Source organism: Onychostoma macrolepis, chromosome 17 (assembly GCF_012432095.1).
Source record: "Onychostoma macrolepis isolate SWU-2019 chromosome 17, ASM1243209v1, whole genome shotgun sequence".
Classification (NCBI taxonomy): domain Eukaryota; kingdom Metazoa; phylum Chordata; class Actinopteri; order Cypriniformes; family Cyprinidae; genus Onychostoma; species Onychostoma macrolepis.
Window position 1 is genome coordinate 25,805,134 of NC_081171.1, and position 243,793 is coordinate 26,048,926.

General features: G+C 36.7%; 7 protein-coding genes and 1 long non-coding RNA gene across 14 annotated transcripts; 5 read left to right on the forward strand and 3 right to left on the reverse strand.

The window, feature by feature from the left end:
- Window positions 1-38,215: 38,215 nt before the first annotated feature.
- On the reverse strand, window positions 38,216-50,246 carry supt7l (SPT7 like, STAGA complex subunit gamma). The gene is made up of 5 exons (XM_058749654.1): window positions 50,119-50,246; window positions 48,924-49,401; window positions 46,070-46,394; window positions 45,717-45,954; window positions 38,216-40,350 (listed from the first exon to the last, which is right to left on the reverse strand). The coding sequence occupies exons 2-5, from the start codon at window positions 49,352-49,354 to the stop codon at window positions 40,088-40,090; spliced, it is 1,257 nt and encodes a 418-aa protein (XP_058605637.1). The 5' UTR covers window positions 49,355-49,401; window positions 50,119-50,246; the 3' UTR covers window positions 38,216-40,087.
- Window positions 50,247-50,338: 92 nt separating this feature from the next.
- On the forward strand, window positions 50,339-58,224 carry slc4a1ap (solute carrier family 4 member 1 adaptor protein). 2 transcript variants are annotated; one of them, XM_058749652.1, is made up of 14 exons: window positions 50,339-51,265; window positions 51,921-52,116; window positions 52,211-52,339; window positions 52,422-52,482; window positions 52,699-52,838; window positions 53,260-53,420; window positions 53,504-53,573; window positions 53,646-53,838; window positions 54,795-54,897; window positions 55,005-55,221; window positions 55,452-55,550; window positions 55,744-55,814; window positions 56,367-56,436; window positions 57,823-58,224. In XM_058749652.1, exons 1-14 carry the CDS (start codon window positions 50,462-50,464, stop codon window positions 57,870-57,872), a joined length of 2,364 nt encoding a protein of 787 aa, XP_058605635.1. In that variant the 5' UTR covers window positions 50,339-50,461; the 3' UTR covers window positions 57,873-58,224. The 2 variants fall into 2 exon arrangements, with proteins under 2 accessions (XP_058605635.1, XP_058605634.1); XM_058749651.1 differs by having other exon boundaries at window positions 54,792-54,897; window positions 57,823-58,223.
- A 5,741-nt stretch (window positions 58,225-63,965) lies between these two features.
- Window positions 63,966-92,218, reverse strand: si:dkey-16j16.4 (uncharacterized). Of its 2 annotated transcripts, none has more exons than XM_058749658.1 (6): window positions 91,962-92,218; window positions 91,574-91,797; window positions 79,211-79,292; window positions 77,497-77,971; window positions 74,219-74,272; window positions 63,966-65,762 (listed from the first exon to the last, which is right to left on the reverse strand). In XM_058749658.1, exons 4-6 carry the CDS (start codon window positions 77,770-77,772, stop codon window positions 65,637-65,639), a joined length of 456 nt encoding a protein of 151 aa, XP_058605641.1. In that variant the 5' UTR covers window positions 77,773-77,971; window positions 79,211-79,292; window positions 91,574-91,797; window positions 91,962-92,218; the 3' UTR covers window positions 63,966-65,636. The 2 variants fall into 2 exon arrangements, with proteins under 2 accessions (XP_058605641.1, XP_058605642.1); XM_058749659.1 differs by having other exon boundaries at window positions 92,059-92,217.
- A 6,932-nt stretch (window positions 92,219-99,150) lies between these two features.
- Window positions 99,151-102,096, forward strand: LOC131523336 (uncharacterized). Its single transcript, XR_009266753.1, has 3 exons — window positions 99,151-99,436; window positions 101,153-101,482; window positions 101,628-102,096. It is a non-coding gene; the product is annotated as an uncharacterized LOC131523336 (long non-coding RNA).
- A 6,842-nt stretch (window positions 102,097-108,938) lies between these two features.
- Window positions 108,939-111,356, forward strand: mrpl33 (mitochondrial ribosomal protein L33). The gene is made up of 4 exons (XM_058749660.1): window positions 108,939-109,075; window positions 109,450-109,468; window positions 109,800-109,906; window positions 111,220-111,356. Exons 1-4 carry the CDS (start codon window positions 109,054-109,056, stop codon window positions 111,267-111,269), a joined length of 198 nt encoding a protein of 65 aa, XP_058605643.1. The 5' UTR covers window positions 108,939-109,053; the 3' UTR covers window positions 111,270-111,356.
- A 569-nt stretch (window positions 111,357-111,925) lies between these two features.
- rbks (ribokinase) lies at window positions 111,926-146,743 on the reverse strand. Of its 3 annotated transcripts, none has more exons than XM_058749655.1 (9): window positions 146,655-146,743; window positions 145,521-145,579; window positions 141,562-141,694; window positions 140,906-140,969; window positions 138,761-138,823; window positions 137,531-137,695; window positions 133,761-133,852; window positions 129,990-130,178; window positions 111,926-112,099 (listed from the first exon to the last, which is right to left on the reverse strand). In XM_058749655.1, the coding sequence occupies exons 2-9, from the start codon at window positions 145,574-145,576 to the stop codon at window positions 111,926-111,928; spliced, it is 936 nt and encodes a 311-aa protein (XP_058605638.1). In that variant the 5' UTR covers window positions 145,577-145,579; window positions 146,655-146,743. The 3 variants fall into 3 exon arrangements, with proteins under 3 accessions (XP_058605638.1, XP_058605640.1, XP_058605639.1); XM_058749657.1 differs by lacking the exon at window positions 138,761-138,823 and adding an exon at window positions 140,024-140,086; XM_058749656.1 differs by lacking the exon at window positions 145,521-145,579 and having other exon boundaries at window positions 146,655-146,737.
- Window positions 146,744-146,916: 173 nt separating this feature from the next.
- On the forward strand, window positions 146,917-222,841 carry babam2 (BRISC and BRCA1 A complex member 2). 2 transcript variants are annotated; one of them, XM_058749046.1, is made up of 12 exons: window positions 146,917-147,022; window positions 148,779-148,928; window positions 149,688-149,764; window positions 154,460-154,554; window positions 175,893-176,087; window positions 178,962-179,036; window positions 210,851-210,960; window positions 217,089-217,188; window positions 220,176-220,246; window positions 221,221-221,303; window positions 221,665-221,818; window positions 222,485-222,841. In XM_058749046.1, the coding sequence occupies exons 2-12, from the start codon at window positions 148,792-148,794 to the stop codon at window positions 222,546-222,548; spliced, it is 1,161 nt and encodes a 386-aa protein (XP_058605029.1). In that variant the 5' UTR covers window positions 146,917-147,022; window positions 148,779-148,791; the 3' UTR covers window positions 222,549-222,841. The 2 variants fall into 2 exon arrangements, with proteins under 2 accessions (XP_058605029.1, XP_058605030.1); XM_058749047.1 differs by having other exon boundaries at window positions 146,950-147,022; window positions 148,782-148,928.
- An 11,488-nt stretch (window positions 222,842-234,329) lies between these two features.
- On the forward strand, window positions 234,330-242,507 carry fosl2 (FOS like 2, AP-1 transcription factor subunit). Of its 2 annotated transcripts, XM_058749811.1 has the most exons (5): window positions 234,330-234,509; window positions 234,863-234,955; window positions 238,411-238,665; window positions 238,985-239,092; window positions 240,277-242,507. In XM_058749811.1, exons 3-5 carry the CDS (start codon window positions 238,426-238,428, stop codon window positions 240,814-240,816), a joined length of 888 nt encoding a protein of 295 aa, XP_058605794.1. In that variant the 5' UTR covers window positions 234,330-234,509; window positions 234,863-234,955; window positions 238,411-238,425; the 3' UTR covers window positions 240,817-242,507. The 2 variants fall into 2 exon arrangements, with proteins under 2 accessions (XP_058605794.1, XP_058605793.1); XM_058749810.1 differs by having other exon boundaries at window positions 234,330-234,955.
- Window positions 242,508-243,793: the final 1,286 nt, after the last annotated feature.

Below are 243,793 nucleotides of genomic sequence, written 5' to 3' on the forward strand. Positions count from 1 at the left end.
CCAACTGATTCATAAATGGAAATTACATTTAAAAAAGCCAGGGAAACATGGTCTTAAGGGGGAAAAAAATCATCTCCAATGCACTTTTTTGGAAATCATTCTGCAATGGACGATTATGGCAGGAATAATAATAATAATTCATAATTCATTACATTTATATAGGGTTTTTCTGCTTTTTCTAAGCACTCAAAGTGCTCTACATTGTCAGGGGGGATCTCCTCATCCACCACCAGTGTACAGCATCCACCTGGATGATGTGACGGCAGCCATAGTGCACCAGAACACCCACCACACACCAGCTTATTGGTGGAGAGGAGACAGAGTGATAAAGCCAATCAGCAGATATGGGGATTGTTAGGAGGCCATCATGATCAGAGGCCAATGGGCAAATTTGGCCAGGATGCCGAGGTCACACCTCTACTCTTTTCAGAGAGTCAGGACCTCGGTTTAACTTCTCATCCGAAGGACAGTGCTTGCTGACACTGACATATACTGGGGCGTTAGGACCCACACAGACTGCAGGGTGAGCACCCCCTGCTGGCCTCACTAGCACCTCTTCCAGCAGCAACCTAGTCTTCTCAGGAGGTCTCCCATCCAGGTACTGACCAGGCTCAACCCTACTTAGCTTCAGTGGGCAACCAGTCTTGGGCTGCAGGGTGATATGGCTGCCGAATAGTGGAGGAACCATTAGCTGTGAAGTGCGCCTACACTCCCATGCATCACTGCTGGAGAGAGATGCTGGAGAACTTTGCTTAAAAGAAGCCAGCCAGCAAAGATGAGGTTCTGATGAGAGCATACCGAGACCCCCTGCAAACATTCACCATCCCTCACTGCATGGGAAATGGAACTTTAGTGAAGCTAAAAGTTAAAACTGTTCAAAGGTGATCCTGGAACTGCTTCTGTGGAAGGCTTTTTAAAAGAATCCAGGTACTCAGTTGTCCCTGTCACAAGATTATCTTGGAAAACTGTGAACAGGGCTTTCTGTTTTGCTCCATCATGAATATAAGGACAGTTTTGTGCCTCTCCGAATGACCCATGCTGTGCATCATCAATGGGATGGAGCAAGACATATCTTTCCATTAAGATGGTGTTATTTTAATTACTCTAGAAATTACAGCAGATGGTCCACATTTGCCTGGAGCTGAAACAGAAGTCGAAGATGCAGTACATTGGAGAATTGTCTATTGAATAATGAATTAATTTGAGCTTCACACCTCCCTCCTTCGAGATTCGCCCATTTTGGAAGTGACAGGCTGGATCTGTGTAATTAGACGCAGCTCTACAAATGGTGAATATCAAACATGCTGCATTCTCCTGATTTCTTCCCAAAGTGCCTGTGTATCTGACCTTTTCTAATACATTTGGAATGATATGCTACCATATGCGTATTTTGTGCTGATTTTGCACTGTCGACATGGTACTTCAATTTCATTCAGTCACAACAAATAAATTAAAATAAAATCCTTGGTGTAATTGAGATCTTTTCTACATTCTGGGAAGTTTAACACAAATGGGTCCCCTTGGAATAGTGCTGCAATTTACAGAAACGGCTATTTCACTAAATGACTTTCTTTTATGTCTGCTGTTTAGAGGCACTTATCTTGCTGATTCATATTTACCGTTCCCCGGTTTTCTCAAGCCAGGACACTCTGTTCTGTTACCTGCCCATGTTGTGATAAAAAGGTCCCAATTTATATTAGGTGGACTTTACTAATATGTACTTACATTTAAATTAATCATTTGGTACAATGCACTTATTTGTGTACATAAATGTTTTTACATTGTACTTATATTTAAAAAATACCTATGTAATTGCATCTGTAATTAATTTGTGTAATTACATTTATAATTGCACTGTTGACCCATCACTTACACTTTAACCCACCCTTAAACTTATCCAGACCACCAAACCTGTCCCTAACCTTACCCGTATCCCACCTCAATAGCAGCAATAGTGTTTTGCAATACAATATGAACACAATAAGTACATTGTACTTATTTTTTGATGTAAGTACATAGTAGTTAAGGCCACCTAACATAAAGTGTGACCGATAAAAATAAAAAAAATACATAATTATATGATGGTGAAGGTCATCTGTAGTGAGGATGGGACACATTAATCTTCCCCCAATGTCAATACAGCCTCTAAGGCCACATGTAGCTGTAACTGCACATACAGCTGATGAGGTGTTGACTTGCTAACTTTTTGCCAAATTTTGGTCTATTCAAGCGGTTTTGGAACATTTCTTTCTTGACAAGATATTCATCATGTATGAACTAGGTAGTGTTTCCTGAAAGTAAGTCCCATCATTAACAGAGTTCAGTGGAACTTGTTAGCCTGACTACGTCAGACTTCGTACTTCCGCTCAATTTCATTTTGCTTCTGTACTCAGTCTGATATAGCAGACCATCCCCCAGTTTATCTCCGGCTCCGCAGCAGCCGGGCCAATCAACGAACAGAGGGTGGGCTGAGAGCCGTGACGTAGACGCTAAGCGCCGAATGTAAGATTGTAGTTTAGGTGAGGGAAATCTAAAATGACAACGGACATGGAGACACGGGATGCTATTCGCTCTGTTGTGGAGAATATTCCCGGCATTTGCCAGCTAAAGCCTGAACAAGAAGAGTGTTTGGTTTACATTTTGAATGGAGGTGGTGATGTGACCCTACTTCCGACAGGTTTTGGGAAAAGTTTAATTTATCAACTGTTACCGATCGTCAGCGAGAAACTGGGGAGGCCAAAGTTCGGCAAGGCAATAACTGTGGATGCGTAGATTTACTTCACATAATCTGCAAAAGTCGTTCACAGCCATCTTCACTCCGGTATTTCGCTCAATGGTTATGTTTTCGCCGCATACCAGTGTTTTCAGCGGAAGTTCGAGGCAGCTGAGCCGGCGAATAACGTACGTCATAACCAACCGTTATGTGATTGGCTTACGGGTACACCAATGATTTTAAACTTCAGACAAGCGCCCGCCCACGAGAAAGTAAACGCTTGTCAATTATGCCCTTCCAGACTCTGTCTACGAAGCAAAGCGAAGTAGCAGAGTTTGGTATCACCAGGCTAGGAACTTGTGACAATAGTTGGCTAATTATACTTTTGGAAAATGCACCCTGATTGATACTGCTGCTGTAAATCAAAGCAGTATTTATTTCAGGTATATTATAGAATGGTTATTGTTAGAGATCACATCTTCAATCCTCTGTACATCTTCACCACAGTGCCTGGAGGAAAGTTATGGGTTCCACACAAGTTAAGTTCTATGGACCGTATCTATGGCATGCTATTGATTTACACAAGAAAAAAAATTAACTCATCCTTCACTTGGTTAGAATAAGCAAAGATCATGTTTACAGTGAGCGAGTGCAGTGCAAGTCAGATTGCCTTCCTCAAAATAAAGGTCATTGTTTTATATCTCATCTCACATGATCCATTTACATTGTTCAGAGTTAAAATAAATAAATAAATAAATAAATTCCCTGAAATAATACTTTACATTCCCTTAGACATGTTCAAATCGTCTATAAAATCCTGGTTTAGGGACTAAACCGGGATCTGGAATGCTAATGTACCAGTCTGTCTGTCTGTTTGTCTATCTGACAACTGAAACAGAAGTCTACATCGGTTTGGTCATAGGAGTAAGACGTAATATGTCACTGTCTAGGAGTATGTGCTGTCTTTCAAAGTGAGAAATGCTTCAGTCCTGTCTTAGTAAATAAAATACTGCAAAGACCTTTCCAGACACAAAAACACATTTACTGAACACAGCCAAAATAAGAAAAAAGAAAAGGACCCATTTTGTATTAAGTGTCTTTATGTACATTTAATCATTTGATACCATGCACTTATTGTGTACATACATGTTTAACATTGTACTTATATTTGGAAATGCAATGCTGTAATTATGTCTGTAATTAATTTCTTTAGTTACACCTAAAATTACACCGTTGACCCCACTTCTTGCCCTTTAACCTAACCATAACACCAAACCTGCTTCTAATCTTAATCGTATCCCATATAAAGCGGTACCAAAGAAAATATAAACAAATTGATTTCTGAATTATTATTTCCTCTGGTATTGGTATTTTTTACCTCAAAGAGCAACAATTCAGAATGTTATGAGTTAAAATTGTAGCAGTCTGAGACTGCATATTTTAGGAAGAGACACAGAGAAGACCTGTTATTCATATCAGTGCATCTGAATAAGAAACACTGTAATAGGTACCATCAGAACTGGGAACACAGCTGAAAGCATAATGAATGCCACCATGAATACAGATCACTGTAAAAAGGGCACTGAAGCTGTCTAAAAGAACCGTTTCTACCAAAAGAGGGGGGGGGGGGGGTCTACTTTTTCATGTAATGAAATTGAGTGAAGACTTGAAGAAGAGAGAAAGTCATGCTAATACTTTACCAGAAAATCATTTTAAGTTTTACAGACTGAACTTAAATTTACAGTAAAAAATAAATAAAGACAGAAAGAAAGCCACATGAAGAATCAAAAGTTCATCACATCTAGTTTTTCCACAGTATTTCTACTGGTAAATGCCAACGATATAATAACTGACATCACTATAATCAAAATATGAATGCAGTAATACAAATATTGTATAAAGAAAATGCATGGTGTAATGCGCCCAAATACAAAACACCTAACACACATGACACTAAAATAATGCAATAAAGCAATGTAATCTCAAGAGTATTCCGTAAAAGTATCACATACAGTACATTTAATTACTTACATTTGCATAGACACTACAGCATACAGTATTGACATACTGACAGCATCTAAAATGCAAAATATTTACGTATGAACAACTTTACCGATGTAGAAATTAAGTTAACACTTTACAATAAGGTGTCATTTGTTAACATTAGTTAATGTATTAACTAACATGAACAGACAATAAACAATGCATTGCACTATTTATTAATCTATGTTAATGTTAGTTTATGAAAATACAGTTGTTCATTGTTTATTCATGTTAGTTCACAGTGCATTAACTAATGTTAACAAACACAACTTGTGATTTTAATGATGCATTATAAATACTGAAATTAACATTAAGATGAATCAATGCTGTAGAAGTATTGTTCATTCTTGGTTCATGTTTACTAATGTTGTTAACTGATGTTAACTAATGAACCTTATTGTGAAGTGTTACCTTATTGTTAATTTGTATGAATAGTGAAATTATGGCATTAACATTTTAATTATATTGTAGTCAGTTATTATATAAATGGCATTATGATTTCAATCGCATTTATTAAACAGAGTTTACTCATTTACTTAATATGAAATGATGCTGCCAACTCATTTGAAGTATTACATAATGTTAAGCAAGACTACACTTTAAAAGCTTAGAATGAATAACATTTCTGGAATCGTTTAACCACAAGGTTTTTTTTTTTTTTTTGTGGCTGTGAGGTACAAAAGGCATGCTGTGACTGATATTAGAACCATAAAATATTTTGGGAGAAAATGCCAGATTTGAACTTAATTCATTATCTAACATTTTACAAAAAAAAAAAAATAATAATAAAAATGTAAATGTTGACTTATATAGACAGATGTATAGATGTGACTTATTAAGGTGCAATTTTATATTTTCAGATTTTTTTTTTATTATGTACAGTATATAAATGGATGAAATTGAACATATTTAGACTTTGGGTACGCTATTTTCAGGCTGCTAAATATAACATTTTCAAAACTTACCATAGCTACTTCTATCCTAAAGTTTTAATTTTTTACTTTAGGTCCACACTGTAAAAAGTGATAAGTTGACTTAACTTAAAAAAAAAAATCGAGGAAACCCGTAGCGTTAAAATTATTAATTACATAATAATTACAAAAAAAAAAAAAAAAGTTATTTTTTTTAATTATCATTTACTTAAAAATTTTAAGGCAACGGGTTTCCTCAATTTTTTTAAGTTAAGTCAACTTATCACTTTTTACAGTGCATGTACATTTTTTTCAAATGTTTCCTGCCAGTAAGAGCAATTTTGTATATTTTTGTTAAATTCCCACTCGGGGAACTTTAAATTAAAACCATAGCATCAATAAACGCAATCACTACAAGCCAAAGTGATCTGTTAAATTGGATGAATAGTGACTATGGGTTCAAATTTGCCTCTAGCTGTCACTATTGGCATTAACTTAATTTGTTCAAGAAGAAGACAGCTAATTAATATGCATCACTGTCACGGCTGATTAGAAAGAGCAGGCCACATATCTGCAGTTTGAATGATCTTTGGTGACTTTTCTCAAGCTGTCAAATGCTTGCTGGATTTTACTCAGAATGATAATTTCGGACAGGGAAAGCATGTAGCCTGTCTGCAGAAATTAATTGGAGGCTATGGGGAAACTCTTTACCCTCAGCTCATGGAAGTGGAGGGAACATCCAAGAAACAGAACACATCGTGTCCTGTTTTTGTTCTCATTATTTAATTCCTAACCATGAGTGTTTCCCTCATACATCATCATAAAGTAGCACTCACACTGAATTAGTATTATCTCTAATGCATTGTCCTCCAGTTATATGGTTACCCCACAATTCCTATAAGGTTTCATCTTTTTGCAATGTTCCCTGAACAGGACACAAAGATCATCTTATCATATCACCAAAGATCATCTATGCATTATCACCAGTATATTTTGTAAACGGACGGACGGACGGACGGACGGACGGACGTCCTCAAAATACACAAGGAGAATTTTTCAAGTGAAGTGAAGAACAAATTATGGCAGTTATTATTTTTGAATTAACTACTACTGTAAAGCTAAAGAATTTTAAACCTTTGAATATAAACCCTGGTTTCAAAAGATTTGATCAGTACTGTTCATTTCTATGACAGTGCAGTAATTAGAATTTTATTTAATTGATTACAGATCTTTTAAACTATCACAGCACTTTATAGCAATCTCTAATTCTTTTAAAATGATTGATGCTCTTTCTTAATTACATTGGGGAATCAATTGAGGAATCTCCATATGTTTTGTTAAAGATTGCCTAAACACTGCAGTGTTTGATATGGGGTCATCAACCTATTTGCTGTGGCTAAAAACAGAGGCATGATTGGCTGCAGAAGCAATGAAGCTTAAGCAGACCAAATAGCCAAGTTATTAAAAATGAAATGCTTTTTGCTTGTCTGGTGAAATTTAACACGTCTCACAACACTCCTTGCAACAGATACCTTAGTGGCTGTCAGTCCCTTGAGGCCCAAAATCCAATTTAATGGAAGTATTCACTCCATAAATGGCAACATAAAAATAAAAAAGGCTAGGCAAGGTCTGAGAAATTTAAATGAAAGGCTTAACCCTTTCTAGACTTAATATCCTTGATGGTAGTCTCAAGTGAAATCAGGTTTGAGTTTGCTGTTCTTCTGATAGATTTTATTAATGATGCTTACACCAAACGTGTTTTTATACATTTGCATAATAACTGAGTGTAGTAACAGAGAATCAATACAACAGCTAGAACTAAAGATACTGTTGTCAAAATAGCTGTTCAAAAGACAATTGGAAATATTGATTATGATGCACTACTAAATGATTGATTGACTTGCTAACTTGATTTTGCCTCCTTTTGGCTCTTAAATAAGCTGTAAGATTTTATTGCAAAAAAAAAAAAAAAACCATGCATGCTGGAATGGGTGGCTTTTTTTCCTACTGACCTACAAGTGACCTACAAATTGCATTTAATTTTTTCCACAGGAAAAGCCTCTGTGTGTGTGTGTGTGTGTGTGTGTGTACACAAACGTGAGTGAATGCTAAAACATGACTGCTGCTAAACATAAAACAGCATGCACATCTTGACTCTCAACTGCATTTTTAATGCAAAACCATTTAACCCAAACATGCAATGGCATTGATGTTTCTGCACCTCGGACAGGGACAGCACAGATCTTATTAAAAGCGACTAGGTGTGAAATGACTAAAATCCTCCTGCCAGATCCACCTGGAATTATAAGAGACTGGGGCTGTTCACTACTCAGCACACATGCACTGCCAGCTCAAAAGCATTGTCTAACATCCAAAGCAGATCTGATTCCTGGAGAAAACAGTAGACAAATGCAATTAGTCACCGAACCTAGACACAAAACAAGGTGCGTTTACCTCTGGCACTATAGCTCCACAAAATAGCTTGTGGGAATACACTCTGTTTGGATGCTACAAAGACAATTGAGACCAGACCTAAATCTTGAGTCCACAGGCATTTTTCTCAACTACATAACAATTCATTATGTCTGCCACTGCAGTCAATAACAGTGATTTTTCTCCTTCCCCTTCGTCCTCGATCTGGCGAACCAGAGGAAGTACCATTGACACAATTCACAGCAAACCATTTATAATGACTGTTTCATCTCACCTGACCCTCCGCACACATTTTTCATTTCCTGGTTGGACAGGACAATCTCAAACCATCCAAGAGCATTTTGCACATGATGATAAATCCCAGAGTTAAAGACAATAACACTTCCCTATTTCAAAGGGAGATGCTGTAGTGTGACAGCAGTGCACAGTGAGCTGGTTTAGAAAGTATGGCGAAATTAATAGATTGGTTTCCAAACCCGAATCTACAAATCCCATATTACCTTTTTGCTGTTTTTAAACGAGAACTGTCAGCAAATAATGCTGGGAGGATGAGATAAATGCATTCTTGTGCGAAGTTTGCTCTATTTTTTTCCAAACTTACAAAGTATGGAATATAAAGTTCAGGCAGTTGCTAAAGTGAGGTCTACTTGCACATTAATAAAACAGCAGACAGAGTTTCAGAGTTTAAAAGAACGTTTCTAATGTCAGAAAATTGCTTAATCTAGCAAATTTCAGGGAAATGTGAAAAGTCTTCTTGGACCAACAGCAATGGAAAAGTAAGGTTTTGCATGGTTTCTGCCAGTTTAAATACTGAAATATAATCTATGAAATAGCATAAGGCATATTAGAAATTTCTTCTGAGTTCACACAATAAAAGTGGACTGTCAACTTTTATTTTTTCCTTATTTTTGTTTGGGAATGCAAATACGAGTACAAATACTAATACAAATAATATTAATTGTGCTGTAAGTCATGAATAAATTATACATTTTTCACCACTAGTTTACTTTTTAATGTCACTTTTAGTTTAATATTTTATTTTATTTATTTATTTGTTTTAATGCTGAGTGTTGAAATCTGTGCGTGTTGTGCGTTGACAACCCATATTAAAAGTTCTAAACAACTCAGCTCACCACAAAATCAATGTAAACAGAATTACAAAACAGAATTAACAAAAAGTAAATAAGGGGTCCCAACAGTATTTATTTATTTATTTATTCCTGCAATGCAGTAGTAACTGCAATATGATTTTGTTTTGTTTAGTGTTTTGCTGTGTGATGAACAAAAATGGCCTAGCCTGTATTAAATTTAGAACAAAATATATAACTTTAAGAACTTACTGTGAAACTCTGAAAATAAAGTAAAACTATATAACATATTATTATTATTTTAAATAAGACAACACAAAACAAAATTGATGAAACATTAACTAAAATTTACATTACAATTCCTGTAATCATCCTAAAACCCTAAAGTAAAAATATAATGAACAGAAAACACATGCTCTACTCATGTTTAGAGGGTTATGGATTCTCCTCTTATTTGAATATGTAAATGAGCTAGATCAGAATTCTAACCAAAAAAAACATTCACACTCAATTCACAACATCAGCACATCTGCAAACATATATCACCTGATGTAGAATTATGTCAACATTATGTCAACATAATTTATCCATGATGTGGCTGCATTGTATTTCCAAGGTTGTTCACTCTACATATAAATTATTTTATCAAAACAACTCTCTTACCCAAGGGGATCTTTAGCTCTGCGTGTGATGTATATGTCTGAAACAGCCATGATGTGAGTGCAATTAGCCTTCTCTCAGCTTCCTGTTCAACATCCAGCTTGAGCCAGCCTCTGGGGAGCACTTCATTTGGAGGCACCACAGAACCCTTGTCCTAAAATACACTTTTTTAGTCTCAGAGATAAAGTGTCTCAAGAGTATTTTATTCTGGTGACTTTGGGTCTGAAGTCCCAGGGGGTGAAATCAGAACTTCATGGTGTCTGTCAATGAAACTTTGCAATGCTGAGTATTCTTTTAGTGGTATGTCTAGAGACCTGTCAAAAAAATATGTTAATGTATGGTAATTTGCTCAATGAAATGTAAATGTGATGTCACACAAATGCATAATTTAGGCAAAGACACTTGCCATCTAATTTTTGAATTTTATAAGGTCTACAAAAGTCTTGTCTGGGTAAATACAAAAAAAATGGTCCCACTTTATATTAGGTGGCCTTAACTACTACAGTATGTACTTACATTTAAATTAATCATTTGGTGCAATGCACTTATTGTTTACATACATGTTTACACTACTTATTTTAAAAATACCCATGTAATTACATCTGTAATTAATTTCTAATTACATTTAGAATTATACTGTTGACCCATCCCTTACACCTTAAACCACCCTTAAACCTACCCATACCACCAAACACTGTCCCTAACCTTACCCGTATCCTACCTCAATAGCAGCAAATGTGTTTTGCAATACAATATGAACACAATAAGTGCATTATACGTATTTTTTGATGTAAGTACATAGTAGTTAAAGCCACCTAATATAAAGTGTGATCAAAAAATCCATAGAAAAACAGAAAAGGTACTTGTAATTTCTGTCAGGAAATTATTCACAAAATTTTCTTTGACCCTAAAACACAAAAACCCTAAAACACAACACAATGCAATGCATAATTCAAAATACAGGTAAAACACCTGTGAAAAATCAATACATATTGTTAGTGTTGTCAAATTGATTAATCATGATTATTTGCATCCAGAATAAAAGTTTGTTTTGACATATTATATATGTGTGTGCACTGTGTATATTTATATGTACAGTGCCCTCCACTAATATTGGCACCCTTCATAAATATGAGCAAAGGTGGCTGTAAAAAAAAAAAAAAGAAATCTGCATTGTTTATCCTTTTGATCTTTCACTCAAAAAATTCACAAAATTCTTTGAATTGATGTCACAAAAATCATCGAATCATCGAACAATTGAAAGTGGGGAGAAAATCCCATGATGAAAAATGTTTTTATCCTATGAATGTTGGCCACAATTATTGGCACCCCTAGAAATTCTTACGAGTAAAATATCTCTGAAGTATATTCCCATTCATATTTACATTTTTTAGCACACCAGGGTGACTAGGAGCATGAAATTGTCCAGCTATGACTTCCTGTTCCACAGGATTATAAATATGAGGAACACAAAGGCCAAATTCCCTTAATCATCCATCACAAGGAGTAAAACCTTATAATATAGTTATAGAATATAGTAGAATATAGAGAATATAGTTCTGATGTGCAGAATAAGATTGTTGAGCATCACAAAATAGAAAGTGGCTGTAAGAAAAGAGTTAAAGCATTGAAAATACCCATTTCCACCATCAGGGTAATAACTAAGGTTTCAATCAACTAAAGATGTTACAAATCTGCCTGGAAGAGGGCGTGTCTATATCGTCCTAATGCACGGTGAGGAGGAGAGTTTGAGTGGCCAAAGACTTTTCAAGGATCACAGCTGGAGAATTGCAGAGATTAGTTGAGTCTTGGGGTCAGAAACCTAGTGATATATAGAATATATATCAAACATCCCCTATATCACCACCAGTGGTGGAAAGAGTACTGAAAATTTGTACTTAAGTACAAGTACGGTTACATTGCTGAAATAATACTCACTTACTTACAAGTAAAAATACTGGTGCCAAAACAGTACTTAAGTAAAAGCACTCCTCTCAAAAACTACTCAGAGTACTAGTTACTAGTTACTTTTAAACAGTGATATTTAATGAATTACCAAAAAGATATTCATTCATATCAGAGATCTATGTGGATAATAGCTACTTTGAACAAAACCCACTTTTATCTTATTGACTGAAATGGAATATCTGCTTGTTACGTCTAACACACTGCCAGACGCCCCAAAAAAAAACAACAACAAACTGTGTTAATATACACCCACGATGTCATGTAATACTGAAAAATGAAAACCCTAACCTTTATCTTGATACTGAAATCCCAGATGACCAGACAGTGTGTCAGGGAATCACAGACACCTCAGTCTCCACCAACTACACTCACCAGATCCCAATCACCCGATTACTGAGCACCGCCACCTGTCTCCACTCATCAAGAGCTCTATATCACCGCACTCCTCCTGAGCCATCACTGTCTGGTCTCAAACATTGTATGTTGAACTTAAGCTGGCTGCACACTAGACGACTTTCAAATCTTAACCGATTTTAAAACCATGGGAGACCACAGACATGTAGACAGTTCAACCGAATTGTAGGACCTGCGGAATGCGTACAACCTCGTTCGTATCCGGGAGGGCGACGAGTGGAAGACGGCCTTCATAATCCCCTCAGGTCACTACGAGTAACAGGTCATGCCGTATGGCCTTTTTCAACGTCTGTCCAGGGGTTCATGAACGAGGTGTTCCGGGAGTTCCTTCATCAGTTCGTCATAGTTTACGTTGATGACATCCTGATTTACTCCAGGAACCTGGCAGAACATCGCCACCACATCACGCAGGTCCTGGAATAACTCAGGAAACACCACCTCTACCTGAAGCTCGAGAAGTGTGAGTTCCACCGCCCCACGGTGCAGTTCCTCGGGTACATCATCAATGCAGATAGCATCCAAATGGACCAGGGGAAGGTCCAGGCCATCCGTGACTGGCCCCAGCCACAGTCTGTTAAGGAACTCCAACGATTCCTTGGATTCGCCAACTTCTACCACAGATTCATTCAGAGCTTCAGCCTTCTCTCAGCTCCCCTCACCTCCATGCTCCGTCAAAAGCCCAAGTCTCTGTATTGGAACCCCAAAGCTCGGGCTGCCTTCAAGAAGCTCCTTCTGCACTGCTCCCATCCGGATCCCCATCTCCCATTGATTGTGAAGGTGGACGCCTCCACCACCGGCGTTGGAGCAGTGCCATCCCAACACCACGGAGAGCCTCCTCTCCATCCTTGTGCTTTATACTCCAGGAAACTTTCCCCCAGCGGAGCGCAACTACGACATAGGTAACAGGGAACTGCTCGCTATCAAACTCGCCCTGGAGGAGTGGCGGCACTGGCTGGAGGGAGCACAACACTCCTTTTCCGTGATCACCGACCATAAGAACCTGGAATATCTCCGGAGCGCCAAGAGGCTAAATCCTCGCTAGGCCCGCTGGGCGCTCTTCTTCACTCGGTTCCAATTCACCATCACATATCGACCAGGAGAGAAAAATGTTGAGGCAGACTCCCTCTCCCATATCCACGCTCCTGAAGAACCCTCCACACCTGAACCCATTCTCCCTTGTCAGCCCCATCCAGTGGGCTCTGGAAGAACAGATCCGTGTCGCCACCATCAGCGAGCCTGCCATGCCGGGAGACCCAGAAGGGAAGACCTATGTGCCCACCACCTTGCGATCCACCCTTCTGGGCTGCAGTCATGCTTCCCCGGGCTCTGGACATCCAGGCAGCCAGCATACTCTCTCGCTCCTCCAAGCTCGGTATTGGTTGCCCCGTATGGCCCGGGATGTCTCCCTGTATGTCCGCAGATGCTCAGTCTGTGCCTCTGAGGGCTTTACCTGTATCCTTGTCGCAGTGGATCGGTTCTCTAAGGCCTGCAGGTTAATCCTCCTCAAAGGTCTCCCCACGGCCCTGGAAACTGCCAAAGCACCACGTATTCCGCAATTATGGCATCAGCGAAGATATCATCTCCGATCGTGGGCCACAATTCATCTCTCATGTATGGAAAGCCTTCCTTAAGCTCCTTGGCATCTCCGTAAGCCTGTCCTCCGGATATCACCCCCAGACCAACGCCCAGACTGAGCAGAAGATACAGGAGATTGGGAGGTATCTCTGGGCCTACTGTCATGAGAACCAGCACAGCTGGAACTGCTTCCTCCCTTGGGCCGAATATGCACAGACCACCACGGGACTCATCCCGTTCCAGTGCATACTCGGCTACCAAACACCTCTGTTCCCCTGGACGGAAGAACCCTCCGATGTTCCAGCTGTGGACCACTGGTTCCGAGCGAGCGAGAGAGTTTGGGACTCAGCCCATGTCCACCTCCAGCAGGCAGTGCGGAGACACAAGACCTTCGCGGATGCCCGCCAGTCTCACGCCCCCATCTATCGCACAGGAGATCAAGTCTGGCTCTCGACCCAGGATCTGTGTCTCCACCTGCCCTGCTGTAAGCTGAGTCCCCGCTATATAGGTCCCTTCACCATCGAGAGGCAGATAAATGAGGTCACCTTCCTCCTCCAGCTCCCAGCACGGTATCGTATTCACCCTGCATTCCACGTTTCACTCCATCTACTGAGTACGGGATATCCTGAACTTCCGTTGATGGGCCGGCCGCCTGGAATATCTTATTGACTTATTGGGTTACGGGCCGGAGGAGAGATCCTGGGTGACCCGGGATGATGTTCTGGATCCCTCCATTCTTGCAGAGTTCCATCAGAACCACCCAGACCGGCCCGCACCCAGAGGCTGTGGCCGGCCCCGTCACCGTAGTCGGGCGTCAGGAGCCGCCCCTGGAGGAGAGGGTACTGTCAGGGAATCACAGTCATCTCCGTACTGGGTCACCAACTACACTCACCAGATCCCAATCACCCGATTACTGAGCACTGCCACTGCCACTGCCCACTCATCAAGAGCACTATATCACCGCACTCCTCCTGAGCAGTTACTGTCTGGTCTCAAACTTTGTATGTTGAACTTATCTGATTCACTTACCTTTGTCTGCCTCCTAGTTGTTCCCGTGTTCCGCTTTTCATTCTCCACCGCTCCTGTGCTCCACCGTCTCCAAGCTCCATTGTTCCCGCTGGATCCCCTGGAAAGGAATTAGGATACATTATGCTCAGATCAGACTCTCTTGAACTTAGCCTGCTCACTCACCTGGACTCTTCACCTTGCTTTGTTCCACTGCCTTTGTTACAGTTTTTCTCGATTGCTAAGACACATTTCTTGAAAACTGATCTTCTTTTCTCTAAACTGTGAAAACAAAACCCAATTTTCAAGCTACATTCACAAAACCTCAGGCTCTTCTTGCAAAACCAAACTTTCACCTCAAAACAGTTCAATCTGTGCTCAAAACTGAACCATGTTGTCAAATCGTGCCCCGAGTCAATCAAAATTAAAAACACTACGGAACAGTCACTAAACACTACGTAGAAAAATAGAAAACACAATGCTCAGGACATGAAGCTGGAGAAATAAATGTTTCTTGTTCACTGTAGGCTAAATGCATGTTGCAAAACAAAAAAAAAACCTGTGCATTTAGCACTTGTACAAAAAGACAAAAAATTGTGCATTTACACGTAGCACTTGTAAAAACAAACAGAAATCTTATGCGTTTGCCACTTGTGTACAGTAAGCCCATGTAAAAATAAAGTACAAAAATATACAAATAAGTGCATTACTCAGCCACAGCATCATATCTCCGTACTGGGTCAGGCCACAGGACTTCATCCACATCACAGGCCACATTTTGTCTGGCCAGGCAACGGGGGGAAAAAAACCCTGGCATGCCGTATCCAGGCTTGGCATGCCTCCAGACCTATGTCACCACAGGCAAGTCCCATGGCTTGCAGGAGATTTACCCTAATGTAAGGTTGGCATTCATATACCTTCCACCGCCATGAGGAGAAGAATTCCTCAATGGGGTTTATGAAAGGGGAGTACGGTGGAAGGCAAAGATTGATAAAACCTTGGTTCATATTGAACCACTCTCTAACCTGGAGGGCTCTGTGAAAACTCACATTGTCCCAAACAACAACATAGATGGGATGCTCATCCTGCTGCCCTAACAGAGCATCTCGCATGTGATTGAGGAAATTGAGGAGCTGGTGAGTGTTGTAGGGCCCCAGGTTGGCATGATGGTAGACAACCCCATGATTGCTGATGGCAGCACATAATGTGACATTGCCACCACGCTGCCCAGGAACACCAACAATGGCCCGATGGCCAATCACATTACGGCCTCTCCTTCTCCTTTTGGTGAGATTAAACCCAGCTTCATCCATGTACATGTATTCATGGGGTCTTTCCATTGCATCCAGTTCAAAAACCCCCTGTAGAAATAGATATAGTTTTGTAAGTGATACGGAAAAAGTGATTTAGGCCACTACAGTAAATCGCTACTTAGAGTAATCAACATCGAATGTGTCTGGATATATGCCAACCTGTACATACTGGAATGTTTGCTCTTTGACTCTGTCTGAGTTGCGATCAAAGGGCACTCTGTATAGCCGTTTCATGTGCAGTCTGTTGCGCTTGAGGACACGATCAACAGTAGAGAGGCTGACACTGTTGATACCCTCAAAATTTACATGGTCCTCAATGATCTTCTGCTGAATTTCACTCAGTTTAATGGCATTGTTCTCACGGACCATATCAACAATTAGGGTCTCTTGGTGTGGGGAGACCATACCTGTCATCCCACCCCCATGTGGCAGTCTTTCAATTCTACAAAAAGAGAACATGGAGTTACAAAAAATATACATGGAATACTAGGCCTACAAACAGTTAGACCAACCCTCCATTACAATACTACAGTACATTGGTACAGTGATGTACTGAAACATATATTTACTTACAGTATACTGTGGTACAGTATATAGTATGTCATACAGTAATTGCTGTCAACATTTACATACTGTACTATAATGTCAAAAAAAGGTAATTACCTGTTCTCTTCTCTAAATCTTCGGATTATGGTGGACACAGTGAATCTACTGATGTTTGGTTGTACCCTTTGTCCAGCCTCCCTCATGCTCATACCATGGACAAGAACATGGTCAATCACAGTAGCTCTGATTTCCTCAGATATTACTGTTCTTTGTCTTCGCTGACCACCTCGACCTCCTCTCACTCGAACTCTTCCTCTCAGATTTCTATCCATTGTAGGGCCTCACAAACCAGTGCTCTCTGAACTGGCTTACTGTATATGTTCCCTCACATCATTAGCCACAAGTGTGATCAATTTTGAGTTGTGTTCAAGTGGTGACACCTGTGCTTTAATTGTGTTTGACTTTTGTCACCTGTGCTCACCATTATGCAGCACGGGTGCATCACAATGAAAATGTGTTGGCAAGTTGTGTCTAAACAGGTGAAAAGTGCTTATGGTTTTGCCAAAAGAGTGATTGATTCAATCAATGGGTTCAGGCAACTGAGCATTTGGTTCAGACAATGGGGTTTAGTGTTTTAGCAATTGAGAAAAACTGTAAATAAACTGCTGTTGATTTCACTTATCTCTGTCCCTTGTCTATCTGCTGACACAGTGATTCCGCTAAAATATTATTGTCTAAGACACTGTCAGAACAGAGACTTTAGTGTGCACAGCAAATTTTTAAATGCTTAGCAGTACAGTCATGGACCTGGAAACAGCAATCCTTACATCATGACTTAACAAGAGGATTCTCCACAAGCCGTCAAACTGACGTCTTCAGAGCGAGAACGCCATTCCAGAGTGGAAGGTTCAATTGTTCACCACAAGACTAGTAATGTGCACTAAAAAAGTAAGTAGGGTCATTTTGATTTCATGACGGCAAAACTACCACATACTGTATATTGCCATATAGATATTTAAGTATTTAAATTTTTTTTGTCCATCCATTTTTTCAAGGCAATCATTATTTCAATGTATGTCATGTGACACACAGCAGCCACTTATGTTTTTTTTTTTTTTTTTCCTTTTTATTCGAAACATTCCCAAATGCATTAACTATATCACGAAATATCTCGATTCTCACCTTTATAGATTATGTTAGTTGATCTATAGTGGGCGATGGTCTAAGTAGCCTAATGTAGTCTATTAACTATGCATAAAAACCTGTCTGTTCACTTAAGGAACAAATATGGGTGTCATGCATAACATTTTTAATACGACTGACTTCATATATTAATGTGAATTTAACATTGGAAGTTAATGGGAATAAAAACATTGTAATTTAGGCTACTACTAGAAAACAACGGCATTTTAGCGATGACTCATCTGAACGCCTCTGATTGGTCATTGCATTCATAAGCACAACAGCATCTTGTGTGAGCGGTTATAATGCAGTGCTGTACAAACGCGTCTGTATCTGGCTCAGCGCCAGCGAACGCAAATTTGAATTTAGCAGCTGATGCTGTGCCGCACTGAACAATTTAATCACGCTGGTGTGATTGTACCAAATATAGAAAATATTATTCAGCTATTTTTTGTATTTTGGAAGCTGCATTCAAAATCCACTTGGCTCAAAAATCTGAGGGGGCACGTGCCCCCACGAGCACAAAATGAATCTTTTACCATGGCTGTCCCAGTCCTCTGACCTGAACCCTACAGAAAATGAGTGGGGTGAACTGAAGAGAAGAAGTACTGTGAATCTGAAGGATCTGGAGAGATTATGTATGGCCACAGCCATATCACCCTGCAGCCCAAGACTGGTTGCCCACTGAAGCCAAGCAGGGTTGAGCCTAGTCAGTACCTGGATGGGAGACCTCCTGGGAAAACCAGGTTGCTGTTGGAAGAGGTGTTAAGCCCAATTTATACTTCTGCGTCGAACCTACGCCGTAGCCTACGCAGAGATGCACAGGCCTGCGCCGCAACCTACCTAGGCCTGCGCCGTACCTGACGTGCACCTCTCCAAAAATGTAACAGCGCGTCAATTCTATGTGGATCGCAAGCGCTGTGATTGGTCTGCTAGAACTCCTCCCTCCATATGCACTTGAGTTTTGTGTGCGTTTATGAGCGCTGTAATATAGTTTAATGTTACACCTTCTTATTTAAAATAAAACAAAGCAAAGAACAAGTGTCTTATCATTTATTATACTACATAGCATTATGCATCACTAGTTGTCCGCAACAAACAATGTTGATCTGCCGTGGTACACGTCCTTGTGGAGATTGAAAGAATGCCATCTTCTCCTGTTCCGTTGTTGTCTCCTTTTTGTAGATTTAAATAATGATTTAATAATTTGATATTTATTTGCCGCCGTCACGGCTATACTTCAACGAGCTGCTTCTTCTTCGGCTTTTGCCGTGGTACTGCGGGTTCACAAGCAACATGCCCGTGGACACTGCGGACTAGCGGTCCGCATGTGTACTGCACGTCAACGCAGAAGTATAAATGAAAACCGACACACAGCTTACGGCGTAGAGGCTACGGCGTATGTCTGACGCAGAAGTATAAATTGGGCTTTAGTGAGACCAGCAGGGGGTGCTCACCCTGCAGTCTGTGTGGGTCCTAATGCCCCAGTATAATGACGGGACACTATACTGACAAAAAGCACCGTCTTTCGGATGAGACGTTAAACCGAGGTCCTGACTCTCTGTGGTCGTTAAAAATCCCACAGCACTTCTCGTAAAGAGTAGGGGTGTAACCCCGGTGTCCTGGCCAGATTCCCTCCACTGGCCCTTATCAATAATGGCCTCCTAATAATCCCCATCCACTTGATTAGCTCTATGACTCACTCTCCTCTCCACCTGTAGCTGGTGTGTGGTGAGCGCACTGGCGCTGTTTGTCCTGTGGCTGCCGTCGCATCATCCAAGTGGATGCTGCACACTGGTGGTGGTTGAGGAGAGACCCCCCACATGATTGTAAAGCGCTTTGGGTGTACAGCAATACACACTAAAGAGCTACATAAATGTATAATTCATTCATTCATTCATGAATTAAGAAAATGGTCTCTGATCTCTTATCAGGTGTTCTCCAAATTCTTCAGGCATTATAGGAGAAAACTCAGAGCTGTTACACTGGGAAAAGGACGTTGTAATAATTGGGTGCCAATAATTGTGGCACCAATAATTGTGGCCAACATGTACTAGAGAAAGCATTTATATCACAATGAGATTTCCCCCCCACTTTCAATTGTTTTACTTCAATGATAGGTTGGAATTTTGTGATTTATTTTATTGTATTTATTTTGAATGAAAGAAAAATAATAAACAATGCAGATTTATTTTCACAGCCGCCTTTGCTCATATTTACCAAGGCTGCCAATAATAGTGGAGGGCACTGTATATATGGGCGTTTCTTCAGCTAGGGGCACTTTTAGCCTTGTGAAGTTGAATAAAAAAAAAACTTGTTCAAAAGTCACGTAACAGTCTCATAAGTTTAAATAATTTGTCTAGTTTTAAGGTCTGTAAGAGGACAAACTTACAAGAGAAATTGTTAATATTTCACATTTTTCCGACCTGCAATGAACAAATGTGATTTCCACCACATCTCAATATACAGCTGTTATTTAAATATAGAATAACATGCCACTCAAGAATTGTCTAAGATCATTTTTGTAACTAGTTTTTCCACCATATAAAATTATACATTTGTCAATGAGAAATTAACTGCTCTAAGGACCAAATGCTGAACTGTACACCTGTCACACTCTGAAATTTAATATTGGTTTGGGTAAGAGCTTTAGAAAATAAATGACTTGAATTTTTATATTAAGTAGAGCATGATCTCAAATTGTGGATACATTTTTAATGTGTGATGAGAACTTTTTAAATATATATTTTTTTTAATGTGTGATGGAAATGACGGTGTTGTGGAAATGACGATGAACTAATGTGAATGTAGAGAAACAGCAGAGATATTTATTAGAAAAAGTCTTAAACTCACACTCATTAAACTCAATTCACAAAGTCATTAAACATTAATTGTACCTTGTAACCATAAATGTAATTTCTACCACATGACATTTCTGTAGTTTCTTGTGAAAAAGATAGCTTCACTGATTAGATTTGAATTAATACTTAGCATTTCATGTACGCAAAATACTCTTATTTAGCTTTTTAAAAACACCCTTGAAGGTACAGCGTGTTTGGAAATGACGTAGAATAAATGTATATTAACTGATCAAGCAATATTTACCTTGATTTTTCTTCATATTGTTGAAAATTTTAATTCCTTCCATGTCCAACACGTGCTCTGATGTCACTGAACATTTCCATAGAAACCACCTAAACAATCTTTCACACAAACTTTTTAAAGAGCCATTAGTGTTGTGGTGGAAATGACACCAATACGGTGCGACAGCTATATTTTGTATAAAAAGTAATATTGATAGTGGTCTCAGATTAAATACTATAATGTATTTTAATTCTTTTACTAGTGCTTAATTCAGGTACATTAGTAGTTACCAGATAAGTCATATTTTTAAAACTATTTTCATTGTTGAAGTTTAAAAGCCTGGGTGTGCAACAAGGAGAAAACAGTGATTTTGACACCTATAAGGAGGTTGAAAAGTATGAAAAAAAAAAAAATCATAATAGAAAAGGTAGTAAAGAGTTCTTAAGGTGGTTTTATTGTTAGTTTAACAAAGAAAGAGGAATTTGTCCAAAATATGTAAGTTTAAAAATACGACCAAAAAACAGTCTAAGAATCACCCATATACACAGTCTATTTTTACAGACTTGTGTAGCTTGTTTATAATAATTGTGTAAAGGGTGGTCACGGGTCAAACTGACTGAATTTACACAGATTTCTCTTTTCCTGGAACAAAAATGCTCTTAAAAAGTTACCTATAGGAAGTTAAAACAAGAGAAAAAGGTAAATGCTACGTCTAAACAAGTTTAGGCGAGAACTGAAAGAAATTGTGACAATAAGTGGTCAGGTAGGGGGAAGTTGCCAATAATAATAATAATCCTATAAATTGACTACACCTGGAATACACCAGGACAGAACAGCCCCATATAAGGGCACACAGGTTTGTTGCCAAAGAGAGGGTGAGCATAAGAATATAAACAAACAACAAGAATCACTTATTCAAACAATTAATAGAAACAGTCAGTCAATAAAATACGTCACACAAGGTCTCAAATCACATCACGATACCAGTAACATACAAAATGATTAAATGGAGATAATCTAGTAAAGAGGGAGGTGGCCAACAGAGACCCTCAAATTTCTACCCCACACTCAATACCCACGACACACTCTTGTGAAAGGCAAAATGTTAAGCACGTCACTCCATGTGAACACACCAGCACAGGGTACCATGGCCAACCCCTCCCACTTTGAAGACCTAAATCCACACAAAACAATACAAAAAGATGCACACAAATCAAGTCAAATTCAATAACAGTTTACACAAACACCAAAGCACAAACAAACACAGCCACCGGCACGGAGGAGAATACAATGGCAAAGAGCGGCCAGATTACAGAAACTTAGCCTGCCAGCTAACTCGCACGCAGACCAGCGCAATCCAGTGCCAGTGCTTCAAACAAATAAAACAAACAAAACAGAACGGACCCAGGTGAGTTCCAGACAAAACAGATCAGCAGTGCAGTCAGTTACTCGACGGTCGTTAGGCTTCAGTTAAGATCACTGGAAACCCCTGGACGTACAAGCAACCTGCCTGATATTGAACAGAAAAAGTTACTCAACTTGTTAAAAAACAAACAACAAATTGCATACATACCAAGGAAATGGTGCAATGCTGCAACACACATGGTCGCTCACCACACAGGATTACAGCTACTTGCAGACCCATGACTGAGAACAAACAAGATAAGCCTCTCCATTGAACAGGCAAAAGGCATCTTTAAAACAGGGACTAACCTGAAAACTGGCCAACAGCCAACACGCATGACAGACAGGAGGATAACCCAACTGCTAGCACTCATTCAACACGCCACATGTCACAAAAGGGCAGTATCAAGAATGATGCATCCCAACCGGCCAAACACTTCCCTCTTTTATATTCACCACACAGGCACTAATAGGCTCATAAAACTTACACAACTAACCAATCATAGTGAAGTACAAACACTGATTGGTTTACCTGGTTGAATGACACCAGCCAATCATACCTATACCTCACTCTGCTACAAAATGAAAGAAAAAATGGATACATAAAGGTTAATGAGGAGCTAACTTGGATGCACATGATCAGATCTTGTTCATAGATCATGTTCTACTTTTTAACAATAATAAGGCCTTACTAGTATTGCAGAAATTGGAGAAAAAATATAACTCACTAGCAGTGTTGGGCAGTAACTAGTCATTAGTAACTTAGTTACTGTAATAATATCACTTTTTGCAGTAACTAGTAGTGTAACTAATTACTAAAAAGATTCCAGTAATAATATTACAGTTACCATCCATAAAACAACTTAGTTAGTTACTTTTGATGCCTCAACCCTGCTGATTTAAAATCCAACAATCAAATAATTCCTAGATTTATTTTCATAATTTTCATGACTCGCACATGCATGTGATGTCCCGAGTGCAGCAGGCAAGCGTAGAATATGGAAAGGCTTACATTCAACAGATAGAAATATTGAATTATATTGATTTTGTCAGGAAAAAGGTCTGAAAACTGTTGTGTAAATTGTGGCTTTACTCTGGCATTAAATCCCACCCACATCGCCTCTGATCAGCATGTGGTACATTATATTACTATAATTAAACATCTTTTTGGAAAATTAAACAGTGTCTTACAATCTTATGTGATTTGATAAAATACATAATGAAATATAATCGTATATGGGTAACGGAGAAATTACAATTAGCTTCAAGCTACACATGACAGTTAATGAGATTAATACAACACTTCTACTTGAATGTCACTATCAATCACTATTGACTGTTTGTAATAACTTCTGACTGCGATCCAATGTGGATTTTGGTCAAATATGTTGTTAATAACATTCTAGAAGAATTTTATGTGGAAGATATACAGTTACAACTTATGTGGGGCGTGAAGAAAAAGTAATGTAACTAGTAGTGTAACTAATTACAGTTGGCAGAAAATAAAGTAAAGTAAAGTAACAATATGACTTTTGAAAGGAGTAACTAGTAATGAGTAATAAATTACAATCTTTGAGTAACTAGCCCAACACTGCTCACTAGTGGTGCCTCTAAGTGCATATTTCACCTGGAAACCACAGTGATTTAAACTTACAGGTATGTTTTAGGGGTTTTTGTAAAAGCAAATAACCAGAACAACAAGTTCTGCCGCTGAATGTAGCCCCTCTTTATATTTTTCGGCGAGAGCCCCTAGTGGTAGCAAAGAGTGACTGATTGTACTGTAGGTAAGTATATTTAGCAAGGTCCCTGATCATTTCGGTTTGAACCTAACCGTTGGTGTAGTGCATTTCAATACAGATAAAAGTGTCAGCGTAATGCAGATTTAGCAAAGAAGCTGTTGTTGAAGGAAGGGGGAGCATCAACAATATTGCATTTGACAGCTCACCTGCAGCCTGTGAGTAAGCTAAAATAAGCTTTATTAAACTTCAGGAAGTGTAATTTCAGAGTTATACGGTGATTTAGGAGTGGTTCCACCAAGCCTGTTCCAATAAAATGGCTCTTCAGCCTTTCACACCCAACCTGCATTAATTCTGCCGATAGCAATTTGTGAAAATCCCCTTTCCTCACAAGTTGATGAAAGCTGAACGGAAATGTGGATGAAACCCATAGCTTCATTTCCAATGGCTTCTCGAAATTCTTCCAAGTGATATGAAAGTCATCCAATTACTCAGATAATTAAATCTGCAGAGTGGTGACAGTGGAGAGGAGCAGGTGGCCATCATGCCTCAGTGTTATAGAATCCTGCTTGCAGTTAATGAGCACAGAGCAGAGAAGGGCCTTTATCTCTGGATCTCAGGGCTCCATATCAGATGTGACGCATTTCATACTGTGTCTTAAGCCAGTTCCCTGACTGAGAAAATAAGATTGAATATTCTAAAGCTTAAAGGAACAGGTCAGAAATGAACTAGTTACAATGAGTCATTGAAACAATAAAATGCTGCAATTATTTAAGTATCATTGCTGTTTCAAACCTGCATGCTGTTATTTTTTCATGGAACATCAAAGGACAATTTTTAAGGAATCTTCATATGGCTTTAACTAGGCATGACAAACAGTCTTGTGGTTTGTTTCAGATATTTTTCTTCTTTTTGCAAGCAATGCTGCAAAAAGTTTACGTTAAAGCACATTGTTTGCCTAACCTCCCCCAACCCCAAAGTTCCTTCAAAGAGATCTCACGAGCTTTACAAAATGTTAACCACAAATGAACCGGAGAGGAAACGAGATTTCAGCCTCAGCTGACTAACCTTGTGGTTTCATGAATATAAAATAAGCTTTGCTCAGAGAATGTCATACCATAGTCATTAAGATAGTGTCCCTAAACAGTCTATTAGCAACCGAGGCTTTTAGCAATTAAAAGCATATCACTTTATTTAAAGTAAATTAATTAAATGAGGGCTGAATATTAACAGACTAATGGTATAAATCGGGCAGTTCTTCTCATAGCTGTGATTGGATTATTAACTATTAAGGAATTGTGTAATTAATCAACAACCTAATTTCTCACCAGTTAAGGCTGGATTTTAATTAAATGATGGAATTAGTGCTGCTATTCTAAAGATTCAAATGATAATAAATTATTATTCGCATAGAATGCATAAAAATAAGGGACAAGAGAAAAGCAATACATATACAGTTCATTCAACAAAACAACAACAGTTTTCTCTACTATAAGAAAATATGTACATATTATGCTCACCTTTATGTATTGTTTCATCATGCATTGGCTGACTGAAAAAGCTCATTAGATTACAAAATTGCTAACTTGTGAGGAGCTTCAAATGGTCTATCGCTACAATACCTGGATGATTTCCTAAAATTGCCCCTCACATCTTCTTCAATTAAAAAAAAACATATTACTGATAATCATATAACCAATAATAGTATTATTATCATTATTGTTCACTATAATAATAATAATAATAATAATACTCTACATCTGAGATATGGTGCGGTACATTATAATAATAAATTTGGGAATTCCCTTCATTTAACTGCAGTGATCTTTTTTCATAAATATGTGATCATATATAGTGACCATGTTTATTAATTTGTGCATCCAAATGAAATCAAGATGCATGTTGAGTTTTATATAAAACTTTATCACTATTCCTTTCCTGCCTTGCAAGTACTGCTATTTCCAGGAAATGCAAATAAAGTTGTTTAGAAGCCAGAGGTGGAAGTATTTAACACATTATTCATACATATTCAACAGGTTTTTGGGGATTCATACCACTGATGACCTCTCTTCTTTTTGAAGAAGGCACAACCTGAATTTCCTTAAGAGGCTTAAATCTGAATACCAGCATCCTCAGAGGGATCACCATTAGATTTAAAAGCTGACAGGAAGACTTTTGGGTGAGTCATAAATCTTGTGAGGGCACTTCTCATCTGAGCTGTTGATTCTCCTAGACTGTTCACATTCCTAAACAACCCCTGCAAATACATTGGCAGTACCTTTTCCCTTCAAGGTTGAGCTGTAGCACATCACTGAAATAGAACAATACATTCACACAGAGCACAGACCACTGATAAAAATACACGATTCATAGTTTAACCTAAGCATAAGAGTTAGTGGATACATATGGTGTGTTGGTCTTATACGGCTATCATGAGAACCACAGACTAAAATGAATAAGAACAAAATTCAATCTTCAACTCTCCTCCTTTAAAATATAACACTTGATAATATAATGATTCAGCTGAAATATTACAAAACAAATACATATTAATTGAAGCCAGGCTGAATGAATAAACACTGTTATTGCATTCCTGGGTTATTGATACCAAATACAGACAATGCCGTAACATTAATTCCAGAATAGATACACCAGTTTTAAGAAAACTATGATTATGTATTGATTATATAATAGAACAGGGGGGATTGAAAATCCAGCCTTCATTACTATAGTAAATAACATTTGTAACAGGGGCAAATTAAAATAAATGTTACCAGAATTCTGCAACTGAAGAGTGGCATATAAATTATGTTCTGTTATGAGCCTAAATTACAGAAGCCTAAATTATAGAAGTTGTGTTTACGCTGAAGTATTATTTAATTTAAGGCACAGCACTATTCCAGTATATTTGGAACAGGGGTAACCTTGATTGAAGGTAGTTAGCGGATAATCTTTTTGGTTCGAATTACCATCACTAAAAGAGGTGCAAATGGTTTAGTGGATTAATGTTTTTATTTAAATATAACTTGTTTTGTGCATACTGTAGATATAAACACACACTCCTTCAGCTCTGAGTCAGAGTTTAAGCAAGCTCAGTCTCTTTTTATTTCCTCCACAGGCAAGAAGACCTAGAGCCCAGAGAGGAAATAAGAGTAGGCAGTTTGAGGTTGGGTTCCGTCTTAAAATTTGAGAGTACCTGTTTGTCAGGTCATAGGGTCTGGTTTGCAGGCTAGGTTTGGACTTCAGCTTAATGCTTGTGGAGACCTCCACCCTGTTGCACTCACACCTGTCATAATGGAGTGCTTTGTGCTGCTGATCTTGACCCACATGAAATCCTAGACTTCTCGGCTAATAGACTTCAGGCAGTCAAAATCCATGAACAAACCTCACCAACTGTCAGGATCTGTGATCACCGGATGCTCACATGAGTCAATTCAGTCAATTCAAATGCTGTTTTGGAGATAAATTCAGTTTTAGATTTATTTTATTAATATATTTAAATAGTGAACTGTGATTATTGTTGTTTCATTCATATATATTTAACAATTTGCACTACTAATGACTGTCTGTTCATTCATTTCTGCAGCCGAATAAAATCAAGACTCTTGTTGAATATGTAATTTTTTATTACTACTTTTTATTTATTTTTTTATTTATTTAATTTTTTTTTTTTTTTTTTTGTACCTTGCAAGCACTGTTATTTCTTTCAGGAAATGCTAATATGGTTGTTTAGAAGTCAGAGGTGGAACTATTCAAGACATTCTCCATACATATTCAACAGGAGATTCGTATCGTTGATGATCTCTCTTACAAATTGAATATCTCCTTTTTGAAGAAGGCACAAGCTGCATTTTGTCAAGAGGTTTCAATCGGTGTGAATACAGACATCCACAGAGGGATTGTGGTTCACCTTTGCTGCTCCACCACCTCTAACAAGAAGTACCTACAACTAGTATTTAAGACTGCACAGCATATATTGGGTTCAACAATGACTGATAGGCTCCACCTTTGGCCTATCTGCCCCTTCTCTTTCTGTGAAAATGCGTAGGCATGTTCATTACAGAATCACTTGAGTCAAGCATATTTTCTGCCCACAGGCTATCAGAGTAAAGCCCTGCCCCCCACCTTTCAATCACGAAGTCTTCGAGCACTGAGAAGACCATTTTTACTATATTTCTGTGTAACATTATGCATCATTCTGTTACTTTTTACTTTAAGAAAATGGACATCGTTTTGCTTTTTCACCTTAAAATCAATTTCAAGTATTATGTTTCTTCTTTTTCAGTTAAGAATAAAAACCTCCTTCCAGCCATTGTCAAAATATGTTCAAAATCACTGATGTGTGAGCAAGTGTTTGTAGCCTAACCCCACAATGGTACATGCTTTTTCTTTTTTCTTTTCTTTTTCCATTTGTATTAGTAATTCACATTTGTACTAGATGGTATTAACCTATTTAATATGGTAAGGTGAAGCTTACTTATTATTTTTACAGTAACACTTTACAATAAGGTCTCATTTGTTAATGCGTTAATAAGATCTAACAATGAGCAATATATTTTATAGCATTTATTAACTATTGCTAATGTTAGTTAATAAAACAAATATATATTAATGCTCATGTTATTGCACAGTGTAGATACAGATACATCTTTTGATCTTGAAAAAAAAAAAAAAAACTAAAATTAAATGTTGAGTTTGCCATTGGTTAAGATTAATAAATGCTGTAGAAGTGGAAAGGAAAGGACGTGGTGTGTGGCCAAGTATCATGTCCCACACTTGGAATTAGTGCTCTGCATTTAACCCATCCAAGTGCACACACACAGCAGTGAATAGTGAACAAACACACACAGAGAGAGCAGTGGGCAGCCATTTTTCACTGCAGCACCCAGGAAGCAGTTGGGGGTTCAGTGCCTTGCTCAAGGGTCTCACCTCAGCCGTGGTATTGAGGGTGGAAGAGAGCACTAGTCATTCACTCCCCCCACTGACAACCCCTGCCAGCACCGAGACTCAAACCCACGACCTTTGGTTTACAAGTCCAACTCTCTAACCATTAGTGCACGAGAATTACTCATGTTAAATTTTGTTACATTGTTACTTCTGCACTGCTTGTTAAGGAATGTCTGTTGTTTTGCTCTGAAAACATTTATAGAAAACATGCTCAAACACTCAATACATTACAATATATACACCACAAAAAAATTGCATGTACTCTTTTTATGTTCAGTAATACTAATTGGGAAACTTGTGTGCCTTATTAAATACCGTATAATTTGTTTGCAAATGACTCTGTGTTCATTTATTTAATGGTTCACCTAAAAATGAACACCCATTTGTTCCAAACCTGTATGAATTTCTTTCTTCTTTTGAACGCAGAAGAAGATATTTTGAAGAATGCTGATAGTAGCTATAGTATTTTGTTCCATAGTATAGACCTTTTTCTGAACGCGGAAGTCTCCCCCGATTAGAACGGTGCTTTACATTTCCGGTTTCTAGTCACATTTACATATTTTCAGAGCCAATAATATAATGTGAAACCGAAAGTCATTTTAAAAAATCATGTGGCGCCATTGTTTCATCACTTTACAGTGTCACAATGACTGTCTTTTTGCGGTAAAGGACCAGTCATAGTTCAATGAGTGGGAAGATGGCATGAAGCGACGCGAGGTTAAGCTGCATTGAAAACAGATGAGTGCACATCTAGCTCCCGATTGGGGTGAAGTTCATGAGATTTTGTACACAGAATGATAAGAGCAAACATTATTTTAACATATATTATTATTTCACACTCAGTATTTTAACTTAAGCGCTGCAAGCCATATATACAGTGCCTGACAAGACAGATTTTCTGATACGCAAAACAAGTACTTTAAAGGAATTCCTTAGCTTACTGCCGTTACTGTGGCAGCCAACAACAGCACAGCAACCCTCCACACATTTTTATATGTAGTTATATTGAAAAAGTTTCAATTCAGTCTATATTTTTTTTACCCTGTTTTAACTGATTTCTTTGGAGACCGGAACACGAGAGCACCCAAATGGAAGTTAGAATCCATCATGGCGCCGCTCATCGGTTATTCAGGAAAAAGGTCTATAGCAGTCAATGACTACTGTTAACTGAAAAATACTTATTTTGCTCAACAGAAGAAAGAAACTCGAACAAGTTTGAAACAACACTTTTAACACTACAAACACTTTTAACTATTTGCAACGATTTAAGCCCAGCACATTAAAGGCTTTTTATCTTACCCCGTGAGTGCCTTGGAAGTATTTCGTCTACATAATTTGATCTTTACCTCTATTATACCCAGTGAGCACTATAAAGACACCCGTGTAGCACTCTCTGCTTCTGTTTCCCAAGTTCGAAACAACTTGAGGGTGAGTAAATGATGACAGAATTTTCAGTTTTGGGTATCCCTTTAACTAATAAACTAATAAATATATATATTTTTTTTTAATTTCTCATCATAATCCAATTGAGTGAGTAGAATTTTTTTTTTTTCAATACCCTTGGTTTGTGGAACAGAGGTGGCATAAATATATTTACGCAGGAATCATCATTGTAGGATTATTCACCCACTCAAAAGCTGATTATTCATTCATGTACAATGCCTTGCTCTGATTGTCATGACAACTAGGTTTACAGTGCCTTTGAGAGAAAATGTCACGGTCTTTGAAGTGAGTCTAAAAATATTATCTCGGACACCATAAGAATAAAAGCAGATATTCATTACACTACGTTTACTAGTCTGAGTAACCTTATTAGCTATTAGTTGCATATCGTCATAATAAGGTTTACCATCACTTCCCCATTGCTGTTAATATTACAGTATATGGCTTTAGGGTTTTTTATTTTATTTTATCTATAAAGCATGGTGCTCCAGCGAAGAGCCTGCATATTACAATATTTTGTTACGTACACCAATTATTTTGCACATTTGTCTCTTTGAGATAGATATTTTCTGGTGTATTTGCATTTTATGTTTGAAGCTTCCTGCAGGTTTAGACATTTTCCACTTAAGAAGATGAAGAATGCAGTGAAGCTTTACTGTCATCTAAAAATATTGAGTTATTGTGATCTAAAATTGTCATGCTAAATTGTTTTTATGCAGTCAATCAATCAATCAATAACATTGGATGTTGGTAAAATGTCTGCAATTTATTTAACTTTTTCATAGCGAAAACACTTTGCCTGAACAGCTCAAAAGACACACCAAGCAATTTCCTTGAAATATGAAAATAACATTTATGCAGCAAATGTACTACACTTTTCAATCTTCCAGAGTAGACTCTTACTGAAGAGAACCTTAAACAAGTGTTGAAAATACCTCAAGGACCATACTGTCACACAAAACATGATGAATCATAATTATTTTTTTTTTCCAATGAATGTATCAGAAAAGAAGTCGTTATCTAAAGCCACTATGTTAAAAGAATAAAATACCTCTATGCGACACTAAACTTTGCTTAGAAACTAAACAATATAGTGTTTCTGCCAAATCGGCCTTGCATGCTGCAAAAAGTGGTAACCTTCAGTTGTTACTTTAAAGACAAGTTTTTTGGTAGCAATTTATTTTACAGTCCTGTTCCACACGTACATACTATGTACTTACAGTGATTACAATACTAACCTTGAACCTACCCCTAAACATAACTTTAACCCATGTTGTTGTCTTATATTACCAAATAATTTCTTAGGTAAGTACATTATAAGTACTTATGCCATGGTCTGTCTGAATACTCAATTCTGATTGGCTGGCAGGTGTTGATTAAATTTGTTGAACCGCACAGGTAGTTCCAGGTCAGTTTAATCACGTTCTATATCAATGTGCTTCCTATAAACATTGGTAACTATAGTAAAATACAGTTATAGTTGAACAGTAATACAGATGAAAATAACCGTCATTTGTATCGTTTCGGTCAAATATTGCAGCACAAATATTAATAACATCTTTAATATGTTAAATTACGCTGCACGTTGGGCGGTTCTTCGCCTCCACGTCGTGCATTCAAATCGTTTAATGCACAGCTAGCCGTTGATTATCCCTTACATGTACTGTAAAATAAAGCGCAATTGATATTGCTGCCTGATTCTACCCGTATAAAGTAGTTTTAGGTTTAGGTTGATTTAGGGATATTATTTAGACATTAAGCATAAAACCAGTTAATTCAGAGGTTACCATTTAAGTTAACATTTTTTCAGTGCATGGTTTATTTTCAGTGTAGATGTTATGAGTACATATTGCTTTGGCTTTGAAAATGTTATTGCTGAGGCAATTTAATGGAGTTTGCAGTGGTATCACTATCAACTTTGCCTAAAACTGTAATGATTTCGTTTTTAAATACATGAGCAAAGCTGTAAAAGGAATGTGGGTTGCATTCTTTGGAATCTTGACAAATGTGTGCACAGTTTATGACATTATTGAGATGTGTAAGATTATTCTGATATTTTTCTCAAGAGAAACATCTGAGAAGCAGGAGACCCAAACATATCTTATGCAAATATCTTTGTAATTGGTAAAGTGCTTCGGTCCTTTAACATATTGTGCATTGTAGCCTCTCCATGAATCATAAAACCTCATCTTGGCAGGCATTTAGAAATTCCAACGGATTAATTTGGATCGTATCCATCATTATCATAATTCAAAACATACTCTATGGTTTGGAGACTTCACTACCTTTCATTGTAGCAGCAAAAGCGGTAACCATGGTTACAACTGATCAGACGAGGCTTCTTATCCAGGCTAAAAAAATGCCGCTGCTCTGCCAAGAAACAGCCGTGTCCCTAGTCCTGTCAGAATCCACATGACTGTTGATTTGTCATTCATAATAAGCAAGCCATCAAATCTTGAGGCTTTTTTCCACTAGGACTTTCTTAAGTGGATAATGAGTTTTCTGTATCTTTTTAGCTGTTACTTAATTATACAGTGTGTGTCATTAAAACACCCAATGGAAACTAGGCAATTGCGTTAAAAACCGAAGGGAATCTATGGATTTTGCCATTCTTATTGAATGCTGAAATCCATCGTCTGTAACCAATTTTAGACTCCATATGTTGTCCACAGCACTTTTCAAAAGAAACTAAAGTTAATGGCACCACACAGGCATTCTTTATTTTATTTACCAGTAAATTATAACTGTTGTATTTACATCTGTTTCATTAAGTCAAACATATTGCCTTGAATTTTGCAAATATTTACTATGGCTCTGCCAGTATTCCCACATTTTACCAATCAGTTTCCATGACCAGTGAACCTGTGCTCAAAAAAGTGGCACATTTACTTTTGTACTGTGCACCATATTGGCAACAACAAAGGAGGTCAATGATGGAGAAATACGTACTTCTTTGCCTATTGATCTTGGATGAAGGAAAGAAAAAGAGGAAAAGGGGATGTTCTGTGATCATTTGACCCACAGACACAACAGATATATGCCATTTACCTCCTACACCTCTGCTCTTTGTCTCCGCTCCAGGAATATTGAAACGCTTTCTCTCTATTCCAGATCCAGTTCTTACTGTTAACTAACTACTAACCATAACTTTTGCCTCAATAAACTCCCAATTTGCAGCTTATTACAGTAATAGTTAGTATTTAGAGTTAGTAAGGTAGTTTTTAAGTTTAGGTATGGGGTAGGAATAATTGATCTAAAATTATTCCCAAATAAGGCATTAATATGTGCTTTATGAGTACTAATAAACAGCCAATTTGCTAGTTAAAAAAATAAAATAAATAAATAAACAAGTTAAACTAGTTAACAGTGAGAATTGGTCCCTAAACTAAAGGGTTAACATATACATATATATACATATATGTTTTGTTTTGACGATCTGCATTAACTTACTGGTCACAAACAAGCCAAGAAAATGATTCATGTATTATGTCTGGCCTTTTATTTGAACCAAATAACATCTGACACACTGAATATTTCAGTTTTAAGACCCAAGTGTTATTTGCGAGGTGAAATTGCAAGGCATGCATTTCAATTATTCACTCTCCCCACAAAATATGAACAGCCAGAGAAATTTCAATGCAATGTACACTAGCGCTTTCCCGCTCTACTAATCACATAATAGAAATCTTAAGTCACTCAATTTACCCCAATGACTGAGCCAAGCTCAAAATGTCTGCACTTCATGTCAAGTGGCCACTGAAAGCGATGAATTATCCATATTGCAAATGTAGTTTCACACAAAAGCCATTGTAATTCTGTAGAGGTGGAGACTGACATGGATTTTTGAAGATCGGTAGAGAGGTTCTTCAGGAGCGACTCTAAACTCTTAGTTTTAAATGGAGGTAATCTATGGATCAGATAAAAAACTCTATGCACGTTTCCTCACAGTGGGAGACACAGTAATGTATTCCACTGAGCTGGAGGGAACCTTTTCATGTGAGAGGGCAAATCATATGGTTGTTATTCAGTGTTTGGCCATTTAAAGTGGTTCCTTAGGGGTGGAGTATAAGATATAAGAAATTGTACTAGCAGAGTTTTGAGAAAATATGGAAGCCTTTAATGTAATGGAATATTGGGACTTCAAGTTCATTGGGCAAAATAATGGCAAAACTATAGTCGCCAAGCAAATCAAAAAACTGCCATAGCCTTTGGACCCTGGTCATAATGGCCACATAAAATCATCCATTTTAAATGAAAACTCTGGTGCCGCTAAAAGTTCTTATGCATCAGCAACTTACTATTAGCCTACTACTTTCCTGCGGTTTTGATCATCTATCTAGAAATACCAGCTGGGAGGAACTCAAAGTTACGGTGCACAGTTCAATGAGAAGGCAGAAATACTCAATGCGGTATGACCTTTTGTCAGCACAAATGAACGTTTCTCATATATTCTTTTAAAGGTTAAGGGTAGTGATACTGCCCTTCAAATACAATGCGGCTCTACAAAAGAAGCCAAGTGAAAATCCTTTGAGCAATTAAACAGCAAGAGTGACACATTTCATTTGAAGTGTGCACAGCCCGATGTGGTTTTCATGCTGAGACTAACATACTCATGTATTTTAGTGCTATTAGGCAAGGCAAGGCAAGTTTATTTATAGCACATTTCATACACAGTCGTAATTCAAAGTGCTTTACATAAAAGGACTTGAAATAGTCATTAAAAATAATAATAATAATCACAAGAATAAAAACAAGGAATTAAAAAAATAATAATAATCACAAGAATAAAAACAAAATGATATAAAAATTGATTTAAAAAGAATTTAAAACAGTTCAGAATAGAGAATGATTATACATAGTGCAATCAGTTCGGATGTAGCACAGTGCTCATTCAACAAATGCACAGCTAAACAGATGAGTTTTGAGGATTTAAATGTGGCTAATGTTTTAGCACATCTGATCTCTTCTGGAAGCTGGTTCCAACTGCGGCGGCATAATAGCTAAAAGCGGACTCCCCTTGTTTTGTGTGAACCCTTGGTATTTCTAACTGACTCGATCCTAATCATCTGAGTGGTCTGTTAGGTTTATTTTCAGTGAGCATATCTGCAATGTATTTAGGTCTTAGGCTATTGAGTGATTTATAAACAAGTAAAAGTACCTTAAAATAAATTCTAAATGTAACTGGAAGCCAGTGTAAGGACCTGAGGACTGGTGTGATATGCTCAGATTTTCTGGTTCTAGTCAGAATCCTGGCAGCAGTGTTCTGGATGAGCTGCAGCTGTCTAATGGTCTTCTTTGGAAGGCCGGTGAGGAGACCATTACAATAATCCACCCTGCTGGTGATAAAGGCATGAACAAGTTTCTCCAAGTCTTGACTGGAAACAAAACATCTAATTCTTGCAATGTTTTTGAGATGATAGTATGCCTGATTTATTTACTGCTTTGACATGACTACTGAAACTAAGGTCTGTCTCCAGAATCACCCCAAGGTTTTTGACTTGATTTTTAGTTGATTGACCCCTAAAGTCAAGGTATGCATTCACCTTGAGATTTCGAGTCTAATGCAAGATCAGGCAAACTCCAACTTGCATTTTGAAATGATGAACACAATTCTATGTCTAACTTGTGTTGATGTATTTCCAGTTGAAACAGGAAGTTGGGACATATCCAAGAGTTAAAGCCTGTTTACTCCAAGAACGATAACTATAAAGATTATTCTATTACTATCCACACCAAAATTCTATTTTTATTGTTCATCTGTTGTTTTGAAATTGATTCTTATGATATTGTTCTTCTGTCATTATCATTGCAGTTGTAGTATTGACTCTGCTATTCTTTTAAATCAAAGTATTTTACATGGTTGCAATTTCGTATGAATTTGTACAATGTGATTTGTATGAAAATATAGTTTTTTAGAAGAAAGTATGAAGGAACACTCCAAACCGCACCCTTAAATCTGTGCAAATTTGTGTGAACCAGTTTTGAGAAACCTAAAATAGTTATGAATTGAGTGTTTTGGCAAAGATGAGAATTGAGAGTTGAGTGTTTGCCACCATGACTTGCTACTTGCTAATGTGGTCTTAAGGAGGGAATACTTCCATAATAGTGGAAATTTTGCAGCTGCAACGGTATTCGATGTTTCCCTTTCAAAAATAGGAGCAAATACGAATGTCACACATTTCATTCATAAAGAACAACACACGTCATTCGTGGACATCCGAGCATATGCACACTTTTTTTCAGAGCAGTAACAATGTGATTAAGGTGTTTACATGCCTGTTTATTGTGATTAAAAGCACCATACACCACATTTACACTCTAAAAAAATGCTGGGTTAAATACAGTTTTGTAGTAACCAGCTGGGTTACTACCCAGAAGGTTGGGTTAAACATTTAACCCAACCGCTGGGTCAAAACAACCCAATTGCTGGGTTTGTCCATATTTCACCCAGCACTGGGTTGTATTTAACCTAGCATTTTTTAGAGTGTACGATTATGATATTAAATAACATTTTCCAAATCCCCAACAAAATCTTGGGACATGAACTGTCCCATAAATGTTGTTTACACAACATCTCAGGTCGGTCCAATGTGCATGTGTAGTCAGTCCTAAGCATGCATCTTAGGACAGTGACAGTTTCTATGCCAACCAGAGCTTCTATGAATTATCTATACAGTATATTAGTGCCTGCTCATTTCTCGAGAAAGCGTTTGTTCCAGAATATTTTTTTTTCAATATAATATCAATCAATGTATTTTAAGTTTATTCCAAAATATGCATAAATATGCAAATAAGTATAAAATAAAAATAAGTATTTTGACAGCATAGCAAGACTGACTTGATTACCTCATATCACTGGCCATTCCCTGCAAGCTCTTTTGGCTATTTTAAAAAATAAGTTCAACCTCAAAACTCACAGTAGGTCTGTGGTTGAACACACTGTAGGTTTATATCATTAAACATCGATTTCAAAATGTTTCACTTTCGGAATCTGACACTCTATTGGTGAGTGGCTGTTTTATTTAGAAGGTGGGGCTTATCACAATATGCAAAGTACTGTAACGGCTTTTGAAAAGGTAAAGGAAGTTGAATAATTTACAAGCCTGAACATTTACACAAATGGTGTGAACTGGTGTGAACTGAACTGAACTACAAACTGAACTTTGATCTGTAAGTTTAAATTTACTGGCTGCAGAACAGGTAACACCTCCCGCAACATTGAAATTACCGTTTACACAGGTAAAAGCCAAACTGACTCTACACCTCACTCACAAGCATATATATTTGTTAGCATCTTCAAGCCTCGTAGGTATAATTATCTGCTGGAGTTCTGAACATGTTTCCATTTAGTGAAAGGACTTAAAGGAAATCACAACTGCCACTAGAGATGGGTAAAATGGATTACTCTCTGTGCTCAAATACAGCTTGTTCACAAAGCAGGATGCTCAATAAAAGCAGACACAGCCCAGTGGAATATCGAACACCTGGAATGAGGGTGGAAGCGTGGAAGTGGATAAAAATGTGACGGTGTGATGCAGTACTGCCCCCTGCTGTTTCTGTCTCCAAAACAGAAACTGGCAACAACATCCAATTAAACTGAAGATGAGGTTGGAATAAAGAAAGGTCTTTGGAGACGAATGTAATGAGCACAAGGACGGGAAACATAGTACTTTTTTTAAAGTTTGTCTGGAGTTTACTAAGAAGATAATAAGAAAAAAAGTGCATTCCAAAAAATTCTCACACAAACAGATTCATAAATGGTGTTTTATTCATTACAAAACCATAGCTGTGGAAAGAATCAATTTCAAAACTTAACATCTTAACGTTCAAAACGTCTTCTTATTTGTTAGTTTAGAAGGCCACACACCAACTAATTTTAGGATGATTCTAACAAAACCTGTCAACAACATGTCCAGTCATTCAAGTAAAAATAATAAAATTAAATTAAATTTAACGATTTGTAATATTTTTCATTACCAAAATTACAGTAATTTTTGTATACATTTAATGTGTTGTATCTAACTTGTTCCAAAAGCACCACTTAAATTGTGTGTCTGCAAGAAAATTTTAAACTCAATATTAAAGGGATAGTTCACCCAAAAATGAAAATTCTGTCATTAATTACTCACCTTCATGTCGTTTCAAACCCGTGAAACCTCCGTTCATCTTCGGAACACAAATTAAGATATTTTTGATGGAATCTGAGAATATCCGCTGGGCGGAAACTGCGTACGCTCTTCTGTGTCAGCCTGAACAGTCTTCTGCGTATATTTACGCTTTTATTTGAACGAAAACATCGCATCCGGTATGCGGCTAACACAAAAGAGCATATGCAGTTTCCGTCCAGTGGATATTCTCCTAAATGGCGCTAGGGTGACACTGAGGAGACGAATTTGAATAAAATCTTTTTTTTATTTATTTTTTCATTTGCACACAAAAAGTATTCTCGTAGCTTTGTAAAATTACGGTTGAACCCCTGATGTCCCTTGATTATTTTAGCGATCTCCTTGCTACGTTTCTGGACCTTGATCGTGTAAGGACCCTTGCTGTCTATGGAAGGTCTGAGAGCTCTCAGATTTCATAAGAAATATCTTAATCTGTGTTCTGAAGATGAACGGAGGTCTTACGGGTTTGGAACAACATGAGGGTGAGTAATTAATGACAGAACTTTCATTTTGGGTGAACTATCCCTTTAAGGGTGGGTCAAATTATCATAATGTAAAAAATTATCATGATATTGCAAGTATTGTAAATAAATGTTTCATGTACAGTACTACAATAATAAAAAATATAACGAGAAATATCAAGAACAATGTAAATTACAAATAAAATCAAAAGTAAATGCCCAGGCATTTACAGAAGCAACAGTTTGGGGTAAAATGTGATATTTCATCATGAAAATAATGTCACAATGCAGCTACAAATAGAACTCTGTTCGCAAAATCAAGAGTTTTATTTCTTTTGATTTTTCATGAGACACTGACAGATGCTTTTTTGACTAACTGAAATAAAAACGGCCTTGAAGTGGCCACTGGAAGCCCATACCAATTCATTTAAGGATGCTGAGTGATAGCTATCCAGTCTCGGTTCCTCTTGATTGAGTCTCAGAATGCACTGCTACCTGGTGAGTGTGAGGAGCTAAATTTACACTCAACCAGTATGTGTTTAGGAAAACAGTTTTGGCGCAGGTGGCTAGGAGACAATACCTCCACTGTGACGCCTGGGAGTGTACAGGTAATGAAATGGCCTGCTTATTTAACATGCAGATTTATGCATGCTGTAATTAATTTGCCATTACTCCTTGATTGATGTCCCTGTGTGTTTTGAAGCAGACATCAGTCTATAATTACTCCCCATGTTGTGCTCCCTCCATTGTTTCGTTACAATAAACAGATGCTAATTTTACCAACAGCAAACAAGTAATTGTCCCACTCAATAATTAGGTAAATCAGTGACCGTCTGCCATTTGCTTGGGGAGCATTCAAACTCGCACTTTATTTGTCGGTTTCATTTAATTTCACTAAAAACAAAGGTAAGACATCTAGTCTCAACAGAAGGTAACACTATTCATCACAATGACTGTGGAAGTGCTTTCAGTCTCTTTATTTAGACGACAAACCCACTATATTTTTCTCATCCGTTTCTTTGGCCGCTGAGTGAAAGGGGATGTGCCCATGAGAGAATCTGGCGAATGGGACATGTAACTTCCTTCTGAACCACCAGGAGATGGAGGGATGCCAGCCTCACTCATGGTGGACATGGGGCCCTCTTCAAAGACGTCGCTGCCCAGAACCCCATGACCTGATACCTGGCCCTCCTCACTGTCCTGAGGTTCCATCTTCACCTGGGCTAAATGCCACAAGGGAGAGCTGTTCCCTGCTGCTCCTATTGAAGAAAAAAAAAAAGAATAATATGGATTATTACAAAGTTTTTGAATCATGCTTGTCTTTAATTCTGGCCATTATGCAAATCCTTGCTCTTTCCCTTAATGAACAAGCACAACTGACCACTTGAAATAAAACAGACTGGCTGTATCATGCTTTCGTTTGAGCAAAATATCACAGTGGAGATTGTTAAACCTACATGTTTGCTGTTGTTTTCAAATGATCAACCCTTTTATATCAGAGCAGAGAGCAAGCATGCATGGGCACAAAATGCATCCATTTAAGTGGAAAGCTGACAGGGATTTAAATTGTTACCGATCCAAGATAAAGCAAATGTCAAATAAATCGTGGTCACGATTAAAATACAATTGATCATGCAACCCTAGAATGGATTACTTGCAAAATAGAACTGTTCATTTAAGTTAGTTAATTAATGGACCATTAAATAATATCAACAGATACAATTTTTGATTTTAATAATGTATTTGTAAATGTTGGGATTACAATTTTTCTCAATTACTAAAACACTATAACCAGGCTTTTGGAAAAATTTCAAATTTTTCAAAAAGCACACCCATTTCCCTAAACTATAAACACTATTCCCTGCTTTGACACATGAGTCAAATTTGGTGAACTGTTACTGTAAAACTCTACACACAAATCCCTACATTTCTCAGTGCTTACACCATATGGTCATTTAGAAAGCACTAGCATTTGATATTGTTCACAAGTCTGCAAAGTCTGAGCTCAGTTAGCACACAATTACCCAAGTGGAAACACTAGGAGTCCAAATCTATCACACACCAATCAGAACTTCGACTGAGATAAAAGGGCCAAAGTCAGCTTACAGTTTTTCTCAGTGGCTTTGGTTCATTTCTCAGATCAGAAATGAAATTCTCAAAACTACTTGTTAAACCTCCACATCATCTAGTCACTTGTGCACATCATAAAAGCAGTTTCTCATTCTTTTGAACAAGTTGTGATTGCTTTGGTACATTCATGCAACTTATTATGTACATTTCTCTGCGGTTTCCTACATTATCATGTTGCTCAAGATGTATTATATAGTCCTCTGTGCTCTTACCCCTCAAAACCTCAAGTCATTAGTTCATCATGTAAGTCATTACGGTAAATGCAAAATGGTTGATCTAGTTGTCATAAACTGTCAAGCATATTTTCTACACATTTCTATTAGACTTTTATAAATTTGCCATGAATTGTTCAAGTGAATCTGAACTTTCACTAATGAAGAGCATATAGATCAACCAATGACAAACCAGTTCACTGAAATAGCTCAAAGGTGCATCTCATGAACCTTCAATTGGAAAGCATATCTAGAGGACAACACAAGAGTTACAAATTCTAACAGTGGACTTTCTTGTTTGTGAACAATGACTTTTCATTCTGATGGCACTGATATGTTCATTGAGAAATACTTACTTTTGAGAGATGAACTAAAGATTTTGAGTAAGTTACAGGCTTTTACAGGAAATCCATTGTGTGGCGCTGTTTGTACGAATTGTTTTGAGAAATGCACATACTTCATTGCAAATATTACAGTAAGGATGATTTGAGAAATGCACCAAAGAGACTGAGAAAAACTGTATTCAGTGTTTGAAACAATGGATCAAGAGAGACGTGAAGGAAGAAGTCAAGGACACCACAGAGAAGGCGGAGAAGGAGTAGGGATTAGAGAAAGAAATGAAGGAAGAGGAAGAGTAGGAGGTGGAGAGGGAGTACGGAAAGGAAGAGGAGAAGGGGAAAAAAGGAAGATGAGAAAGAGGAAGAAGAGGAGGAGGGGGACGACAACATGGAAGAGAAAGAGGAAGGGCAAGAAGACAAGCAGTCTCAGATATTTTAGTTGATGCGTGCCAGGGTTTGTTGAGGCATGAAAAAGGATTTTACGCCCGTTGCCTGGCCAGGGCCAATATAGCCTGTGATGTTGACGAGGTTCTTTGGCCTGTCCCAGACCAAAGACAGGATGCTGGGGCAGAATAATTATTTTTGTTGTTGTTTGCTGTATTGTACTGTACTCTACAGTACATTAAATTAAGGAATAAAACACATGGGGAGTACCACACGCAACACTTATTATGGGTTTTTGTAGTATTGTTTTGAATTTATTTAATCAGTGTGTGAGATTGTGTTGTAGTGTGTGTGTTTTTGAGTTTGTGTGTCATGTCTGAGAGCAAAGTTTGGTTTTTCAGCAAGATTGAGTTGTTTTGAGTGGAGAGCTTCATTTTGACCTGAATATAGGAAGTTTGGGGAATTGAGTTAGAAGTTATGGATTCGTGTTTAGAGTTTAGGATTCGCAAAAAAAGAGGCATAATTTCAAAAAATGTGTTTAAGCAATTGAGAAAAACTGTACCATTAACTAAGACTAATAAATGCTTTATAAGTATTTTTCATTGTTCATATTAACTAATGCTAATACTTAACTGTTGTTGTTACCATATTGAACCTTACTGTAAATTGTACCAGTATTTTTAAGATAATGATATCAAAAAGACTGCAAAAACTAATACTAGCCTAACTAATGCAAACAAAAAAGATCTAAAGCAATTATTAAAGACAATTAAACATTTAGAAATAAAATAAAAATAAAGAAACAAGTGACAACCAATAAGACAAACAAAAACAAACAACAGAACAAAGATAAAAAGAAAAAGCCCTTACAGTTCAAATGTAAAGTAATCAAATATCAATTAAAACACTACTTTAGCCCTGTTCACACTACAAGCGACAAGATCCCATTCATTTCAATGGAGAGCTGGCGATTTCCGGCGACACGAGCGACAGCGAGCAATAGCGACTGTTGGCGACTGGATGGGGCGTGTCCAGCGACACGACAAAATTTAGAATCCTTCAACTTTATTCAAATGAAGAGCAACTTTCGGGAGTGACAGCCAATAGGAAAGAAGACGGTAGAGCTCATGTGATTGTTCTCCTCTCAGCCGTAGATAAACATACGCAATGGAAGTAGGCTCTGTTTCTCATTCATTTTTGTATGCATGTACGGATGTAATTTAGATTTAGATTATATTTAATCTTTTGCCTCCAAAATGTTTGTACTTAGCGGCAAGAAACCTAATTCACTGTCAAGGCAACCAGTAGTGTGTTGCGACCTCACTAGACCTCATCGTCAGCCCCTGGCGACATGCAGCGACAAAAGTCGCTGCTAGTGTGAATGGGGCTTTAGTCTTCACTGGATGAGTTAAAACACTGACTCTTATTACATTTATTCAATTATATGAGAGCAGAGTAGTTTTGTCTTTTTTTTTTTTTTGCTGTCACTTTAAGACCAAATGCACAGATCTTATATATTAATATTCATTAAAAATGTTTGCATTCACTTTAAGACAATCAGCTGTGTTTACTTGTAGTGAACACTCGAAGTGAGTTGAGTTCTCTTTCACAGCTTATTGCACTTTAATGCATTTAGTGTATAAAGTCTTCCAATTCAATGGAATTACTTTACCAAACCAAAGCTTTAACCAAACTGAATCTGACCTGAAAACACTGTGGCTGCTCACACAGATGTGTATAGCAGACATTTTGCCAGAGATAAAGATAAAACATAGCTTAAAATTCAAACCAGAAATGGGTCTAGTCAAGGATGAACACAATAAATTGAAGCTGTATAGATAAGAATATTATTAATGAGTGAAATACACTGGTGATAATGAGAAGGCCTGCAGTGGACTGCTGCACGCTAGTTGTAGAAACATAATTTATTTATTATTCAGGAACTACATATGGAAAGGAAAAAATATATATTCATATGTAAATTTGAGCAAATTCGAGATGATGGCTTTACACTTGACAGCCCTAAAATAACTCATGTATATAGATGTGCTGATCATGGTTACCAGAAACGCCTGATCAATAACAAGTAAATACGGTAAACTTTCTCAAAGAAGTTTTGTCTCAGCTCATCACCGATACAGCTGCTTGTGTAACAAATTCACCTCCTTCCACAATAAATTTCAAAGACAATCACGGCCGGATATCAAATTGCCTGCAGTGAGCAGTGTTCTTGTTATTATGCACAATTCACATGTTGATTTAGGAGCTGTTGTGGACAGATCAAAGGACAACATTTTTCTAAAGTCTGTTGTTGATTCTTTATGGTGTGCTGCTCACTCCCAAGCGTCTGGCAGAACAGACAGTAGAACAAACAGTAGGAAAAAAAAGGCTCAACACATGGCTGGATGCCTGCATTCAATAATTCTTATCAAAACGTTAAGAATTTGTGAATGCAGAGCAAGAATTGCCCTGAGAGTCCAAACACCCAGGTTGCATTGAAACTCATTACTTTGTGATTATATGTGGACTTTGAAAATGTTACAGTAATTTAGACCAAGGGTTTTCAAACTGGGTCCTCAATGGGAGGCACAAGGCAGTGCGTGGGTGTCCACAGAACATTTGGTAGAAAAAAATATGGTAACACTTTAGTTTGGTAACCAATTCTCAGTATTAACTAGTTGTTTATTAGCATGTACATTACTAGCATACTAGCTGTTTATTAGTACTTATAAAGCACATATTAATGCCGTATTCTGCATCATTATTTTACATTCTGACCATATTCTACATCCCTTAATTCACCCAGTACCTAAGCATAACAAATACCTTACTAACTGTTATTTTACGGTGAGTTTACTGAGGCAAAAGTCATAGTAAATAGTTAATAGTGAGAAGTGGTCCCAAAACTAAAATGTGACCAAAAATATATACTGCGAATAATGAAATTACTGTGAAAATTATTGAATTAATCAGACTTTTTTTTTCTATTCAGATGTATATATCTAACGTTTCAGATAATATTGTTCAGATAATATTACAATCATTCTGACGTTCAACTATTTAACTTTTATGCTGTGAAAGATACTTATGACGCTAACTATTTTTCTCACTCTATATAAATGTGTCTTCACTTGGGAGCTTTTGGGGCATTTTCCCCCTTTTTTAGATTTTGGTGAAAATTGATCCATTGAACCTTTATTTTATTAACTTTATCTCAAGTATGTTTGCTACTCATCTCATAAACTTAGAGGTTAGCCAATCATTACACTTACATAAGGAAATCTTAAAGGTACAGTAGCAAAAACAGAATTCTAAGGGTAAAAGAAATCATGACTGGACAAGAATTAAAAGGAAAATAAACAGTTTATTCCCCAATTAATATTACTACAAAATAATAATAATAATTATTATTATTATTATTATATTACAATTAAAAGAATAAAACAAATGGCGAAAGAAATGAATGAATTGCATATGATGTTTTAAATTACTTTTCTTCTGAGCATTTCAGCTTGTCTTGATTGAGCACTAATAAGGATCCTTCAAAACTGAATTAGGTACCTGATGTGTGAGGGGAATGTCCCTCTTCCAGTCCCCCAGCCAGTCTTTCATTGGATGTGCCCAGAACACCGATGGGAAGGGCCTGGTCACCTGAGGCCAGATCCACATCTGGCTCCTGACTCAAAGGGTCCACAACGACACTCATTGGCTCCTCTTTAACCTTCAAGGGTTTGGAATCCTCCAGAGCTTTTTCTGGATTCACAAGTCTCTCATACTCGTCTGAGAGCTCCTTACTGACCTACAGTCCAAGAGCACACTAGTCAGTCAATGCCATAGCAATCACAATGTAAAATAAAAAGTACACATACAGTCCTGTAGATATTGAAGCTGACATAACATTGAAGATCTCTCACCTGCAGCATGTAGCTGTGGTAATCTTTAATGCGGACCTGCCAGAAGCGCTGCAGAGCTAGGACGCTGCCAATGCCCACCTCGTGGAAAACCTGTTCCACCACGTCAGGGAAGGGTGTAGAGCCCTGGCAGGCCTCCCTGTCAACAGCCACGCGCAGCAACTTGGTGATCCGCAGGTAATGTTCGTGGACCAGGTCAGTCAAAGTCTCCAGCACGCTCTCATTCGCCGACTCGAATCCAACGTGAGCGAGCACTGTGGCAACCGACTGGTACAGAAGCTGGCGGCAGGACGGCCCGCTCAACTCAGTGACTGGCTCACCTTTACCTCTGAAAGAAGGGAGATGTGGAGAAATTGAAAATGAAAAAAAAAAAAAAAAAATAGGAATCACAGGACAATAAAGTGTGGAATTTTTTATCTAAATTTAAAAGAGGATGCATTTCAAATGCTCAGGTTTAAATTTACTGGCTGTATCTGATGAATATGTATCTAGAGAAAAGGTTCATTGAGACAAATTGAAATGTTGGCCTGACAAATCCTTAAACATTTGAAAAATCTTTGAAGTTCAAGGTTAATAATAGCTCTTACAGATAAACAATGAAAAAGAATCTAGTTTAATCTAGCTATACGAGTCTAAAAATGCAATGTTGTGTAACCATCAAGTAAAAAGTAATGTTGTATTTTATGAAAATGGAACCACTACTTAGAAAGAAAGAAAGAAAGAAAGTTTGGGGTAGTTACATCACATTACATAGTAGTAGTTATGTCACACGACATTTTACAACCTGAAATAACCTTGCTTGCTTCATCAGAGAAAGGTCAAACTTACTAACTGACCTTCACACACAGTCGTGGGGGACTGCAGGGGTCCTCTCTATGATATATATATATATATATATATATATATATATATATACATACAGTGGGTACGGAAAGTATTCAGACCCCCTTAAATTTTTTACTCTTTGTTATATTGCAGCCATTTGCTAAAATCATTTAAGTTATTTTATTTTTATTTTTTCTCATTAATGTACACACAGCACCCCATATTGACAGAAAAACACAGAATTGTTGACATTTTTGCAGATTTATTTAAAAATAAAAACTGAAATATCACATGGTCCTAAGTATTCAGACCCTTTGCTGTGACACTCATATATTTAACTCAGGTGCTGTCCATTTCTTCTGATCATCCTTGAGATGGTTCTACACCTTCATTTGAGCCCAGCTGTGTTTGATTATACTGATTGGACTTGATTAGGAAAGCCACACACCTGTCTATATAAGACCTTACAGCTCACAGTGCATGTCAGAGCAAATGAGAATCATGAGGTCAAAGGAACTGCCTGAAGAGCTCAGAGACACAATTGTGGCAAGGCACAGATCCGGCCAAGGTTACAAAAAAAATTTCTGCTGGACTTAAGGTTCCTAAGAGCACAGTGGCCTCCATAATCCTTAAATGGAAGACGTTTGGGACGACCAGAACCCTTCCTAGAGCTGGCCGTCCGGCCAAACTGAGCTATCGGGGGAGAAGAGCCTTGGTGAGAGAGGTAAAGAAGAACCCAAAGATCACTGTGGCTGAGCTCCAGAGATGCAGTCGGGAGATGGGAGAAAGTTGTAGAAAGTCAACCATCACTGCAGCCCTCCACCAGTCGGGGCTTTATGGCAGAGTGGCCCAACGGAAGCCTCTCCTCAGTGCAAGACACATGAAAGCCCGCATGGAGTTTGCTAAAAACACCTGAATAAGATTCTCTGGTCTGATGAGACCAAGATAGAACTTTTGGCCTTAATTCTAAGCGGTATGTGTGGAAAACCAGGCACTGCTCATCACCTGTCCAATACAGTCCCAACAGTGAAGCATGGTGGTGGCAGCATCATGCTGTGGGGTGTTTTCAGCTGCAGGGACAGGACGACTGGTTGCAATCGAGGGAAAGATGAATGCGGCCAAGTACAGGGATATCCTGGACGAAAACCTTCTCCAGAGTGCTCAGGACCTCAGACTGGGCGAAGGTTTACCTTCCAACAAGACAATGACCCTAAGCACACAGCTAAAATAACGAAGGAGTGGCTTCACAACAACTCCGTGACTGTTCTTGAATGGCCCAGCCAGAGCCCTGACTTAAACCCAATTGAGCATCTCTGGAGAGACCTAAAATGGCTGTCCACCAACGTTTACCATCCAACCTGACAGAACTGGAGAGGATCTGCAAGGAGGAATGGCAGAGGATCCCCGAATCCAGGTGTGAAAAACTTGTTGCATCTTTCCCAAAAAGACTCATGGCTGTATTAGATCAAAAGGGTGCTTCTACTAAATACTGAGCAAAGGGTCTGAATACTTAGGACCATGTGATATTTCAGTTTTTCTTTTTTAATAAATCTGCAAAAATGTCAACAATTCTGTGTTTTTCTCTCAATATGGGGTGCTGTGTGTACATTAATGAGGAAAAAAAATGAACTTAAATGATTTTAGCAAATGGCTGCAATATAACAAAGAGTGAAAAATTTAAGGGGGTCTGAATACTTTCCGTACCCACTGTATGTATATATATATATATGTATATATGTTTTTTTTTTTCCTAAGAATAAAATTCTGCTTAACTTCATTTTTTCAAGAATGTCTTTCTTTAAAGAAGATTTTTTTGTCTTCGTTATGATATTAAAACATCTGTACATTCTTTTTTTTAAATTTATGCTCACATAAAATATCAAAATCAATTTTAATTCAGAAATTAAAAAGTTCCGATCCTAGAAGAGGTGTGTTCAGGTATGTATGATTGGAATTTTCATGTATTTTTGAATAAATTAATAATAAGATAGGACAAACAATGACCGAGATGCATGATGATCTATTGACATACTTGTAGAAGTCGCTCTCTGGGTCACTATGGCGTAGTTGGAATGGCTGTCGAGGAGCTTTACTATCCAGTGGAAGCAGATCATCAGGTACAGTTGGTGTGGCAGGTCGGGGAGGTAGAGCATCCCCATCCTCAGGTTTGAAGACACCCTGGGCATCTAATAATGTGGACAGGGGTTGCTGGCATTGCTGGGCAGCAGCAATGAGACCCCGGAGACGACGAGCATGCTGGCTCAGCTGCACAGTGTGGATCGTGAGGCTGCAGGGCTCAGAGGGGATATCCAGCATGGTGGTGGGACGTGGACGCTGTGCAGAAGGTTGGTGCAAGGGAGGGTCCTGCATCTCCACCTGGCGGAACTCACGCTGCAGAAGATCAAAAGAACTGCGGCCCGAAGGAGCCGAAGCCACTGGGAGCTCGCCCCAATAACGCATCATCTTCACACAGTGCTGTCACTCAATGCTTCTTTTGACAGTGGTACAGTCTGAAAACCATAGAAAACACTGATCAAACTGACATTTCTATGAAAAATCATATCTCCTGTCACCTGATACACATGTAGTAGTTATGAATGGTTAACTCAAATATCAAAAGATTTAGTTTTTTTTTAGAGAAACTTTAATTTGATATCTTTTTTGCACTCAAACTATCCCCCTACAGTGGGAAAAATATACCATAATATGTAAAATGATGTTATAATATATGTGTGTGTGTGTGTGTGTGTACGAGAGTGTTATTTAAAATAAATTGTAGTGTTGCACTGCCTTTATACTAATTAAAATGGTAAAAGAAATAACGAAATAAATATAATACAAAAATGAGAATGACAATTCTAATGAAATCAATGAGAATAACAATTACAAACCAACTCAAAAGCAAAGCAAAAAATATAATGGCGCCTACAAAATGATCCAATATGATTTCTTTAAGCAAATTATACTTTTGAAAGACTTTCATTTCAATACTTAAGAGTACACTGACTTCTTGGTTGAAATGTACTAATATATTATAATATGCACATAAAAATTATATTTTATTTTTACAAACTTTCATGCTTTTATGTATTTATAGACTTAAATCTGAACTTCTACATTCACACTACACAATATAAGACGCCCTGCGATGTTAAATGTTTAATGTGGCATTCATAAAGCATAATCACAGTTATAATTATCATAACAAATCGCTTAGTTTAAGTTACCTTTTTGAGCAGATGATCATAAAGGCGAATAATAGCGAAATAAAGCAATATGTATCATTTCGACAAAACGACGTATAAACTACGAGCGGCTGTGAGGTACAACACTGAAATGTTTCCGTGGAAAATGTAAATAGTTCCTAGACAGTGGAGCTAAGCTATAAAGATTTTAAAATGTTAAAACCACTATATACAATGCAAATAATTACTATGCATCCATATTAAAATATGTTTATACATTTATTGATATAAATTAAATAAGATATATCTATATTACAAATTATAGACTACAGGATCGGAATCATTAAAGTGTTACACCAAACACACCATATCGCGTAGTGAACGCATGATGGAGTCTGAATGCAGCGAACAGACAGAAAATAATCACACTGAAATGGAAACAGACAAGAGCTCGGACCCTGAGAACGGTCAAAGCAGTGATACTAAACAGGACATCACCAACACTAATGAAAACACAGATGATCCTTTTAAGAAACCGGACATTTTTGTGGCTCCATCTCTCACTGTGAAGAAATCAGGAGGATTAAACTCAAGCAAGAAGCTCGCAGAGGAATTAAGCAGCAGCAGATCAGAGAATAAAGACGCAGATCTTGATACTAAACACCAGCAGCCATCTGCAAAACCCACAGACACTCTAACAGACCGGTCCGACCATCCATCATCCGAGAAATCAGAGGCACAGAAGGTCCAGCCCAAACCAAAAGACATCCGACCCAAGATCCCTGCCAAGCTCCCCCCGGCAGGTAAATTTCCTCCGGTCCCGTACACCGAGCCCCCGTGGGGATCTGTTCCTGACAACAGCTACTCGTTTGAGCTGCTGAAAAACGGGGCGATCCTAGATACGGTCCCGCTGACCCAGAGAAGTTACTTTGTGGTGGGTCGGTTGCCGGTGTGCGATGTGTCTCTGGAGCATCCGTCCATCTCCCGCTATCACGCCGTGGTGCAGTACCGGGGCAGAGCTGGGCAGGACGGAGTCTTAGGAGAGGAGAACGGCTTCTATGCCTACGATCTGGGGAGCACTCATGGGACTTTTGTGAATAAGAACAAAATACCTCCTAAAACATACATAAGGCTACGAGTGGGACATGTTCTGAAGTTTGGAGGAAGCACAAGACTCTTTATTTTGCAGGTATGTATTTAATAAGAGTTTAAAAAATGTTACTACCTGATAGAAGAAATCACTGAAATAGATTGTGTAGAATTCTACGGTAAATTACATACATACATAAACAGTATAACAAATATTACAGTGTTCAATATTTTTTTTAAGTGATGTTTGTCTAGTTTTTATGTATACCATGATACTAAATGATTACCATGGTTTTGCCATTGTACTTGTCCATAAAACATGGTAAGTTTTGTGGCTTTAGCTAATAGCTGCAGTAACGATGGTATTTCACCAGTTAAGCCACCAAAACAAAGTAAATTCCACAATTAATTACAATGAGAGACAGCAAGTAACACATTGTTAAAAATGAAATTTTGTAGAAGAAAGACTTTTTTCTTCTTCTTCTTCTCTTCTGTAAAACATACTCCAACAGTCTGTTTTATTTGCAACTTACAAAAAAATAAATAAATAACTTTTGCGATGTTGTCCGGTAGTTGATGAAATTCAGAATGTACATTAACTAAAGATCGGTTGATCCTTCAATACAATAATTTGATAAATAATACGTAACCAATATTTTGCCCCTTTTATGATTTAAATTAGACCTCGTAAATAGATTTATCTCATGCTCTTCAGTATAATAGCTTTGATTATACCGAATTCCCTCTTTTCTCAGGGTCCAGAGTTTGATGAAGAAGCAGAATCTGAACTGACAGTGACGGAGCTCAGAGAGCGTGCTAGAAAACAGAGAGAAGAGCTGGAGAAGAGGATGATGGGTGATGGCTCAGATGAGGAGGAAGAGAAAGAAGACAGTGAAGCCAGTGCTACAGCGAGAAGCTCCTCAGAAGAGACTGGCTGCTCTTGGGGAATGGGTAACAAAGACAACAGATGATCCTCAATCCACTGTATCTAGCTGTTCTCAGTGAACTTACACATTGTTTTTGTTGTTGTTGTTGTTGTTTTTAGATGAAGAGGTAGTGCCAGAAGAGGATGAGAATGAGGAGAATCCTTTTGCCACAGAATTTCAGGAGGATCAGGAAGCAGCATACTTGAAAGATCCTAAAAAGGCATTACAGGGCTTTTATGACAGAGAAGGTAAAATAACTTGATTCAAATGAAAATACAGAATCAATTTACCTGGCAAACATGTTATTTTAACAGTTTATTTTCATTTCAGGAGAAGAACTAGAGTTTGAGTATGAAGAAAAAGGCCATGGTAGCTGGCTCTGCAGAATTAAGTAAGCACTCGGTTTCTGTTTCCAACCAAACCGCATTTGTATCTTTCTTTTATTTTTAGCAGTTTAACACCAGCTACCAAAATTGGAATGAAATACACAGACTGGTTGATCTTAAATTGTGAACATTACTTATGAAAAAGGATACAGGTGATTTTGGTGACATTTACATAGAAGTTGGAATTTGAAAATACTGTGTTTGATTTCTGTGTCTTTTAGGTTGCCAGTGGATGATGCTATGGGCAAGCAGCTGGTGGCTGAAGTGACCCACACAGGCAAAAAGAAAGAAGCAGCAGTCCAATGCTGCCTAGAGGCCTGCCGCATTCTGGAGGCCCGTGGTGTTCTAAGACAGGAGGCAGGTCGGTAGACATCAAACAGTCAATAATACCAAAAGCTTCACTGACAGATTTATGACTGGAGCTGTCAGATCATTTCAACACTTAAAAAAAAAAATGACCATGTTAACTTTTTTGGCCATTTTACTTTTCAAAAAAATAAAAATACATACATATATATAATTTTTTTTTTTTTGATTATAATTAATTGGATTTCAGAAGTTTGTTGATTTTAAATTATTAGTCTCTTTAATAATAATGTTTTGTTGTAACAGCAAAATAATTCAGTCAGTGTTATTAATGGTAATTGTCTTTAGGAACCTGTAATAATGCTGAAAGGTCAGTAAAAATGGGGAAAATTATTTTTTTTTAATGTATTTAAAAGAAAAAAATTTGCAGGTATTTATAGTCCCCTTACAAGCATTCTGGTTTTGTCTCTTTACAGTGTCCCGCAAACGCAAGAAGAAGAACTGGGAAGATGAAGATTTTTATGACAGTGATGATGACACGTTCCTTGACCGGACAGGAGTGGTGGAGAAGAAGCGGACTGAACGCATGAAGAAGGCTGGAAAGATTCAGGAGCGTCCTGATACGTACCAATCACTGGTATGGAACCAGAATCATATTTCCTTGGTGATTATCCATGCCCCTGTGTGTGCTGTACCTGATGTAATATGTATTCTTTCTAGCTAACCAAACTGGCTGAGGTTGAAAAAGAGCTGGCTGAGACTGAGAAAAGGCTCAGTTCTTCTGGGAAAGGTATTGTCTTTTTTTATATTTCCCTCCATATTTCATCATGTGTAAGCTTACATGTTTGTTGTCCTCCTTCAGGAGTCTCCAGTTCTTCAACAGAGGACCCTCTGGATGCTTTCATGAGCGCTGTACGCAGTCAGGTGGCTCTGGATGGAGTGGAGAGAAAGAAGCTACATTTACACGTAGCCGAGTTGAAGAAGGAAGGTCAGAGACTGCGCAAGCTAGCAGACCTGGCCAAACCCACCCAGCTGCCTTCATTACAGCCCAGCAGGTGAGCTCAGTGTTCCCTCCAGATCAGCTGGCCATTTGAATTGAACATTTTAGACAATTTAGAAACTGATTTATTAAGGGTTTAAAAACATGTGCACAGTTGATAATGTACAAAAGATGTGTTTTCTAATTGACTACTGCAGTCTGTTGAAGATTTGTGTATCTCTCAGCAACATCTCTCTTACGCTGCATCGTTTCACAGACCTGGATGTGCAGTTTGAATGATTCAGATTTCTTTTTTGGCATAAATCTGTAGAGCAGTGGGTTTGTGATCATGATATAAATATCGTGAGAATGAATTCAGATGATGCATCCTTTTCTGAGAGTTTAGCTTTTGCTGTTAAGACGAGACATTAATTATTTATGTGGAAGGCCCTGTGATTTCTGCGATGCAGGTAACAAAGATGGAACCGTGGAATCCAGTCATAAAAATTAATTTATATAATAACTTTATAATGTGAAATATCATGGAATTGTGATTAAAAAAAAAAATGTTCGACATGACATGTCCTCTTTCTTCCACTGCTGAAGTGGGACCACTACCTTCAAGTGGGTCATAAATTGTTCATTATTGTTTAGGAAATATCAATATTTTGTGCATGTTTTAATTTAACCAGTAAACAGCACTTTGTTTGCCATAAAATTTTATATTAATTCAATTGTTAATGTTTTATGCATTAATTGGATCACTACCATTTTTGATATTAAATTTAAATTAATTGGATTTACACCATTTTTTTATATTAAATTCAAAAATCAAACAAGACACTGAATTTCTGGAAAAAAGAAAAGACCACAGGACCATAGGTCACTCATTTTAATAAATTCTTACGTTGTTAAAGTTTTGTAAATTCAACTGATTGCCTAAAGTTGATTATTAAAATGTAGTTAAACTAGTAACTGAATCCAGAAAAATTCAATTTAATGTGTTTTTGTTTTTAAATACTGATCTAGTAGTAGTCAGTCCACGGACACTGAGAAACCTAAGAAGTTATCTCTGCCTTTGTTTGGAGCCATGAAAGGAGGGAGTAAATTCAAACTGAAGACTGGAACTATAGGAGTGAGTCTTTTTAAATTTATGTAGGAATAATATATATAATTGTAATATATATGTCATTCTTAGGCACTGTAATGAGTTCTCTCTCTCTCTTTCACCTAAATGTGCAGACGTTACCCCCAAAGCGAACCAATCTGCCTCCTGAGCTCTTCAACATGAAAGAAATGCCCTCTGGTGGTGAGGAAGAGGAAGAAGAAGAGGAGGAAAAAACCAATACTGAGGATGTGGTCACAGATGGTGATATGGAGGTTATTCGGTCTGCAGAGATGACCAGCTCAGAACACCCCAGTGCAGACAGAGCTGAAACTCAGACACACCGCCCTAATGGTTAGACGTTTACAAAAACAACTAACCACTGCCTTAAAAGTGCTGTGGGGGGGGAAATCGTTGTTAGGAATTTCAAAATAGTTTGTAATACAATATTCCCAGAGTAGTGTAATTCTATTTACGACCACAAGACGGCATTGTAGTGCTACACAGAGTAAATACCACTTTGGACAAAATCTCATCCATAATGCCTGTAAGAGATATTATCTAAAATATGTATTTGTGTCTAGCTAAAGGAGACCATGAGGAACAGCCTGCTAAAATAGTTGCATCTCATGAAAAACAGAAGTCTCCCCATCTTCAAGAGAAAAGTGCCTCTCGTCCAAAAGGTAGAGTCACATATTCTGTGTGTATGGTTTTGTGTATTCATTTCTTTGAAATGTGACAGTTTTAAAACTTGTTTCTTCCATTAGTCCATTGATGTTGTTACAATCAGTGCGTCTAACTTTACCTTTAAGTGGATAAAGGCAGTGACAAATGTCTGATGCACTTTGTTTTTCATTATGATTCATATCCCAACAGAGGAAATTGACAACAGTGTCTCAAATGCTCCAAAGACAAATACAAAGAAGAAAATGATTGGCCCAAGCAGGGTAAGTATTGTAGTAGTAAATAATCATTATACATGTAAACAGCTCTACTTAAGACATAAGATATGCACACAATGATTATTTAACAAAAGTGATAAATAAGCCATTTGAGGTTTGGACCTACAGTAGCCCCAAAATAAAATAATAAATAAAAATAAAAAAAATTCACAAAAAGAAGTGTTAGTTACCAACTTATAAAACTACTGATATACTGTTCTAAATTAAGACAAAAAGTATTTAGATATTTTGTAGTTGTCAAACGAGATATGTCCATGGCAAATATGATTAATTACATGGTAGCTCTGCTAGCCAGAACACTTTTTGGATACTACATACAAAACTGTTCTTTTGTGAAATATTGTTGTATTATCACTGTTTTTACAAGATCACTCTGCTAGGTAGAACACTTGTGTGATCCTTAAGTGTGTTAATAACTTTTGGGATCATTGTATGGATCTGAACATGCACAGTACAATGTGTCTGTAACGTACGGTAAGGTTCTAGAATTAGTTTTCATGTGCTCTGATATTTATACATTTCTACCTTTATTTCTAGCCTCCTGTGACCATGTCTAAGCAGTACCCAGAAGACGACCCCGACTACTGCGTTTGGGTTCCTCCATCAGGTAAACAGCTGCCTCTCTTCACCCCTGATGGCTGTGATATAATTAAGTCCTGCCTGTACTGTGAAACAAAACCCTAAACAACTGCTTGTTTCTTTGCGCAGTTAGAAATATGCATCAGAAATCAAGCATTCTTGGCACCGAACCCTTTAATCTCAATTTGCAGGCTTTCACTGAATGCTAATCATTATTTTCAGTGAGTGTTAGCTTTTGATCTTAGGACACTTCAAACACAGTTCTGACATTTTAGGGGATTAGAGAAGTTGCATTATGGGAAAACACATTAATTCCAAGCCGAGGAATTTATTTTAAAGTCAGGAGGTTATTACAAGATAAGGTTCTCTGTTTCTTTGAAAAAAAGAGAGAGGGAGATCCAGTTTCTGCCAGAATCCATTTTTGTTGGTATGGTTCTTAAGTTGTAATCATGTTAAGCTAACAAATGGCCCTTGTTACAATACTGTATTAGAAATATGGCTATCTATGACTTTATCAAAAGATAAAGACTTGATGTCTTATATAATGTGTTCTTTAATCTGCTTTGAAATCATTTTTGCTCAATGTAGACTACTGTTCAAAAGCTTGGGGTCAGGGAGATTTATTAATTAATTTATAATTAACAAGAATGTATTATGTTTATCAAAAGGGACAGTAAAGACTATTTATCTAAGTAACCTAAAAAAGTATCACAGATTCCACCCAAATATTTCTCGAGCACCAAATCATCATATTAGAATGATTTCTAATGGATCATCTGACGCAGAGGACTGGAGTAATGGCTGCTGAAGATGCAGCTTTGCATCACAGGAATAAATTACTTTTTTAATATATATTACAATAGAAGATGGTTAATTTTGAAAAAATGTAATATTTCGCAATCACACTCTTTTACCGTATATTTAATTAAATAAATGCAGCCTTGGTGTGACCCTGAGACTTTTTTCAAATATATAAACTGATCCCAAACCTTTAAATGATAGCATATTTTAGAGACTTTCAGATTATTAGAGACTTTAGACATTGTTCAGTGTATTGCCCGTTACCCATAATTCTTTTTGTGACGCCTTAGCATTATTGATGACAGCATGAAGAACATTAGAATTTAATTGAAATGTATATTTTCAGTATGATCTGTCCTCTTTAGATGTTGTCTTGCAAATTCATTGCCAGCTAATCCATTTGTATATAAATATCTACACATAAAATTTACCTTTAGGAAATGTCCCTGCTGCATAAAAAAAATGTCCCTGTTTGCATTACATTTTCTCTTTGACTCGAAAATCTTTCTCATTATGAAAGTCAAATAAATGCCATTTCATGTTGTCATTAACCAGAAGTGTTTAGCAGGTGAAACACAGAGATCATTTTATCCCATGTGTCTGTTGTAAACAGGTCAGACAGGTGATGGTCGGACACATCTGAACGATAAGTATGGATACTGAATACAGGAAGGAAAGATCAGGAATGGAATCAACCCAAACGTTCATCTTAGCCCTTGGGAGTGGACAGATACATCATTTTTTCCCTTCTCTGTACTTCATTTCCAAACAGTGAACTTTTTGACAGATGTTTAATTAAGACGTTTCTAGCACTTGTTAATGGAAACTGTTTGGTCCTGTGACAGATTTTCACTCTCTTTTGCCGTGTTTTCATTAAAACACATCCATTTTCCACACCTGGTGTGAAACCAAGGATTTTCGAGTGGAGGTAGCTTATAGGGTTACTCCAACCCAAAATGAAAATGTTGTCATTAATCACTTACCCCCGTGTCATTCCAAACCTGTAAAAGCTTCATTCGTCTTCGTTTTCATCCAAAATATCGTAAATTGTGTTCCGAAGGTGAACGAAGCTTTTACGGGTTTGGAACGACATGGGGGTAAGTGATTAATGACAAAATTTTCATTTTGGGTTGGAGTAACCCTTTAAGGTTGGGGAAAAGATTATTCTATTTTCAGGGTTGTTTTCATGGGCAAACAATATAATTTCCTAATATTTTGGAATTTCTGTTCGGCTGTAATTTGAAATGTATTTCATTTGACGTTATATTTTCTTCAAATGCATCATGCCAATGTAATGTCGGTCTTGTGTGTTATGTTTAAGCACTTCTGTTGTTGCCAAATCTCTACCCACAGTTTACTGTTCTGGGATCATTTTAACAGGCTTAAGCGAGCTCATTGACCACTCAATCCGCTGTTCTGGGTCATTCTCGAAACAACGGCGGACTCCCTCCTCAGTTTGGCTGAGTGGCCACGCTCCGTATGGACGTGAGTGGCGAGAGCTCCTGTTGGACGCGGTTCTGTTGACTGCTAACGATGCCTCCTCAGAGAGAGAGGCGGCTTTACCAGCCATCTGGACACTTGCTTGGCATTCTAGGATTTGGAGCAAGCTGTTAATGAATCAGTCTGTGTGTGTGTGTGTGTGTGTGTTAGCAAGAAAGGGAGTGAGAGTGAGCTCCGTGTACGTTATTTATGTGCGTATTCACTTCTCTTGATATTAATGAAGAGTGACTCAGTGTTGGTGATGTGCGAGCGTGTGTTGGCGTGTCCAAGGATGGATTAGGCCCCCCGCATTCGCTACTACGCACTGGTCTGTTTATCCAACCCTTTTAGTGCTTTTGATTTCTCCATTGTTTGGAGACCATGAATGTGTATTTTGTTACTTATATTTTGTAAAATAAATATTTACTCTGTGTCTCATCAACTTAGGGTCTTGTGTTGAGTGTTTGGGGTATTTTAAGTTAACCCTGTAAAGCCTACTTTATCATATTTTCTAAGCAAATTTCTATGGCCTCTAAATGATCAAAAATATCAAATGCTTTCTGAAAAACCTGTTGTACACAATTTACATGCCTTGTGATTTAATAGTTTATAATTTTAGCAAGTAAAAAGCCCTTTAGTGTAATTCTAAAAATGTTGCTCTTCAGGTCATGGGACATGTGTTTTCTTTCTTTCTTTTCTGTCAAACTTTTCTGATTCTTATGAAGTAAATTAAAAAAATAATAATAATTAAATTGTAAGTAATATTGTTACAAGCTTGTTCATTTAAGAAAAAAAAAAAATTATTTTAATTATTTTAAAAAACATGTTCAAGGCAACATTAAGGCATGTTCAGGCATGTCTCTGGATACACTCAGTTTAACCCACTGGCAAAATGAAGCAGCACCAAACCCACCAGAATACTTACTTAAATGAAGTTATCATGTTTTTTACATTATCTATTATTAATTAATAATAATAAACAATAATATATGCAAAAAAGGCCTCTAACAAGCTTGCTCTATTTGACTATTCTGTTTTCTTTTATTATTTTAATTAAAAAAAAAAAAAAAACTCCTACGTGTACTGCGTTAAGCTAACAGACTTGTTTATAGCACTTGCATATCATTGCTCTTTTGTTGATTTTGATTGCTTCCATTGTCCTCATTTGTAAGTTGCTTTGGATAAAAGCATCTGCTAAATGACTAAACGTAAATGTAAATATTTGATTAATGCAATAAGGCAATGACTGCCTCATGGACATCACCAGAGACTGGGTTTCCTTCTTTGTGATGCTTTGCCAGGCCTTTTCTGCAGCTGACTTCAGTTGTTGTTTGTTTGTGGGTCTTTCTGCGTTTAGTTTTGTCTTTAACAAGTGAAATGCATGCTCAATCGGGTTGAGATCAGGAGACCGACTTAGCCATTGCAGAATATTCCATTTTTTTTACCTTCAAAAACTCCTGGGTTGCTTGCAGTATGTTGTCCATTTGTATTATGATGCACCGCCCAATCAGCTTTGCCCATTTGACTGAATCTGGGCAGACAGCATATCTCTATACTTCAGAATTAATCCGGCTGCTTCTGTCATCTGTCACGTCATCAATAAACACTAGTAACCCAGTGCCACTGGAAGCCATGCATGCTCATGCCTTCACACTGCTCCAACATGTTTCACAGATGAAGTTGTTTGCTTTGGACCATGAGTTGTTACAAGCCTTCGCCATACTTTTTCTTCCTGTCATTCTGGTACAGGTTGATCTTTAATTTCAGCCATCCAAAGAATGCTTTTCCAGAAGTGGTCTGTCTTTTTTAGATGTTTTTTGGCAGTCTAATCTGGCCTTGTTTGCACCTTGTGGTGAATGAACCCTCTGTATTTGATCTGGTGAAGTCTTCATATCAAAGAGCTATAATTCCTCCAATTGTGATGAGAATACCCTCAAATTAAAGCTCAGAGTGTGCACTTTAAGCCCCTATTAATTATATAACTGTAACTCGAATACGTTTTGGTCAGCAGCTAAAGTAATACAAATTGTGCCTGTGTCCAAATATATATTGACCTGACTGATATATACAGTGAGGAAAATAAGTATTTGAACACCCTGCTATTTTGCAAGTTCTCCCACTTAGAAATCATGGAGGGGTCTGAAATTGTCATCGTAGGTGCATGTCCACTGTGAGAGACATAATCTAAAAAAAAAAATCCAGAAATCACAATGTATGGTTTTTTTAACTATTTATTTGTATGATACAGCTGCAAATAAGTATTTGAACACCTGTCTATCAGCTAGAATTCTGACCCTCAAAGACCTGTTAGTCTGCCTTTAAAATGTCCACCTCCACTCCATTTATTATCCTAAATTAGATGCACCTGTTTGAGGTCGTTAGCTGCATAAAGACACCTGTCCACCCCATACAATCAGTAAGAATCCAACTACTAACATGGCCAAGACCAAAGAGCTGTCCAAAGACACTAGAGACAAAATTGTACACCTCCACAAGGCTGGAAAGGGCTACGGGAAATTGCCAAGCAGCTTGGTGAAAAAGGTCCACTGTTGGAGCAATCATTAGAAAATGGAAGAAGCTAAACATGACTGTCAATCTCCCTCGGACTGGGGCTCCATGCAAGATCTCACCTCGTGGGGTCTCAATGATCCTAAGAAAGGTGAGAAATCAGCCCAGAACTACACGGGAGGAGCTGGTCAATGACCTGAAAAGAGCTGGGACCACCGTTTCCAAGGTTACTGTTGGTAATACACTAAGGCGTCATGGTTTGAAATCATGCATGGCACGGAAGGTTCCCCTGCTTAAACCAGGCCTGACTTAAGTTTGCCAATGACCATTTGGATGATCCAGAGGAGTCATGGGAGAAAGTCATGTGGTCAGATGAGACCAAAATAGAACTTTTGGTCATAATTCCACTAAACGTGTTTGGAGGAAGAAGAATGATGAGTACCATCCCAAGAACACCATCCCTACTGTGAAGCATGGGGTGGTAGCATCATGCTTTGGGGGTGTTTTTCTGCACATGGGACAGGCGACTGCACTGTATTAAGGAGAGGATGACCGGGGCCATGTATTGCGAGATTTTGGGGAACAACCTCCTTCCCTCAGTTAGAGCATTGAAGATGGGTCGAGGCTGGGTCTTCCAACATGACAATGACCAAGCACACAGCCAGGATAACCAAGGAGTGGCTCTGTAAGAAGCATATCAAGGTTCTGGCGTGGCCTAGCCAGTCTCCAGACCTAAACCCAATAGAGAATCTTTGAGGGAGCTCAAACTCCGTGTTTCTCAGCGACAGGCCAGAAACCTGACTGATCTAGAGAAGATCTGTGTGGAGGAGTGGGCCAAAATCCCTCCTGCAGTGTGTGCAAACCTGGTGAAAACTACAGGAAACGCTTTGACCTCTGTAATTGCAAACAAAGGCTACTGTACCAAATATTAACATTGATTTTCTCAGGTGTTCAAATACTTATTTGCAGCTGTATCATACAAATAAATAGTTAAAAATCATACATTGTGATTTCTGGATTTTTTTTTAGATTATGTCTCTCACAGTGGACATGCACCCACGATGACAATTTCAGACCCTCCATGATTTCTAAGTGGGAGAACTTGCAAAATAGCAGGGTGTTCAAATACTTATTTTCCTCACTGTGTATATATATATATATATATATATATATATATATATATATATATATATATATATATATATATATATATATATATATATATATATATATATATATATATATATATCATTACTTATACTTTAATTACTGATATTTTATACTGCTTTTTTTTTTTTTTTTACCATTATCTATACTGTGCAAAGTACATTTTTAAAATACATTTTGCATTTAGCCAAAATGTATTTTAAAATAGTATATTACAAAGTGTACTTAAAAAGGGCAAGAAAAATTCCTATGGTATTTGAAGGTTGAAATATAAAATAAAATGCAAAACAATATATATATATTCCTAAGCTGTGCTGTTTACAACATTATATATTGCAGTATGGAAAATGTTATAAGCAATTTTATCAGACTATATTCAAGGATGTTTAAGTTGTTTTCCCAGCAAGTTGTGAGACGTAAGAGTTCAGTGTGGTCAACAGGCCAACCGTTCAGCTGACAAAACATGCTAATGTTTAAAACTATGAATTGAATGGGGTTTGCAAATGCTATTTCAACTCAACTGCTTTATATCACTTTGCATGGTATTTTACGAATGTGCCATTTGCTAACTATACCCATTCCAAATTCCAAACTAAATGTGTACATACTGCTTATCCTACAGGAAACTGGATTTGAAAGGCATCTGATTGAACCATATTCTAGAGTATCTTCTAATCAGGCTGCACACACCCATCTTGATGTCTTCATTCCTGGCTTACTTCCTTCAGCCCCTCATCATAGCCGGGCACTGACGTCACTCTCTGGTTCCCTGAACACAAACACACAGCTTATTGCTCTGTTTGGGATCTGGCACAGATAGGCCTGTGGAATCAGCCCACGCTGGAATGAGAATGCTCCTTTAGGGTGGATATGGAACCTGCAATGTTGGCAGACTCTCTTATCGCCCGGCACACGCACATTCACAGTAAAAAATAACACAACCTTCACACAAACATCTTATTACATCAAGAAACAACTCTCATGAGAGTGTGAAGTGGCTTTTGTGAAGCATGTTTATGTAATCAGGGTGAAATGAGACACGAACATTTAGATGCCCCTTACTTATGCATCATTCGCAATTGAGCCAAGGTTTCCAAAAGTTAGTGAAAAGTTAATTAATTAATAAAAAATAAAAAAATGGGTCTGCACAACTGTAAAAAAGAAAAAATAAATAATAATAATAATAAATCAAATGGAAATTGTGATACAGCTTAGTGTGATTATCAAATAAAAGGGTGTAATTTTCTGAAATAGTATATACAAGTATAGCATCTCAGAGTAGCCCATTTGAGAACATAATCACTTTATTTACACATTCGCAAAATTCCAAACCTTTTTGTGGCCAGAAATTTAGAGCATTTAACCGGTATTATGCCAAAATAAGTTGAAAACTTAAAAAAAAAAATAATAATCATCTTTATTATGAAATATCACGTATTTTTATAAATAAGATCAAACTACTTCTACAAAACATCTTTTGGTCAGTCATTAAGCCCTATATCTAAATAATTTTAAAATAAAAACAAACAAACAAACAAACAAACAATATATATATGTATGTATGTATATGTATATATATATATATATATATATATATACACCTTTTTTTTTCTTTACTTGCATATCATGACCATTAAAAAATAATTTATTATACTGTATATATATTTGAGTGTTTCAAGTAAAGTAACGACACAAACTGGGAAGAAATATTTATTCCCCTCACTTGAGGCATAGAGACAGAAAAGGACAAATTTTCACATGTTGCAAGCATGTACTGCACTATATGCCCCTATAGCTATATTTCAAAAAATATTGTATTTGTTTCACATAGATACACGTTAACACCTAGGTGAAACTTATGCAACAACTACGAATAATTGTCCTTATTGTTCACCTCTGGTTGGCCTAGCTTATTGACCCTTACACGGGTTACAACTGCAGTTTACATTCAGTAAAAAGTATTGAAGTATGCTGCTAAATACATTACATCCACAATCAAAATCCTCAGAAGGATTGGTTCTGAAATATACTGCATGGATAGGATTCCTGCTGTCCATATTTAAGATCACATGTCGAGTTCTGTACTTCATTTTCTACACATCAGAAGGATAACACATAGGCTATGTTTGGAATGGTATACTAGCATACTCATCTTACTATTTCTGCTGTATGTTGTTTGTATAGTGTGAACAGTATGCACATTTTCTGAAAAAATACTATCTCTCACAGTACACTGTTCGACTTAACCCTCTATTTCCAGTGTGATTAATAAAAATATTTTTTTCCCCCCAGAAATGAATGCAAACTTTTTTCTTTTTTTTTTTCCCAAATAGTACACAGTATACAGTGTGTATTTTGCAGGATGCAGTACGCTAGTATTCAATTCAGCCACTGTGTGTATGATTTCATACCTGGTGTGTTTAAACAGTGTCAAAGTGTCACTTGATGGTAAAAGTCATTGTATTTAAGTACATAGTGCTGAGTATGCTACATAGTAAGGCGCATGTTTAATATATGATGTTGAAAGAATCTAGTATAGTGTTTTGTTTTTTTCTCGTTCTTCGCTTAAGATTTAATTACTTTGGAATACACATCAGATAATCAGCTCTGATTACTGATGCATTGTTATGGTCAGACTTACATAACATCTGATGTTGAACAATGACTTGGAATATCTGGCCTGTGCTGTGATTGTATCTGATTGTTAGCTTTCCAGTTTACACTGTTTACAGATCAAAAAACTCTTTATCAAAAATGAATTAAGGCCCATTCTGGCATCAAACTGATTGTCTCTCATCACATTTTGCTGTGTAAACCAAACGCAACCTAAATGTGGTCTTACATTTTACTCTCAAATCCAATGGTCTCAACATAACCATGTGGCCCAATCATGAGACGTTATCTACGAACCACTGACCAATCACTCCTCACTCCTCCTGTTAAACACATCAGAAAGACCAAACCATTTGGTTGTGGTTTTATAGATAGCGCAGTGGTCATGGCCTTGTCATTATAATAAGTTCTAAGTGGGTTTCCTGAGAGATAGAGAGGATGAGACGGCTAAAGGCAAAAGGTTGCCGTCTCCTCATTCCTCTCCTACATTCTGGCCCTGATCACACTTCCTGTTTTGTCAACAGGCCTTATCACAGGGCCTTTGTTCACACTAATATCCTGCAAAATAAAAGCAATGCAAGCATACATTGTCTTTATGTTGGGAATTTTTGGTCCACAAATGTGTGATGTTTTGTCTCTGCGAGTTTCCAGTCCTTTCCCTCAAGCACATGGAGGTTCCTCGGCTGGGAGCAGGGGGCTGCAGGGTGGAGCGTTGCTCAGAGGGCGGAAAGCGAAGATGGATGGATCATAGGAGTATCGGGGTGCGTGACGACCACCACTCAGGTTCTGTGAGGAAACCACAAGTAACAAAAAAAGGGTATAAAGGCGACTGCAAGCTGAAATGGAAATAAACTGGATTTGATTTATTAGTGAGTGGCCATGAAGTAACACAAAGAATTTAAGAGCTACTCTTTGTCATTTTATGATTCAGAAGGGTGCTCTTGAGCACCACTTTGTGTCGGTCTGAGCTGAGGGTGGCGTTTGCAAGAAGGCCTGAGTGGCCACCACAACTTCCGGTCCAATGCAGCATAGCCGCGGGAACATATTTTTTTGGTCAATGCACTTTATCGAAATCTCTCATCAGAAACGCAGATGTAGCCTACCTAGTGCGATGTAAGAGATTAATTCATTATACACTGCAGACAACATCACTGATGATAACGTTTTACAATCAAACTTCAGTATTCTTTGACAATGTAAATGTTCTTTGATCGCTGTATAATCTGTTCGTTGTTTGAATAATAGTGGACATGCGCGTTATGATTAAACTTAAAATGTCTTTTTATTAAACGTGATCAGGTTAAATTCAAATTCAGTCTTATTAAAATATTTTGTCATAATATGGATAGCTTACTTGCCTAAAACGTTATGATGTGCGTAGTTAATAGATTACAGTAGGCTACAGATTAGACTGCAGTGGTTTGAGCGCAATTAAAGAGCAGTGCTTATTGACGGTGGCCGTTTTGAGAAACGAGAAAGCTTCGGAAAACAGCTCATAAAAAGGATGAGGACGTAATTGGTTTTTACAAGTCGGAATGTAAAATTACGGTAATATTACATGAACATTCACATGAAATTCTGTCAGTGTGAGGCGGAGATGCAGGGACGCGCGGCGCGCAAGAAAAATACAGCCGCACTAGGCTATATATTTCTGGTCAGTTTAATAAATAATCACAACAATTAAGTATCTTGGGGATGATCGAGGGGCAAAAGGAAAATCTCAGACCCGGCCCTGCGGCAGGGGGTGCTGCAGCACCCTCAGCACCCCTAGTTCCCGCGGCCATGCAATGCAGTGTAATTTGTAGTGGTGCAACGGATCACAAAACTCACGGTTCGGATCATATTATGGAAAAGTTTGCTTTTCATTTTTTTAAGTACTTATATACCACAGCAAAAACTACTAGCTGAACTAATAAAGTCAGTAATAAAACAAGAACAATTACACAAATTACAAGAGTTAAGTAAGTTGAGCCAACTTAAAATTAAGAAGCAGATTTATGAGTTTTCTCAACTTGTCGTTTTAAGTTCATACAACAAAAATTTGAGAATCTCCCACAAAAATAAGTTGAGCAAACTCAAAAGTTCGCTCAATTTTTTTTTTTTTTTACAGTGTAGATGAGTACAACTAATAAAGTCAGTAACACTAGTATTCAGGTGCAGAATGTAATAATTAATTGTAAAATAACAAAATAGTGTTCTTCACTGCATAAGTTAAATATAGCAGACAGAAGTAGGTATTTAATTTATAGGCTGCTGTCTCTTTAAGACCAAATGTACCTAATACTGACACACACATCTGGTTTCTTTCTAAGCTGTTTCGGTTCAACTTAAGACATAACCGACTGTGTTTACCAGAATACTTATCAAAACGGGTATTTTAACATAACTTTGTGTGTACGTTTCCGTTCAAAGAGAAGTGAAAGAGGAATCGATCTGTCTGAATCGCCTCTCTCTCTCTCTGCGTGTGCTCGCTTCGGGTGCGTGCTGCAGCGGTAAAAAACAGCGCGCGTGTTCTCTTTTGCTTGAATGATTTAAAATTGTTTGAATGGGTAAATTGGCAAGACAAAACCCGTGCAAATGATAAACTTTCACTCTATGATGTTTAAACTTAACAGTTAACCCGCGAATCACATGCGTGCCGAACCGTGGGGTCTGGTCCGTACGGATCATCTACAAATTAATCACAAAATTAAATATTGAGGATATGTTACACTTTATTGAATGTACATTCAGCATTATCCCACACCGAAAATCTGCAAATCCAGGTAAACTTGGATAGAATTGATGAAAATCATGGAGATCTGTTGATCAGCTATACACAGATATCATTGATATCAGAATTCTATCGTATATATATATATATATATATATATATATATATATATATATATATATATATATATATATATATATGTGTGTGTGTGTGTGTGTGTGTGTGTGTGTGTGTGTGTGTGTGTGTGTGTGTGTGTATATATATATATATATATATATATATATATATATATATATATATATATATATATATATATATATATATATATACACACATACATATATATATATATATATATATATATATATGTATATATGTGTGTGTGTGTGTGTGTGTGTGTGTGTGTATGTGTATATATATACACATACATATATACACAGTGTAATTACTTGTAATTGATGCTTATTAGAAATATGACTACAACCTCATTTGCTATGGAAGAATACTATAGCGATTTTTGCATAAGCAGTCCATTCCAATCAATTTGCCTAACTGTCAGCCCAACCATCATCACTTTAAGCTTGTATGCTAGATGTCTCTGGCATCTGTCTTTACTGTAATCATATCCACAACCATTTAACTGACCCTGTTCTTTTATCTGAGTTTATGGCCGATCACAAAGCATGGCTGGTTTGCAAAACCCATTGTGACATCTATGTAGTTGTTCAACAGATCTGCAGGATCTTGGATTTTCTATCCAAGTCTACTCTGATTTATAGATTTTTGGTGGAATAATGTTGAATTTACTTTCAATAAAGTCAGTATTCCAGACTGCATTTCCAGTACAACAGGAAACGCATTTTGTATTTTTATTCATTCATTTATGCATAACTTTTTTATTATTATTTTGTTATTAAAGATTCTACATTCTAGATCTTACATACTGATTTTGTTTCAGTATTAAAATTCTAAATTTGGATGCAACACATATAAAATAAAAAGATTAAATCTGACTAATCATACAAATAAGTGACCAAATAATGCATTAATATTAAGCCACTAAGTAACTGTTTTCTTGCCATTTTTGTCTGTTGAATTCCATCCAACTTTAACTTGCATGTACTACAGTAAGACGGTGAACATTGTCTAAAATGTTCCTCTAGTGTATCATCTCTGGCTTACATGACCGAAATGATCTTAAAAACAAAACCTGAGTAAAACCAAATGAGCAAAAACCTGAAAGACCCAGAGAAAGGAGGAGTTCCTGTCTTGGGGAATAAAAGAAGAAGTTAATATGTTTCACATATGGCCAGCTAAATCTAGCCTGGCTTAAACTGCACAACTCACAAAAGATATATAGGCATGTACCACAAGGTTAAGCTCTTTTCCTGTCAAATAGCCACTCTGTTTGAGGTTTTCAAACTATCAAGGGGCCAGATCAACACTTCATCAAAATAAAAAGAGGTGGCCTCAGGGTTTCATTGCAGTGCAACATAATTCCATTTACTTTCTGTATGCAGCTGTTTTCCATGAATCTCCCTTCAGGAAGCAATGTTTTATGTTTAATCATTTTAAACTGGTTTCATCCATGCATTCCTAACAGCAAATGACAAACTATCAAACACAGTTCTTTATTTTTAAGTTTAAATAGCTCTGCGTGTCTAGGCTGACAAATACCTGCAATTGTAGGAAGACTAATTATTATAAACTAATTATAACAAATAGGTCAGGCTTTCAGAGTACATTTCAAGACCACATAATATTTTTAAAACATTATACGACACACTATACCCCTTATACATGGGAAAGAATTAACCCCTCAACCCCTAACATCTGTCTTGTCAACAAGTTTGGACCAAAACTCATCCAGGCGATGAGACTGTTTGTCTTCTCTGGCTCCATCCACCAATGACTTTTTTCTCTCTCCTTCTTTGGTTCATTGCTTTCTTGTTTCTGAGCCCTCATACTCTCTGGTCATGTCCCAGACCTCAAACCCCCATGATGATTTTCCCTCTTCCCTAACAGGCCCCCAGATAGCCGCTTCCCTCTCCATCTCTAGCGCTCACCTGGAGCGTGGCCAGCAGAGAGACAGGGCCTCTGAGATAAAACGAGGGGCCCAACCACTACATGTGCAGTTGGGAATGGACAGAAAGTGGAGAGTGAGTGGAAGAGAATTATTATTATCAGCGTTGGGCAGTAGCATCACTACAAGTAGTACACTACTAGCTTAACTGCATTTCCCAATGGCGTGGTGGTAGCGCCGCTGTTTTCTGAATCAAATAGCTTTTCAGAAACAAAGCTCTTTTGTTGATTAAGTAGTGCGGTAGCGTCCACAAAAGCGACATTTTCCCTAACATTTCTGAAGCTCAAGCTCAAATCGGAAATACAACAGCTAAGGGTCACTGATCCTGTAAGTGGTGCCACCACCATACACAGACCTGTGTAGCCAACAGAAATACTTGGGTATGACGGTGACTTCTTCTTCTTTATGGTTTACAGCGGTTGGTCTAAATTAAGCATACCCATGCAAATACAGGTGCATACGCATTCAGTGTAGTGAAGCTTCATTTAATGCTAGCTTAGCTCACTAGATTTTCCAAGTAGCTTGCCCAACACTGATTATTATAGTGTTACTTTTGTATATGTGACCGTGGACCACAAAACCGGTCTTAAGTGTCAATTTTTCAAAATTGAGATTTATACATAACCTGAAAGCTGATAAATAAGCGTTCCATCGATGTATGGTTTGTTAGGATCGGACAATATTTGGCCGAGATACAACTATTTGAAAATCTGGAATCTGAGGGTGCAAAAAAAATCAAAATACTGAGAAAATCACCTTTAAAATTGTCCAAATGGAGTTCTTAGCAATGCATATTACTAGTCAAAAATGAAGTTTTGAGATATTTACAGTAAGAAATTTACAAAATATCTTCATGGAACATGATCTTTACTTAATATCCTAATGATTTTTAGCATTAAAAAGATATCGATAATTTTGACCCTTACAATGTATTTTTGGCTATTGCTACAAATATACCCCAGCGACTTAAGACTGGTTTTGTGGTCCAGGGTCACATATTAGAACTAAAAGACAAAAACTACTGATTGAAATACATTTTTACAAAGTTAAATTAATGAGATAAAAATAAAACAAAAAAAAGTATGACTTAGGGGGTTAGGGGGATAAAAGACAATTAATATTCAGTAATATTATAGATTTAACCATGATTTATTGTTTAATTCTCAATCAGTTGAGAGTAGAGCTGGATAATGTCACTAACTTTGCAATTCAATGACATTATTGTCTTATACACAGAAAAAATTTTTTTGCAAAAACAATATTTACTCAGAAATCATATTTTCACAATTAATTAAAACAAGCTGCAAGTAACACACTGAATTAAATGTCAAATTCTGAAGTAGAAACATTGAAATAGTATTTTCGTCCATGTTTTATTTACTAATTCAATAATGTTTATTTACAACATTTTTTTTTTTTTTTATAATTGATGAACTTCACTTTGTGACTGTCACAATCAACTAATTTTAAAAACTAATTTAAAAAAAACTAAATGGAGCTGAATAATTACACTTGTCTTTTGCAGAAGGGCTTTAGAGTTCAAATTGATCATATCCATCTATAAATCTTCACATGGAGAACTTTCAGGCCTAGTTTGGGAGAAGACATTCATTCCTGAAATTTGTGATATACTGTAGTGTAGCATGTGATTTTGCAGATACAAGAGCTGCGTCCAAAAATACATACTGTATGAGTAGTTATTTGATAAGGAATTTACTTCGCAACTGTTGTTCTATATAGTATGCGTGTGTGTAGTATGAATGCAATCCGAACATACTACATCTGCCATGTTGACATCACTTCATTGCTATTCATGACTTCTCTCCCATGGTCTCACTAGATAGTAAAATATCCATTGGATGTATAATAGTAAACCATCCAAGTATTTGACCGTTTCATGAAAACCAAAGATTCAGACATACTACTGCTCAAGCATAATTTGTTCTGCATTCTATATAGCATACGTGGGTTTGGACACAGTTTTACCAATCTTGAAGCATCACTGCCACAATAAGGCTGCTCTGTCAGAATGTAAATCGTGGTTTAAAAGCTAAAATATGTGCTAGTCTCAAATGGTTCTGTTTCTGTATCATCACAACCATTGGTGTGTCTTGTTTTCCACTGGCTGTGTGTAAATCACTACGTGACACTATCCAACAGTGACAGTGGTTTAATTTTAAAGCGGAAATACAGAACAGATGTTACGTGAGAGGAATCCATGTCTACTTAGCACTATGTTTAGTTCGAGACCCTATGAAAGTGATAAGGTTATAATTTTCGCAAATCTACAAATTGGCTTGAAAATATCAATGGATAGAAAAATTACAGAGTAAAAAAACAAATCAATTTCCAGTCTTGCTCAAATCAAAATATACATGATCTGCGAGTAAGCCTGTTTTTGTTTTTTGTTCTCATTTTAACTGAGCCGTGACCATCATTCCACGTTTTTTTTTTTTTTTTAAGATTTACTGACTAATGATCAGTTATTGTGGTGCGGAAAAGCACATAATTAGACTTTGATGTGACTAATAACGACTATGTTAATATCCATCTATTTTTTATAACCTATAATCCTAGTAGGGTCACAGGGAGTGCTGGAGCCCATCCCAGCATATCTTGCAGCAAAAGTATGTTGATATAACCATACAAATGTATCATGGTGTTGATTGCTTGTTCCAAGCATAAGGTATGTCCCATGCTTTCCCATGTGCCTTTAACCCAGAAACATCAACACAAACAAAAATGTATACTGGACTAAAAAAGTTAAAATGAGAAATGGGAAGTACACTGAACATCACTGGTGTAAAAGCATGTTTTGTGGAATATTTGGCAGATTTCATTGCTGCATTCACATTAAAGACTTTAAATACAAAAGGTTATGCTTTTTTAAAGATGTGAATAACTGACTCATGTTATGTTGAATTCTCAAATCATTCATCGACCATTGCTAAAAGCTTCTAAAATTATATTGAAATTAAAATTTGAAAATAATATTAAAATAATAAATTTGAAAACACTAAACTATAATAAGCTTCGGGCGAAAGTGGCGGACAAGGAAAAGAAACAGAGAGCCTGAATAGAAGAGAAGATGTGGCCACCCAAGGAGGATTTTTTTTGAGCGTGTCTGATCAAATAGATATACATAATCTGACAATATAGAGTCAACAATCAAGGACAAAAGGCCAAGGAAAAGAGAGTGGGAGGAGCGAAAGAAAGTTGAAAACAACAACACAGCGGAGGAGTGAAGCGATGAACATCTTTCTCTCTATGACTGTAGATCCTGCAACAGCCGGCACTCTATAAATGGAAAATGACTTCATCCTAACACACACACAATTCCTTCTCCCTCTCTCTTTTCATCCCTAGCTCCTCTCCTCACCTCTTTCCATTAATCTAATAAAAACGGTCATCCAATCTCCTACAGATCAAATGGAGGTTTCTGGATGTTCAGTAGAGAGAAAGACAATTACGCAACAATTATTTTATAAATAGAACATTCTATTATTATTATTATTTTTTTTTTTTAAATTAATTATAACATTTTAGTGCGGTAACATTCTGTAAATATGAGAAAGCTGTGGTATTTAAAAATGGTATTACCACTTTTTTTTTTTTTTCTGAAAGGGGCCCCTAAGTGGTGACACAGATTGTGTTTCTAATTCATTTCTCTGACTCCAGCAGCCTGGTCTGCAGCCAGGGTTGCCCAAGAGTGTTCCAGTTCCTGTGCCATGCAAGGCAGGAGGAGGCAAGCAGGAGTCACTGTTCTGCAGTCCAAAAGGTGCCGAGCTCATAATGACGTCACACACTGGCATCATTGAGCTCGGGCCTTCTGGACCAGTGTGACGAGTGCCAAAGAAACACCCGGAGTCCACGGCCATGGCTATGAGGGTCAGCGGGTGCACTTTGGCCATGCTCCACTGCACCGCCGAAACAAGGCATGCTCACATGTCAGTGTTTTATAAAGCAATCTAACCACTCTCATTCAAAGAAATCATGCTACTACTGTTTTACTGACCCAAGACTAGAAAAACATTTCCAAATAATTTACTTTTTGCATAAACGTAACTATTTATAAAATGCCAGCTAAATAAACATTGCTTAAGTTTTCTAACAAACAGTGACCCCAAAAAGTATTTAGATACATAAGGTTGAATGTCACTGCATTAGATAACAAAAATATCTATCTATCTATCTATCTATCTCTGTCTGTCTGTCTTGTTTAACCATAAAAAAAAAAAAAATATCCATATTTAATTATGAGCATGTTGTACAAGGTTTGAGAACCAGATAATGTTCAAATACATTGTTTTTTAAATTGCACACATATTCTTTGTCAGCTTTTTGAAAAGTGTGCTCACGCAATCATTCTTTATAACAGATGACACTTTGGTTTAACTGAATACTTTTTTGGGGGCCACTTTCTTTTTTTCTTTTTGACACACTCACCCGAATCTTGATAGTCCTTGTTTTCCCTCCACAGTTCTTTTTTAGAAGCATTTTCTGAAACAAAAAGCAGAAAGGAGAAATTGCGGTTAAAAGGAATGACATAAACCTTCCGTAAGTCTATACAAAGCCAAACTCCACACAACAGCACAATGAGGAACAAGTTTTCTTATTGTAAGTATAAACATTTACTGCTTTTTTGCCCTTGAGCTGTTCTGGAAGAGCCCTGGAAGCTCTGGGCCACTGTGGCTACCAAAACTAATGACTCTTTTATGTAACAAAGCAAAACATCCTGTGGGCCGCCCCCTCAGGACAACCATGGAAATGTGTTTGCTTTTCTTACCCAGAACTCTACTGTCAGTGCTAAATTGAAGCCTGGTGACTCAAGATCAGAGGTTAACTCTGTTTCTTTACAGTTCATTTTAAAAACAGTGTACTTAGGACTTAGGAGTCTAAGCTGTCCATTACACACACCAAAAAAAAAATCAGTGATCCTCATACAAAACTTTTATGATAAAAAACATGCAATGTCTATATTATTTTCCCTCATTTCAAACTGTGTGACAATATTTATTTTGTAGAACAAAAAAGGGGATGTTTAGCAGAATGTTCAGGCTACATTAAGTATCAGTTTTACAATTTAAAAAGGCAGTTTAAAAGTAGTCCGAAAGACTCATGTATCATATTCCTTTTCATAAACAAATAAATTTAAAATTACTGATTGTCTTGAACTTCAAATCTCATTCACTCTGAATGGTTTTGTTGTGTGGAAAAAAAATAAATAAATCAGCATGAACATACTGCAAAACTTTTTTTTTTCTTTTCCGCAAAACAAAGAATGTCATACACAACGACAACCCATCATTAATAATGATTGAAATAACCCTCTGTTTCTTTAGAGATTAATTAAAAACATCATATTACAAACAGGGTTTTTCATTACAGTAAAAACTTTCTTCAAAGCTTGTATATACTGGTAATAATAAATCTATGAGAAAAACCTATAGGAAGATTAATGCACATTTCAAGCAGTGTCTTTGTTCTACAAGGGAAAATCCCAGTAAAAAAAAAAAAAAAAACAGGAATTGTCAAATTTGTCCAGATCTGCGTGACTGGAAGGCAGCCATGGTTAAAGCCCAAGTGGAGTTTGAAATGAGCTCGGCCTCGTTTCAAAGTTCCCAAAAAAGGAGATAATGTTTGCCAAGCTCACTCAACCATGGAGGGCAGCATTTAGACATCTGTCAGACAAACCATTCATTTCACTCAAACAATAGCTGGACCCCTGCATTTGAGATATAAAGTAACTGCATATGTGCAGGAATGGATTAGTTGGTAAGGATTAATAATGAAAAACTAACACGACTCTTGGCCAAATGTAGCACAACATATTAACATAACAGCTGTCGTATATAATTAAACGTGCGATACATAGAGGAGTGAGGCTGGACATGGATTATTTCACGTTTACAACTTCAGGCTATAATGCTGATAAGACTTGCTATTTTGTGGTTAAAAATGGATCTGATTTTTAAAAATGAAAGCAAAATGGTCTTTTAGCAGCTAACTTGAATAGTCTACCATATTGTTTTTCCCATTCCACTTGACCAAGCACACACACACACACACACTGCACTCCAAGGGTCATATGGTCCACCCAGCCATCTACATTCGGCCCCTCTCTCTCTGTTCTCGCTTTTTTGCTCTTTCTGTCTCCATGTATCTTTTTTCCACTCTGCACAATCTGGCCAGTATATTTGAACACCTGAAGACAAAACTACTAGGTTTACTTGTCCTACTTTGCTCTTTCATTCACTCGCAGATTCACTCTATTGGGCTTTTGTTTAAAGTGAGGGAGGGGGGCTGACATCTGTCATCCTCTCTTTCTCTCTGGAGGTGGCGGGCACAAAGCCCTGGAGCACATGGAGTTGTCTGAGTAAGTATAGTTGTGTGCATTTGTCCTGCATTGTTTTCAAACTCAGCCATTGAGTCAACAAGAACTGTTGGTCAGAAACAGTATTCTGAAGAGATTTTACATCAGAATCTAAGATGGTCTTTGGAATTAAAGTATTTAAGAAGAACTAACTTTTTTTTCCAAGGCATTTTCACAATGACTGGACAAAAGGTCTTTTTGATGGTTATATGTAGTCAATTCCCCTCAAAATCATACAAGGTTTCCTATTAACCAGAGTTTTCCATACTTTCGGAGAAACAAAAAGTGTCCATATAGCTTCTCCTTAATAGAAAAGTATCTATTGTTTTATAATTTAAAATCTAAACTTCTGCAAAATGTTCTGCTAATAAATTATTTGAAAAAATAAAAAAGCCATTTAATTTACTACTGTTTCTAACGCAATGATATTTGCACATTTTAAGTGTGACTTAAGTCTCTAAATACCTTTTTATAATTTTTTGTGTGAAAAAATACAAATATTTGAAACCTTTTAAACTATGAACAATTGCTTCCAGCAAACTGTCCTATGAATTTATGCTTGACGTAAACATCAGCAAGTTGCGAAACATGATGTAAACGTGTAATGTAAACGCACTATCACTTCTCTTGTGCGATTTTCACAACATGCTTGCACAGTGTACTAATTTTTGTCAGTATGAGTATTTTTCTCACACGCACTTATCGCTTTGCATCATTCGTTTTAATGGTTTTTGAAGCGTTAACTTTGAGGGTTCCTTCTATCTGCATTATACAGGCCTGGATTGTTTTTCTAAAAATCTCAGTTTGTGTTGCAAAAAAGAAAGAAAGTCCAATACTTTTAGGTGGAATATCCCTTTAAACTGATCTGTGTAATTTGTTCATAGTTTGTACAGCCATTTGCTGTATGTCTCAAAGCAATAATGTTTTTTGATAATATCCAAATCTGATTAGCAAACTCTTCACACCTGTTTGTCTTTGTCCCCAGTTCATCCATTTGGACACAGCAAGCATGTTGTAGCTCTGTTGAGTGAATTTGACCCCCTTCCAACCCCCATGCTCTATGCTCTTCCCACATCCATTTCTTGAGCCTTTTTGCTGAGATATGCGAGTAATCACATGCGATTATACTATTAGGACCATTTTTAGTGACTAATTTTAGGAATCATTTCTTCCACATTCTTATCAACCTTTGTACTTTCCTCTGCTTTTAAGGGAAGGTTGAGCATGCATATATAGGGTTATAGAATATGATGCACAAGGACCAACAAAAGATGGTGATGTTATCTCTTGCAAAATCACAAAGTTTCTTGTTGGCTAAGTGAGAACTTCAGGGAAAATGAGTGTCTCTTACCTGCTGCATTTTCTCCAAGTCCAAGCTGGGGCGACCTGGTTCCCCTGTGTAAGCGGGCCGGTGCCGCCAGTAAGGCATGGAAGGTTGTTCAAAGTGGCTGAGAATGATGGGCCGGACAGGAAGGCGAGCTGGGGTGTGGGAAGGCTTGAGAGCTCGAGGAGGAGAGGAGCTGAAGAGAACAGGGCTGGGAGATGTGGCACTCAAGCGAGGTCCAGCCGACGATTCATTCGGCCCACACAGGTCCTTCACCTCCTCGTCACTAGAGGCGCTGCTCATGTCTCCATGTCTGTGCCACTTTCGACCCCCCTCGGCCCCAGTGGCTCCTGCGATGCGCTCCAGCTCCTCTTCAGAACTGTGATGGTCCAAGATTGGGTCCAGGAGTAAACGGAGACGGCGTAAGTGGGCGGGAGAAAGAATGCCTGATTGTGCTGCTGGCTAGTAGCTAGAGGAGTCAAAGCGCAGTTTCGTCGACGCTCTGCAAGGGGTGTAATATAGCAGAAGGATGTCATTTAGCAAAATATAAAAACTTAAAATACACTTAATACAGGGATAATCCCATGAAGCATCCTGGGTTTGTGTCTTGCTCAAGAGCACAATGACATTTAATGTCTTGTTCCACACTGCGATGTATCTGTTTTCACACTGATAAACATGAAATTGCTAGGTTAGTTGCTATGAGGCTATCATGGATCATCTAAGCTCCACTGTCTTCACTTCTTTGGTAGATGCCATATTGAGTCACCGCTCAGTTGAATTAAGTTCAAACTATAATAGATTAGACTAAATCATTTTTCATTGCTCTTAGCTGGCAGAAAGTACAGCAGGCACAAGCAAAGTATGATTAAAATGCACAAGTGGTATTTCTATAGAATCCCAATAAAGTTTATGACTTGGGCTTTTTTACCTACAAGATCAATGTGTGTGTGTGTATGTGGCAGACTATCGGGTTCAACTAATAACTATTTTGATATTCATTTAATCTGTTGATTATTCATCATAATAAGGCTCTACTCTAACCAATACTTTTCTTCTAATGCTGATTCCATGTATGTACATGTCATTTTTTAGATACCCCACTACTATAGATGTAAAAATAGCATTAGTTGCATTGTATTAAGGGTTTTAATTTAGTTTCATTTAGAAAAGGTTTGATGTTAATGATTACACTCACCTTCTTTTGCAGTCTGTTTGATTGATATGCATATTGACATGATAGTCCACCCCAAAATGAAAATTCTCTCATTTACTCTTAAAAGATTAGTATTTTTCTTACACATACACACACCTATCGTTTCACTTCAGATCAACTGTAAAGTGATTGTATGGATAATTGTCATGCTCATTTTGCATGGTTTTTGAAGCGTCAACTTTGAGGGACCCCTCCACTTGCATTTCATGGACTCACAGAGGTGAATTATTTTCTAAAAATCTCGTTTTGTGATCCACTTAAGAAAGAAAAGTCATGTACATCTGGGACAGGATGAGGGTGAGTAAATAATGAGAGAAATTTCATTTTTGGGTGGAGTATCCTTTTCATGAAGACAACACTTTAGTATCTTACTTTCAGGTTTCAAAACCTTGCTTTTAGAAACATAACAGTAACTTATGTAAATTTGTTATTCTATGCATTATCTATGTAATACTATACATTATGTCAATTAGTTGTTGAAGCCTAGTATGCTACAGACATATGCATGTGGCAAAATGCACATACCTCTGTCAATCTGTGCCAGCTCTTGGTTTTCGCCTTCTGAGTCTTCACTCTCCCCCCCTTCTTCACTGCCATGGTAGGAAATCTGTTTCAAAAGCAAAGCAAAGGTCAGACAAGAACAAGAATCCTCCTACTGTCACGTCCCACAGCTCACACAAGCAAATGGAAAGTGTTTTTCATGCATCCGTATTCTAGTTTAATAGCATAAAAGTATTTCTTATCATTTGCTATAACAACAAGACCAGTGACTAACACTTGGGCAGCTTCTTAGGAAACCTTCTAATATTACAAAGGGTGAAGCAAACATATGCAATAAGTACTGAATGTTTCTTGCAAACAATCCAATCTAAACAAAGTGATTATCAATTTACTGTGATGATTTCCCATGTAGAAGTAGCCTTCAATATGCAAGAGCAATGTGGGTGGTTGCCAAAGCAATGCTATGTGGTTGCTAAGGTATTGAATGTTTTTAGCATGTTATGCTTCAGTTGCTAGCATGTTCAGAGTGGCCCAAGTCTGTTCCCTTGATATGCAAGTCTATGGGATTTTTTTTTTTTTTTTTTTTTTGGCCCGTTTTGTCATTTGCCTGCTGAAAACCTGATGATTAAAACTGTAATAGAACACCTTAATAATCTACATGAATCATGCCACACACAGCACAAATAATGTGATGCATCAAAATTTAATACCCAGTATGCGCGATATTTTCAGTAATGCCTGTCTTAGGAATCAGCACTAACCATTCACAGATCTACACCTCAACTGAGATGAGAGGTGTGATTAGATTAGAAAGTGTGATAAAATGGAAAAGACGTGCTCAGTAAAGTTTGAATAAAGATCCGAAAGTGTAAAAAGAAGAAACAGAGCATAAGGTTAAGAGAAGTAAAAACAAGAGGCACACCCAAAACCACAACACCAATTGCTATGACAGCTTAGCTGTGCCCCATTGTAAATTCATTTAGACAAGATTATTTTTAAGAGCAAAACAGATTAAAAGTCTATCAGCAAATGAGAGAATGGAACAGAGAGAAAACCCAACAGATTGCACCAGTAAAGAGTTAAGTAACACAGTGCACGGTAATTACCTTGTCCAAGCCCAGCTAACCAGCTGCCATCTGTTCTCAAGTACACACACACACACACACACACACACACACCCACCCCACTTCTCTTCTCATCTCTTTCGCCTTTCACTAAGCAAACAGTGAGAAAAACTGAATGACTCAAATGTGTCACTCTTTCTCACATGCACTAGGATCTCACGGCCCCCAGAAGAGCCATTTCCACTCAGTGAAATCCAGTCTGTCTCAAATCTCAAAGTCACCACAAATTACCATTCCTCACCACCAAAACCCCTGCCAGACACGGTCTTCGATTGTAAGAAGCAATACTCTAGGTTTTCATTTAGCATTATGTACTTATAAACTACTGCCCATTAGTAGTTTTAGGGGTGATAACCATACAAATAAATACAGAGTGAATGCCCTTATTGTTCCATGTATGTACAGAATACACAAATCAATCCCACAAGGAGAAACAAAAAATTGCTGTTTAGTTTGGTTTTGTTGCAAGCAGAACTTTCCTGGAATGAGTTTGGTTGTATAAATAAGTACAGAATCGGATTACAAGTATTACACACTGAGAGGGGAGAAGGAACAACAATATTCATCTGCAGTAGAAAATGTATTTTCAAAATTAATTAGTTAGTGGGTTAGTTCAGGAAAGCCATACATAACTAGGTTGGTTTACTGTAATAACAACCGCTCAGACGTGTTTCTTTGCGATATATGGATACTAAAACGCAGTCCTTTAATAAGGTAACCAGACAGATATTCAACAAATAAAAAGGCTAAATAATGTACTGTATTTTCAAATCTATTATTTAAGTTGTTGGATTTGTTATTTTTTGGTAGTGGAAACCTAACAAGATATCCTCCTATACTTTTAAGTGAAACCCCAGCAATTTTCGTTGGAAAACTGTAACTGACCACCATTGTCACAAGTCTGTGAAAAGGCAGCAAAAAGGTTACTCCGTGTACACCAACTATTTCTATTCGACCATAAAAAAAAAATAAAAATTAAAACTGGTTAGGACACATTGCCTCTGGTTTGCTCAGTTGGGGACACTTAATTTCTAGCTATTATCGCCGATTTGATTGCACAGATACTATTTAAACTAAATTGTTGGACAATGACATCTCTGAATTCAATAATGAAATGCCTTTAACTGAAAATTGAGTGTTTAATCTTATCATTATACATTACTGACACTCTATCCTCCAATTTGATACTGTTAAGTGCTTTGACACAATCTTTATTGTAAAAGCGCTATATAAATAAAGATGACTTGACTTGACATTGCGTCACCTACACTGTAAAAATAAAAAAAATAAAAAAGTTGAGCGAACTTAAAAAAAAAATTTTTTTTACCACCTTCAGCAGATTTTTGAGTTTGCTCAACTTATTTTTGTAGGAGATTCTCAATTTTTTTTTTTTTTTTGTATAAACTTAAAACGACAAGTTGAGAAAACTCAAAAATCTGCTGAAGCTGGTTGCCTTAAAATTTTAAGTTGGCTCAACTTTTTCTTTTTTTTTTTACAGTGTATACAGTTTGCGACCCATACAGCATAATAGACTGCAAGTGTTGTCATGCTATGATAAAAGAGCTAAACCAAGGTACGCTATTCCCTAAAGTAATTTCTGACCGAGGTGCCTATTGTCAAAACTAAATCTATTTATAGAGCTCGATCTACAAAGAAGGCAGAGGCCTTCTTGAGAAATGAGAAGCAATTGTGTAAAGATCGCAATATATAAAAATGTTGAATGATAATACATTTCAAAATAGTAATATTATTGTATTGTGACACAGATATTGATATAATATATCCATGTCCATGCAGATCCTTCTTCCTACAGCAAGATTGTATTGCCACAACAAAAGAGCAATCACTGGAACAAAAACCAAAAAAAGCTCATAAACAACACCAGAAAACCTGTTTCTGAATGTAATTATATACAAATAGACTTCTTTTGAGTATAAATGCACAGTCAGCCTGTCAATATTGAAAAATCAACCTTGACACTGTGATCTTGCATCACTCTGAAGGAGTTTACTTTGTGATAATGACCAAATGTTTATTAATGGTTTGGTTATGTAAGCCGTTTTGCCATTCCAATAAAGCAAATATGACTATGAACTGAAAAGCATAGCCTCAACCGTACACACTGGCCTCCTTGTGTCGAAGCTCTCTCAAATAGGCAGAGGGTGACACAATACCAGCGCTACAAGATGCTGGCAAGTGACCTTGGCTTAATGGTGACAGCCAATCAATAGATCCTGGGAGCGTTCTTATACATCCAGCCTTGCTTCAGTGTCAAGAGAGAAAACACTACTGATACTAAGTCGACTTCTGGTTCTTTGCCTGCACTGAAAAGCTCTGATAGGATCTCATGGGTGTAGACATAAAAAGCTGCTCAAAAAGGAAAAAGCAGTTCCAGTAGTGCACAACAGAAAAAATAACAGGCTCTATGTATACTCGGTCTGAGACAGAAGGTAATGTCTTTTATGATAGCCTAAATAGTGATCTGACATCTAAATGGAACCCTACATACAAACACACATGCATACACACAGCGGAGTGACTGAACTAAATACTGCAGCACTGCATGAGGCCTGTTTCCCAGGGAACCGCCCCCAGATGGGATGACAACATCTTCACAGGGGATTATGGGATGCATGTGTTTAAGTGAAGATATGTTAACAGAGCTATTGTCAAAATCATCAGCATCAGGGTCAAATTACCCATCAAGCTATTCACTATGGTTTTGGACCGAAATGAAAGCACAGCCTGTTTTTTCTCAAATAATTGTTTAGGCAGTATCAAAATGTAGTTCAAAGGAGGCCAGTGCTCACATACCACTGGCTTTGAAGATGCACGAGATAGTATGAGGCAGGATGCTGGCTATGTTTTTAAAGCCTTTAAAAGCTATTCGCAGTAGGTTTGAATGAATGTCTCTCATCCATTACATTACTTTCACCAAGTTCTAACCTAAAAGAGTAGGATGTTTATGAAAGTCAAGCAATTTACCTTGGTGCATTAATATTATAGTCCAACTGATGTGTGGTATTTACACATTTAAAAGAGGTTGCGAGTAATAGCAGCAGCTGTGTTGTTATTAGCTGTAATAAGTTTAATATTTAATACAATTTTAGAGCTGTAATTATCAATTAAGTACTATAGCTTAAGCACACTGAAAATAAAGTTGAAAAGAAAAGACTTCAGTTCTCCATCATGGTCACTATTTAACTTTGCCTCAATGGCATAAATTAAAACTTCAACAGGCAGTGACTGGTGATTTATTTGAATAACTGACATACAAATTTAGTAGGGCAGGTGAAAAACACAGGAATGTGGCTGTGCTAGAATGATCTTTTTTGTAACTTTATATGATAAGGCCACATTTTTGTTCAGGGTGACGAGGTTGGTAAGCAGTGTAGCAGTTCTTTTCAATGTACATGTTGAAACATAAGTATGTTAAATCAAACCAACATAGACAGCACTGTTCATTAACATAAATGCATGCCTTTCTGCAGGGGAGCTGTACTCATGTAGGTATGAATCACAGGGTTGGCGGTTTCCAGCCCAGCCCATTCCCTCTGCATTTGAATGTCAGTGGACCTGAACTGATTTGCTTACACATGGATTATGCCTTTCCTTCATCTCTGGGAATACATAACTTTTATCAATATGAAGTACAATTTGAAAAAAAAAAAAAAAAAGCATAAAATTATACTTCATATCAATACCTAAAAAGTATGACAGTGCCATGGTGATACATCACATGATACTTAACTCTGCTGAATGTTTACCATATTCGTGTATATTCATGGAATTGACATAACACTAAGATATACTTTATATGGCATCATGTCCAAAAAAAGATTTGATAGTAATGTTGTAAGTGATAACAGACTAGTCTAATAATAAACAAAAAAAAGGCTAAAAACATTCCAAGAAACATTAACCCCATTCATTGTAATGAATTTAGGATGGAAATTTCCCTTAAGGAATGCTTTCCTTGGCTTTGAATTCAATAATCCCTCATTGTAGCGAAGTACAGGATTTAAAACTGTATGATTTAATACATAAAGTGTTTTTTTTTTTTTTTTTTGGAATCCCTGACAGGCGGGTTATCTGGTTTAAAATTGATCCCAGACATTTTCTGCAGCATAAACCAGCACAACCCGTTTGCATTAACATATGCAACAAAATAGCATTTGCATGAGGGTTTGATGCTGACCACAATGCACTGCTCTTGCAGGCAGAGCTGTTTGCATAGTTTATGGTTTGCTCTCTGTATCCTCCGGCCCTGTTTGAGCTCATAAATTGTAGGGTTGTCAATGTGTTTGTATATGTAACATAATCAGCTGCCCTGTAGCCTCAGGGTCTAGTACCATCCTGCAAAGCAATCCGGGAATAAGAGAGGCAGGGAGGTGCCACTGCTGTCATGGCCTTCTGGATTAGCATTGGCTATTCTCATTTGAATGTGTGGGGTAGATTAGGGTCAGTGATGACGGTCATGGATTACAAGCTTTGGAGAGGGTGTGTGAGAATATGATATCAGCTCAGAAAGCTGTTGGCGCACAAATGAGCTGTTAGTGTGATAATGCTCAAAGGTCAATGACATGACGGTCTTAACGTCATTATGAGGGCACCTAGGCATGCCCTAAAACAGAAAAAACAATGCACATACCAGCGCAATAAAGTAACAATGCTGTAAATTCTATCCATCATGTGTCCTGGAACACGTCAATAGATCCTGATTTTGCAGTGGCCCGTAATGAGAGGTGCTCTGATTGGTTACTGTTGACCTTTATTATAGCCGCTAAAGGTGAAATGAGTAATTTTAATAAAATACTTTCACCTATCACAGCTTAAAATGCAGAGAAAACTGCAGACCAAAAAACATGTGGCTCCATCAAAACAAACCAGACGACACAATCATCTAATGGCAGTTCGTGACTATTTTAAGTTTTGGCGAATTGGTGGCTAAACCCTACGAATTCTAACAATGTAATTTGTACATTTTCATATGAACTGCATATGACCCAGTCTCATTTATGTTTAGGTTTGAGGTTAGGGTTGGGCATGCATGCTTAAAAAAAAGTTTATATACAAATACATATGAAATCGCCACCTCGTAAAATAGTTATGTTTAACCTTGAAATCAGGTTGGATCAGCCCAACACAGCAATACTGGCTCAAGCAATGAAGTGAATTTGGGGTGGGACTATCTATTTGTATCAGGAAAAGAGAGTGTTAACTGTTCATTGATATCCTGACAAGGTCACCTGGAAGTGATGTGGCAAAGCTATTAACGCATAACCAGAAATTGCTCCAAATCAACTAAATTAACTTTATAGCTCAACTGTCTTAACCAAAGAATTAATCAATGTCAGCAAAAATATAAGCGTCACATTTCTGATTATTTTCCACTGCTTCTATTCCAAGTGCATTGCTGTAAACACATTTTTTATTTTTATCTTCATAAACAAGGTATTTCCTATGGTAATCAGCAGCAGACCAGAGATGTCTCAGATAGATATTAAATTACATTTCACCCCGAAAATAAGCAAGCTTTACTTTGAATGACAGTTGGGTCCACAACCCATGGAGACCAGAATTTGCCCTAAATTGTCCTTGCGGACCACACTGTTGGGTGGTAGTCCACCATGACGTCCGCAACTGTGCATGCATCAAAAAAGAATGCAGTGCAGCATAAAAGATGGTACTTCTGATCACCCTTCTGAATAATCAAATGACAAATGGGACACCCTACGGCCTCTTGGACTTCACAAGGTTTGGAACAGGGCCCAATTCTCTCACTATGCACCAAAAATGTTAAAACCATGAGAACCTCTTAATGTTGATAGCTAAATTAATGGCCCTGGCCTGTTTTCCTTCACAGTCCTCAAAGAGAGTCCCTCTGAGGGTTTTAATGATGTCTGTGATGTCAAAGCAGTATGCTGTGTAGTGGGCGGTAGGTGAGAGTTGCATACTGGGCGTCAACATGTGTGTCACAGCCATGAGTTCTAGCTACGCCATCTGCTAAACACTTTAGGATGGTGATTGGTCCTGTAATCATGGCCAGTCTGTGTGTTTGTGCGCACATCTACGGGTGTAGATCATGTAGACAGCGAATGACTAAGTGTAACCACTATAACGCACCACCCCGCTCCTTCCGTACTGTTTAAACTTAAACACTCATATGCATGCAGACATACCAGAGTCTCATAAAGCAACTCAAAATAAGATTCCATTTCAGCACATTAAAATAACTTTATGACCATTCCTCTTAAAAAGTTAAAGGGGACCATAAAAAACTTGGGGTTGTGGGCAATATACAATATGCATGCACATTTTCAATGTATTATTCTAATGTCTATTGTGGAGTTAGCTTATTTTAGAACACAAAAATGCTTCTTAGAGCTCAGTGCAGGCTTTAGATTTCACATGAAACATGTCTGCTTGCCCTCAGTTGATTGATATTTCATTACATCAGCCAAACTTAAAGGAATAGTTGAAAAATTTGCATTTATCCACCTTCATGTCAATTCAAAGCTGCAGAACTTTCTTTCTTATGCGGAAATATTTTGAAGAATGCTGGGAACCAAACAATATTGTAGCCCACTGATTTTCAATCTACAGACAAATAGACATTTCTCAATATATCTTATATGTGACCCTGGACCACAAAACCAGTCTTAAGTAGCACAGGTATATTTGTAGCAATGGCAAAAAATACATTGTATGGGTCAAAATGATCGATTTTTCTTTTATGCCAAAAATCATTACAATATTAAGTAAAGATCTTGTCCCTGGAAGATATTTAGTCATTTTTCTACCGTAAATATATCAAAACCTAATTTCTGATTAGTAATATGCATTGCTAAGAACTTAATTTAGACAATTTTAAAGGCGATTTTCTCAGTATTTAGATTTTTTTTTTGTACCCTCAGTTTCCAGATTTTCAAATAGTTGTATCTCGGCCAAATATTGTCCGATCCTAACAAACCACACATCAATGGAACGCTTATTTATTCAGCTTTCAAATCAAATTGAACCTTATGACTAGTTTTGTGGTCCATGGTCACATATGTTCCACAGAACAAGGAAAACCATAAACTTTCATTTGAATGACATGAGTGTGAGCATATGACAGAATTTTCATTTTTGGGTGACCAAAACAGATTTAACAAATCTTTTCACAATGTTTAATTTTCAACTACAACTATAAAATCAAACATCTTTTTAATGTATGTTTCATGTGCTTTCTAGTACAACACTGAGGGTTTCACAAGTCTCAACATTGCCTGATAATATTTATAACCAACCACAGTTGAATTCCGACCAACTTGCTAACAATGTCCAGCAGAAAATGCCTAATCACTACCAGCCACAACCGTGCATGTTTCACATTTGTACCCAGTGCAATAGCAGAACTATCAATGTTGAAATAGGTTTTGCTGCAATTAAAAAAAAAACAGCAGGAATCAATGAGGCAATAATACAACTGCTTGATGAAAATATCTGATAATGTTTTTTTAATTACAATGACATGCATGCTTAAATAGCAGACAAAAGCTGCCAATTATGTTAAAGGCCTATAAAATTTACTGCAACCCAAGAAGCCAAAGTACATTCGCATTTCTGCCTTTGGCTGACTATACTACATACTGAGTAAGTGGAAATGACTTGAGCAGGAAGGTAAAAATGCTATTACAGCATAAATGTGGTACAAATTCATAACGTCACATTTACTTAGTTTTGCCAAATACTTTTCTTTTTTTTTTTCTCTAAAACCATTACAAGTATCCAACTTTCTTTAGCCTGGCTGCTAGAATAAGTGCATGGCCAACATGTAAATGACATTGGGCTAGCATTTCCAGTCTTTCCCCTCCTGGCTTATAGAAAAGCAAACATTTGACAAACTGTTCGTTGTTTGGCAGTAGGATTTAGGTGAGCGTGTGAATCCAGCCAATTGTCCTTACATTTCATGACAATTTACATTAAGCTCACACAACTGACGTAAAGTCAATGACCTTTTTGGCTTGTGTGGAAACATACATTTTTGTAGGTCGGCAATCTAATGTTTTGTAATTGCAAATGAATGACTAAACGAATCTGATAAAGTGCTGTACTTTCCAACAGAGTCTTGCAAGACTTGCAAAGGCACTTTTGTAACATGAAGCAGTCTGCTAACCATGGGAGTGTTTAGGCCAAGTCCTCTGTGGTCAATTTAAAAACACACGAGGCAAAAAAATAAAAAAAAATAAAAAAATAGCCACACTCACAGCTGCGTTTTTCAATTTTTACACAAGTGGACAAGAACAAACCAATCAAAAGGGGATCAAGTGAAAGGCTATGACACAGGACACACTCAAACACAGGAAGACACACAATAAACAGTGTTTCAAGACTCAAACAAACACACACAGGCCTCGGAGGCCATGACTGCAGCTCTGTGTGTGTGTCTGTTCATGCATGAAGGAGACTTCTGGACTAGTATAGATCTGTTGATGTCCTCCTTGTACAGTGTTGGTTCATTGATAATGTATTCTAACTTACATTTGAATTCTACCTCTGTATTTGTAATTTAATAAAGCCTCTCCATATCATGGAGTACCATGCTAAAGCGTTACAGTGGACAGCGAGTTGTGTGCAAGTCAAAAGTTGCAACACAATGTTCAAAGTTTAAGTACTGAAATCATAACTTTCATTCTTGTGAAAAGGCCTTTGCTTATCATTTTTCCTCTGGCTTGTATCCAGGAACACTGCCATGAAGATCCTCAAATTTCTTCCAAAGCTTCTCAGTGGTCTACTAGATCTACTCAAACATGACAGATACAGACACTTATACACACACGGCTTCCGTCAGCAACCCAGCAGTGCCAAAGACGTTTCTGGCAGAAGGCCACACTCCAACCACCGTGATTGTATTTATTAGTGTAAGCCAAAGGGTCAAGCTGAGACCAGGACATGTGTCCATTGATACAGGAATAACAGTCTTTGGCACTGAGTAGTCAACATGTCTTTCCATCTTCCTTTATCATGTTGAAATCTTGTATTAAAAAAAAAAATTAAAAAAAGGGTTTTGTGTTATCTCAACTGAAGCTAGCTTAAAAATCAACCAGGTATTTTAACTCGCGGCTCTCCAACTCAACTCTATGACACTGGTCATAGACAAGCTTTGCAATTCTGTCTTTCAGCTATGAATCCCAATCTAGTACAAACAAACTTAAAATCAATATGAAATGGAATTCACAACCAGTTTTACTTCCATAATATGCCATTTCCAAGTGAAACAAGATATTCAATGAGAAAAGACTTGTTTTATCTATTAGAAACCAATTAGATCTTGAAAGGTGAGAATTACATAGCAGAATGCAGTCAATTAATAAGGATACATCTACACTTATCTTCTTTTTCTTTACTTTGTGGCCTTCCGTCCACACTGAGATTCCATTTTTTGTCCTGAAGTTTTTGAAGATGCTCACCCATGATACATACGTTTGAAAATGCCATTTTCATGTTGTAGTGTGGACTGTGAAAATGGAGCTATTTGAAAAAGACGCTGCATATTTAGTCATGTGATGCATATTTTACTAGATGTATATGGCTGTACTGATATTGTTGTGCCTGCAATTTGCATTTTTACAATCACTTTATACAATCTTCATATTGCATTCATAAAAATATGACAGAAAATTTACTCGCGGTGTAAAAACTGCGTATTAGGTCATACATGGAACGGTGATTTTGAGCGTGACCTGAACACAGCAGAGTGAGTGGTGGAATATTTTGCCATTAAAACGACAGAACTAGAAAAATGATGTGAGAGTTTCGTGTCTGGTCTCTACTACTTATATTATATAAGCTACAGCTATTTCTCAATAACAAGCCCTATATGAACATCAGCCAAAGGCAGAACCAATTATTTGCTGTGTCTGGAATAGCACAACTAATGAATCTTGCACAATAACACCAGGAGCTTATGTTAAAGGTATAGCTTACACAAAAATTTAAACTCTAGGATCATTTACTCAGAAAGTAAATCATACAGCTTTGTAACAACATTTAATATATATTCCCACTTTTTCAACGGTCCTAAATGGTCACACCTTTGTAGCGGCCTCTCCAATTCATTCATCAGTTTTAAAGTAAATTTCCATCCTGCTACTGCCACATTACCTCCCTTTGAAGAGATAACAACACATCTACCAGGAAAGAGCTCCAACATGTCTGGAGGGTACACCTCTCATGACAAATAATGAAACTGGAACTAGCAGTCGTACAGACCAATCAACTAAAAGTGTAATAGGTAAAATGTGAAAACTACCATGTGGTGATCCATGGAGTGGACTCTTTCTTGAAATAAACAAGTTTTAGGCTACATCTTTGTGGAACATCACACCATGTGCTTAAACAAGAAGCATACTGACAAATGCCTCTACAAAAGGTTTATATGATGCATTTACGAGCAATTTATGACTTTATAACAATGTGGCATTAACAGAGAACCAGCATTAGGGCCAGTATGTGAAGTATTTATGGATTCCAGAAAGGTGTTGTATTACTTTAAGACGGTTCTTCAAGATGGCGTAAGCCAGATGCCATCATGCTTTCTCCTGCTAAAACTTTTAACTCACGAGGTCATCTGGTTCTTTAGTTTACTCCTTCAAATAAAGGTTTTTCATTCACATATAGTTTTTGGATAGTCTTTTCATGTTTGTGCACTTCCAGTTTCAACCGTATGTGTGTGTGATCACTTAATGATACATATGCACAGGAGTCTGAATGAGTGGGTAGGTTTTAAAACTATTCCATGTAACAAATCCACTTTGAGCTTAAACAAACATATTGTAGTACACTGAGACATGCACATGGTAAACAGAAAGCTTCTGCAATCCAATGTAGGACAATACGGCAGTCACAAGACAAAGTGCTTTATGGTAACACTTTCACATTACAATAAAGATATTGCTACATACTGTAAAATACTGTATGTTACTATAAATTCTGACAAACGTAAGAATAATGTGCGATTACAATCAGCTCATTATTTCATTTCATTCAGTACTTCATGTAACATTAACACTGTATCAAAGTATGACCAGTTTTTGTTTTCTATTTTGAAATCTACTTTTATTTGAACGTGATATAGTTATATTGTATAAATATGCATATTTAACGCATCTTGGCCTACAAATATTTAGTATTACTGTTCATACAGTCTCACAGATACATAGATTGTCTTTTTTTAATACATGCATGTTTTATGTGATATAGTTATATGCTGACTTACCTTTAGTTGAAAAGGATGAATCTCATTTAGAGAGTGTCTTCTGAGTTTTTTAGTAAGGGTCTTAAGCATTCTGTCTTTCCTTGGTTGCTCTCAGCTTTGTTTAAGATCACTTCTTCAAATTACAGATTCATATCTGATACACAAACTCCGGATTGATCAGCTCTTTCTAAGAACAGTCAATGAGTCTATTCAGAGATGTTCAGCTCCATGCAAACAAACTCATGCTGAAACACAAATAAACAACGATCATGAGTGCCCAGTGCCAAAACAACAGCAGATCTCCGTGCAGAAGGAAACGGATCTGTTTAAAGTTAATATAAGAAATGTCTCATAACTTGGTCTAAACATCCATTACGCTGATGAAGGTAATTTAATAAAATATAACTACTTGATTCCTGTATTGTGTTGAATTGATCAGCGACAGTGACATTCTTCCTCAAAAACGTTTTTAAAATCCAGATGGGTAAAATCAATGTTAATCTTACTCCAAACGACAGATGGACGATGAAGCTGAAGTGTATATGATTAAAAAAGAAAAAGAAAAAAAAAAAAGTCTATAGAATCACAATCGCACTCATACACGCACGCACACACTCACACATACACACATGCGTATGCGCACTACACATACTACTCTCTCTAGCTCATGCTCGTCGTGGTCTCCCATTGGTTGCTTAAACCCATGATGTCATTGCGTTCTAAAAGGAGGCGGGACAGTAACATCTTAAAGGGCTATGAAGAGTTTCAAAGGTTTGGGGTCAAGTGCGACGCTTTTCATAGGCACAAATAGAGCATACCTAATCTACAGATTCATTTTAGCCATACAGCAGTGTATATTTTATGGATATTTTATTTTAAGTGATTTTTTTTTTTTTTAAATAATTGTGCATCGTACTGTACAAGTACGAATAATTTTCTTGATGTGAAGCGGTTCTATTGTGTTGTCAGAAGCCAAATTATCTCTAAAATTCACACAGATTTAGTGTAATTTATAAGACAAAACAGTTAAAGCTACATACGGATTTTAGCTGTTAGGGCCTACTGTTTTAGCCTATTATATATTATATAATATTTACATAAGCTAGATGTTATCACTTGTTATCACACACACATACATAATTTACAATATTGAAACATGCTGAGAAAGTTCACGTTGCATCACCTTTTATTATTAACTGACAGCTGCTTTAACTTCACCTACAACACAGAGATATGAATTAATTAGACAATAAGAATCAAAATTCAGATATAAATCTAAATTCGCCTTTGTTGACTGTGTAAGTTACTCTTACAAGGAATTTGCATTGTCATTGGTGAATTGGGGGACAATAAATACATATTAATATAGTATTTTTGGAAATGTTGTTTAAATGTAAATGAAGTAAACAGTAAAGATAATAATAATAAATAGTAGTTAAAATAGCAATAGTAGTACATTGATCCTCTAAGCATTGTGTCTCTCTTAGCATTGTGTATTCGCTTTTTGTCTCCATAGTTATGCTTTGTTATAGTCTACTTCTTGCATTTATTACTTTTGTAAATATCATATTTTGCCTGAAGTGTAGGTCTGCCGTTAAAAGATGTTATATGACAAATCAACAACAACTAAAAAACATAAACAAAAAACGTAAGGAACCACATTCAGAACAGTTAAGACATTGAGTTATTATATATATTTTGATAACACTTTATTTTAAGGTGTCATAATACAGAGTAATTACCTAATTAAGTACTTAGTAGTAGCCATTGTACTTACATGAAACAAAATGTACAAAATGGAAGTAATGGAACAGCCTGTAGCCTACTTACAGTTTGTAATTATTTGTAATAGGCAGCTACTGTTAAACATATATTTCACGTAAGTACAATGGCTACTACTAAGTACTTAATTAGGTAATTACTCTGTATTATGACACCTTAAAATAAAGTGTCACCGGCTTCGGTACTGCTGTGTCAGTTCCACATGAAGAAGAAAATGTAGGAGCACAATATGGCCACTAGAGAGCACTGTCTTTTTAAAAATGAATGCGTTGCACGTGGCTTTTTGTCATGTTGTTAGTCAGAAGAGCTCTTGGTAGATCGTATGCAACTGTTTGAAGCCAGGAATAAGTTTTTTTTTTTTTTTAAGAGCCGTGTATTGAAAGACTTAATTTGAATTAGAATGAGCGTACAGACCTGGAATTTGGATAGGCTATTGGAACACGTCCCATCCAAGTATTAGAGACAAATGTATTCTTAAGTGTGGAAGAATTCTGATCATATTTGACAAGGGTCTGCTCAGTGAAAACAGGTCACTTGGCACGAACTCTAGCTACTCTTTTTATTTACATTACCTTTTTAAGACATTTACATGGTTTTAAAATTTCTACAAATGAACTGCCAAACTCTGAAAGAAGTAAACACCCTTACAAAACCGTCATTAAAAAAAGATAGAAAGGAAAATCATTTAATTTTGATTATCTCAGTTCCGCAGTTTATCAATAGAGGGCGCCGTATGAGCGACCACTGATGAAAAGCTCCAGCAAGAATAATAGAGGTATATATTTGTATGCGTGTATGTATGTAGTAGTATACATGTAGCCTATATAGAGAGTCAGTAAATATGATCTGTTGTGTGTATATATTTAAGAGCTGTACAACAGAAAATTGCTTTTTGTTTTGAAGGAATAATATATATATTCTTTACACAAAAGTTAGATTTTTTTAATGTTAGCTAATGCTCAGTTATTAATGCTAATTAATACAGCATGTCAATGTGTAATTTGTGCATATTACTAATATTTCAAGTAGCTACATTAATGTATAATAAAAGTATAAATGTTATAAAATAACATGAATTTGCAATGTAGCCTACACACATAATGTCCATGTAAAACTAATTTACATAATGCATTAACTAATGCACTTAATGTACACACACATTCATGTTGTGATATTTATTTTAAGGAAAAATAATTATTTTCCCATTTGCTGAGAACATTTCACTTTTAGCCTGCGTATTAGTCATCATACTCAATAAATGGCAACAGCATCTAACAAATCTGTTGCATTCCACGTCAGTGTTTTTCTTTGGGCTCCCTTTGTGCCAAACAGAACTAAAAAAAACTGATGACATGTGGAGCATTGTGACCTTCACACCCTTGTTGCAGTACACAAACGCTCTCAGCCTACTTGTCCTGAACGGCACTGACTTTCCAGGTGCACACAGCCCACACCGCCCACCGCTCTCTGGACCCGTTCAGCCCATCTCTTCCTCCCCTGTGGTCTGCCTCCCTCTCTCACCCACTGACCCACTGGCGGAAAGCGTGGGCACCGTGCGTCCAAGAGTCCGCTTTTAGAATGCCAGATGGCTATTTTCTTCCCCAAGCACTCTAAAAAAGGACAGACTTACATAAAACTACCACTGCTAAAAATGCTGGTCCAGAAGAGATCTTTAGAGAACAAAGGAAGCACGTCTCTATCAAACAAGTAGCCTGCTTCACAGCACCTATCTGTTTCTTTTTGAAACAACACATGCAAATGTGTGAATTTAAAGCAGAGATGAGTCACTTTAAAAAATATATTGTTCATGATGATGTGTGAATAAAAAAAAAAAATCTAACAAAAAGCCACTGAGCCACCAACTTTGAACACACTGTCATATGGATCTAATGGCATGTGATTCAAAGACAGCAAAACATTAGGTAACTTTTTCCATTTTAACACCAAAGTCAAATGTCAGTGATATTTATAGCATAAATCATGACTTGTGCATGCAGATGTTTGCCATGATGTGATATGTAGTTATATGACTTCTGTTCAATTTTGTTAAAGTGTGATGACATTGCTGATGACAGGAAATGACCATATCCTCTTGGAGAATGTGTGGGTGTGCATATCAGCATACTGCTTGTCTCATAGGTTACAAAATAAAGCAATGTCAGCTTTTAGCCCTTAACATGTCAGATGGTAATCAGCAAGAAATACTTTTGTTCTTAATTGTCTTCCCTATATTTTTCTAAAAATATTAATGTGACAAGGTGTGATGGGGTTGAAGACTGTAACAAATTTGAAGGGATACATTGCCTTAAATTTAAATTTTTGGTTTTGTTTCTCTCTCATATTGTCCCCTTGTTTTTCTGCTGCAAATGTAGGCGCAATTTCTGATGTATGATGCTTGTCAACGTTTAAGTGGACATATTACGTCAAAAATTCTATTTAAAACAAAAATATTCATTAAAATTATTCATAAATGAAGCAAATAACTCAACCCTGTAACAATGAGAAATACGTATATTTGTGATGGGGTTGAGTGTGACGGGGATGTGGCCACTGCTGCTCATGTAGCATAGGAGAGTAGACCATATATGGCAGCAATAAAATAAACACATTGTATATACTTATGAATTAAAATAAAATGTTGAAAAAAGTAATAATTTTCCATCTTAATTTTATATGACGGGGTTGAGTTGTTAAGCTTGACAGTACCCTCCCTGGCTATAACATGCCTCAAAAATATGAATAAAAAGTATGATACCACTAACCATTTTCTGCAGCACTATTAAAGAGACCTGAATGAAGTCACATATGAGTGGAGACTAAATTATTATGGGTGTAGAATGGTTAGTGTGACAGGGTTGAAGTTCAGACTGAGATGACATAACTTTAAAGTCTGCTTTTTATCAAATATTGTGCATTTTTTTTGGAAAAATATTTTTTACAAGAAAGGAACACAAGTAAGTGCTTACATTGTTGCCAAAAATCACAGACACTATGCACATTTTGTTAATAATTTTCTAAATACAAACTCAGGGACATTACAAAATGTTTGGTTCAAGATAGATATAAGACATTATTTTATGATAAAAATGCAATAATTATTTTCATTAATATTAATAGGCATCCCAAAATTTTGTGAAAAGCTGCTAACAATTCATTTTGGTGAACCACCACTTTAGAAACTCTGGGGGACTGAAATATTATCGAATCCTCGTAATGACCCAGAAATGAACCTTCCTATTGATATTTGACTCCTTTATTTTTTAAAACCTTTGTAATGCCATTTTTCTAACTTTATTAAATGTGTGTCATCTTTTGTGCCAAAAAAAATTGATTTATAAACTTTTATCAACATTTTTTAACTAAACAATAAATTCAATTAAAATAATAAGATATAACAATAACAATCAGGAAGAATGAGTTTCCAGTCATATGAAATCAGCATCAACAATTAATCTTTGCATGGCACAGAAGAGCACAAATGTGGCATTAAGGAATATTTACAGAATTTAAGAAATTTTTGACAAGAGAGATGGCATTAATGCATCTTATAATAACAATGTTATGAGATTAATGTTTTAAATATAGAAATTTCAATGATTTAAATGACTCGATTTATACATTAAAAATGAAACAGAAACTGCCAGTAGATGGCAGCAAGTCACTGTCTTTGACACTGAATCATTCATTCAATCGATTTGTTCAAACGGCTGATTCATTTAGGAACGAAGCAAGTGACTCTCTTTATGAATGGGTCATTGAATCATTGACTCACTAGATTTGTTCAAAAGCAAAGATTCATTCATAAACGAAACAGCGCTGTGTCAAAGACTTGCGCAGAGGTTCAGCTGTGACTTTGTTTTTTAACTATATTTTTGTTGACGAAATAGAGCAAAATAGACAACAGTGTTCCCAAGTCACTTAATATTAACTTTTGTGTAAAATCAAAAATGTAAACTGTTGTATAAATTCAATTTCACATTTGCAAACTCTCTATAATCATTAAAAAGCTGTTACCCTCCGTTCATCGCTATCTCACAAACTTCCATTTTAATGAATGAAGCTCTCTACACTGCACACTGAATATATTAGGCTATTTACATCTTCTCTACACTTTGTTACAATAAATGACAAAAACGGTCTGTGCTGTGAGGAGCAGGACGTGCAGCGATAGAGAAGCATTTACAGGTGCTGGTCATATAATTAGAATATCATCAAAAAGTTGATTTATTTCACTAATTCCATTCAAAAAGTGAAACTTGTATATTATATTCATTCATTACACACAGACTGATATATTTCAAATGTTTATTTCTTTTAATTTTGATGATTAGAGCTTACAGCTCATGAAAGTCAAAAATCAGTATCTCAAAATATTAGAATATTTACATTTGAGTTTGAATAAATGACCATCCCTACAGTATAAATTCCGGGTATCTCTTGTTATTTGAAACCACAATAATGGGGAAGACTGCTGACTTGGCAATGATCCAGAAGACGAACATTGACACCCTCCACAAAGAGGGTAAGTCACAGAAGGTCATTACTGAAAGGTGTGGCTGTTTACAGAGTGCTGTATCAAAGCATATTAAATGCAAAGTTGACTGGAAGGAAGAATTTGGGTAGAAAAAGGTGCACAAGCAACAGGGATGACCGCAAGCTTGAGAATACAGTCAAGCAAAGCCAATTCAAACACTTGTGAGAGTTTCACAAGGAGAGAACTGAAGCTGGAGTCAGTGCATCAATAGTCACCACGCTCAGACGTCTTCAGGAAAAGGACTACCAAGCCACTTCTGAAGCAGAGACAACGTCAGAAGCATCTTACCTGGGCTGTGGAGAAAGAGAACTGGACTGTTGCTCAGTGGTCCAAAGTCCTCTTTTCAGATGAAAGTAAATTTTACATTTCATTTGGAAATCAAGGTCCCAGAGTCTGGAGGAAGAGTGGAGAGGCACAGAATCCATGTTGCTTGAAGTCCAGTGTGAAGTTTCCACAGTCTGTGATGATTTGGGCTGCCATGTCATCTGCTGGTGTTGGTCCACTGTGTTTTCTGAAGTCCACAGTCAACACAGCCATCTACCAGGAAATTTTAGAGCACTTCATGCTTTCTTCTGATGACAAGCTTTATGGAGATGCTGATTTCATTTTCCAGCAGGACTTGGCACCTGCACACACTGCCAAAGGTACCAAAAGCTGGTTCAATGACCATAGTGTTACTGTGCTTGATTGGCCAGCAAACTCACCTGACCTGAACCCCATAGAGAATCTATGGGGTATTGTCAAGAGGAAGATGAGAGACACCAGACCCAACAATGCAGATGAGCTGAAGGCCACTATCAGAGCAACCTGGGCTCTCATAACACCCGAGCAGTGCCACAGACTGATCGACTCCATGCCACGCCGCATTGCTGCAGTAATTCAGGCAAAAGGAGCCCCAACTAAGTATTGAGTGCTGTACATGCTCATACTTTTCATTTTCATACTTTTCAGTTGGCCAAGATTTCTAAAAATCCTTTCTTTGTATTGGTCTTAAGTAATTAAAAAAAATATATTTTTGACTTTCATGAGCTGTAAGCTCTAATGATCAAAATTAAAAGAAATAAACATTTGAAATATATCAGTCTGTGTGTAATGAATGAATATAATATACAAGTTTCACTTTTTGAATGGAATTAGTGAAATAAATCAACTTTTTGATGATATTCTAATTATATGACCAGCACCTGTATATTGGCTGCAGTCTGCAGACATTAAATGGGAAAAGACGGGCATTGCACAGCGAACCATAAACAGCGCTACGTTTATATGTGGAACTGATCGCTTTCGTAGTCTTTTGAATGGATAAAATATAGAAATCATTTTAATTTCCAGATAAACCTAACCAGTTGGAAATGAAACGCTGTCCCCCCTCAAAATACCTTTATTTTTTAATTATCTTGGTTGCGTGGGTTGTGAGCCAGCACGGCTCCAGCGCAAATGAATCCAATGTTTTGAGGTGAATGTGTTGCTGTTTACTGAACTTCGCAATCACAGATTCTAGCCTATGTCTTGGAATATATGACCCAAATAAAAATAAAAATTTTCAACGTATATTGCCATCTGAACAAGTAAGTAACAAGTCTGCCTTGTTTGTTCTGACCAGCTGAGGAAAAAAAGCATTACCATAAATCGCACTACCAAAGGCGATTTAATCTAAAGATCAGTTAACTCACATCACATCAAACCGTGCAAAGTATTATTATTGTTATACTTTATTCTCAATTTATTCATGTTAACTACATCAGCATTGCGAGACTATGAGTATAGTGTTTTAGCATGTAGATTTCAATTTCTGTACAGTCTAATATCTAATTGTCATACCATACGAATTTCATATTAAAAAATTATTTTAACCCAAAAAGCAAATTATTCTCCCTTCGAACTGGTTTTCTTTAAAATACAAATCTTGTGTAATCCCAGGCTATCTGTAAAATATCATTTAACCAGTGCTAAAAACTCATTTCCGGGTTTTGGCATACAAAGGCACATCATCTCTGCAGCATTCTTTTGGATAATTTTGCTCATTTTATCATCCATCTGGTGAAAATCAGTGGTCCAATTGCTTTTACAAGTAGCACAGCACTTTGCAGCAAGCTGCATGATTTGAGATAGCATTTACATCTGTAGTACAAACTTGCAGGTTGAGATTCACGCCTTTGTTGAATACTTATAATAATTGGTTTGTTCCAGTCCCTGACATTATATGAGTGCTTGTCAGTCCTCTGTCGTGTGTGTCATGTGTTCCCGCCTCTTGTTTCCTTATTTGGTCTTGCTCCTGTCCTTGTTAAGTGTGATTATTAGTTAAGTCTTGTCCAGCTGTGTTTTAGTCATTATCAGTAATTGTCATGTGTATTTAGTTCCTGCCTGTTTAGTTAGTTTTCGTCCAGTCTACTCGTTCTGTCTGTGTCAACCTTGTCTTTCCCTGCCTTGTTTGAGTTCATTAAAGACTGTATTTTGAGTTATCCTCATCTCCTCGTTCCTCCCTGCTGTGTGCACCATGACAATGCTAGCAGCACCACTAACACACTTGTTTAGTAACATCCCAGTAGCTCATTTTTGTATATAACTTCTAGGACCAAAAAAAAAAATGTAGCACATTCTTTGTCAGATTTTATTGACATACTGCATGAAATCAAGGAAGACTATTAAACGTTTCAGTGAACTGCATGTAAATGATTCAAATGTCTTCAAGTCTTTCTTCAAGGGAAGTAATGCTTATACAATGTCAGACTCAGAACTACGAGACATGGAGAGCGGAAGCAATCAGAAGTGTTCCAGTGACTAATCTACGGCTGGGTTAATAAAAGCACGGATGTGTTTGGGGTGCTACTTCCAGTAACCTTGGCATCAGTTGCTAGGTGATGGATGGAGTGGAGACAAAAGGTGTCAAATTTTACCTCAGAACAGGATTTAACAAGTGGTTGAAATGGGATAGTTAACATTTTAATTCTAGGGTGAACTAAACAGTCTGTCTTGGTTGACATTTTACCATTACGTTACCACAGAGGTTACTAGCTAAAATATAAAAAAGAAGGATATACAACAATTATAATCTGAGATGACTCATCTCACTTTATTACCAGCGATCGCTGTTTTTCCACCAACCTCTGATCATTTTCAACGGACCATTAGCATTTTTAATTGTTCAACCGTTCCATGGTTTCACAGTAGGTCTCCAGCAGTACTGTAGGCTATATGTATGAGTGGACTGATTTTATTTTGCCCTCCCTTTTCCTTTCATTCATTCATCTTTTCTCTCTGCCTCCTCTTTCTCCTCATGGCAGATGTCAGCAGCCTACTCTCCCCTCAGTGGGAACAGGAGGCAGCCCACTCCCACTCCTGCTTGCGTCACGGAAAGGAGAGAGGCTTCCGAAAGTGGAAGACAGATGGGAGAGGCATCCATTGATGAGAACTAAATCCACACAGACTGCGATTGAGGCATTTGACACTTCTGTACTGATGCATTAATGAGTGGTAATGTGAGAGTTGTGCTCATAAGATGCAGATGAGTAATGCGAGAGGAAGATTTTTTTTTTTTTTTACTTATTATTAGTATTTATTTATTTTTACAACTTATTAGGGATGAGTACCTTGTTACATTCTGTGCCTTTCAGGTATTTTTTTATTGTGTAAAATTTTGTTGTTATTTGATAAAATCCATTTTAGTAGCCCAGGTCTGTCTTGGATCTAAAATAACACAATTCAGTTCATTTTCTTTACCTGCAGCCTGAGAATTTTTTTTTTTTTTTTTTTTTTCAGGCTTAACCATTCATGGACATCTGACAGCGGAAGGCAGTGCTTTCTTCTATAAAAACTTAAGTATTTTTTTTCTCTCTATGCAGTAGTATTCTAAAAATTATTTCAATGAAATGCTTTTATTCTAGTTCAGAAACTTGTTACATATGGAGGACTCAGTGAGAGGGTACAACATCATCTGGTTCTCTGAATTGCCATCGCTATGGCAACCTGATGCACATCCGTGTGACATCACAGCCCACTCAATCAAACTAGCAGGGACAGAATGTGATTTGAGAGCACACTCTGTGAGAGCACCTGCAGTCTACAAGACTCTCCGACCAATTATTTCCAGAAAAAAATCCAGAAAAGGTTTGCTTATGTGTTTTTTGTTGAGTATCATATTTGATGCATTAGGCTTTTATGGCTCATATAGTTTCATATAAAGGAATATGAAGCAGAAAAACCTTTTTATTCAGAGAAAAAAAAAATTATTCAGAGGACCAAACTGAGAAATATGCATTTTATAAATATTTTTACGGTCAAAATGTAAAATAAAATTCTAATAGCTTATTCTTATGTTTTTTTTTTTTTTTTTTTTTTTTTAATAACTAACAATACTATAACTAACAATTAAGGCTGTCAGTCGATTAAATTTTTAGTCTAATTAATTACAGGGTGCTGCGATTAATTAATCGAATTAATCACAAACTAAATTTGGCTGTGAAAATACCCCCAAAAGATAGTTTAAAGCTATTATTGTGTTAAATGTTTAGGCTACAACAGCCTAACATAAAGTATGGAACATAAAAGAAGATAATTTGAGAAACATCATCTTAGTATTATTTGTTCATGCAGTGAAAGTCACTGGTGGGTGATTCTTAGACTATGGGCACTTTTATGTTCTTTGGTCATATTTTAAAAAATACATATAATTTTGGACAAATTCCTCTTTCTTTGTCAAACTAACAATAAAACCACCTTTAAAACTTTTTACTACCTTTCTGTTATGATTTTTTCATACTTTTCAACCTCCTTATAGGTGTCAAAATCACTGTTTTCTCCTTGTCGCACACCCAGGCTTTTAAACTTCAACAATGAAAATACAGTTAAAAAATATGACTTATCTGGTAACTATTAATGTACCTGAATTAAGCACTAGTAAAATAATTAAAATACATTAAAGTATTTAATGTGAGACCACTATCAATATTACTTTTTAATTTATATAAAATATAGCTGTTGCACAGTATTGGTGTCATTTCCACCACAACACTGTTACAAAGTTTAAAAAGTCTCCCCTTTAACACATCCCTTTAAAAAGTTTGTGTGAAAGATGGTTTAGGTGGTTTCTATGGAAATGTTCAGTGACTTCAGAGCACATGTTGGACATGGAGGAAATTTAAATTTTCATCAACAACAAATTATAAAAATTAAATTGTAAATATTGCTTGATCAGTTAATATATTTATTCTACGTCATTTCCAAGCATGCTGTACCTTCAAGGGTGTTTTTAAAAAGCTAAAAATTTTAAGTTAAATGAGAGTATTTTGCATACATGAAATGCTAAGTATTAATTCAAAGCTAATCAGTGAAGCTATCTTCCATTTATTTCACAAAAAACTACAGAAATGTCATTTCCACCACACTGCCTCTGTGGTGGAAATGACATTTATGGTTACAAAGTACAATTGATATGTTTAATGACTTTGTGAATTGAGTTTAATGAGTGTGATGAGTTTAAGACTTTTTCTAATAAATATCTCTGCTGTTTCTCTACATTCACGTTAATTCATTGTCATTTCCACAACACCCTGTCATTTCCATCACCACACATTTTTTTAAAATATTGAAAAAGTTCTCATCACACATTAAAAATGTATCCACAATTTATGAGATCATGCTCTACTTAATATAAAAATTCAAGTTATTTATTTTCTAACAAGCTCTTACCCAAACCAATATTAAATTTCAGAGTGTGACAGGTGTACAGCATTTGGTCCTTAGGGCAGTTAATTTATCTCATTGACAAATGTATAATTATTGTACATTGTGGAAATACTGGTAAAACTAGTTAGAAAAATGATCTTAGACAATTCTTGAGTGGCATAATTTATTCTATATTTAAATAACAGCTGTATATTGAGATGTGGTGGAAATGACATTTGTTCATTGCAGGTCGGAAAAATGTAAAATATTAACAATCTATCTTGTAATCTAAGTTTGTCCTCTTACAGACCTTAAAACTAGACAAATTAATTAAATTTATGAGACTGTGTTACGTGACTTTTGAACAAGTTTTTTTTATTCAACTTCACAAGGCTAAAAGTGCCCCTAGTTGAAGAAACGCCCTGGTGACCAAAACAGCTTAGTTATCAAAATTCTTCAAAATAACTTATTTTTTGTTGTACAAAAGAAAGTAAGTCATTCAGGTTTGAAATAACATGAGGGTGAGTAAATGATGACAAAATGTATTTATTTATTGAGAACAATCCCTTTTTTATTTATTAATGTTTTTTTTTTTTGGTTGTTTTTTTTTTATAAATGAAATGATACGCTAAAGAAGAAACTAAAACTACCAGCAGGTGGCGGTAAATGTCTTTATGAGTCGATTCGTTCAAACGGTTGATTCACTCAGGAATGAAGTAAACGTCTCTCTCTATGAATGGGTATTTGAATCATTGATTCACATGATTCGTTCAAAACTCGGATTCATTCAGAGAGGAAACACCGCTGTGTTGCTCACAGACTCACAATAGTTCTGCTGTGGCTTTAGGTAATATTTTCGTTGGCAAAATTGAGTTGAGTAAAATTGAGTAGTTGGCTACTGAACTGTTATATAAAGTCACATTTGCACTTGTTCTTCGTGACAAAAACAGCATTCGTGTGATAGGCCTACTGCTCTCGCAGTGCATAAATATGAGACAAAAACTCAGGGGTATTTTTTTTTGTCCCAATATCTTGATTTTTAGGGCATAACTGCGTTTATGTAGTTGTTATCCTGCATCATATTTGTCAACAGTCAACTGTATGAAATGTAAGATGACGTACAGGTTTGGGGGCGGGGCCAGTGCGTTAACTGCTTAAAAAATTTTAATCGCGTTATTTTTTCATAACTAATTAATTAAGTTAACGCGTTAAACTGACAGCCCTACGAACATTTTTTTTCTCTCTTTTTGAAAATCATGAAAGATCTCACAGCAAAAGTACCACCACCTGAAGTAGGACGTTTTTAGTATTAAAAGGCATTTTACTTGATAAAAAGTTGAACTATCCATCAGACAACACAAGGCATAGAAGAGGCCTTATTATACAGTAGGCTTTATTGGGTTAATTATATGTGAATTTAACATGAAACTAATTTGGAACCTTCTCCATTTCAGAAAAAGAGATAAACATTTAGGAAAAACAACATGTCTTTGTCTATTTCATAATTATGGAATATTCGGCATTTCAAAATAATCTGTAGGCAGATCTGATCTGTCACATTCTCTCTTGCACATGTCTATTGCAGCATGCTTTGATGACATGTTTCTTGTGTCAATGTCAGTAAGTAGGGTGGTTCCGTCAATAAAATCTGGGAAGACGTGAGCTAATTTAGCAGGCTGAATGAAATGCTTCTTCTGCCACTGTAAGGTCTCTGCACAGAACCATCAACTAGTGACGCAGGCAATTTCACACACATCCTGCCAGCTGGTAGCAGTGTGGCCCATCCAACAATTAATTTCCTGAACCCTGTGACGGTCTTCCTTTTGGCAGTATCGCTTCCCCTCTATCAGTCATCTTTCTTTCTAGAGAAGCTGCCTCCCACATTAGTAAATCTTGAATATGAGATGCTGGTCAGCAAGTAGAGCACGCAGTTAATGTCACGTAAACTCTGTGGTGTTGTGGGACTGACAACCGTCTTTAAACACAAGACCGAATGCTGCAAATTATCATTCCAAGTGTGTACAGAAACATTTTTATAAGTGGGCCCCTTGTCCCCAGGGCCTAGCTCTGACTCTAACACAGAATACAGTTACTCCAAAGAATATTATTTCATTTTTTATATATAAAATAAGCCATTTGGAAGACTTCAGAAGGTAATTTTGAAACCATCTTTGTATTGTTACAACATTTGTACACTGTACTCTTTTTGTACTTGACAGTTTTTTGTCATTTTTATTAGTTATAGCTTTAAAACTGTATAGTTGTAGTTGTAGTTTTACAACTATATACTTTTTCTCTGTTTTTCCAAGTCATATAGCACCATATTTTTAATGCCTTGGCTTGACACAGCAAAGTTTTATTAAAATTTCATTTTGTCATTGGTGATTTACCCCAGGGCCTTTTCACACCAAGACCAAAAAATTTAAAGATAACTATAATAATAACTACTGTATATTAAGGCCCCAATATACTACCATTGGTTTGTGGTGATTGTAGATGTGCTTTGGGTCTCAGCCTTCTGTTGACATGGAAATCTCTGTTGAGGTCAGATGCAAATAAAGATATACAGTATGCAAAAAACAGTATCTAACAAAAGAAGTATGACTGAATTCACAGTACTCATAAAAGAGAAGGCAAATACCCAGATGACACACTGTTTCTGGCAGGGTTATCCCACAAGGCCATGGGAGAGGATTAATGAATGGCAGTGAAGCGACACAATTTACAATATTTAAGTTGTAATTCTAACCGAAAGCGACACCAACATTTTTTTTTTTTCATGTTTAATACTGTAAATCTGCTTGCTTTAAAGCAATATATTATACGCAGTGCTATATACAGCGGGTGAAATAAGTATTGAACACATCACCATTTTTCCCAGTAAATATATTTCTAAAAGTGCTGTTGACATGAAATTTTCACCAGATGTCGGTAACAACCCAAGTAATCCATACATACAAAGAAAACAAAACAAAATAAGTTCAGAAATGAAGTAATGTGTAATAAAATGGAATGACACAGGGGAAAAGTAGGCCTATTGAACTACTGAAATTGATTTAATACTTTGTACAAAAGCCTTTGTTGGTATGACAGCTTCAAGACGCCTCCTGTATGGAGAAACTAGTCGCATGCATTGCTCAGGTGTGATTTTGGCCCATCCTTCCACAGAGTCTTCAAATCTTGAAGGTTCTGTGGGCCTCTTCTAGAACTGTGATCTTTAGTTCTTATTTTCTATTGGATTCAAGTCAGGTGATTGGCTGGGCAGCTTAGCAGCTTTATTTTCTTTCTCTGAAACCAACTGAGAGTTTCCTTGGCTGTGTTTGGGATCACTGTCTTGCTGAAATGTCCATCCTTGTGTCATCTTCATAATCCTGGTACTGTAGGTGCTGGGACTGGACCAGCTAATATTAAGTTCCAATGACAAGGGGCAGGATTGCTTTCTAATTACTGATAGATTTCAGTTGGTGTCTTGGCTTTCCATGCCATGTTGCACCTCCCTTTCTTCATGTGTTCAATACTTTCCCCTCTGTGTCATTCCATTTTATTACACATAACTTCATTTCTGAACTTATTATTATTATATATTTTTTTCTGTGTATGTATGGATTACTTGGGTTGTTACCGACAGCTGGTGAAAATTTCAAGTCAACAGCACCTTTAGAAATATATTTACTGAGAAAAATGGTGACGTGTTCAATACTTACTTTACCCGCTGTAAATAAACATCATGTGACTTGTCTGGAGTACTGAATTGCAGAGCTAGCAAACATATTTACGTCTGATCAGATGCTTCCCTAACTGCTTTTTTAACTTCCTTTATTTCTGTTTTCTCACTGCTGTCCTTTTTGTTGCAAAAATGTCAAATTTCTTTTTACCAATGAAAGTGAACTTCACCGTAAGTACACTGGGGCCTTTATCATCCACACAAATGGACGATAATGTTGTGTTCATTATAAGCATGCTGCCGTTATTTTGTCTGCCGCTTTAAATGCTAGAGCTCTTTAATTATTCATCTTTAATTATCTCCATTATTGTTATAATCATCGTCCTTTACAGTGCATTGAAGTTGTACAAATAGATACAAATAGTTGTATCTCGTCCAAACATTTGTGCTCCCCGGAAATGGAACATATAACTACAGGTATATCTTAAATCACATTTATATTATTTGTTAGTAATCATTTAAAATAGAGCTTCTGCAGGACCTATAGCACAACAGGAAAATACTTAAAGTCTAATACCTATACTGCAATTCTGCACTGCAAATTTGACATGAACAAACAAGATATGCCCCCCATTTATTTTAAAAGATGTTTCATTTCACAATCCAAACTGTATAGTTAGGTAAATTTTAATATTTGGATTCACTTTTTTTCCCATATAAGAACAGCAGGCCATAATGACTGTCCAGTTGAGAACCACTTATTAAAAAACAAACAAACAAACAAACAAACAAACAAAAAGCTTTATTATCTATACAGTAAATTACAGACTCCCCAGATATTTAACCACTACATTTTCAGCGTTTCTATATCAGTAATTGACTTACCTTAATATTTTGCCTATAGACACTTAATTAATTGTTTTTGCAGTTCGGCGTTCATCTAGTGATATAGCCACCCCTGAGTGACTTAAAAGTAAAACAAATAAAAATACTTTTATTAATATATATATATATATATATATATATATATATATATATATATATATAATTATGTTTAAGTGTGACGTCATTTATTTATTTTCTTTTTTCTTTCTTTTTATTCATTTTTTTATTTTTCACATATCTGGACCACAAAACCAGTCTTAAGTCGCTGGGGTATATTTGTAGCAATAGCCAAAAATACATTGTATGGGTCAAAATTATAGATTTTTCTTTTATGCCAAAAATCATTAGGACATTAAGTAAAGATCATGTTTCAAGAAGATATTTTGTAAATGTCCTACTGTAAATATATCAAAACTTAATGTTTTATTAGTAATAAGCATTGCTAAGAACTTCATTTGGACAACTATAAAGGCGATTTTCTCAATATTATTATTATTCTTATTATTTTTGCACCCTCAGATTCCAGATTTTCAAATAGTTGTATCTCGTCCAAACATTGTGTCCTATCCTAACAAATCATACATTAATGGAAAGCTTATTTATTCAGCTTTCATGTGATGGATAAATCTCAATTTCGAAAAATTGACCCTTATGACTGGGTTTGTGGTCCAGGGTGACATATTCACCTTTCATATCCACATGTTACAGACATACCCTGCGTCCCAATGTGCATACTATCCACCCTATCTGCCCTAAATAGTACTGAAAATTACTAATGTCACATAGAATTTAGAATGAATAGTATGCACATTGGGACGCAGGCATACATAACATAAGCCTAATTACTTTAGTTCCATCAAAGTCCCGATGACGCACCGGAAGCATTGGCGCTTTAACCGGAAACTTTAAGTCAGAGGAGCTCAATGTGACATTTCGGAGCGGTTATTTCTGAACTGTTATAGAAGAATAAGAATGTTTCTCACTACTGTAAACTGTGAGTACACCTATAATGATAATATCTACAATATGAAACTAAAAATATGCACAAAACGTCATTGTCAGCATAACTGCGGGCAAAACGTGTAACTTAGACTGCAGAACAGATGCATTAGCGGCTAATAACTAGCCAGTAGTTTCATGTATAACGTAAATGTATAATATTTGCACATTATTAAAATGTCGAAATTCAAATATTTTTAACTGTATACCACAAATATTTGTTTTAGATGTTACTTGGTGATTATGTATTTATAAACGCGTACATCCGTGCATCATATGTTTTATTACAGTAACGTTACACTGTTAGATGTCAGTGCTAATTACTTTTTTGTTTTGCTTTGCTTCCTCTTTAATTCTTTCTCAATCTAGTTGCCAAGAGCAAATCTAAGTGAGTATTCCCACATCTTCATTGCACTTATTTACACACTGAAACTGTGCTGTACTAATATGCAAGATACACGGCTGCCATGTTGAGCTCATATATATGATTAATTTATTAAATTCCAAACGGAGAGTATACAGAATAACACATTTCACAGTCTAATATTGCTTTTTGTTCTGTTGTTACCTTTAACAACTTAACAGTTTACTCTGGTAGGTCTGGGTTAAACACCTGATTTAAAAAATAGTTCCTGTTCCTTGGTTTACCGTCTTGTTGTTTTATGACAGACACATTGAAGTTAGTGCTTTGTATTTACCTGTGGCTTCTTGTGTTTCAGGACATTGCTGGTTCAGATGGTGAGTGCAGCTGGCACAGGTTACTGTTTTAACACGAAGAGGGGCCGATTGAGGGACAAACTGGTTTTGCGAAAGCATGACCCAATAGGTGAGGTGAACATTTTATGTCATTGTAAGTATAATGGCAAACGCCCTGAATTGATTTCCAAACAACCCCAAATATGATGAACACTTTGAAGGTACCTTATTGCAAAGTATAGAGGTAGCTGTTCATGTAAAACAACCTATTTTTACTGTGTGTGTGATAGAACATTCATTTTTATAAATTTTAAAAATGACATAATTATAATAATAATTTGACATCAGTTTCTATTAAAAAATTAACTTTGTATTACATCGATAGAAACCAGAAACCTTTTTATTAAAAGAAACCTGAAGCCTGAAACCTTTGAATTAATATTTGCAATGAATGTCATTCTACAGTTGTTTTTCAGAGAATATTGATTTAAAACCCTAGTGAGCATATCTGTCACAACGAACACTTATAAATAAATATTGGTAGCACTTTACATAAAGGTTTAATTTGTTACATTGGTTAGCTACACGAGTTAACCTAAAATGAACACTACATATACTTTATTTATTCATCTCATTTAGTTAATTTCAGTATTACTAATACATTTTAAAATTCTGTTAACATTAGTGAATGCATTAGCTAACTAACAATGAGCAATTTTAAGCATTAATTTATTTTTGGTGATGTTTGTAAAAATGAAAAAAAATAGTTCATTGTTTGTTCATGTTCACAGTGCATTAATTAATGTTAACAACAAATACAACTTTTGTTTTAAAAAGTATTGGTAACTTTTAAAATTAGCATCGACTAAAATTAATACATGCTAAATACATCATTGCTAGTTCATGTTAGCTAATATATTAACTAATGTTAACAAATGAAACCTGTGAGATCTCTTGTAAAGTTTCATTCCATACACATGAAGGTTTAGTTTTTACTTTTTTCTAGCACTGTCAATAGACTAAATAATTGTGAATTCGTAGTGTGCCTTTAGAAAGCAGAAAGACAAGGTAATAATATTTGGTAAATGTGTTAAATATTGTCTTACACATATTTAATAAATATATTCATTTAACATGCTAACGCCCTGCAAAATACATTTTATAAAATCTTTTTCTCTCAAGTGTTCTGTGGACGCAAGTTTGAAAACCATTGAGGTTGTGTACTCCTAAACAATGATGACAAAATATACCTTCGATATGTTATGCTCCAACTTTAAAACAACACAAAGTCAACACAAAGTACAAAATAGTTTTTTTAACCATTTTGTGGGGTCTTTAAAATAAATTGTTTTATTAATGATTTTAATGTGTTTTTTAAATAATTTTTTTCTGTTCATATTTCAGTTAATGTTTTAATATTTCTCTCTTCATTGCTCTCCACAGTGAACAAACATGTTCTGTTCATTGAGAAGAAGAAGATACGATCTCTTTAAAAAATGGGAGAAACTCTTTTGATGCAGATACTGAGAAAATGGACTTTTTAAAGTGTTACTGGCGTAAAACACCTGCCACAGTGTGATGATCAAAATCCAACATATGAAAGCGTCACTAAACAACTATGAAGGAAGAAGATTTACATCAAAGTAAAGACCCTGCATCACTGCAGCTGTGGATGACTGGTCTAATGAGACGAGAAATGAGCTGTACATCCTGTCAGGATAATGTGCTGTGAAGCCCATCACAATAAGTGTATTATGTTGGATTTGTTTGGTTCTTTTGTTTTCTTTTTTTGTACCAAGTCAGAATTTTGACCTACTGCAAACAATGAACCACCTACTCAGTGACAGATTGCTTTAGGCTGAAGTGGATTTGTTGGAATAATTAGCCTACAAAATGTGTTTAGCAGAAAAGAAAAAAAAATAGCAGTTCAATTGCTGTTTGTACTCTTTTACATAAATTGACATTATTATTTAATTTATTTTCAGACATATTTAAACATTATATATCACAATGCCAGATATCACAAATAATGCCAGGAAATTACATTATCTAGAACTCTCCAGTACATGGTATTGTTTATTATGCAAACAATAATTCTGTGGACACTGTGCACAAATTAATGGTGTTGTTTTTAAGCCAAGGGTCACCTTCAGAACAGTTCAGTTGGCAGATCCTTCCGAAATGGAAAAGATGTTTGCGTGCCGACAGTCTGTACAGACACGGCTGCGACAAGGTTGGCTCTCCTGGCCATCTCTTCCAGCGGCATTGTGGGATAATGGGCCATGTAGAAAGCCAGAGCACCAATGAAGCTGTCGCCTGCTCCCTGTTAAAAAAGATTTTGGTCACACTTTATATTAGGTGGCCTTAACTACTATGTACTTGCATCAAAAAATATGTACAATGTACTTATTGTGATCATATTGTATTGCAAAACACTATTGCTGTTTTGAGGTGGGATACGGGTAAGGTTAGGTACAGGTTTGGTGGTCTGGGTAGGTTTAAGGGTGGGTTAAGGTGTAAGGGATGGGTCAACAGTGTAATTATAAATGTAATTACTGAAATTAATTACAGATGTGACTACATATAAGTATTTTTAAAAATATAAGTACAATGTAAAAACATGTATGTACACAATAAGTGCATTGCACCAAATGATTAATTTAAATGTAAGTACACAGTAGTTAAGGCCACCTAATATAAAGTGGGACCAAGATTTTCAATTAAGTTTGTGACATTTACATTAATGCTTATAATGCGGAAAAGAAGAACACTGAACTTTGCGTCACAACTTGGAGAAACAAATATGACAGCAGGGGGTGCCGTCATACTTGTCAATGCCAGTAGGTCCAAAGGTTGTAACTTGTAAAACAAATCTGGGAAACAAATGGGACCACAATGTACAAATTGTATTGAGTCAATCTTAAAATAAATATTAAACTACCAATTGCTCGTGATAATATTTAATGATGACGACATGGCATTCTCTATTTGTGTGCTGAGTCATGTGTGTTTTCCGTTGTGCAAGGCATGTGAGTAAGTCTGTAGATGCTGACTTCGGCACAGGTCACAAGGGTCAGAGTGAAACAACACACATGCTTTAAGCTTTTCTTGACCTCTGTCGGTGATGAAGGGTCGCCTTCTGCCTCGAAAGTCTTTGGGAAGGTCTTCTGTTGTGAGTTGAGCACTTGCTGAGACATGCAGAGTGACATTTTTGTGTGTGTGCATTTTTGTTTGCTTTCCTACTTAGTCATTTCAGTATACTCGGTGAGTATTTATATTTGGGTGAATCTCATGTAGCTTGACATGTCCAAGTCATATCTTGACTCAAACTCAAAAGTACAACATTTGATGCATTATGAAAATTGGCAAAAAAAAAAAAAAAAAAAAGGCTCCATTTATTCAATTAACTACAGTAAAAACAATATTGTGAAATGTCATTTTAAATAACTGAATTTGATCAAAATCCATCTGAATTTATATATATATATATATATATATATATATACATACAGTGGTGTGAAAAAGTGTTGGCCCCCTTCCTGATTTTTTTTTTTTTTTTTTGCATGTTTGTCACACTTTAATGTTTCAGATCATCAAACAAATTTAAATATTAATCAAAGATAACACAAGTAAACACAACATGCAGTTTTTAAATGAAGTTTTTTATTATGAAGGGAAAACAAAATCCAAACCCACATGGCCCTGTGTGAAAAAATGTTTGCCCCCTAAACCTAATAACTGGTTGTGCCACCCTTTGCAGCAACAACTGCAATCAAGCGTTTGCGATAACTGGCAGTGAGTCTTTCACATCACTGTGGAGGAATTTTGGCCCACTCTTCTTTGCAGAATTGTTTTAATTCAGCCACATTGGAGGGTTTTCAAGCATGAATGGACTGTTTAAGGTCATGCCACAGCATTTCAATTGGATTTAAGTCCAGACTTTGACTTGGCCACTCCAAAACCTTAATTTTATTTTTCTTGAGACATTCAGAGGTGGACTTGCTGCTGTGTTTGGAATCATTGTCCTGCTGCATAACCCAAGTGTGCTTGAGCTTGAGGTCACGGACAGATAGCCCGGACATTCTCCTTCAGGATTTTCTGATAGAGTGCAGAATTCATGGTTCCATCAATTATGGCACGTCGTCCAGATCCTGAAGCTGCAAAGCAGCCTCAGACCATCACACTATCACGACCATATTTGACTGTTGGTATGATGTTCTTTTTATGAAATGCTGTGTTGGTTTTACGCTCAATGTAACGGACACACACCTTCCAAAAAGTTCAACTTTTGTCGCATCAGTCCACAGAATATTTGCCCAAAAGTCTTGGGATAATCAAGATATTTTTTTGGCAAATGTGAGACGAGCCTTTGTGTTATTTTTGGTCAGCAATAGCTTTTTCCTTGGAACTCTCCCATGGATGCTGTTTTTGCCCAGTCTCTTTCTTATTGTTGAATCATGAACACTGACCTTAACTGAGGCAAGTGAGGCCTGCAGCTCTTTAGATGTTGTTCTGGGTTCTTTTATGACCTCCTGGATGAGTCGTCTTTGTGCTCTTGGAGTAATTTTGGTAGGCCGGCCACTCACCACTGTTTCAAGTTCTCTCCATTTGTGGATAATGGCTCTGACCATGGTTTGCTGGAGTCCCAGAGCCTTAGAAATGGCTTTATAACCCTTTCCAGACTGATACATGTAAACTATTTTGTTTCTCATCTGTTTATGAATTTCTTAAGATCGCGGAATGATGTGTTGCTCTTTAAACATTCTTCACTTTGTCAGACAGGTTCTATTTAAGTGATTTCTTGATTCAACAGGTCTGGCAGTAATCAGGCCTGGGTTTGGCTAGTGAAATTTAACTCCGTTTTCTAAAATAATGTGGTTAATCACAGTTCTTTCATGATTTAATAGGAGGGGGCAAGCACTTTTTCCACACAGGGCCATGTGGGTTTGGATTTTGTTTTCCCTTCATAATAAAAAAACTTCATTTAAAAACTGCATGTTGTGTTTACTTGTGTTAACTTTGATTAATATTTAAATTAGTTTGATGATCTGAAATATTAAAGTGTGACAAATATGCAAAAAAATTTAAATCAGGAAGGGGGCCAACACTTTTTCACACCACTGTATATGCATGTATATATAGTAGTCAACATTTGAAGTGGATCAAAAAAGTTAATCAGAGTTCATCAACAACGCATTTTGGTTTTATGTTTTAGGACAGCTTTGATGAAAGGTTTTGATCCACTTCAAATGTTGACTAGTGTATATAATGTATCTCACAAAAGTGAGTACACCCCTCACATTTCAGCAAAAAAATGTTGTATATCTCTTCAAGGGACAATACTATAGAAATGAAACTTGGATATATTTTAGAGTAGTCAATGTGCAGCTTGTACCTAAATATAACTCAACATATAGTCATTATTATACAAATAACTGGCAACAAAAATGAGTACACCCTAAGTGAACATGTCAAAATTGTGTCCCAAGTGTCAATATTTTTAGGGGCACCATTGTTATCTAGCACTGCCTTAATCCTCCTGGGCATGGAGTTCACCAGAGCTGCACAGGTTGTTGCTGGGATCCTCTTCCACTCCTCCATAATAACATCAAGGAGCTGCTGGATGTTAGACACATGGTGCTTCTCCACCTTCAGCTTGAGGATGCCCCACAGGTGTTCAATAGGGTTCAGGTCTGGAGACATACTTGGCCATTCCATCACCTTCAGCTTCATCAGTAAGGCAGTTGTCATCTTGGCGGTGTGTTTGGGGTCGTTATTATGTTGGAAAACTGCCGTTCGGCCCAGTTTCTGAAGGGAGGGCATCATCTTCTGCTTTAGAATGGCTCAGTACATGTTGGAATCCATGTTTCCCTCAATGAACCGCAGCTCCCCAGCACCAGCAGCACTCATGCAGCCCCAGACCATGATGCTACCACCAACATGCTTGACTGTAGGCAAGATACAATTTTCTTGGTACTCCTCACCAGGGCATTGCCACACATGCTGGACACCATCTGAGCCGAACAAGTTTACCTTAGACTCATCCGATCACAGGACATGGTTCCAGTAATTAATGCTCTTGGACAGGTTGTCTTCAGCAAACTGTTTGCAGGCTTTTTTGTGAGCCAGCTTCAGAAGAGGCTTCCTTCTGGGATGACGGCTATGCAAACTTGTTGCAGTGTATGGTCTGAGCACTGACAAGCTTACCTTCCACTTCTGCAACCTCTAAAGCAATGCTGGCAGCACTCATGCGTCTGTTTTTTGAAGCCAGCTTCTGCACCTGATGCACAGCACGAGGACCTAACTTCTTTGATCGACCCTTGCGAGGCCTGGAGTGGAACCAGTCTTGGAAAACCTCTATACTGTAACTCAGTTCCAGCTGTTACTGATCTTCTTATAGCTTAGGCCATCTTTGTGGAGAACAACAATTCTAATTCTCAAGTCCTCAGAGTGTTCTTTGCCATGAAGTGCCATGTTGAACATCCAGTGGTCATTATGAGAGAATTGTACTCAAAGCACCAAATTTTAATTGCTCTAAAACAAGATACGCAAATTTGTATAGTCCTGTCAAGCAGACAAAAAGATGAACATGATGAATAGGACATGTGGCTTTGCAGGGTTAAACGACGTATAGCTTTTTTCCCGTAGGGTGTACTCACTTTTGTTGCCAGCTTTTTTTGACAATAATGGTTGTATGTTGAGTTATTTTCAGAGGACAGTAAATCTTTACTGCTATACAAGTTGCACACTGATTATTCTAAAATATATATCCAAGTTTCATTTCTATAGTATTGTCCCTTGAAAAGATATACTAAAATGATTGCCGAAATGTGAGGGGTGTATTCACTTTTGTGAGATACTGTATATATATATAAATTAGTGGTGGGCATAGATTAATTTTTTTAATCTAGATTAATCTAGATTAAAATGGCTCATTTGAATTCTGCCAAGTAGATCAGAATAAGTTCACTACTAGTAGTAAACAACTAGCAGTCATCAAGAATTTAATATTGATAATAACATTGAAGACATTGTATGATTATTCCTTAAAGATAAGGTTTTAATAGTTTTAATAGTAGTAGCCTATTATGTTCTGCCCAATGTCTTCAAGTGAAACCGAACTTTTTTTTTTGACGGGTTGCCGTGAATACCTTTACGTTTCTGTGTATATGATATGAGGATAGTTTTTCTCAAATGAAACGCTCGAGTGCTCGTGAAGTGACTCTCAGAGCAGTTCTGGAGATGTTGTTCATGTATTTATGTCCTCATTTAGTGAGACGACAGACGTTAATATCACCGCAAGCCTCACGCGGCTTCTGTATGAGTAAACAAACCCGCGTCTTGCGCCATACATTAACACAGAGACACGCAGAAGTCATATTTAAATAGACGTTTTGCGGCTTAATATTTACAAATAGGAGTGGGAGTGTGCTTACTTGTGTGTGCGCTTACGTGTGTGTGTGTGCGAACCGGGGCGGAACTCCGCTGTGCGCGCGATACAGAGAGCGTGACCATGTAACGTAGAGACAGAAATGACTTGCCGATCTTCATTGGGAAGCTTCTTAAAAATACATTTTCCCTGAAGCAAACCCGGCTGCTTCATAGCTGCATCCATTTTAGCACGCATACACACAGGTTCGAAGACTCGTTCTCGCCCCCTACAGTGCTATTCGGCTAGGTATACATCCGCGCTAAAATATCAAGGTGAAAGTCATCATAGCTTGCGTAGTATAGATCCAGCTCCCAACCCAACTTTGAGAATAGATTAACGGCGATATTTTTTTTATCGCCCGATAAGAGTCTCGCGTTAACGCAGCACGTTAACGCCGATAACGGCCCACCACTAATATAAATACTCTGCCGCTCAAAAATTTGGGATCAGTAAGATTTTTATGTTTTTTAAGGGAGTCTCTTCTGCTCATTAAGGCTGTATTTATTCGATCAAAAATACAGAAAAAACAATAATATTGTGAAATCTTATTGCAATTTCTAATATTGGTTTCCTATTTTAATATACTTTAAAATAGAATTTATTTCTGTGACGCAGCACTGAATTTTCTGAATCATTACTCCAGTCTTCAGTGTCACATGATCCTTCAGAAATGATTCTAATATGCTGCATATTAGTGTTGAAACTGTTGTGCTGCTTCATATTGTTTTTTGGAATGTGATACTTTTTTCTTTGATGAATACAAAATTAAAAAGAGCAGCATTTGTTCAAAATAGAAATTTTCTAACAATATGTCTTTACTATGACTTTTTATTCATTTAACACATCCCTCCTGAATAAAAGTATTAATTTCTTTAAAAAAAAAAAGAAAGAAAGAAAAAATGTACTGACCCCAAACTTTTGAATAGCATTGTATATTGTAACACAAAATTTATTTTTTAAATAAATGCTGTTCTTTTTAACTTTTTATTAATTAGAGAATCCTAAAAAAAAAATCACAGGGGTAAAATGTTTATATATTTTTAAAAGGACATTTTTTCCCCTGAGTTAGCAGTAAAACTCCAAACTGCTTTTTAAATTTTATCTCCATTTGTATGAAACTGATAAGGACACTGGCATGTTTTACCATGCCTGCAGGGGGTAGACTGGGATCTGGGGGGAGGGGTGATGTCGGGTGTTGAATTTATGATGGGAAAGCACAGAAGAATGCAGTGATGTGCTCAGATTTAACCGCAGATCGCCCTGTCACTGGTTCTCACAAGTCTACCAGATTACTCATCTCAAAGGCCCGCCTCTTAACCATCCATCTTTATTACACACCACTGACTGTCCCTTCGGTCTCCTCCATATAGCCACAAGGCCATAGGCCACAGTTGTCTGCACTGCCCTACTGATTGATGACTGAATGAAGTGACCTATGCAGACAAGAATCCATTACAAAATGATCACAGTCCACCTTTGCCCAGTTTGGTTTAAGTCATGCATTTTGTCTGTTTGGGTAAATGGAAGAACATCTGCAGTTGGACATGGTGTGGTTATGAGGAAAGTTCTGGAAAAAAATTCTCATGAAATTTATTTAATGTCTCCCCCTTGTTCAGATGAATCCTTCCACCAACCTCTATTACTCCAATAAGATGGAATGGTGCTCTTATTGCTAGAGGTTGTCGAGTTGGTCGTAGTAGCTGTTCCTACTATTCAATTTATGGGTGGGTAGCAAAACTATACATAGAGAGCGCTTCAGTTTGTAGTCCCCTGGGATTTATTTAATTATTCATCTACTTATTTTTTAAATAAAGATGGTTAACATTAACCTTAAAACATCAATTTCGCTGCTGCTGTGTTATAAGTTGCTAAATAAGGACAATAACTAGCATAAGGCTGTGGGTTTACTTGATTTATGAATTGGACAACTGTTGCAGTCCTTTTAGCAACTTACATAAAAATGACAACAGCAACAAAGCATCTTTGAAATTTACATGAGGTATGACTATAAAATGTAACGTTGTTCAAACAGTGAAAGCAATGTTAACCACAGACCTTAAGACTCGTAAATCTAAAACTGCCATTCTAAAAACATACACGAATGGCCTACAAATTAACATCATGAATGATCAGCTCCATTGCCAACAAATATGCTGCTTTGTTTCCAGAAAGAATTACAATTTTCTGAACTTTGACCCTAATACATTGTATCACCAATTGCCAGTAAAAATCTATTACTTCTAGTTGCTGCAGAACAGACAGTGTGAATGACCTGTATTTAAAAAAAAGTATCATGGAGAGTGTTAAAAAGAACTTAAAAAACAACTTTGTTCACTTCAACAAAGCTTTCCAGTTTTTCATTTAAAAAATGATCATCGTTTACTTTTAAAAGGGCAGCTTTTGTCTTTACAGGCCGCATGATTAGACTTCGCAAGTAAGACTGACGTCTGACAATATTTGTCTGAAGCATGATGTATCAGTGATGACAACTACTGCTCCTCCCAGTCGCTTCAAACAGTCCCAGACACATCCTGGTAAATGTTATATAGAGCTGTCAGTCAATCATATGACAAAACTATTAGATGTGGTCAGTCAAAGACTGCAACTTGTTTAACTTTACAGCACTACAAACTGCGAAACAATACATAATACACAATTGTAAATCAAATATTTGAAACAGTGTTTACAACCAATTTTATTTCTGTAATCTGAAGGACTTCCAATTGAAAAGAAAAATGTAGACAGGGACTTGACTATCCATTGGGAGTGAAGTAGATGAAGAAAAGTAGGTCCTGACAGAATAGAGCTATGTGGGTAGAATCAGTAAAGGGGTGGGGCTGAAATATAAAAGGAATTGGTGACATCATCCGAGAAAGAAAGTTGGTTCAGTGAGTTTTTGTGGAATATAGATCAATTGTGCACAATAAAACCAGTGTTCCTGTGGAAAATATGCAAACAAGGAAATTAATGCGATTGATTCCGAATGCCTGCTGAAGTCAGATGTCAATGTGATACAATAAACTAACAGCCCATGATCATGGCCATTGGAGTAAAAGCTTGGGAAAACCGGATGGTCAGGTCACCACAGTTATCACAACAATAATGTACATCTGCAAGTCCAGTGGTTAAATACAGTAAAAGTCTCCAAAAGCAATGGAAGGAATGGATGACTCACAGATCAAGATGTGATCAAGATGGCATTCAAAACTTCAATAGCAAAAACGTCCATCTGAGGTTACTGAGTGAATGACCTATAATATCCTGTTGCTGATCACAAGCCATCAGAATTTACAAAAGGTTGGTGTACCATAAAAAGTGTATTTGAAGGCAATCCTATTGATGTTCCGAGGGATATACAGTACAACCTTAAGTGTTTGTTGATGGTCAAATCTCTAATCTTTTACAAACACACTGGGGGTCTAAGTGGTCATCTTGTGTCACCACGGCACATGTTGCTAGGAGATAGTTTCCCTCAAAAGAATGGCTGCTGTCCAATGCGGCTCAGTGTGGGTTCTTCTTTGTGGGTTTCATTTACAGTCTCTTGGTGTGATGACATCAATGTCGGTTGGAGGCATGCAGTGCTTTCCGGTAAATACCCTCCACCGTCTCCTGTAAAGATCCCTGTGGTGGGTCCTCTATGGCTCTTTTCATAGAGGTGAAGTTCGGCTGATTGTGATTGTCTGAAACAACTACAAGCCGTGTTGTCTGGCTTGAAGGCAAGGTTCTGGAATTGGGTTGACCTCCAAATGCAAGCGCACAGGCCACCCACAGTTCATCTGAACTGAGCGTGCTGTTAGAGAACTTGGTCTCAGTGAACACACACGTAGGCTACAGATAGAATCACTTTCTCATGAAAGAGTTGGTCAGTGTTAAATATATGAAGGCCTTATTAAGATTTATGGAAGAAAGGGAATGATCTTAGAATAGGTGGGTAGCCACACAGAGGAAAACTACTTACTTATTTGCCTTTCCAGATTTGCAATAGTGTCTGCCGTGCTTTTCATGTAATGCCATACCACAAGGCTTTTGATCACAGAAGGGGTGTCTAGCTGATGTGAAGCTGTAAAGACTGCCAAAAGATCCTTTTAACTTGAGACTGCTTCTAGTCCAAGGAAAAGGATTCCTTTATCTTGAGAACACAATAGTACAATCCCTTTGAGATGTGCGTAATGTCCCCTTAAGGGAGTCAGAAGCTAAATAAAAAGTTGTTAAAGTTAGCGACCCCCACATGTTTTTTCATTAATTTTCATGCGCTCAAACAACAACAACAACAACAACAAACATGAATCTGGCAGTCCCACTCACTCATCTGGCAGCCTATCTCTCTTTGCAACCACTGGGAACGACAAAGAGTTGAGAATTTCTAAGTGGCTGTTGATGGGCGGTCTCTCATGGCCTTGCCATGACCAATGAACTAGCAGTTGTGAACACGTAACTTCTTGCCGCTTCAAATGCATGCTGAAGAACTGACAAGCCATAATGTCTACAACCCAATGAATGATTTAGTCAAAACTTTTTTTGTGGCATCCTCTTCTTTTTTTCCTCAGCAAACACAAAGAAGTATATCGCCAAAGCTACACCAAGACTCGAATTGTTGTCCATAACGTCTATGTGGTGCATCTGTTCTTATTTCTGCAAACTTATTGTCTTTTGGTTCAGTAAGTGACAGAATCCATGTTTAAACGATTTACTTTCAGCAACAACAGATTGTGACATCCTGTTATCAAGGTGTTTCAAGTTGACCAGTGTGCATTTAGCTTAAAAAGTTACAAATAGACTATATTTTTGGAATATTCTCATTTCTGTCCAGAACCATTGGTTACTAAGTAGTTGCTTATGAGCTGCGGTGCAAACTGAGCCACATAAACAAAAAGACAGAATTCAATTCATGCAATACCAGAGCTGAGGCAATTCCATGCCTATTCTCTGAACAATAAGGGGTTGTTTAGTATGAAATACTGAGATTTGGTGACACTGCAGAAAACGCTGGATTCAGGCCAAGGAGCACAGAGCATTGCTGGGCTTCGTGACTCACACCACTATCCTCGGAGAAAAGCGTGGTAAACACTTTAACCTCCTATTGAATGTTCTTTAATGACTAAAGATAGTCGTCACAAATAAACACAATTGCCACATACTGTTATAAAGATGACAACAGCTCTTTTTTTGGACTGCTGGCAGACCAAATAACCACAAAAAAGTTTCTTTTTAAAAAGTGATATGCCATCATTCTTTGAGAATAAACTGATGGAAACATGCCTTGCTTCTGTCTAGTCGTTGAGATAAAATCTGGCACTTGGCCCCATTCCCTCCTCCTCCTGGTTTTTAACTAGTGGGGAAAAAACAGAGTTACTGGAAGAGGGATCAGGGCATCCAAAAGATTTAAACAACTCAGGATTTATGGGTCATCAAAGTGTGCGGGAACAGGCCGACCGCCACGTGGAGACCACAGCCAAGCGAACTCCCGCTGAGTAGATCGCTGCTAAGGACTGAATCACCCAGAGAGGGCAGGGGGACCAGGGGCAGCATACTCTGATGAGACTGGACGTCACACGCTGTGTTCTATATGCGTGAGTGTGTGAGTTTATGAGATACATGTTATGAGTGTGTTCCGGTTAAAGACCAGACAAAATAAAAGCCACAATTAAATGGTCTCATCACTCTGAGCGAAGTAAAAAACATACATATGTATACACATAAAAATGTACCAGGTTTTAATATCATTTCCCGGTTTCAGTGTTTTTTTTTGTTTTTTGTCAGTTGCACCACATGGCTTTGATTTTCATTTCCTCCTTTTTTAAGCTTTGTTAAAATGCATTTTAATAGTAATAGTAAAGTAGTAGAAAATTAAACTACTTTATGACTTATGACCTAGCATGGTTCATACAATGCTTGCATTACTATGTGCCACTTACACAATCTTGCATGTGCTGTAAATAATCCATAAAAATAAGTAACTGATGTTTGGTACTACAGTCTTTCAAATGTGCAAGTGATTATTGCACATAGCTGCAGTTGTTGGAAATGAAAAAGCTTGCAGGAAAAATAAATAAATAAATAAATAAAAATCAAACATCTCAAAAAAACATAACTATCACAGCAGTGAATTTGTAATTTGCAAACCTTTCTCACAACTGATGTTCTGATACTATAATTAATACTATTTTTGATATGTGTTTCAATCAAAAATGAATGGGAGCTTGCAGGGGTTAACTGAGGGTTTAAAGAAGACTAAATCAATTGAGAGGTCCATCAGAGGTACATCACCAGAGAGAAGTCTGTTGAGTTCACTGCTATCTTTGCAGATTTGCAGAAGAATCCTTGACTAACAGAGATGGATGTGGTCTCAGAAGAATCTTGCTGTGAATCCACTGCTTCATTCTGCTGAAAACTACAGGGTTTATAAAATAATGAAAACCCCCGTTTATGTCTCAGAACTTCTCCAAATAAATCGCCTTTTCTTATAATTTTAGATACATAGCTCGATGGTGGTCTGAACTTCATGCTAACAAGTAGGTGTGGGACGAAGTTGTGATGTGGTTAAAAAGATGTGGTTAAAAGAACTGAGATGCAGCCTATATGAATTGCAAGACATTTTCTAATTCAAAGAATAATAAAAATAAAGACCAGAGAAACAGTGGAACCTTTTTTGGGCAGTTTTGGTCACTGACGGGACATATTTATTGCTTAACTTGCATCATACTATGATGTGTCCACTTTTCTTTCTGGCTTGACGCATTCTAATATGTGACTAATGATTGATCTTGTTGTTCTTCACAAGACTCACTAGGTGTTTCAAACATTTAGAGAGCAATAAAATAAGCAGGAAATATGAGTTATGATGACGCCAGAATTAGCGAATCCAGGTGTGAAATGAGTAAGCGCTTCAGAGATTACAATCAGAAGAGAAACCAGAAAAACCACATCCACAATTAACATAAGGTTGATGTCAGACTCGTAAAAATGTGAGGCAAATAAGTAGCCGTATTCAATTAACATATACGTAGAATGCCAGACTGAACTTCGGACAACAATCTGTTTTAGTAGGAAATGACGTAAAACTCCAAGAAATGCCCTCTCACCAGGATTACTTTGATCTCACTTTTTTTCCACATCTCGTCAAAAATAAAAAAACAACATCAAAATCATACTACACTGCAAAACTTAAAAGTTTAAGACAACCACACTGTAAAAAATCCAATTAACAAACTGTTGGAAAGGCAAAAATATTTAAGTTGAACTAATTTTATTGCTTGGGCTTAGTTGAGAAGACATATTATATTACGTCTGAACAAATATATATTAAAAACATTAAATGAATGGTTATTTACAAATCCAGTCAATTTTCAGAATGCTAAATGTTGACTAAACTAATAAAAACAAATACAGCCAACACTGAGATCATTCTGCACGTGTACAAGCCTGAGTGACTTCGCGGGAGAAACAGCGCCGCCATCTTGTCAAGTTCACGCATCAGGTAAATTGCACTAGTTATTTTTTTTAGACTAAATGTAACGAGAAAATCATGCAGCATATTCGATTTTTTTGAGTGGACATTTAGAAAGTGTTTTATGAGTTTATATCCGAAGAAAAGTGGATATTTAAGTGTATATGTCAAGTTCAGGTAACGTTGGGCCGAAGTGAAGTGGCACTGAATAAGTATTTGTACGTTACTTAACGTTAGACTAAATTTATCAAAACGTATATTAAAAAGGTGTAAATGTTTTATTTAAAACGTATATATTTATACACAAATGTACAACATACATATATAAAAACATCAAATAAGCGTTAGAACATTGCACACCTAATCCTCCTTTTTATGGAGCAAACTGTGATTTAAAACTGTTCAGGCACTTGAAGTATGAAGGAGAATAAATTTATCATGCGGCATATTGAGTTAGTTATCTGCAGCAGACATATCTGGCGCTCAAAACCTGTGACTCACCACGCACTATAGGGGTACTTCCTGGGTAGGTTCTCTAACACTTTATTCTTTGATATAACAGCATGCCCCATTCATTAGGCTAGTCTCACAAGGAGAAAATAAGCGAAATAAAAGTGAATGTGGTATTTCACCTTGTTTAATCCATAAACACTTAATGCCAAAAGCTGTGTTACTACAATGAATTTTAGCTAATTTTGGCGTGTTGTGTGATATTTTTGTGTTTCCGTGCCGTGAAAAGATATGAAGAGATCGCGCGGTCTTTCTCTCTTTTATCCACCTTTTTCTTCAATGCGGAAGTAAGCCTATGGGTGAGACTTCCGGTTCATTAGCCACTATAGATAAATAGCGAGAAGAATAACAATGTGCAGTAAATGGTAAAACTGTTTGCACTACAAACCAGTGTGTTCATAATTAAGATAATACATTAAAATAATATTGTAAGACACACAAGTTTTCAATATCAAGAAGCAAAACAAACTGTTTTTACAGCTAAAAATAGAAGTCCCTGTGTGAGTCCCTGCACAGGGAAAGACCGTGGCTCAGTAAACACTGGGACAACTGATCAATCAATTTGTAAAACGTCACCATTGGTATTATCAACAACAGGCAGGACCGTTATATTTTGATATTATTTTTATGCTATTTAAGGTAACTAAGCCCTATAATATGAAATGTACATGTTCTATTACAAAAATGAGAATTATTGTTCTCAGTGGCATCTACGCTAATGTTAGTCTGTTTCTTTCTTATTCCGAGGTCATCATAGCCACCCAGTCCGTATCCAGACCAGATGGTCACTGCAGTCTCCCGAATCCAGTCCGTATCCAGATCAGAAGGTGGATCAGCACCTAGAGATGATCTCTACAGCCCTGAATGTCAATGGAGACCATGCCCCAGCTAGATGAGCCCCAGAGACAGATCCCCTCCGAAGACCTCGTTGGCCATCGGGACAAGACCACGAGAACCAGACAAGTCCTCTGCTCAATCTGACCTGTGTTGCAGCCTAGAATTAAACCACGGCATGCTGGCTTCTTCTGGCCAGAGGAGAACTGCCCCTCGACTGAGCCTGGTTTCTTCCAAGGTTTTCTACTCAATTTCTGTCACCGATGGAGTTTTGAGTCCTTGCCACTGTCGCCTTTGGCTTGCTTATTTGGGGACGTTTGGCTGATTGCACAGACATTATTAGAGGATTGAGCGCACAGATGCGCGAGCTTGTAGAGTGAATATCCCTTTCGCACAGACATCACTGGAAAGTTTGTAGTTCAGTTGGATATGTCAAAAACAAGTAAGCAAAACAGTGCACATGTTACTTAACGGGAGGGAGAGAGAGAGAGAGAGAGAGAGAGCACTTCTGTTGTGTAATCTTTATTGATGTTCGCTCACATAGCACTAAATGGAGCAGCTCTAATGCTATTAAATTAAAGATGATGTACCATAGAGCAAAAAATTTAACAGTGAAAGTAACAAAAACTTGTAAAATACATTTTAATGTGCATAATTAAGTGTGAAAATAACCGAAGGATATACAGTCAAACCAAAAATTATTCAGAGTCCAAATATACTTTTTGATATTTTTTTACTAGTGGGTGCAGGACACTATAGTTAATTTATGTAAGTGAGGATAGCAAAATAAAGTAAACTGTGACATATTATCTCCAAAAGTTACAGTGGGCTACCAATACAATTGATACAAATTTGGAACCAAAAATTATTCAGACCGAGTCTGGGGGGAAAAAAAACTGAAGTTCAGGTTTGCATGAACCTGGTTGACAGCATGCCCAGGAGACTACAGGCATTAAGTCTAAGGGTTGCCCGACAAAGTATTGATAGTTATGTAAATATTGTCATACTAACAGCTGTCTGAATAATTTTGGTTGATTGTAATCCATCACATACCTTACTATCAAAGTTATCTGTCATTATCCAGCTGAATTTGTTCTGGCACAGTTTAACTCTGAGTTCTTGTCATATTTTATTACCATAAACTACAGCAAATAAACTGTGATAATGTGAGAACTGTTGAAGGTGTCTGAATAAATTTTGGTTTGACTGTATCTATTTGATAAATAAAGTTAACCAATTAACATTATACATATTCTTTTGGTTTCTGTACCCAACATTTAAAAAATGTACAAATGCAATAAAAATATCGGTATCGGAACTCGGTATCGGCAAGTACCAAAAATAAAAGTATCGGTATTGGCCGAGTACTGGAAAAAGTGGTATCGGTGCATCCCTAATTGACAAAATATTTTCCTGTTTGACTCTGTAAAGCTGCTTTGACACAATCAGTATTATATAAAGCGCTATATAAATAAAGGTTACTTGACTAGATTTGATATACTGTTAACACCTGGTACATTTTTTTTTTTTTTTTACTTCTGCCTCATTTTAAAGATGTAATTGAGAACAGTAGTAATATTTGTAAATGTTTGTTTGCTAACATTTTGTTTAGCTTGTTTAGCTTTTTCTCAGTTCATTAAACAAAGTTTAAACTGAATTTTGCAGTTGTATTACAGATGTGCCTCATTCATTCATTCATTCATTCATGTAATGTTTGTCAACTGGAGCTTTAAAGGTGCTGTATGTAGGATTTTGACTCTACTAAAGCATAAAAATACCATAATATGTTTGCAGACATTTAAGAAACATGCTAAGTTAACATACTTGTTTATCTGAAAAACAATTATACAGTCAGTTATTCTCCTTTGAAAATGTGCATTCCGGCCCGGAGTGTCTGTGTTTGTTATGGTTTGTGAAACCCGCCCACTGCCAGTTACCCAATTGTATTTCGGCACCCCGGGTTGCCAGTTGGCGGAAAACACAGTGTATTTTTATTTCATTCATCGGCATATGCGCTCGTTCCTGTTGATGTCATTAATCTGGAAACCTGCCTGTGCTTCAAGTCTGAGGAGGAGGGGCCGGGTGAAAAAAAACGGTCTCCAATATTTTGAATTTGGACTGCAATACCTAGTTCAACCACTGGGTGTCAATCCTACATACAGCACCTTTAAAGGGATAGTGCACCCCCAAATTAAAATTTGCTATTCATTTACTGACCGTCAGGTCAACCAAGATATAGGTGACTTTCTTCTTCATTCATGTATGTTTAGTCTGTATGAAAAATGTTATAAATGGAGATTGTTATTAAATAAAAGCTATTATGTGTTGTAATGTGTGTGTTTTTAGTGATTGATAAAAACCAGTTAATCATTTTTAATAATTTTGTTCAACTATAAAAATATAAGTTTATGTAGTTCCCCAGCAATTTTTTAAGATGCCCAAATAATAAATCGAGGTAACATATAAAACACACGGAGTAAATAATTACATTTTAATTGACATAACTTGCTGTAGTTTTCTAAATGTTTGACCAATTAAAACATTTTAGTTGAATGGACTATAAAACTAGTTCAGTAAAGGTTGAGCCAACTAATAAATAACAATTCAGATAACACTTTGAAGTCAGAAATTGACTGAACGTAAAATTTCTGTGGAACTAGTTACTAAATAATAATTAGCTGAAACAGCTTGAAATGTTTTACTGTGCAGCTTCAGCGGATTTTTGAGTTTTCTCAACTTATTTTTGTAGGAGATTTTTGAGTTTTCTCAACTTTTAAGTTTTATAAACTTCTGCAGAAAAAATCTGCTAAAGCTGGTTGCCTTAAACTTTTAAGTCTGCTCAACGTTTTTTTTTTTTTTTACAGTGTAGGTGAACAAAAATGTATATTCAAATGCTCCAAATGATGCATAAATTGTGTTTACTACCGTTCAAAACATACTACTTCAACTATGAATCATGCTTGTGGATCATATGGTATGGGCACATTATGACTAATGACTAAATATCTTTCACTCGTGACTGTAGTGGCATGATAAATCTGTAGGGGTATACAAACATCTGGTCTTCTCAGATACTGTGTCATAGTTTTAGCTTCAGGTGGACCACGAACAGACCATTCACAGACTATTTGATGTATGTTATTATAAGGTCTACCCAGTCTTACTGGTGCATTGGTGTTATCAATAGCTGTTATCAATATTAATAGCTATCAGGTGTTAATATGTTTTTGGCATTTAAGACACTCACAGGTAGTTATGTTGCAATATCCTTTAGCACAACTTTATATTCTTTGTTTCATGAGTTTATGTCTAAAATAAAAAAAACATATTACTTAAGAAAAGATGGAAATTCTAGACTATATACAAGGTCTAGATACATTCTATTTCCATTCTGTATCGTCAATGAAACAAATCACACTGTAGAATTTCCAATGGGATGCCACTCTTTTTCTCACTAGTCTACAGGAAAAGTGTGGTTGGTTTGTGAGTTTGTGAGCCTCTTCCTATCTAAGTGAGCAGTTTTTGGCCAGAATAAATTGCAAAATGGACCTTATATCTATAGTTAAAAGTTTCTCCTTGAGAAACTTTTCTCCTTGTGAGACTAGCCTAATGAATGGGGCATGCTGTTATATCAAAGAATAAAGTGTTAGAGAACCTACCCAGGAAGTACCCCTATAGTGCGTGGTGAGTCACAGGTTTTGAGCGCCAGATATGTCTGCTGCAGATAACTAACTCAATATGCCGCATGATAAATTTATTCTCCTTCATACTTCAAGTGCCTGAACAGTTTTAAATCACAGTTTGCTCCATAAAAAGGAGGATTAGGTGTGCAATGTTCTAATTTACTCGAACTGTTATCTAATACATGCCCTAGTTTATAAATCTGCTAGATAGCACTTTTATCAAAAACAACACTTTTATAGACTCAACAAAACTAATGTACTGTTTCTGTACTACAAATACCTGCAACTACATCACCTGCAGTCTTACCGTGGTATCTGCAGCAGTCACTGCGGTGGTGGGAATGTGTTTAGGTGCTGTGTTTGTGGGCTGACACACCACACAGCCCTGTGGCCCCAAGGTGACAATGACTGAACCACAACCTTTGTTTAGCAGCTCCAGACCTACTTGACTGGCATCCTCCACTGAGGTAACGGACATACCCGTCAAGAGCTCTGCCTAAGAGGAACACCACAAGATAATGAGAAAACAGTCACATTTATGCTAATAACAGTTATGCTAATAGCTAATTTGCAACTATGCTAATCTGTTCAAATTACCATTGCCAGAAACAAACTATATGTCAAAGAATGAAAATGCTTCTAGCTAAACATAAATAAATAAATAATAATTTAAAAAAAAACTTGATTTAATGTGTAGTTGCTTTCTGAAATGTGTCAGGGCAAAATTTTGAAAGCAACGAAAGGTTGTGTCTCAGCATAGATGCAAGTTGTGCTACAGCATGCCTTAGCATAATTTAACAATTTTCATTTGGAGATCAACAACTGTTATAGCTGAGTTACAGTTTAAAGAGAATCTGAGTCTGAGTTTAATTAAAGTTGGTACTAACACAACATTACATCAGTTCATGCATAGGTTATCATGAACCGATGATTCATGAATGATTGAATTACACAGCATTTATAAATCTAGGTTAATGTTAATTTATTTTTCAGGTTGTATACATTGATATTAGTTAATACAGTATATTATCAGCAAACATGAATTAAAAAAACAATAGCATTATTATTATTATTTTTTTAAATGATCATTAACCTTGATTGATATAATAAATTCTTGTTCATTGTTAGTTAATGACACCCAGTGCATTATTTATATTAACAAATGTAGCCTGAAAATGTTAACAAGTTGGTTAAACTGCTGACATGGTTTAAAGTTAATATGGGTTACACTTAATTTAAGTAGGGTTGGGTATCGTTTGGGTTTTTTTCGATACCGGTGCCAAATCGATACTTTTAAAACGGTACCGGTGCCTAAACGGTGCCTGAACCGATACTTAAAAATAATAAAAAATAAATAAAAATGACCAATTAATAATTGGATTGGCCATTAGCACTAAACACATGATGTCTTTTTCATTCATACTGGATGCCAGAGGGCGCCCTCGCACAAAAAAAATCCACATATCCAGTCACAGAAGTAGCAGAACTCCTGAAGCTCCAGGAAATCCCCAATATGGACAAATGCATTGCTATGAATGTAACTGAGTAAATAAACGTTATGATAAAAAAAACGTAATGATAAAAAAAATACAATAAACACTCGACTACGACAATGTATAGTTTATCTGTGTTATTCAAGCCATCTCTGGTATTTTCATAATTAAGTATATTTATAATCCATTGCCAATCGATGCATTAGTAGCCTATGCAACATATTTTCTGCCTCATTCTGTGACAAGAAGCTACTTCAGATCACAAAAGGAAGCATTTAACTGGTGTTGTGGACTAAAAAGGTTATAATGTTCTCTTTTGTTGGACAACAGGTTTAAAAACGTGAATACAAGATAATTTTAGCTTTAGGCATTTTAATTTAAGCATGTTTAGCTTAGCTAGTTAATGGAGGGCTACCTGCTGCCGTCAGAGCAAGTGTAATTTCTGCATTCACGCACTCCTCGGATGCTCTCATTTCTCGAGTTGTGCTTTTAAGTCAGAATGTGAAAACAGTACGCTCGCGTTACTACAAAGATTTGTTGGACTTGTATTATTAGAGCTTTCCGACTTGAGTTCACGTGCATTTTCTCAGTCGGAAAATTATTTTTCATGTGAGGTGCCAGTGATGATGCTTCTTATGTTCATTTTGGAGAAACAAAGGACAAATATTTCAATCGGTCGCTCAGGCATGGCACCGAAATGAGGCACCAAAATCTCCGTTCTGATTCGGTTCTAGTACATACCAGTTACATAGGTACCGGGTTTCGGTACCCAACCCTAAGGTTAAGGTGTCCTTGTTGCAGAGTAATTATACATTTAAGTACTGAGTAATATTAATTAACTACATGTACTTACTAGTAAAGGTTAGGATTAGGGTTTGGTTTAGGATTACTCACATGTAATTAATCATAATTTATTGTTATTTAAGTACATGTAACATGTGTACACTGTAAAAAAAAAAAAAGAAAAAAAAGTTGAGCCAACTTAAAATTTTAAGGCAACCAGCTTCAGCAGATTTTTGAGTTTGCTCAACTTATTTTTGTGGGAGATTCTCACATTTTTGTTGTATAAACTTAACATGACAAGTTGAGAAAACTCAAAAATCTGATGAAGCTGGTTGCCTTAAAATTTTAAGTTGGCTCAACTTTTTTTTTTTTTTTTACAGTGTAACGGACACCTTAAAATAAAGTGTTACCTTGATATGAAATAGTAGTATCTAAGTAACTAAGTAATTGGACATATTTTATTTTGAAACAGGACGTTCAACAAGAAAAAAAAAAAAAAAAACTGAGGCCAGACTCAATTTTATCCATCATGAATTGTTTGTATCATGAAACATGATAGAAACATGTATAATAGGTGTTACATAATAAAAATGGAGAATGGAGAGAAAAATTACAGGGAATGCAAAAATTGCTCTCTTCAGAGGTGAAGGACGTTTTTGCTTTTGTTTAGTGAAGTTTGTTGCCGCCAAAGTTACTACCAATCATTTTTCATTATTTATCACTTCATGTGATTACACAGAACTGGCTTAAGATCAATGGTTAAGAATACATGGAAAAGAATGGACATAAACCATATACGATGTCATCCACGAATAAGTGTATGGTGCAGGTGTGAAGGATAGCCCCAACTCAAGCCCACCGAGATCGTACTGAAAGATCAGGGCAACAAGCATCCCCTTTGTATTTGTGTACTTTAAGCTTTGCCATCAATCTTTCCTAGCTGGCTGCCAAAACAGAAAAGTGCACACATTACTCATCAATGTGTGGTTATCTGCTTCTGTAAACTGCTGATGATTCATCATTCACTCTTGCAACTGAAGTCGTGGGGTGAGAGTCAAGCGGGTGTGCGAATGTGTGCGCTGGGACGAGGGCTGCATCTAAGGGGTTGATTTGTACCGAGGGCTCTCACTTTTAAGTCCCACCTGTACATTTTTTCCCCTCCAACCTCCCAGCCACATCAAAGCTGCCCTGACGGAGCACTCTGGTTCAAACTCTCAGTCACGCTGGAGCTTTCGCCCAGGGCACACTGACACACCATCTGTGCATCCGCCTGCCTGGTCGTGGCTGCTTTAACTTTACTGTTTCCCATCAATCCAATCCCTTGTCTGTCATCTCGCCCTGCCACGATGTGAAAGAGGGTGGCCCCAAACATAACAGTTACTGTAAGACACAACAGCCAACCCCGTAATTTGTTGCACTTGGCAGGTAGGTGACTTTTTGGGCTGTTGTATTTTGTTTCTAGTATGCAGGTCATGACCAGGCAAGATAACTGAGCTCTCGTTTTGCTCTAGTAGCCTTATTCAGTGAACCTGAAGACCTGTTTAGAAAATAGGCTATGCAGGTGAATGCAGTTCAAATACAATTTGGGTTCAAAATTAAAGTCAAACTGCTTTTTGGAATTAGTATTCATTTTTTAATGTTCATTTATTACTTTATAATGACTTATTTTATTTTCAAATGGCAACACACTAGCAACTAAAATTACTCTGGACACCTTAGCATAGCAACACCCTGGCAACCGCACACAGAACCATAAAAATCTGTTTGTTTATTGATGCAGTGTGACTGGTATTGTTTTTCACCTCAGACTCGTTGCAGCAGAAAACGTCAGATGCTTTGTAGAAATCAGAACACAGGTCCGCAATTGCTGGAGCTGGATTAAAAATGGTCTTCACTGTAAGAAACACAGAAAATATTATTCAAATATTATATACAGATATCATATAACCCATACACTCTCAGTAATAAAGGTACAAAAGCTGTCACTGGGGCAATACCTTTCCAAAAGGTACATTTCTGTACCTATAGGTTTTTTTTCATGGAAATGCAGATACCACAAGTAAAGATGTAAACACCAAGGTAAATCATTTCTATGATGTCAAACTATTGTTATGAGTTATTATAAGCGGTGTGTACGCAGACACAACTGACATACCACAGTTCACGTCAGACAGTGAGTATGAAACTCGTCCTTTGAGCCACTTGCAATCATTTGATTTGATATATGCAAACTTTTGCATATATTGCTCCTTTCTCAACTTAACCACAGCTTCATAACAACGTCAATCTTTGTATATCAGTTCCTTTTCTCTTTTTTTTCTCTCAGTCCTAAACTAAAATGTTTTCTAAAACTACAGGAAGTAACTGTAACCAAAGCATTATCTTCTAACTTCCTGTCTGTGAGGGGATTTTTAGTGAACTTAGTAAACAACACAGTTTAAAAGGTGGGAATATTTAGTATGTCATAAGTAGCATTTCTGCTGAATAATTTCTCCCTGGTTTGAAGGTGGTCTTTATTATACAGAAAAATACATCCATGACTGCAAGAACGTTCATGTCTATTGCTGCTCACGAACTTATGATTAAAAAGGCCCATAATCAAATATGCACAAAGACATTTTGTAAACCTTCGAGCAGTTACACGTCTACATACATTATCTTTTTAGTGCAGTAGTTCTCAATGAGTTTCAATTATTTTATTTAATATATAAAAAACAATACACTTACCACACTAATTGTAATAAAAAATAACATATATTAAAAATGCTAAAAACACATTTCTTGTTTATTTTTCCATTTCATTCAGAATAAAAAAAAACATTCAGAATCAAGATCTTATAGAATCACAAAACTAACCGTTTATCGAAATTCCCATGTTTCTGTCAACAAAAATTGTGGTTACACTTTATTTTAAGGTGTACTCAGTATACATTTAGGTACTGAGTAATATTAATTAACTACATGTACTTACTATATGGTTAGGGTTAGGATAAGGTTTTGGTTTAGTGTTACTTGCATGTAATTATGCATAATTAATTGTTATTATAATAGTAAGTATCACATGTAACATGTGTAACAAGAACACCTTAAAATAAAGTGTTACCAAATTTTTTTAAAACAAGCAATGTTGTCAGAATAACAGCAGAAATACAAGAGGACATATCTTTGCCAAAATGAGAGGCTTTCAAATGTTTGTTAGACAATGAAGGGTCTTCGAGTAAAAAAGCTTGATAAAAGTAGTTGGACACTAAAGCCACACTTACTTTTTTTTCTAATTGCTTTTTTTTTTTGTATTTATGTTTAACCAACTGGTCAGTATGTAAGTGGTCTGTGTGTGTGTGTGTGAGAAAGAGAGAGATGCTTTTAAATGTGGCTCAATTGTCTAACGTTTCTTTTGAGGCTGTGTATCTTGATATATTGGCACTGCACTGGCTATTACATGCAATACCTCTGGCTAATTTGACTTAAAAGAAAGAATACCATATAGCAGAGCTGTGATACATCAACCGTTAATCATGTTCCAATGTGAGTTCTCATCCCCTTAACACAATCCCTTCCCCTAAACAACATCTGAAATTCACTCAAACCTTTTGAATGACAAATCTTTGGCTCTACACATTAATGAATTCTGTGTTTTGAACATAAAGTTCACAACTGAATGTTCATATATGAACTGAAAATTGTTTATTCTTCATTCATATTCAGGTTCATATACTGAAGAATGTCCTAGCTGGTATTTTCTAATGAAACTGGAAACTGAATGGTGATTGTCAAGCTCCAAAGTAGATAAAGCAGAATGAGAAAAAAAACAAAAAAAAAGTCAATGCAGTTCATACAACTTGCATGCTATATTCCGCAATATTCTGAGAAACAAACTAAAATGAATTGTTTGTGTGTGTCCTTGTTGTATATTTGCTGAGAGACTTTTTTGGGTGAATTGTCTCTTTAATGAAAGTGAGAGAGTTTTAAGAATAGGCAATGAGCCCCTAGTTTCCTTGAGTGAGCTAAAGAGAAATCGATATGCACTTGTAAAGTGGACAGCGTAAAATGGAAGAGCAGGGAAATAATGAAGGAAAACAAGCGACAAAACTAACGAGGACGTGAGATGAATGAATGAGTCATGAGAGTTCACTGTTCAGAGATGCTTTGTTAAGCTCTAAATGAAAAACAACAGAAGCACAAGTTAAATGTGAGCTAAATTCACACTTGAGTGATCAAACATTCCTACAGTAGCCGATCTAAGTATGAAATTACATGTTAGCTACATAGAATCTTTTTAAGTTAACTGGAATTAACTACACTTGAGGAGAGAATCGAGGCCAAATGGTCCTTATATTCATTTATTTGAAAACGTGGTTAGGAAAACAGTACTCGGATTCTTCTCCAGTGAGCCTGTGGGGGTGGCATGTGCGTAATCCAAGCCTTGAGCTCCGGCTAAGTGCTATTTGCGCACGTCATTGTCTGATGAATTCATCCCAAGTGATAGGCGCATAATCTGGGCTAATGGGCTGTCTCTTAACACTTAATATGGCCCGCTAACGGGCTAAACAGCATGTATCTGGGAAGTTCTGAGGTGGTGAATGTGAATATCGGGGTGCGTTGGTGTGGGGGTATCCATCTGTGTCATCCATCTGTGGAATAGGCTTGTTGCATCATTGTGCATCTCCATGAAAAGGATACAGGGTGTCTCTGATCAGCGGGGACCTGAACATACAAGGTGCTAATGATATCTGAGACACAGCCGGTTGCGTTATTTTCCATGGGAGGAAAGAGTCGTGCTTTGCTCTCACCAGTCATTCAGTAAACTAAAAATAGTTTTTAGAATGTGGGAGTGAGAGTTTTTGGAGGACGAGGAAAAGGAACTAAACTATTGTTGTTAAACGATTATGCTATTGCACTTACAGAACAGGCTGGCAAATAGAGATGACCACAAAAGGGTGGAACAACAAGTTATTTTATGAAACACAGTAAGACATGGACTGTATTAATCTAAAGGGGAAGGCTGTAACTAACAACTGAATGCTGATACTTTACCTGTGCACAGACAGTATACTAACATAAAGCAATATACTGTATACTATATACCTAATCTTGGCTGTGTTGTCGCTAAAACGTAAACTGTATTATCGCACAGCTGTATATATAAAGTTATATTATATAAAACATTTTGTAAAGTGATCTATTCTATATAGCACATCTCACCTACCTGATCTTTCGTCACAAAATGTAATTATATTATATATAAGTATGTCCAACTTTATCCCTACAGGTGCATACATACACTCACATAGGACCATATATACCATATAGCATATACAGTATCAACTGCTTGATAGCTTCATCACAAAATGTAAACTATATGCTATTCTACTAAATGTGACTATAATGCATGAAGATATTATACACATATAAACATCATGATTTTATGTAAAGATGCTTTGAAATAAAGTGTATTGTGAAAGGTGTGGTGAAAGGTAAATTTGACGACTTGAAGAAAGAGCTGCTGGAGAAACAGGAAGTGGAGTTAGACAGTCAAGTATATTGAGATATGAAGCTAAGATTCATGACTGACCGTGGTTCTCTCTGGCCATTCTCAAGGCCTGAAGTGATGTATCTGGGTTGATTTCAAGCTGGCAAACAAGCACCTTTGCATTTACTATGGCGGTTAGTGCTCGCTGCAGTTCTTCTTGCCCCAAGAGCATATTAGCACCAGCAACAATCACTATGGCATTCTCCCCTGTCAATGCAATAGATTAACCATGACCACAAGGAGACATTACTGGTAATTAGAATGAGATTTAACTATGAATTATAAGAAATGCAATCATGAAGAGGTCACATTATGGGATTATACAGTGGATCTGAAAACTATTCAGATACACGGTATGAACACCATTGTATTTGATAAAGAATATCAAACAGAATAGCATTCTTTTAAAGAAAGAGAAAAATGTTTCACAAAAGAAGTCTGTTAGGTTTAAAATGATAAAACATTTATTTTATCAAAATTAAGACAAAGTATTATTTGGCCAGTTTTTGGCTGTGATATGTTAGAAGAACGTGCATAATTTATGTGATAAACTAAAATGACCTTGGGATTTTTTTTTTAGTTATAGCAAAAATGACTCAGAACAGCATGTTTTCAGGTGCCACTTTGATATTTTGTTATCAAATGCAATGACATTCATACATTTTTATGTGGCTTAAATGACAATTTAGGAGACAAAAATGTATGAAATGTAAGAAATTCTCTGTCTATTGCGTCACAAACAGACAGGCACAAATAAAGAGCTGACATAAGTGTTCGGAAAACCACAGTGCAGAGTCAGGAGATATTATCAAAGTCTTTCCTCATTAAAGCTTCCTTGTTAGCTTGTGAAACAACTGTTCTAATTCATATTGCTGTGATATTCACACAGGAAGCTAGGTGACACTAGGATTTTAGTAGGTTGTTATGGTGATCATGATGCCAATCAGAGCTCTTCTTGGAGTGCTCACTGTGGTGCTAGTGGACTTCCACAAGGCTCAGCACTTAAGCTAGATCACTAAACCATGACATTTACAATGCAGCAGGCCTTAAATTCAGAGGCACGCTGGTTGTCACCTTTCTTTAAGTCCAAGTACAGCTACATTAAACTGGGTCTAAAATTACCCTGCGTAGGCGAGCTGGACACAGGTAGAGAGCTTCTCACTCATCCATGTCTCATTCAGAAGAGTACTTAGTGGTGTTTATGTTATTTTAGGGGCTTTTAAAACTCAGGAGATGCAGCAGGGCTCAGTACCCAGACCAATTTTATTTTACCTGTGTCATTTACAATGATAGAGGCAGCTCCAGTTGCAGCATTTTCAGTCTGTTCTACATAGGCTAAAAAGGGAGAGAGAAAGAGGATAACCTAAATTGCTTACAGTATACAAAACTAAATTGAATAAGTTTGAATGTTCATTTAAAATCCTTTACTGTGTTTATAAATTATGATAATAGAAGCAGTACATATGCAGGCTTACAAACTGTTGAGGAAGCAATTTTAGATATTTTTATATTTAATAACTGATATATACAATGGTTAAAATAAATAATACAGTTAATAAATTCAGCACAAAAGTAATATGTTAAACTACAAGTAAATAACAAAACGTAGATACCTACAATAAGGGACAATATATTTTAAATGATTACCATTATCATTAACCATTATCAGGTTGCAAAATGCACTGCAAGGTTTTCCAGGAACAGAACTGAACTGAAAATGATAAAACATTTATTTTATCAAAATTAAGACAAAGTATTATTTGGCCAGTTTTGGCTGTGATATGTTAGAAGAACGTGCATAATTTATGTGATAAACTAAAATGACCTTGGGATTTTTTTTTTAGTTATAGCAAAAATGACTCAGAACAGCATGTTTTCAGGTGCCACTTTGATATTTTGTTATCAAATGCAATGACATTCATACATTTTTATGTGGCTTAAATGACAATTTAGGAGACAAAAATGTATGAAATGTAAGAAATTCTCTGTCTATTGCGTCACAAACAGACAGGCACAAATAAAGAGCTGACATAAGTGTTCGGAAAACCACAGTGCAGAGTCAGGAGATATTATCAAAGTCTTTCCTCATTAAAGCTTCCTTGTTAGCTTGTGAAACAACTGTTCTAATTCATATTGCTGTGATATTCACACAGGAAGCTAGGTGACACTAGGATTTTAGTAGGTTGTTATGGTGATCATGATGCCAATCAGAGCTCTTCTTGGAGTGCTCACTGTGGTGCTAGTGGACTTCCACAAGGCTCAGCACTTAAGCTAGATCACTAAACCATGACATTTACAATGCAGCAGGCCTTAAATTCAGAGGCACGCTGGTTGTCACCTTTCTTTAAGTCCAAGTACAGCTACATTAAACTGGGTCTAAAATTACCCTGCGTAGGCGAGCTGGACACAGGTAGAGAGCTTCTCACTCATCCATGTCTCATTCAGAAGAGTACTTAGTGGTGTTTATGTTATTTTAGGGCTTTTAAAACTCAGGAGATGCAGCAGGGCTCAGTACCCAGACCAATTTTATTTTACCTGTGTCATTTACAATGATAGAGGCAGCTCCAGTTGCAGCATTTTCAGTCTGTTCTACATAGGCTAAAAAGGGAGAGAGAGAAAGAGGATAACCTAAATTGCTTACAGTATACAAAACTAAATTGAATAAGTTTGAATGTTCATTTAAAATCCTTTACTGTGTTTATAAATTATGATAATAGAAGCAGTACATATGCAGGCTTACAAACTGTTGAGGAAGCAATTTTAGATATTTTTATATTTAATAACTGATATATACAATGGTTAAAATAAATAATACAGTTAATAAATTCAGCACAAAAGTAATATGTTAAACTACAAGTAAATAACAAAACGTAGATACCTACAATAAGGGACAATATATTTTAAATGATTACCATTATCATTAACCATTATCAGGTTGCAAAATGCACTGCAAGGTTTTCCAGGAACAGAACTGAACTGAAAATCTTACACTTACATGTCTTGTTTTACCGTAAAAATACCTAAACCTCTTCAAAGGAAGATTTTTTTTTTTTAATGTCAAAGTTAATTTTGTATATCTACATCGGCTGTTAGACTAATAATGACGTAAATGTCAGCATGATGAAAGTAGCTGTCATCATTGAATTAGTGGATGTAGAATTTAAAATTTTGCTTCTGCTTATGACCATCATGGCATCTTATCTATAAAGGCACCAAATATTTGTGAATTCGCACTTTTGCACACTTTGTACTTACAATGTTACACACATTGCAACCCAAATAACTGTTCCAATTATGAAAAACTAAATATGTTTGAGTTGCATCCACCTAAAACATCTGGCTTTAAAAGATATTTTGCTGCTTGTCTAAACAAAGCTTTAGATGTGAAACGATGTAAAAGCACTGTTTAGCCATTACCAGTCGATATGCCATTATTTTTGAAGTTTTGAATGTAGTCGTTCCCAAAAACGTCTCTGCCGACCTAAAGAGAAAAAGCAACCAAAGATGAAAAGATGAACTTGAGATGATATTTTCTAGCAACTCGCTGACCGGCCAAAGTTCTGCATTGCTATATCAGGCCAAGCCTTCCAGATATAGCAGCCCCAAACAAACGCCTCCACTCTACAAATACATCTTTAATCTCCACCTCTCTCCCTCTTTCTCTTCCTCTCTATGAGACGTTCAGTGTTGAGGTAGAGGGCAAAAGGGTTCCTTTTTTCCCAACTGGGTCTGCTTTTATCCCACACTGGTAAAGAAATGCCAAGGATGGGGTCCTAAGCCCCAGCAGCAGAGACCCTTCACTACCTGGCCTCCTGTCTTTGAAGTGTGATCTCTCTTTGAATGTTTCTGAAAGCATAGGAGTCTATTTTTACACACTGCATACGCTTCGGTATTGATTGGGGTCTTTGCACAGACAAAATGAAGAGCTTTATTACTTGGTTGGGTTCTCTTGTGCGGTTAAATGCTGAAATACATGAATTGCTGGGTATCAACCTAAACTTTTTGTGTCTATGTATACTTCAGGCTATATTCAGTTATTTAGAATGTTCAGGAAAGCAGACCATATTGGATACCTTGCACACCATTGCAGTCTTGGCCCCCAATCGTGCAGCTTGGACGCATTGATTGGCCCCTTTGCCACCGAAACCAATAAAGAACCTGTGTCCATGTATTGTCTCTCCAGCCTTGGGAAGCCGAGGTGCCTGACTAACAGAAAAAACATATGGGACTAGACTTTAAAAAGAAATTCACATTCAATTGTAATTTAATTGTGATCTTTTATTCACACGTGCTGTTCTAAACCATTTCTGTGTAACACAAAAGAACATCATTTGAAAGAAATGTCTCATTATTATTATTATTATTCTTTTTTCTGTCCATATATTGAAAGATGGCTTTCATTATATGGACCAAAACAGTTGAAATATTGTTCACCATATCTTCTTTTGAGTTACACTGATATAAAGAAAGTCATACAGGTTTTTGGGTGAACTATACTTTAAGTACATAAAAGAGAATTGATGAAATTCAGAGAAACTCCAAGTAGATTTTTCTTTACAAATTTTAATACACAAAGTTTGTATTTAAAGCAACCTAATTTTAAAACTGTTGAATTATTGCATTGTGGGTGTTCAGTCTTTGCATCGCTATGCAATTTGTTTTCAAAGGAACGACAGATGGGCAATTCAGCCAGTTCTCAAAGTCCATATTGTTTAAATGAAAGGGCCTTTTACTGGAAATATTCTACGTTTGTGAGCTGTAAGTGAAAATAATATGACATGACATCCTGAGCCCTTCTAAATCTAAGGCAGGTGCTCTGAACTCCCTAAAAAGCTAATTGCTGTGCTGCCTTAGTGCGTGACATTTCAGAGCGGGGTCCATCAGCCTTTCACCCGAGCAGAACTAGCAGCTATTACTCATTCTATTGAACAACAGAAAAAAAACCTCAATCCCAGACATCTAGTTACGGTCTGGCCCCTTTCCAAGTCTCCAGAAGCCCATGTTTATGTGATGGCAGAATAGGCAGATAAAGTTGTTTTTCACATGTGTGTTGTTTGCGCGGTGTGGTTAAGAGCTGGTATATTACAGGAAGTCAATGAGTACGAACAAAGATCCTGCCGAGATTTCAGTAAAATGAGTGGTAAGTGAAGAGATTTCAGTTGGTTATGACGTTTTTAATGAACTGTGGTAAATCACATAAAACCTGACCAACTTTACTTGGGTACAATTATATACTTCACGTAAAGTGATTACAAGGCAAAAAACAAACAAAGACAATCTGAACTGAATTATGCAGAGTTGGACAAAAGTCCATTATTTAACTGAATAATTAATTACTTTTAATAATATTATGAATGTTAAATAATTAAAAATGGATAATAAATAAGTAATGTATTGTTAACAGATAATTGTTAAAAATAAATAGATAATTATACTGCAATTAGAGTGTTGCATGCTCTACTTCACAATTTGTACGTAACATTTACCCAAGTATGTCTGACTGAGTCATTGTCTGTGTCGCAGGTTAAAGACAGACTGGCCTCACCTTAACTTCTCGCTTCCAGTGCCTCTATTGTTTAATGAGCAACAGTCATTTTCCCACAAACCAAATTCTGATACAAATGCTGTAACTTTCTTGTGCCAAAAAGGAAAAACAACAGGTGTTCTATGACATAGGCTGTGGTGCAAGCAGCTGTTTACTACTTTATAAAAGACAGAAAACAGCCCCAGCAACACTTGAGTAACACAGTAATGCACTGTGGTCCACGGGGCGATACAGGAGCAATATTTGTTGTAAACAAACAAACAAACAAAGTTCTATGGTAATTTTATATTTGTTTGTTTTTTAGACAAAGTACCATGTTTTTCACATGGTTATTTGACAGTATAATGGCATTTAAATACCATGTTATATGAATATGATAATTAAGTACACATATTTTAATTTTATTTTTTGTACAAGAAAATTGTATTTCAGTCTTCCTACTTCAGAATTTCTTCTTAAATTCAAGTAATTGCATGTTCATGTGCTGTTTCTTGGTAAGTATTTGTGAAAATTACTAACAATTTCTGAGTGAAAATTGTAAGTATATCCTACACTTTTTTTTTTTTTTTTTTAGTGTACCATAATAAACATATAAACATACTTCAAGGATAAACAGAAATATTAAACTATGAATGCAACACTATCAAAACAATGCCACAGTACTACTTTTTTATGTATATGGTACAATGGTATTCTTTAAAGTATCTTTGACTACCATATGGTTAATCAAAATAGACATCATTTTTTGCGAAATGACGCTATTACCAGTAATAATAGATCTATTACAAAAATGTCTGTGGTTTATCGTTATTATATATACAGAGTTTGTGTGTGCCACATACACACTCTTGACTAACATCCCTTAGCAAGTGAAATTAATGAAGGCAAACTAATCGGTTCAAATTGTAATCAGCAGGTGGCACTGTCTGGCTTCACCACAAACACACAGATGTTCCACACGAGACTCGTTTCAAAGTGTCTGATTCCGTTTGACTGTCACAAACACAAGCCACATAGAAAACTGGATTTTACACTTCAAAGCCATGCATAGCACTTTGATGGGTGAAATGTGTCAGCCACCCTTCAAAAACAGCCTGTTGAAAAACAAACACATACTTCCCATCAAAACTATTGCCTAATTGATGCAATCTCTTCCGTTCAAAGGCCAACATTGATGACTGGATTTTTAATCGTAAAATATATGAGCAATTGGAATTTTTTCATAATGGGTAATTTGTTTTGAGAACTTGGGGTTTGACAAAGAAAGAAATTAGTATGATTTAGTTTAGTTATGTGTGGAAAGAAAAATGCTCACTCTAGCTTAGCATGGTTAAACACATCTATAAAGCAAAAAAACAAAACTTTCGTTTATCTTTATATATTATGTCTGTGCCATTTTGAAATAATCAAACTAATGATTTTCCAGGGTGATAGACGGGTATGCAAGGTAAAGGTTTACTACCATTTTAAACAACTCCAAGTTTAGGCCACATTCCAGTCAAAAGGTTCACCTGAGCTGTAAATACTGCAGCCAAGATGACTGGGACACACTTGATGCCAAAAAAAACTTGCCGGCGGCAAATGTGACCAGTGAGCAGTGAATCAGTTCCCTGGGGAAATATTAATAATAGACAGAGCCGGCAGAACAGAAGGCAGTTCCCCAAATCTGCCTTTGTCGGACCTTATTTGGTTCCTGCTGGAAGGACTAATTCCTTTCAGAGTTATTTTAAAATCTTAAAGTCTGCCTTCTGCATGTGGAATATGTTCCACTTTGAGTGTGAAGAGTTTGTCACATGAGTATGAAATCATCATATAGGACGATATCTGAGGATTGAGCTTTAAGCTGATCATAGAGGGTGGACACTTGTTCATTATACAATGCCATTAATGTAAATTTCAGAATCCAAAATGCTTAAAAAAACATGTTAGGCATTAAAATTGACATTAAATGTCGACTCAGACATTGTGTGCATCAATAGTCTGACAGCTTACATTTCCTAAATAAAAATGATTATTTTTTAATAAAAATCTTTCAGTGGAAAAATGATAAGATGATAAATGCCCCCATATAACAGATTTTGGCCCATCTTTATGAAGTCATATTTTTTTTATTAACTGTGTGTCATCTATTATGCTAAATGACTGAATCAATTAATTAAAATAAATTCTGTAAATGATATATTTGAAAAAAAAAAAAAAAGGCTGTTAAATATGTCAAATCAAATGTACACAAACACAAATGTATTGTGAAAAAGGGTCTGCTAGAATGCATGGTTCTGGCACATGCAGTATGATTACATGGCTCTCTATAGTTTTTTTTTTTTTTTTGTCACAGTAGATTTTGCTGCAATCACTTTTCGTTCTTCAGGACAGAGTAATGCATTACAAAGGCATTTTTTCCGCCACATTTTAAACATGTGGGATATATTTGCCTTGAGCCCAGTTTCACTCATGACACTGAAACACTGAAATCCTTTGATGACTTACCTTACTAAGTCAGTCATACAAGAGCCCACCACTACAACACTCACGTCTTCAGACATGACCTAACACACACACACACAATTAAAAAATAAAATAAAGATTTATATAGAATATAAATATAAACAGAATAGACTGAATAAATACAAAACTACAACATTATATAACTGAAACTCATTAATTTACATTATTTACAAAAATGTTTAATCAAATGTTGAGGGAAAAAATTGAAGATAAACATTTAAATGGTTAAATATTGGTAGTTATGCTCTACATTGAGCGTGCCTGCACTAATGTGGATGATTATTTCAGGACTGGATCATGTGATTGACAACAACCATGGAAATCCTTCATTAATTCAATCCCTTGCGTGTAGGCAACGTATGTGAATAGTAGAGTGTTAATCTGCTCAAATCTCCCAGCAGGCCTCAGGGGACTGTAAAAGCCTGCCGCTGGCTAAGGAACAGCCTACATTTTCTCAAAATAACTAAAGTCCAGGCTGCATTTTCTGCATACTTAGATTCAAATCAGTTTTAATGGTTTGAATAGCTTGAAGTGTTTTGCTGTGTGGGCATGACCCTTTTATAGATATGACCATCTCTGCACAAACAAAACGAACAGATTTACATGACTGTTACATGTGAGAGAAACTATTTAATAATTTAGTATATGTATAGATTTATTATCACAGCCTGCAGTCTCAAAATAGTTTTCTAGGGAGAGCGTACTACATTATCATGTAAATAAGACGCAATATGCCAAATTCAGTCAGAATAATTATAAAAGTGGGCAGCCTGGAGGACAATCTGACAAATTATTGAAGTCATTAGTTAGAATGTGCAGTGCTGGGAACAATAATATCCTGTTAAGCTAGTAAAGTCTTGTTAGAGGAGTCACGTGTATTTTATTTACAATCAGAGACAGTATGTAAAAATGTTTGGAGATTTTTTACAAAACTGTTTATCGAGGATGGTTTAGCTGGACAGTGGTTGTGATCAAAGTCTACGAATCCTTTGCACCGTCTAATCCATTAATCATATTAATCACAAGCATTCATGCAATATCACATTCAATCATTTCAACTGTATAATTAATCAGCGTTTATAATTATTTGGTACGTTGTAATGTTTTACACTTTACCTATTTGTCCACTGAGTAAAGCGATATCTAAATAGTCACAGCAGCAATCTCTTCTTACGTCTATCTGACAGCACAGAAACGCATGTGACGGGACGAGCATTTGAGCTGCCCCTATTTTCTCCTGTCTTTAAAAACACCATTTATGCGTTTAAAACGTGCCAAAACATAAACACCATGTAGAAAATTCAGTTTCATCTAATATAGTATACTACCGACCATATGAATGTATTATTCACGTAGTCATTTCAAAACATAGTTACTAAAATTATCAGGCATATTTCTAAACATCCATAAACAAGTCTCAAAAACAACAGCGGAAGTGGGGAATGAGTTCATGCTCGAGATTTGTGCTGTATTTCATATAAAAGGTACCGAAAGGGCGTTTATTACTTATAACAATGTATTTTAGCGAAACGACTGCATTGGTAATAAAATAAACATTAGTCAGGCTAATACTCGTTCATAATTCCTGATTAGCATGTTAGCCGGTCTGTTAGCATAGATTTGCAGCTCCAAAACAAACTGTATAGCAAACGAAATAATTTTCAAATTACAAAACAAACACAAATTCTTCGATTCATTCATGCACGCGGTCAAGCTCAGAGGCGGTAGTGTTGTTGTTTTGTTTGTTGGTGCAGTTGCTTGAAGGTATTGGTAAATATCAGAGTTTATAATGTATTCTAGATATTTTGTTTTGACAGCTGAGATGGGTTTTTTCTTTTTCTTTTTACTTTTTTCTTGTAAAAGTAAAAATCCACTCATTAATTAGTTTAATCAAGGACATAGACATTCTCCTTCTCTTTAATTACTGTGATAGCATAAGTACTCTTTATAGGTTTTCCAAAAAAGTTAACTTTATTATACTTCTAGCTCTATTGCACTTTTACAACTTAAAACCTAAATAAAGATACTGTCCAAAATTAAGAGAGAGGGTTTTATAGACACTTAGTGGAACTTGTCCATTGTTGAGGTTACTCTTGTTAGGACATCAGTGTTGAGAGGAACTACCAGAGATGATGGGAATAATTGATACTTGCAAACATAGCTTAGAAACGTTATTCATACTTTTTGGACCATTTGCGTTTGGTTGTCTGTGTTTTCTGTTCCAATTCAAACTGGTTTCATAAGTCCAGCAATCATTGCAGTTATTATGATGATAATAGGTGACAAAGTGAGACTATGGATGGTGGACCTTGGATTCTTTAGAGTGCAAAAAATAAATAAATAAATAAATATGTGCACCTGCCCATTTTCAGTGGCCTTGGTTCTGGAAGTATTAAGTATGTATTCATTAAATCAAGTCTTAATTTAAAAAGATAAAAGCCATGTACCAAACCAACCAGAGGTGGTGAATCACAACATCACAAACAAGAATAAAATAAGAATGATGGATAAATATAAATTGGTTATGTGTTCATGTCATGTTTGTTACAAAATAATGGGAGTGTGGATATGGAGCTCTTTTTTCAGTACTTGTTTCAGTTAATGAAAGGTTGTTTTTTGCAGAATTATTGTCTATGTTGTTTTTCAACTTGTATGTTTGCTAACACAATCATTTAAAAAATAATTTATGCAGGCTAATGGCTTCAACAGAAGCATAAACCGTGCATTTACAACCACATAGCTCACAGTTAGTTACTCTGTCTGTAAAGGTTTATCATTAAAATTGCAAATCCCCTATGGAAAAAAAATGAATGCCAATTACTTCCGCAACCCATCTGTCGCACTCTATATTGGAGGCATGTTTTTGTACATTTTAAGATTATCTGGTGCATTTTGAGAGTTCAAAATTAAGTAAATTAATTTTTATGAAGCCAAACTATTTAAATATAATGATACAAAATAATAATTTTACCTTATTATCATTATTATTTAAATAATATTTTTTAAACACCGTTTTTTGTTGTTATTTGTATTATCCCTATAACAGTAATATATTTCCAATTTAAGTTCGGTTGGAAGATGCTTTTTCAAAGCAATGTTGCAAAACACTTTAGAGATCTATGTTGTTATGCGAAGTGTAATATTATTTAGGTTTATTATGAAACGGTGGCAGGGAATGGTACCTGTGGTACTACTGATGAGAAACGAACATCTAAATTTCTTGTCTTGTCACATTGACAGCAGAGTTTGGAAGATGAACAGTCTCTCTCCAGAGGTGGCATTGAGCCGTATTTCTTCTGAGCTGCGGCCTTTACTCTGCTCAGTGGTGCGCAATGGACGAGTTGGTTTAGACTCATCCAGCTGTCTCCGGATCACTGACCTCAAGAGTGGGTGAGTGTTCGGTAAACTAAACAAAAGCATAACTTTTGGAGAACAATGCATTTATAAGTTCTCCAAGTTATGAATATGACTAATGTCTTGAACTGAAATAGCCTATTTTTGAATTAAAATCCTATCACAAATGCTTAATCAGAATTCCAGAAAGCAGAGGGGACTTTTCATAATTGATCAATGAGGTTATTGTAGGTCACTGCTTCTTTAAATATCTAAATTATTCAAATAATATCAAAGCTTTATGGGAAGAAACAACTAGCCTACAGCACAGTATCATGTAGTGAATGGCTGCAATTTTCCATCCTTTGAAAAATACAACAAAATCAGTACTATTGTATAATAAATGAAATATTATTAAAATTGAAAAGAACTGTTTTCTTTTTTAATATATTTTAAATGTATGCTGAATTTTCAGCAACCTTTGCTTCAATCTTTAGTGTGACATCCTTAATAAATCATTGGCGTTATATAACAGATATTTGGCGTTACTATTAATTATTATTGGTGCTCAGTTATTAATAATGGTTCTTAATATTAATGTTGACTGTTTTTATGCTTAATTTTTTTTGGAAACCATGATATTTTTTTCAGGATTCTTTGACTAATAGAAAGTTGGGGGTAATCTTTTGTATCATTATAAATATCTTTACTATTACTTTTAATCAATTGAATGCATCCTTGCTAAATAAATTTATTTATTGCTATTTTTCAGTTATTGCAGTGTCATTGAACGTTTTTTCCCCCTTTTCGTTTTAGCTGCACATCACTAATGCCTGGTCCATGCTGTGACAGATTTAAACTTCATATTCCATATGCTGGAGAGATTCTCAAATGTAAGTAGTTGTTCAATGAGTATGAACAAGTCAGAGGTCACTTTCATAACTATCTGAAAGTTGCTGATGTTTAATGATAGTGGTTTGCTAGTGATATGTTCCTGCAGCCTACAAAGTTCTTGTCAGACATGCTAAAATAGTGCTAATTTAATGTGTAGTGATGCATTATTAAAGTATTACATTTTCAAACTGCAGTGTACAATATAAATCATCTCATTGTTGTTTACTACAGTATTTCCATGTACATAAAACTGTAGAAAGGATTGGATTGGTTTGTAAAATACCGTAGAAGGCAAAACCTCATGGTAGCTTATGTTTGGCTTCTGTTCAAAGAGGCTCTGTGTGTTTGTACTTTCTGACGTTATCATCAACTTCAGCTCTGGGATTTCTCATCAAAGTGCTAAAAAGTGATTGATTAAAACCTTATTAAAGCTAAGGTGGCAAACTCATTAAACACCAATGATATTTTGTGTTTAATAAGGAAAGTTATTTGTAATCCAGTGAGTTCATGAGAATTATTTTGTAATTTAACATCTTATTACTCATTCTTGCTAAGGCAAACATCACTTTATAGTAAATAGTTCACCAAAAATGTTATTTGCTGACTCTCATATAATTCCAAAAGAAGATATTTTGAAGAATGTTTTAACCATTTTTGTTCATATTATTAAAGGTAGCGTGGAGCAAAAGCCCTAAAAGGACAAAGACCGAGGTTATTATCATTAACTAAAACTAAAACCATAAAAAAAAAAAAAAACATTACTTGGAATAAAATAAACATTTAAAATATTAAAATAAATATTAAGATAAATATTAAAATTGTGTAGTTTTTTTTTTTTCGGCTAGTTGCTACGGTAATATTTATCTTATTCGTTTAGTTTGTTGAAGTACTAAAAATTAAAATGAAATACACTGCTCAAAAAAATTAAAGGAACACTTTGAAAACATATCAGATCTCAATGGGAGAAATATCATGCTGGATATCTATACTGATATGGACTGGGTAATGTGTTAGGAACGAAAAGATGCCACATTGTTTGATGGAAATGAAAGTGATCAACCTACAGAGGGCTGAATTTAAAGGCCCCCGAAAATCAAAGTGAAAAAATAATGCAGCAGGCTAGTCCATTTTGCTGAAATTTCACTGCAGCAACTCAAAATGGTACTCAGTAGGGATACACCTACCTCCTGATTCAATACTATCACGATACTTAGGTGCGATATGTATTGCGATTTTTTTAAAGAATTTCGATTGTACAAGTATTGCGATTTTTGTTTTTTGTTTTTATGGGGTCATATGATGCTATTTTAAAGGTCATTGTAACAGAATATGTTGACATGCTTTAATGTTCAAAAAACATGCCCCACTCTATGCCCCACCTCTCTCAAATGTGTCGTTTTCTACAAAGCCCCTCCTTCCAACAAGTGCAGTCTGCTCTGATTGGCCAGCTGACCCAGTGCATTGTGATTGGCCGAACACCACAAGCGCGCATCAGAAATGTAACTCCCTTTATCATAATAGCGAGTTTCAGCTTTCAAGTTAGTTTTATCAGTTCAAGCCCGAAACAAGTCGCGTGACAGACACAGTGATGATGCTCGTATGTACAAACCCGATTCCAAAAAAGTTGGGACACTGTACAAATTGTGAATAAAAAAGGAATGCAATAATTTACAAATCTTATAAACTTATATTTTATTCACAATAGAATATAGATAACATATCAAATGTTGAAAGTGAGAAATTCACTTTCAAGGGAAATTCACACAGAAACCTGAAGGCAAGTTTTGGTCCTCCTTTTCTCATAAACCAATAGAACTACATACTTTAAAGGTTTGTGCAATGCAGCCCATTATGCTATGTACTTTTTGCAAATGTTAGACCAATAAAACCGTATTACACAGATTCTTCAAGACTTCGTAATGGTGGAGTACAATTCTTTCGATTTGGAAGCAAGCTTCTGAGAAGGGCTTTTAGAGGTTTTGTCTGAAATGCTTTCAAGTACCACAGCTCAGTGATGTTTAATGAGGTTGGATAGTAATTATAACTCGGCAGTGATCTTAATTGGGAGTTCCTGTTATAGCTCTGAGTCATGAGACACTCAAACACTCAAGCAGGCCACATATGAACAAATTTCTTGGAGCTGGAATTGATCATGCAGTCTGAGAGTGAGAAATCAAGGTTACTCAGTGAGGCTTTCTTTCTTTTGGGGATGCATGGCCATCGACTTATTTGTAATATTTTGTTGTAATATGTGGGTGTTCAGAAGATTTACAAGAAAAACTATGGGTTGGTTAATGAAGAGGTTTGCTTGTTGGTCATTTTGGGGGCATCGGTACATGCCTGAAGCAGTGCTTTTAGTTGTGCATTATCAGAGAGTAATAATGTTACATTTTTGCATTAGCGGCCTTTACTGAAGGTCAGAGCTCAAGTGCAAATTGAAATGGAAAATCAAATTTAGTACTAAAATGGAGGTGTAGCTGAACGATGCCCATATTCTTAACACTGTGTCACAATAAATCATGGTAATCAGTATTTGAATTACATCTGTATTCTCACGTTAAGTAATAACACTTGCTCCACTGCTCAGGAAGTAGTCCATTAAATATTTTATTGACATTCCCCCCCATGAATTAAAATAATTGTCATTTTTTTCTTGGTATTGTTCAGATAGAAACAGGTTTGATTGATTTTCTTGGAAAGCTGATACATTCACATATCCATTATTAATAATATCTATTATGTTAGAAACACATTAAACTTTTTCTGTTTCTAAATAATCAAGAATGATAGCAGAGTTGAGAGTTGGAACTGCTTCCTCGGTTGGATTCTGCAACTGCCAGTGGCTGACAGCTGAAAAGTGACTCAAGACCTTTTCATAACTCATCACCTTTGTTTTGCCAATGACTTGCCCAAGGATTCCAGACCTATGCAAATTATCAGAGAATCTTTCAGAAACTCTGTATCGTATGATTTTTTAAGCATCTGTTTTAGAAATGTCACAATCCGTCTGCTGTGGAGATGTGTTGTCCCAACATCAATGGAATTACTTTTCTCTACTCATTTTTTACTTAGAGCTACTCCAGAATCAGGAGAAACAGAGAAAAGGGAAAAAAGGACATTTCTCAACTGTTGCCTGCTTCCATTGCTAGGTGGTTCATTGTGTTGCCGATCTTCCAGGAAGAATGCTGATTGTTTACTTGTGATACTAATGCTCTGGCAGGAGTGCTGACTGTTGTTTGCATGCAAAGAGAGCACTCCAGTCACTAAACAGAGTCCTCTGGCTTTCTGCTTCTCACAAGAGTTTGCGACAGCTGTTGTGGTGTTTTTTGAGTTGCACTCACCTTGACTACCCTCAGGGTGTAAATTTGGGTAGTGCTGCGTATTTGCGCAACATTTATGCTTCTATGCCAAGTCCACTGCTGTCTTTTTTTTAGGTATTTGGCAACATCTTTTCCAAGATGCCATCAGATGTGACAGATGTACGACAAACATCATCCAGGCACATTTCCCTTGTGCTCCATCTGTGGAAAATTACTGCCTTGTGTTTGTTTTGCTCTGTTTTTTTTTTTTCGTCCATGGAAAAGATAGAGGAGGAAGTAGTATGATAAAAAGAAACAGAATGGATTTATAAATAGAAATGTATATTATTTGAACATGCATGGTCTAAAATCATGTCTGAAACACTGAACATTGATGGGAGCTAAGCAAGCTATAAAAACAATGCTTGAAACAAGGATGTTGAGTTGTTACTTATTACTTATACAACCCTTCAAGCAAATGGCTACTGAGCACAAACAAGTACCAGAAGTAAAGATGTCTTATTATGAAACTTTATCAATTATCAATTTTGATTTCCCACCTGTTTAAATCTGAGGTATTCATGATGCATGCAAGAACTTTGGCATAGAAATTTGGCATTTTGTGTATATCTTGAATGAGAGTAACATTAATGTTCAATACTTTACAGTGTTACAAACCCTTGTGCCTGTTGTGGTAATCTTTTCTGATACGGAAATGGAATTTTTGAACAGAAATTAATAGCTTAAGTACTTTGGCAGGGTCTGGTGAGGTATGTTTTTGTTCTTATTTTTGTTTACAGAAAGGTATTCTACTCTGAAAGCTTGTTTGTGTGCTTCTAAGGGATTCATGAAAAATGTTCTTTTGAAGTATAGAATTTGTATGTACCTTTTTACCTCTAGCACACAGATAAACCCATAATAATAGTATCACCTGTCTAACAATATTTATATCGGAACATTATACCCATAATTGAAAATTTTGCTTTTACTATGGCTTGTTAATGTCCATTAGTGCGATAATGTCCTTTTAGAGTTGGTGTCACTACAAGAGCCATTAGGTCATCCACATAAAAAAGCTAATCTTTGATATTGACATTGGTTGTTCGGTCTAATAAGATCAAGCATTGATAAACAACCATGAACCCTTTATTTTTTTACATCAAGAGCTTACATGGACAGTACAGTAAGTACAGTGTGTGAATATCATGCAGGCATCTAAAGTGCAGATCTCCTTGACACAGTGAGATTTGCTTTTTGCATGGTTGTATTCTACAGTGCAGCTCAATAAAGAGTTGGCTTGTGTCTTGGCTTGAACTGGATGTAAATCAGTAATGTGTGTGGTTTCACATGGTTTATGAAGTAATTATCAGTGTGATTAACCCTTTCTTCTTACAGGGGACATTATCTTCAATGCCAAAGACCCAGAACTGCCCCCAGACTTTATTTTCGGAGAAGATGCCGACTTCCTGCCTGAACCATCAGAACTCCCGGTGCGTATTACAATTATAATAATTATTTGATGTCATTACCCGTAATTCTAAATATAGAGAATTTTAGATAAATATTATGTTATGGAACAGTAGTTTAGTAGACTAAATATACAAATGGTGTAGTTATAAATAGTAATAAGAAGACAGGAATGTGCAAAAAGATGTGCAAAAACACCCATGCAAGATGATGCATTCAGTTTAGATCTTCTCTGTACAGAGAGACCACATTTAACAAAATCTGACAAATAAAAATAGTCTTGTTTTAGTGAAGTGTCTGTGCTTGCTTTAGGGTCACTCTTACCCCCCACAAAAAATGTTCTCAAATCTCCAGTGAACCAAAAATGTGGTAGCTGCAGGCTAAACTCGGTTGTTCAGAAATACACACAACAAGGCAGAACAATGGCTCTGTTATTATTGAATATCTTTGAAGTAGCAGTGCAACAGAGCTTTCAGCTGTTTTGACTTCCTTTAGTGCGGTTAGTTAAATCAGATGGCTGGTATCGATGTGCGTGGTCGACTCAGCAGCCAAATTTGACCCGCGGGGCTTCCAGTGTTCTGAAGAGAGGGTGTTGGTGAATTACATAAGTCTTGCGTCTGCGCTTAAAAGTGTCCTTTTTCTGGTGCCGATTTTAGGATTGCACAATTAGCAACAGAGGCAGTACTGCTACAGAAAACCCTCAAAAACAGCCATCCAGATAGAAAGCTCACTAGGCTTTGAAACAATTCGTTCTTTTTTTTTCTTTTTTTCTTTTTTAAAAAAAAAATAAATGTTGTTGGTTTATTTTTTGGTTAGGGTTAGGAATATCATTTTTGGCATAAAAGAGCCATTGTGTTTTTCTACACAAACAGTGTGCCACATGCTTAGCATTTGTGTATTCTGTATGGGGTTAGATTTGTTTAATTTCCAAATAAATAGATTATGATTAATCTTATTATTAATGTGGAGAGTTTCAATAATTAAATTAAGTTCACAAGTAAATAAACTAAAATTTTCAAAGAAAAACTGACAGTATTTATTTTGGCTGTAGCTAGAACGTGCTGCGATTGTTCAAAGCAGTGTGTCGTTATCTGATTAGCTTGAGTAGACGGTGGAAGGAGTCCATCTATTTGTGGATTTGTGTGCACATCTCGACACTAGATATGTTGCAAAATCTACAAAAGTATATGGTTATTCATAAATGCAGGAAGCAACCCACAAATGTGTCCTGTGATCAGGGTTATAGTTACCTATAATAGTTAAATAACTAACTAAAAAATACACTAAAATAACCTTTAAAAACTAGTGCTGTCAAACAATTAATCGCATCCAAAATAAAAGTTTTTGTTTACATAATATATGTATGTGCACTGTGTATATTATTATTTATCTATAAATACAGGCTATATTTGGAAAATATTTACATGTATATATTTATATTATTATATTTTATATTATATATAAATATAAATAAATATACACAGTACACATACATATATTATGTAAACAAAAACTTTTATTTTGGATGTGATTAATCGTTTGACAGCATTATAAAAAACATTTAAAAAACTTAAAATATAAAAAAAATATTTAGTAACTTTAAAGTTATATATTTTCATTGATCTATGTATTTATTTACAGATTGTAGCCTAATTGTTTTGGAAATATGCAACAAATCTAACCCCATAGTTATGTGTCAGACCTTTGTGAGTTTACGAAGAGTTAGTGGTTAGAGACATAGCTAGTATAACAAACTGTTTCAGGTGCACTTGAGAAATTTCACAGACCCACAGCATTCTTGATATGTTGTTCTGCCTCTCAAATCATGCATTGTTAAACACTCTCCTTCCAAACGAGTGACATATCAAATCTGTTATTACAAACAATCCATAGGTCAAACCCAATAAGGAACCAGGCATGAGCCATTACCTTCTTTTTCTTGATCATTGTCAATTTACTATATCCCTGTTATAAATGAAAGTTTTGTAGTCAGATTGTGAGAAAAACACAATAGATTCCACCGACCATTGGCATATTGCAGTAAATTCTATTCTATTCCATTCCATTCTATTCATACTGGTATCTCAAATGGGCCCAGATTCCTCTTGTGCTGTGTTAAATTAATCAGAATTATCATAATTAATGAGAATTCAACGTATCAGTTTGTTCCTTAGAGATGATGTTTGCAAGGGAGACAGAGTTTGTGCAAGATGTGGTCTAGATTCGTCTGAACTCTGTTGTTAAGATTCCTCATACCCTGATTGCTTAAAGCTGTCCTCCGGGCTATTTTTAAGGAGGAACAGAATGAAAAAATCCCCTGCTTATGTCAGAGTCTGTGAGACGGTGACTATTGCTCACCGTCTCTTGAATGCAGCTGAAAACATGAGGGGGGAAGCACCTCTGTGCTGCCAAGGCTGCACTCTGCCCATGTGTTCGCTTTGTGTTTTAGCTTCTTCGTTATGGTGTGTGTGTGTGTGCAGCCATTTGGTTTCTTTTCCAGGGATATTTTCTTACGCTGGTTTGCAGCCACTCGCCTCTCTGTCTTGTTCTTCATCCTGTTTATTCTGCACTAAGCTGGATTTTTTTTTTATGTGTAACCAAACATGAATGATCCAAAATCCCCGGGGATATTAATATGCCACATCATAGGCAAACATAATGTCTAAAAACAGGTATAAATTTGTTGTATATGTTCTTATTCTGATTTGTTCATCTTATTTGCTTTCGTCCTTCCCAGACGGTTCTGCTGCTTTAATTCGGCATGTCAGTGTGTCCCATGCAAACTGATCATTTTCACATTGATATGTGAGAGACTCAAGATCAACAATGACCTCTTGCGTCCGGATCGTTCGCACCTCAATATGCAGCTGTGTTCCAAAATCTAGCGAGCTGACTTGCTGTCTACTGCCTATAGACATATTCGTTTTGCGAGACCCAGGGTGGCCTCGCAATTTGTTGTAAATGGCAGAGCAGTAGAATAATGAAGTTGTTCTGTTTAGTTGTGATATTATTATTATTATTATTATGCACGTTTGTGAAAAATGTAGTTTAAATAGGTTTTGTAGTTAAGGATGTTAGCATGTTGCTCCGCTAACGACAAAAAACTGTTGTTTAACAATTCAGATTTTCACATCACCAGCGCTCAGATGCTTGACACAGGCTTGTTTTCCAGTTACATGGAATATTGCAGAGATTTCACACTGCTTTGAGGAATTTCTGATGTCTCAGCAAAACTTGGGGTTGTTTACACTCTGTCACAAGTATTATTAGCTGCTAACCACCATTTTGTTTCCATGGCTTGAATGGTGGGTTTACGTGAACAGCTGACACCAGAAGATTTACTAAGGTGTGAAAAGAAATCATTCATCATTTCTCATTTTAAAAGTCAAGTAATGTAGGTTCTTTTTACTCATTTTCAAAGTTTTACAATTTTCCTCCATTTTAATTTTGTAAATATGTGACTTCATACAGAAAGTTGATTTTGCACTTGTGAACCCTGCACTCAGTTTTATCATAAAAAAGAAATGGTTCATTCAAAAGTGAAAATTCTGTTAGCATTTAACAACTTATGTTCCAAACTAGTATGGCTTTCTTTTTCCATGGATCACAGAAGGAAAAATTTGTCGAAATATGTATAAACATATATATTTTTTAATGTTTTAATTTATACAGTTCTGTTGTGCAGCGTCTTATTTGGCAAAAAATTTAAATACAGTGTTTTGTTGTAGCTAAATGAATTGTTATACAGTATTTTTATTTGATAACAATTCAAAATATTGATTAAGTTTATTCATTAGACATCGTTTTGATGATAAATTTGTATTCAATCCATAAGCTCTGAATCCAGAAAAAAAATGAATGAAAAACACAACATTTAGGGTAAAATAAAATGGATTTCACATTGCTAGTTTTATGTGAGGCACAGACCAAATGTAGCTTGTATTTGTTTGTGTACATTAAAATATTGTGCATAAAGACAAGGCATTAGTGATCTGTTACAAGATACACAAGGACAAAATGCATTTGATGCCATTGGTGTTAAACTAATGTGCACAAATGCAAATAAGACTTTTATCATGTAAACAGTAAACAGATGTCCTGATGCTTCTTTGTAATTTGCTTTTAGGATTGACATTGTAATTGATTATCCTCAAATACAGGCACACGTTACTTATAACATTATGACTAGGCAGAGAGTGTGTTGATACCACAGAGATCACAAGTTTGATTTGGCTAGCTGTGAAAGCACTGCATGAAACAAAATATGACTCAGCTAGCTCCAAACAGCTCTGTAGCAATTTCATTCAGATGCTTTTCATTCAAATAGCAGTCAGCACCTGAGAAGCTCAAGCCTTGGCACCTTCATGGATGAAGGTCGAAAAGTGCACTACGGTGCAGACATCTATGCAGTGTACAGTTTTAGAAAGCACGAAGAGTCAGAATTTGTGGGAAAAATTAGATAGGCCACTCATCAAAAATCAATGGGAGAAATTGTATCATTCAACAGGATGGCTGTCCTGGAATGAGTCAATTACCTTCTCACATTTACATAATACATGCTGTAATGCATTTAGCAAATGTTTTTATCCAGAGTATCAGGCATTGCATTCAATGCTGTATTCAATGCTGCTATATTTTATTGATGATATGAAATTTTGGTCTTAACCCATTTAAATAGACAGGAGGGCATACAGTACATGACTGATGTAGCTCCCCAACATTGACCACTGAGTGGGCATTAATTGTGTGAAAACTTAAAATCATATGCATTAAAATAAGGTTTTTACAATTGTAATGCAGTTTGTCCATCATTAGCTGGAGAACCATAATGATTTGTTGTAGGGCTGCCACTAACGACTATTTTTATTTCGATTAATCTATCGACCAATTTATCGATTAATAGATTAATCTAAACGATGAATTTCCCACAAAAAATCAACAATTTTACTTAAGAATATTTTATTAAACCAAATGAAATCCAAATTTCTGTTAAATCCTTTTTTAAAGCAAAAGAAAAGTGCAACAGAGTGCAAGAAGCAAGTGTCCATATCATAGTCCAAATCACTGAAATCAAAGTTCAGTATTATAGTGCAAGAATGACAACAAATCCACGTGTTCTAGTCTGCTACTAATAAAATTATAATCAAAAAACACTTTTTAAAGGAGTATTTACCAGAAATATTATTTACCAGAATTTATTTAGGTGAAAAATGTAAAAAAAAAAAAAAAGTATATATATATATATATATATATATATATTAGGGGTGTCAACGTTAACGCGTTAACGCATGTGATTAATCTAAATATTTTAACGCGTTAATATTTTTTTAACGCAAATTAATCGTTTGATAAGGTTTGTCCCTTGATAACAGCCACTATAGATAAGATAATAAACACACGATTACGATAGGATATTTTTTTTTTATAGTGAATTTATAGTGAAGTGACATACGGCCAAGTATGGTGACCCATACTCGGAATTTGTGCTCTGCATTTAACCCATCCAACGTGCACACACACAGCAGTGAACACACACACACTGTGAACACACACCCGGAGCAGTGGGCAGCCATTTATGCTGCGGCGCCCGGGGAGCAGTTGGAGGTTCGGTGCCTTGCTCAAGGGCACCTCAGTCGTGGTATTGAGGGTGGAGAGAGCGCTGGACATTCACTCCCCCCACTTATTTGTATGTGATTTTCTTGAGGTGAATGTGTACATATGAAATGCTAATTTTTGCAGCGATATAAAAGGCTATAAATAGCATATTTTAACAAGAGTAAACGACCAAATTCCACATGTGATCGTAAAAGGAAGTTATTACAAACACTCGATGGTGGTTTGAAGTGAGTTCTGAGTAAAAGTGTACTATTAATCTCATAAATTGTCTTATGAAGCATGATGCTAATATTAGCTCTAATGCACCTGCAGAACAGGTTCAATTCTTCATAATAATGCATTTTGTCATAATACTTTATGTAAGGTCGTAAGAATGTTTTGTTGTATTTATTTAGAAATACTTTTGATAATAGTTGGGTAAATGTGTACTGGGATTGAAGCGATGTGGCTTGGTAAACGGCTGAATAAAAACAAAAGAATAATGATAAAAGAATAATAAGAATTATGTCTCATACCTGGCGGAAGTGTAAAAGGTTCTGTTTCCTTAAACTATAGTTTGTCATGCATTTCTTTATTTCAACACATTTACAGGTAAATCCTAGTATTTTAAATTTGTGATTAATCATGATTAATCACAGTCCATGACTGTGATTAACGTGATAAATTTTTTAATCGATTGACAGCACTAATATATATATATATACACAGTGGGGCAAAAAAGTATTTAGTCAGCCACCAATTGTGCAAGTTCTCCCACTTAAAAAGATGAGAGAGGCCTGTAATTTTCATCATAGGTATACCTCAACTATGAGAGACAAAATGAGAAAAAATCCAGAAAATCACATTGTAGGATTTTTAAAGAATTAATTGGTAAATTCCTCGGTAAAATAAGTATTTGGTCACCTACAAACAAGCAAGATTTCTGGCTCTCACAGACCTGTAACTTCTTCTTTAAGAGGCTCCTCTGTCCTCCACTCGTTACCTGTATTAATGGCATCTGTTTGAACTCGTTATCAGTATAAAAGACACCTGTCCACAACCTCAAACAGTCCAACTCCAAACTCCACCATGGCCAAGACCAAAGAGCTGTCAAAGGACACCAGAAACAAAATTGTAGACCTGCACCAGGCTGGGAAGACTGAATCTGCAATAGGTAAGCAGCTTGGTGTGAAGAAATCAAATGTGGGAGCAATTATTAGAAAATGGAAGACATACAAAAGACCACTGATAATCTCCCTCGATCTGGAGCTTCACGCAAGATCTCACCCCGTGGGGTCAAAATGATCACAAGAGAGCAATTTGGATGATCCAGAAGAGGATTGGGAGAATGTCATATGGTCAGATGAAACCAAAATATAACTTTTTGGTAAAAACTCAAAGAATGCTGAGTTGCATCCAAAGAACACCATACCTACTGTGAAGCATGGGGTGGAAACATCATGCTTTGGGGCTGTTTTTGGGGACCAGGACGACTGATCCGTGTAAACGAAAGAATGAATGGGGCCATGTATCGTGAGATTTTGAGTGAAAACCTCCTTCCATCAGCAAGGGCATTGAAGATGAAACGTGGCTGGGTCTTTCAGCATGACAATGATCCCAAACACACCGCCTGGCAACAGCGAAGGAGTGGCTTCAGAAGAAGCATTTCAAGGTCCTGGAGTGGCCTAGCCAGTCTCCAGATCTCAACCCCATCAAAAATCTTTGGAGGAGTTGAAAGTCCGTGTTGCCCAGCGACAGCCCCAAAACATTACTGCTCTAGAGGAGATCTGCATGGAGGAATGGGCCAAAATACCAGCAACAGTGTGTGAAGACCTTGTGAAGACTTACAGAAAACGTTTGACCTCTGTCATTGCCAACAAAGGGTATATAACAAAGTATTGAGATGAAATTTTGTTATTGACCAAATACTTATTTTCCACCATAATTTGCAAATAAATTCTTTAAAAATCCTACAATGTGATTTTCTGGATTTTTTTCTCATTTTGTCTCTCATAGTTGAGGTATACCTATGATGAAAATTACAGGCCTCTCTCATCTTTTTAAGTGGGAGAACTTGCACAATTGGTGGCTGACTAAATACTTTTTGCCCCACTGTATATATATATATATATATATATATATATATATATATATATATATATATATATATATATATAATTTTAAAAATACTTTTTAATATAAAATCAATTCATTGGAGATGCTTTTGATTATTAAAAGAAAGAGTATAGAAAAATGAAAATGGAAAAACAAAATGAATTTGGAAATAAAACGGATTTCATAGGGCCCTATAATTATAATATATATATTTTTTGTGGTAATAAAAATAGATTTAAGTGAACAATAGCTTTTAAAATGACTTAAAATACATATATAATAGGAATTATGCAATAATAATTAGTTCAAAAAAAGTATCAAAAGCAAGAAATCATATGGTTTTATTGAACAAAACTGTTAAAATATATATTAAGTATTATAAACAATAGAGCTAATGTACATTACGCATAACAACAAAGACCTGCAGGGGGCGCCGACGGCCTGGTGATTATTTTTACACATTACTGCGCGATCTAATCCTCCAAGAACCATTTAATTTAAATGTCCACTTAATCTTTAATATTTGGCCTTTTCTTTAGGACAGAAATGCTATAGCCACTGTAATTAAATGAATATGTGGACATCAAAACCTGTAAACTCAGAGTAAGGGTTTGAGCTTTTATTTTGAAATCACGATGTATTCTCCTGTGTTTGTATGGATTTATAAATGATTTACCTTACAAATCTGATGAAATTGCGCACGTTGCATTCCCAAATGAACGTTATAATAAACCCAAACTCACAACAACATGTAGAGATGGAGTTTGAGATGCTCCACACATGTAAATGATAACAGTTTCTGTGGAGCTACTGTGACGCATGTACGTAACCTACACGCATGTAAATAATTAAAGCGCATATACTCCGGGCTCGATTTGAGGGGGTATGCGGGGAGATGGCATCCCCCTGGTCGAAAAAAATGACGAAAAGCATCCCCTCTGTAAAACCACCATCCCCCCTTACCATCCCTTTGGATTATTAATTTTGTGTATTACGTAAAACTTATCATGCACATGAAATGTTAAAATTATCTACTTATGATCATTTACGAACTAAATAACGGCGATTGGCCAATCAGAACTTGGTACTGAAACAAGCAGCGCACAAGCGGAAGCAATTTCATCATTTTTTGCTCAAAATGGTCCAAGCGCAACTTTTGAAGTTCTTTTAAAAGAAGAAAATGATTTTTTCTTGATTAGAATTTAAACACACTCTCCTGACATAATGTATGTGTGACTGTGAGGGACCGAGAGGCGATAGGAGAGCTGACATTATCCAACTTTGAAAAAAAAAAAAACACATCTTGAGAGTCTAAAAACATACACTGCGCGATGAAGCCCATTATAATACAGTTAGAATGCCCTTTTAATTCCAGCTATCAGCCGTTTTGAACGAATCGTTTGATATGAATGATTCAGTAAGTCATTTATTAAAACAGGGACTTGCTGCCACCTACTGGCGGTTTTATTTTCATATTTATTAATCCATGACAGACCTAAACCAGCCAAGGTGCCAGCACAAAAACACATTCAGCAAAATATTGTTTATTTATCAATATTGACGAAAATTCCTCTATTTCAGGCCCCAGAAGGGAAAAAAACAAAAAAAATTATAAATAATAGTTCATTTAATAAGGCTAATTTTTCATTAAATAGAAACCTTTTTAAAAATGAGACAAATTTTGTAATCATTGTGTACAACAGCCTCAAAATGAAGTCAATGATGTATAAAAATCGACTAGTCGACTAAAATGGATGAATCGCGACAGCCCTAATTCCTTGTCAGACTAGCCTCAGCCAATCCTGTAGTAGACTAATGTAACATTGACCCAAAGTGATTCAGCATGCTGTGAAGAGGGCCAAAAAGGATACTTTATTCCAGTCTTACTTAATTTCTAGAACCAGACCATTCAGTTGCGCAACTTAGCGGAAAATGTATGATTAAGTGACGGTGCTTCCCAGAATGTACCTCTGGGATCAGGAAGCCAGACCTCAATTGGTATTTAAGGAAAGACACTACAGGCAAAAACGTTATATTTTTGCACTTTATCTGTTTGCTTCTGTAGATTTGAATTACAATACAATTACACAATCTTAAGACTGAAAAATACAAGGTTTTGTTGTAAATAAATTGTTATATTTTCATTTGATAACATTTTAAAATCTGACCAAATTGTTAATGTTTTATTAACTCATTTCATTTGACATCATTTTTGATGATATGTTTGTATTCAAATCAAAACACTCTAAATCCAGAAAAATACAATGAAAAACACAGAATTTAGGGGGAAATAAAATGGATTTCACGTTGCTGGTTTTGTGTGAAGCTCAGACCAAAATGTAACCTGTATTTGTTTGTGTACATTAAAATATGGTGTATAAAGACAAGGCATCAGTGATCCGTTACAAGATACGCAAGAACCAGTGGCATTTGATGCCATTGGTGTTAAATGTGCATAAATGCAAATTAGACACAAACACACACACAAAAAATGCAATGTAATACACCATAAATAAACAGTGGAGATGTCCTGATGCTTCTTTGTAATTTGCTCTTTGTATTGACATTGTAATTTAATATCCTCAATAAAAGCACACATTACTTATAACATTATGACTAGGCAGAGATTGTGTTGATCCACAGAGATCACAAGTTTGATTTGGCTAGCTGTAAAAGCAAAATTAGTTATTTCTCATGCACTGTGCACTTCAGTAGCCCTTACACACCAGGGGTTTGTTCGTATAACATTTGCCTGATTTTATGCACCATTTTATACCTAAAAACATGATGAAAATGTTTTGGGGTTTTTTCTGCCTGTTGACTGTATATTCTGATTTATGGAATGATTGAAAGGGATATCCATATTCACCTTTGTAAGAACTATAATGTGCCAACAAAATAAAACAATATTCAGATTTCCGTTCTTGAAATGTAAGCAGATTAGAGCGTGTTTAATTAGAAAATGCCTAATTTGCATAATTAAGCATGAAATAAAAACAAATTCTAACTTTTTTTTTTTTTGCAATTGTAATCAATCAACTGGGGAGGTATGGTGATGTCTAATTAGTTAATATTCTATTCACCTGAAGTATGTTGCCGTAAGGTCCAGTTTCTACTTTCACCAAATCTTAAGTGCGTCATACTGACTCGTAAAATGTTATTTCATCACCTTGACATCCTCTTTAGTAACCCTCCTTTTCTATAACTGAATCCAAAATATTATGTCTCCTGACGAGCAGAATAAGAGTGAAAGTTAAGCAGAGCTGCGTTTGTTTAAATATGAGTAAGGATGCCTCCGTTTAGTGTCTCTAATTAACCTCCGTCAAACGCTAACACTGCTGCAGCAGCACACTACAAAGCTCTACTACTTTTGATTTTAATTAGTGGCTTTTCTGGCCGTTGAGGAAAGAGCAGCTAATTGTGGTGAGGTGGCTGAGACAGTGGTCTAAGCTCCAGGATGGAACATCTGACGTTAGCCATGGGAAAACTGGAGAGATCAAAGCACGCTCAGTTTAAGTTTCACCGGGCTTCGGAGAATCGAGGCAGCAGTCTAGACAGCAAACATCTCAGCCTGTGGTGATGTCTTGTTTAGGCTTACGTTAATGATTCATGCAACGCATAATCCTGCTATATTCCACGTTTTTGTGTGACCTTGTTTCGACCGCGGTGCAACCCACACTTTATTAGAGGGTTTCACATTTAAAAAGGCATTGTAACTTAATATCATAGTGTGACTGTTGAATTGTTTGAATGGTGTATGGTTAAAAGAATAACACCGTATTACAGAACAAGTGAAGTACAGAGTCAAGATACAGGCGTTTTTTTCACTGTACAAGTGCTTTTAAACTATAATCAGCAGATTGGCATTGGGTAATGTGTCTTTAACTTCATATTCAGGGATATAATTTACAATTTAACTTACATTTAGAATTAGATCAGCGTTTACACCACAGATGAATGTGGCCCAAATCAGATTTGTTTTGTTTTTTTGGTGAATGGTAATAATCACTCTGAATCTCAGATTGTGTCTTCAGATCTTGGCCACTGTCAGTTGTCATATTAAATTGCATTAGTTAATTATCAATTAATCATGCCCCCAGTTTCACAGACAAGGCTTAAGCCTAGTCCTAGACTAAAATGTAAGTCTTAGCTGTTTCAACTGAAAGAAACTTGCACTGACTGATCTTAAAATATATCAGGGCCTTTATTTTGTCTCAAGATGCACACCAGTAATTTTTTTTTTTTCATGTTTTTCTAAGCATGTTTATAAAAATTACTTAAATATCCTAATTGAACTATGGTCAAATCCTGGTTTAGGCTAAGCCCTGTCTGTGAAACCGGTCCATTATTTAATTAATTAATTAATTTATTCATTCATTTATTGTCAGATCAGAATTCATTCAATATCTTTTTACTTTAATTATTATTATTATTTTAATATTTATAACTTAAATGTTTACATCTTTATAACTCAAAACATGTGTCTATAATAATAAATATAGTGTGTTAGACTTTTGTTTAAATGGAAAATCTAAGTTGGTCACTATGTGGTGTGTCTATGTAAATATTATGTTTTTTTAAATAGTGTAAACTTCATTTCTTTTAATGATGCAGTAGCTCAATGAATTTAGGGAAGTTTAGTATCATAGGGTAAGAATAATTTGATATTGTGTCATGCCTGTATGCTTTATTCTTATTTTATGGATTAAAGTGCCTGTCATTTGCCCCTCTCCCTTCCTCTGGATACATAATTTCCCATCAATCCCCATGGATGGGTATTTCATTGGTCTCCCGGAATTGCCTTCAAGTTTTTCTAGGCCTGCTTCTGGCAATCACACCGCCAGTTCTATTTTTTTTTACGAGTCACTTGGTATTATGGGAAGGATATAGCATTGACAATAGAGAGGTAGCAGGGGTTGTGTTTTGGCATAGCCTGAATACACCATTCATACTGACCAGGAAACTGCTGGGACGTGTCTCAGCCAGGGACATTTTGGAAACAACCAGAGGACACCAATGGCTGGGTACAGTAGTGTGGCTCACTTTCATCTCTTTATAATTTAGTGACGGTTGATTCTGGTAATATTATTGAGATTGCATTGTTTTATTCTGCTGAACTTTGTTGATATGGCCTTGTTTTTCTGAAATGTCGGCCAGGCAAGAAGACTGGAAAAAAAAAAAAAAACCCTGAATGAATTCCAAGTGGAAAAAACACAGTTCACACAAGACGTACTTTGTATTACACTTAGTCATGAGGTCTGTATTATTAAGACACTGTCATATTAAGACCCTGTCATAACAACTAGCTTGACAAACATTTTCACAGCCTTTCACTTTCAGATATATATCTCTTTTTTTTTTTTCATTTAAACTCTTTTAATGGTACCTTCTCCAGCCTCTTAAATCTGCCCATCTGGAGTTTCCAAACATATTGCAACACTCTGTCCTGAGTGACCTGTGTAATTTCAGCCCTTTCATTTCTCCGGCCCTGTTTGCATCCAGGTCTCCTTCACAGCAGGAATTCTGCTTTGAACAGTGGTTTTTAAGTGTTTAAAGAAATAATTGTAAATATCTGAGTTTAGTCTGCACCTGAACCATGAGTGCACTTTGGGAAAAACCCTCAACTGCCATAAATCCAGACATATGCAGGAGCATAGAGGCACCTCGGCACCGTTTGCTGACATTAAGTGCAATAATCCTCTGCAGCCCTCACAAAAAAAAAAAACGGTTTACTTACACTAACAAAGCACTATTTCAGGTTTAGTGTAGTTTATGCTCACTTCATGGTGACCATTGAGGTCAAACTAAACAATAAGGTGATATGCAGCAGTAAAGCCATACAAATTAACTCTTTTCACTTTTTCAAAGCAGTTGAACTGGATATGTCAGTGCTTCAGTCTTGCTTCAACCCATCCTTAACTCTTTACGTTACATTATGCAACTTATTGAGAATTGTACTGTTACTATTCTAAGAAAGCAATATAATGGGTGAAAAAAGTCTTATAAATTTACTGTGAAAGGATTAGAGATTTGATTAACTGGTAAAGATCAATTCTTTACTGTTGTCCTTCATGGGAAAGAAAATGGAGAATTGGAGGCTCTATGGTGGATGCAGTAAAAGATTATTTTAATAGAATGTGCTGTTCCCTCCTGCTGAAGGAACACCTCATGTCCCGCTACACAACAATGAAATGCAGGGTGACCTGACCATATACAGAGGCAGGCAAACCTGGGCACACTTAACCACCATTTCCTCTTCCTTCCTGTTCTGCTAAAGCAAATCCCAAAGTTAATGCAGCTATTACTGGCAAAGCCTTTGACAGAAATGGAAATATAGAAATATCTTTTTTTGTATGTTTGTGGGTGGCTCACAATCTTATTGTAATCCAGTGGTAATGCTTTGCTTAGGAGCGTATATTTTGTATAATTATGAATAAATATTAATGTGAAGCCAATTTTTTTCCCCACTTGGGAAATTCTCTTACCTGTTTCAGATGCATATTCATTTTGCATGCCTGTTACTCATTTATTCTTGAAGTTTGTACATTTTATTCCATTGATTTTGTATGATAATGTATTATTACATTATTTAAATATACCATATATTGATAGAAAAAAAAACAATTGAAGTTTAGGCACCTGCTTTCATTTTGTTTGGAAAAAGACATACTTTTCTGTCAAGTTTCAATGCCTATTTTGTACCCTTTTTGTGGGAAGTGCCTTCTCTTTTTTTATTTGAAGCATCATGTTCATGTGAAGGGAACATTCTGGACCTCATCAGCCAAGTCCCTTTGAACACATGACAAAATCAATTTAGTGTGATCTTAAACTTGGCACACTTTAGACACTTCATGAGGAAAACTGAACACTTGCCCACACTCAAATTAGACGCTAGCTCAGATTAATTTAATACTCAAAATATTTTTCCTCTTTTTAATTTTCTGCTCAAGTTTGTTGCTATTTATTGGGGCTGATTGCCAGCGGCACAGCAAATTATTTTAAGGTGCTTAAATAATAGCTGTGTCCTAAAGAATTATCTCTGAATTTCAGATGACAGCTCTTCTTATAGACTTTTGGAGAAGCATTTTGAAAACAGAAACAAATATTTAAGAGTTCAACCTCAAGACCTTACGTTACATCTTCTCCCTTTTTACAGATGTTTCTGTTTTGTTTCAAGCTTGTTGCAGAAGGCGTCAATCTACCCAATCCAGAAAATCCTCTGAGGTTTTATCAACAAACTCCCATCGTTTAATTTGTTTACCAACAGATTTTGTTGTGACTGATGCATTATTATGCAGAAAGCCACTGTCAGAGCAGCTCTTTCTGTGTGTGTGTTTGTGTGTGTGTGTGCGTGCATGCGTGCGTGCGTTCACATGTGTGGGAGGTTTGCTCTGAAGGTGAGGAGGACTGGGTGTGCCTCTCGGGCGTTACTGAACCCGGAGGCGTCACGCCCACGGCACATCAACCTCGGCCCAGCTCTGACAGATCAGCTTACAGGAACTCGCTCTCCCCTCTTAAAATGCTCCCAGTGTGGCCACATAGTAACAGTGTAACAAAACGACTAAAGATCTGCAGAACAGAAAAAATATATATTTTATATATTATTATTATTGTTATTATTATTTATTTTATTTTTATTATTATTATCACTCTTTGTATCAGTGTGCCCCAGTGCATTAAACTCTAAAGCAAAGTGTCAAGCTACATTGTAATTCAGAAAAACTGAATTAGCAAAAGGCAAATTTTAAGTCAATTAAATTGAGTTTTAAATCTGTATAGCCTATCTGTTAAAAAATACTTACATATAGATGATATCAATGCAACCACCAGAACATTGATGTTGTAATTTAAGTGACTGATATCACGGCTGTGGTTGCCTGAATTTTATCATAAAAAATATGGTAGCATTATTTTCATTAACTCAAATGATGTTATTATACATACCTGCTAAAATCTGTTTTACCTTCATAATAAGCATAATAAACCACCTTAAAAACACAGATTGTAAAGAGAAAGGCACTGCTAGCTTTACTACAAGCTATGATAAATGATATAGAAGGTGCAGTGTAGGGGGGAAAATGAGAAGAAACTGTTATTTCAGTGAAAACAAATCAAATGTGAGCTGTGACAGAATTGTGGGAATGTAAATTTTCATTTTTTACTGTGATTTATAAGATGACACTTTTTCTCTTTCAAAAACTACACATTTAACAGTATTTTACTGTAAAATTGCATCTAATTTCTCATTAGTTCTGTTTGCAGCTTTTCGCTGTTGCCATAGCATTTTAAAAGGTCTTCAATTACAGTCATATTATGTTATAGAAGAATAAAATTTATTCTGCTCTGAGGAGGTCATTCATTGAAAATGAATAGATTTAAACACCTTTTATTGTCTCTCTTTTGATTTTTTTTTTTTTTTTTTTTTTTAGGTCAATTTGCAATTTGTTAGTGTTTTTGTGTAATGATGAGATGAGATGTTACAAAATGAAGATTGCTTTGTCCTCTCTCTGAGTAAGAAATGGTTTCCGGGCAGACAGGACTTGGAGTGACTCAGAAAGAGTGTAAATATTGCATCACTGTACCTGCGTAGGCCTTTTGTTTTATGGCACGTATCTACCATTTTGCGACTGACTGCTGTCTCGATTGTATTGTCTGGGGAGCATAAAGTGACAGAGACTCTCCAGGGGTCCTGGTAAGTCCAAACACAGTTCCGCTGACACGGCACATTCCTGAAGTCGGCTTTCCTTCGTTTTCTTCATCCTCAACTCTCCTCGGGCTGTTCGTTGCTTCATCCTAAAACATACCTAAACAATATCCAACTTGTTTTCCGTCGCCCACTCATTACGGGAATCCTGTTGTTGCTGGTAACCGTAGACAGCCCAGGACGATGAGGTCATTGCTGGTGCAAGCGTCCTGCCTCTGCCCCAGCTTCCTCTCCCGGCAGAAAGGATGAGCCCTTCCCTCTCCACAACAATGGCATCTTTCTTCTTGCTCAGATTGATCTATAGAGAGACGTACAGAAAAGTGGCTGGTCGGACTGAGAAACCAGACTGTTATTGTCATCTTTTCGAACCATTCAGTGCTTAACATTTTCTTGTTGATGTGGCATGCAAAAAACTCTGACATTTGACCCTCATGATCTCAAAACAGATCTTAAAATAGAGCAATGACTGATAAAAAGTGGCTAATGGAGACCGCTTGTATATGTGAACCACTGTGGTTATGTCATCATCAGCTGGCTCATAGTGTTTCTGGCATGAATTTGGCTGCTGAATGCCTCAGATGTTTTCTGGGGTCATTTATACTCAGTATTTGTGAAAAGCAGTCAAATGAGAGGTTGTACTTCACACAACTGTCAAGCTTTCATATAAAATGATGTCATTCAGAGTTCCTTCAAAACACAATGATGTGGCAAAGTCAGAGTGCTCTTTGGTTTTCTTGCGATTCTCTGATCTTCATGTTACAGATCCTAGTATAATGTTCCAGTTAATGGATAAAAAACATCTTTATAACTGATTAATCTAGGGTGTGAATCTTTGGGTAGACAGCAAAGCTGATTCAGGAATGATTTTTGCAGATTCAGAACGATTAAATTTGATTTGGATTAAATATTTTATTCAAAGCGTGTTAATAGTTGGGTTGGGCGATATGACCAAAATCTTAAAATTTTGGAAAAATAATAGTAGTCTAAGTCGGAAAAAAGAAACAAAGGACAAATGCATAAAATAGAACATAGATGCAAATGGAATAAGCAGTGCTTTTCAGGTAGGTCAGTCTGACAATAGTATTCAAGTAAGAGATACAGAATTTTAATAAAGTAATCAAATGTAAAATCTGCATAGTCTGCACTGTATTTTAAGACTGTATGCACATGTTTACAATCTATGTTTCTGTATTACTAGTAGTAGTAGTTGTTGTTGTATTAGTTAAGGGTTTTCCTGAATAATCATTGTAGCATTTTTTGAGTCCTGCAGATGTTCTCCCAAGTCCATATTTTGGTGACATAATGATCCACCGTCTGTTGGGTAGCTGTCTGCTGTAAAATCCTCAACAGTACAGAAAGTCATTGTAACAGTAAACAATTGATCACCAATTTGAATTTTAAAGTAACTGATGAGACCATTATGGTCATGGAATTTTTTTTTTTTTTACAGATATAAGCTAGGACATCCTCATCAAGTGTGCCATCTTGATCAATCCTTCGGTTAACAAGTCGAATTATTCAGAGTTCAGTTCACAATATTAGTTATCTAGGCTCGAATGACATTGTAACAGAAATGTGCCTATTAATCTCAAAATGAATCAAGATGCTGTAAATCTGAATCTGACTGATTTGCGTCTGGAAATCTGTGCCCTTCTTGTTATGATTTGATCTTTGTAGTATAGCTGACCGCAATGTATGTACAATTTATCTTCAGCTTTACCATAGCAGATATCCACCCTGTATTAATGTGATGAATAATGTCAGTCTTGTAACTGTTTCACACATGTCTTACTCCCAACCAAAGAGGAGTGATGCTGGGCAATGATATCATCTCACTTTTTAAGTAAAGAATTAAGTAAAGATTATCCAGAAAACCACTCCTCGTGTGTGGAAACGTTGACTTTCTCATGACCCCCGATCCTGTAAAGAATTTGAAATTCTGTAACAGTGGAACAGTTTTTAGGGTGTTGCAATTCTTAAGCAGTATGGTAAAGATAACTGTTTAGCCCATGACTCAGAGAAACATTGAGAAGCGTTTCTTAAAATCAACATGAAACAGAATTTGTATCAGTGACATGAATTTTGTAATTGAATATACTGAATGTTATTCTATACCAGAATGAACCTACATAGATGCATGTTGGCTAAATAGCCCGTTGGTTATTGATTAACATTATTGATAGGTGACACCAGCAGAAAAGGATATTTGGATATTTTATTTTAATTTAGTTTAATTTAGTTAGCTAGTTTTAGAGGCCTGTGCAACAAGGACAGAAAATAACTAAAGAAACAGGAACTAGGAATGTCATTCAAGTTGATTTTGCCTTTTTGAAGAACTGGCTCCAACCAGTTTACCATTACTGAAAAAGAAAAAATATATATTTTTAAATTAAATTAATACAAATCAGTTTGACAGTTTCAGGCAACGCTTTAAAATTATTCAGCTGTTTTAGAAAAAAACAAAAAAAAAAAACATTTAAATATCTGGGTTCCTGAATTGATTGCCCAACAAACACTCCTTCCCTGATCATCATTCCCGGTCACGGGTGAAGAGCTCATCTCTTATCTTTCCTTTTCCATTTTTCCATCAATTACGAGAAGACGCTTTGATTTGATCCAAGAAATGTAACAAGCTCAGCTGTATGCTGTGGGTTGTGCTGTTAATAAGTTGTGTAATGTGTGCCTCAGTGGACAGACGGCGTGCTCTGTCCCCTCTCTTCTCCTCTGCTCGTATGTGACTCAATCAGGCTTGTAGATGGAATGATTCATGGGAGCGATGAAAATCAAGCCGAAATTGCATTGCCATCATTTAAAAATCCAAGACAGCGTGTGACAAACTCATTTTAGCACAGCCTGTGTTTGTTTGTGCCTTGCAATGACAGGAATACTTATTTGTTTGTCTTATTCTTAACCCTTGACAAGGAGCCGAGAGCCAGAGCCGTTCTTTAAGTGAGATGCATGTAGTGTTTATTTACTTGCTTGCAAAAATTTAGATTCTGCTTTTTATTTTCAGTCAGTGTCACTAAAATTTAATTTCAACTTGCGTACGTATCACGCATCAACGAGCAATTGGGCCTCGGAGACAGAACTGGCTGTTGGGTAGAATTAGGCCAGTGAAAAGAATGGTGGAACACTTCGTGAAAAGGTGGCAATTTGGTTTTTGCCCCCTCACTCTGAATTTGCATACCTGTGCACTGCTCCAGTCAGGGAGGCTCATGCAAATTGGGATCACCTATGCAAATGAGGTCAGCCTGTAGGAGGAGAGGAGGAAAGGCAAGTAGACCGTGTTGGCATGCAGGCCTTTTCCCGCTCACGCAGCCCGCAAGAACACGGCAATGCAAACTCCGTGATGGGCATACACCCACTCAACTCACTTCTTTCCCTAATAGCAGTGTGTTTGCAGTAAGAGAGACTGGAAATAGCCTGCGCTCGGTTGTCGTCTGAACCTTCAAAAATCTAGCTTTCTTACCAAACCATTGTTCCCTGCATGCATTAAACATATGGCACAGACTCAAGGTCTTGTACTGTCTTATCTGAGAACTGTGCGAGAACAGTGTTTACTCTTTTTCAGTGGCTTAATTTCCCATGCTTTGTGTGGTACACTGCCTTAGCAAGAAATGGAGCTGGAATTTGTCCTCTTTTGGTTTCTAGACTTGAGATATGTAGAGTTAGGAGATGAAAGTGTCCCCGCCGGTGCAGGATATCCTGTGGTGTTACTATTTGCCTCAAGATGGATGAGAGGGGGAGTGCCATTGGGCGGAAACCACTTCATCAAGTTGACATTTTGACAATAAAGGGTGATAAGACCCCAGTTCAGCACTTTAGAAACTGCCACCTGCCTTTAATTGCCTCAGTCCTTTTGTTTTATGCTTATCTCTAAAAGTCTCAGAAGTTTTTTTTTATATATTTATTTATTTATTTTGCAGTCTAAGCTCTGTATTTAATGTGTGTTCCATATGAAACACTCTTACATCATATCTGGCTCGAAATGAATCATTCAAAGAGGATTTTTGGCAACCTGATGATTCATAAAGCCTTGTTTAAGGTTCTAGCAACATGTTGTACTCTGAGACTATTTATTGTTATATGCCAAAAGCATGGCACATGTATTCAGGTTATTTCCCTCAAACGTTTGAATACTTGTGTGAATACTGATTTTCAAGTCACCATGAAATCAAAACTGACAAGTGTTTATTATAAATTATTATCTGTGTACATCATTAAAACAACAACAGCAAAAAAAAGTTTTCTGAAATATTTAATAAAAAAAAAAAAAATCAAATGCCACCTAACTTTTGTTTTTCAAAGGCCATCACAGTTTCCTTTAAGCAGCCCTCAACCAATGGCATGGGATGAGGCAGGGCTATTTCTTTGAACCATGGCAGATGGGGAATTTTTAGTAAACATCTTTGTTTCAAAACAGTCTTTATTTCTGTTTTGTGGCACTTTACCTTTAAAGTCGTCATGAATTCAAATTGACCATATTTGCATTCGTAATACACATTCGTGTTCCTCTGAAATGACTTTCCTATTCAACTGATGTTACCAAGGCCACTTAAGTTTCAACCAATGGGTGCTGACAGTGTTTTATGTTTGCATTCAAGTTTAGGTTCATTCAGATATTGAATGACCGCTTATTTACAATCAATTCCTGATGGATAAAAACAATTACCCTACCATACATTTTTCTTTTAAATAGTCTTAATGAGACTCTGAAATATATCATGTTACAGAAATAAAAATAGTTCTGAATGGATTTTCGTGGTAACTTTAACCTTTCAAGCTATTAATTTCCATGCAATATGGGTTTATTGATTTATTTTTTTGCTTCACAAAATCAAAAAACTGGGCTAAAAGTACTAGATGTTTCTGTTTTCCCAGTCGACTTTTTTTCTTATTTTTTTGTGATAAAATGCTGACTCCCACTCTCTTCCTCTCCTCCGGCAGCACTTGGTGTCATGGGATGCGGGTAAACCGGAGTGTCTCCTGCAGCTGGTGAAAGAGCTGTTGCAGCAGTACCATCAGTACCAGTGCCAGCGGCTTCGTGACAGCTCCCGCCTGCTCTTCGAATATGACAGCCTGCTAGAAGACCCCAACTATGGGCGCAGTATGGAGATCTACGCTGGCCGCAAGAACAGCTGGGTACCAGTGCTGCTTCACCTTATACTTCCATTACATTTACATTTATGCATTTAGCAGACACTTTTATCCAAAGCGACTTACATTGCATTCAAGTTACAGTTTTTACATTTTATAAACTCTTGCTTTTCCTGGGAATCGAACCCATGATCTTGGCGTTGCTAGTGCCATGAGCTACAGGAAAGCTACAGGAAAGCTGTTTGAGCTACAGGAAAGCTGGCCATTAACATAATAGTCAAATGTTTCCATTCAGTGACATTTTGATAAACACTTATCGATTTATGAATCCATCCATTCTCCAAACCACTTGTCCTATGTAGGGTCAAGGGGATGCTGGAGCCTATCCCTGTGTCTCAGACCAAAAGCAGGGAATCATCCTGGATGGATAGAATAAAGTATTCAGTTCACTAAATGTACAAAAAATAGAGATGAAAGATGGTGATTTAATATATAAAACATCACACCGCCCAACTTTTAGTAAAGCATATATTTGGAGCACTGGATCGCTTAGCTCCACTTCCAGGAAACTGACCTTCCCTTAATGAAATTTCATGAACTAATTGACTGAAAAGGTAATAACTCTCTGCTTCATTTAATTCAAATTTTAAAGTCCACCTTTGTAATTCTCTAATTACCAGTACTGATTTGTTATTTAGCTGACACTTTTACACAGTGCTACTGGGAGTTACAGAGACATACTTCTTGGAACAACTTGAAATTAGGTGTCTTATTCACGGGCACGTTGATAACTGGTGATGGTTCATCCCATTTAGGGTTTGTTTGAACCAACAACTTTATGTATGTGTTCTTCTGTTAAAATCGCACACTATGTTTATATGTCACGTACAATTGTTTATAGCGCTTTTGTCTGCAAATAAGAAAATCAATAAAAAACAATCGCACACTATATTATGGCCCACACACAGGACAGTGGGGTCTTAATAAAGTACAAATCGAATTGCACAACCGGTCAAAAACGAACAAACACCTCCTCACAAAATGGGCACACAGAGGGTTCCGTAATATGGTCATGTTTTTGGGAAGAGTGTAGTGTGTTGGGCTGTGGGCGTGAATGTGTTGCTTCATGGACTTCAATCTTTAAAGGGATGTGGTGAACTGTGGTCTGTGGGATAACAGACTGTGATTAGGAAATGTTTGAGTAATCCTAAAATGATGTAACCCAAGTTATGTATATTATATGAATGTAAACAAGGAGTCATACAGCAAATTACATTCGAAAGTGAATATGACCATGGCCTACTTACTCTAGAGAACATTTGAAGAGAATTTGAAGTGAACACTCTGGGAGCACAGCATTACTCTGTCACAAGTATTGCTAAATATGTGCTTCACTTCCATTTTAAATTGAATCAAAATTATACCTTGACAGTAGTGGCTTGGCAAATGCATCAGTACATTGAGGGTACCGCTATGAGGGTACTGACCCAACCATCCCTAAACATGCACACCGCCTCAAAAGGGACATACAATACAATGTTAAAAATATAAGTTCCTTTAATGTAGTTCCTTTAACAGAAATATAGTTAAAGGAATAGATTTGTTTGACAAACAGACTAATGTAAGCCTTGATTCACTGAAAAACATGATATCCACCCTAGGTGTTACTGCCACAAAAGTAGTGATTTCTGATTTGTAAATGAATCATTTGCAGTAACAGCAGTCAAGTCATGTTACATTTATTTATTAAGCACCTTGTACAATGCAGATTATAAAAAAAAAAAAAAAAAAGCTTCATAGTAATAAACTGGAATATAACAGTTATTATTGCAAAATTAATAAATCATTAAATCCAATTTCAGCAGTAAAGCAGCTCTGCAAAATACAATTGTTATTTTTCATAACAGTTTAGTTCAGTGTTGATTGAATTTAGTTATTAACAGTTTCAATGTTGAAAGTTCATCATTTATAAAACAAAATTATTTTCAGCTGTGAAGTACATTGTGTGATTTTTTTTATTTTATTTATTTATTAAATGTAAATGTAAATGATTCCTTCACAAATAGAACTAATTTGGTTCTTCTCACTTACTGATCTGGTTGTTGCCTTTAACAGCTGGAGGTGGAGTTGCAGATTATCAGTGAATAATGACTTAAATTTTGAGTTTTGAATCTTATTACTGATCAAAAAGTTGAATCTGAATCAGAATATCTAGATTTGGAAATCCCATATTTTGCTATCTTGAATCAAACAATTCGTTTTACTTTTGTGTGAGGTTTTCGTAGCAAGAATGGATTGAATCACCTTGATCCAGATCTTTTCAGATTACCAAATCCAGATTACCAATGCTCTAAATAAGCCTACAATTCACAATGGCAGGCTACAAGCTTTATGAAGAACAACAAGTAGAATAGTCTGTATTGGGTGACTGTGTTGGAAACTACTTTTGACTGATTAATCTGTGATGATTCTGATGTCGTAATATATATTCGTAATAGGAAAGTCTATTGCATGTCTTCCATTCATCGATCCATTTTCCAAAACGCTTGTCCTGTGTAGGATTACACAGACGCTGGAGCCTATCCCAGGATTTCAGACACATTGCTGGTCCATTGCAGGGCTAACAGGCCAACAGTTTATTTAATGTGGCTTTTGCTGATTTTATTAAGCTTGAAAGCCTATGTCACCTTACACTTTAATTTGATGGAAAAGTGTGATTAGGGAGATTCTTCAGAATTGCTGAACTTTTGTCCTCCATGGTAGAAATAAAGTCTGAAGGTGGGTTTGGTACAACATGAGGAGGAGAAACAATGACAGAATTATTCCTTTAACAAGTAGGTTACTGTGTGAGGAATGTTACAGAATGTGTGTGCGTGTGTGTTCACTGTTTGATGGTTTTTTTTTTTTCCTCTCTTCTAGACGGGGGAGTTTTCTGCTCGGTTCCTTCTCAAACTCCCTGTGGATTTTAGCAACATTCCCATCTATCTTCTCAAAGTAAGACACATACATCAATACACACTTTCAGGAAGATCATAAGCCCCCATATCTTTGATTTGTTTGGAGAAAGGATGTTTGTCTGTTTATCAGTGCGTGAAAATGTCTCCACAAAATGTTACATGTAAAAGTGCATGTAAGAATAGGTCGCTCTTGTGCGAGCGTTCATTTCTCTGCTCTTATGTGTGCGTGTGTGTGTAGGCTGCGAGTTGACTAATCAGCAGCCTGTCACTCCCAATCAACTCTGAGCTGTGTTGTGTCTGCAGGGCCTCTCTCTCTCGCCTCCCCTTCCAGTCACCCTGTGTCTTGCCCTCCCTCCCTTTTCTTTTCTTTTCTATTTCCCCATCTCTGCTGCACCACCGTGTGTATGTTTGTGCCCATGTGTGCGTGAGAGGGCGTGTACGGCCTCGGGAGGACCTTGCTCTATGGCCTTTTCCAGTCGGAGCCATGTTTGTCCTCCCCAAGAGAGCCGAAATGATGGTAAACATACGGAAAATAGCAGCCATCATCAGCATCACCGTCTCAGCGTTCAGTCCCTCAGCAGTACTCTACACTCATGCATTGACATGTACAGTTCACTCCCAGTGGACCATACTGCACTGAAACTCACTTTAGCCACAGGTCTATAAGGTCACCACTGTGGGGCTCATTATTCCCAGCTAATTTGTCATGAAGCTTTATATATCAAGACCCTGACAGATGTTATGATATTGCTTTATATAATTGTAGGGCTTCTTCTGATTCAAAGAAGGGGTGGTGTATGTATGGTTAAAGCCGATGTGCATTATTTCTCACTGCAAGCTGCACAAAACAAAACTGCAAAAATATGCCAGGCCTCTCAAACAGAATTCAGTACATTTGGTTTCTGGTTTTCTGTGAAACTATTGCCTTGATGTCAACAGGTTTAAGTATATTACAGATTTATTTTGTCACCAGTGCCTTGATTTTTTTTATGCTGCATGTCTTCTACCGAGATTTTTTTCAAGGTACAACAGCGTTTGTCATCATTTGCCATAGATGGCTTCATGCACTGTCCGTTTTCCACGGAAACAACTGACGACCAGATTTAGCTATGTAAGAGGTGCTTGTGAAAGGCCAGTGGAATGTCTGCCTCTGTATAATGGAAAAGCTCTGTAAATTAGCACCTAAATTTGCTTGGTTGGCTTTGACAAGTAGCCAGAAAAGGTTAAAGGGATTCACTGAACAATTTACTGTTGAAAATCGAATCCGTAAGTCAAAAAATGCTGCTTCCTGAGTGAAGAATTAATTTGAATTATTTGTCAGATTTGGTATACTGGGGTTTGTTTAAGATAATTCATAGATAATAAGTAGATGTGCTTTGGGACTCAGTTACAAACATGAACTGGAGTGCCAAAATACATACTGGGTGAAACATGTCCACATCTCTGTGATCAGATGCTGTTTTAACTGCTTTTCTCATCACTGTCATTATTGTTGTGTGTTAGTTGTGTTTCTGAAAGGATAGCTTGCAGCACATGGTTAAATACTCGCCTAAACATTGCTTCCATCGCTCATGAGCTGCTTTGGAATGTTCACAAACAGTATACTATTGCTCAGCTATTTCAAACTTCTGTTTACCCTTGAGCAAAAACAAACTAGAACGAGAGTATATAGGGGCATTTAAGGTGATATTCTGATTACTAGAAATCTATTAATCTGAATTTTGAAGATATATCCACTGCAGTGAGCTTGCATACCAGAGGAAACTCTAATAAAACATTTGATTTGAACCATTGTCTGAAATTCCCATTGATCAAAGTTACAGTTGCCTGTTGAAAAAGCGCTTTAGTGTGTAGGCACCTTAACAGTATATTCATTTATATCTGTGCTTATCCAAATTAAGATAATTGCTACTAGAAGACTAAATAAGTTGTAGAAGGTCAAGCTATCTGAGAAACTGGAGCCTGGAGGGCCAATATGCTGCAGAGTTTAGCTCCAGTCATAACACACCTGAAACAGCTATAAAGGTCTTTAGGATTACTGGAATCTTGCAGGCAAGTGTGTTGGGGCAGGTTAAAGCTAAACACTACAAGACGTTGGCCCTCCAGGAGCAGGACACACCTGGCTCAACCGGTAAATGGGCCTTGGTGTATGTAAATGTGGTCATTGGCTCTCACTTGACAGTACTAAGCTGAGAAGAGAATCGATTTAATTATATATAATATATGACTGCGTCACACTATAAAGGTGGAGACACTTGCTGAAAATGGAGAAAGGACAATGTAGTTAACTTTCCTGGTGTGGGGTTCCCATCATTTTCTTTCAGTCGAGTACCTACCATTACATAAATTCGTAATATGAGTGAGCAAAAAGTGAGCAAACATCACAGCCTTTTATCACTCCTTTAACAAGTGGCTAGTAGATGACATTTTGACTGTTTAAATCTTCATCAAATCTCACATCCTCTCCAGGTTTGCCTTTGCCCTCTGCTAGCGGAGCGAGGCTACGCAGGCATCGGTAGGAATGGTGTCGTGTAGCATGATAGTTGCCTGGAGTGTGCCATCTCGCTGGTTTTATCTTAGTAAGCTGGACATGTTTACCTTCCCAAATCCACTTGTGTCCTTCAGGGCATCGAGGGCTTGTCATGAGAGCAGTCTGCACTGGTGGCGAGAAATAGAGGACAATGGCAATGTTCTAGTGCAGCAATCCTACCTGGTATGAGTGGTTTCTTTCCTGGTAAGGACGAAAAGACTTGCTATTGCTGTTTTGTCTTTCTTCTTTTGGATCGGCTGTGGGAGCTTGAAGTAGGAGCCCTAACTCTTCAATGATCAAATTAATTTCAAAATTCAAGCTCATTTTAGGCTTTAGAACAAAACAAGAGTCCATCAGTACAGACAGGTCAATCCAGTAGATTTGGACTGAGCACTGTTCACTGCTCTTTTGTTGCTCGGTTTAGCATGGTACCCGTTCAGCTCTAAATGTCAGCTGTCCTAGTTTGCGCAGCCATCGGTGAAGCGAGCTGAGGCTCTGTGTTCGTGACAAGCCTGATCAGTCTCACTCCACTGGAGCCGTACGGGCCGCTAGCCGAGACCTGACTTCCTGTGCAGCGGGTGAGGAGGAGGATTGCTCCGTTGGCCCTCAGGGATACCACCGCCACTGCCGTTGATTATTTTAGACAACTCTGGCGAGTCACGTGCCAGGTCTACAAGTTGCTTTTTGGCTGTTGTTAAAGGGCCAATCTGTTGCTGTTGAATAAAGTCACTATAATGAAATTAGTGATCGTTTTAATTAAAAATGAAAGGGAAAGAATGAAGTGAGAGCTAAACACGGAGGCCTGTTTCTGTCATGGTTTTAATATCTCCAAGGTGCACTTATTGGAAAGCATGAAAAACAGCAACACAGTACAACAAATCTTGTCATTACTACTTGTAGGTTATGCTTACATTGTAAACACGTTTATTTTCAAATCAGGTTCAAAAACACTGTCTCCAGGCCTATTCACACCAAAAGTGAAATGAAAAGCAAAACGAATCACTGACGACAGGCCTATTCACACCAGGAATAAAATGAAAAGGCACAACAAATCACAGGATGACAGGTTTGTTCATGTCAAGAGTGAAACAAAAAAGCACTCTGCTTATTCACATGCAAAATATAACCCATCTAGTACTACACCATGGGCGTAACTTGACATTTGAGCTCGGGGTGGGTCAAACCGAGCCAGTTGATTTGGTCAGTCACACTTATTTACACATATTTTAGCTTTTCAAACCTACAAATTCACACTCAATGTACCATCTTTAAGTGATCAGCAGCAAGGATGTGAAGTTGTCATGGCAACCAGATACATTGCAAAGTCTATTCTTGCCATGTTACTTGGCACTTTGAAAATAATGCAATATAAACATGTTTGTCAACACGCTCTCAAACTAGGCCTTTATTTTAGCAAATCAGTGAATGAATTACTCAACTGCTTTAAAACAGATCATGTTTGGGCATCGTTCAAATTAAACGCACAATGGCATGCATAATTTATTTTTAGTAAATCCCACTGAAAACATACAGTTAACAGTTTTGGAAGTAAATGACAATGAGAACATACTGCGGATCACCTTTATGAGATTGTCATCTGCAGTCATCAACCATGGCATCCTTGCTTTATCACCAGAAGAATTTTGCTTTATATATTATTAGTTTTCATATATTTTCATTTTTGTGCCGAATACGCACTGTAAATTGGCTTTTTTTCCAGTGCGTCCACTCTCTACTGTACATTCAGACTGCCACATTATATTCATCAGCCTCCCTGCCCTTCCTCATGCCACTTCAACTTAAATAGCTGGCCAATTAGTTTTACTCTAATTATTTTCTGAGTACTTTTCCTTCTTGATTTAAGTGTGCTCTTAACATCAGTGGCGGTAGTCCAGGGTGAAGCCAGCTCCAAGGTCTGTGCTTTTCTGCTCTCCTCCATTCCCCAGCCTCATTTATGCAGGAGACGCCCTCATTTTAATGTTCTCTTCCCTTATTCCCTTATTCCCATTCTTTCATTCAGTCTTTCAATGAGATCTTAAGATGTGTCTGACAAACATTTTGAATATAATGTGTGTTGTGTTTTCCCTTTTAAAAAAAAAAAAGATGAAAAATGATAAGAAATGAAACCTCATCATCATTAAACTCTAATGCAGCAATTAATTTCAAGGCTGTCTGTGCCAATTAAAATCTTGATTATTATTGCAATTAACGCAAATAAAAAAAAATGGCATGGGACATGTTTTTCCCCCTCTGTGATTTGTTTTTCTCTTTTCCATGGCACATGAATGGCATACAAGATCAAGATCATTAGGGTAGAAGTTAATAAACACTGTCATGCACATTTGTTCAACAGCCCTGGGTATGGTTTGATTTTAAACTGGGATAAGCATTTACCATATCCAAGAGAAATGGAAAGTGAGTGTGAAACAGAAAGAAAGGAGAGAGACATCTGAAACATTATTGAAGGCTTGAGGTTTAATGAATCAGTTTTAACGTCAGTGCCATAGAAACCCACTGCTGCATTAAGCACACATTGATTTAAACCATGAATTTTCTTGACATGGGCACCGGTTGACGTCACATACACTGTCATAGGCACAAATTACCAAGATTTTTCTCTGTATGTTTAATATGTGGTCCTCATGGACCTTACAGAGTGTAATTTAAAAAATAAACCTGTATGTGAAGATGCAGTGGTTTTGATATGGGCTGTCAATCATTTTGATCATAGACATTGTCACTCATTTTTTTCTTCCTTTCCTACCTCTGACCTGATTTTCCAACAGACAGATATATTGTTTATTTAGACATTATTTCAACATTTATTGTTAGGTATTGCTACCTAAATAGAAAATTGTGTATTTCTATTTGTTTTTTTACACTGTCTTATCATATTCACATCTTATATAAACAGGACAATATGTACGGCAGTGCAATCTGGAAATCCATGTTTTTTTCCAAAGGTTATTGTCCGAATAAAGGGCGTTGCACACTATTAACATTTAGGCCGACATCGGATTTATTCAGGTGTGGCTCGGACATTAAAACCTTTAGAACTAAATGTGTGGTTTATAAATCTAAGGTGGAGCACCAAGGAATTTAGGTTTTTTTCCATTGGTGTGGATGTAGTTTTCTTTATTATAAGACAAAAGCATTAGCCTATTTCACAATTTATTTATAATATTGTCAGTCGTAATATGATTTAAAGGTAAAAACAAGTTTTTAGGTTTATTACAGAAAAAAAACTGTAATTTGTTAATCAAATAAAACACAGTTCTTCAGGTAGATGACATGTAAGTGTAATTCTTGGAGAAAAATATTTCCGTAACTTTGGTTGTTGATGTCAAAAACCTGGAATCTAGTCAAACTATATCTATAGTACAGCATTTTGGCCCAAATTCATGTGTCACTTGGTAAACGATGCCCAGATGCCAACATGGACAGTTTTTTGAAAAAGTCATGAGCTCATCCACAGAAAACATGTTCAAAACTATGCAAGCTAAAACAAAATGTAACCCAGTAAGAAACATGTCTAGTAAATTGTACTTTTGTTGTTTATACATTTATAAAATTCAGTTTTCCTAATCGGTCTATGTATGTAATTTTGTATCATTGGGGGCACTGCAGTTCGTAATAATACATTTCAGTTTTTGATTTTACACTGTTATGTGCAGTATCCAGAACAGATGTTTCATGTCATAACAGTATGTCCGCAGTATTGCCAACCTGCCAGTCTTGTTTTAGCTGGCCTTCAGATTGAGGATAGGTTCTTTGACTAGATCTTATTACATTAAACTCTTGGTATTATTGCGAGAGATGTGAAGAATGCAAGCTGCACTCCAAAAGGCAATTTATTTTGAAGAAAACAGCTTTGTAATACATTACACTATGATAACTGTGATCAGAGCATGCAAAGATGCAAACTGTTATGTGAATTGTACCACAGGCCACCTTTTTAGGTGGTGCTTTCATACAATCACACCAAAATCTCTAGCGTGATATAACCCTTAGGATTTAGAATCTCCCGTGTATGAACTTTACCGTGGGGCATTTGATTTCATCAGCCCTGAATAGCAGAATTAAGTAATATTATTTAATTAATTAATATTGAATAATTAACAATTAATGTAAGAGAGTAGTGTTACTGTCAGACTGTGAAATCATAAGAACTGTGCCGCCCAACTGACATCAGATGTTCTTCCGTAGTGGGGTTTTATGATTCATCTGCAGCTTGCCATGTAATAAGGGCTCTGAATTTAATTTACTCACTTTCTTTTGCCTGTCAAGTACTGAGATACTGGAGTGTAACAGATCTGACATGGAAATCAAGGATGGGCTTTAAGTACATTTACATTTTTATTTATTTATTTATTTTGTCTCAAGCACATGGAATACTTTTTTTAGGTCATCTTTCATCTGTTGTACACACCTTTATATAGCGCTTAGAATACAGATATATTCTGTTCATATACAAATGAACAGCAGTTCCAGCCCGATCTCAAGGCAATTCGAACATATTTTACGAGGTGGCTAATTCGTACGACATCACTCGTACAAATGCATACGATTTTTGCTAAATTGTACGTATTTTACGAGTTGCACAATTCGTATAAATTTGTACGAATGACCTACACCTAACCCCGCCCCTAAACCTACCAGTCACTGGGGTCTAGACAAATTATACAAAATCGTACGAATAAGCCACCTCATAAAATACGTACGAATAGAGTGGGGGAACTATGACGTCACTTTGTAGGTGGATCGGCGGTTAGCATGAAACTGGTTCCCACGACAAAAAGCCAATGGGATTTTTCCATAGGCTTTTGGATTATCGCAAAAAATAAGCTAGTGTTCAATCATAATTCATGAAACTTACACGTTTTGTCCATCAAGATAATCTTCACAAAATAATATAACGTTGATGAATTTTGAAGCCTAAATAAAAGTGCCAGAACTGAAAAGCTAAACTTAGGCTATAAACGAACTACAGCACCACCGCGCTCTCGAGAACTGTTTCAAACTTATTTTTAACATGTTCAGTGAAGGATTTACTCTGTATATGAATTTTAATCCACACTACATGAACCTTTTCATATAAACTGGAATAAATACAAAACTAGAGCCAAAATAAAACTGAAATGAGACATTACTAATAAATTGTCTAGTGAATAAATGAAATAATCTTAACTAAAGGACATTTAAAGCACGCATTTCGAAATAAGGTGCATTAAAAGTCAATAAATCCTTGATTAATATGAATATTTTAATTAAAAACGTATCCCCGCGTATTTAATCTTTTAAATAACAGTGAGTGAGTCTTTGGATATGGTAAGATTAAACTTATTTTAGTGAACAAAGTACCACATTTCAGCTATCATTTTGTTGTTGCATCAGTTAGCGATAAAACGAGCATCTTCCCTCCGAAGACATGTATCGCATTTCGGGGCAAAGCAAAAAAACATTGTCGAACAACAATATAAAATGCTGTAAACTATTAATTGGTTATCCTAAAATTAATTGTATTATAAATTATACTACAACTGGAAAATACTAAATTGATAAACTGTTCGGCGTGATGACGTTGATTGTCTCCGACAGCGCCTGTAGTCCCATTTAGCAACTTGTTAGCAACCGTCTTTTTTAAGAAACGTAACAGCTTAAAAAAAATCACGAGTGTGGTGTGACTGGTGTGTTTTATGTCGTAGAATAAAACGTGAAAGTATCTTGAGCCTGTGTGAAGCACGGACCTTATTTAAGGAATTTAACCAAAATCCCATTCAAAAAACCCATTGACTCTGAGACGATGGAACCGGAAGTGTTAAAATGCTAACTCGCTTCTTTTCGCCTACAAAGTGACATCATAGTTCCCCCACTCTATTGGTCGTGCGATAGCGTTGGCAGTTCATATAAAAATCGCAAGGCTGTTTTTGACTAAGGATACACCAAAAGATCACAAATGATTTGTTATCAGCTAATTCCACTACTAGTGGAACTACTAGTGTTTACCACTGAATACCAAATAATCCAAATGAAGCACATACTTTAGTTAAATTCTTCATTTTTGTATTAGTGCCATTTGAATCAAACACCGACTCTAAAATTCCTAAACCAGTTGTATAAAGCAACAAACAATAAAAGCTATCGCTATCCATGTATTTAGTTTGTGTCTGCCATAATTGGTTTCTATTGCTCTGTCACTCAGTAGCCACAACCACAGTGAAATCTCATTGGTGCATATAGCTGCATTTTAAACATCAAATAGATGTTTGTATGATGCCACAGCATTTTCACTGCCAGTGTGGACAGACAAATTACTTGCTGAAACTGTTTGGACACATTTAGACATTTATTTGCACTGGTTCATTCTCTTTCTGTTTATTTCTCATCATTTCTTTCTGAGACTCATGAAACACGTTGTTGAGTGCCCACATCCTGTCAGTGATCTCTCAGCGCCTCAGAGTCGTATCAATCTGAGCACCTGACGTCTCCTCTGAAACACCACCCCCGACCGGCTCTCCCCGCTCCAGCAAAGCTCAGATTAGGAGAGAGCAGAGTGACATAAAGCCCCTTTAACAGCGGCCTACACCCACCATTCAGCTTTATGCCAGCAGCAGCACTGAGCTTTTGGCTGCTTGTTTGTTTATCTGTTCTGCGCTGCATGTGGAGTCTCTATCCTCTCATGTATTAGCACCGCTGTCGAGATATGTCAGACTGACTGAAGAGGTCACGTCAAGAACTTCATTTCTGCCGAGATGATGTTGTTAAAAATATTGCCATTTACTGACTGTTCCTGGGATTATGGACTATTTGGAATCAGAGAACTGAGCAACACATAAGCAGAGAATGTTTTGGAAAGTTCCTCTTTGCTTTGAGAAAGCATGCGTAGGAATTTCTTGTCTTCCTTTGATAAAGGGCGAGTTTTTCTATAGTGTGGCTGCAGTGTTTTTGGAGAACTGTTTGCCCAACACAGTATGTTGAGTCATGTGATGACAGAACTGCAATGCCATACCACCTCAAGAACACTCATAATCTCATTGGCACTCCATGTCCACTCACTCACTCGCTTGCTCAAAAAAAAAGCATGTTCACGCCTTCTATTGCTGTGCAAACATGGACAAATGGATCTGACAAGAGTGTTATGGAGGAGACTGTGGTATGACATCAACGGCTATGACTGTAACACCCTTCATTAAGACGACATTCAGAGTATAATTAACTGCCCAACAGTCGAGTTGCTTCAACTGGCGTCTCTCCATCGGCCTTGTGTACTTTCTCCCTATGTCTACAAAAATATGTGTTTCGGTTAATTATGTGCAGAGAATAACTGGCTAAATTAAGTAGATGAAGTCTTGCTGATTTTATGAAAGTCCAAAATGTTGTTATTAGTTCAAAAAGAACATTGCGACGTGATATGGAAAACTTGCAACTGCTTCGTATCTGTGCAGTTATAGAAAATTGATCAAAAACTTCAAATGTCTTTCAACCGATCACAATCATTTATTCGACTCTTCCTTATTATTTTAGTCAGAGTTTGTTTGTTAAAAAAAGGCATTACTTAAAAAGTGATATACCTTTAATGGCTTGTGGGAACTCGGAAATCATATCCAAATGTTTACTTGATCAACGTCCCAATCATATCCGTGTTTTACTCAGCTTTTCTTTCAAGTTGCCAAATAATGCAGTATAGCTGCCAAATAATATTGTTTACGACTAGTCTTAGAGAAAGAAAAACAAGCAAGAGAAAATATCTAGACATAACACTGTGCACCTGTGTGATCAAAGCAGATTCTTATATGTGGCACACTGTACCCGTTTGAGACACTCCCTGCTTTGTGCGTGACTGTAGAGCATTTCATGCCAATGCCAGTAGTCGTAATTTGCAGGCGGATTGAGCACTCCAACAGTAAACACTGACTCAAGCCCGAGGAATCTTAAGAGCTTTGAAGTAATTGCAGGTTACTTCTGAATCTGTTTCTCCACCATTGCTTGGCCATCAGAAACCAGAACCATGCCACAGCAGACATCTGTAAGAGGGGAAATAAACTGCCAAACACCTCTCTACTAGATCTTAGGGCTTAATAAATCTGTGGTCTGTGGTTTTGTAGCATTTATTAGCTTTGTCTACTCTTATACAGTCATATAGTATACATTAATACTTTATCTATCTGTTCTATCTTTATCTACTATCTTATATATTTATATACGTATATAATGCATATTTGTGTGTGTGTGTGTGTGTGTGTGTGTGTAAAGTCAGTAAGGAAGGACCAGAATGGCATAGCAATTAGGAGAGAACATCCAAGCAACTGCGAAGAAACGTGCAAAAACACCCACAAACCTTTGCAAGATTTTTGCATGGGCATGTATGACTTCCATTTTCTTTATAAGATGTAAAAATCCAGCTCACTCACTTTAATGTATACAATCTTTGGCATAATGTGCGTCAATAATGACTTGCTTTTTCTTTCCCTTGACATTCATAATGTTCACCTGTGCCTTTTTATAGCAATAAAGCTAGCAAAATCTCTGCAAAAACTCAGCAGATGTCTGTGAACCTTCGAGAATGCCACTGCTTCATGTTTAGCTGAGATACCCCTGACATTAGCATCACTTTTATTCAGAGTGTGACGAGTAAGAAAAAAAAAAAAAAGCAGGAAAAAAGAAAGATAATTGCTGGTTTGAAGATCTTTAATGCAACAGGCGATGAAGAACTGAAAAGAGCAGCTAAGCCCATCACTCCGACAAACAATCAGGCTGCTGTTTAAGAGGCCAAATTATAGGTTGGGCCGGGCCTGAGGATCAAAATAAAATGTCAGAGGAGAAGTTCACAAACAAGAGTCAAATTGGTTGGAAAGACAATGGATCTGAGCAGACTGTTGGCATGGGAGCCAAGTAAATAAGTAAAGATTTTGGCCCGTGAAGTCTCTCCATGAAGTTATTTCGTTTAGTTTAGTCTATAGCATTATTAATCCCCTTGGGGCAATTAGTTCACTTCTGTGGTGCTTCAATATACAACCAACACTTAACACACACTCCACATACATACAAAAATATGGAAAATCTACTCACCCTCATGTTGTTTCTAACTTGTATACCTTTTTTCCTTGGAACACAAACATAAAATCATGGACTTTTATGGTGTATTTAGTGTTTTTTGTTGTTGTTTTTTTAAAGCTCGACAGCCCAGTCCATGCTATTGTTATATGTGACCCTGGGCCACAAAACCAGTCATAAGGATCACTTTTTTAAAATTGAGATTTATACATCATCTGAAAGCTGAAAAAATAAGCTTTCAATTGATGTGTAGTTAGACATGATATGACAATAGTAACTATGTGAAAATTGCCTTTAAAGTTGTCCAAATGAAGTCCTTGGCAATGCATGTTACTAATCAAAAATTAGGTTTTGATATATTTACGGTAGGAAATTTACAAAATATGTTCATGGAACATGATCTTTACTTAATATCCTAATGATTTTTGGCATAAAAGAAAAATCGATCATTTTCACCCATGCAATGTATTGTTGGCTACTTAAGGCTGGTTTTGTGGTCCAGGGTCAAATATATAAAAGAGCTGCCAGGACCTTTTGCTTAATATTCTCTTTTTGGTTTCATGAAAGATGCACAAAGGTGAACAAATTGATGAGGGTGAATATATTACAACAGAAATTTTATACTTGAGTGAACTATTACTCAGTTACTGCTTTTATTGATTTATTGTATAAATTTCTGCAGATAATGAAATCCTTTCTGTGTGTTTTAGTATGTAGAAAGGTTTTATCTTGGCAGTCCAACCTTGGATGGTGTGCCAAAAACTTTACCCGTAATACAGGAAAGGAACAGCATTTTTGCTGACTCCTCTTTTACACATCCGGTTTGTGTCACAAGTGGGCGTTTGTGGTTGCAAAATCATAGAAATGTGTAGACGTGTTGGCTGCCAGCCATCACAGTAAAGAACGAGTTAAGTGCCAGGTGATCATACTTTTAAAATTAAGAATACTTTTGTGTCATTACAGGGATCTAGATGCATTATCCACACCTTTCTATATGCTGTTAATGTTTTAATAGTCTGTGATTATTGTGATTACACTCAGTCGCCTTCATAAATATTGACTATTTCTATCTACAGTATATTGATTACTGCAGTATTAATGCCAGGTCAAGTGATTTATTATTACTAGGTGTTAAAGTTAATCTTTTTGACTTAATCCAGCATATTTGTTGATATTGTCTCATTTGCTTTGTCATTTGTATTGTCTCATAATTCCATGACAGTAATCACACTTAATTAAACCTTTTGGAAATAATAACCCAAGTCAAACCAATGAACCCAGTGCACACCCTTTAGACACTTGCCCTGTAAAAGGTGTTGCTTTAATCCCATACTTAATGCTTGCTTGTTCAGGCAATTTTAATATCTCCATTATAAGATACAACAAAATACCCATTATTTTACTTATTGAACCTGAAAAACCATGTTGTTTTACATCCAGTGTAAAACACTAGCTGGCTCTTTGTGTGTAGGTACACTACCAATTTTTAAAATACTTTTTTTTTTTTTTTATAATATAAGTCTTTTGTGCCCACCAGGGCTGCATTCGTTTGATCCAAAAATACAGTAAAAACAACTATACTGTGAAATATTATTATAATTTAAAGGAACTGTTTTCTATTTTAATTGATTTTTAAAATGTAATTTGTTCCTGTGATGGTAAAGCTGATTTTGTTTTGTTTTTAAATTGTAATATTATTTCACAGTATTATTCTTTTTGCTGTATTTTATATTAAATAAATGCATAATTACTCCAAACCTTTGACTGGTGTGTTTGCTCACATGATGGAAGTGTTCTTGGTGGTTATAGCATGTTGCTATACGATTGCTAGGTAATTTGCAGTAAAAAGAGCCCACCTTATGATATTCTATGCATGGTATTATGGTGTCCAGGTTTTGCCTGAGTCCATCCTTCAGTGTAAGCTGTGTGGGGTTTTTTCCACTTATTAAATTGTCCATGAGATGCGTGCCAATCTTAATACTTAGGGTTAAACCTAAGTATCAACAATAGGAAAGCCTGCACTTGCCTTAACAGGCATCACTAAACCAATAGTTTGCATGTGATTGTCATTAAGAGGGCATTATGGTAAGACACTATCACATGTATCTTTTGGATAAACATCTGGCTGCTGTGCTACTTTGAATAAGCAGTGAGTGAGAGGGTGATAAAAACGGCATGAAACATCAAAAAGAGACCTGCCCGCATTCTGTCTCCATGTGGCTCTGAACTTGAAATTCACAGACTTCAGCCCCCCACAAATACAAGCAGACACAGCTGAATCTCTGGTCTTAGCGTGTAAACTCGCTATTATCACTGTAAAGGGCTGCATCAGCTAATGAAGGCCCATCCATTCTGTTATAGCCCCTAGGGAAGAATGGTGCTCCCAAACTCTCCAAATGGTGGGTGGCATCCTGTTTGAAGTAGTGTAGATATTGCAGCAGTCTGGAGGGTGGATGTCGGGCACCTGCTGCTGTCTGTGGGAGGGATGCATAAAAAGCATAGTCTTTGCTGATCACAGAGCTTGTAAACAAGCGCACCTGATGCAGTGTTGTTGTCTGGCATAATATCCCCAAAAAACTTACTTGTGAGAAAAACGTCATAGCATGGTAGGACGTGCAGTCTAAATGTAGTTTGTTAATAGGGCTATCTTAAAAGATAGTTTGTAACAACAAAGCATACCTCTACCTACATTTTTGCAAATCTTCAAAAAGTTGAAATGAACACTTTTGCAAGTAAAACATCAATAACTTGCATTCCTTTTGACACAAATAATTAATGCGGGCTGATAAGAAATGAATAAAAACGTGTTTTCAAACAGTTATTTGCACAATACTTCAAAATACTTTGTCCACAATGCATGATTTGTTAACTAATACATTTTGGTGTTTGCATCACATAACCAGCCCCATATCAATGGCTCTTCTAACATAGTAAGCTTGCTCGGTAGGTCACCTGGTAGAGCATTGCAATGCGGAGCACATATATACAAGTCATGATAAAAGAGCTCAAAGGCCATGTTCACACTGCAGCTAAATTCAGCTGAATGAAGTCAGTGCTTATTTCGAACCTTGGCTCCATATTGTTGCCAGATCTTGCTAGAAAAAAATAGTTAAAAAGAACAAGCCCATAATAAACTGAAATAAATCCAAATATTTTAAATTGAAAATAATACCAAAATATCACGACCCATACCTACCCACTTTAATGATTTCATAAACTTGATCGCTTTATGAGTCAAGCCTGAACAACTAGCCCAAAATTTGTATAATAAGTGGACATGGCAACACTGCAAGAGAGTGCTCTGTGAAGAAGCCTTCCGAGCATATTCAAAACACAACAATAGAGCATTAACCTTTTAGTGCCACTCGCCAGACATTGCATGCCTAAAATGCTGCAATGCATAAGATTTTTTTTTTTTTTTTAAACACAGTAAAATGTTGCCATTTTGATGTATTTGTTTTGGATAAGACTATACGCACTTTTAGCATTACTCACTGGATGTTTCACTTTGAAAGTGTCGCAAAATTTATAATGTTCTTAATGTTTCTGTCAGGATTACTAATGGAAATGAGTAGGCCCACACTCCACACTTAGCATTTTCAATGCTGATCATAAGGGACATTGGTTTAAATAATAAAATTTGCTAAACGAAGGTGGCAGTACAACAGTTATTGATGACTGAAAAAAAAAAAAATCTTAGATTGAAAAATAAATATACAAGTTGCAGAGGATGTTTTAAATGTATTCTGTAGAACTTTCTGTGGAATTCTACGGCCACATATGTAAACCATTTTCTTTCTGTTTTACTTTTGTAGCACTATAAAACTATTTATGAAACTAATCAGCAGGAATTTTTTTACATTTCTGTAATGATTTTAGGGGAAAAAGGGGGATCAACTCTGTGGAATAGATGCTAACATGACAGAAAGTTTAAGCAAGTTGTGAAAGAATTGTGTGGAAATATGCAGAGGGTTTTATAGAGTTCTGTAGACTCTAGACTGTCAGATTTTTACCAGCACATGGAACTAACTCAAACCAATTTTAAGATTTTGCCCGAGTCTCTAATAAAGTCTGCCTAGGTCTTGCTGTTTGTTGAACCCTCTGCTGCACCCAAAAGCAAATTTACTGACAGAACAGAGGGAATCTTGACCTTCACAACTGTTATTGCCACAAGCAATTACAGCAAATGCTTTTTTTTATAGCATGTCTCCCTCTCCCCCTTCCCTCCTTGTGTTTGAGCTAACAGTTGTTTCATTTGCGCAACGTGTTAACTAATTAGATTAATTAATCAAGGTTAATTAATCCGAGAAGCAACGACTGACTGAACAGAGGGCACAGCGGAGGGGTAGGCTCACACAGCACTCTCTGCGTGAACCCGACATGCGCACACACATTCACGACGAGAGAAAGACAGACCGTCTTAGTGGTACTTAGAAAAACACCAGATCTGTGAGGAGGAAAGGGGATCTTTTTCGAAGCTGAGACTGCTTTGAATAAACCACAGGAAATATGTGACATCAAACAGCAGAGCTGTAGAGGTGCCATGTAAGCTGTTAGTGATAAGATACTGGAAAGAGAGACATGTACACCATGGAAATACAACAGTAATTTACTGTAAACACAGGGTTGGGAGGAAGACATCTCTATAGCTGCATCAAATGTCCAAGATCAGGGAAAATCTTGTCTGAGCGTAAAGTCATTCTCCTGTGATTATGCTGCTTATTTTTGAAGTTAGAGGACAGGCAATCACTTTGCACTCTTTGGCATGTAGTTAAACCAGTGTCGTCATTTGAAACAGGGAAAATCGTGAAACAGGAAGTTACTCTGGAATTAAAGAGTTGTATTGCATCATGTTACACCTTCAATGACAGATAACACTCCCTCAGATTCTGGTCATATCTTTTCTGGTTCTAAAGAAAATTACAAATTAGGGATGTAGCTTATGGTAAAAGTCGTTCAAAACCTGTGTGACTTTCCTTCTTGCATGGAACAGGAAAGGCAAATGTTTAGCGAATATTTAGTAGGTAGAGAAAAGGCCCCCAGACAACTTTAATGTTTTATTATTTATTTAAATAATACATTAAAGGCATTATTTTAGTTATTATTTATTAATTACTTGAAGTAGATACACATTTCAAACATCTTCGTTAATGACCAGTTGAGTGGAATCATTGAATCATGAATTGATATGTTATTGCTATTATAACATCCCTTGAATTAAAAATACAGGTAGAAAATATATATGACTCCTGATATGTATCTTTGACTGGGGTTGTCACATGATTTATTGTTATTATTCAGTTATCGAACTAAAATGTGAAAATGCATTTATTTACAGTACATACAATAATCAGTTATTTAGAATTTAGAACTCTGCATGAATGACTTAATAAACAATTCATTAAAAATGAAAAACAATACATTTTACATAAACTTTCGAAATCAGATCATTTAGAATAGGTTTATCACAGGGGTCTTCTTGACAAGACGGTCCCTTTCATGATTTTCACTGTTATGCTGCAGTCATTTAAAAATGTGTCACAATTTATCAGTAATTACACTCTGTTCACAAGGGGGCATCTCATCTCGCCAGTTCGCATGTTCAAATATGTCACGAATGGTTACAAGACACATAAAAACCACAGGTTTTTGGTGACATTAATGTCAAATGTAGCACGTCTTTAGGCCGTTCAAAATATGTGTAGATCCAAATGACATTTGAGAGCTATGGCAGTGGGTTGATTCTCCGTGCATAATAATTTCAATTACAGTCAATTTAAAGAACTTCGAAAACAGTACACAGTCCGTTTGACTATTTATAACCTTGTTGGTCCTGTTGTGTTCCACAGAAGAAAACTTTTAATTTTTGGTTGAACTATTCCTTTTCAGTATGAAACTGTGATATTTAAGAAATTATTTTTGTCTATTATTTATTTCTTTTTTATAGCAGTCGGATGCTTTGAAACACACACACACACACTAGCCCAAAGGCTTTAAATCATCAAAAAATGGTATGGTATGTAGATAAGCAGGAAACACACCCTCTTATGGTTATGAGATTATGATTATGTTTGAAGAACAGTTTTATATAGGTACAATGAGGGTTTTTTTTTTTTTTTTTGACAAAGGAGGAATTCTGAATGGAAAGTATTAAAGAAGGGTGGACAAAGCCTAACCCTGAAAAATATTACAGTTGACCTAATTGATCCTGAACCTGTGAGCCGCCCTGATGAAACCCTTCTCTTTTTTCCTGTGTGTATATGGATGTGTCTTTATTATGTCCTTTTTATTTTCATAAAATCCCTCAGGCAATTGGACACAACCCCAAATGTTAATTCATGTTCTTAATGCAACATAATTCCCTGTTTTGCATATTTTTTATTTTTTTTGTTCACACTAAAATAAATAGCTTTTGTGACTTTGTAGTTGGCCAGTAACATCATTAGAAAATCAAATCGTAAATTAGGTCTAAAATTGTGAAAGATAATCTGCTTCTCACTTAGTGAGGCTTTTCTGTCCCCACCATAAGCAGGTGTCGAAAAGACTTCCTAAATTTAATGACACATTTTATTTTTTAATCTATGTGTGAGTGTGAGATCCATGCTGAAATCAAGATACTGCGCCTCAACCAGAAAATAGAAAATGATTTAAATAGTTAATATCACATGATCCTGTATCACTAAAGATCATCTACTAATCATGAAGTCATACCATGGTGCATGACCTTATCTTTATAGGTCATGCATGTGCGTAAATGTGTGAAAAATTCATTTTCAGTGCAGTCTGTTTGTCAGTTGTGCATATGCATTCTGTGGTTGGTATGATCACATTACATTTATTGATATATATGCTTTATATAATATAATATGCAACCTCTAGTATAGATCTTTTTTTTTTTTTTTTTTATTGTTTAATCTGCATTAAAAAATATCAGAGACATTCTCAACTCATTATGTGAATGGCCCCCAAAAAATGTTTTGCCTATTAATTTCAGGGGTCTAAGAAAGGTTTGCATTAATTGTACAAAATTGATATTACAAAATTACACCTGATCCCACTTTTAAGGCCAGGGGAGATGTGAATGTCAAAAGAAAAATAGTTTCCCTTTTAACCCCTAAAGTGTATCAGAGTTTGCTTATTTTAAAGAGGACTCAGATAGACTATCTTCCCCGATAGTTATAACAACAGCTGATCTATTATTAGTAGTATTGCTAAAAATAGACAGTTGTTTTAATCGTTATTCTGTGATACATTTCTGTGTCATGCTCTGTTTTATTTCCTTTGTTCCATTCTGAGAATTACAACATGTATTTTAGGAATGGATTGTTTTTTTTATAATTCAAGTGGTTTTTTTTGTTGTTGTTGTTGGACAGCTTGCACTTTTATGTGAATTACCGGAATGTGTTTTGTTTAGTTAATCTGTGTTGTATTGTGCTCAGCTGGATTATTTTTGATGCAAAGTTGATGCATCTGTTTCTCATTTGTCTGTGTGTATTTGTTCCTGTTAAAATATGACGGGACCCCTCCGAAATAGTGTTTCATAATGTGGTCGTCGTGGCCAAGTCCTGCTCTCAGGTGCTAGAATGAGTATGACCTAACTTCACCTCACGTGCCCCTTGCCATCTCTTCACTGATGAGATAGCAATTACTCACATTGACTCGGTACATCGTGAGCACCCTGGTGTGTTGACACTTCTTAGACAGGATCAAACAAGCGCAAAAAATGAGGACATCACCACACTGCTATCACAACTGCATGCCCCAAGTGCAAAGCTTATGACTTTCTTCTGGCAACATATGATACGCATTGATGACAAGTCATCTTTATGGATGCATCATACTGTGTAATGAATGACGACTACTGTTTTGCCTCTCCAGAGATGGGTGGCACCATCAGGGGCGAGATGGCTAGTGAAGTGTGGGAACTTAATACCTTAATGGGATTTAATACCTTTATGTTTTAATGTACCTTTAATGCCTTGTTAGCTTTGGAGTCATTGTGTAAACACTCCTGCAAATATTACAACAGTTATACTAATTGTAAAGGCATATTGAGCAAAACTTTCACTCATAGATGTGCTAAACCTTGCCTACTGGAACAACATCAGCTTTGTTTGAATGGAAAAAGTGTTCCTCTTACAGCTTATATAGATTGTAGGATATGGCATGATGCTCGTTTAAAAAAAAAAAAAAAAGTATATGAAAGTTATGCAGCGAGAAACATATAAAACAATAGTGTCAATCGTTGTTGTTGACCTCTTTATACTGCCTTTATATATATTTTTTTTCATTACACAATTATAATGAATTCATATTTGTCCAGTATACATCTGGATATTTTGTATACGTTTATTTTAGTGCTGTCAAACGATTAATCATGATTAATCGCATCCAAAATAAAAGTTTTTGTTTATGTAATATATGTGTGTGTGCTGTGTATGTGTATTTTATATATATATACAGTGAGGAAAATAAGTATTTGAACACCCTGCTATTTTGCAAGTTCTCCCACTTAGAAATCATGGAGGGGTCTGAAATTGTCATCGTAGGTGCATGTCCACTGTGAGAGACATAATCTAAAAAAAAAAAATCCAGAAATCACAATGTATGATTTTTAACTATTTATTTGTATGATACAGCTGCAAATAAGTATTTGAACACCTGTCTATCAGCTAGAATTCTGACCCTCAAAGACCTGTTAGTCTGCCTTTAAAATGTCCACCTCCACTCCATTTATTATCCTAAATTAGATGCACCTGTTTGAGGTCGTTAGCTGCATAAAGACACCTGTCCACCCCATACAATCAGTAAGAATCCAACTACTAACATGGCCAAGACCAAAGAGCTGTCCAAAGACACTAGAGACAAAATTGTACACCTCCACAAGGCTGGAAAGGGCTACGGGAAATTGCCAAGCAGCTTGGTGAAAAAGGTCCACTGTTGGAGCAATCATTAGAAAATGGAAGAAGCTAAACATGACTGTCAATCTCCCTCGGACTGGGGCTCCATGCAAGATCTCACCTCGTGGGGTCTCAATGATCCTAAGAAAGGTGAGAAATCAGCCCAGAACTACACGGGAGGAGCTGGTCAATGACCTGAAAAGAGCTGGGACCACCGCTTCCAAGGTTACTGTTGGTAATACACTAAGACGTCATGGTTTGAAATCATGCATGGCACGGAAGGTTCCTGCTTAAACCAGCACATGTCCAGGCCCGACTTAAGTTTGCCAATGACCATTTGGATGATCCAGAGGAGTCATGGGAGAAAGTCATGTGGTCAGATGAGACCAAAATAGAACTTTTGGTCATAATTCCACTAAACGTGTTTGGAGGAAGAAGAATGATGAGTACCATCCCAAGAACACCATCCCTACTGTGAAGCATGGGGTGGTAGCATCATGCTTTGGGGTGTTTTTCTGCACATGGGACAGGGCGACTGCACTGTATTAAGGAGAGGATGACCGGGGCCATGTATTGCGAGATTTTGGGGAACAACCTCCTTCCCTCAGTTAGAGCATTGAAGATGGGTCGAGGCTGGGTCTTCCAACATGACAATGACCAAGCACACAGCCAGGATAACCAAGGAGTGGCTCTGTAAGAAGCATATCAAGGTTCTGGCGTGGCCTAGCCAGTCTCCAGACCTAAACCCAATAGAGAATCTTTGAGGGAGCTCAAACTCCGTGTTTCTCAGCGACAGGCCAGAAACCTGACTGATCTAGAGAAGATCTGTGTGGAGGAGTGGGCCAAAATCCCTCCTGCAGTGTGTGCAAACCTGGTGAAAACTACAGGAAACGCTTTGACCTCTGTAATTGCAAACAAAGGCTACTGTACCAAATATTAACATTGATTTTCTCAGGTGTTCAAATACTTATTTGCAGCTGTATCATACAAATAAATAGTTAAAAATCATACATTGTGATTTCTGGATTTTTTTTTAGATTGTCTCTCACAGTGGACATGCACCCACGATGACAATTTCAGACCCTCCATGATTTCTAAGTGGGAGAACTTGCAAAATAGCAGGGTGTTCAAATACTTATTTTCCTCACTGTATATATATATAAATACACACACATACAGCATATATTTTGAAAATATTACATGTATATATTTATATAATATATATTATATATATATATATATATATACATATATTTAATATACAAATATAACATATTTTTTCTTAAATATATGCATGTGTGTGTATTTATATATAGGCTACATAATAAATATACACAGTATGCACACATATATTATGTCAACAAAAACTTTTATTTTCAATGTGATTAATCGCGATTAATCGTTTGACAGCACTAATTTCTTTATATGCTGTTCAGAACTAATCCATCTTTACAGTTCATCAATTACCAATCTTAGTGCCAAATCTCAGTTTGATCTGTAATGTGTGTGCATCAGTGAGGGGTCTACATTTATAACTAGCTTAAAGCATGTCAGTCTACCCAGCAGCCTCTTTGCATATGGCAAGAACACCTGCTATCTACTTGAATGAGGAAAAAACTAAAACCTGTTAGCAGTGGCATCATAAAATCAGCTTTAATGCCTCAAATCAGGCCATAACTGTATTTGTAGACTGTTCGAGTTCATTTCAGAAGAGGCAACTAGACAAGTGCACTTTAAAAAAATCATTCAGTGGCTTTGTAAATGTCACAATAATAAATAACTACCTTAAAAAATCTCTAAATGACAAATTAAACATACCAAATTTAATTGTCTAAAATGTGCATCTATTATTTAGTTTTTTTTCACCAGAAGAAACATGCATTTGACTAACAGATTATATTAATTTTGTTCAATTTCATTCAAAATATTTGAGCATGGAGAAATTATATTGATGAGTTTTGAGAACTACAATTTTTTATTACAATAATTAATATTCCCTAATCTTTAGTCATGATATTCTGCTTGTTTTTGCAATGGATTATTATCGGAGGAGATCTGTTAGTGTTTAATTTTCTGTTTTATGCTGAGATTTATAGGGTTTTCTGTTATATAGAGCCTGGTGTTAGGTTAAAGACATGAGGACTATGTAAATGAAATATTTGAGTTACCTTTTTTCTGTCATGGTACCAAGTGTAGTTATTCAGATCTACTTAAATGTTTTAATTACATTTACTCAATTCATTAATTTTACCGAATGTTTTAAGTGTAAAGATATTTCCCCAAAATAATCACTGTTCTTAGAGTGTGGTCTGACTCTTTTTTTATACTGTTATACCTCATCATTGCGGCATAACATTTTTTCCCTGATTCCAGTCATCAATGAACCTGGGTCATAGTTTGTGTGTGTTTAGAAAAAGTGGAGAAGCCTGTGCAACTACATGTTTTCACCGTAGACCACAACTCATGGCTCAATATCAAGCAGCTGTTGATTGTCCTCTTTGAGTCACACACTGCTGCCATTTCCAGGCACTGCTCCCTTTTCAAACTGCTTGTGTGTTCTGGAGAGTGGGTGTACACTTTCCCTCTATATGTTTTCTGTTTTCATTTGACTGCCTGTAGCTACCTGAAGTCATTTCATTCTCAGTTTAACTCATGGAAGCCTACTGCAATACAATGGCAATGGAAACTAATTTTGCTTTCCAGCACTACCTGAAGAGATCTCAAATAACAGAGAAAGATGTGGGATGACAAGAAGCTTGCTTTAGATTATGAAGTTCCAGTATTCGAGCACTAGAAACATTAACTGGCATTCTGTGTTTCTCTGTTAGCCAGCCATGCTTTTCATATTCCAGTGATAGAGGCTATGCTATTTGGTGAATATGTTATAAAACTGTTACTAGTTACGACCCAAAGTCGTAACAGAGAGTGCTGTCTTGCAGTGTTGCCATGTCCTCAGATTTACAAGTGCTTTTAGGCATGTTGTTTGGTCTTAGGCTGTATCATAAAGATTATGGAGTTAATAAAGTGGTCTGTCGCGGATATGAGATAAATAATTTTTTTGTGTTATAAAAAAAAAAGCATTTGGGTGTTTTAGTGTTTTTGTGCTTGTCCTTGTTTGTTTGTTTTTTGATATGAAGATCTGGCAACATTGACACTACCGCAGGGCTCGTGAGCGCAGCTATCCCCTTGTCAGCATGTGCTAAGATTTCTTTCACTCTTATTTTCTTGCATATCTCATATACAGATGAAGACACATTTCTGATGCACGTTCAGATATGTCATTAACAACTAGTTCAGTTCCGTACACACTGCGTAGAATTTCTGTAAATGCGGTTGTCACTCCCGTATTTTAGTGAATTATGTGTGTACAGTTCACGATTAAGGAGTAAAAGGTGAACTGACAACCGAATTTAACTGCAGTGTGTACGTGGCCTATATATATTACATTCTTAGGGATTTGAGGTTTGTTTTAACCCTTCAAAAGCCACAAATCATGCAGCTTGTTAAAAGAGTATTGAGCTACTGGTCTGAGAGAGCAAACGTACAATGTTCACCAGGAAGAATGTGCACAAGAATGTGGAAACTTAAGACTAACTTCTCTGGATGGAAATTTGTAATTTCATCGTAGTTGTTCCCGATTAATTCATTATGAAGCTCACAATTGTAACACAAGTATTTAGTCAACTCTAGACTATGAATAAAATGTTATTTTCTTTATCGTATCATTTGATCAGATGGGTCACCAGCAGCTCTCTGGACACTGGGTTACCTCAGCCACCACACCCAATTGAAATAGTTATTTGGCTCAAGCACGCACACACCACTGAGATACAGACACTATATCCCAGCTGTGTTCTCCACCTTGGAGGGTGTGCCCAAATTGTTAATATGTTCCACAATTCTCCTCCTTTATCCACCAAAAAAGCCCTCCCCGCCTATTTATGTAACAAGCAACCTCTTAAAATGTCTTAAGTTAATCAGTGATTGGATCTTTTTAGCTTTCGTTACCTTTTCAGAAATGCTTTATCATCTGAAGTGTGCTGTGACTTTGCATGCTTTACGTTAATTGCAATGACATCAAGCATGCAGAACATTTGACGAAGTGTTTGACTACGTCGAAGTGCACACATTAGGATTCACTTAACTGTTCATTAGAATTTTTGTCACAAACACAGATCAATAAAGTGAATAAAGAAACACTCTCAGGAAATCTGTGCATTTCCTGCGATGTGTTTTGCTGTTTTGAACATAGTATCTTGTCAGATTGCCTGTCACATTTTCAGTACCTTTGGAATGTAGAATTTTTTGTCAGGTTTATAAAGAATGAGACAGCTGCCCCTGCTACCCTGATGGTCTACTGTCAAATTGTTGCTTCAGGTAAAATATTCCCGTCAATATTTTGGGCATCTCTTCAGTGGGCATGACACCTAGGCTGGAAATTATCTTTCTAAAATCTTGTCAATAACAGTAATTTAATACATATTAAAGTTAAAGTTATGAATGTAGTCAGTTACAACAGTCAACAATAGTCACAAATAACAATATATTAAAAAAACAAACATTGGGATATATCTCGGTTCTCTCAGTGGTGAATATGATCTCAAGGGAGAGTTAATTAGCAACCATGTCATGGTCAGTAATCCTCCTCAGTGTTTCAGGAGTTTAACAGTGCTACAAGATCAACTAAACATTCAGTTTTGGCACCATTTGGTTATGGAATCCAAGCTGAAGTGCACATATGGTACATATTGATACATATTACCATTTAGTAATCCAATCTGTAAAGGTGGTTTGAAATAACGTGCATTGCGACAATCAAATAAATAAACCTGTTGATTTGACCTGTAGTCTAAAATATAGTTATCAATTGCCACTACATGTGGACATCACCACGCCGCTTTAGACTACAACTTTAGACTATTAAAATGTTCTTCAGAAGGAGAAAAAAAAGGTCTTTTAAAGATTGTTCACTGAAAGGTTCTTGTTTTTGTTGTTTTTTTCTGTGGAATCACTGCAAAAAAAAAAAATCTTTTGAAGCCTTTCTTTTTAAGAGTGTGGGAAAGCACCTGTTCTTCAAGGTCATGGTTGTAGCTGACCACTCAGGTCTCTGTACTTTCCCCGTATTAGATGGCACTGAAAGCATTGAGCAGTTCAGTCCTGACTGTTTCTATAGTGGGGCCAAACAAATCAACTTCACCTCAAGTTTTGGTTTTAGACAGCTTTTGGCTTGGAGACAGCTGTCACATCTCTACGATGTCACATCACACAGTATGGCAAGCACCCGAGGGGAGGTCATAAAACAAAACAGAGCGGGCACCCATGTGAGGGTCTTACCCGGGGCACCCTTGAGCCCTGTGCCCTACCCCCGACTCCTTGACACTGACTCACTGGTTTAAACAGGAGGTACGGAGTGCACAATACTCCCTCTCTCGCTGTCCTGGAGGAAGGGTCACTCAAAACACTCATTAGTCATCGCTGTTGTCTTCATTAGTTCTTTACCAAGAACCTTTAAGAGCATGTTTTAATGATGCACCTTTATTCTTATTTAAGTAGCATTTTGCCCAAAGCACAGACTTCCACAGTAAAGATGCTCTTTATACATAAAATAATAAGTGTTCTTGTAACCTACTAAAGATTTATTATGGAAACAGAACATTTCTAAAAGACTATAGTCACAGAAGTCATAATTATAAGTCACAATGTGTGTAAAACTGTTTTTAATATAGTATAAACTATGGAAGTTTATGATTATTTTTTGACATCTGATAGATCGTTATAGTAAAATATCTTTATAATTGTGAAAATGCATCAGTGTAAAATGTTAAAATACATAACACAGAGAAATAATGTTAAAATGTATCAAATATTATTGAGGAACATTTACTTGTATGTCTGTCAATCAAAATTTAAATCTTAATTATTTTAAATTTAGACTTCCTTTTTTTTTTTTAAGCAACCTCTACTCAATACCCCAGTCCTTTTTCTGCTGACTTATCCCTTACCTGAAGCAAAAGCGACATTGATTGATTGATTGATTGATTGATTGATTGATTCATTCATTCGTTCGTTCATTCAATTCATTTATTGGCAGTTGCTTTCTTAACAAAACAAGTTAGAAGACAATGCATATATTTTGTTCTCAAACAGATTTAAAATGACTTGATGCTGAAGACAGTAGGCTGCTAATTTATGGACTTTTAAATTGCGTATTACTGCTTTCTCGATACTTTCTTTTCAACTCGTGGTGTCAAAATAGAAATGAAGAACTGTTTGCTTGGGTATATTTTTAACTGTTTGTCATTAAAAGAAGGTATACCATTAAAATAAGGAGCTGCTTGTTGTAGTTGGTGTTGACGAATCCTCATAATTGTTATGGATGGGTAAATTGATTTAAGACGCATTCAAAGCTGTAAATAGCCAACTAGTTTATACACACTATATGCACACTATTAATTGATTTTGGGAAAGCCCCCTTACTTGCTGAAAGAATGATTTATTTTTATTATTCAAAATGTATTCATGTGTCTTTTATCATATTTCTGTTGACATGCTTATAACACACCTAAAGCACAGGCTTTCATTGCTAATTATTTTATTAAACTTCATTGTTCGTTTTAATCATGTCGTTGTAAAATATCTTTAGAGTGTTTGGTCTTATGCAAATACCAGTCAAACAGAAAAAAATTCTTCTCCATCTCCTCTTTCTTATGCCAGTCATAACCTAACAATCTCACAAATGCCCATCAGCAAGAATGAACTATGTCTCTGGGAACGCATGGGTCATACCATAGCGCTGTACTGATGCAAGCTGATTAAATCAAGCAACACCTTGGGATGTAGATGCCCCCCCCAGCCCAGGTCCATGTCGTATGATGGCGGCTGATGAAGAGCAAGAAGACACAGATGACAAGGGTAGCCATCAGCTTTGCGCTTGACATTTTGTTCCTCCTGCGTTCAAACAGATTCACACGTTTGCCCTCAGAGCTTCATCAAATAGATGCTTTTCAACAGCAGCCCCATATTATTACTGACTGAATTATGAACCCTTTTTTCACTGAAAATGAGGTTTTCCAGCCCCAGAAGGTCGTAAAACATTTCAAACCATTTTTCAAATCATCTTGAGTAGTGAACTCACTTTCTTGATGAATTTGTGAGTCATGGGCGATCTTAAATGATGTGAAGCTCATTCGTTGGATCTTTCCATTATCAGCCCTTAAGGCTACATTCATTTCAGAGGTCTCTGAAATCTACTGAACCAATATTTCCAATTCACAGTAGTGCATATTGATGAGAAAGCAGCTTACAAAACAAAATTAAGCATGTATTGGTATACACTATATTTAGTGTAAGATAATACAATGTAAAGGCCCTGAAATACTTCAAGTGAAATCAACGAACGAACTGTGTGACGTCATTCCAAAAAAAAATCTGGCCAAAATAGAGTTCATTTTGGGAGTTCTAAATATTTTGCCAAAGCAAACTTTCCGGAAAAGTTCGCTCTTGCTGCTAAACACCTGAACTTGAACTCTGCTCTGTGTCTCCGCCCTTCTTTGACATGGAAATCTTCTCCAGTTCATACTTCCAGTCCAGTTCTTCTGTTCAGTCCATCAAGTTCAGATGCAAGTAAAAACATAAACGCACTGCAGTAGAAATAGATGCTGTAATTTTAATTGAAATCGACACTGACTGTCCAAACCAGAAGTGTTAATCAAAGTTTTGTCCCAACAAAAACTATTTTAGACAGATGATTCTATTTAAGAAATAGTTTCTATTTCTGCGACATTGTGGCTATAACAATAGTATACAAACTATGACAATGATGATCTCAGTTACTGATTAAAATGCTTTAATGTGAGTTTGAATATCATTTTGCATGACCTTTACAGCCATACTGAAAGCAGCAACAAGATAGTGTACCTCGGATCTTGAAAATATATTTAAAGTAACAAGAATGTTCAAACTGTCAACTCGATGTGAACATACAAGTGTATTCTATGAAAAAGATTGCATCAGTCACTCAGTATGTATTTGTAATAATGTTAAAGAGGTTTATTAGATTATGTACTTATCCATTTTGTTGCAAGTGTATTGTGCTTGCAGAGATTACCTATCCACATGGGCTTATTATTGGCACTGAATTTTGATTGATTCTGTCGTGGCGTGTCTGGTGTGGACTGACAAATTGCTTGTCATTGGAATCTTATTGCATTGCGTCTGGTTAGGACATGTTGCCTGTCTGGTGTTTTTAATATGCTTAAAGGCAAACCATGTGCAAATTCATCAGTCAACACCATTGCTGAGCATTTTCTCAAAACTACAGTGTACAGTCTCAAGATGTGGTTTGAAACAGGCCCTGTTTCATACCATCACAAACATGTAACCAATCCCATCATCATGGTGGGGCTTTTCATACCTTTAGCAAAACCTAAGGATGTTCACTTTTAGAAGATTGTTGTCTGAGATGGTGAATTGGAACGTGGTTTGTGTAATATTAGTAACACACTATTAACACATTATTGTGTGATAATCTAGTCAAGCCAAAGGTTGATGATATGATTTACCGTTACGTGTCTGAAATTGTAAACTGAAAATCGGGATGTTTGATTTAGGCTGGAATACACTACACGATTTTTGGAGAGGTTGATGTTAGTTGCCGAATGTCAGAGCCAGTCTGCAGATTTGAGTTGACAGATTCAATAGGAAATCGCATAGTGTATGATGGTCACAGACCAGTCGGAGGATATCAAACATGTTCGATTTTTTGAGCCGATTTTAGAACACATATTGTGTTCATTTGTCACGCATCTCCTAGCGATAAGGCACACGCTTCTGCATGAGTTTATTGTGATCGGAATGACTTCAGAGTGTGGTAATGGATTATCCTCAGTTGTTTAGTGTATATCCCCTTTCACACATACAGACTTTACTGGAAAATTACTGGTAAATTGCTGTAAAGAGATCATGTGTGAACAGGCCCTTTTTAAAAATACCGGTGAATTCGTTCCAGCAATTTACTGGTATGAGAAGTTGTAACATTACCAGTAAATTGACGGAATTCTGCTGTGTGTGAACACAGAATGAAAATCACCGGTATGAGCACATACGAGTTAAGAATGAGGGGACGTAAGACGTCTACTCTGGGCCAATCCAGAGCAGACATAACATTCTGACGCAATGATTTACTCTGTGCCGTGTAGTTCTTTTTGAAATCATCTAATACAATGTCTCTGGGCCAAAAGAAGCTGTATGAATGTGAACATTTGACACCAAAATGACAACATCAACAAAAGCACTGCACTGACCCCGTATACCCCTCCATGTTTACGAACATAACACCAGAAGGTGCTGCCGTTTAGAGGTCATTTCCGTTTAATGATATGTGACCCTGGACCACAAAACCAGTCTTAAGTCGCTGGGGTATATTTGTAGCAATAGCCAAAAATATGGGTCAACTATGACAAAAATTATTGATTTTTCTTTTATGCCAAAAATCATTAGGATATTAAGTAAAGATCATGTTCCATGAAGATATTTTGTAAATTTCGTACTGTAAATATATCAAAACTTCATTTTTGATTAGTAATATGCATTGCTAAGAACTTCATTTGGACAACTTTAAAGGCGATTTTCTCAATATTTTGATTTTTTTTTTTTTTTTGCACCCTCAGATTTCAGATTTTCAAATAGTTGTATCTCAGCCAAATATTGTCCAATTCTAACAAACCATACATCAATGGAAAGCTTATTTATTCGCCTTTTTAAATTTTAAAAAAATTGACCTTATGACTGGTTTTGTGGTCCAGGGTCACATATAATGTCACATAATTTACCGGTAATTTAAAACCGATGTGTGAATGGTGCTTTACCGGGAAAAAAAGATGGAACGCCGTTGCCTGTGTGAACAGCGTATTTCTTTATTTACTGGTAAAGTCGTTCCGGTAATTTTACGGCAATTTACTGTTATTACTGTGAAAGGGGCTTATGATGGCCAGTTTTTTCTCTGTGACTATTACAAAGTCGGTAAGTGTATGATGCCCTGTATTTTAAGATCTGTCCTGTTTTTAGATGTTGTGTAGTGCATTCCAGATCTAACACTTACATTATAACACTACTATAATGTATCAAATCTTTTTGATGTGCACTTATAATTGGAATAGCCAGAGCAATACATCTTTGTTAGAGATGAGAGAACCATTTTGCTATAACATCAAATAGACTTTCAAGCCATGGCTGAATATGTCCCATTCATATTTATCAAGGCTGAGCTCCCCAGACCTCAATGTGCCTCACCGAGTTATGCGTTAGCTTATCCCGCACATGTCCCCTCAAACTGGTAACGTCACATATCCAACACACACGGCTCACTCTAATGGGAGCAGAGGTTACACGGCAGGCAGCAATTATCACAAATGGATGAGTTCAAACCGACTGAAAGACATTTGATTAGAGCCCTCTGTTACCGCCACGGTGCTAATGACGTACATCAGGGCCTAGCTGTAGGAAAACTGCGCTCAGACAGAACAGGAACAGAAAGTATCATATAGATCCCTGCGGAACCTTTTGATGTGATAAGCTGAAGACTGGCAGATGTGGCCGTAGCTGAAGCTAAAGCTAATGCAGCGTGAATTCTGGTTGTAGTCTTTTCCTGCCAAAATCGCACACCACCTTCAGATGAGAAGTTGCTCAGCACCAGCCAGGCTGGTCTGTCTGCTAGCTAAAGGCCTTCAGTGTTTCCCAGTGCATTGATTTGCCTCAAAGCCTTTATCCTTAATGGTGTATTCATGCATTGTAAGGCAGAACCCAAAATGAAAAAAAATAAAAAACATCCCCATTTGCTGTTGTCATTCTAAGCATATGATTACTTGACAGTTCATATTACTTATTACGTGGGTGGTGCTAATGCGAATATCAGAATGTGTTATAGCTATCTCCAGGACTTTTATCTGTTCTAAGCTTTGATGCGTGTGCAATACTACACATGAATGATGTTTCATCGGATCTGTTGTCCGCAATCAAACATTCGCCGCCCACCAGTTAACCACTAAGCTACAAGGATAGTCAATATAATTCCTATTTTATGATACAAAAACATATGAGACATTCAGTATTTACATTTATTTCACCTGTTATTTATCTTTAAAAAAATAAAAGCGCCTTCTGATGTTGTTGTCTGTTCATCAGCCAAGCAGACACAGTTGTTGCCCAATCCTGATAATCTCAAAATGGCAAATGCGAACCAATTAATAGGTTTAGCATTAGCATGCACACTCCTGTTTTGTAAAATCTTGCCAACCACTTATTTGATTGTCTATACGGTCTATAATATAATCATTTTTAAATATATATTTTCCTTTATTCTTCTTTTAGGACACAGCAGTGGATCCCGGAGAAGATGTGGCACTTCTATCGGTTAGCTTTGAAGATGCTGAAGCCACACAAGTCTTTCCAAAACTCTACCTGTCTCCCAGCATTGAGCAGTGAGTGACTTCACCCTATTCCATTCAAGGAAATTAATTTTCCCAGGTCATACAGAATTGTAATGGTAAAGGACCTCAGGAGATTGGAGCGGGATATATTAAAGGGATTGTCCCTTTTTTAATTGCATTTTTAATTGCCAGTAAAAACATGAAATGCTGCTAACTATTTCTAGTCGATTGCCATTTCTCATTCTCATTCTAACATTTTATTCTAACAAGTTTAGCCAATTTTCACAGATGAGAAAGACAGTAGATCTTAAATTCTTGCATCTGCTAATAAGAATTTAATGAAAATAATGTAGTGAAAATTGCTTTCCGGGTCTTTGTGCTGTTATTTAAGAGATTGAAGCACGCGACTTATGACACACCTTATCCAACTGCCAACTTGAGTAAATGAACTAAAGACAGCACTTCCTCTTCTGCTGTTTACTTCCTGAAATCCTGGAGGAATTGAGAATTAGTCCAAAAAAGTGTTCAAAGTGTTCTATTTACGCAAGGGCGAGAGCCGTTAGTAAAGAGTTCAGTTATTGATGTGACTTGCAGAACATGGCATTACTGACTCTGTTTTCAGTTAGTGTACAAAACAAAATTCTTCCCTCCTGTTCAATGTTTGTGCAATTAATTTGATCTTGTGCACCATGGAACATGTTCATAAATAGTTGTACTCATCCACTCCTGCTTTATTCATTTCATGTGGCCTTGCTACGGCTGTTAAGGGATTTACAGATGAGCAACATGTTTATGCATTCTAACCCGCAATCAATGTTTCTATTGGGAAAATAAATGGCATTAACTTCTGGAACCCTGTTATTGTGCTCTTTTTCAGCCATGTCTGTATGAACTGAGGCTTCACCAATGAATTCTGATTGATAATTTAGCTAAATTTGACTATATGTAGTACAATTTGGAAGAATAAAGTTGTAACCTATTTTGTCAGCCATGAAATTTGCAAAAATGACTGTAGTTAGCCCGACATTTCCCTCTGCCCTCTGCAGTATCTAGAACACAAGGTTACTTCTCAGAAGGAACGTAGGAGACTTCAGTGTGACTTCACAACAGATAGATCTCAATGGGCAAGGTCTACTAATGCCAGCCTCTGGGTGCCTGATGATTTTTATTTTTTATTTTTTTGTCTTTCACTCTCTGTGCTGTCCTCCATCCACTCAAATCAGTGTAGCGGGAGGGGAGGAGGAGGAGGAGGAGCAAGCCTGTTTGTTTGCTCTGCAGCCATGTCAGCTTCTATCTGTCATGGCCACACTCTCTCCACCCCGTTATATTATGGGAGTTTGGATAATACAGGACCACACAGGGTTGACCTTGCCTCCACGCATGCACGGTATCAGCTCAGACTAGGGTGACTTAGGAGAAGGGACAGGCGGGTGGGAGTATATGTGTGTCTGTGGGTGTGGGTTTTTTTGTTTTGTTTTGTTTTTTTTACAAAGGTAGAGTCAGGGGGACAAAGCAATGCTGGAAATGTAGAAATGGGGCTCCTGAGGACATACCTGAAAAATAATGAATGCTAAAACAGTGGCACAGTGTATTTGAAGCCCACTTTTCTGTCTGCGATTTGAACTTTTTGCACAGATACTAATGCTCATACAATACACACATTGTAAACAGATTTTTTTTTTTTTTTTTCGTGAGTAGGTGGATGTTTATACCTGATTTGAGTTGAATTTGTATTGGACATTTCTTGTGCTGATGGTGTGTGTGTGTGCACATTTCTTGTGCCGCTAGCTCTGTTCTGTTGTTTTACCATTTGGCGCTGGCGTTCATATTCTGTGGTCTCAACTTCAGCACAGTCTATAGTGTTGCTATTGGTACTAAAGGGATGCTCTAACCAAAAATGAAAATTGTCATTATTTACTCACCCTCATGTAGTTCCAAACATGTATGCATTTCTTTCTACTGTGAAACACAAAAGAAGATATTTTGAAGAACATTCCAAACCAAGCTACACTGGAGCCCATTGACCTGTTCATGCTTCCTTTTGTAAAATGAAAATGCTTCCTTTTGTCTTCTGAAGCCATATGATAGCTTGATTTAATGTTTTTGAGAAACAGATTGAAATTTAAGCTTTATTCAGTTACTTTTCCTGCCACTGCAGCCCTCAAATCTCATTGGCATTTTTCTTATTTAAAATACGCTATGTGAAGAACTTCTGCAGATCTTCCAACTCGATCTCACTGGAAAATGTAACAATTTGGTGGCAATTTCATATGAATTCACACTGAAAAAAAAAGTAAGCATTAATGTCCACCCCTAACCCCACCCCACACCCCAAGCAGATCATACGAAAATGTATGGTTGTGTGAATTCATATGAATTAGCCACCAAAATATAAAAACATTGCCATGAAATTGTGTTGGATATGCATTAGTTTTCATGTGACATGAACAGTTAAAATGTGGCAAGCACAGCTATTGTATGTCTTCAAAATAACATCAATGTAATACACAAGTCATATGGGTAACTTTGCTTAGTGGTCCTATTTTGAACCATGATGGATTGAGCCAGAACTTTTCTCCTTTTTTGTGCCACGGAAGTCATTTACAGGTTTGGGACGACATGCGAGTGAGTAAATGATAATGACAGAATTTTCATTTTGGTTGAACAATTTCTTTAAACAAACCCAGCACATGTGAGGAATCCCCTGCTTCAGCTCTCATCCAGGCTGGCACAGAATGCATCCCCTCCAGCCAGCCAGTCATGCGTCCGTCCCTGCGGCCCCGTCACAGAACCAGAGAGAGAGTGAGTGGGACTTGAAAGAGAAGTGCAAGAGAGAGGTCGCTCTCAGCCTGCCTGAGCTGAGTGAAATAAAACCCTCCCAGGAATCCTTCTCTCTAGCTCTGTCTCTGTCTCTGTCTCTCTTTCTCTGAATCCACACATCCAGGTTTACCCGGCGTATCGCTCTTGCAGTGATGGCCACTCTCTACTCCCACACAGCAGGCTGTGTTATTATGACTGTGAAGTGCTCACTGAGTTTGACAGTGGACTTCACATCTCCTTCAACATGTGATGGTGCGAGATCGACTCCTACACATTCTATAGTTTGACAGCACTGTGAACACTTTTCCCCCCCTTTTCCACTCTTTTTTCTCTCTTCTGTTTTTGATTGCATTTCTGTCTGTTTAGAAGACAGCTATTTGTTGGTTATGCTTTGTATTATTGTGCAGATTGTTTGCATGTTTTCTCGTTTGTCTCTGGTTGTTGTTTGTTCTGTTCTTTGTTCTTGAGTATGGGTCTATTCACAAGCCCCATAACATTCTGAAAAGCACAAAAGAAACTTTTGAAAAGAAATTTTCAGCAGCCATTACTCTTTCAGAAATCGTTAATAATTATAATAATTAATAAGAAGAATCATCAATTATTATTGGTACTCAGTTATTAATAAGTTTTTATTACTATCAATGTTGAAAACATTTTTGGCACTTAATATTTTTTGGAAATCAGGGTAGATTATAATTTGTAACATTTTGTAACATTATAGATGTCTTTACAGTCAATTTTGATCAATTGTATGAGTCCTTGCTGAGTAAAAGTATTGATTTATTTAAAAAAAATCTTTTGAACGGTAATGTAAAAAATATTAAACTGCTTTCAATACTGATAAGAAGAAGAAATGTTCCCTGAGCACCATGAGTCATGTTAAAAATTCAGCTTTGCCATCACAGGAATAAAGTACTTTTAAAAATATATTAAAATATAAAACCGTTCTTTTAATATTTTTGTCATACAGGTTTTTATAGTAACAGTTTAAAAACAAGTCTTTTGATATTGTGAATGTTTTTTTTTTTTGTGCTTCATGCCTTAAAGCAAGGCAAATTCAGTCCATCCCTACCCTAAAGCAACTTTTACTTGATCCATGACTATATGCAGTATATATTAGATGTAATACCATTCTCATAATATTTATTTTTGTCTGTTGGCTTCTGTGAATCCCTGTGATATCTGCCCAAGCAAGTCAGAACAGAATATTCTTAGACAACTTCAGTTCAAGGTTGTAATTCCATAATCTTCCCTAAAAATATCGCCTGCTGAGATTTTTCTTGGTTGCTTCAAATAGCTATTAAACAAATATCCCCATAAGCCTATCCTGTTCCAACAGACAAATTCTCATCTACTCTGGAGTGCTTATGGCTGCTGGTGTTATGCCTGCACACAACCTGCAGATGCTGTGACAAAGCATAATATTACTGCTGTTTGCTAAGGTATAGTTATGCAGTACATAGGGTCAGCGATTTTTCAAAATCTCACAACTTTAGTATTAAACATTGACGCATAACTCAGAATATCTAGGGAACAACTGGTAGGTGCATTTACTAACAACCTAGCAAACACAAGAACACCTTAGCACCACGCCAACAGTGTTTGCACAGGCAAGCATCACACACATCAGAATCAAGCTGTATCTCCATGGAGATGCTGCTCTATTGTCATTGTAGCACAGCGACAACATTTTGTTATGACTGAGCCCAATGGAGAATTGACAGCTGAATAGCGTTTGAGTGGCGTTCCTCTTCATTTCCTGTTTCCGCAGTTAATAAATAACACGTCTGTGCATTAACATCTTTAAACAGTCCATGAATATACTTCAGGAGCTTGATGGACGTGAATGACATTTCCATGCTTGTATATTGCCAAAGACTGTTTCAGCAAAAGGTAATCTTACTGTCAGTCAAGGGCATTGTTGATCTAAACCCAACTGACAGAGGATTCTAGATGCTATTCTTCATATATTCAGAGACTAGTTGCAGAATATCTGAAATGTTTCTTTTTTCCCCTGTTGTTGTTTTTCTTTTTTATATATAATTGAGTATTTTGTAATCTTCCTTCATATTCTATTAAGAGATCCCTCTTATTTTTTTCGGCTGTTTATAAAAAGGCCGTCCAAGCAAAAATAAGCATCTAACAACCAAACCTCCAACATAAGAGCCGTTAATGGAGGTTCTCTTTTTTCACATGTCTACAGCATATTTTTCATGAACCTATCACATCATCTCATCCTTCATTGATCTGGCAAGTTCCACTGTTCTCTGAGAATCCTGTCTATTTGTGTTTTTTTTTTCTCTCTTCCCGTCTGCTGTATAGCAGAACACTCATCTGTTCATGTGTAAAGCAGGGGGAGAATGTATGGTGCAGATTTCTAAGCACAGATGCAGTGTAGACCAGCAAAGTCCAAATCTGGGAAGAGAGAGAAAAAAAAAGCTGTCCTTCAATGCATTGTAAGTCGTTATATATAAAAGCACAGTCCAAGACGATTTAGTCCAAGACCATTCTACTAATCATTTCAATCACAAGGTCTTGAACAAATGATAAAAATTTGAATGTAAAATATGATTGAATTTCTAGGTGTCCCTGTTATAGTGTAATTATACATTTAAATACCGAGTAATATTAATTAACTGCATGCGCTTGCTATATGGTTAGGGTTAGGATTAGGGTTTGTTTTAGGGTTACTTGAACATAATTATGGATAATTTATTGTTATTATAAAAGTAAGTATGTGTAACATGTAACAAGGGCACCTTAAAATAAAGTGTTACCAAATTCTGTTTCTTATATATCATGTATGCATAGGCCTTTGATGTTAAATGCTTGGGAGGGAGGGAGGGAGGGAGGGAGGGGGAAAAAAAAAACAGCCAGCAAGTTCCCAGCATACAAAGCACCTCTTGAAATTGTTTGAGAAAATGCAGAGTGTGCAGAGCTGTAATAGTCTTCAAAGGACTACTTTTAAGAAGCTAAAATATAGGAAGTTTTCATTTATTAAACATTTTTGGTAACAGTAGTAATTTCCATTTGTTATTCCACAGTTTTGATTGCTTTGATAGTATAATAAAATGTGAAAAATTGTAGTTATAAAGAATGAGTAGATGATGTATTGTATAATTATGGAAATGGGTTGTAAATGCTGTTCCAGGTTCTGCACACTGAACATAGAGGAGTGTTTAGGCAGTGATGCCCGAACATCAGCTGATCTATGCTTTCACCAAATGTTGACTTCCAGAAACACTTTTTTAGCAATTCACTGATTTTTCTATATGGGATACAGGAACTGTCCATAACATTATTCCTTTTAAGGCATGTAGTTATTTCTATTCTTTTATTTCCTCCTCTTTCTCTCTCAGTGCACTTGGAGGATCTTCGGCATTACATATCCCAGCATTCCCCAGTGGTGGCTGCCTCATTGACTATGTGCCTCAAGTGTGCCAATTACTCACAAACAAGGTAAAGAATAATCCTTTCTTTCTGTTTGTGTGTTCCTTCATTTAAATACTATGATCGTATAATCAGTTGGGTTACACTATCAGTGAAGTGTGGGTTTGTTTATAGTACACAATGATGTGTACGGGTGGTAAAGTCGATGCGTTTGTATGAATTGCATGCATGTGTTTTTATTTGTTTATGTGCATTTCTGATCAGTTTAGAGAAGGCCTTATGACAAGCGGAAATAGGATGGAGAAAACGTGACTGTCACTAGCCTGAGGAGTGACTGACATTCCTTTCCCCTGACATCTCTACTTCAGTTCAGCCCCACTCCTCATATCCACACAGACAGCATGAATAATCAACCCTTCCAATCTTCCACTTCATGCCCCACCAGCTCCTCACGACACACTCACCTGAACTAGGGTCACACGTTAGTCTACTTGAAAATGACAAAAACTTTTTTGCCCCAGTTTTAAGTTTATATTAGAGAAATTGGATTCATGATGTGTTTCAGAGCGCTTATATCTAGCGCTGCTCCAGTGCTCGAAGTGTAGTGTACTGACTCAGACAGAGAGTCATTAAACATCATCACACCAAACAGGAAAACTAATCTACTCACTATTTTGCTTTCACAGCCTAGTTGTGTTTAGAATCACATGCTTGCCTACGTTTGGCTTTTTACTTTTGCAGATTGTATTTAGGCTTCAAAATTCCAAAAAGTTGTGTTTATTTGTTAATCATGATGAAATCTGATGAAATAATCCCATTGGGTTCCTGTTGAGGGTACCACGGTGATGGATTGGCCTAAAAAAAAAAAAAAAACAACGCCATCACAGAAGCACTCTGCAGTTTGTGTTGACAGACCAAAATTGAAACCATTATTCACCGATCATTTTCAGCTCTGCTGCAGCTCTCGGATCAGATATGGTGCAGATATCATGACCCACATCATGTTTGAGAAAATGACACTATTATGACAGATCACATCTGTGTCAGTAAAACTAGTTATGAATGGTATTTTCTATTCCAGAATGAGCACACAGACAAGGAAAGCTGGACTCTGAACTTTTGCGATAAAGCATGTTCTGTGATCACTGATCTCACCTGTCAGCATCTCCCACGCTCCTTGTGTGGGTGTAGAGTTCACTGATCCAAAGTTCCTGACACACCTCCTCTAAACAAACAAGGCTTAGAGAAACAAAAAGAACAAGTGTGTGACTTGCATTGAGCAGCATAATGTTCTTTCAGATGTGGGTCTTCTCTAAAAACACGCTGAATCATGAAACAGAGATCAGCATTGATTCTTACATCACACATTATACACACCAACATCAGAGCTGCTCTCCTCTTGATCTCACCTGTGAAAAACATATCACTCACTTCGTATCGAGCAGCTCTATCTAATCTGATCTAATAGACCACCTAAATTGTGAAAATGTTTGTTAAATACGTTTAAATTAATGAATTAAATGTTTTGTTCAATTTTGCACTTTTTCATCAACTAAATTGATATTGTCAAAATTATGTTCAATTGTTAAATAATTTTAAAATTGGATAATTTTGTCCGAAGACTAAAAACTTTGACTAATTTTTTTTAAATAACTGATGTAAACAATGACAAGTTTTGGTGCTCATACAGGTTTGAATCTGACCTTTGTGTCTTAAACCCATTCTCACCTCTCTTTCCACAAATAATTCCATATCTGTACTGTTGTCAATGAAGACTTCAAGAGGCTCGCCATTTGGCTCGTACCTTTATAACTTCAGCATTACGTGGTTTCAGTCAAACTGTAAGAGACTGAGTCTAACTTCTGCTGATTTAATTAATGCAATCAGTTTTCTTCCAGAATGTTTTGTGGTGACAAATAGAACATTGGCATTAAACCCTCAACATGTACAACCATACAGTTAGGGAACTGCAGTCTGCCAGAACATGATTTGCTAAATTCAGGCTTATTTATGTACATCTAAGAGGTCAGAGAGTGTAGGTCACCATCAAGCAGTTCAGGACCTGAGGGTCTTTCACCTGCATCCAGTGGAGGTCAGAGCTATGGCTCTCTGACTGCCACAAGCTATCTGTCTGCCGTGCAGGGAAACAAACACTGGGAAGCAAAGGCTTCCAAGCAAACTTTTTTTCTTGCTATTAATGTACTATAGAGCCCTAGATATGAGCACTATATATCAGCAAACTTTTACACAGAAAGCATTGTGTAAGTGATTATGAAATATATATATATTTTAAAGTGTGGAAAGTGAATTTCCTGTCATAAGACAACACAGTTAGAGCCCTGGTCTCTACTGGTAATGTCTTCTCATTCACATTGAGCTGTGATGCTTATGCAGGCAGTGTGAGTTTAAATCTTGCTCGTGTCACTTGCCCGGGCAATCAGGCAAATGATTTGCTCAGACAATGTCAGGTCAAGTCACATTTATTTATATGGCATTTTATAAAATACAGATTGTTTCAAAACAGCTTCACAGTAATAAACAGGAAAATAACAATAATGTTCGGGGCTGTTTGTTCGCACAGAACATGTTTTCCATTCCACTGTGTTATTTTCCATTGATTACAAACACTAGATGCAAGTGTTTGACAGTTGTGTTTGCTTCTTGCATCTTCAGCAATTCATGTGTGATATGATAAAGTGCAAATTAAAAAAAAAAAAAAAAAACACACATCGCTTTGTTTTTAATCCACTCCACTGCCCACATTTAAAATTTTCAAAGCAAAAACATGTTTTGTGTGAATGACCCCTTAATGTTGTAAAATTTGTTCTTTAAAAAAAAAGAATATAATAGCGTCTTTATTCAGCTCAAGTCAGTTCAATGTTAATTCAGTTCAGTTCAATAACAGTGTTTTGCAAGGTTAGTGTCATTATCCATCTCAATTTTGTTCATTTTGAAAAAATTGCTTCTGGTGTGCAGGGACTTTATTCTTTCAGCCGCATTAATTTCGTTATTTTTCCAGCAATAAACTTTCATTTCTTTCTTTTTTCTTAACACAGGTTCAGTATGTCATTCAAGGATATCACAAGAGGAGAGAATACATTGCAGCTTTTCTCAGTCACTTTGGAATGTGAGTCTGTTTTTCCCCTTAAATACTGCTTAATTTATCTCTGTGACATTTCAAGTAAACCATATTCATTTAACAGTCATTTAACAGCTTAAGAATGAGAAAAACGCGAGCATTGTATCATAAAAGGAGCCTAATAAATTAACAATGGTATTACTAACTTCAGTAGTGAACTAGAATTGTACAAATTCAGATTCTTTGCCAGGTTTTTCTATGTAAACTTTTAACCCGATGGAAAGCTAAAAGTGTAAAACTGGTCTCGCAAGCCTGTACCTGTAGTGGTAACCAGTATAGCTGCTCACCACGCCCCTGTGATCATGAGAAATTAGTTACCAACATTAATTCCTTTTTTTTTAATTACTTAGGATAATTCTGCTTCTAATCTCATAAACAAGTACAAACAGCAACTTTATAATGGGCTGTAATACACAAGGCACCAAGATGTCTCCAGTTTATTAACACACCTTAATACGTCGCCAGACAAGGCAGTCTGGCAAGAGGCACAACCTAGCACATTGATTTATTAACTGTGAAGTAGTATTAATGAAGGCTGTTATGGGAAACTTGTTGGGGGGGGGTTAGTATAGGACAACGCATTATTCATATCTCTTGCATCACCAAGACTACGTGGTTCTTCAGTTTGGTTGTCTTTACAATTACCATTTTTAATATTTTTGATAATGATCCAGAAGATACCATGGCCCTAAAAAAAAGTATTTGGACTCTTAAAAATGTATGAATGCCATTGCATTAGATGAAAAAATAATTACGATTGCAATTGTAGCTTGAGTGTCTAAATACTTTTTGGGGCTACTGTGTATTAGATTCTTTTGTCAGTTGTTTTGAGGTCACATTTTAGGTCTTCATTGAACTGCAGTTTAATAGTACAGATATTGGCAAGATGCCAAGATGTCTTTGTTATCTTATATTTTATACAATGATATTATCATGTATATTACTCTGTTTTGACTACACAGGGGTGTGGTAGAGTATGATGCTGTCGGGTTTACCAAGCTCACCCTTCTGCTCATGTGGAAAGACTTCTGCTTCCTGGTCCATGGTGAGATACTCAAACATGTTCCTTTTATGCAACCCAGGGTCATTGGAAATACCTGGCAACACTTCTGCAAAAAAACTGAAATACCTTGAAATACTTTTTTAATTTTTTTTTTCATTGCAGATTAAAATGCATTTGCAGCCATGCCAGTTTAGTTTCCAAAAGTCTTTGAGCTTTTTTATTTTATTTATTTATTTATTTTTTGCAGTGAAATGTAGCCATATGTCCAGTGAGCCTGAGTTGCCTTTATTTATTGTGAAAATATGAACTTCTGTCTCTGGTTCGTGGTGGTATCTTTCATGCTTCACCGTTTTTGTTCTGGATGATCTGTATTTGAGCTGTTCTCTCTGCTGTCTTCTTGTAGTGGACCTGCCTTTATACTTCCCTCGAGATCAGCCCACCCTCACGTTTCAGTCTATCTATCACTTCACCAGCAGTGGGCAGCTCTACTCTCAGGTGCAGAAATCTTACCCCTACAGTCCACGCTGGGACGGCAACGAGATGGCCAAGCGAGCCAAGTAAGAACAAATGAATTACGAATCCTCCCAACAAAGAGCAACCGATAGTGAGTTTTCTGGAGGCTGCTGGAATGTGTAGCGTTCACCTTTGGACTTTTTTCACCTAGACACACCTCATAGCTGGAGAGCACTCTTTGTGCTGAGTGTGATAAGTGTTAGTGATAATACATCTCTTCTGTTTGTGTTTGGCCCGTATCTTATCTCTGCTTGGATAAGTTTTCCTTTGGCTTTCTGGCTTGGCTTTAATCAAGCAGTGATGAAAAATATAGATTCCCTGATTAACTTTACCAGCTTGTATGGACATTTGTTTAGTCTTTTCTGTAATTTGGCCTTATTGGTTGTAGTTTGAACGTATTTGAACATGTTGTCGCAGTACAAAATACTAAAAATGTACCAAAAATGTAAGTTGTCAATATCGATACCCACGTAATCTAATGATTCTTTATACCAATTTGTGATCCAACAGCAAAAATTGTCATTAAAAATGTAACTGTTACTATAAATAAATGAAGTAGTCTTGCATTCTCTAGTAATTAGGCAAGTTAACATTCAGGAGGTGATTCAACATTTTGATTTCACATGTAAGTTTCTACATGACACTACTGTCGTCGTGTATCTTTCTCTTTCTTTTCTGTTTCGCTCACTTTCGTGTTCTCTCTCCCACAGGGATTACTTCAAAAGCTTTATCCCTCAGTTCCAGGAGGGGGCTTTTGCCAACGGAAAACTGTAGATTTACTACATGAATTAGGAGCTCTCTGATTTGAATGGTGGGTCTGTGAACATGATGTACAGGAGACAGCATGTGCTCAGAGTCAAGCAGGAGTCTGTAAAAGAAACCCGACTCACAAGTCTGCCAACTGGTCTTCTTCAATGCTCCGGCCTTCACAAGCAATGTCATTTGGTACATTTAAAAGTACTGTGTGGATTTTTTTTTTTTTTTTTTTTTATTTATATGCTATTTGTGTTTTCTCATGTTCTTTATGAATAGATTGCATCAATAAATCAAGTTACTTTGCTGCTTTACTCGGTTTCTGGTTTTTGTTATTCTGATGTGTTTTAATATTAGTTTTACATTTTTATTCATCCACAGATTCATTTGTTTTGTACCTGTTTACTTCAGATAAATCATTAGCTGAGCTATATCAGTGTGTTATTTTGGTAACACTTCTACAATAAGTTTCCATTTATTAACATTAGTTAACTAAATTGAATAAATACTGTAATAAATGCATTGATTGTTAGTGCATTGCTGCTCATGCATCGCATTGTTAATTAATCCATTGACTAATGTTAACTAATAGGGATAGGAACTTATTTTAGGAACTAACTACAATAAGGCCATGCTCGGATGAATGTGAATATCTTGGATTTGACTGGAGTGACTGTCACGCATAACTCCCCTAGTTATTAGTATTTTGTAAAAAAAAAAAAAAAATAAAAAAAAATAAATAAATTGTGGTTTACCATTTATTACCAAGATCAGACAAGGCCTAAATGCTATATCTGTTAAATCTTGTCTTTTCACTATTGAATTTACATTTTGACTGTGCCAGGAGAAATCTAAAAGTCTAATCATTAACATCACAGATTAACTAATTTGAGGCTTCAAATTCAGTTTAATACTTTGGGTCAGATTTAATTAAAATCTTTAAACCTAAAAATGAAAAATGTTAATAATGATCCTTGCCCTAAGTGTGAGTTCATCAGTACTTAACTTTAAGAGAGAAAAAGAGTTCAGCACAAAACTTCATGTTGGTTCAATATTGAGTTGCACCACACAGCTATTCATATATCCATACTAGTTTGTAAATATGTATGAATTAAGTCGTCAAAGAAGGTCATTATTTTTTTCCAACTGTGACCCTGAACCACAAAACCAGTCATAAGGGTCCATTTTTAAATTGAGATTTATACATCATCTGAAAGCTGAATAAATGAGCAATATTGATACAATATTTGAAAATCTGGAATCTAAGAGTGCAAAAAAAAATCTAAATATTGAGAAAATCGCCTTTAAAGTTGTTCTTAGCAATGCATATTACTAATAAAACATTAAGTTTCCATATATTTATGGTAGGAAATTTACAAAATATCTTCCTGGAACATGATCTTTACTTAATATCCTAATGATTTTTGGCATGAAAGAAAAATCGATAATTTTGACCAAGACAATGTATTTTTGGCTATCGCTACAAATATACCCCAGCGACTTGAGATTGGTTTTGTGGTCCAGGGTCACAATTAGATTCCACAAAACTGGAAAAAGCATCTAAATTATGAGCACTTTTATTTCTGAAATGGATCATTTTAGTCTTGTTTGTTTAATCTTGTAATTTGCCAAGGAGAATGTAGTTGAACTGCATTTTGAGAAATTTGGTTCCAATTTGCATGTATGTGAGTGAGTGTCTGTATGTGTTGTATTTTGTGATGGAAAAGTGTCTTGGCGTGTCGTCTCTGTCAACCCCGATCGCTTTTAAGCTTTTAACAGGGTTTCAAACATGAAACAGAACAAACCATATGTGTGTGAGTGTGTTTGTTAAGGGAGTGTAGACATGAACGGGATGTGTGGGAGAGAACCTACAGCTGAGGGAGAGAGGGAGGGAGGGAGGGAGAGATTGTGAGAGCGAGAGCTCGCTTGTTTTCATCATTAAGCGCAGGGGTCATCGTCAGGGGTCTTTGTTGGCCTGGGGGTCTGCCCTCTGCTATATTTATTGTTGGTAATGTAGGAGCTGTCATGTCTAATTGGGAACCACGGGATGAATGCATTTGGGGCATTTAATAGAATCAAGTCTCTTAATAAAAGAATTAATAACAAGATTCTTTTTGTCTGTTTTTTTCTTCCGTCCACGCTTGGCACTGTAACCTTTCCCGACCTGCCGCTAAACTGGCCCCATCAGACTGTGTGGACCCCCATTTAAGTTGGTGTTGAGAGAGGTGAAGGAAAGGTTGATGGCCCCTTTAAGCCGAAACAGCATTCAGATTTGTTTCTTTTTTCAGCACCCACTCGATCAGCTCTAGTGGTGCATTAACAGTAAAGTGCAGTACATTATGGATTAGGGGGAAACAAACTGCTTCCTCCAGTTTATTTCATGCACATGCCAGAAACTTATATATTAAGGTCTACTTTTAATTTCAGAAGTTTATATTGAAGAGTTATAATAGGGATGCAGAGGAATAAGCAGCTGTAAATGAGGTGTAGTGTGAACCTGTTTTCAAAGACCTTGTTTTCTTTTTGCTCTCCACTTTTAGTGCCGGGGTCTTGGCTGCCAACTTTGCTGCTAATTCCCCAAATCCACTAATCCTGCCTTATTTAAACCATCTTGATGGCAGCAGGCCACAGAAAATAAAAAGCTTGGCAGTCTAAATGATGCTCAGATTCATCAATTGCAACGGTATTGTCATTCCAAGCGGGTAAGTTAACCTTTGAAGGAATTGCTGCTGACAGTTTCAGTTGTTTAAGTACGGGCTATTTTAAAATGACTTCGAACCATCTGGTAATCTGAGTGTACACATATTTCTAAACAGGTCCCAGCCACAATCACATTTCATGTTTCAACGTGAAAACAAGTTACAGTCTTTCTCAGTATCCTACCGGTGATTATTTGAGAGATAAATAGCAAATATGGTTGTATTTAAACATAAGGAGAAACATAAAGAAATTACTTTAGACTAAGTTCAATTTAGGTTTTTTAAGTTTTATTTTGTTTTTGTTTGCTTTTGTTACATTATGGTCCCATTAATCTTTGTAAACATAGTTATATCTATATACACATCAAAATACAACTGTCCATTGTTAGTTGATGTTGCAACCATTGATTTTATTAATGTATTAGTGTAATACGATAATGCTTTAGAAGTCATTTTCATTGTTAGTTCTTGTTAACTAATGTTAAAAATGAATGTTTTTTTTAAACTGTACCAATAGAAAAACTATTGCATTGTTTCATAGTTAAAAATCATTTAGATTCACCACTGTATTTAAAATGGCTTTCACTAGGTGTTTATTAGGATACTTTGGGGCTTATGTAGCAAGACTCTGCGACATTTTTGATACAAAACCATACCGCTAATTGAGAAAACAAGCTTATAGCTTATGCTACATAGCTCATGATATATGTACTGTAGCTTTTGTGACGTCTAACCCCAGTGCCCTCTGTGTGCTAACGTTTTTAGATCTAATCATAATCTCCTGCAGTGGATGTGACGGCTTTTACTGTGACTTTTTGCCTCTGTCCTTACCTTTTTCCAGAACATCATCCAAGAATGAATCAAAAGAGAGGCGGGAAACGTCCAGACATTCGGACCCTCCCAAAACAATCCGCTTTCGACTCCAACATTAAAGTTTTGATGTCCACAATAAGAAAGAAAAGAGAAAGCAAATGATTGAAAATCCCATTTGCCATCTTAGATCACCTCACTTCCTGGAGATGCTAAGAAGACAGGGCAGCGGCAAACATGAGAGGTAATCGGAGCGAAATGGCGAACATTACGAAGGCCTGAATATGTCAGAGCAAGGCTGAGGAAAGGCGGCCGCCGCCTTTGCCTGTTTACCACTGCGGAGTTCCCCGAGCTGTCAGGCCTGGCGATTTCATACGCAGTCACGGTTATTTAATACATTCCTCTGGAAAACAAAAGACAAACACATCATTAAAAGCAAGTCGCTGAAACAAACATTTGAGAGAGGGAAAAAACAAGAGACAAAGTTTCCTGTTCTGGTAACTCTGGGATACTTTGCGTCCTGATGTCTGCAAATTCAGAGTGACATTAGTGAGAGTTTATTCCCCTCTTCGTCGTCTTGTTCCAGTGGGGGAGAGGAGGGGGCGGCAGGGATTGAGGATTGTGGATTTCAGCGGTGGCGGCACTCGTATATACGCGGATGGGGTTGTTGACGCGAGCCATGTTTGGGATGATGGAGCTGAGAGGCTTAGCTAATTTGGAAGAGTAGGGGAGATTTGAGGCCTTTTGTTGGAGCCTGTTTGATCTGTTGCAGGGGGAAAAAATGGCCTCCGAGATGTCATGGAAATGAGAGAATTACAGTCTTTTTTGCCTCGCTTTGTCAACGTGCAAGATATGTTTTCACCCTTGCTTGATAATAACTTCCACTCGTTAAGCCCTGATTGTTAATTGCTAATTACTCTCCTCCTAGCCATGCATCAAAAGGCAGGAGAGAGCCATGCTAAGCGGATCAAACACGGTCTGTTTCTGGCTCTGGCTGGTTTCTGCTGTTGTCTCCCCCTCACGTTGTTGGGACTCGGTTTATTTATTTATTCCATTCTCTTTGGGATATGATGGGGGGGGGATGACAAGATGAATGCAGATTTTCTTCCATCTTCCTCTCGGCTGCAAATCGTAAGCGTTCGATTTAGACCTGTCATGGATTTATAGAAGCAAACCCCTCAGGTGCTTCAAGCCCTGGCACACGGCTCTTGGCTTTCCCCAGTTTAACATGGAATTAAAGGGACTGACACTCCATTTGGTACGGAGCGTTTGTCAGTGACTAAAGATATGGTCACTTCTTCGTGCGAGTTTCGTGCATACATCTCCGAACTGCTTTTCCATCCTCAAAGAGTCATGCCCTTCCATGTTTCCCGCATTCCTCCTGCTCTCCGTGTGCGGTAGTGCCTGGCTGGCGGCAGTACCTGGTCAACTGTCAGGCTGGATTGAGCGTTGACCGCTGTCAGGCTGGGAGATGTGCTCTGATGGCCTGTCTGGCTGATTGACCTGTCAGAAGGAGTGATGTATACAAGGTAGAGTCGCATGGACAGGTGCACGCCGCAGATCAAAAGGCAGGAATCTTATTAGGAGTTTTGTGAAGCCTATGGTCCTCTACTAGTTGTACTTGTTTATTGTTGTTGAATAATTATATTAGGCTAAATGGATATATCGATAATTGTCTGTAAATCTTGTTTGAGACATGTTTTTTAATTTATTTATTTTTTAATTGTACAAATACATATACCACCCTGAAAAGTTGGAGTTTAGTTGGAGGCAAATATCCTTGGCCAATATTCTTAAAATCTGCTTTCCATAATGTTTCCATAATATATATAGATTTTGAACAAAGGGAAATTTGTATCTTTGCCAGCATTTTGAGTGGCACGTAAAAAAAAGAAAAAAAGATTATTGCTTTGCATTTCTTTGTAAGTTTGCCGTTATATTCAAACACACTTGTTTTTGTTTAAAGACACTTTCATGGTGTTCCCCTAGTCTTTTACAGTAACCACTCCAGCTAAATGAGAAAATATCAATATGAAAATATTCTGCTTGGGAAAAAGAGGCCTTATTAGTGGATATCATGTTGTCGTATTCTTAGATTTGAATAGGAAAAGATTGTGCTTAATTTTGATTTTGTTTTGTTTGCTGTAATTAATTGATAATGCAGATTGTGTTAAAATGTTTACATTTACTTGTAATTGTTTTTTTTTTTTGTGGAAAACATCCACAGTAACAATAGCAAATAACATCTTAGTCTACAAATATTTTGTCATACAGTAGCAATTAAATATGTTGAGGATTCAATTATATTAAGCTTTTTTTACATTTTAAAGTAATATATAAAGCTTTTACATATGTTCTTTAAGCTTGCTGTGGTTTTACTTATATTTAATATAAGTAATGAATTTAGGTAAAGGGGTGCAAAGCCAGTCGTGGTTTTGTAGGCAAACATCAATGCCTTGAATTTTATGCAAGCAGCTTTTGGTAGCCAGTGCAAATTGATAAACAGAGGTGTGACGTGCTCATTAAAAATAAATATAAAATAAAAATATTAATATTAATAATAGTAATTATATGTGACCCTCTCTGTGAAATCCAGGCTAAAGTCTCAGATTCTAATTGAGATATCAAGCATCAAAATTTGATTTCAACCATTAATTTCACTATGATTTCAATCTTTGACATGGCCTTACTCAGTCAGTATTAAAGATATAAAGGTTACATTTTCACAGAATGTTCTTTACCTTATGTAGAAGTCAGTAAATCACAAAAAAGACTTTAGCTGGGTTTTCACAGAGAGGGTCACATATAATTACTATTATTAATATTAATATTTTTATTTTATATTTATTTTTAATGAGCACGTCACACCTCTGTTTATCAATTTGCACTGGCTACCAAAAGCTGCTCGCATAAAATTCAAGGCATTGATGTTTGCCTACAAAACCACGACTGGCTTTGCACCCCTTTACCTAAATTCATTACTTCAGACTTATGTGCCTCTAGAAGCTTACGTTCTGCAAGTGAACGTCACTTTATTGTTCATCCCAAAGAGGCACAAAATCACTTTCAAGGACTTTTACATTAAATGTTCCCTCCTGGTGGAATGACCAATGACAACTCAGTCCTTAGCCATCTACAAGAATCGGCTAAAAACACATATCTTCCATCTTTATGACCCTCTAAATCTAGCACTCTCTATTCTAATTATATTCTTAAAAAACAAAACAAAAAAGTTAATTATGCAATTAACAAAAGCAAAAAGGTATCTAACACTAGTTTGCTCTATTCTTTTTCTATTCTATCTGTTTTCTTTTTATTTATTATATAATAATAAAAAATAAAAAAACTTGCTACATGTACTGTGTTAAGCTAACTAAAACTTGTATATATATGCATATCTCTCTTGTTGATTTTGATTGCTTCCATTGTCCTCATTTGTAAGTCACTTTGGATAAAAGCGTCTGCTAAATGACTAAATGTAAATATTTTTTATATATATATATTACTATAAAGAAGATTTGTTGTTTATAAGTTTGATTATTTATTGAACATGGGTCACTTTTATTGCATTGCTGTGTTAACAAAACCCATTAAATAAATGATAAAACCTGGAACTAGTCTCTCTTGAATCTCCAATGCTATGTGGTACAATAAACATGCCCTTTAATTAATTTTCGATGCAGAAGTTTAATGCATCATTACTGCTTACCAAATATGTAACTCCAGCACAGCTGTAAACTGCTGACCTCTGTGCCCTTGACCTCAGAGGGCTTCAGAAGGGGAGCTAGACAAGCAGTGGGAAGAAAACACAGTGAGGAGAGTGTACAGAAGAAACGAGAGGCTCGTGCCGAGTGCCTCAAACCCCCCTTAGCTGCTTAATTAAATTTTCCACTTTTCCACACTCACATTAAGCTTTCATTCAACCGGACAGAATGGATGCTCAAAAGGAGTAAACCCCAGAGAGGGACACTGCTCCCTGACTATTCTACTTTCTATCCAAAAGAAATATGTATATAGCTGTATATGAAAGGTAAATAAATCTTCCTGCCATAGGAAATTGGATAGGGTCAAAGTAACACTCAATGTATTTTCTGTTTCCATTTCTGTAAGGTGGAAAGAATGTCACTCGCATTGTATGTCTCACCTCTCCTGTTCTTTAGGCTTATTATTGGGTGTTATACAAAGACAGGTGGAGACAAGTGAAGTTAAACTCGTGTACAGACAGGTCAATTGCTAAGAGACTCCTGCTCACTGAGTCAACATGGTTTGTTCTCTTTAGGATTGTCAGAGGGCCCTTACATCATGAAGAGATGATGCAAGAAATAATAGAAAATAAGATGATGATATTAGTTATTGCATCAACAATGTACAATCATGCATTTTTACTGAACCAGACTTGTTATTTCATACAGTGCCATGCAAAGGACACAACTAACTTGTGCCTTGGATCTTATAGGAGAAACCCATACTCTGAAATCCCAAAATGTCCATAATAAAAACTGATAGTTCCAGTTCTAGATGCAGATTGGCCAAATTTCAGCGGTGCTAAAACACACAATATAGTGATAGCTTATGCTTCCTGTTAACTCCTTTCTACAAAATATCAAGATCTATTCCTTTCCAATGAAGCATAAACATTGGAACATCCTCACATTATTCCATATAAAACTTGCCAGGTTGAGTGAATGCTGTCATTAAAGCAAAAAGGGGAAAGTACCAATTACTAATGTCGTCTTTACACAACTTAAGGAGCTTCTCCACCACAAAAAAAAAAATAATGCTGCACAGAACTGGAAAACATGCATTTACACAGGAATTACAATCGCAAAAAGTGTTTTTAAAAAGTCATGTTTTAAATCTTTTATTACTACTATAGAAACATGATGAATGACAACATTAAGCCATAAAATATATCCTCTGTCGTGGCTATGCCAAAAGTTTAAGGCTACATCAGAGTCACTTCTGATAATAGGGGCTGAGATGGGTCTGAGATGACTTTTGTGTGGCACTGAGTCTGAATTTGGAGCAGACACAAAGCCTGTCAGAGCAGCCTTAACTGTATAAAGGCACCCTAAGAACATTTGAAATTCTTTTCATTTTTTTTTAATTAAACTTTTCATAATAAAGTTATGAGTGGCTGTGCTAAATTGTGTGTGACTGATACTGACTGTATAATATATTGACAATATAGCACTGCTTCTCCTACCCAATTTCTTCAAGTACATCTATAATTAAAACAACAAGGACACATTTGTTCTTTAACCCCTCCTCAACAAACTACAACTGCAGTTAATATATAACAAATTTGCATCAAACTGTTTGCCACAGGGCTCATTCGAATCTGTGGCAATGTTTGCCAAACCTTTCCTCAAATGTTTTTGTAAGAGTTCACAAATGCTCACTCGTTCCTCCTTTCTTATCAGTGAGGCTTGTTGTGGTATAGCTCGCACCTGGGCTTTTTACACATTAGTGTACATGTCCTATTTATGTACCGCGACATTCCATGTTTGTAGCACTTAGAGACATCGACGACGTACAGACAGGTTTACAGGAACCTTATCAGATTAGACAGCCGAACACTTGGTCCACACTTGTGCTCTAAACAAATAAATTAGCATTCCATGAGGCTCGCTCCTCATCTCCATACCCATTCATACTTTACGTAGATCTGAAAGAGCAACCCCAGTTGCGTTCTGAAGCAATATTCTCCATTGTGTTCAGCGCCTGTGATGAAAAGCACTCGGAAAGCATCACCTGACAAAATAATTTGTGAAACAAGGGGGTAGAAGATGTTAAAACTCTCAGATATACCTCTGCATCTTTCCTCTACTGCCCTCTCGGAATAAAAGCTCGCTGTGATGGGTCATATTTGCCTTGGCCAAACATCGAAGGTTTACGGGAAGACCCTTTTGCAGTAAAGACCAATGCTAAATCTTTCTGTCCCCCCACCTCTCCTATTTCTACTCCATTTGTTAAGTTCTTCCACTATACGCTCCTGCTTTCCATCCCCCTCTTTGTTTTTAAGTGGCCATCACTTCGTTTTGTCGCTCTTTGTTTTGAGTCAGCCACGCGTTTGTGACGCATTTCCTTCCATTGTAGCAGGAACCGATTCTTGTAGTAATAACTCTTTCAGAACCACGGTCAAAGCCGCACTTTGTGTTTGTGTGTGAGTAAATTTAGCGTACTGGCACACCAAATCACCAAACCCCATATTGCATACTGTTGAATGGCAACACTTGTGGGGATTCATGTATGTAAATCAGTTTGCGCTACGTCAATAAAATATTTGAAAATGTGATTTTATATTGTTTTGTTACTGGTTTAACTCACCCATCATTTCCCCCACTGGGCACTGAAGTAACAGGTTAAATAGGCTATGTGATAAACCATAAGTAAATAAGTTTTATTGCATCCTTACCTTCCCCATGTGCCTTCGTTGTATTTACCTCACAGTACGGCACGTGCATCCAGGGCATAGAGACGTTATCAGATTAGAATGAATGCGTCTCATATTAAATCTGGGTTAAAGAGCTAATCCATTTATCAGTATATTGCCCTCATGACCAAGTTAATGCTATGGTTTATGGACACATGCCATGGAGTAGCCTATTGTATATGGAAATGGTATTCTGAAATAGTAACCTTTTCGTGAGGGCATAGTAATTACACATAAAACCTAGTCTAGTTGAGTTTCTGTGCATACTGTATGAGTTCCACCTGTTTTCTGTGCGCTCAGCTATTTAATGCAGTTGTCGATGCTATACATCTAAAAATCGCCGCGTTAATTTACCCCGCGAACAGCTATGCTTCTCTTTCCCTAAGAAGAGCTCAGAGCTGTGCCAGACAACGAGTGACGTTCACCGTCACCGGGAACGCGCGTCATTCTGTTCTTGTTCTTTTCCATAATGCTCAGATCAGATCAGATCAGATGGCAGACAGGTATTGACAAACGCACACGACAGCCCTTCGCATATATAAAGACATGGAAAAAAAAAAAAAACATGAGATGTAATGCATATTAGGTTTTATCACAGTATATTGCATATTATTATAATTAGTCTCATGGCCAATTCATTTAGCTATTTAGTACTGCAGTAGTGCTTATCTATCAGTCTTATTATGGGAAGGCTATGTCTTGGGCACCGGTGTTCACCCATACATTCTCTTCATACTCAAAATAAATGAACTCAAAATGAATTCATATGAAACGGATGGTTACTGCAGTGAAGTGTTCAAATATTTCCACTTTTCTGTTTATGGTTGGCAGTGCATTAGGGCGATATGTCAAACTAAAAGTCAACGTTTCCCCAATAACATTGGTTCAGAACCCGACTACTGTGTTAAAATGATAATTTTTGTTGCATTTATATACACCATGTCCATATCGTACCCATGTGTTATGAATCCACATGCATTTCTAAATATATATCAAAAATCTCCGATAGGCCTACCTACACAAAATAGGATGGACCCCACGTAGGAATGTAAAACTCAACTCTAAGAAAGTGTTGATATTATACAATTGATAATCCCCCTCCCCCAATAAACTTTATTGTACCACTGGCGACATCTATCTGTTCTCCGGGTTATAAGGGTGATTTTGATCCGGTCTGGATTCGCAATTATGTCTGAAGAATTGTGATAAATGGGTTATGATGCAATAAAGAATTGGGAAATATAAAAACAACAACAACAAAAATACTGAATTAAGAATCTTGTGTTTCGGACTCTCCAAAAAGTGAAAAACTACACATGTACATGCATGCTCGCAAATTAAAAAGCGTACACATGGCTCCGAGAGCACCATGCGAACCGCGAAGCTGGGCACTGCTGACACTTTCTATGAAACGCGCTCTCCCTGTGTTCCGTGCGTTCAGGAGCCGACAGCATGTGTCCACAGACCACCCAGTGAAAGTTAAAGGTGGGGAAAGAGGGGAGGGAATCCTTGACGCTTCTTTACCGTGCCTTTACCAAGGAAACCCATGCGCGTGTGCTCTGACGCAACTGCCCATTTTTGGAAACATGCGTCAATGGTCGAGACCAACTCTGAAATGGGGTTGGCCGTGTAAAGCAAACAAGTTTAAAGAAAATTAAAGCATTTTAAACATTTCTTATTTGCTCAGTAGGATGTATCATGTAATATTTACCCATATTATTTCATAAACGTTTTACTGGACAGTAATGTCAGGCAGTAATTCTTTAAAATATGCATGCTGCACCCCTATTTTGCTGTGCGCCTTATCGAGGCTGTGACGCGTAGACGCAGGTTGGCGTTGATAAGCGGAGCTACGAAGTAGAGTAGTGCCATTGAAGTGAGTCATCTAACGACGTGACCTGTAGAAGTAGCACTGAAGTTCACTTAGTCGCCAAAATCAGTTCAACAAAGTCCAGAGCGGTACACTCATCACTGCCGTGAGTCACTGCTATAGGGACAGGACTAAACCAAGGAGAGCACCGAGTTCACTGAAGAAAAGTAGGTGCTTCACAGATTTTTTTTTTTTTCTTCATTTCATCTGGTTCTAGAAGAACATCTCAGTAGCGATGCATATTAGGCATTAGGTTTACACGGGAACATCTATTTATTGGACTGTTAAAGAGACTACAGAATTTGAGAGCGTTGACTTCTCTAATAATATAATAGTACACAGATATGCCTGGATTTAACAAACTGACCATTAAGAAGTATTTTGGATATCATTTTTAGAATAGGTATAAAGGAATCACTTTGCTTGGAAGTGCTTTTTTTGCCACTGAAGACACTGATCGTGTGGGATTTCATTTTCAACCTACTGAAATTTCCTCCTCTTTCCCTGGATCATGTACCAGGATTACACCGGGACATACGACACATCCTCCCGCGGCAGCAGCAGCTCACCGGCGCACCCGGACACCAGCCCCATACCTGCCTCCAACTACCAGGTAGCCTGCTGATGTGCTTGAGTGTCCGTATCCTTATTACACTTTAGCTACATGTTTACACTCCTCGGGTTTACATAAATAGTCCGTGTACCACGTTATCATAATTAATTCCAAACTAACAGGTAACGATATGCACTTATGCACAGCATATTCTCTTCACACACTTTACACCACAGTGCTCATACTACATTACACATACTAAACTACGTGTTGTTAAAATAAACAACGATGACAATATGTAATTAGAAGCAGCTCTGCTAAATAATAACACAGTAGCACATATTAAAGTCTATAGGCTGCATAATAACCTAAACTGCGATGCAAAATGTGACCAAACTTTCTATACATCGAGGACTGGCAGTCAAAGTCATTGGTTGTCGTTCTCATGATGTGAACTAAAGTACATTCAGTGGCCCTGCATGCATATTTTTGATAGAAAAGCAACGCAAGTGCTTAAAACTTGACACTTATTATTGCATAGGCGGACGATGCGCCCTTACCTTGAGTATACAAGCATACCTTAAGAATACAGTGTGTGCTAAACATTTTTTTTTATAAAACTGTTTTCTGAATTGCTAGGTTTTAAAATAATCGTAGGGCCTGTATGATCATTATTTTTTTTAAAGAAAGTGCACGAAGGACGCATGTAGCTTTTATGCATAAAATCCCATCAGAGGAATCCGTCTCGCTCTCTTAATAAATTATTCCCAGAGGTGATCCCCCCCCCCCTCCCCCTCCCCTCGTTTTGTTAAGATAGTGCACATGTTGGTACTCATAACATTATGTTTCCGTGGAATTAGGCATCTCGTCAGATAAGGGTAGCAGTGGCGTGGGTGGTGTGCGTAATGTGAAATAAACCCACGGAGAGTGCGTGCGTAGTGGCCACAGGATGCCACACTTCCGGGACTTCCACATAAGCTATTGCACTTTACTAACCTTCAGAACATGTTTTATATGTTTTTCTGAATATACGAAGAAAAAAAAAAAAACAACAACAACAAAAATAACTTTTGACCTTTAACCCTTTAACCGTAGTTGAACTGTAAAGTTAAGGGTGGAGAAAATTAAGCCAATTCAATCGAGAACATGGAAATGTAAAAAGATTAGACCAGTTGGGGCTTGTAGCCTACCTAAATGAAAACACTGTACACAAACGCTGGGTTATACATTTTAAATGACTGACTAGAACTGCAGATATGGCAAATTTAATGAAATAGCAATAGACCGTATGATTACAATCAATGTCATTTGCTAGTCACACAATGATACTTAAGAAAACCCATGTTTTTAATATATGTGTGATGGGGATAATAAGATATAGCCTATGTATTTTTCTGCATGGAGAAAAAACTCGCAAAATAGTCCATGCTTACAAAATAGTGGGTGGGGGGGGGGACATTAAATCACACTTTATTTGATTCTTGAATAAAGCTTGTCGCAAATAATGTTAATCTCATACATTGTAATGTATCATAGTTACCTGTCTATGGTTATACCAGGAGTTTTACATTGAATGCATTAGGTTATATCATGTTTCAAGTAAAGTTTTACTAACAGCTAAGAAGTTTAGGCAATTTTGTGAGAATTTTTCGATCTTGATCACAGCACGAAGGAATGGGAGCTTGTGCACCGGTCAGTTTGGCAACTTGTTCCCCAGACTCTGGTATTTTAATCACATCTGGTACGTTTAACAGCCCCTGTCAGAAATTCCCGAGCATCATCGTCTTGTAGGGTTGCTGTTTTAGCTACTAAACCCATGGAATAAACTGCCCCCTTTCGATTCCAGCATGCGCTGTCTTCACTCCTTTGGGGGGAAAATCAAGTGAAGGGGAAAATTCGGGTACATCTGAGGAGAAATTAGCGCAACGTGGTAATTTCGCAACAAAACAGAGCTTCATCTATAATTCAGTAACATATGTTGACCTTCCCGGTCGCTTGTGATGGATTCAATGAGAAACAAACGCGACAGTTCCTGGAAGTTAGTGGAGTCTTTCGCAATACCAAGTTGTGGAAAACTCTTCTCTACCACCTTAAACAAACACTATACTTTCAGTGAAAATAAAACACTAAAGTGAGACTTAGGAACATTGACGTTTAACTCTAGTCTATTTTTTATTTTTGATGCACGAAATGATTGCTGTTATCCTTTTAAACAACACTACGCTTCCCGTAATTCATTCCCCTCCAAATGATTTGTGGTAAACATGGTCCGTCACATTAAGTCAGTTTCCCGTTAAAATCCCACAAGGAATGTGTGAATGGACTGGAATTTGGTGGATGGAATGTGCTGGCACGGGATCCCAGTTCAGTTTCCCGGATGACTGGAATAAAGAGCAGTCTTATAACGTGATTAAGCATTTGCCAGACTGCATATGTAAAAACATAGCCTATGACTTGGGTACATTTTACAAGTAATGTTTGGGTAATAGCCTTGTTTGTACTGTAACTATCAATATGTAATCATTTACAGAAGTTCACATATTTTCAAATGTGACTATATATGAACAAAGATTTGTCATATTAATCTTTTCTAAATTGATTTTATTAACATTAACGTTACTTAAAACTGTTGAACATTCATTGATATTAGTAATAGTGGACCCACTTTATATTGCGTCACTAACTGCTGTGTACTTACAGTTAAACTAATCATTGCTGGCAATGCACTTATTGTGGACATAAATGGTTTTACATTGTACTTATATAAAAAAAAAAATTTCTATAATTAATTTAATAAATGTATTCTATCTCAATAACAATCAAGTGTTTTGCAATTCAAAGTGTACACAATAGATACATTGTACCCGACTTTTAAAAAAAAAATATTATTATTTAAATACATAGTAGTTAAAGACCTAATATAAAGTGTGGCTGCAATTAATTAGCAAATAAAAAAAATAGTTGATAATGTTATTAATAACTTTAACATTAACACTAATAAAGCATTAACAAATACTACTAATTAAGACACTTGATTCAAATCAAAATTTTATTTCAGTCGTCTTATAAACGAAGAAGTGTTCTTGTTATAAGTCATATTCACTTCTTATAAGACAGAGTCCATTTCAAAAAGACCAAAAATCTGTTGTATACCCACACAGTGGTGAATCTGTTGCCCATTGCATCACAGAGGCTATTATCTAACCCTGGTCGGCTTCTGTCAGGGAGGGTTGTGGGCTTTCCCATGATTCACCGTGTGTGTGTGTCACCCTGTCGCTCTGGGGGTCAAGTAGTCAAAAGGGCGCAAAGCGAGGTAGCACGTGGAATGATTCATTAATCTGCGATGATGGGAATTTGTAAAACGGCTAAAATGTGGGTGGCTGGGGTACTGCAGTAACAAAGACTAAAAATTAATCATACCATTTTTAACGTGCAGTGAAAGTCAGCGTTCTAATCCAGAGTTTCTTCATAAATGTTTACACTTCAGTCTCTTAATACCTTTTTTTTTTCCACAGAAGTACAGAGTAGACATGCCTGGCTCTAGCAGTGCCTTTATTCCCACAATTAATGCCATAACGACCAGTCAGGACCTGCAGTGGATGGTTCAGCCCACAGTAATCACATCCATGTCTAATCCATATTCCCGGCCTCACCCGTACGGCCTGTCTGTGTCTAGTGGCCCGAGCCTCCTCGGTCACACAGCCCTCACACGGCCCGGGGTCATCCGGTCCATCGGCGACGCCCGGGGTCGACGTAAACGAGACGAGCAGGTTAGTGCTACATTTTTCTTCTTTGAAGCACAGAGACAAAATCAAACCAACAAAACTAGTTTAACATATAGAACAAAAACACATTTTTAACATCTGCTGAATTATTGAATAACGAGCTGCATTACAGCAAAACTTTGCAGCATTAATACTGTTATTTTTTATTACTGTGAAGCTGCATTTATATTATAAATAAATTTGACTTGAAATATATTACTTAATATGATGTAAGCCTTGATTTTTTTATTTCGTGTGAATGATTTCTCACAAACTACTGGAAAAGTTTACTTGTGCGAGTGCTCACTCCTCGTTTTGTGTGCAGCTCACCCCAGAGGAAGAAGAAAAACGGAGAGTTAGACGAGAAAGAAACAAACTAGCTGCAGCAAAATGTCGGAACCGCAGAAGAGAACTGACCGAGATGCTGCAAGGGGTGAGTTTTCTACCATTGTTACAAAAAAAAAAACATTCTCTAAAATTACCAGCACAAGGGAACACATATTTACCAAATACTCCAAATGAAATGTCCACAACTATTGCGAGGCTTATTTCCACGCAATTCTCAGTGGTTAAAAGCTGAAAAGCCACAGAAGGCCAGTGTTGTCTGGCAGACATGGGAATGCCCCGAGTCCCAGACAATTCTGGCTGTAATTGAACTACTTAGCTTTATAATGGCATCTCTCAGGCTGTCAGACCTGAAGCACGAGGGAGGAATGTGCTACAGGGGCTTGGAGGGACGCAAACGTCTGATATTGTTCGAGGAGGAAACCGCAGCTAACCATCAAACCCCACACACTGCTATCTTCCCTCTTCCCTTCCCCCACTCTTTGCTTCATTCCTCACCAAATAAGGAACTGTGTCTTCTATGACAATAACTATGCCCTTTCTTCCAATGTACTGTTTCTTTCTTTGTAAATTAAGCATTTGTATTGTTTTTAGTTTCCTTCTTCCTCGTAGCCAAATTAATGAGTTAGCTACGGTTTATCTCTGACTCTCTAGCCACATTGTTATGTCAGTGTTTCAACCTTCCATAGGCTTTGACAGTTGTTTCAAAATATTTGATGCTTTGTCAAGTTTCCTGTTTAACAAAGAAATGTGAACAGCTCGAATTTATTTGGGAAATAATTGCTTGTGTTTATGGGTGGGTGTGCCTTTTATAGTGTCAAACTGCTCTGAGAGTTCAATCAGGAAAAGGTTTGGGTGTGGATGCAATTTGGCTTTATTTATAGATAATTAAAATAAAATGAAATAAATGTTTCCTTATCATTGTTATTTATGTATTGTAATTATTGTTATTATAAAAATAGTAGTAATAATTGATTATTACTAGTCTTATTCAATTAAATAGCAGCCTTTAGACATGATAACAGCACTAAGCCATATTGCAATTTTGGTTTTGTTTCACTTAATTGTGCAGCTGTCGGATAATATCATATAGAAAATTTGGGGGTGAGGTGTTTCGACTAAGGCCACCCAGAGACCCTGACAGCGACCTTCAATATGTTGAATCAGTAATTACCAGCATAATAAATTTGCAAATCATTTCACAACCCAAAAGAATATCAGAAAAAATGCAGCATGATCATTCATTGTATTTCTTTTTATTTTTTATTCAAGGAGACAGAGAAGTTAGAGGAGGAGAAGGCTGACTTGCAGAAAGAAATCGAGACCCTGCAGAAGGAAAAGGACAAGTTGGAATTCATGTTGGTGGCCCACAACCCCGTGTGCAAACTGCCCCCTGATGAACGCCATCACAGCTCACACTCCCAGCACCCCCTTCCACTGACCATGCGCTCCAACCTGGGTCCCCGGGGACCGATGAGTACCCTCAACCCAGTGGTGGTTAAACAGGAGCCTTTGGAAGAAGACGACGATGAGGAAGAAGGAAAAAGCCAGCATTCAGTCATCAAGCCCATCTGCCTAGGTGGCAGCATGTATTGTTCTGATGGAGACAGCCTCAACACGCCTGTGGTAGCTGCTTCCACCCCGTTGTCCACTCCGAACAACCCAAGCCTCATCTTCACCTACCCCAGCATGCTTGAGCCCGAGAGTCCTTCGCCCTCATCGGAGTCCTGCTCCAAAGCCCACCGCCGTAGCAGTAGCAGCGGCGACCAATCCTCAGATTCCCTTAATTCTCCCACCCTCTTGGCACTTTGAAGGAAAAATTGACGGTGCTCCTTTGCCATTCTCGTGGATCTCCAGAGCACGCTCAGCTACGATTTGAGTGACTTCACCTCAACAAAGCTGAGAACCCTCAAGGGCTAATTTGCTCATTTTATTTAAACGTTTCAGAAGAGAGTTTTCGTTGTCATTGTTCTTTAAATGTATGTGCAAATTCCACTCGCTGTTTCTGGAATGCGGGAGTAGAGATTTCATTTTTCATCTTTAGCAAGACTCAGAGCATCTTGCAGTCGGCTGCCTGTACAGAGGAGCAAGATATTTCCTGCTGGCTGTCTGGCTAATAAGAGATTGGAATTGTTTGCAAGATCAAATTCTTGATAGGTACAGAATAAGACGTTGGACACTACGGTAGATAGCTGCCCTCAAAACATCATCTTTGTATTTGTGATGTGTGATTATTGTCCCTTTGTATTTTGTGTCCTGCTGTTTATAATATTTAGGGTTCACTGGATGAGCCTCACTGCTGAGTGTCGAAAGAACCATCTTGTGTAATAAAATGCTGACCTTTGTTGATATTTTGTATATGCGGCACAAGCACTAAGATAATTTGCCAAATTTACATAGCTTTTGTTATGTAAAGCAAAGAAAGAAACAAAACAAACAAACAAAAAAAAACACTTTCTAGCATCAGCGAATCTACTGTCAGGGATTTTTGTCTGTGTCAGTGAGCCATACAAGCATTACTAGAAGCAATTGCACAGAGAACACAATCTAACGGTGTACATGAGGGAAACTAGCCATATTAGGCTCTGCCTCTAACCCTGACATGGCAATATCGCTTTTGTATTGGCGCACACTGTGGTTTTCAAATAATAATAATAATAATAATAATAATAAAAAAAAGAAACTGTATTACTTTTATAATATGTACTTTTATGTCTTGATTGGCCCTTTTTTCAGGGTACAGTTTAAACTGAATCATATATCAGCCATATGAGCACTTTTCCCTGAAACACTGGTTGGCTTTTATTGCCGCACTTGGGAACAGATGCACTTTGTCAGCAACCTTACAATCAAATAAAACGCCATTCTTTACAGTGATGGAGTAAACAGGGAACGCAAAATGATATTGAATGTTTGATGCAAAAGGTGAGTGTGGTGCGCATCAGACATTGAAGAAAAGACACACATTGCAATATTTCTTGAAAAACATTCCATGGAAAAGAAGACTGAAATTAAGTGAGATCTCAAGGTTACTGTTGCTACAGTCAGATAATAATTGAGGGTGAATGTGAGTATTTTGTTGTACAGGATGCAGCAAACTGAAACAAAACAAAACAAATGTGGCTTCTATTTGAAGGACTTTGTTGCTTTATTTATGTCAGGAACTTTCAAGGATCTAGGAGATAATTTCAGTGTTCGTTATCGAGTATGAGAGATTCTAGTGAAAACCAATTTAATACCAAAAAAAGGAAAATGTTTAAGGACTGTGTGCTGTAAACTGTTCTCTGTTGGTCTTTGAACCCTGTGTAATTTGAGCAAGCCATCTGTACAGCTTTCTGCACATGTCCTGCTTATCGGTTTGTATTCTCTCTCTCTCTCTTTATATTGCTTTTACTGTTGAAAGACAGAAAACAACCTACAAAAACAGCAATATGTAAGGCAGTGTTGTTCCTTTGATAATTTAAATTTATTATAATGATAATAAAAACATTTCCAAAGTGGTATTTTTGGATAGTCGTATTTTGCTGTGCACAGTGTTTTGCGTATGTTGGATATTTCATTGTTACAATGTGGTGCTTCTGTGTTTCTTTGAGTCAGTCACAAGATGGTTGAATGCACCTGCTTTATGCGTCAGTTATTCATTTATCTCTCATTTCTGCACGTGATCAAAGATGAGGATTTATTCATCCTAATATTGGTCTGTGAACCTAAATCTGTCACTAAACTTTGAGAGACAGCTTTGCTTTATCCAACTGATGACAATGTAAGACAATACTTGCTTTGTAAAATACATAACATATTTCATAAATGGGGATGGTGGTGTAGAGGAAACAAGAAGCAAAATAAGCATGAGCGTACTTGCATGTACTGTACTTACAGTTTTAAATACAATACTTCCTGCTCATCAATGCTTCTGTTGTAGTTCTGCTTATCAAACTGCACTTTATGTAAAAACAAAATGTATAAACTTATATGCTAATTTGGCCATACAAATTAGGGTTTGTGGGGGTTTACTTTCATAATATCAGATGTCAAAACTGATGTTTTAGTTAAAGGTGCATTCATTATCTTGCATTGCTATGAATGGATGACCCATTGTCTCATTTCACCGGATCAAGTTTTATAATGAGTATGTACTAGGTTGAAAATGATTTGCCAAGTTTCAGATTTGAGTCAATTTTAAAAACATTAATGGCTGTTTTGCGGTTGTGTATTGAGCTTTAGGCCAAATTCATGTGTCTGTGTGGAAATCTTTTATTTTGAAATAAATATTTCAATTTTAAATTCTGAAATGTGTATATACATATTATTTCAGATATATATAGAGCACTGATGTAGTCTCAAATTATTGTAAGAATAATGCTCTTCCAAATGTTTATCGGTTCCATGATTCATTACTAAAATTATTTGCACTGAAGATAATAATAAAAAAATAAAAAAATATCTAAAAGGATAACAGTAATAAAGATCAGATTAGTATTGGTAATTCAGTTAATTCACACATTGTTAGTGCAGTCAATCATTTATCTGGCAACCATAAACAAATTATACTTTAATAATCCCTTTCCAAGGTATTTTGCAACCATTCACATTTTTACAATATGGTGCTTTAGATTAGGTTTCATCTTTTATGATAAAAACAACAACAACAACAAAACTTTGTCATGTACACTCATTTATTCAATTCAACACTGAAATTTAATCGTTTTTTTATTGGTCTGATATTTTACTGTGTATTTTTTTAAGAGTACAACACAGTCTAAAACTGATTTGGGGAAAATGTAGCTCT

Excerpts from the sequence above, each read along its gene's own strand:
- supt7l (XM_058749654.1), bottom strand. The coding sequence starts at position 49,354 with ATGATGCGTTATTGGGGCGAGCTCCCAGTGGCTTCGGCTCCTTCGGGC. Across the intron at positions 46,395-48,923 it reads CCAGAGAGCGACTTCTACAA|AGGTAAAGGTGAGCCAGTCA; the intron begins GTATGTCAATAG and ends CCCTTCTTTCAG. Across the intron at positions 45,955-46,069 it reads ACCACAGCTACATGCTGCAG|GTCAGTAAGGAGCTCTCAGA; the intron begins GTGAGAGATCTT and ends CTTGGACTGTAG.
- slc4a1ap (XM_058749651.1), top strand. The coding sequence starts at position 50,462 with ATGATGGAGTCTGAATGCAGCGAACAGACAGAAAATAATCACACTGAA. Across the intron at positions 55,551-55,743 it reads AAGTGCCTCTCGTCCAAAAG|AGGAAATTGACAACAGTGTC; the intron begins GTAGAGTCACAT and ends ATATCCCAACAG. Across the intron at positions 55,815-56,366 it reads AAATGATTGGCCCAAGCAGG|CCTCCTGTGACCATGTCTAA; the intron begins GTAAGTATTGTA and ends CTTTATTTCTAG.
- si:dkey-16j16.4 (XM_058749658.1), bottom strand. The coding sequence starts at position 77,772 with ATGAGCAGCGCCTCTAGTGACGAGGAGGTGAAGGACCTGTGTGGGCCG. Across the intron at positions 74,273-77,496 it reads ACTTGGAGAAAATGCAGCAG|AAAATGCTTCTAAAAAAGAA; the intron begins GTAAGAGACACT and ends TTTTTGTTTCAG. Across the intron at positions 65,763-74,218 it reads CAAGGACTATCAAGATTCGG|AACCTGAGTGGTGGTCGTCA; the intron begins GTGAGTGTGTCA and ends GTTTCCTCACAG.
- mrpl33 (XM_058749660.1), top strand. The coding sequence starts at position 109,054 with ATGTTTCTCACTACTGTAAACT. Across the intron at positions 109,907-111,219 it reads GCGAAAGCATGACCCAATAG|TGAACAAACATGTTCTGTTC; the intron begins GTGAGGTGAACA and ends TGCTCTCCACAG.
- rbks (XM_058749655.1), bottom strand. The coding sequence starts at position 145,576 with ATGTCTGAAGACGTGAGTGTTGTAGTGGTGGGCTCTTGTATGACTGAC. Across the intron at positions 141,695-145,520 it reads TGTATGACTGACTTAGTAAG|TCAGGCACCTCGGCTTCCCA; the intron begins GTAAGTCATCAA and ends TTTTTCTGTTAG. Across the intron at positions 130,179-133,760 it reads TCTGCTGCAACGAGTCTGAG|GCAGAGCTCTTGACGGGTAT; the intron begins GTGAAAAACAAT and ends TGTTCCTCTTAG.
- babam2 (XM_058749046.1), top strand. The coding sequence starts at position 148,792 with ATGAACAGTCTCTCTCCAGAGGTGGCATTGAGCCGTATTTCTTCTGAG. Across the intron at positions 179,037-210,850 it reads TTCCCATCTATCTTCTCAAA|GACACAGCAGTGGATCCCGG; the intron begins GTAAGACACATA and ends TTCTTCTTTTAG. Across the intron at positions 210,961-217,088 it reads CTGTCTCCCAGCATTGAGCA|TGCACTTGGAGGATCTTCGG; the intron begins GTGAGTGACTTC and ends TTTCTCTCTCAG.
- fosl2 (XM_058749810.1), top strand. The coding sequence starts at position 234,854 with ATGTACCAGGATTACACCGGGACATACGACACATCCTCCCGCGGCAGC. Across the intron at positions 238,666-238,984 it reads GACGTAAACGAGACGAGCAG|CTCACCCCAGAGGAAGAAGA; the intron begins GTTAGTGCTACA and ends TTTTGTGTGCAG. Across the intron at positions 239,093-240,276 it reads TGACCGAGATGCTGCAAGGG|GAGACAGAGAAGTTAGAGGA; the intron begins GTGAGTTTTCTA and ends TTTTTATTCAAG.